The sequence below is a fragment of the Tamandua tetradactyla genome, chromosome X, assembly GCF_023851605.1.
Source record: "Tamandua tetradactyla isolate mTamTet1 chromosome X, mTamTet1.pri, whole genome shotgun sequence".
Lineage (NCBI taxonomy): Eukaryota > Metazoa > Chordata > Mammalia > Pilosa > Myrmecophagidae > Tamandua > Tamandua tetradactyla.
In genome coordinates this window covers 53,608,296-53,896,653 of record NC_135353.1, presented here as the reverse complement: position 1 = coordinate 53,896,653, position 288,358 = coordinate 53,608,296, and the positions used below count along the sequence as shown (strand labels likewise).

The 288,358-nt window shown below is 36.4% G+C and overlaps 1 protein-coding gene, 1 non-coding gene and 3 pseudogenes across 3 annotated transcripts; 2 read left to right on the top strand and 3 right to left on the bottom strand.

Moving 5' to 3' along the window:
- Positions 1 to 67,595: 67,595 nt before the first annotated feature.
- Positions 67,596 to 262,109, bottom strand: LRCH2 (leucine rich repeats and calponin homology domain containing 2). 2 transcript variants are annotated; one of them, XM_077146764.1, is made up of 21 exons: positions 261,773 to 262,109; positions 168,841 to 168,985; positions 163,301 to 163,427; positions 158,208 to 158,313; positions 157,988 to 158,124; positions 153,977 to 154,110; positions 143,893 to 143,980; positions 143,468 to 143,579; positions 143,182 to 143,279; positions 143,027 to 143,085; positions 140,862 to 140,969; positions 134,717 to 134,782; positions 112,413 to 112,461; positions 112,217 to 112,333; positions 105,213 to 105,257; positions 101,770 to 101,820; positions 99,270 to 99,327; positions 98,406 to 98,518; positions 98,086 to 98,223; positions 97,858 to 97,935; positions 67,596 to 70,429 (listed from the first exon to the last, which is right to left on the bottom strand). In XM_077146764.1, exons 1-21 carry the CDS (start codon positions 262,107 to 262,109, stop codon positions 70,310 to 70,312), a joined length of 2,286 nt encoding a protein of 761 aa, XP_077002879.1. In that variant the 3' UTR covers positions 67,596 to 70,309. The 2 variants fall into 2 exon arrangements, with proteins under 2 accessions (XP_077002879.1, XP_077002880.1); XM_077146765.1 differs by lacking the exon at positions 101,770 to 101,820.
- On the bottom strand, positions 77,037 to 77,703 carry LOC143671525 (U2 small nuclear ribonucleoprotein B'' pseudogene; annotated as a pseudogene).
- On the bottom strand, positions 101,291 to 101,421 carry LOC143672373 (small nucleolar RNA SNORA35). Its single transcript, XR_013169826.1, has one exon. It is a non-coding gene; the product is annotated as a small nucleolar RNA SNORA35 (small nucleolar RNA).
- On the top strand, positions 189,369 to 191,006 carry LOC143670922 (tyrosine-protein kinase Yes pseudogene; annotated as a pseudogene).
- LOC143671319 (checkpoint protein HUS1 pseudogene) lies at positions 213,085 to 213,882 on the top strand (annotated as a pseudogene).
- Positions 262,110 to 288,358: the final 26,249 nt, after the last annotated feature.

Sequence of the window (288,358 nt, the reverse complement as noted above, 5' to 3'; positions counted from 1 at the left end):
TTCTAATCAATCATCACACCCACAACTGGGTGTGTCACATCTCCATGGAGATAATATAATCAAAAGTTCCCTACCAGCTGTGAATAGGTACAGCACTCTCTCCACATTTTCTCTAGCACTTGTATCTCTCTCCATTTTTACACAGTTTTATTCACATGTCATAAAATTCAACCTAAGTAAAATATCAGTGGTTTCTGGTATAATCACATAGGCATGCCTTCACCACCACAATCTATATGAGGCACTTAATCACAATCATTGTTCACACAAAGCACCCCTAAGTTATACGATTACAACCTCCATCCTCTATCTTTCATTCTGGTGTCATACTTGCTCCCAGCACTCCTCCTTCAACCATACTTACAGTCAGCTTCATTCATTGTACTTACAGTACTATGATGCCATCAGATAGTAATTGTGATATCCATTTTTTGGTCTTTACAACCAGTTCTATTGAATATTCTGTACTCCTTTAACATCAAGTGTCCAAACTCTACCCTCTTCCTATCTCATGATAACTTGTGTTCTCAAGTGTAACTCTCAAAGATCACTCATTAATGTTAGTTCATATTAGTGAGACCATATAGTATTTGTCCTTTCCTTTCTAGCTAATTTCATCACATAATTTTCTCAAGGTTCATCCACATTATTATGTGATTCATGATGATATTCTCCCTTACAGGTGCATAATTTTCCATTGGATGTATATACCACAATTTGTTTAGCCAGTCTTCTTTTGATGGACATTTGGGCTTTCCATCTCTTGGTAATCATGAATAATGCCGCTATAAACATCTGTGTATATGTGTCTGTTTGTGCCCTCATCTTCAGTTTCTCCAAATATATATCTGGTAATGGTATTGTTGGATCACAGGACAATTCTATACTTAATCTCTAGAGGAACTGTCAAACTGCCTTCCAGTGCAATTGAACCATTTGACATTCCCAGCAACAGTGAATAAGTGTGCCTCTTTCCCCAAATCTTCTCCAGTGCTTGTAGTGTTCCCTTTTTCTGATTATGGCAATTCTAGTAGGTGAGTGGTGATACCTCATTGTGATTTTGATTTGCATTTCCCTAATAGCCAGTGATATTGAGCATCTTTTCATGTGTTTTGAGGTCATTTGTGTTTCATTTTTGGAACAGTATCCATCCATGTCATTTGCCCATTTTAAAAAAAATTTTATTAATAAAACCAATCAACATACAATATGAACATTCTTTTCTTCATAACATAGTTGTTTATTCATCATCATGATCATTTCTTAGAACATTTGTGTCAATTCAGAAAAAGAAATAAAAAGAAAACAGAAAAAAAATTATGCATACCATACCCCTTACCCCTCCCTTTCATTGATCACTAGCATTTCAATCTACTAAATTTATTTTAACATTTGTTCCCCCATTATTTAATTATTTTTAATCCATATGTTTTACTCATCTGTCCATAAGGTAGATAAAATAACAATCAGACACAAGGTTTTCACAATCACAGTCACATTGCGAAAGCTATATCATTATATAATCATCTTCAAGAAACATGGCCACTGGAACACAGCTCTACATTTTCAGCAGTTCCCTCCAGCCTCTCTGTTATACCTTAGCTAAAAAGGTCATATCTACTTAATGCATAAGAGTAACCTCCAGGATAACCTCTTGACTCTGTTTGAAATCTCTCAGTCATTGACACTTTATTTTGCTTCATTTCTCTCTTTCCCCTTTCAGTCAAGAAGGTTTTCTCAATCCCTTGGTACTGAATTCCAGCCCATTCTAGGATTTCTGTCCCACATTGCCAGGAAGGTCCATATCCCTGGGAGTCATGTCCCACATAGAGAGGGGGAGGGCAGTGAGTTTGCTTGTCATGTTGGCAGAGAGAGAGGCCACATCTGAGCAACAAAAGAGGTCCTCTTGGGGGTGACTCTTAGGTCTAATTTAGTAGGCTTAGCCTATCTTTTCGTTTACCCATTTTTTAATTGGATTGTTTTTCTTTTGTGGTTGGTGGTAGGATTTCTTTATGTATTCTGTATATTAAACCCTTATCTCATATGTGGATTCAAAATATCATCTCCCATTGCATCATCTACCTTTTTACTTTCTTGATGAAGTTCGTTGATGCACACAAGTGTTCAGTTCTGAAGAGATTCCATATATCTAGTTTTTTTTTCATTGCTCATGCTTTGGATGTAAGGTCTAAGAAACCAGCATCTATCACTATATCCTTAAGATACTTCCCTACATTTTCTTCTAAACATTTTATGGTCTTAGTGCTAACATTTAAGATTTTGATCCATTTTTTAGTTTATTTTTGTATAGGGTGTGAGATAGGGGTCCTCTTTCATTCTTTCCATTATGGATATCCACTTTTCCAAGCACCATTTGTTGAAGACAATGCTCTGTCCCAGTTGGGTCGACTTGACCACCTTATCAGAAATCAGTTGATGATAGATGTGAGGGTCCACCTTTGAAAACTCAATTTAATTCCACGGATGAGTACATCTATCTTTATGCCAGAACCATACTGTTTTGAACACTGTAGCTTTGTAATATGCTTTAAAGTCAGGTAGTGTGAGACCTCCCACTTTATTTTTCCTTTTCAAGATACTTTTAGCTATTTGGGGTGTCCTACTTGTGCTGCTTTGAATCTGTTGTGCACCCCAGAAAAGCTGAGTTCTTTAATCCTCATTCAATATTGCTGGGTAGGTGCTTTTTGATTGCTTCCATGGAGATGTGTGGGCAGTAACTTTTGATTAGATGGTTTCCATGGAGATATTTCTCCACCGATTCAAAGTGGAGTTGCTTACTGGAGCCCTTTAAGAGTGAACCATTTTGGAAAAATCTTTAGAGCCACCAGAGTCATGAGAGCCACCAGAACCAACAGAGCCAACAGAATGGACAAAGCCCTGGGGAAGCTGTTGAAGAGAAAGCTAGCAGATCTTGCCACATGCCTTTCCAGCTGAGAGAGAAACCCTGAGCATCATCAGCCTTCTTGAACCAAGGTATCTTTCACTGGATGCCTTAGATTGGACATTTCTATAGGCTTTGTTTAATTTGGACATTTTCACAGCATTAAAATTGTAAACTTGCAACTTAATATATTCCCCTTTTAAAAAGCCATTGTGTTTCTGGTATATTGCATTCAGGTAGCTTTAGCAAAGTAGAACACTACTCTTCCAAATAAATTTAATTATTTGTTTTTCTATTTCTGTAAAGTAAGTTGCTAGGATTTAATTGGTATTGCATTGAATCTATAAATAAATTTGTGCAGAATTGACATCTTAACTACATTTAGTCTTCCAATCCATGAACGCAGTATGTCCCTCCATTTATGTATGTCTTCCTTGATTTCTTTTAGCAATGTTTTATAATTTTCTGTGTATAAGTCTTTTATGTCGTTGGTTAAACTTATTCCTAAATATTTTATTCTTTTGGTTGCTATTGTATATGAAAATATTTCCTTCATTTCCTCCTCAGATTGCTCATTGTCAGTGTATAGAAACACTACTGATTTTTGTGTGTTGAAACTGTATCCTGCCAAAAAGCATCTGACAAAATTTATCATCCTTTCTTGATGAAAACACTTCAAAGGATAGCAATAGAGGGAATCTTCCTCAACATGGTAAAGGGAATATATGAAAAACTCACAGCTAACATCACACTCAATGGGGAAAGAATAAAAGCTCTCCCTGTAAGATGAGGAACAAGACAAAGATGCTCTTTGTCACAATTGTTATTCAACATTGTGCTAGAAGTTCTAGACAGGGCAATAAGGCTTTTACTGTTGCAGATGACATGATCCTGTATGTAGAAAATTCTGAAAAATCTACATAAAGCTACTAGAGCTTTCTTAAATGTTTGATCAAATACACATGTGAAGTGATCTCCTTCTGGACGTTTCGTTTTAGGGTAGTTTTTTTTTTTTGATGACTGATTCAATCTCTTTACGTATGATTGTTTTGTTGAGGTCTTCTATTTCTTCTGGAGTCAGTGTTGTTCTTCTATTTCTAGGGAGTTTTCAATTTCATCTTAGTTGTCTAATTTATTTGCATATAGTTGTTCATAGTACCCTCTCATTATCTCCTTTATTTGTACAGGATTAGTAATTATGCCTTCTCCCATTTCTGATGTTATTTATTTGCACCCTCTCTTTCTTTGATTTTTGACAGTTTATCTACGGATCCATCTATATAATTGGCTTTCTCAAAGATTCATCTTCTGGTTATATCAATTCTCTCTATTGTTTTCATGTTCTCAATTTCATTTATTTCTGCTGACATTTTTGATACTTTTTTCCTTCTGTATGCTTTGGGGTTGGTTTGCTGTGCTTTTTCTAGTTCTTCCAGGTATACATTTAACTCCTAAATTCATGCTCTTTCTTCTTTTTCAATATAGGTGTTGATGGTAATAAATTTCCCTGTCTGCACTGCCTTTGCTGCATCCCACAAGTTTTGATATTTTGTGTTCTAATTTGTATTTGCATTGAGATATTTATTGATTTCTATTGTGATGTCTTCCTTGACCCACTGGTTGTTTAAGAGTGTGTTGTTTAACCTCCATAAATTTGTGAAATTTCTAGTCATCTGCTTGTTTTTTATTTCCTTCTTCATTCCATTATGATCTGAGAAAGTGTTTTGTATAATTTTGATATTCTTAAATGTATTGAGACCTGCTTTGTGCCCCAACATGTGGTCTATCCTGTGGAATGTGACAATGGGGATCTTTGTCTTATTCCTCATCTTAGAGGGAGAGCTTTCATTCTTTCCCCATTGAGTGTGATCTTAGCTGTAGGTTTTTCATATATTCCATTTATCATTTTGAGGAATATTCCTTTTATTGCTATCCTTTGAAGCACTTGAGGAGAATGTGTAGACCACTGTTCTTGGGTGCAATGTTCTGTAAATATTTGTTAATTCTAGTTTCATTTATTGTATTAGTCAGAATCTCTGTTTCCATATTGATTTTCTGTCTAGATGTTCTGTCCATTATTGAGAGTAATGTATTGAAATCTCCAACTACTATTGTAGAAATGTCTTCTTCTACCTTCAGTGCTGTCAGTGTTTGCCTCATGTATTTTGGGGTACTCTCCTTGGTGCATAGATATTTATGACTGCTATGTCTTCCTGAGGAATTGTCCCTTTTATTAACACATAGTGTCCATTTTTGTCTCTTTTAAATGCTTTACATTTGAAATCTAATTATTCTGATATTAGGTGTAGCTACTCTTGCTCTTTTCTGGTTGCTGCTTACATGTGATATCTTTTTCCAACATTTTACTTTCAACCTATTTTGTCCTTGGGTCTTAAGTAAGTCTTTTGTAGACAGACAGAATATAGATGGTCCTGTTTTTGTTTTGTTTTTGATTTTTTAAATCCATTCTGCCTATCTATGTCTTTTGATTGGGGAGTTTAATCCATTAACATTTAATGTTATTTCCATAAAGGCTGTAATTTCTTCAACATTTTTCCTTTTAGATGATATTTATCATATCTTATTTTTTCTCTCTTTTCACCCTTAGTTATCCTTCCTGCTAATCTTCATTTCTCCACTTTTCTCCAAACCTCTCTTTCCAGTCTTTTCTTATCTCCCTGTAATTCTCCCTTTAGTATTTCTTGTAGAGTTCATTCTTCTTCATGAACTCTCTCAGTGTCTGCCTGTAAATAGTTTAAATTCATTTTTGAAGGACAGATTTTCCAGATATAGAATTATTGCTTGCCATTTTTTTCTTTCACTCTCTTAAATATATCATACCACTGCCTTTTTGCCCATGATTTCTACAGAAATCCATGCTTAGTCATATTGAGCTTACCTTGTATATGATGGATCACTTTTCTCTTGCTACTTTTATAATTCTCTTTTAGTCTTTGACATTTAGCAATCTGATTAGTAAGTATATTAGCATAGGTCTATGCAGATCTATTCTGTTTGAGGTACACTGTGCTTTTTAGCCCTTGTATTAGTCAGGGTTCTCTAGAGAAACAGAACCAACAGGAGACAACTGTAACTATGAAATTTATAAAAGTGTCTCTGTGGTAATGTAAGAGTCCAAAATCTGTAGTGCAGGCCATGAGCTGGGAGCTACAATGAAGGATCTTAATGAACTCCCCAGGAGTGACTGGTTGGCTGAAGCAGAAAGAGAGATTCTCTTTTCTGAATTTTCCTTAAAAGCTTTTGGTGATTAGATTGTCACTCATTGCAGAAGGCACTCCCTTTAGCTGACTGCAAATGTAATCAGCCATGGATGCAACCAACGTGCTCATGATTTAAATCTATGAATGTCCTCACAACAACATATAGGCCAGTGCCTGCTTGTCCAGACAACCAGGCACCATCACCTGCCCCAGTTGACGCATGAACCTGACCATCCCAGACCTGTAATTTTATGTCTTTCATAAGAGTTGGGAAATTTTCATTGATTACTTCCTCCATTACTCTTTCTGTCCCTTTTCCCTTCTCTTCTCCTTCTGGGATACCCATAACACATGTATGCATGTACCTCCTATTTTCACTCATTTCACTCAGACCCTGCTCAAGATTTTCCACTTTTCTCCCTTTCATTCCCACAATTCTAACATCTGTGTTTTCAAGCTTTCAAGTTCTTCTGTATGGACACCTTGTGTCTTTAGTGTCTTCTTTATAAACCTCATGTCTTTTTTCCATATTTTCATTCATCTCATTGAATTAATTCAGAAGATTCATTTTAACATCATTAATCAGCTGTTTCAATTTCTGTATCACAGTTAAGGTGCTAGTTTTTTCCTTTGGTTGGGCCATAACTTTGTTCCTCCTGTTATGAGTTGTGATTTTCTGCTGGTGTTGTGGCATCTGATTTTCTTGCTTAATTTATTCTAGAGGTCGTTTTATCTCTATTGCCTAGGGTTTTCTTATAGATTGCATTTGTTTTCTATCTGTTCATCTCTCTCATATGACATATTTTTTCTGCCCTCCAATCTCTCCCCAAAACCAGAGACCTACAGTGACCTGCTTCAGGGATCCAAGTAAGCACTGGGCACTACAGCAATGTCTCTTTTGGTGGGTAAAACACATCTGCTGTCTCCCAGTAGTGCTCTATTTTTCACCATCCTGAAAAACCTGGGTTTGTTTTAGAGCAGTGTTTTAACAGTTGGGTCATCCATGTTTCTCATCCAAAACAAGGGCAGGTTCCCATTTGGGAAGTCTAGACCTGCTCCAGTTGTCCTGAAATAATTTTCTGGATAGTTTCTGAAAAAGCCCTTCGATTCTCTTGCACTTTCTGATCTGGCAAGCAGATGACACTGTTCAGTAACTTAGTCATCCTCAGAGCTGTGTGCCTTCAGAACACAGCCTGTTCCTCACCAGGTCTGGCTGAAACTGCAGATTTCCTGTTCCCTCTCTTTGCTGGCCAAAGTCTGACTCATATGAGTCTGTATTCCCCATTTTATTTGTGACCAAAACCACCTCCAGCTGTCCCAGTCTTTAGCCTTCCTCCAAGTAGGAATCAGGTTTCTCACTGCCATTTCTCATAGGGATAAGAGGAGGATCTTTGGTACCAGGGCTGAAAACACAGCTTCTGCCCATGTTTCCTCTGACTCTTTGTCTCTCATCGAACTGGGCCTTGAAATGCTTTCTCCTGTCCCCCAGGTCTCCAAAAGGTGAGGGTCTGTTCCACTACTTTGAGTGAATATATATTCTGTGTCCCCATTGAGAGGGGGTCTCAGTTGTTGTTTCTCTTCCCATTCCATGCTATGAGATCTAGTGAGGTAGATGGGAGAGGACCAGCTGGTCTTGGATGGAAATTTCCTGCCTGATATTCTTCTACTTCTTCAATTACAGATTTTTAAGGTCCCTCTCCCTTCCATATCATCCTCCAGATTTCTGAATAATTAAAAGAATTGTTCTTTTTTAATGCTGAATCTCCAAAGACAGAGTTTCAGTAGCTGTTTACATTACCATGTTGGTGATATCACTCCAGAATTCAGTTTTGAACTATCAAGCAACAGCTAAAGTTTACAGAGTTAATTCTTGAAGTGAGTTTAAACATTTCAGAATCTGTCCCTAGCTTGAGCAGATCAGAGCCTTGTTAGATTATAATACCATCCAAGAAAGCACCAACCAGCCTTTACAACCCCTTAAAAATTCCCTTAAGGTCATTATTAGAAATATTTCTTAATACAGGTCAAATTGTTATTATTAATTACATTCATGTTCTATCTAAGTAAAAGTCACAGCTGAACAGAAAAGCACTATCTTTAAGGGCACTGCTGCTTGAGAATTTGTGAAACAATCCATTTTGTCCCACACCCTTCTCCCGAAATACTTGTTTACAAGCACTCTGTACCCAAAGCATTCATGTCATGTAACTGTTCTAAAAGTAACAATAAGATATACCTCACACCTTCAATAGTCAGGAAAAACAGAATACAAAATGTACAATGGCAAATTTATATCCCTTCTAGATTATTACACAAGCATATTCCTTCATGTCCATAAGGTAACAAAAATGTTATCATATTATATATAATATATATTGTAAAAGATAAATATTTCTATCATGTATTCATTAATTCATTCAACAATTGTTTTTGGAAGCCTACTACATGCTGGGCACTGTTATAGGCACTGATTTACAGCAGCAACAAGAAAAAGTACTTGCCCTCATGGAACTAATACTCTGGTGTAGGAGAGACAATAAACATATCAAATAATGATAAGTTCTGTAAAGGGAAATAAAGCAGGTTAGCATGAAAGAGAGCAACGGGGGTCCTTGTTGACCTCATGCAGAAAAACTGCATTTTGTTCATGCATCCTGGAGCTAACTACCCCTAGATTGTTTATATGAAAGTGAAATGAACCATTTTTATTATTTAAGCAGAATCTGTAACCTAATAGAGGTTAGGTTATCATTATGTATCAAAATCCTTTAAAAGTTCATATAATTTTATCCCTAAAATTTCTAAATTATAAAGAGTACAACTTCAACCCCTCATTTCCTATATAAACTTTGAGACAGAAATATCCGCTGTCTTCCTGTGAAGGACTATATTTAGGCTATATCGTGCTTCCCTTGGCTAATGCTTGATTGTAGAGCCTGTGCTTTTAAACATTATAATATACTGCCACTGGGAAATGTTCCTTCATAGTAGTTAGAATTTAAAATTATGCATTTATCATAGTGATTATTTAATTAATGTCCATCTTTTCTAGTTAACTATAAATCTCACAAGAGCAGGAAATGTTTCCCCTTTTGCGTTAGCATTATGCCTCTCACATAGTAGGTCCTTAATAAATGTTTGGGGAATAAATTGATATGAATGAAATACTTGATATGATTGATTCTTCTTACCAGAGATCCTCTGGTTCTGAAGAAACAGGCTCTTGATTTAAAACAAAGTTCTATCATGATACTTTAACCCTTCCATGACATCAGTCTCTGAAGGAATTTTTTCAGTAATATTTTTTAGCTATATAAATTATAAACCTATACTTATCAGAAAGAAAGATACAGACATGAAAACATATCTTTGCTGAACAGTAAATTCCACTTATGCAGATTATCTTAAAATACCCAGATAATCTTTCAGCACATGGTTTCAAAATACCAATTCTTTTTCAAATAATATGGATACACATGGGGATTATGAATTCTTAAACATTAACTCAACTTATCACCAACTTCCTTTTCTCTATTTACTGCATAAAATGTTAGCTTTACGACCCAAGCAGTGTCCCAAATCAAAACCTAGGAGTCATTCTAGATTCCTCCCTCTCATTTACCTTCAACACCATTTCACAAACACACACACATGCACACATGCATGTATGCACACGTTCACACACACAGATGATTCTTTTCTCTAAATCCTTTTGGGGTCCATCCATATCATTCCATCTTTCACTGGCATGACCCTAATCCAGGCCATCACCATCTCTTAAGTGATCAACTACAATAATCTCCTAATGGATTTTCTAGTTTACAGTAAGTCAGGTTCAGCCTATTCCTCACACTAATCAGTTTTAAAACACAAACATACCTGGTCATACTTCTTCTTTGGTTCCTCATTGGTCTACAGTATAATTCATAATAATTGTTCACAATTCAATGTGCTTATGGTATGCCAGTACTTTTCTAAGGACTTTACTGTATTAATTCCTTTAATCTTCACAACATTATGAGATAGGTACTAGTGTCCCATTTAACCGATAAGGAAATCAAGGTACAAAGAAGCTAAATGATTGCTCTGGTGTCTCATAGTTAGGAATTGCTGGAGCTAGAATTGAAAGCCATGCAAATGTCATTCCAGAGTTTATGCATTTAACCTTTATGCTATACTGACTCTCATAATAAAGTACAAACTCTTTAGCATGATAATCAAGGACCTCTGTTATCAGGACCCTATCAACATTTTCAGCTACATCTCCTGCTTATAGGTCTTGGAAAGTAAAGTCTTGTTGAATATTTAAGCCTTTGTCCATGCAGTTCCAATGAAACCAATCCCATTTTACCTGGTCTGGTTAAGGAGATTATTCTTAGTTATTGAGCTTTAGCTCAGATAGCACTTCCTTCTATAAACTCGTTGTACTCCCTGCCTTAGAGTGCATTCTGAGTCTCCTCTGTACTCTGTAATGAAATATTACAGCATGAAATTCTGAAATATAATTAAGGGTATGCACAATTTAGAGGAGGAAACAGTCTCATAAACAGTTATGTGGCAACATTTTGATATATTCACGTGTGTTTTACTCTAATTTTTTCCTTTTTTCCCACCCATTTCAAGAAGATAGCCAGGCCTTTTTATTCTTCCTTCCTTTAGATGGGGAGATCTTTCATCCCCCACTGTCAGGGTCAAAGGCAGAAATTGTCCACAGAAATTTATTTCTTGGCTTTTGCTTTCTCAAATCCCAAACCCATTGCATAGATTATACTTAGGAGTGCCAATGAAAGCCTCAAGAGGACAGATGAAATTCTTTTGAGAATATTTAAAGAAGGTAAAGGGACATATCCTTCAAGCAAAAGAAAGTCATGAGTCTAGTAGGGGTTAGAGGTGGCAGGGAGAATGAGTACAGCAAAACATTTGACAATAGCAGCCTAGGAAGGAAGCAAAGCTCATAGGATATTCAATGACTGTGAAGGCCCTAGGCACAAGAGACTGAATCTTAGCAAAGATCAGTTCCCCAAGAATGTCACAGAAGTAGCAGCAGCAGGAGCAGCAAACTCAAGAGGACCATGCCAGGCTGAGACAAATGGTTTATCAGAGAATTGATAGAAGATGATGATCAATGACCAAAAAGGCCTTACCAGTACTTTGATGCAGATTGAGTTCTCAAAATATTTACATAACCCAGAAGGAGGCCCCAGTATTGACTGAAGTTGCATATCTTATTCTCCTGATAGAATGTTGAATTAAAAAGTAGCTTAAACAACATTTTAAAATGTGAAATTTCTTGCACTAATTTCTTGGATTAAGATTCATAACATGTTGTAAGTTCCAGGAAAGAGGCAAGTACAGAAGACTAGCACCCAATTTAGTCTTGGAGTTCTGGTCATCTGGTAAGAGTCCTTAAAGGAGGTAGTATCTATGCTTTCTTACAGATAAGGAAAAGGTGTTTGAAAGGTGTATAAGGGGAGATTTGGGGGAAGGATTTCTCCTTATTTATTAATCAAACAAATGCAGGGAGGTGAGAAAAAGCTTAATGAATTCAGAAGTCTACAAGTGGTTTGTTTTATTTGCAGTGTAAGATGTAAGTAGGCATACCTTGTGAGCAATGTTACAATATTTTGGATTTTATCCTGAGGATAATAAGTGGGTACTGAAGTATTTTTAAATCTGAATTTCAAAATTATCATGTATAAACTTTAGGAAGATTGCCTTTGCTGCCTTTAAGAGAACAAATCTGAGGGAAGTAAGAAGCAAGACAGAGCATATAGTAATGCTTTAAGGTCCAGTATGATATCCAGGGATAATGAAGTCCCATACCTTGATGATAATAAGGCCCTAAGAAGATGGAACACATTACATATGTTAGTAAGAACATAAAATAGACAGGTCTTAGTAATAACTGAATATCAGAGAAAAGAACTGCAGAAATTGTAGAGAAATTTACATGGTTGAGTTGGCAGGTAAAATTGGAGATTGAGTAGCTCAAAAATGGGGCTGAAGAGTGACCAGAGAAGTGTGGAAGACAGGTGGAAGTGGTATCGTGAAACCCAATGAAGCAGAAGATTTCAAGGAAAGTATATTCACAAGCCTTGTGCCTCAAATGGCAAAAAAAGTAGGGTGGGAACAAATGAGACAATGACCAAAACAGATCTGTTTCATTTCCACAGGAGAAATAATTGATGATCTTGGTAAATCTAGTTATTGTTGTACAAGTTGCAAAGGCCTTCCTTGTACAGGGAAGGATCAAGAAGAGGCATTGTTTTTTCTCTGTTAAGTGAAAAGAACTCACAGAGAAGGTGAGGTTGAAAATAGAGAAGAGAAAGTGGATGATTCTGGAAAGAGATCCCTGAGAAAGAAAGAAGACAGGATGGGATCTAATACACAGGCAGAGAGATTGAACTGATGGAGGTCTAGGTTTTCCTCTGAGACAGTACAAAAGGATGAATGATGATGCAAATCAATTCCATATAAGATGTGGAGAGGAGGGTGGATTAAGAGGTTTAGGCACATTTAATGGCTTATTTTCTACATGAAATAGGCAAACCCACCTCCTGAGAGTAAATATATAGTAGCTGAGTAGGAGGTTTAAAAATTGAGGAGCAGATTTGTGATAGCGACCAAAGAGAATGTAAAAGAGCTGAAGGAAATCCAGAAGGATCTGAGTAAAGACATTGTAGAAGGATGATCTGGTTAGCACCTATTCAATTTTCAGATAACTACTAAGATGTCACTTGCTCAGAAATGCAGATGTGAGGCCCCTGCTACATGCTTCTAGAGAATGGAATACCAACCTTTAGAGCACTTATCATGATTTTAGATTTACATTAATTCATAGGATTATTCTGTTCATTTCTACTCCTGTGGATTAAAAACTCAATGAGGTCAGGAACCACTGTATCATATAGTCCTTAGTTTCCTATCTCTAAAATGTGAATAATCACATTAATCCCTTTCTACCTGACCAAGATATGGTTATAGTTAGATTAGCACGAAACTAAAATTTAAGCTATAAAAAAATCAAGGATTTTAAATTGTTCACTGTTGTATTTCAAATGCCTAGAACAGTGCCTGACACATAACCAATGCTCAATAAATATGTACCTGAGTGAATGAAACAAATATGTCAGGACACCAAGTTTCCTGACTTTCATTCCAGTGCTCTTCCCATTCTACTGAAGCTAACCCATATCAGATATTCAACATTTATGGTTAGTATTCTAAGGGTCTGTGTATCTGTTTGATTCAAGAGGAAAGATGAAGCTCTGAGAGGTTAAACATCATGTGCAAGTTAAATAATTACTAAGTGGGGGAATCTGTCTACCTGCCTCCAAAATATGAATTTTTTCTCCTATCCCACACTGCCTGCTAAAGTATTATGTGATATAATATTTCATACATAGATCCTCTAGGGATTTGAGCACTGGATATCTACAACTAGAAATCATATCTCTGGGTCCTTAGTTGAGTACTCATTCTTAATTAAAATAATAAAAAAATTTCATGTAATTTACATGAGTCATGAACTCTCTAAAATATTCTATAGTTAAACAAAATTTAAATTAAAACATCCAGTAAATCCCCTGCGTTTGTATCTTACATTTATGTATCTTCTTACATATTAAAAGAAGAAAACTAATCAGGAATCATCCAAAAGGACTGCATTGTATAAAAGTGGTGGTCAGATTTAAGTGTTAACTATGCGCTCTTTCAGAGGAAAAAATGCATCAAATGCATGAGATTCTAGCTCATTTTAGAGAAAACTGCAGTGACGCTGGAATTTTTATTTAACAACCCTACTATATATGTAACCATTACACATGGAAAAATGAAATAATCACAAATAGAAGATATACATGTTCTATAAATTAAATCAAAACATCATATAAATATAGATGGAATAATTCATTTTGGAGTGGCTCTATGCTTATTTATAAGCTTAAGAGAAAAAGTCGCTGCAAACTGGAGGATTCTCATTTACAAGAAAAAAATCACATAGAAAATAATCCCAAAAGAAGCTCTTAACTATAAAATATAACTATCCTCACCATCGTCAAAGGGCTAGGTTTGCTTGGAAGAGTATGACTGTATAGGAAACAAAGGCTGATAAGAAAACAACAGTAAAAATTAAAAGCAATAGTTTTATCTATACTGATTATCCAGTACCTATTAAATAGTTTCACACAAAAATGCAATATTTCCCAACTTAATTTTCTATCAAATCAGGCAAATAACTTTTGCCACAAATAAGTTTCATGAACCCATTAAGAAAAGGGAAAGAAAGTGGAACACATAATTATTCAAAACAAGTGACCTATCACTCCCCCTCCCACATTCCCCCAAAACTAAAGCTCCAGACTTACCTTAAGTGAATGACGCATCCAGTTGTAGTCAAATTTTTCTGCCTCAATGAACTGCTTCTTAGTTTAATGGATTTTAAATGACCTCAGTGGGCCTAAGGCTTTATTTTATGTAGGAGGAGCTCTGCTTTATCCACAAAATGTACCAAAGGTCATAAGAAAATTTGCACTCAAAGCAGGTCCGCCTCAAAGATCACATTGTCAAAAGATTCAGAGGAAATCACTAAGTTCAACGAAGTGATTTCCTTTCTCTTTTCAACAGTTTCTGATATGGCATTTTTGTATGCCAATGTTATTTTACATTGTAACTCATCACATTGTGAATTAAAAGATAATCCAAAAATCTATGATTGTTAGGTCTGTGCTGTTTCCTCAGAGTGTACTATCTGAAGCATCGTTATCTTATGTATCAAATACCTTTAAGTATGAAAAAAAACTGTAAATGGACTAGGAATCCAGAAACATAGACTCTACTTTAGGATTTCCCTCCCACAAATCAGCTGTTTGATTTTGGGTAACTTCCTTAAACAATTTGGGGGCTCAGTTGCAAAAAAACTTACTCATCATGATCTCAGTGATTTATTCCAAATTGGAAATGCACTGAGGTTGGATAAACTTATTTACTAAACCAATATTCCAATGGATCAAAATTATTTCCCTTGGTTTAGAACCCAGGTTTAAACATGACAACTTTTCCCAGATCCCAATAAACAGAGGGGAGAGTCTGAATGAAGAAGGTAACAGTATATACTTCTCTCCATTAATTTATACCAAGTTGTTTCACCTTGAGATGTCTTTTATTTTTTCATTAATATGCATAGTTAATGGTTCTCCAGAAATTGAAGTTAGGGAGGTAGAAAAAAATTGAGAATTGTTTGGAGGGTTTGGCATCTGCTTTTCAGATGTTAGCTGATTTGTCTCTTTCTCGATCATTTTTCTTGAAAATTGTTTATCAGGCCTATATGAGCAATTTTATAATCAGAATTTGCTGACATGATGGTAAGTAAGAGGAAACCTAGATTCAAAATCTTCTTTCCTTTTCCTGAGTTTGCAATTCCAATTAATTCGTCTTCTATTTTAAAAAGAAAACATCCAGGAAGTTTTCTTCAAGTTTCTGTTTCTTCCAAATCTGCTGGCAGTTGTAAATATTTCATTATATCATAATTTATCTTTGAATGACATTGGTCCAATTTAGTGATATTTTATTATATACCATGGTATTGGAGAGGTGCAATTAAAATAAATGGAAACATAATTATATCTTGGAGTAGTGCAGTGCTTTTAGTTGTAGTAATTCAAACTGTAAATTAAGTTTAACTAACAAAATACAATTGGAAACAATAATGCACCATGCCTCAGTTGTTAAATTTCACTGTTAGTTTAGAATTCTCTTATGCCTTAATTTGATGGGTTAATAAGTGAAAGCATAGGTAAGGTTTGTTTCTTGATGTGAAGAGAGACACTAAAAAGACAATTCATTTTAATCTATAAAATGTCCTATTTGATGCCTTTTTAGTGACATCAAATAAAATAAATATATTCTTAAGCTTGGAAGTTGCCAATGATACTTGTTTGTTTATACCTTAGCACTCATTAATCTTTGTCCCAGACACAAGAAATGCTGCAATTCCAAAGAAAAAGGGAAGAATTTGGGAGCAAACATGATTGGTATGGAGAAAGCAGGCTAGGTAAGACTAATTGAGGCAGTCCATTCCTAGCATGAAGACAAATTCAATATAGACCAGAGTCAGTGTCATCTAAGCATCATGGAGCAAAGAAGTGCATCAAAGCTTCAAGGTGGGGAAGTTCTTTAGGACCCATTGATATCATGAAGATACCATTGGGATCAAGTCATGATTCTGGAAGAACTAAGCAAGATGTTAAAAAAGATTTTGCAAGTAGTCAACAGTTCCTGGAAAAGGACCATCAGAAACTAGACAAAAGGATTTAAGCCTAGCCCAAATTAGAGACAGAGAGGAAGAATTGAGCTTCCAGATCTGAGCCAAAATTATCAGTCAAAAACAGATGTGAAATAAAATATAAAAGCTAAAGCCTGATGTTTACATAGGTTCCTTGGGGCTCAAATCAATTCCAGAGGCGTAGCACACCCTAGGTTATTTTCAGACTTCTGTCTGCTAAAAGAGAATGGTTCTTATTGGGCAAGGGCCATGTCAGAGCTGAGAAAACTTCCTAGGCGGACACCATTAAGTACAACTGGGATGAGAGTAGGGTAAAAAGAAACTGTCCCTGAGCTCTCTAGCTGGGACATATATACTACTTTATCTATTACCCCCTCAGACAACTGAGTAGATAGTATTTCAGTTTTACAAATGTGTATAACTCAAATTTCAATAGGTTAAGCGACTTTCTAGAGGTCAAAGTTTCAGGAGAAATAAAATCTAGGACATTTGACAAAGGCTAGTGCTCTTCCTGTTCTTCCCAGTATTGCTGGGATTCTTTCTGATACATCATTAGTTGCATCAGATGATACAAAATAGTTGACTGATAGGGATCATGATATTTTTTCTATTGAGTAAAGTTCCTTAACTCTGGAGTATTTTGTTGACCATCAAAACAAGAAGTGGGTATTCCTGAACTGCTGTTCAAATGAGGTGAACAGCAAAGGCAGTATTTAATCCCTGTGGTGGTTTGAAACTGTTATGTACCCCAGAAAAGGCTATGCTCTTTTAACCCATTCCTGTGGCTAAAGACCTCTTGTAAATTTTTGATTAGGTTATTCCAATTGAAGAGTTGCCCTGAGATGAGTCTTAATCTCCTTACTGGAATCCTTTATAAGAGAATAAAGGACACTCAGAAAAAACCCAGAGACCTCAAAGAAAAGCCCTGGAGAAGCTAAGAGAGGACCCATAGGAAACAGAGAGGAAGCCATTGAAGACAGAAACTGAAAGCAATGAAACCCTAGAGAGAAGGATCAGCAGACACCGGCCATGTGCCTTTCCACGTGACAGACGTGTCCCAGATGCCAGCAGCCTGTCTTCAGAGTTCAGTTTTCATCCTGCTGATGCCTTGAGTGGTGCATTTTCACAGGCTAAGAACTGTAAATTCGTAAGTTAATAAATCCTCATTGAAAAAGCCAACCCATTTCTGGTATACAACATTTCATCAGCTTTAGCAAACCAAAATACTCCCCTAAAGAGTTATTTCCTTTGTAAGGTTAAAGGCCATTAAATTGGCAAAAACAACAATTGACTATTTAGTTTGTGTGCATATATGCATGCACACACATTGTTTTCTAACAAAATTCTCGGAATTTGAGAACAGAGTTTAAGCATTCATGCTAATGTCAAGTTTCTAAACTTTGGAGACTTTTTTAAAAACTCAAAATCACGCAAAGAAAACTAACATGAAAAGTTATTTGGGAGAGTTGGCATATTATAGGTAAAAACAATATCCTGTAAAGAGCACACCCTGTGAGAAAAGAGCAACAAGACTGTCTGCTTTCCTGGAAATGCTTTTTTTATTTTTCTGAAACCAACTACTTTATGAACTTTGAATTCCTCTCCAAACTATCCCAGATTCAACAGTGAGAGACTAGAGCTGAGATTCTCAGGAAACTCACTTGAGCTAAGAAAAACAGACAGCAACATCATGATCCCCAGATGCTCACAGGAGTAAGAATTAATACTAAATAAGCTTAAACAGATGGCAGAATTCAAAATTACCAGACTGTCTTCTGTTCACTCACATTCAGGGAACAGTTATGGAGCAGTGACTTGTCAAGCATTGTGCTAGAGCTAGAGGTATAAAGGTGAATCTCATGTGGCTTACATTTTAGTTTGAGGTTCAGAAACTATTGAATAATCACAGTCCAGTGTGTTAGGTATATATTACTGAGAGAATCATTAGCAGCTAAGGGAGCTCAGAGAAGTGAATAGTTAATTCTACCAGCATTGTGGCAAAAAGGATGAGGGTCTTCAGGGAGAGGTTTGGTGGGCAACACTTGCTCCTGATAATATGAAGGCAACCTTCCCTATAACATTTCTTTTCCAGTCATACAGTCCCCTACATACTTGGAAAGGCCTAGGTCTTTCAGGAATCTTATCAAAATGAAAGTTTTCTGATAAATTGCAAGAGACTACCAATTGTTCCCCCAGTATCCATTATCTTGCTCCTCTTCCTTTTGGTAAGAGAAAACCATGGGTATATGGCTTCCTGGCTAGAGACTTTGGGTATGTTGCTTGAGCCATCATATTTTGAGGTCTCTTGAATATAGCCACTTACTCTACCTTAGCTAATGCAGAAACAAATCCTCTTAAAGTGCCAGTTGATATTTCCAGAAATGTTACTCTTCGCAAGGATATTTAGAGATAGAATTTAAAAAAATCAAAGAATGTACAAGATTCAAAAGAAAATTATGCTAATAGTGTTTCAGACTCAGTGATCAGCCAGGGGGTTTGTTTTGTTTTGTTTTGGCCTCCTTTTACATCCCTGCATGGCAACACTCTGCCATTCCCCTTAAGTTCAATCCTGACTCTAAGCTTTCACCTGTCTGTTTCTCTCCTTAGTATGTGATTCCTTTAGGGGTAAGAACTCTGTTTGCATGCTTCTATAACTCCAGATGTCCAATTTATTGAATATTTCTAGTGAAGATAACCAAAACAACCATATTTTCTTCCTTGACTCAGTTTATAAAAAAATTTCTTCAGACATAACTTTTGACCTATTAATGCAAATAATGAAATATGCCAAGAAACTAACATAGGTTGTTATTGTTCATTGAAACTGTATGCCAGGCAACATGCGCAATAATTTACCCCTGTTCTTTAGTCCTCCCAATAACCCCATGATGTAGATACTACAAATGACATGCCATTTTACAGAAGAGGAAACTGGGGCTCAGAGAGGTTAAATACCTTTTTCAAGTTCCCACATTTAAGAAGTGGCTGAAGTGGGGATTTGAATCCAGAATTCCTTGGCACTTTTTCAGCTACAACGCAATTTGCTGCATTGTCTTCCAGAAACAGCCTGACAAGGTATAGGGTGGCAAGAGGAAAAATCAACCTGGGATTAAGAATTAGTTATGGATAATTAAGTCAATCAAAATTGCATGTTGGGAATTGCCAAGTCCAAGCAAATTCTATCATGCCTTTAAGAAACTTTCTCTAGCTTCTTGATCAATTAATGTCTTCATCTTGAAAATTTGTTCATGGGGAAAATTTTTAATCCAGTTTGAACCTTGGCACAGTTATCCAAAAACTGATGAAAATTACTGTGGAATGACTAAAAGAGTGATTGCCATTTTGTGTAAATATTTCTGAGAACAACAGAAGAAAACATTATTGATACGAAATAGACATTGTGAGATCACTTTGAATATACTAAATCTGCTACCAAGCTTTTTATTAACTAATTATAGTTCTAAATGTTCTATTGTAGGAATATTCAAACATCCCCCAAAATAGAAATGCTACAATGAAATTCCATGTACACGCTAACTAGATTCAACAATCATAAAGATAGCCAAATATCTATTAAGCTAGCATATCATAAGAAATTATATTTCTCCTTTAAAATATCAGGAAGTATCATGTTCAGAGAATCTTAAACTAATAAGACTGGTCAAATTAAAAATCTCTAACCTAACACCCTCTTTCAACAGACGAGGATAACAAGGACCTGAAAGGAGAGATGATCTGAATTTATTTGAGTCCTTTGAAAAAAAATTCATAGAATATGGTCAAATGGGTCTCTCCATAAACCAAGAATATAAGCTAGCCCATTCTCGAACTTTACCAGATATGAGTCCTTCTATTTATTTTTTCCCCAAGACTGGAAATTACAAAACAACCCTTTTCCATGTATCCAATTTAACATTTAAAATGTATTCTAAAATAAACAGCCCTAAAATAAAAAAAAGTTCAGAGAAACAATTACACAGAATTTTGCTGTAACAGCATGAGCTTTCCTGGTTTTTCACTTGATAATGCTGAGACAGAATAATGAACTTGTTAATGAACTTTTAACAGGAAGCTATAGTGTGTACATGTGTGCCCTTGGATTGAGCCCTAATAAAATTAGGAACTTAAGCCCCAGCTGGTGACCAGACAATGATCAGAAAATTCCTAACAGCCCAGGCACACCAAAATTTCAGGAAAACTAAAGATCAACACTACATATTTATTTTCTCAAGTTCTCATTCTATTAGTGGTATGTGGGTTTTGAACTCAACATGGTTACTGAATAGGGCTTCAAAACCATCCAGCTTATGAATATTTTAATTTAATTTAGAAGAAAATGACAGATTTTATGGTTTATATTCACTGAATACTAAGAATGACTTTAAAGTGGCTGTATTGAGATGATCTTGCAACTACTTTAAGTTGGCAGCATATCTTTGAAAAATTGCTTTATTTCTTTCTTCAGACTATGACCTTCTGTCCAGGTTACTGCCATTAATGAGTCATTCAGTCAGTCACTTATTCATCCAATAGTTATTCAGTTCTGTGCTAGGAAATTGGGATTACAGGCATGAATGAACAAATTTCAGCTTTCACTGAGTTTAAAATTACAAACAAACAAGTAAAAACATTGGTAATGATAAATGCCATAAAGAAAAGTCTAGAGGCTAAATGGCAACTGGGAGAGTAAGGGAAGAGGGCTATTTTAGAAAGGATGATCAGAAAAGTCCTCTCTGAAGAGGGGCTTGAATGAATGGGGTAAGGAAACCATGAAGATAACTGGGTAGACAATATTACCAGCAGAAGGAATAGAAATGCAATGGTCCTGAAGAGAGTTTGTGACTGGGGAATTATGGCAAGGTCTGTGTTGCTAGAGCAGAGTAAACAAGGAGGAAAAAAGGAGGAGGAAATGCTAGAGAGGTGTAGGTGGCGTACAGTTCCTGTGGTGCCTTCTAAGCCATTGGAAAGGCTTTAGTTTTTATTTTGTGTGAATTGGGAAGCCATTGGAAGGTTTTGATCAGTGAAGTAAATGAAACTATTTATGTTTTAAAGATCACCCTGAATGCTGTGTAGACAATAAACTGGATGGGCATGAAATGGAAGCAGAGAGAGATGACAGGAAGCTCTTGCAATTGTCTAGTCAAGAGAAGATTGTGGCTTGTACTATGATGAATGCCTGTGGCATTCAAGATGAGTATACTCATTCAAGTACTCATTCAAGTTTCCTATACTCATTCAAGATGAGTAAGAAGTGCCATATTATGAATATATTTTGAAGGTAGCATGGTGCCAATTTTTAAAAGGTTAGATATGGGGTATATAAGACAGGGGAGTGAAGAATGATGCCAAGCATTCTAGTCTAAGCAAGTAGGTAAACTATGATGCTATTGATTGAAATGAGGCACACCGAGGGGGGGGGGGAATATTTGGTGTAGGAATAAATAATTCAGCTTGGGACATAAGTTTGAGTTATTTATTAGACTTCCAAGTAGAGATAGAGTAGACAGTTGGAAACATGAGTCTGGAGCTTAAGAGATAGTTCAAGACTGAAGATTTAAATTTGATATAAATGATACTTATATCACTTAAACATAAATGATACTTAAAGCCTTGAGACTGAATAAGATTGCTTACTGATCATTTGTTTGGATTTTGTAGCAAGTTTAGGCATGGGCAGTTTTAAACTAGAAAATTAGGAACTTTAGAGAATTATCACACCATTAAAGAAAGACGAACATTTATTGACTAGAACAAATATTGAATAAATAAACTAAATAATGTTCACTGGTTTTATTCTTTTTTGTCCTTTATCCTCTGTGGCAGAGTCAGTTGTCAACTTGGCCAGGTGAAGGCACCTACTTTTTTTGCTGCAGACATGAGCCAATGGTACATGAACCTCATCTGTTGCTAATTACATCTGCAGTCGGCTAGGAGGTGTGCCTGCTGCAATGAATGATGTTTGACTTAATTGGCTGGTGCTTAAATGAGAGAGCTCAATGTAGCACAGCCCAAGCAGCTTGGCATACCTCACCTCAGCACTTGCAGCTCAGCCTAGGCCTTCGGAGATGCACAAAGAAATCACCCTGGGGAAAGTTGTTGGAACCCAGAGGCCTGGAGAGAAGGCCAGCAGAGACCACCCTGTGCCTTCCTACATAAGAAAGAATCTCAGTTGAAAGTTAGCTGCCTTTCCTCTGAAGAATTAACAAAATAAATCCCCTTTTCTTAAAAGCCAATCCATCTCTGGTATGTTACATTCCGGCAGCTAACAAACTAGAACATCCTCAATTACAAAAATATATTATCTCACATGCTAACTTGTCAGAACTAATTCTGTCCCCTTTCTTTTAGCCTATTCTAAACTGTTTTAAATAGTCAAATTTCAGTAATGTTTACCCTATATTGCTAATCACTAAGCTTTTATTCATTTTGCAAGATTCACTTTGGGTTCTTAGAAAAAAGAATCTCTTATACTTTTCTAGAACTTTTCTTTTCCTGGCCAGTGACAATACTACAGTAAAATATGAAATGTTCTTATTTTTAAACATCTCATACCCTTCCGTTTCAATTCAAGCTTGTAGACCAATTTAAACATGTTTGTGTTAATTTGATAACTAGGGGGTAATAACTGAAGATTTCCCTGAAGAGAAAGCTGTTCATAGAATTATAATCTCAGAACTAAAAAGAGACCTTAAAAATTCCTTTCTTTCCTGTATCCCCAGATTGCTGACTTATTTTACTACTAATTTCATTCAATCTTTTGAGTAGAGTCTCCTTAATCCTCTATATTATATCTAAATACTGAGAGCAACCAATATTTTCCTTGGTTCTGAGCTGCTCTCTTGAGCATACTTATGTGGTTCCACATTTGGAACAGCTCCATCATTTACTAGTTGCATGATCTGGGCAATGTACTAAACATCTGTGCCTCAATTTCCTCATTTTAAAGATAGCAGTAATAATAGGGCCGACTTCACAGTGGTGTAATGAGAATTAAATGAGTTGATGTGTATAAAGCACCTACAATGTTCCTGCACATAGTAAGCCTATGTATGAGTTATTATCACCGCATGATGTTATGGAAAGCTTTTATCAGGAGAGAGGGCCAAGGGGTGAATGAAATAAAGCTCCAAGTGTCCATCAACTTGTCAGGGTTTATTTTTGCCTCCCACTGCAATTATGAATCCCAATATTGGCATCATTCCTTTGTTACTGGCCTCTAAAGCAAGAATTATTTTCTCTGAAAATCCATCACATAAATTATCAAGAGAGCTTGCAGAGAAACAAGTAAGTGTATCTCTCTCACATTTGCACAATTGCACAGCATGATTAATTCTCATCTTGAATATTTTGCAAAATACAAAGACTAGAAACTTATCATTTTAGTGATGTATACGTTATGAATATATGAATAAAGGGATGCATGCATTAATGAAATAATAAATTTTAGAACAGAGAGGGCAAACATAATGAGAGTGTATCAAAAACAAAGGAGATGGGAAAACAATAAAAGTTAACCCACCAAATACAGCATTTTCACACTTGGCATTTGCCCCTAAGGCCCTTTGATTTTTTTTGTTACAGTAAGGGGAAACTATTTCTGTTAATGCTTAACAAAAATCCCTCAAAGTTATACTGTTGATACAGAAAAACAGCCTTCTCATTTGTAGAAAATAAAGTTGAAGTGTCTCAGGATCAAATATTCAGAGATAACTATAAGACCCCAAACGTCAGATAACAATGACCAGATACATTCCCTGGTTCATCAATTCCATATACCAGAATAGGCTGCAGAATCTCAGGAACCCAGAAGGTAGAATAAAAGATTCTAAGAAAGCCAATGTAGAAAAGCCATTCTCATTTCCTAAATGTTTGAAAACCTAATCTAAGGGAAAGAGATATGGAGAATATTCTACAAATTTTTCAAATCGAATTGAACTCTCAGGTAAATGTGATTGGTGACAATTGTTTTTAAGCTATTTACTAAGACTTAAATAACCTTGCAGCCTTTAATAAGCATCAAAATACCATCTTTTCCTGTATGACTTCAGTGGTGGGATCGTTAAAGACAATTATACAGAAATTTCCACAAAGTCCTCACTTATGTCCAGAAGTGAGTTAGGTGTTGCAAAAGGTGTAGAAAGATAGACAGTGTGTGCCTCTGAGAAGTGGAAGGAAACTTGGAACTATGAAGGACCAGAACAGGACAGAATGGAGTCAAGGACTAAGTTTTACATGATAGATTCCAAGGACATTCAGAAGTGGAAAAGAGGAAGAGTATGTACAACTTTCTTCAGATCCAGACCATTATATCATACTGCTTACTAGAAATGTCCACTTGGATGATTTATAGCCAAGTAAAACTCAGCATGTCTAAAACTGATCACATCATCTCCCTCAGATATGTATCCCATATTTCCATGTACATCACCAATATCTAGTTGATCAAGTCACAGCCCTAAGATAATTTTTGTCCTCTCCCTTCCTCTCACCCACCACAAGGAATGAAACAACAAGTCCCTGTCAATACTAATTTCTACTAAACGTCTCTTGAATCTGTCCACCTTGCTCTATTCCCATCTCTACTGCCCTAGTTGAGACTGTTAACACTTTCTCCATGATGCTTCTTAACTGGACTCGCTGCCATAATGCTTACCATCCTCCCATCCATTTTCCAATTAGTAGCAACAAAATAAAAATGCAAACTGGACTGAATTAGTTAGTCTAATGCATATTAGTCTTCCATTTACTGCACATTTAACTGCTTTTCAATTCTACAAGACAAGGTTCATAGTATGCCAGAAACTTCATGATTTTGCCTCTGCTAACATCTTCACCTAAGATCCCTTTACCTTTCAATAAAGTCATACCAAACACTTTGCATTTCCCTAAATAGTTGATGATTTTGTGATGTCTTATGGCCTTTGGATTGGAAACTCCCTCAAAAAAGGGGGGCAAGGATGTTGGCAGGAAAACCAGTTAAGAACTTTCAACAATCCAAGAAGATAATAAAATCTTTCTCATGGTTTATTCTTACATATCATTCAAGACTCTACTCAAACATCATTCTCTTTCTAGAACCCATAGATTAGGTTTTGATAATCCCTTATGGAAAAGTCTTCTATCAGAGCATTTAAAAGACTGCATCAAATTGCCTGCATCTCTAACTTCCTATACAGGTCTATGAGATTCCTGAGAGTAGAAAATAGATATTTTTATTCATCATTAAGTTCTTGTAGTCTAGCATACAGTGCATATCTGGTGGGGAGAGAGAGGATGGGTCAGAAGAAGGAAAAGTATAGAAAGAAGGAGAGAGGGAGGAGAAGAAAAGGGAGGAGATATAGAGTTGTCTGGGAAGGCAGAACTTGAGATGGGTCCAGCACACATGTTTTTTCTTCAGGACAAGATAGCTTGGTGGTGTGCAAATTTCGGTTATTTGTTTTTTCCTTCATTTAACGTATCAGTGATATTGGCCTTTCGCATTACCATGAGACTCTCAGATTACCTGCCAAACTGCTTTACAATTATTATTTGTTCTATCTCCCAACCTCTTTTTTTTAACTTTTTTAAAACATAGCAACATACAAACATGAACATTCTTACCATATGATCATTCCATTATCGATATATGATCAATAACTCACAATATCATTACATAGTTGTATATTCATCACCACAATCACCTCTCAGAACATTTGCATCAATCCAGAAAAAGAAATAAAAAGAAAAAAATTTGTACATACCATCCCCCATCCCCCTCACCAATCACCAGCATTTCAATCTACTAAATTTTTTTTAACATTTGTTCCCCCTATTATTTACTTATTTTTACTCCATATGTTTTACTCATCTGTCGATATCATAGATAAGAAGAGCATCAGATACAAGATTTTCACAATCACACATTCACATTGTGAAAGCTATGTCATTATGCAATCATCTTCAAGGAACATGGCTACTGGAACACAGCTTTACATTTTCAGGTACTTCCCTCTAGCCAGTCCAAATACACCACAAACTAAAAAGGTATATCTATATAATGCATAAGAATAACCTCCAGGATAACCTCTCAACTCTGTTTGGAATCCATTACCCATTGACATTTTATTTTGTCTCATTTTGCTCTTCCCCCTTTTGGTTGAGAAGGTTTTCTCAATCCCGTGATGCTGAGTCTCAGCTCATTCTAGGATTTCTGTTCCATGTTGCCAGGAAGGTCCACACCCCTGGAAGTCATGTCAAACGTGGAGAGAGGGAGTGCAGTGAGTTTGCTTGTCATGTTGACTGAGGGAGAGAGGCCACATCTGAGCAACAAAATAGGTCCTCTGGGGGTGACTCATCGGCCTAATTTTAAGTAGGCTTGACCTATCCTTTGTGAGGTTAAGTTTCATATGAACAAACCCCAGGATTGAGTTTCCCAAACTCTTGATGACACAAACAGACCCTCTAATTCCAATCTACATACATTCAACTCCTATGGGTAGCTCAAAAAACATTCAATAGCTATGAACACAATTTTTAATAAGATTTGGTAGGGATTGCTTGTGACCAATATACACTACATTTAATTTCTTAATTATCATTTATAGTTTATAATAGTAAAGGTGAGGCAAATTCCCATGATACCAACCATTGGTTTGCATTTCCATGCATGGCAAATCAATATCTCCTCCTTCTCCTTCTCTCACCTTATTCTAGAAGAGTTCCAAAAGAAAGAGGGCCTCCCTACAAGGCCTGCCTCTCCTATGGTACCCTTTCTGTGCCTGTCTTCTTCAAGGAACTTATTCTTCTTAATCATCTCTTGCTTTCATATGGCTGTCACACTTCTATGGACCAACAGATGCTTAATCCTAACAGGTACTCACGTCACTTCATCAGACAAATAACCACCAAAGCAGAGAAAGACACAATGATCTGTGTGGTAAAGAGTTCTAGACTGTTAGTCATGGGACTCAAATTTTGGGCCTAATACTACTGTTTAGATACACATTTTCTTTTCTCGTCACCTCAGTTTCCTTAATAACAAAATAAGCTAGATGACCCTCAGAGTTACACCCAGCTCTAATTAATCTTCAAAAATTATTTTTAAATGAACTATTTCTATACAAATACATTTATAAAATTTTTTGTGAATTTTGAGAAAATTAAAACTTATCTTTCCAAATACATATGAGATCTAGCCACTTCTTGTGAATTGTCTCCAAAAGCCATATGAAGGAGACCAATATGAGTTAAAAGCTAACAAACTTAGAAGAAAATAACTTTTAATCTAGTGACCTCCTAATGATAGCATTTGGAAAGAAATTTATTTAAATAAATATTGTTTTCTTTGCAAAATGCTAAAGTAACAGAACGTGTACGGACTAGCATAGGTCATAATATTTTTCCTCCTTCAAAGAAGAATGGGTAATGTTAAAATGAATGATAACCCATGAAATGAGAGTTGCTGAGAGAGATTAGAAACATATTGAGCATACTATTCAGACTGTCATGACACTACATTTGGAAATGAGAGGGCATTACTAGAAGTTACAACTTGTTTTCAGAAGGTATATATTTTAAAAAATCATTTAACCAATAGTTTAAAAACAAATCATGCTAGTGCACTCCACCATTATGTAAGGACAGCATGATTATAAAAAAGCTTGTATACCAAATCTATTATTACAGAAGAAACATAGGGTCACTAGGTCTTGCTGCAACACTCAAATCATCACAAACAGATGAGATTCTCTACTGTTTATAAACTCTACAGAGAAGATTCTGCAACTTTCCTTAGGAACTTTTTCCAGTGTTTCACAATCAAGATTCCCCCTAAAGTCTAACCAAAATCTCCCATGATTTTTTAAAGTTTATTTAATAATCCAGGAAGTGAAAATTTATTGACTATACTCTGCTTGTGAGTCATTCATGCATTTTAAGATTATTATTAAATTATCCCTCAAGCATTATTCTGGGTCAGTGAATATAGTTCCTTCAAAATTCCCCTCAAAGGCCATCTCTTAATCCATGACCTGTCTTTTGTTTCTCTAAGTAAATGCCTTGCTTTAGGATTCTGTTTTAGATCTTCCTGGATTTGTGTTGCTATTTCTACATTTTATACTCTAAATCTGATGGAGTCTACATAATCTGTTCCTTCCCTAAACTTTTATTTCCCTTTATAAAGTTAAGCAGCACTGCTCAGATTATACAAAATATGGGTAAATTAACACAGTAAAAAATGCAAATTATAAAACATTTAAAAACTCTGACTCCAACTCACAGAAGAAAATAAGGGCAATGCAGTTCTTGTTTGTAGTATACCATTTAGAGGCCAAGAAATTATTCAAGTGGTATTTCTCAGGAAACTAATGTTTAGACTCCTGAGAGGAAGCCAGAAAACGGGAGTAGTGATGTAGTTCTTGGCTCCCCAATTCTTATTTCACCAGAGAAATATTTTGGCTGAGCAGTAGATACTTGTCCTCATTTCTGGACCACTTCACTTGTGAAGTTAGATATTCTGGAGGATTACATAGTGTATCCCAAGGTATATTTTATGATCTAATTGCTACACACTAAATATTTGAATTTGAACTTTTAGGATTTATGAAGTTATTGCCAATTTAAACCTGCCTTCATATATATTACAGAATAGTGTGAGAACTAAAGCCTTTCTAAAGCTTCTGGCTTCCATCTCTGAATCGGACTCTCAGCAAAGACAAAGGAATGGTGGCTTCTGATTTAACCCTTATGAGGCTTCCGTTTGGGCCAACCCTACAAATCAGCAGAACGGGAATGACCTTCCTAGTGAGACATAAGGGGTTCAAAAAGATCAGTCTGGTTTAGGACCTGACTTATTCCATCAGATTCTCAAACATCTCCTTCTCATAAATGACCTACAATGTGGACACCCTATTTAACACAGTAACCTGCCCTCTGCCACAGTACCCAATTGACCAATTATTTCAATTTTTTCCAAAGTATGCATTGCTTTCTAAAGTGTAATAAAATTCATTTACTATATTTCTCATTTATTATCTGTCTTCCTCTTCCAGAATGTAAGTTCTATGCAGCAGATATTTTTGGCTACTTTGTTCACTGATGAATTCCAAATGCTTAAAACAGTCTCTGACATATATTTAAGTGCTAAATAAATATGTTCTAAATAAATGAAGGAATTGAACATTCCCTCTGAGGGATACCTAGCATATCAGATTGGCACTGTTGTATGATATACTAGCAAAGGTAACAATAAACAATTAAATCATTAGGGTGAAAATAGAAATAAACATAATTCAATCAATTACAAATTATTAGACGTGGCTTTCATTTATTTATTTCAAAATGGTTATTCGGTGTTTACAAGTTATTCTTCGCTATTGTGTATATGAATATATACACAATATGAATATATACACAATTACATGTATATTATTTATATCCATTTAGATAAATAAGGGCAATCATCATGCAAGAAGCAAAGGGGGTAAAGGATGAGAATAGCAAAAGGAAAGTGAAGAAAAAAATAGACAGCCATGAGCTGCTTTGTGAATGGTAGGGCAGCAAGTGGTTTGTGGGGAACAGAAAAGAGACAATAGTTTTCAGGAGAAAAAAATGAGAAGAGAGTTGTTTTACTTCGCAAGCTGCCAAAATGCAATATACCAGAAACGGAACGGCTTTTAAAAAGGGAATTTGATAAGTTTTGATTTTATAGATCTAAGCCTATAAAAAATGTCCAAACTAAGGCATCCATGGAAAGATACCTTTGTTCAAGGAAGGCCAATGCATCTGGAACACTTCTGTCGGCTGGACAGTCATGTGACTGGCATCCCTTGCTCCTGGGCTCCATTGCTTTCAGCCTCTGATCCTGTGGAGGTTCCTTACTTTGCTTCTCTGGGGCTGGCTTTCATCTCTTGCCTTCCCTTGGTTCTCTCCAGGTTCTGGTTCGCTTAACGTCTCATGGGAAGACAACATCTCCTGGGCTCCAAGCATCTCCAAACATCTGTGTCCCTATTCTCTGAAGCAACTGTTCTCCAAGCATCTACATCTGCTCTCTGTTGGCTCTCAGATTCTATTGTTTCTGAGGTTTCTGCAAAATGTTTCCTCTTTTAAAGGATTCTAGTAAACTAATCAAGACCCACCCTGAATGGGCAGAGTTATATCTCTGTCTAATCAAAATGTCACACCCACAATTGGGCATGTCTCATCTCTGTGAGGACAATTTATTCAAAAGTTTCTGCCTGACCATACTGAATTAGGATTAGAAGAAACGGCTGCCCCCCAAAATTGGATCACTATTAACATATGTCTTTTCTGGGGTACATAATACTTTCAAACTGGCACAAAAGTGGATGTCTGTGCTGGTTTGAAACTGTTATGTACCCCAGAAAAGCCATGTTCTTCTAATCCAATCTTATCTGGGCAGACTTATTATGAGTGGGATCTTTTGATTAGATTGTTTACATGGAGATGGGACCCACCCAATTGTGGATGGAATCTCTTCATTAGGTTGTTTCCATGGAGATGTGACCATGCCTATTCAAAGTGGGTCATAATTAACTTACTGGAGTCCTTTAAGAGGGGAACATTTTGGAGAAAGCTCAGACACAGATGTTTGGAGAAGACAGAAATTCCCCAGGAAATGTTAGCAAGGGCTCACAAGAACTGAAAAAGCCAACACAGGATACAGAGAGGTGAAAGCAGAGCACAGAGGTTTGAAGATGCTAAGTTAAGCAACAAAACCCAGAGTTTGCCCTGGAGAAGCTAAGTGAGTAACTACAGTGCTTTGAGAAAACCACTGGAATCAGAGCTGAAAGCAAATGAATCCAGGAACAAGGGCCAGCAAATGTCGCCATGTGCTTTCCCATGTGTCAGAGAAACCCCAACGCCAACGGCCTTTTCTTCAGAGTCAAAGTATCTTTCTTGGGATGCCTTAGTTTGGACAATTGTAAACCTGTAACTTAAATCCCCTTTATAAAAGCCAATTCATTTCTGGTCTATTGCATTCCAGCAGCTTTAGCAAACCAAAACAATGCCAGAGCATAATCAGGAAATCTCTCACCAGATCTTTCACGAACCTTAAGTTTAATCAGGGAGGATAGAAAAGTTCACTCTATATAAACCTCAATTCCATTTATTCTTGCTCCTGGATAGCCACCCAGTCGATCTTTAACACAAATCTCCTTTCTGCCAAGGCACCACAGTGCCCTGATTATCTCAAATTGCTATAAATCTATTCCCTGACATCACCAAAAAACAAGGTATCCAGTTACTTAAGTCAGCAACATAGAAATTAAGTTTTTGATCTCTTCTCTCATATGATTGTAACCTTCTCTTTCTCAGGAAATGAATTCTCAAACAGAACAGAGATGCTTCCCTATTGGTTTCCCTTTAGTACTATCCATTTATATTTCTTATCTCTAAATGAGATTTTTTAAAAGTAGAATTGACTAAAACAAGAACAGAGAATGCTGACCACCACTTAGACTATAGGAGGTATTTAGAAATTATAAGAAATGTCTACATCTATCCATTTTAAAAAGTCCTGTAATCTTTATAGCATGTTCACTGAAACAATTCATTTGTTTTTACAATTGGAAGAAAATATCAGCATTCCAAAGGATAAATCTACCAAACAGAATTAAACATTTTTTTATTACAGAAGTTGTGAGTTTACAGATGAATCATGCACAAGGTGCAGGATTCCCATACACAACCTCGCCAACAAAACCGCAAATTGCTGTGGAATAGTCATTACAATTGATGATGACACTTTTTTGTAATTGTATTAATTTTTATAACAGCAGTCACCTTTGATACAGTTGATGAAAAAGTATTAAAATAGTATTATTAACTATGCTCTATAGTTTATATTTTGTATATTTTTCAACATACCACCTTATTATAAACACCTTGTTTTAGTGTTATATATGTCCCATAATTTATGAGTGTTCTTATATTTAGTACTATATTTATACTTAGTTCTTATACTTTGTTCTTATGCTATACTTATACTTAGTTATAAGAATTTATACTTAGTTCTTATACTATAACTATAAACTATAGTCCATCATCTACAATAGGTTTCACTGTATTATACATTCCTATATACCATGTTTTGTTTTTCCATTCATCAGCTGACTGACACTTGGGTTGCTTCCATCTTTTGGTAAATGTGAATAATGCTACTATGAACATCAGTGTGAAAATATCTGTTCGAATGCCTGCTTTCAATTCTTCTAGGAAGATACTTAGAAGCAGTATTGCCTGCATATGATAATATTATATTTAGCTTCCTGGGTAACTGCCAAATTTTCTTCCACAGCAGCTGCACCATTTTACATTCCCACAGCAATGAATGTTTCCATTTCTCTACATCCTCTCAAACATTTGTAGTTTTCTATTTTTTTTTAAATAGTAACCATTCCAGTGGGTGTGAAATGATATTTCATTGTACTTTTGATTTACATTTCCCTAATTACTGCTGACATTAAGCATCTCTTCATGATGTTCTTTTTAGCCATTTGTATAACCTCCTTAGAGAAATCACTGTTCATGTCTTTTGCCCATTTTTTGATTGGGATGTTTGTCTTTTTATTGTTGAGTTGTAGGATTTCATCATATATTCTGGATATTGAAACTTTATCACATATATGGCTTCCAAATATTTTTTTCCATTGAGGAGGCTGGGATTTTTTTTTTCATTTTAGTGATGAAAACCCTGGAGGCACAAACGTTTCTCATTTTGAGGAGGACCCATTTATCTGTTTTTTCTTTCATTGCTTGTGCTTTGGGTGTAAAACCTAAAAAAAACATTTCCTAACACAAGATCCTGAAGATGCTTCCCTATTTTTCTCTTAAGAGTGTTATACTCCTGGTTCTTATATTTAGGTCCTTGATCCACTTTGAATTAATATTTGTATAAGGTATGCGATAGGGGTTCTTTCATTCCTTTGAATATGGTTATCCAATTCTCCAAGCACCATTTGTTCAAGAGACTATTTTTTTCCCAGTTGAGATGATGTTAGCCTAGTCAAAAATCAGTTGAATATACTAGTAGCCAATGAGAGGGAGAGGTAAGGGGTATAGGATGTATGGATTTTTTCTTTTATCCTTTTATTTCTTTTTCTGGAGTGATGCAAATGTTCTAAAAATGATCATAATGATGAACACACAACAATGTGATGACAATGTGAGCCACTGAGTGTACACTTTGGATGGACTGTTTGGTGTGTGAAGATATCTCAATAAAAATATTTTTTAAATCAATTGACCATCAATTTGAGTGTCGATTTCTGAGCTCTAAATTCAATTTCATTTGTCAATATGTCTATTCCTGTGCCATGTTATTTTGAATGGCATGCTTTAAAGTCAAGAAGTGTGAGTTCTGCAACCTCGTTCTTTTTCAAGATGTTTTGGCTATTTGGGACCCATTACACTTCAAAATAAATTTGATCATTGGGTCTTCTATTTCTGAAAAGAAGGCTATTGAAATTTTTATTGGAATTACATTGAATATGTAAATAATTTGAGGTGGAATTGACGTCTTAATGATATTTAGGCTTCCAATCTATGAAAATGGAATGTCCTTCCATTTATTTAGGTATTCTTTGATTACTTTTAGCAATGTTTTGTAGTTTGTTCTGTACAAGTCATTTACATGCTTGGTTAAATTTTTCCCTAGATATTTTATTATTTTAGCTGCTATTGCAAATTGCATTACTTTCTTGATTCCATCCTCAGATTGCTCATTACTAGTATATAGAAACACTACTGATTTTTGCATATTGATCTTATACCCTGCCACTCTGCTGAATTTGTAAATTTCTGGTCGATTTTTCAGGACTTTCAATATGTAGGATCATGTCATCTACAAATAGTGAAATTTAAACTTCTTCTTTTCCAATGTGGATGCCTTTTATTTCTTTTTCTTCCTAATTGCTCTGACTAGGACTTCTAGTACAATATTGAATAACAATGAAAACTGTGGGCATCATTGTCTTTTCAAGATCTCAGAGGGAAAGCTTCCAATATTTCACCATTGAGTATGATGATAGCTGTAGGTTTTTCATATATGCCCTTTATAATGTTAACCAAGTTTTCTTCAATTCCTAATTTTCTAAGTGCTTTAATCAAGAAAGGATATTGGATTTTTTTTTCAAGAATCTTTCCTGCATCAATGGAGGATGTAGTTTTTTTTTTCTCTTCGTTCTGTTGATATCATTTGTTATGTTTAATCACCCTTATGTACCTGGGATAAATGCAATTTGATCATGGTGAAGAGTTCTTTAATATACTGTTGGATTTTATTTGCAAGTATTTTGTTGAGGATTGTTGGATATATATTCATAAGAGAAATTGATCTGTCATTTTCTTTTCTTGTGGCATCTTTATCTGGCTTAGGTATTAGGTTGATGTTGGCTTCATAGAATCAGTTAGGTAGTATTCCCTCCTCTTTAATTTTTTGGAAGACTTTGAGAAGGATTGGCATTTATTCTTCTTGGAATGATTGGTACAGTTTACCTGTGAAGACATTTCATCTTAGGTTTTCTTTGTTGGGAGGTTCTTTTTTTTTTTTTTTAACAAACAAACAAAAAACTGTATTTCAGGTGCAGCTTCATTCAGTGTTCCAACATAGTTACATTATATTTAGGTATTATTGTGCTGTCCATTTTTGAGTTTTTGTATCTAGTCCTGTTGCACAGTCTGTATTCCTTCAGCTCCAATTACCCATTATCTTACCCTGTTTCTAACTCCTGCTGGTCTCTGTTACCAATGATATATTCCAAGCTGATTCTCGAATGTCAGTTCACATCAGTGGGATCATACAGTATTTGTCCTTAGTTTTTGGCTAGACTCACTCAGCATAATGTTCTCTAGGTCCATCCATGTTATTACATGCTTCATAAGTTTAGTCTGTCTTAAAGCTGCATAATATTCCATCGTAGGTATATGCCACAGTTTGTTTAGCCACTCGTCTGTTGATGGACATTTTGGCTGTTTCCATCTCTTTGCAATTGTAGATAATGCTGCTATAAACACTGGTGTGCAAATGTCCGTCTGTGTCTTTGCCCTTAAGTCCTTTGAGTAGATACCTAGCAGTGGTATTGCTGGGTCGTAATCCATTCTGCCATTCTATGTCTTTTGATTGGGAAATTCAGTCCATTAACTTTTAGTGTTATTACTGTTTGGATAATATTTTCCTCTACCATTTTGGCTTTTGTATTATATATATCATAACTGATTTTCCTTCTTTCTACACTTTACTCCATACCTCTCTCTTCTGTCTTTTCGTATCTGACTCTAGTGCTCCCTTTAGTATTTCTTGCAGAGCTGGTCTCTTGGTCACAAATTCTCTCAGTGACTTTTTGTCTATAAATGTTTTAATTTCTCCTTCATTTTTGAAGGACAATTTTGCTGGATATAGAAGTCTTGGTTGGCAGTTTTTCTCTTTTAGTAATTTAAATATATCATCCCACTGTCTTCTAGCTTCCATGGTTTCTGCTGAGAAATCTACACATAGTCTTATTGGGTTTCCCTTGTATGTTGACAGATTGTTTTTCTCTTGCTGCTTTCAAGATCCTCTCTTTCTCTTTGACCTCTGACATTTTAACTAGTAAGTGTCTTGGAGAACGCCTATTTGGGTCTATTCTCTTTGGGGTGTGCTGGACTTCTTGGATCTGTAAATTTAGGTCTTTCATAAGAGTTGGGAAATTTTCAGTGATAATTTCTTCCATCAGTTTTTCTCCTCCTTTTCCCTTCTCTTCTCCTTCTGGGACACCCACAACACGTATATTTGTGCGCTTCATATTGTCATTCAGTTCCCTGATCCCCTGCTCAAGTTTTTCCATTCTTTTCCCTATAGTTTCTGTTTCTTTTTGGAATTCAGATGTTCCATCTTCCAGTTCACTAATTGTAGCTTCTGTCTCTTTAGATCTACCATTTTAGGTATCCATTGTTTTTTCCATTTTTTTTTTCTTTGTCCTTCACTCCCACAAGTTCTGTGATTTGTTTTTTCAGATTTTCTATTTCTTCTTTTTGTTCAGCCCATGTCTTCTTCATGTCCTCCCTCAATTTATTGATTTGGTTTTTGAAGAGTTTTTCCATTTCTGTTCGTATATTCAGCATTAGTTGTCTCAGCTCCTGTATCTCATTTGAACTATTGGTTTGTTCCTTTGACTGGGCCGTATCTTCAATTTTCCAAGCGTCATCCATTATTTTCTGCTGTTGTCTGGGCATTTGATCAGATTTCCCTGGGTGTGGGACCCAGCTGGTTGAAAGGTTTTTCTGTGAAATATCTGGGCTCTGTTTTTCTTTTCCTGCCCAGTATGTGGCGCTCGTGGTGCTCATCTGTCTGCGGGGCCCACCAGTAAAAGATGCTGTGGCTCCTTTAACTTGCCAATCCGAATCTCGCAGTCGGCCCGGGAAACCGTGCTTGGAGTGGGGGGGTCGCCGGCCACCTCGGCTTGGGGGAGTGCCAGTCCAAATTGCCCAGCTGGCCTGAGACGTCAAGCATGGCGGGAGGGCCCCGCTATCCAACGTTCCCAGTCAGACCGGGGAGCCACGTGCGTGGAGGGGACCCCAGTCGCCAGCCGCCCCAGCCGGGAAAACGCGCGCCCCTCGGGTATCTCACCGCAGCGGATTCTCCCTGCCCGTTCAGCCGTTCCAGAATGGGGTACATTGTCTTTTTGGTCTCTGCCGTGGCTCCGGGAGCTGTTTCGTATTGTTTCTGTTTCTTTAGTTGCTTTTCTGGAGGAGGAACTAAGACCCGCGCGTCTTACTAAGCCGCCATCTTCTCCGGAAGTCTGTTGGGAGGTTCTTGATGACTGATTTAATCTCTTTACTTGAATTGGTCTTGTGGGGTTCTCTACTTTTTCTAAAGTCAGTGTAAATTGTTCATGTGTGCTTTAGTTTGTTAAAGCTTCAAGATTGCAATATACTAGAAATAGAATGGCTTTTAAAAAGGGAATTTATTAAGTTGCAAGTTTACCGTTCTAAGGCTATAAAAATGTCCACAGTAAGGCATCCAGATAAAGATACCTTGGCTCAAGAAAGCTCGATAAGTCCATAACACCTCTGTCAGCTGAGAAGGCACATGGTGACACCTGCTAGATTTATCTACTGGCTTCTTGAAATGGCTTCCCTGAGGGTATTTTCTTTCTTCATCTCCAAAGTTCTCTAACTATGTCAGCTCTAAAGCTTTTTCCAAAATTGTTCCCTCTTAAAGGATTCTAGTAAGCAACCCCACCTTGAATGGGTGAAGACACATCTCCATGGAAACCACCTAATGAAAAATTCCCATCCACTTGGGTGGGTCACATCTCCATGGAAACAACTTAAGTAAAAAGATATCCCAGCCAACAATATTGAATCAGAGTTAAAGAACATGGCTTTTCTGGAGTACATAACAGTTTCAAACCAGCACAATGTGTTTCTAGGAATTTGTCCATTTCATCTAGATTGATTAGTTTGTTGGCATATAGTTGTTTGTAATGTCATCTTATGCCTTTTTTGTTTCTGTGGGGTTCGAAGTAATATTTCCACTTCCAATTCTGATTTTATTTGTGTTTTCTCTTTGTTTTTTGTCAGTCTAGCTAAAGTTTTCTCAATTTAATTGATCTTTCAAATAACCAAAATTTGGTTTTATTAATTCTGCTTATTGTTTTAGTCTCAATTTCATTTATTTCTACTCTAACTGTTATTATTTATTTCCTTCTGCTAGCTTTGGGGTTACTTTGCTGTTTTTGTTTTTTTGTTTTTTTTTAGTTACTTCAGGTGTGCAGTTAGGTCTTTGATTTCAGTTCTTTCATCTTTTTAAATGTCAACATTTAGGGGTATAAACTTTCCTCTCAGCTCTGTATTGGCTGCATCCTATAGGTTTTAATATAATGTGCTCTTATTTTCAGTTGTCTCAAGATATTCACACACAAAAAAACTTTGTTTTTGACCCACTGATTAAAAATGTGTTGTTTAATGTCCGTATATTTGTGGATTTGCCAGTTCTCTGCCTGTTACTGATTTTCTGTTTCATTCCATTATGGTCAGAGAAGATGCTTTGTGTACTTTCACTCTTTTAAAATTTACCAAGACTTATTTTGTGACCCATTCTCTATCCTGGAGAATGATCCATGTGCTCTTAAGAATTGATATCCTGCTGTTTTGGGGTTCAATGTTCTGTATATGTCTGTAAAGTCTATTTCATTTATTATTTAAGTTCTGGGTTTCCTTATTGATCCTCTACCTTAGATGGCCTATCTATTGATGAGAGTGCTGTATTGAAGTCTTCAATTATAATTGTTGAGACATCTATTTTTCCCTTCAGTTTTTCCAGAATTTGTCTCACGTATTTTGATGCACCAAGGTTATGTGCATAAATAGTTATGATTGTTAGTTCTTGGTTGAGTGGCCCTTTTATTAATATATACTGTGCTTTTTTGTCACTTATAACAGCTTTTGATTTAAATCTACTTTGTACAATATTAGTATACCCACCTCAGTTCTTTTTACTTACTGTTTGCCTGGAATATTTTATTCTTTATTTTAACATTTTTTATTGTGAAATATAATATACATACATCTCTCATGTGGACAAGATTTTCACCTTAGATGTCATGTCCCATGTAGGGGGGAGGGTAACGATTTAACTTGCAGAGTTGGGCTTAGAGAGAGTGAGGCCACATCTGAGCAACAAAAGAGGTCCTCCAGAAGTAACACTTAAACATACCTATAGGTAGGCTAAGCTCCTTCACTACCTACAAAAGCTCCACAAGAGTAAGCCTCAGAATCAAGGTCTTGGCCTATGGATTTGGATGTCCCTGATGTACGACACAGTATCAGAGGATTCCCTGATAGTTCCATATTCTTTCTCCCATCCCTCAAAGGACTTTGCTAATACTTTTTGATTATCTGCTTAATATACTCTAGGATGTATCCAGACATTACATTAAACTACGCAGGATTAAAGGCCCTCATTCTTATTCTGGGCTCCCTGTGTTTCAATTGTTCAAATGAACTATCCAAACAGGTTGAGTTAGATTATGAGCTACAGAAGATTTAGGTTCCAGACAAAACAAACCTTTCTTCCTTTGGTCTGAAAGAGTAGGTGTGGTTCTAAAATATAGACAACATCTTCCTTACCCTTGTGTTATGAATTCCCTTAATCCCAACCTGATTAACTTCATTCTTAAATCTCTAAATACCAGGTTGTAGATATGTAAAAGAGCCTCTCAAAATCCAGAAATGATAATTACCCCTCGGGACTAAATGTGCCTGCCATAATAGCTTCCAATTTAAGCCCTTTTTCTTATAAGCATTTTCTAAAGGAGACTATACAATAATCTAAAACTTCCCTTAACCCTTGTCCCTCCCCCCTCCCATTATTTACACCTGCTGTTGCTGTGGTACTGCTGATGTTTCCTTGTTAAACAACTCATAGCATGCAATAGCAATTTTCACCCTGTACCCTGGATGCAAACACTCTTTGCACACAAATCATACCTTTGAAGTAATTCTTGCAAGAACTTATTAATATTTTGAGTGTTAATAATAGAACTATATAACCCCCTTTCAATCTTGTTCACCTTCAATATGGTAATATTACTTATAGACCCACTAGAAAACTGCCGTCACTTCTATCAGTTCCCTTACATTTGAGTTCAAACTCATTAGCTAACTGTTCACTCATTTCTAGCTTCTATGTATCTCTAAGTCCCCTATATTTTATATTCCATGCCTCTGATTTTACCTTTACCATGGTCATAAAAGTGGAGTCATATATTATCTATTATTTTGTGTCTTGCTTATTTCACTCACCATTATGTCCTCAAGTGTCATCCATCTTGTCATGTGATTCAGGACATCATTTCATTTTACTGCTGTATAATATTCCATCATATGTATATGCCACATTTTGTTAATCTACTCCTCTGTTGATGGCCATTTGGATTGTTTCCATCTTTTGGCGACTGTGGATAATACTGTTATGAACATCAGTGTGCAAACATCTGTTTGTGTCACTGCTCTCAGTTCTTCTGAGTATATACCAATTAGTGCTATTGCAGGGTCATAGGGCAGCACGATATTTAGTTTCCTAATGAACCGCCAAACTGTCTTCCATAGCAGGGGTACCATTACACATTCCCAACAGCAGTGCATAAGTGTCCCAATTCCTCCACATCCTCTTCAGCACTGTGGTTTACTGTTTGTTTAATAGAGGTCATTCTTGTAGGTGTGAGGTGGTATCTCTGTAGTCTTGATCTGCACTTCCCTTATAGCTAATGAAAATGAGCATCTCCTTGTCTGCTTTTCAGCCATCTGTATTTGCTCTTCAGAAAAACTCCTATTCATATCTTTAGCCTACTTTATAGTGGAATTGTTTGTTCTTTTGTTATTGAGTTGTATGATTTCTTAATGTATACAGGATATCAAACCTCGGATGTGTCATTTCCAAATATTTTCTCACATTGAGTTGGCTGCCTCTTCACCTTTTGGACAAAGTCTTTTGAGATGCAGAAGCATTTGATTTTGAGGAGTTCCCATTTATCTTTTTTTCTTTTGTTGCTTGTGCTTTGGATGTAAAGTTTAGGAAGCTACCTCCTATTACTAGGTCTTGAAGATGTTTCTCTATATTTTCTTCTGGAAGCTTTATGGTGCTAGTTCTTATATTTAGGTGTTTGATTCACTTTGGGTTAATTTTTGTATAGAGCATAAGTTAAGGGTCCTCTTTCATTCTTTTGGATATTGACATCCAGTTCTCCCATGCCCATTTATTGAAAAGAATATTTTGTCCCAGTTCAGTCAATTTTGGGGGCCTTGTCAAAGATCAGTTGACCATAGATTTGGTGGTCTATTTCTGCACTCTCGATTCAATTCTACTGGTTAATACTTCTATCACTGTGCCAGTACCATGCTGTTTTGACCACTATGGCTCTATAATAAGTTCTTAAATCAGGGAGTGTTAATCCTCACATTTCATTCTTCTTTTTTAGGATGCTTTTAGCTATTGGGGGTCTCTTTCCCTTCCAGATGAATTAGGTAAATAGCTTTTCTACATCTTCAAAATAGGTTGTTGAAATTTTGATTGGTACTGCATTGAATCTGTAAAAAAATCTGGGTAGAATTGACATCTTAACTTCATTTAACCTTCCTATCCATAAGCAGGGAATATCTCTCCACCTATTAGGATTTTCTTTTTTTTCTTTTATCAATGTTACATAGTTCTCTGTATACAAGTTCTTTACACCCGTAGTTAAATTCTTTCCTAGGTACTTAATTCTTTTAGTTGCTATTTTAAATGGATTTTTTTTCCTTAATTGACTTCTTGGTGAGGTCATTGCTTGTATATAGAAACATTATTGATTTTTGCACATTAATTTTATAACCTGCCACCTTGCCAAATTTATTTATTAGCTCAAGTAACTTTGTTGTAGATTTCTCAGGATTTTCCAAGTATAGTGCCATGTCATCTGCAAATAATGAAAGTTTTACTTCCTTCTCTCCAATTTGGATGCATTTTAATTCTTTTTCCTACCTGATTGCTCTCGGTTGAACTTCTAGTACATTGTCAATAATAGTGGTGACAGAGGGCATCCTTGTCTCATTCACCATCTTAGAGGGAAAGCTTTCAGCCTCTCACTATTGACTGCAATGCTGGCTATGGGTTTTTCATATATACCTTTTACCATATTGAGGAAATTACCTTTGATTTCTACCTTTGAAGTGTTTTTATCAGAAAAAGATGTTGAATTTGGTTGAATGCTTTTACAGCATTGATTGAGATGATCATATGACTTTCCCATTCGACTTGTTAAAATCCTGTATTACATTCACTGATTGTCTTGTGTTGAATCATCCTTGAATTCTTGGTATAAACCTCACCTGGTTGTGGTGTATAATTCTTTTAATCTGGGGTTGGATTCAATCTGCTAATATTTTGTTGAGAATTTTTGCATCTATGTGTGTTCTACCTTGATAGCTACCAGAATGCGATATACCAGGAACAGAAGAGCTTTTGAAAGGGGGAATTTATTAAGCTGCAAGTTTACAGTTCTAAGGCTGTGAAAATGTCTCAATTACAGGAAGGATATAGAAATTCCCAATCTAAGGCATCCAAGGAAAGATACCTTGGTTCTAGAAGGCCTGTGACATTCAGCGTTTCTCTCTCAACTAGAGAGGCACACAGCAAATATGGCAATGCCTGCTAGCTTTCTCTCTAGGCTTCTTGTTTCATGAAGTCCTCCAAGGATGTTTTCCTTCTTCACCTCCAAAGGTCTCTGACTGTGTGGGCTCTTCTGGTTCTCATTGCTCTCTCAGGCTCTGTTACTCTCTCCAAAATGCTTCCTCTTTTAAAGGATTCTAGTAAAGGAATCAAGCCCCACCTGGAATGGGTGGAGCCATATCTCCATCTAATCACGGTTAGATTCAGCAGAATCCAGGATTTTAATGTCCCCCAACTGGGTGAGTCACAACTCTGTGGAGATAATCTAATCAAGTTACAACCAACAGTGCTGAATAGGGATTAAAGGAAATGGCTGCCTATGTAAGACGGATCAGGATGAAAACATGGCTCTTCTAGGGTACATAATCCTTTCATACCAGCACAATGTGCTTTAGGGGGATGGGTCTCTAGTTTTCCTTTCTTGTAGCATCTTTACCCAGTCTTGATATTAAAGTGATGTTAACTTCGGGGAACTTCCGTGAAGATGACCAACTAGAGTGGCTCAAGATTAGATCTGCTCCACGGAAAGGTGGGAGAGGGGACAGGATGGTTACCGAGGTGTTGATTCGGGAGTGTGGCTGACCTGGGAGAGCCTTCTGCACCAAATGTGGCAGCCCTGGCTGTGGAAACCGAGGAACTGAGAGGCAGAAGACTGGAGCCTAGTGTGGGGGCAGGGAGCCATGGAGGCTGCAGGAGTGCATGGTCTGGAGGGCAGGACTAAGAAGTAAACCAGGCTGCTGTCCTTGGGTGCACTACCCTCACAGCACACCACCATGACCAGCAACTCACTCCACACTCCATGCACCTGAACCTCATCACCCTCTCCCATTCACCATGATCCAGGCTCCCTCACCCCACCAGCCCCCAGTGCACCTACCTGCACCACACCCACACCCCAAGTGCAGCCCAACCCACCTCTTCTGCACATCTCCCAAGCACTACCTCCCCCTCCCTGTTACCTGCAGGCTGTTGCCAGCACATAAAGGTTTCTGACACTAACCTCCATACCTAGGCTACCCCTGCCACCCACCCATAGTGTTGCACAGACTCACCCCACCTTCCCTTAGCTCAGTGCATCCCTTATGGCACTCCCAGGCACATGCATGCACACAGGTCCCAATCACATCAATCAGCTCTGGGAACCGCACTTTACAGCAGTCCTAGAACCACACATGCGCACAGCCCTCAGACTCACTTCCCAGCTCTGAGAAAATGCCAACCTGTGCATCCAGGTCACAGCTGCAGCCAATCATGAAGGCATAATGCATACCTGCTACCACAGCTCTACTCATGCATACAAAGGGCCCCGTGCCTTAGACCAGCCCAGACCGGTGCACCTGCACAGCTACATCCTCCTTGGCTGCTGGGTGCCCACGTTCACAAGCATCAGTGTAATATCCCCAACCCGCGCCCATATCTGCCCTGAAACAAATCACCATACTGAGTGCTCCACCCTGTGCCCTGCTCCCTGCTATACAACCATCCCACAAACACAAGGCCATAGACTACTGAAAGAAATCAACTCCCAAAGTAAATCAATCAAGATATTTATATGTGATGAAGACAGCAGAAGATCACCAAGCATATTACAATGCAGACAGATATAGTCCTGCCTAAGGACCAAATTAAAACACCTAAGGAGACAAAGGCATTAGAACATCTAATCAAAGATGTTCATATGACTTTATTTAAAATAAGTGGGATAGGAAATGACATAAAGGAGATCAAGAAGATAGTAGAAGAGCACAAAGAGGAATCTGAAAGAATACATAGAAAACAGCAGAAATCACGGAGATTAAAGACTCTGTTGAGTAAATAAGAAACAGACTAGAGGCACACAACACCAGATTTGAAGAGACTGAAGAAAGAACAACTGATAAAGAGGACAGGATAATTGGCTTTGAAGACTCAAAACAGCAAATGGCAAAAAGATGGAAAAATTTGAATGAGAACTCAGGGAAATGATAGACAAAACAAAGTGCACAAGTATGAGAATCGTTGGTGTCCCGGAAGGAGAAGAGAGGAACAAAGGGCTAGGAAGAGTAGTTGAGGATATAATGGGGGAAAACTTCCCAACCCTCATAAAGGACATAAATATACAAGTAAAAGAAGCCCAATGAAATCCAAACAGAATAAATCCAAATAGGCCTTCCCCAAGACACATACTAATCAGTCTGTCAAATGTTGAAGAGAAACAGAAAATCCTGGAAGCAGCAAGGTAAAAACAATCTACTACATACAAGGGAAATCAAATAAGACTGAATTCAGACTACTCAACTAGCACCCTGGAGGCAAAACGGCCATCGTATGATATATTCAAGATCCTGAAAGAGAAAGACTTCCAGCCAAGAATTCTGTACCCAGCCAATTGTCCTTTAAAATTGAGAGAGAGAAAAAGTTTTCACAGACAAAAAAGTCCTGAAAGAATTTGTCAACAAGAGATTGGCCCTACGAGAAATACTAAAAGGAGTTCTGCCAGCTGAAACAAAAGACAGGAGAGGGAGGTCTGGAGGAGGGCACAGAATTGAAGAGTACCACTAAGGGTAATTTAAACAATACAAAGAGAAAGAGGGAAATGAATACATAGATCTGACAAATAAAATAAAAAATATAAGATGGTGGAATCAAGAAACACCTTTTCAGTAATATCTTTGAATGTTAACGGACTAAATCTACCAATTAAAAGATACAGATTGGCACAATGGATTAAGAAACATAATCCAGTTATATGCTGTTTACAAGAGACTCATCTTAGACACAAGGATAGAAATAGATTGAAAGTCAAATGGTGGAAAAGGATTTTCCATGCAACTGTGCACATAGATACATAGATCTGACAAATAAAATAAAAAATATAAGATGGTGGAATCAAGAAACCAAGAAATGTCATTTGCTATCCCGCTTATTTTAAGCAAAGTTTTCTTTCCAAAAGAAAGCAGGAGTAGCTACGCTAATATTAGAAAAAAATAGACTTTAAATGTAAAGACATCATAAGAGACAAAGAAGGAGACTATATACTAATTGAAGGGTCAATTCACCAAGAAGATATAACAATCATAAATGTTTATGCTCCCAATCAAGGAGCTTCAAAGTACATGAGGCAGATATTGGCAAAACTGAAGGGAGCGACAGATGTTTCAACAATAATAATAGGCAATAGCAGTGCATGTATATACCCAGAACAGCTGAAAGCAATGATACAAACAGACATTTGCACACCGATGTTCATAGTAACATTATTCACAATCGCCAAAAGATGGAAACAAATGCCCATCAACAGATGAGTGGATCACCAAAATGTGGTATATACATATGATGGAATATTATGCAGCAGTAAGACAAAATGATGTCCTGAAGTACATGACAAGATGGATGAGCCTTGAGAACATAATGCTGAGTGAAATTAGCCAGACACGAAGGATAGATACTGTATGATTCCACTTTTATGACCAGCATAAAGGTACAATCAGAGACTTATAATACAGAATATAGGGGACTTAGAGATACATAGAAGCTAGAGATGGGTAAACCATTAAGTAATGAGCTCGAACTCCAATGTAAGGGATGGGGTGAAGATGATTCTCTAGTGGGTCTAGAAGTAATATTACCATATTCAAGATGATCAAGATTGAAAGGGGTTGTATAGACCTAATTGTCCCACAGATTTGCACTAGAAATATGAATGAGCTCTCATAAGAAATACTTCAAAGATGTGATTCTTATATAAAGAGTGTTTAAGTCCAGGGTACAGGGAGAAAACTGCTATTGCATGCTATGAGCTATGTTCAAAAGGAAACTATCGGCACTATCACAGCAACAACAGAGGTAAATAATGGGGTGAGGAACAAGAGTTAAGGAGAGGTTTAGGTTTCTTATTTGGTGAGGGGTGTTTATTGGTTTTCTGTTTCTTGGGAACAATGAAATTATCTAAAATTGAGAATACTGATGGACTGTGCACTTTGAGCTTTCTACATGATGCTGATGAATGCAGGTGGCTGAAGGATGCGCTGGTGGAGAAGTAGATTGGTGAACAGTGGTGTATACTTATGAACGAAGGTTGTGCTGCTACAAAAAGTAACAAAGTCGTGAGGCATGCAATGATGTGAATGAACATGTGGGACATTTGGTGAAACAAAATAAGCCAGAAACAAACAAACAAACAAAAAAAACGACAATGGTAGAGCCACCTTTAGAAAATGCTTATAAAAAAAACAGGGGCCTAGATTGTAAGCTTTTAGAGCAGACACATTAAGTCCAGAATGGTGATTTTTATTTCTGACTTTGAGAGGCTGTTTTATATATATATATATAACCTGATATTTAGAGATAAGAATGAAGCCAAACAGGTTGGGGTTAAAACAATTCAGAACATAGGGGAAAGGAAGACAGCATCTATATTTTAGAACCACATATACTCTTTGAGACCTATGGAAGAAAGGTTTATTTGATCTGGAACTGAAATTTTCTGTAGTGTATAATCTAATTCAACCTATCTGTATAGCTCATTTGAACAACTGAAACACAGGAATCACAGAATAAGAATGAGGTCCTTTAATCCTGTATAGATTAGTGTCATTCCTGGAAACAAACTAGAGTATATTAAGCAGAAAATCAAAAAGTATTGGCAAAGTTCCCCGAGGGATGGGAGAAAGCATATGGAGCTATTAAACCTTACCATCAAGAAATCCCCTGATACTGTGTCAAACTTTAGGGATACCCAAATCAATAGGGGCCATGCCCTTGATCATGAGGCTTACTCTGGTGAAGCTTATGTAGGTAGTGGAGAATTTTAGACTACCTATAGGCATGCCTAAGAGTTACTTCTGGAGGAGCTCTCTTGTTGCTTAAATGTGGCCTCAGTCTCTCTGAGCCGAACTCTGCAAGTGAAATCATTGCCCTTCCCCCTATTTGGGACATGACATCCCTGTGGATAAATTCAGACCTGACACCGTGGGATCAACAATTACATCCTGACCAAAAGGGAGAAAAGTATCATGGCAGAGAGAGTTCAAATAAAGTCGAGAGGCTACTCTGGAGGTGGCTCTTATGCAAGCTTCAGGTAGACCTTGCTACCTATAATAACCTGCCAACCCCCAACCGGGATCATTCCAGCCAATCCTAAAGAACTCCTAGGGCAATTTGTAAGATTCCATAAGGGCTCCAGTTACTACAGTAACTTTCCAGAAACCTACAACCTCCGGTCCCTGGTCCATATAAGCCCTGAAATGTAGCCCAGCCTCTCCAGAACATCAGATAGTTCCATGTCCATAATCCATATTAGTGACAGACCCTTCCAATAGCAAAAATTTAGAATTGCCATAGCCCAAACAACCCTAAAGAGAGGTATGGAAAGATCAAAGGTGATGGTGGAATTGTACATAGAAGATAGGACTTAACAAATAAATATGAATGCTCAATCGTTAAATTGATATCTCTTTTAGTCTCCAGTAATTTAGGGCAGCTAGAAGTAAAAACCTCAAATTGTGAGATTGTAACCCATGTCACAGTCTGAAATATGTTCTACAACTAATTGTGGTGCTGTGCTTTGAAATTTATTGCTTTTTTGTATATATGTTACTGTTCACAAAAAAAGAAGGAAAAAAGTTGATTGTGATGATAAAAAAGTAGTTAAGCCCTCTAGCCTCCTGCATTTCACAGCAGCTAGAAGGAAGAATCTAAAGTGATCATGTTTGTATGTGACAAACTCTGGGATCTATCCTGTAACCACTTTTTGAAGAGTGCTTTGATAACTATTGCTTTTTCATTCCTTTGCTTTGTATATATGTTATACTATACAGTTGGAAAAGTTTTTAAGAAAATGTGATATTAGCTTCATAAAATGGGCCAAGTAGTGTTCTTTTTTTCCTCAATTTTTTTTGAATAAGTTTGAGCAGGGTTGATATTAGTTCCTTTTGGAATGTTTGATAAAATTCCCCTGGATGCCATCTGGCCCTGGGGTTTTCTTTGTATGAAGATTTTTGATGACTGATTGAATCTCTTTACTTGTGAATGGTTTGTTGAGATCTTCTATTTCTTCCTGAGCCAATATAGCTTGTTTGTGTGTTTCCAGAAATTTGTCCATCTCATCTCAGTTGTCTAGTTTGTTGGCATATAGCTGTTCATAGTATCCTTTTATGTTTTTTTTTATTTCTTCCGTGTCTATGGTGATGACCCTTGCCTCATTTGTGATTTTGTTTATTTACATCCTCTTTCTTTTTTTCTTTGTCAGCCTTGCTAGGGCCCATTAATTTTATTGATTTTCTCAAATAATTTTGGTTTTATTGATTATATCTATTGTTCTTTTGTTCTTCCATTCTTTTTTAAGTTTTGTTATTTTTGTTATTTTTCTTCTTCTGTTTGTTTTGGGGTTAGCTATTCTTTCTCAAGTTCCTCCAGGTGAGCAGTTAAGCCCTCGATTTTTGATCTTTCTTGTTTTTTAATATAGGCATTTAGGGCAATGAATTTCCCTGTAAGCACAGCCTTTGCCACAGTCCATCAGTTTTGATATGCTGTGTTCTTATTTTCATTAGTCTTTGAATAGCTACTGATTTCTCTAGCAATTTCTTCTTTGACCCTCTCATTATTGAAGAGTGTGGTATTTAATCTCCATATATTTTTGAAAGTTCTGTATGGTCCCACTGATGTGAACAGACATTCGAGAATAAATTTGGAATATGTCCTTGATAACAGAGTCCAGCAGGAGGTAGAAACAGGGTAAGATAATGGCCAATTGGAGTTGAAGGGATACAGACAGTGTAACAGGACTAGTTACAAAAACTCAAAAATGAACAGCACAATAATACCTAATTGTAAAGTAATCATGTTAAAACACTGAATGAAGCTGCATCCGAGCTATAGGTTTTTGTTTTGTTTTGTTTTGTTTTGTTTTGATTTTACTATTATTACTTTTATTTTTTTCTCTATATTAACATTCTATATCTTTTTCGGTTATGTTGCTAGTTCTTCTAAACCAATGCATATGTACTAAGAAATGATGATCATGCATCTATGTGATGATGTTAAGAATTAATGATTGCATATGTAGAATGGTATGATCTCTAAATGTTGGGTTAATTTCTTTTTTTCCGTTAATTAAAAAAAAAAAAAAAGAGAAGGGATAATTGGAGCTGAAGGGATACAGACTGTACAACGGGACTGGATATAAAAACTCAGAAATGGACAGCACAATACTACCCAATTGTAATGCAATTATGTTAAAACACTGAATGAAGCTGCATGTGAGGTATAGGTTTTTTGTTTTTGTTTTGTTTTTTTTTCTTTCTATTATTGTTTTAATTCTTATTCTGTTGTCTTTTTATTTCTTTTTCTAAATCGATGCAAATGTACTAAGAAATGATGAATATGCAACTATGTGATGTTATTAAGAATTACTGATTGTACATGTAGATTGGAAGGATTTCTAATTGTTTTGTTAATTCTTTTTTTAATTAATAAAAAAAAAGACATGCAAAATGATAAAAAAAAAAAAATGTTATCAGGTGGACTAAACACTGGAACAAATAAACCCAAACGTGTAACGCATCAAACACAAGAGAGGGTTAGTTCATGTTTGTGCTACAATCCAGAGTGGATATTCAGTCAGCAGGTAGCCTTTCTACCTTCAACATGTAGTTTCCAGGTTGCTTTGGCTGTCATGATTCCTTCCCATTGGAGGCAGAAAATGGTTGGGCAAGTAGGTGTGGAAGTTCCATGGGAAAGTCCTGGAAGGGGCTCTGCTCCCATTCTATTGGAGAGAACTTGATGGCTTAACCTAGCTGCAGGGGAGGCTGGTAAATGCAATCTACAATTAAGAGACATAAAAGACTTAGACAAATGTTCACATATACATAGTGAAACAAAATTTATAAAAATGGTAGAGGATTTGACTGCACCAGAAGATAATACAGGGGAGCATATCCATACTCCTGCTATTAGAGAAGAGGCTCATAACACAGATCTCTATGTTTTCATATCTTCCATTTGTACCTTTATTCATTCAACCTGTTCTTTTCCAAAGGGATCTTGGCAGAAGTTCACACTAAAGTAGATTATATTTTTCATGAACTGGCAGCATTTATAATTTCTTTTTTCCCCATCTATTTTTAAGATCAAGGTGGCCTTTAAACCACTAAGTATACCATCTCTCCTCCTATATTTTCCAAGGCCATCTTGGCTTCTTTTTATAGTTTTCTAGAGCAATAGAACTGAAGTGTTTGCCCCAGAAATTACATTCTTTTCCCTTCCAAAGATGGATTCTGGAGAAAAGCTAATCCAAAGGGAACACACACACAAACACACACGCTTGCTAAATATTTAGTCACCATGTTACTAAAAAAAGTCTTATTCTCAGTTATGTTACAAATCTAATGTTCATATTATAACTAGTGCCCTGCTGGCAATGATCCAAACTGAGCCCCATTCTAGGTTCAGGGGTCCTGTTGCTAAAAGAATTTAGACAAACAAGAAGGCCAGTTGGAATAAGTAGTAAAGTTCTTTACAGAGAAAGAGTACAGGTTATAGAGGTTTGCTTGAATATGCCCAAAGGATGGACATGCACTGAGTGGGAGTGGGTTAGCTTGTTTTACAAGAAGGTTTGTTGGTGGCAAGTTTCTATAGTAACCATTGAGCACCAGGTGTCTTTGTGCAGATTGCCACAATGTCCTTTGAACACTAGGTATGTTCTTTGTTCTAGGAGGAGATAGCTTTTGGAATTTGTGGTTTGCTGTCACGGACCTACAATTTATTTGTCTTTGAGCAGATGTTTATCAATTTTTATGACCCTATGCTTTCTGTCATTAACTAAGAATTTGCTTAGGCCCATGGAAACAGGCAACCCAAATCTAGGAATAATTTACTTAAGAAGTAACTTAGAAACTGTGTTAGATGTTTCTGTTTGAGTAGGAAAGCCTTCTACCCACCCTGTAAAGGCATCTACAAAGACTACTAGGTATTTGAATCCTTGTCAAAATGACATATGGGTGAGTTGACTTGCTAGGTTTCTCCTGGGTATGTTCCTTGCTGCTGAACTGGGGGTGTTAGGACTGGTGGCTGGGCAAGATTGCTAGAATTTGGGTTCTTAATGACACACAAAGCACAACTTCAAGTAACTTTTTAAATGGTTTTGGTTAAAATTTTCCCCTCAAGTATTTTTCATGCTAAAGTGGTGAGAGTATCTCTGTCTAGATGGGTAGCTTGCTGGAGACCTTGGAGAACTTTCCACTGAATTTCACTAGGCAAGGAATTTTTCTTTCTTTAGCAAACCATCCATTTAGCTCACATGTATACCCTTACCCTTTTGCTAGTTTTTCTTCCTCCTGGATGTAAACAGGAGTAATAGAGGGGGAGAGAGAGAGAGATAAGGGACTAATGCTAGCACAGAGATTTTGTTCTTAGCAGCCACTTTAGTGGCTCTCTCTGCTTTGTCATTTCCTTTAACCATCAGAGAGTCAGACTTTTGGTGCCCTAACAGTGAATTACTACAATATCTTGGGGGAGCAATACAGTTTCCAGAAGGTTGAGAATTTCCTGTCTGTGCTTGATAGAGTATTTATCATTAGTGAGCTGCCCTCTTTCCCTCCAGATAGCTAAGTAAGCATGCAACACAAGAAAGGCATACTAGAGTCAGTATAAAGATTAACCTTCTGGGGGGTGCAAGGATAGTTCATTGGTAGAATTCTCATCTGCCATGCTGGAGACGTGGGTTTGATTTCTGGTCCATGTACTTCCCCCCCAAAACACAAATAAACTAAGCAAACAAACAAAAAAAATCAACAAATGGTGCTGCAACAATGGAATACTCACATGGAAAAATAATGAAATGTAACCCCACCATACAACATACAAAAAAAAAAGATTAACCTTCTTTCCAGCTGCTATATTAAACCTTTGGTGAGGGCTATGAGCTTGGCCTTATGGGCTGAAGTCCCAGGAGATAGAGGCTTTGCCTCTAAGATTTCTGGCAGGGAAACAATAGTGTACCCTACTTTTCTAACTCCTTCTTTTACAAAACTACTTCCATCTTGTTTTAGTTTCCTAAAGCTGCCAGAATGCAACACAACAGAGATGGATTGGCTTTTAATAAGGGGATTTATTTAATTACAAATTTATAGTTCTTCAGAGGAAGGCAGCTGGCTTTCCTCTGGCTTTCTTGTCACATGGGAAGGCACATGGTGGACATCTGCCTGGCTTCCATTCTGGCTTCAGGGTTCAAACGGCTTTCCCTGGTGTGATTTCTTTCTGCATCTCCAAACATCTGGGCCTGAGTTTCAAGGGCTGAAATGAGGTATACTGAACTACTGAGCTTTCTTTTGACCTCTCTCTTTTAATCCTCCAGCTGCAATCAGCCATAGATGAATTTCACCTGCTGGTGATTTAAGTGCTCAGCAACAGAACAATGAGGCATCATCATCTAGCCTAGTTGACAACTGAATCTAACTATCACCCATCTGTAAACCATTCTAACTCTGGGTTATCTAGGGGCTGGTCTTGCAGGTCTGGTCTGCTAGAATAATATGGACTAGCGTTTCTGTGCATAAGTGCTCAAGGGCTGCAAAATCTTGTTCTGGGCTTATAGGCAACAGGGTGGTCAGGTTCAGGGTGGTAAAGACTGGATCTGAGCTTCTGGCATTCTACTAGCTTGGCTTGATAATTCAGGAGTCTATTGTTTGAAAGCCACTGATATCCTCTTGCCTGTAGGATGTCTCTCACTTGGTGGAGGTATTTACTGTTAGAGTTGTACCCATGTCAACTTGATGGCTTGTTCTATAAGTAAGGCATTGGCCCCTACTGCTGAGGCAGAGCAGCCATCCCTGGACTGTGGCATCTAACAACTTTGAGAAGCATGCCACAGGTAGGGGAATTTTTCCAAGCTTTTGAACTAAAATTCCTAATGCTACCCCTTTCTTTTCAATTACATATAGGTAAAAGGGCTTATCTAAGTTTGGCAGGCCCAGGGCAGGCAGGCCGGTAAGAGCACCCTTGAGGGCAGTGAAGACAGCAGCCTGCTCTACTCCCAACTCTAAAGGGGCATTATCTAGTTCCCCAAAAGCTCCATAAGAGGCCATGCAAATTCTCCAAATCAGGGTATCCAAATCCTGGAATATCCTGTCATCAACAGGAAGGCTCTTAATTGCTTCTTTATTTCAGGGGCTGGCACCAAGAGTAGAGCTTGGACTCTCTTGGGTGACAAAGAGCGCCCCCCTAGGGTCAGGATAAACCCAAGGTAAAGAATGTTTTGTAAGATAATTTGAGGTGAAACTCAGTACCCTCGTTTGGCTAGGAAATTAAGGGTGGCAATGGTGTCCCCGAAGGAAGCTTCCCTTATAGGACTGCATGCTAACAGTTAATGTATGTACTGAAGAAGGGAACTAGACTCCAAATACAGGAGGGTTAGGTCCTGCACTAGCACCTTCCCAAAAAGGTGAGGACTGTCCCTGAACCCTTGGGGTAAGACTGTCTAAATGGGTTGGGTTGGGACTGTGTCCCTGGGCTCTTGCCACTGAAAGAAAAATGGAAACTGAAAATCTGGGTGTAAATGTATGCAGAGGAAAGCATCTTTTAAATCAAGAACTGAGTAGTATAGGGTGGAGCTCAGGATTCTATTGAGGAGGGTTTAAGGATTATCTACGATAGGGTGGAGGGGAGTGACAAATTGGTTTATGGCCCTAAAATCTTGCTCTAACTGGTAGGACCCATGTGGCTCCTGTTTCAATTAAAAATTGACGGTCTTGGGCAGGCAACAGTGGCTCAGTGGCAGAGTTCTCACCTGCTGTGCCAGAGACCCGGGTTCAATTCCCAGTGCCTGCCCTTACCAAAAAAAAAAAAAAAAAAAATTAACGGTCTTAACTGCCACATCCAGAGACACTTGGGGCTCCATGATTTCCATATTCTTTGGTGAGATCCAGGGAGTCATTGGCTGTGGGCCGCTTCAGTTCTTTTTGGGGGGAGTCACCCCTAGAAAACCTCTTTTGTTGTCCAGATGTGGTCTCTCATTCCAAGCCAACCCTGCCGGTGAGCTCACTGCCCTCCACCCTGTGGGATATGACTCCCAAGGGTGTAAAGATCCCTGGTAACTTATGACATGATTCCAGGGGATAAGCCTGGCCCTGGCATCATGGAAGTGAAAAAGCCTTCTTGACTATAAGGTGGAAGAGAATTGAAACAACATAGTTTCAGTGGCTGAGAGATTTCAAATAGAGCCAAGAGATTATTCTGGAGGTTATTCTTATGCAATATATAGATATCTCCTTTCAGTTTTTGGTGTATTGGAGTAGCTAGAGGGAAATACTTGAAACTGTTGAACTGTAATCCAATAGCCTTGATTTTTGAAAATGACTGAAAAACTATAGAGCTTTTAAGATGTGACAATATGATTGTGTAAACCTTGTTACTGACATGCCCTTTATCCAATGAATGGGCAGATGAGTAAGAGAATAAAAAGACAATAAATAATTAGGGTGTGGGATATATGAGATGATTTGAGTGTTATTTTTCACTTTTACTTTTATTTTTTCGGAGTAATTAAAATGTTCAAAAATAAAGAAAAAACTTCCATTTACATTTTACCCAACTCTTCCTCACCTTCACTGACTGCTACTTTCAATATGGGTGACTTTCTTTGACTTTAAAGAGGTTTATCTCCAGATACCACTTCTCTTTCAATGTAGGCAAGTGGAGGCTACTGTTTCTCCCAAATTCAACTTACCTCTGGGTCAAGGGATGGGATCCATATACTTTTCCACATCTTTACATTTCTACTTACCTGTGAAAACCTTCCAGATCTAGCCGTACCCTCCTTGGTTCTAAAGCTATAATTCCTGGTAGTGCTACTTCATGCAATGAATATTTTGGCTCATAGTTGGTTCAATCTTCTTTTCCACTCCAAGTCCTGACTTCCTAGGATATTTCAAATCTACTAATGACCCATCCACCATCCTGGATTTTCTGTAACTTAATTGCCTTACATTCCATGCTTCAGCCTCCCAATCCCATGGCAATGCTCTGCCCTTGTAATCACCCAAAGACCAATTGCCTCAGAAATAATAACTTTGGCCACTACACCACTTAATGTTTTCAGAAGTCTCACTCAACCAATCTCAAGATATGTTTTTTAAACACCATCACAGACTCGCCTATTTTATCCATATCAAGCTTCTGTCTTCAGTTTTCTTCCCTATCAAACTTTGATTTCATGGTTTATCATTTCAACCCCTCTGTTGTCGGTATTCTCAATTCATGTTTTGTGGCCTAACACTTGCTCGGTACTGGGTTCTATATAAGTCTATTTACTCAAGTATGATAATTGTGCTGCTAAAATCTTTTTAATCCTTACTTATTTTTTTCTGTTTGATCTATCAAACACTGAGAAAGTTGTTAAAATATATATGATAGTAAATTTATCTATTTTCCTTTTATTTCTGTAAATTTTGTTTTATATAATTTAAGGTTAATATATAAGGTGCACAAAAGTTGGTACTTATTATATCTTCATATAAATCAAAACTTATATCATAATGTAATTTTACTTCTGATAATGTGCCACATATTCTTTTTTTTCAACTGGCAGAACTCCCTTTAGTATTTCTAAATACTAAAGGGCCAGTCTCTTGTTAACAAATTCTTTCAGGATTTGTTTGCCTGTGAAAAATTTTAATCTCTCCTTCAGTTTTTTTGTTTGTTTTTTGCCTGGGCAGGCACCAGGAATCAAACCCAGGTCTCTGGAATAGCAGGTGAGAATTCTGCCACTGAGCCACCATTGCACCACCCTTTCCCTCAGTTTTTTTTTCTTTTGTTGCCATCACATAGTTGTATATTCAGCATTATGATCATTTCTTAGAACATTTGCTTCAATTCAGAAAAATAAATTAAAAAACAGAAAAAAAATTCATACATACCACACCTCTTCCCCCTCCCTTTTATTGATCACTAGCATTTCAATCTACTAAATCTATTTTAACATTTGTTCCCTATTATTTATTTATTTTTAATCTATATGTTTTACTCATCTGTCCATAAGGTAGATAAAAGAAGCACCAGACACAAGGTTTTCACAATCATACAGTCACATTGTGAAAGCTATATCATACAATCATCTTCAACAAACATGGCTACTGGAACACATCTCTACATTTTCAGGCAGTTCCCTCCAGCCTCTCCATTACATCTTAACTAAAAAGGTGATATCTATATAATGTGTAAGAATAACCTCCAGGATAACCTCTTGTTCTAGTTTGCTAGCTGACAGAATGCAACACACCAGAGACGGATCGGCTTTTAATAAAAGGGGATTTATTTTGTTGGTTCTTCAGAGGAAAGGCAGCTAACTTTCCACTGAGGTTCTTTCTTATGTGGAAGGCACAGGATGGTCTCTGCTGGTCTTCTCTCCAGGCCCCTGGGTTCCAACAACTTTCCCCGGGGTGACTTCTTTCTGCATCTCCAAGGGCCTGGGCTGAGCTGCTAGTGCTGAGATGAGGAATGCCAAGCTGCTAGCAGTGCTATGTTGCAATCTCCCATTTAAGCACCAGCCAATTAAGTCAAACGTCACTCATTGCAGCAGACACACCTCCTAGCCGACTGCAGATGTAATTAGCAACAGATGAGATTCACGTACCATTGGCTTGTGTCCGCAGCAACAGAACTAGGTATGCTCACCTGGCCAAGTTGACAACTGAATCTAACTAACACGCCTCTCAATTCTGTTTGGAATCTCGCAGCCATTGACGCTTTATTTTGTCTCATTTCTCTCTTCCCCCTTTCGGTCAAGAAGGTTTTCTCAGTCCTTTGGTGCTGAGTCCCAGCTCATTCTAGGATTTTTGTCCCACGTTGCCAGGAAGGTCCAGAGCCCTGGGAGTCATGTCCCATGTAGAGACGGGGAGGGCAGTGAGTTTGCTTGTCATGTTGTCTGAGAGAGGCCACATCTGAGCAACAACAGAGTTTCTCTTGGGAGTGATTCTTAGGCCTAATTTTAAGTAGACTTAGCCTATCCTTTGTGGGGTTAAGTTTCATATGAACAAACCCCAAGATTGGGGGCTCAGCCTATTGCCTTCCTCTCCCTCAGTTTTGAAGGACAATTTGGCTGCGTACAAAATTCTTGGCTGAAAGTCTTTCTCTTTAAAGGTCTTAACTATATGATACCACTGCCTTCTCATCTCCATAGTGCCAGTTAAGTACTCTGAACTCAGTCATATGTAGTTACCCTTGTATGTAGTAGATTGTTTTTCTCTTGCCACTTTCAGGATTTTCTGCTTCTCTTCAACATTTGACAGACTCATTAGTATTTGTCTTGTGGAGGGCCAATTTGGATTTATTTTATTTGGAGTTCTTTGGGTTTCTTTGATTTGCATATTTATGTCTTTTATAAGGATTGGGAAGTTTTTCCCCATTATATCTTCAACTAATCCTCCTAACCCTTCACTCTTCTCTTCTTCTGGGACAACAATGATTCTTATATTTGTGTGCTTTGTTTTTGTCCATCATTTCCCTGAGATCCAATCCAAATTTTTCCATCATTTTGTCATTTGCTGTTTTGAGTATTTGAAATCAGTTACCCTATCATCTAGTTCACTTATTCTTTCTTCTGCCTCTTCATATCTGCTGTTGTGTGTCTCTAGTATGTTTTTATTTGGTCTACAGCATCTTTAATCTCTGTGAATCTATTTTTCTATTTATTCTTTCAAATTCCACTTTATGCTCTTCTAGTGTCTTCTTGGTATCCTTTTTGTCATTAGCCATCCCATTTATTTCATTTAGTAGTTATATGAACATCTTTGATTAGATGTTCCAATGTCTGTGTCTCCTCTGGTGTTTTTATCTGGTCATTAGCCTGGGCCATATCTATCTGCATCATGATGCATTTAGTGATTTTCTGCTGCCTTTGCAGCATGTAAATATCTTGATTGGTTTATTTTGGAAGTTGATTTCCTTCAGTAGTCTAAAGACGTGTATTTGCGGGATGGATGTGGAGCGGGATTCAGGGTGCAGGGTGGGGCAGTGATGCATTGCAAAGTAGGTATAGATGCAGGTTGGGGAATGCTACACTGATGCCTGTGAGTGTGGGTACCCAGTGGCAGGGAGGATGTCACTGAGTGGGTGCATGGGTCTGGGTGATGGGGCTCTGTTGTGCACTGATCTAGGGCACAGGGCCCTTTCACACATGCACAAAAGTCAGAGTAGTGGGTCTGCATTGCACCTGTGTGGGCTTGGGGCAGTTGTGGCCCAGCTGCACTGGTCAGCACTTGCCCAGAACTGCTGGGGGGCATAACTAGGGGCCATAACTGGGGGCCATGTGCATGTGCAGATCTAGGAGGGCCATAAACTGATGCACACTTGCGAAGAGCTGGGGGATGCGGGGGTGTTGCGCAACTGTGTGGGCTAGGGGCAGCTGTAGCCTGAGTATGGAGGTAAGTGCTGGCAGCCTTTCTGTGCTGGCAAACGCCTACAGGGGGGAGGGAGGACTCAGCCAGGGAAAGGAGAGTCTGCTCTTGTGCAGGAGAGGTGGGTTGGGCTGAGGTAGGTATGTGGGCACTTGGGGTGGGTTTGTGGAGTGGGTAAACACATGAGGGGTTGGTGGGGTGAAGGCACTTGGAGCACGGGAGAGGGGCTGGTGATGGGGTTCAGGTGTGTGTGTGGTGGAGTGGGTTGTGAGTTGTGGGGCTGCACTGATGAGGATAGCACATTCAAGGAATGCAGCTTGGTTTATTTCCTAGACCCCGCGTCCCCATCCATGCACTCCCATGGGCTCTGGGCTTGCTTGCACTAGGCAGTTTCCAACAGCTGGACAGTCGCCGTTTTTCTGCTTCTCAGTTCCTCAGCTTTTGCAACCAGTGCTTCCCTATGTGGTACAGAAGACTCTCCCAGGTCATTTACACCTTGGAATTACCATTTCAGTCGCCCTCCCAACCCTTCTCTAGCTGTTTGCTTGGAGCAGTGATGAACTTGACCTATCCTATTCCACCATCTTCTTGGAATTTGCACATATTATGTATTTGTCTAACAGTATAACATATAAACTCTATTGTTAAAGTTTGCCTGCTAACTTTTCCATGATTTTACATTCAACTCCTCATTGTATCTTTTAAACAGCATCCTTGGATATATCTGGCTCATATTTTTAATTCAGCATGACAATCTTTGTCTTCAAATGGAAAGTTAGAGCCATTACACTTAGTGTCTAATGTTCTTTTTTGTTTGTCCTTTTTTCTAAATTTTTATATTTTTCAAAACAGCTTTTTCAGATAATTTATATATCATGAAATTCACCCTTTTAAAGTATACAAGTAAGACTGCTCTTTAGTATAGAGTTGAACAACCACCAAAACAATTAATTTTAGAACATCTTTATCACCACAAAAAGAAATCCATATCCATTGGCAGTAACATCCCATCTGCCACCCCAATCTGCCAGACCTAGGCAACTACTAATCTATGTTCTGTTTCTATAAACGTGCCTATTCTGGACATTTCATATAAACTGAATCATAAGATATTTGATCTTTTGAGACGACATCTTTTTACATAGAAAAATGTTTTCAAGATTCATCCATGTTGTACAATTTATCATTCTTTCATTGCTTAAAACATTCCATTGTTTGAATACATCAAAATTTGTTTATTAATTCATCAGTTAATGGACATTTAGGTTTTTTACAATTTGGGGTTATTATCAATAACGGTGCTATAAACATCTGTGTACAAGTTTGTGTGTGGATATATGTTTTCATTTCTGTTAGGTATATACTTAGGAGTGAAATTCTTGGGTCATGTGGCAAATATGTTTAGACATCTGAGGAACTACCAGACTGTTTTACAAAGTGTCTGCATCCTTTTACATCCCCAACCACAATTATGAAGGTTCTAAGTTCTACAAAACTGTACCAATACACTCTCTCTTTTTATTATAGTCATCCAAGTGGGAGAAGTCATATCTCATCATGGTTTTGTATTAATTAATGCAAATGTAATGTAATGGCTTCTGTATGTCATATTTTTTGTTCTTCTATTCCTCGATTACTCTTTTTTCCTGTTAAATATATATTTCCCAGTGTACCATTTTAATTTCTTGTTGTTTCTTTTACTCTGTTTTTTGAGATATTTTCTTAGTGGTTGCCTTAGGAATTACAATTAACATTTTCCCTTGAAATAATCCATTTCAGATTAGTATTAATATAATTTCAGTAATATACAAAAACTTTGCTCATCTATGGCTCTGTTCTCTCTCATCTTCTTTGTGCTATTACTGTCATAAAATTACATCTCTATACATTATAAGCCCATCAGTACAGTTTTATGATTACCACTTTAGGCTGCTGTCTTTTAAATAAGATAGAAGAAGAAATAAGCTACAAACAAAAATGTATTTATTCTGACTTTTATTTTTTACCTGTACAGTGACTTTTACTGGTGCTCTTTATTTCTTCATGTCACTCAAGTTATTGACTAGTGTTATTTCATTCCATGTTGAAGGACTTCCTTTAGTATTTCTTATAGGGCAGGTCTACTAGGGATGAAATCTCAGTTTTTTGTTATCTGGGAATGTCTTAATTTATCCATTTCTAAATAATTAACATCCTAATTTCATAGCAGTCTAGTTTGAATTGATAACAACTTAATTCTAATAGCATACAAAACTGTTCCATTAAGGCTCTGACTCCTTTATATTATAAACACAAATACATTTATTTATTTTGTGTGTTCATTAAACTAGATTTATAATTATTGTTGTATGTAGTTATCTTTTAAATCATATAGGAAAAAACAAAGGTAAGTTACAAACCAAAAATACAATAATACTGACTTTTATATTTTCCCGTTTAGGAAAATATTCTGTATTTTATCTGTGTTCTTTATTTCTTCACATGGCTTTGAGTTACACTCTCATTTCAATATATATGTGTCACTTTAGCACTCCTTGTAGGTCAGGTCTACAAGCAACAAACACCTCCAGCTGTTGTTTACCTGGGAATGTCTCATTTTTCCCTTAAATTTCAAAGAGTAGTTTTGCTGGATATAGAATTCATGGTTTGACAAGAATTATTTTCTTTCATCCTGCTGCTTTCTGGCCTCCATGCTTTCTGATGAGAAATCACCTGTTACTCTTATTGAGGATCCCTTGTATGTGATGAATTATTTGTCTCTTGCTGCTTTCAAGATTCTCTTTGTCTTTTGACAGCTTGACTATGATTTATCTAGGCGTGGATCTAAGTTTATCCAATGTGTCGTCTGTTGAGCTTCTTGGATGTGTAGATTAATGTCTTTCACCAAAATTGGGAAGTTTATGAATATCATTTCTTCAAATATGCTTTCTGCCCCTTCCTCTGTCAGCACTCCTTCTATGACTCCCACTACGCATGTTGGTATACCTGATGGTGTCCTACACGTCTCTGAGACTGTTCACTTGTATCTTCATCTTATATCATATTTTATTTTTCTATCTTTCAGCCTGGGTAATCTCAATTGACCTATCTTCAAATTTGCTAGAAACAGGCAGGTAAATAAATGGCAAGAAATTAACGAGATTTTCAAAATATTTTGATCTAAGTTGCCAGTTTCTCTGAGTTTGTTAACGACCTGGCAGAAACCTAGCTGGTCCAAAATCAGACTCACTGTTAATCTCCTTATTTTTAATCAAAGATTGCAGCTTGAAAGCAGTGTTTCCAGAAGCCCAAGAAACATACAAAGAGGTTAGGAGGCATCGTTCTATGGAAGATAATTTAATTTCATGTTTTGATTTGGTTTAACAAGCATGTAAATCAGGGGAAAAGCTTTTTTACCTAATGTGTCTTATTGCTGAAAAGTTATTTATAATGATTCTTATAATTATTATTTTAGTTGATATTGATAATCATGCATAGGTCCCTGCTACCTAAAGTGTGATCCATGGACCAGCTGCATCAGCCTCACTTAAGATCTTGTTGGAAATACAGAATCTCAAGCCCTCCCCAGAACTGTTGGCTCAGAATCTGCATTATAACAAGATTCCCAGGTAATTTTTATGCCCATTAAAGTTTGAGAAGCACTGGCTTAGATAATTCTGGTAGGTTCAGAGCTGGCTTACTAACTGCATTCACAGAATACTGATTAATATTAATCATGAACAAAGTCTCAGCCACAATACTACAGTGATAAAATACTGAATGTATAAAAACTTAAAGACAAAAATGTCATGTTTATGAAATTTGGAGGTTATAACTGTGATGGGTTGCTAACATGTTATATTGAGGAATCAAGATTTGAAATATTTCTGAGAGATCTGAGAACTAACAAGATGAAATGTAATTTGAAAAATAAAAATGTTCAAAACTAAATCATACATATAAATAGTAGGGAAGAATCTGGTTCAACAGCAATTTCTATATAAAATACTGTAAAAGAAGCTTCTGAAGAACATGTAATAATGGATAACTAGTATAAACTACTGACTCCCTCCCTAATTAACTCTGGAGAAACTGTGGAGTGAAACATGGACCCCAAGAACTAATAAGGATCTATTAAATATCCTTCTGAAGACAGAAATTTATGTATACGGGTTGCAAAGGGAGTTGCAGCCTGGTGCAAAAGTTAGCTAGAAGTAGTAGGGAAGGGAATGCTTAGGAAAAAAGAGGTTTGCGTTTCGATTTTGACTCTACTCTGCATCTCCCTGAGAAAACCACTGCACTACAGAAATTACAGAAGGGCAAATATCAGGGCAGCCAACTGAATATAACAAGAAATTTTTAAAAATCATGATCACATAGGATTTATCCCAGCAAAACAAGGTTAATTCAACATCAGAAAATCTATTAATGTAAATTACCATAGACTAGACTACTGGCTTAAATCATAATTGATGCAGGAAAGCATTTGGTAAGGTATGACATCTATTTATAATTATTTCTAAAAACTTTAGAAAACTGGGATACTTGATAAATGTTCAAAATAAATATTGTATTTAATGGGATAACATTAATGACATTTTTGTTAAGATCAAGATCAGGACAAAACAGCCAGCTATTACCAGAGATTTAAACAGTATTACATGTAGTAGCCAATACTATAAGAAAATAAGAGTTTAAGATCTTATTTTTAATAAATAAGATCAGAAGAGAAATGTTAAAACCCTCATTATTTGCAGATGATATGATTATTTACAAAGAAGAATCAGTAGAATTAGCAAATCATTATAACTAGAGTTAAGCAAGATTGCCAGACACAAAAATCATAGCATTTTCTTGTGCCAGCAATAACCAATTAAAAATATATAGGACATATATAGGAACTAGTACTCATTTGCAGCTAGAGTTGAGAACCAATAATCTTCACACTTAAAACTTAAATCTTCAGCTCAAACCTTTCCTCAGAGTTTCTAACTTAGTGTATGAGTTTGAAATACTAAAATACTAAAGCCTTGGTCCCATCCCCATAGGTTCTGATTTAATTGGTCTGAAATGGGGTCCAGGATTCGGTATTTTTTAAACTTTTTATTTGGAAATACCTTCAAACTTACAAGACAGTCACAAAAATAACATAATCCCATACAGAGAATTCTAAAACACTTCTCCACCTCCCCCAGATACCCAAATGCACCAATTTTAACATTTTGTCACATTTGCTGTATCTATCTATCCCCGTCTGTCCATCATATATATCAATCCATATTCTGAACACTTGAGTGTAAGTGGTATACACATCAAGCCTCCCTGAACCCTTCATATATATGGTGAATTGCCATATATATTTCCTAAAAACATGGATATTCATTTATGTAACTACCTTGAAGAAGAGTATCTAGTTCAAGAAATTTAACATTGATATAAAGTTTACAGTCTATATTTCAACATCTTCATATGTACCAGTAATGTTCTTTTGAACCTTTCCTGCTTTCTTCTTAGATCCTATCTAGAATCATGCATTGCATTTAACTGTCATTGCCTCCTCAGTTGCCTTTCTTTAAATCGTGGGGACATATATAGGAACATAAACTATCCCATCTCAACCACTCCCAAGCCTATCATTCAGTAAGATTGATCACATTCACAATGCTGCAGTACCCTCACCACCTTCCATTACTAAAACTTTCCCATCTGAACCTCTCCCAAGCCTATAATACAGGGGGACTAATCACATTCACAGTGGTGCAGTACCTTCAGCACCTTTCATTACTAAAACTTTCCCATCTCCCCAAACAGAAACCCTATACCCATTATTCATTAACTCCCCATTCCCTGGCCCTGGCCCCTGACAACCTGTACTCAACTGCTGTCTCTATAGGCTTGCACAGAGCTCTTCAATATTCAATTATTCAATATTTTCTTTGATTTTATCATGGGACTTCAATTTAAGATCCCAAATCTATAACAGTTTCATTGACTTTGATACCAATTCCAACAATATATACAAACTATGTTCCCATAATCCTCCGTCTCCCCACATTTATGTAGTCTTTGTCACAAATTATATGTTTAAACCTTATGAATCCAAAATCACTTATCATTAAATTATATATTTGCTTTTAAGTTCCTGTAGGAAGTAAAAAGTGGCATTCCAAATTAAATATACAATAGTGCTGGCATTTAAATTTACCTTATTGTCATTCCCCTTACTGGAGATCTTTTATTTTTTTGTGTGGCTTCAATCTATTGCCTAATGCTCTTGTCTTTCAACCTGCAGAACTCTTTTTAGAATGCCTTGTAGGGCCAATCTAGTGGTGATGCACTCCCTCAGCTTTTGTTTTTCTGGGAAGGTCTTAATTCCTTGCATGGTTTTGACAGATAAAGAATTCTTGGTTGCTCTTTGTTTTTGCCTTCAGCACTTTATGTACTTCAAAGTTACAGCCCTGATCACAATTCAAAAACATTTAGAATTAATTATATATTTGTATTTGGCCCAAATTTTACATTTATCATGGTAGCCTGACAAAATAAGTATGTTTTCAAATTAATACCAAGGAGAGAGTTGCTGCCTAATAGATGGAGAATGGACTAGCATGGAGACCAGGAAAAATTCCTGTAGTTTTCTAAGCATTACAAAGAGGAAGGTGTCATGCTTTAATATTTGCTAATTTAACATTCATTTTAACTTGTTTGAATATATATGGCCATTTTATAATCATAAATCTTATTATTCATGTGACTACTTTCTTTTATTTTGAATATTATATGGTACCATGTATTCAAAATTATCTTTAAAAGAAAACAATATGAAATACTATTAATCAAAAATAAAGCACACCTTATAAAACCATCAAGAAAATCCACAAACTCTTAATAAAGTAAAACATATTTCAGAATACAGACCTAATAAAAATGTTAAGAACCTATAGTAAAGACCACGAAGCACCACTTAAAATACTGAACTACTGCTGTACAGTAAGTATATTAAAATGAAATTAGAATGACCCCAAGGCCTTATTAATCAAGCCAGTCACTGGACCAGCAGGATCAGAAACACCTGAGAGCTTGTTAGAAGTATGAAATCTCAGACCCTACTCTAGACCCAATGAATCAATCTGTATTTTGGTAACAAATAGATTATAGATTCATATAGAATTCATATAGAATACATGAATATAGATTCATATAGAATCATATAGATGCATATAGAATCAGTACCCTAAGTTTAATTTTAGATACAACTTCATAAATTAGATGCTATTACTTTTAATTCCCTTGCATTAAAAATGACTGAGACAAAGTTTTAGAATATTCAATTTGCTATCTGAAAAAAACAATTTCAATTTATGTATCTGCATATGTACTGAAATAAATCATTTATCACCTAAAGTAGATCCTTGACACATAGAGTAAAAATGAATTTGAAAACTGAAGAAACTATTAGATAATAATTTCTTAAAACTTTTAAAACTATCACAATTTAAAGAATATTCTCTTTCAAAGGAGTCAATCAGCAACTTTCCATCCTAAACAACTTGTCAGAATTTTCTTAACTTCTAAATTCTGGTTTTCAAATGCAGTAAAGAACCTCTTTTACTAAAGCAGCTGCAACCATGCATTAAACACACAGAGAAATGCTAAGTTATTAAAACACCACAAGCATAAGGATTTTGTCACATAAAAAGGCAGGAACAGAAAGGTTTAATGTTAAAGAAAAGGTGGCTTTTGATATTTCCAAATTAACCAAATCCAGAAGATACCTGCACATTCCCAAATTAATCTAACTTACAGTAATGTATCAGTTCCTGAGTGCTCCAGACCCTGAGACAGGTTCTTGATTACTCTACAATGATTTGATGAAGAATATAGAAAATATAAATTAACTAAAGCAGAGAACAAGGTTAATAACATTACCAAAAAAACAACTAAAAATTCTGTACAAATTTCAGGTAGTTTTCAAACACCCTATGCCAAATATCTTCCTTAAACACTTCTTTAAATCTGAGACTTTAGGGTGAATTACTATAAAATATAATCTTTAGTAACATTTACCTGAATGGCTTTCTACCTTTAGGATGAATCACAACTATAAAATAAATAAGTTTTTAAAATAAAATATGGAGATTTTTAAAAATCAGAATTACTTAAAAAATAAAGATTAGAATTTTTATCAAATAGCCTAAGGTTAGTCAAATTAAATGGCTTCTACTGAAATTTCCAATAAAAAATAATCACAGTGGGTGCACGGTGGTTCAGTGGTAGAGTGCTCGCCTTCCATGCAGGAGACCGGGGTTGGATTCCCGGACCATGAACCCCTAAAAAATAAAAAATAAAAATAATCACACTTTAACGCATTCTACTCTTTACATAACGGTTTATCTTACATCTATCTTATATAAATAATTTATCTTATGTAACACTGACATCATTTTGTAAAGGTATCCTACGAAATTAATAGTTTTTAAAGGTGTTATCTACTGAAAATAACATGATGTAAAGTGTCTCTTAAAACAATCTGCTTTGAGTATCCTCTTGAAGTGTGACTATTTTTCCATATTAGAGAATACAGACAGAGACAAAAAAATGGATGCTGTGATGTTGAGAGAAGAGGTAGAAAGAGAAAAATGAAACCCCAGACTTTAATTTTTTCATTCAACTTTATCCACAGTTTGCATTGGGAATATACATTTAGAGTTCCATTTATTTTTTAAGCACATCAGCAAATGAATTATGATAGATCTGAGACCAATACAAATATTTCTGAATTCCTCAAAAATTACAGTTAGAAAAGTCATTAAACTAGTATTCTGTAAAGGTAATTATTAAACAGTGATGCACTTTCACTCCTTAGTTGAAATTACAACATACTCATTATCACTTGGTCTTTCTTGTGCCATACAGTAATAAAATTTAAAAGAACTGGCTATCTACAACATTTTTAGGGCCTAATAAAATATTTTAGTTTGATTATTCAGTCCTCAGCAAATCACAAATCCAATTCAAATAATAATAATTATTCTTAATTCAATAACTGACAAAAGTAAAAATATAATAACCATAAAATATTTAAACAACATTTCACACTTAAAAATTACTAAAAGAAATACATTATAGCCTTGGTATAAAGTTGTCCTTGGGGATTATGTGGTGACACTGCCACAGAGGTGGTGGTGCCTTTTGGCACTATGGTAAGTAAGGTAACTGTCATGGTATAGATCTCAGATGGACCCATCGTAGATGGAATTTTGCTTTGCAGAAAAAAATGCTATAGTGTGGTTCCGGTGTATTTTCTCTTTAAAGTAATGATCAATTGACAAGTAAGTGCAATGCAATAGGAAATGGCCTACAATTTCACTAATATTCAATGACAAAACACAGAAAAATACTTGTAAAATGTTTAACATCTAGAGTGGTTAATAAGAGTAATTCTATAGTATTCTAACTATGAAAGCAATATGAATGATTGCTCTAGCTTTCAATAGTCACTTTATTTGTAACATTGTCATTTCTACAATAAAAACTAATTAACTAAGGCTTTTAGTTGCCATTTCTTACCTATAATACCTAAGTTTTCATGAAGGATTATGTCAATGAGGGTTTTTTTTAGATCTAACTGAAAAATAACAAATTAGGTGAAAATATTTAAAGATATAAATAATAATTTAATTTTTGACCCTTATAGTCATAAGAAGTTTTAATTTTTTTAATTCTCCGATTAACTCTTAAGGAATGTAAAGAACAAATCTGCATTCTGAAGCCAAAATTCAATTATATGGTTTCATGCCAACAAATAAAAAAAGGTAGAGTTGTTCCTAAACTAACCCTTACTACACCATTTGGCACACTCGTTTTACCTTTTATATATACCCTTTGAAATACCCAGGCCAACATTTTTAATAAGTTGCATCCATATTAAGAGGTAACAAGTGCAAACAATCACATATGCAAGATATGGTACTTGCTTGGCTAAAAAATAATTATTACATTTCTTCTATAGGTAACCGAGTTATTTATGACAGTAATGTGTTTGAAACATTCCTGTACAACTACCAATTTAAATTTATTGATCCCTAAACTGAAAAAGAACTTTATTTGACATAGTGTACTTATGAAATATTTATAGAAAGGCCTGTGTTTAATTTACATCAAGTTAATTGAGGATCATTTACAGAATCTACAAATGGCCAGAACCAAATAAACACCGATTCCTCAATTGCTGCTCTCTGAATGTAGCTAAAGACAGGACTGATGTGATGTTCCTCAAAGTCAAGATATAAATCCAAAGTTTGACAGTATTAGCAAAATGTCCTGGATAATTAGTACTTCACAAGTTTCCAAAAACCTTGCTGTTTTGTGTAACATTTTCAATACAGAAATAAAATACTCTTCAAATAATACATTTTAAAAGATGATTAAATTTGCAAAATTAAATAGCATAAATAAAGCATATTAACATTTGTTTTTGACAACAAGAACTAACCAATTTAAGGAAAACTGCAATGGACTAAATAAAAACCCACAAATGTCACAACATGAGGCATATTTAAATCCTCACATAATACTGACAACATAACCTACTAAAGTTCCACTGACCCTATTAATACACAAAAAGCAATTGCAAAAATGTTTAAGACTATATAAGAGTCATCAATTACACAGGCACTTCACATGTAAACAATCTACAGTACAACTGAAAAAGTTTGGCACCAACCTATAATACTAAAAGAATTTAATATAAAGCCAGAATGCTGTCTTTCCTACTCATTTTTTACCTAGAAAACTAAGTCAAAAGAGTGAAGAAATTGTGCATCAACTAGAATGAGGCATGTATTAAATAACACAAATAAAGAATTGTTTTAGATCAGTAAAAATGGATGATCTCATTTAGATGTTTACTAGTGTACTATGATATAAAAATTAAACAATGATTATAAAATTGAAAGCACATTTTAAATTTAGTAGCAAACTGCTTTTTGAAAAATAATGAAGATTAACAACTGACTCAGTAAATAGAGATTTTGAATGTATCAAAAACTCTTATTAAATTAATAGTTTCCGATCCCCCAAAAGCATTCAGGCAATTCAAAACTTAATTTTGATGTTTTCCATATAATTATTAAAACTCTAAGGGGTGCACAGGTGGTTCAGTGGTAGAATGCTTGCCTTCCATGCAAGAGACTGCGGTTCAATTCCAGGACCATGCACACACACCCCCAAAAGAAGAAAAGAAAAAACCCTAAGTCTCAACCTAACAGAAGTATTTTTGATTGATAATTCTTATTGATGAACTTAAGATATTTGAAATCATTTCAAATAAAAGAAACTATATAATCATTATTTTGAAATATTATATCAAGCCATAGAAAGCTGAGATGCCTTGGTTGTAGGTAATTCAAGAAGAGCCTGAACTGTGACACCAACTTTCACAAGACCTCGTTCTTCCAAAATATGATGAGGCAAACAGAGTCTTTCCTGAAAGACAAAAAAAAAAGGTGTTTGAATATTAATTTTCTATGCCACAAGTTGTGAAATAAAAAATGAGCAAAAGTGCAGTATGAATTAATGTCAGAACCAAGTTTTCAAAACATGGTTTCTGTAAAACTTCAATTAAAAATTATACAATTCTAAGTTTTCTTAGCTTGTACTAAAACAGGATTATAGAGGATGACCTTAACTGAAACGTTGTCCCTCCAAACCTCTCCAATTTTACACCAGAACCTCATTCTCTACACAGAAAGTGTTCTTAAAAGAATAGCTCTCCACTTCCATATTTTACTCTCCTCAACCACTGATATCCTACGTCTACCCCTAAAGAATCTGGCATCTGCCCAATAAAATAACTCTGGTGAAAAATCACCAATGATCTCTCTCTCTTTCTTTTATCACAAGGTTTATGTTCTTGAAAAATTATTTTCATTACTATTTTTTTAAATAGAGAAGTCATAGGTTAACAGAAAAATGTGTAAAAAATACAGTGTTCCCATATAACCTCCTATCGTTGACATTTTGCATTAGTGTGGTACCTGTATTACAACTGATGAAAGAATATTAAAATAGTACTATAAACTACAGACCACAGTTTACATTAGGTGTGTTCTTCTATGATAGGACACCCAATTATTTACACCTTCTATTTGTGCCATACGTCTGTTATATCTAATGAAAGAACATTCTTATACTAGTACTATTAACCCCAGTCTATCATCCACAATAGGGTTCACTGTGTTATACACTCCGATGTTTTCTCTTCTTACCCTCATTCTAGGAACATAAATGACCCAAAATGTCACTATTCAACCACATTCACATACGTCATTCAGTGCTGATAATTATACTCCCAATAATGTGCTATGATCACAACCATCTTTTACAAACAATTACAATCAACCTAGATAGGAATTCTGTATAAATTGAGCATCAGCTCACCATTTTTTACCCCCAATCTATCCCATATTAATCTACATTCTAACTTTATAAGTATGCTTATTATAATTAGTTCATATCAGTGAGATCATACAATATTTGTCTTTTAGTGTCTGGTTTATTTCACTTAGCATAATAATGTTCTCAAGGTTCATCCATATTTTCGTATGAATGAGGGTATCATTCCTTTTTACACATGAATAGAAAATGATTGTATGGATATATATTTTGTTATCCATTTATTGGTTGATGGACACATCAGGTGCTTCCACCTTTGGGTGACTGTGAATCCTGCCACTTTGGACATCACTGTGAAAATAACAGTTCAAGTCCCTGCTTTCAGTACTTCTGGGTATATATATACCTTGTAGCAGGATTGCTCTGTCATATGGTGATGCAATACATAGCTTCCTGAGGAACTGCCAAAATGTCTTTCACAATGGCTACACCATTTTACATTTCCACCAACAATGAATGAATATTCCCATTTATTCATGTGGTCTCCAAAACTTGTCATTTTCTATTTTTTAATAGTAGCCATTCTAGTGGGTGTGAAATGCCATGACATTGTGGTTTTGATTTGCATTTTCCTAATAGCTAGGGATGCTGACGTTCAGCCATTTATACATTTTTCTACTTTGCAAGCTGCCAGAATGTGATAGACCAGAAACAGAATGGCTTTTAAAACACAGAATTTACTAAGTTGCAAGTTTATAGTTCTAAGGCTGTGAAAATATCCCAATTAAAGCAAGTCTACAAAAATGCCCAAATTAAGGCACCAACAAGAGGTTACCTTCACTCAAGAAAGGCCAATGAAGTTCAGGGTTTCTCTCTCAACTAGAAAGGCATGTGGCAAACATGGCAGCATCTGCTAGCTTTCTCTCCAGGCTTCTTGTTTCATGAAGCTCCCCTGGGGGTATTTTCCTTCATCTCCAAAGATCTCTGGCTGCACGGGGTCTCATGGTTCTCGTGGCTCTGTCTCTCTCCAAAATGCTTCCTCTTTTAAAGGATTCCAATAAACTAATCAAGACACACCTGGAATAGGTGGAGTCACAACTCCATGGGGACAATCATAAAGCTCCAAGCCAGGAATACTGAATGAGGATTAAAGGATATGGCTTTTCTGGGGTCGACCACAGATTCAAACAGGCACATACCTCCTCTTTAGGGAAATTTCTATTGATGTTTTTGCCCATTTTTAATTGAGTCATCTATATTTTTGTTGGGTTGTAGCACTTCTTTATATATTCTGGACATTAAACCATTATTGAATATGTGGTCTCCAAATACATTCTCCCATTGAGTAGGCTGTCTTTTCACTTTTGTGACAAAGTTCCTTAATGCATAAACGTTTTTTTTTGTGTGTGTTGTTGTTGTTTTATTGTGAGGAGCTCCCATTTATCTATTTTTCTTTTGTTGCTTGTGTATTAGAAGTAAAGTCTAAGAAATCATGCCTAACAGAAGATCCTGAAGATGTTTCCTTATATTTTCTTCTAGGGATTTATAGTCTTCACTGTTCTAGTTAAGACTTTAGTCTATTTTGAGTTAATTTTTTGTATAATGTGTGGGATAGGTGGCAGCTTTCATTCTTTTGCATATGGATATCCAGTTCATCCTGCAACATTTGCTGAAGAGACTACTCTTTCCCAACTAAGTGGATTTGCTGAAGAGACTATTCTTTCCCAATTGAGTGGATTGACAAACTTGTCAAAAATCAAATGGCCATAGATGTGAGGGTCTATTTATGAACTCTCAATTCCATTCCAGTGCTCAATATATCTATCCTTGTGCCAGTACCAACCTGATTTGACCATTGTAGCTATATAATATGCTTAAAGTAAGGAAGTGTGAGAACTCACATATTGTTCTTTTTTTAAAAGATATTTTTGGGTATTTGAAGCCCATTTCCCTTCCAACTAAATTTGTTCATTGGGTTTTCATTTTCTGCCAAGGATTGCTGGAATTTTTATTGTGATTGGGTTGAATATGTAAATCATTTTGGTAAATACTGTTATCTTATTGATATTTAGTCTTCCAATTCATGAACATGGAATGTCCTTCCAATTATTTAGGTTTTCTTGGACTGCTTTTAGCAATGTTTTGCAGTTTTCTGTGCACAAGTCCTTTATATGCTTGGTTGAATTTATTCTTAGATACTTGATTTTTCAAGTTGATATTGTAAGCAGAAAATTTTCTTCATTTTGTCCTCAAATTGTCCAATATTTGTGAACAGAAACATTACTCATATTTGCATGTTGATCATGTAACCACCACTTTGCTGAATTCGTTAATAAGTTGTAATAACTTTGTTGTCAATTTTTCAGGACTTTCCATATACAGGTCATTTCATCTGCAAATAGGGAAAGTTTTACTTTACTTCTTTACTTCTCGGTACTTTGATTTCTTTTTCTTGCCTAACTGCTTTAGGTACAATTTCTACACCATGCTGAATAACAGTGATGAGAGTGGGCCTCTCTATCTTGTTCTGGATCTTAGAGGGAACACTTTCAGTTTTTCATCATTAAATAAAATGTTAGCTATGGGTTATTCATATATGCCTTTTATGATGTTAAGGAAGTTTCCTTCTATTCTTATTTTCCTAACTGCTTTATCAAGAAAAAATGCTAACTATGTCACATGTCTTTTCTGCATCAACTAAGATGACTGTATGTTTCTTTCCCACTGTTTTCCTGATATGGAGTATTACACTGAATGATTTCCTTATGTTGAACCACCCTTGCATAGCTGGGATAAATCCCACTTGATCATAGTGTATAATACTTGAAATATGCTGTTGGATTCAATTTGCAAGAATTTCTTGAGGATCTTTCCATACAAACTCAGAAGAATAATTGGTTTGTAATTTTCTTTTCTTGCAATATTTTTATCTGGCTTTGGTATTATGGTGATGTTGGCCTCATAGAAAGAGTTAGATAGTGTTCCTTCTTTAGTATTTTGAAAGAGTTTGAGTACAACTGGTATTAATTTTTCTTGGAATGATTAGTAGACTTCACCTGTGAAGCCAACTGGTCCTGGGCTTTTCCTTGTTGGGAGGTTTTTGATGAGTGATTCAGTCTTTACTTGTTATTGATCTGATGAGGTCTTCTATTTTATCTAGTCAGTGTAGTTTGTTGTTACATTTCTAGGAATTTGTCCAGTTTATCCAGGTTGTCCAAGTTTTTGGCATGCCATTGCTCATAATATCATTTTATGGTCCTTTTATTTATCTGGGGTCAGTATTAATGTTTCCCCTCTCATTTTGCTTCTGTTCGTGTGTCTTAGTCAATCTACCTAATTTTATTGATCTTTAAAAAAAAAACTTTTGGTTTTATTATTCTATTGTTTTTTACTCTCAATTTCATTTATTTAGCACTAATCTTTGTTGTTTCTTTTCTCCTGCTTACTCGGGATTTAGTTTGCTGTTCTTTTTTCTAGTTCCTCCAAGTATATAGTTAGGTCTTTGATTTTAGCTCTTTTATCTTTTTTTATTAGGTGCATTGTCTGGGAATCAAATCCAGGTCTCCCACATGGAAAGTGAGTCTTCTACACTGGACCACCCATGCACCTTCTTTTATCTTTTATAATGTCAGTTTTTAGAGCTATAAATTTCTCTCTCAGCACTGCCTCCACTGCATCCCATAAGTTTTAGTATGTTGTGTTCTCATTTTCACTTGTCTTAAGATATTTATTGATTTCCATTTGGTTCACTGATCGTTTAAGAGAGTGTTATTTAACTTGCATACATTTGTGGACTTTCCAGTTCTCTGCCTGTTAGTGAATTCCAGCTTCATTCCATTATGGTGAAAAACAATGCTTTCTGTGTTTTCAATATTTTTAAATTTATTGAAATGTGTTTTGTGTCCCCAACATGTGGGCTCTCCAAGATAATGATCCATGTGGACTTGAGATGAATATAATATCCTGCCGTTTGGGGATGCAATGTTCTGTATGTGTCTTTTCTTTCTTTCTTTCTTTCTTTTTTTGTGAATGGGCAGGCACTGGAAATTGGACCCAGGTCTCCAGCATGGCAGGCAAGAATTCTGTCACTGAGCCACCATTGTACCACCCTGTATATGTCTTTTAAGGGTGTAGATCATTCATCATATCATTCAAGTTCTCTATTTCCTTATGGATCTTGTGTCTAGATATTCTATCTATTGATGAGAGTGTTGTATTGAAGTCTCCAACTACTGACACAGATGTGTTTATTTCCCTCCTCATTTTTCCAGTATTTGTCCCATGTATTTTGGGGCACTGTGTTAGGGGCATAAATATTTACGACTGTTTTTTCTTCTTGATTGATTGCCCCTTTTATTAATATAAATGTCCTCCACATCTCATAACAGCTTTTTATTTAATGTCTATTGTTTCAAATGTTAATTAGTATAGCTACCTCAGCTCATTTTTTGGTACTATTTGAATGGAATATATTTTTCCAATCTTTCACATTAAACTTTTCATGTCTTTTTGTCTAAAGTGAGGCTCTTGTAAACAATATACAGTTGGATCACGATCTACTTTACATTCTCCCTATCTGCTTGTTTTATCAGGAAATATGCTTTTCTCTCCTTCCATTGTATTCTTATTCTTATATGAATTAAAGTGTAGAGTTACATATTTAGGATTCAGTACAATTGGATTTTTCATTTAATATATTTTTCATTTAATATTTTATTTACCTTTATTAAGAATCTTCATTTTTTCACACTACTCCAAGCCACTCTCTCTTGTGTTTATTTACCTTTCAACATGCAGAACTCCATTTGTAATTCTTGTAGTGTAGGCCTATTTTTGACAAACTCTCTCAGTTCCTGTTTTCTGTGAATATTTTAAATCCCCCCGCCGCCGCCTTTTTTGACATGGGCTGGTTCCCGGAATCGAACCCAGGTCTCTAGCATGGCAGGAGAGAATTCTGCCACTAAGCCACCATTGCACCACCCAAACTTTCCCTCATTTCAAAATTTCCCTCAATTATTTGGAGCAGTTTTGCCACAAATAATTTCTGGCTGGTTTTTCTCTTTCAGTTTCTTAAATACATCATACTACTGCCTTCTCACCTCCATGGCTTCTGATGACAAATTAGCACTTAGTCTCATTAAGGATCACCTGTATGTGACAAATTGCTTTCTTCTTGCTGCTTTCCAAAATCTCTCTTTATCTTTAGCATTTGACATTCTCATTAGGTATGTTGCTTTGTTAGATCTATTAGCATTTATCTTGTTTGGAGTATGTTGTGCTTCTTGGACATGTACATTTATCTCTTTCATAAGCGGTGGGAAATTTTGGGCCATTATTTACTCAAATAATCTTTCTGCCACTTTCCCTTCTCCTTCTTATATACCCATATTGCATAGGCTTGTACACTCTGTGGTGTCATGCAAATTGCTAAGACATTGCTCAATTTTTTCTATTCTTTTCTCTATCTGTTCTTCTGTATTTTTTAAAATACAAATAAAAGTTTATTGAACAAAATTAAGGCCTTTGTATTCCACAACTCCCTAATGCTAAAGAAAGACTGGATAATTTTTAAGTCCTTCACAAAATTTTTGCTTTCACTATGTCCTGTCTACAAGTATTAAAAATGGTCTGACCAAAAATGTATCATAACAAACACTATAAATAACACCAAGTCCTTTAAAGAAGACTGTCCCAAATTTTATTTCCTGCCATATGTGATCTTCATGGTATGGGATGGTGTGATCCTAAATCCTTTTAGCATATCCCTGGCAGCACCAGCCTGCCCTTCATCTTCAAATTCAACAAAAGCAATGTCATGTCTTCCAGGTACCAGAAGGACTTCCTTAAAACCAGGGACCTGAATAAAGAGCTTGGATAACATCATCTCATTAGTTTCTTATGGTAAGTTTTTAAAGGAATAAAATATACTTTGGAGGATATTCAGGAGCCTGATGATTTGGTGTTGTAATTCCTTGGGTGTTAGTTGAATTTGGTGTTCCCCAAACCAGGCTTTTTGTTTGTAGTTATTGCAGTCTGTTCCACAGTTCTGGCTTTTTCTTTTCTTTGTCAGCAAACGTGCCACACATTTTAGATATTTTATCATACTCTGTTTTTGCAAACTAGATTTTCATTGATTTACTATAAAATAGGAATCCTTGTAACTGTCTCAAGGCATCTGTGGATGAACCCAGTTCCTTAAATATAATGAAGGCCTGCCTCCTCATCTTCATAGTCTTTAAAACTACAATATCTACCACATGGCCAAACTGAGAAAACAGGGCCTAAAGGGATCTCTTCAATTCTTCCTTTTTAATTTTGTCATTCATATCATTGATATAAATTGTATGACTGGGTCTGATATCCATGCTTTCATTTAAATTGTCCAAATATCCTGAGTTCTGCATGGTCTGCCCTTAAGATTTTGACTACATTTTTAGATCACTGATTCTTTCTTCTGCCTGTTCAAGTCTGATGTTTGCCTCAAGTGTATTTTTAATCTCTGCTATCAGGACTTTCATCCCCACAATCAGTTACATTTGTTTTCATACTATCAAATTCTTTTTATGCTCACACATTGCCTTCTTTATATCCTTCATTTCTTTATATGTATTTCCCTTCATCTACTTGAATTTTAAGAGAATGTTTGGCAAATTTGATTAGTTGTTCCAACTTCTGAGTCTCCTCTCAAGTTTTAATTTGTTACCCTGTCTGAGTCATATCTTCCTATTTCTTAGTATGGCTTATAATATTTTCCTGTGTCTAGGCATCTGATTATCTTGAGTTAACTCTGAAGGTCCCTTTCTCTCTCTTCTCCAGGTTGTTATTATTGATAGGCTTTGTGTTTTGGCTCTTGAGGCTTGGTCTAAATTATTGTACACCTTTAGTAAAGGTTAACTATTCAGATTTTCTCAGTTCTTCATCTGATTCTTGCTCTGGATATGCTTCAATTTTTAAGCCTGAACTTTTTGTGTAATTTTTCATCTCAAGGAGAGAGCTTCCTTTTTTCTATTCCTTCACCAGAAATCTTGGTCTGTTCTGTTTGTTTTCATGCAGTTGTTTCTCACCAACTCTTGTGATTTGTTTAAATTCTCTCCCTCAATCAGTTCCCCATTTTCCTTATACTTTTCAGTTCTGGGACCCATCCTATCTTCAGCAGTTCTGTTTAACCCCTCCCTTTTTTGTGAGGTTTCTGCCTTCAGTTCCTTTCCTATTTAGGCATCCCATGAGAGCCACATGGGGTCAATCCTGAATGGTGTGTCACTTTTAAAAGTCCATTTTGCTTTAGGTGGACCAGACTGAAACTTTATTGAGAAAGGATCCAAAAATTCTTGCTCTCTCCCCTCACCACCCACCCTTCTGCTCCACCCTTGTTCTCTACAGACTTACAGGCTGCGTCTGGATATGGGTGGAGTTCTAACTTAATGCTGTAAGTTGATCTACAGACTCTGTCTGTGGTGGTAAGTGCCAGGGCCATGTTGCCCCTGTGTAATTCCCAAGCTGTGTGGGACCGAGTAAGGGGAAGGGAAACGGACTAGACCAGAAGTTGGGGCAGAATTTTCCTACCTGATATTTTTCTGTTTCTTCAATTCCGCATATGTGGAGTCCTTCTTCAGTCTCTAGTATCCTCCAGAGTTCTAAACAAGCACTCTAAGCAAGTGGTATCTGTCATTTCATTTTCTTAATCTCTGGGAAGGCTTTTTCAGGGGATGCACTAATGGCCATGTTGATGACATCACTCATCAATGATCTCTTAAATACCAAAATTTCTGCATTTTTACTTGACCGCTCCACATCACTGAACTTTATTTACTGCTCTTGAAATCTTACCATTATTGTCTTCAGTGACAGCACTCTTTCTAATTCTCTGACTAGGATTTAGTCTTCATTTGTCTTTCCCGGATCCTCTTCTAACTTCTTAAATGTTGAGAAGAGTTATATTTTCACCTTCATTTTTACACTATATCATCTCCTTGTAATTCTCATTTATTCATACAATTTTAACTATACTGATAAATTCCAAATCTTTATTTCCTGCCAAGATCTCTATGTTGAGCTATAGATAAAAATCACAATTGGATACAATCAATTGATTGTCCAACAAGCACACCAAAATCAAAAGCAGAAATATTAAAAAAAACAAATATTTGCTAAAGTAATTTGTAATTCTATATTCTATAGCTTAGTCAGAAATTACACCATTCAATCTGTCTTGAAAGAAACCTGGAGGTCACAATAGACCTCTCTTTATTCTTTATTTTTTAGTATCCAGTCACCAAATCCTACCAATAATATTCTATAAAGTATTTTCAAAAACCATTTCTTAGCTTCATTTCTTTGCAACATTTGTTGTCATGCCATTATTTTACTTACTTAACTAATGCCAAAGTGCACTTTAGGAAAGAAGAGAGGTTTTAAATCAATAACCACAACTCCCACTTTAGAAAGCAGAAAAAGAAGGGTAAATTAAATCAATGTTCTGAAAAAAGAAAACAATTGTGGTAGCTTGATCTATGTTCCCCAATTAAGACATGTTCTTAACCTTAATATTCCATGTGGGTGTCAACACACTGTAAATAAAACCTCTTGACGATGTTATCTTTAGTTAAGGTGTGGCAAATTGAAACAAGGTGGCCTTACAAAGAAAAGATATCTGAAGGAAGGGTGATATAAGGCCATTGGGGGAAACAAGAAGTCAGCAGGAACACAGTAGAGAAAGAAGAGGTCATCATGATGCAATGGGAAAGCCAAGGAATTCCAGGGACTTACAACAAGTAAGTAACAGAACACTACCAACCCCTGGAAGAAGCAAGCCTTATAGCCTCCAAGGTGTAAGAAAATAAATTGCGTGGCAACCCAGAAGTTATGGCATCCTGGCAAACTAAGATGGAAATAAGAACATTAGGAAGAAAAACAAAAGGGAAAACAGAAAAAATAGTAGAAAAAAGTCGATTCAAGCAATAGTTAATCCATTCATAAATCTTTTTTCAAAATTCACAAACAACTAGCTGGACTAATCTGTATAAAAAAGAGAAAACATAGGAAGTACCCACATCAAAAGAGAGAAGCAACTTCAAAATAGATTATATAAAAATATATAACGAAAACAGGGGGGTATCATAAACAAATTTATGGAAAAAACTATGTGCAGATTTCTGAGTTGAAACCATGGAGGCGAGAAGGCACAGGGATGATATATTTAAGATACTGTAAGAGAATAACTGCAAGTGAGAATTCTATATCTGGCAAAGTTGTTCTTCAAAAATGAGGGAGAGCTTGAAAATTTTTCAGACAAACAGGCACTGACTGAGATAATGTGTGAACAAGAGACCTGATCTACAAGAAATACTAAAGGGAACACAAACGAGCAGATAGAAAAGACAGGAGAGAGAGGTTTGCAGAAGAGTGTAGAAATGAATACTATCAGGAAGGGTAAAAAGACTGAGGGAAAAAAGTAAGTTATGACATATAAAATCCAAAATCCAAACTGGTAGAATAAAGCACTGCCTTTACAGTAATAGCATTAAATTTTAATGGACTAAACTGTACAATCAAAAGACATAGGCTGGGATGGGCCACAGTGGCTCAGCAAGCAGAGTTCTCACCTGCCATGCAGGAGACCCAGTTTCAATTCCCAGTGCCTGCCCATGCAAAAAGAAAAGAAAAGAAAAGAAAAAGACATAACAACTTTGCCAGATATAGAATTCTCACTTGCAGTTTTTCTCTTACAGTATCTTAAATATATCATCCCTGTGCCTTCTCGCCTCCATGGTTTCAACTCAGAAATCTGCACATAGTTTTTTTAACATCCATAGAATGGACGTTAAAAAGGGACCCATGCATGTACTGTCTCTAAGAGACTCATTTTAGACAAAAGGACAAACATAGGTTGAAAGGGAAAGGCTAGAAAAAGATATTTCATGCAAACAACAACCAGAATAGAATGGAGGTAGCTATGCTAATATCAGACAAATTAGATATAAAATGTAAATAATTAAAAGTGATAAAGAAGGACACTATATATTAATAAAAGGGACAATTCCAAAATAAGATATAACAATCATAAGTATTTATGCACCACGCTAGAATGCACCAAAATACACGAGAGGCACACACTGACAACAAGGAAGGAAGAAGTAGACATCACTAAAAAAGTAGTTGAAGATTTCAATACATGCCTCTCATAAATGGATAGAACATCTAGACAGAGCACCAATAAGGAAAAAAGGATGTTGAATGGTACAATAAATGAACTAGACTTAACAGACACTTAATAGAACACAATGCCCTATGGTGCCAGGATACACATTTTTCTCAAGTGCTCATGGATAATTCTCCAGGATAGACCACGTTAGGTCACAAAGAAAGTCTCGATAAATTTTTAAATGATTGCTATTATACAAAACACTTTCTCAGATCATAATGGATTGAAGACGGAAATCAATAGCAGGTAGAAGGCCAGAAAACTCACAAATATAGGGAAGTTAATCAACAGATTCTTAAACAACCAGTGGGTCAAGGAAGAAATTACAAGAGAAATCAGTAAATATCTTGAGGTAAATGAAAATGAAGACACAACATTTCAAAACTTATAGGGTGCAGCAAGGGCCATGCTGAGAGGGAAATTTGTTGTCTTAAATGCCTATAATAAAAAGAAGAAAGAGGAATTAACTAATCACCTAGAGGAACAAGAGAAAGAAAAACAAACTAACCCCATAGCAATCAGAAAGAAAGAAATACAAATTAGAGCAGAAATAAATGAAATTGAGAACATAAAAATAATTAGAAAGAAGCAGCAAAACCAGAAGTTAGTTCCTTGAGAAAATCAATAAAATTGATGGACCCTTAGCTAGGCTGACAAAAAAAAGAGGATGCAAATAAATCAAATCAGAAATGGGAGAGGGGAAATAACTACTGATAGTACAGAAATAAGGGAATTAATACTATGAGCAACTATATGCTAATAAACTAGGCAATGTAGATGAAATGGATGACTTCCTACAGAGGCATGAACAACCAACACTGACTGAAGAAGAAATAGATGACCTTACCAAACCAATCACAAGAGATTGAAACAGTCTTCAAAAAACTCCCCAAACAGAAAAGTCCAGGACCACATGGCTCCAAATGTGGATTCTTTGTACCAAGCATTCAAGAATTAGTACAAATCCTGCTCAAATTTACCAAAAAAAAAAATGATGGGGAGGGAAAGCTACCTGACTCATTCTATGAAGCCAACATTACCCTAATGCCAAAGCCAGACAAAGATACTACAAGAAAAGAAAATTACAAACCAATCTCTTTGATGAATATAGATGTCAGAATCCTCAACAAAATAACTCACAGATCGAATCCAGAAACATATTTAAAGAATTATACACTATGACCACATGGGATTTATTCCAGGTATGCTAGGCCAGTTCAAAACACGAAAATCAATTAATGTAATATACCACATCAATAAATCAAAGCAGAAAAAAACACATGAACCTTTTGATTCATGCAGAAAAAGCATTTGATAAAATTCAATATCCTTTCAAAATGAAAACAATTCAAAGAATAGGAATAGGAGGCAACTTCTTCAACATGATCAAGATTACATGTGAAAAATGCACAGCTAACATCATCCTAAATGGGGAAAGACTGAAAGCTTTTCTAAGATCAGGAACACAAGGATGCCCACTGTCACCACTGTTATTCAACATTGTGTTGGAAATTCTCACTAGAACAATTAGACAAGGAAAAGAAAAAAGAGACATCCAAATTGGAAAGGAAGAAGTAAACCTTTTACTGTTGTTTACTTAAATATCTTAAAGATCTATACATAGTATCATGTCATGATACTATACATAGAAAATCCCAAAAATTCTACAGCAAAGCTACTTCAGCTAATAGATGAACACAGCAAAGTGGCAGGGTACAGATCAACACACAAAATCAGTAGTGTTTCTATATACTAGTAATGAGCAATCTGAGGAGGAAATCAAGGAAACAATTTCATTTACAACAGCAACCAAAAGAATTAAATATTTAGGAATAAATTTAACCAAGGGCACAAAAGACCCGTAAAAAGAAAACTACAAGAAATTGCTAAAAGAAATCAAAGAAGCCCTAAATAAATGGAAGGACATACTATATTCATGGATTGGAAGACTAAACTTAGTTAAGATGTCAATTCTACCCAAATTGATTTATAGATTCAATGCAATAGCAATTAAAATCCCAACAACTGATTTACAGAAATAGGAGAAACAATAGCCAAATTTATTTGGAAGGGCAGGATACCCTGAATAGTGAAAAATACCTTGAGAAAGAGGAATGAAGTGGGAAGCTCATACTACCTGACTTTAAATCACATTAACAAAGCTATAGTGGTCAAAATAGCATGGTTCTGGCATAAAGATAGATATACTGACCAACGGAATTGAATTGAGGATTCAGAAATAAACCCTCTCATATGCAGGCAATTGATCTTTGATAAGGTGGTCAAGCCAACTCACCTGGGACAGAGTAGTCACTTCAACAAATTATGTTTGGAGAACCAGATATCCATATCCAAAAGAATGAAAAAGTACACCTATCATACAATTTACACAAGAATTAACTCAAAATGGATCAAAGACTTAAACATTAGAGCTAAGAAATAAAACTTTCAGAAGAAAATATATGGAAATATCTTAAAAATCTTGTGACAGGAGGTGATTACGTAATCCTTACACCCAAAAGCATGAGCAATGAAAGAAGAAATAGATAAATGGGATCTCCTCAAAATTGTACAATTTTGAGCATCAGAGGACAGTAAAGTTAAATGGCAGTCTACACAATGAGAGACAATATTTGGAAACCACATATCAGATAAGGATTTACTATCCAGAATGTATGAAGAGATCCTAAAATTCAACAACTAAAAGACAAACAACCCAATTTAAAAATGAGCAAAACACACTGACAAACACTTTTACAAAGATGAAATACAAATGGCTCAAAAACATGAAAAGATGCATAATGCCACTGCCTATCAGGAGAATGCAAGTCAAAACTACAATGAGATACCATCTAACACCTAGTAGAATGGCCATTATAAAATAAATAGCCCAATAACTGTAAAATCTTGGCATAAACTTTTTACTCTCTTTGGAAGCATTTTTAAAAAATACATTGTGCCAGTTTGAGAGTATTATGTATCCCAGAAAAGTCAAGTTTTAATCCTGATTCCATCTTGTGGAGGTAGCTGTTTTTTTAATCCTGATTCAATGCTGTAGGTTGTAATTCTTTGATTAGATTATTTCCACAGAGATGTGGCATGCCCAATTATGGGTGTTATCTTTTGATTAGATGGAGATGTGACTCCACCCATTTAAGACGTATCTTGATTAGTTTACTGGAATCCTTTAAAAGAGGGAACATTTTGGAGAAACCTCAGAAATGGCAGAAGTCTCAGAGTCAACAGAAACTTCACAGTAGAGCTGACACAGGTGCAGACATGTGGAAAATATAGACACATATGTTCGGACATGCTTGGAGCCTAGCAGAAATTGCCATGAGATTCTAAGCAAGCCAGAACCTGGAGAGAGCCAAGGGAAGCCAAGAAATGAAAGCCAGCCCTGGAGAGGTAAAGTGAGGAACTTTAGGATCTCATACATACAGGAACAGAGGCTGAAAGCAATGGAGCCCAGGAACAAGGGACCAGCAGATGGCAGTCACATGACTACCCAGCTGACAGAGGAGTTCCTGACCCATTGGCCTTTCTTGAATGAAGGTAACCTCTTGCTGGTGCCTTCATTTGAACACTTTTACTTCCTTAGAACTGTAAACTTGTAATTTTTAAATTCCCCTTTATAAAATCCATTCCATTTCTGGTATACTGAATCTCAGCAACTTTCAAACTAATACACGCATACATACAAAACCCCCCAAAATCCTCTAGGCAGTTAAAAGACAAAAAATAAGATTAAAGAGTTTCAAACAAAATTATACTATTAACTTCTGGAATAAGTAATTTTAATTTTACAGTCTTTTGACCCTTGCATACATTTGCGCTCCTTTAATGAACATAACTGTAAGATTTATGGACTTGGAAAAAGACTTCCCTTTGTAAGGAACCCAAGTCCTCACAGATTATACATAAAGACCAAAATACAATCACTTAATAAGCTCCAATGAAAAAAGTAATAAATCACTTAAAAAAATAAAATAAAAGAGAAAACTACTGATGCTGGACAGGATGTGGAGAAAGAGGTATACTTATTCACTGTTGGTGGTACTGTACAATAATGCAAACACTCTGGAAAGCAGTTTGACATTTCCTCAGGAGGCTAAGTATAGAATTGCCATATGATCTAGCAATTCCATTACTAAGTACATATTCAAAGGAACTGAAGGCAGGGACAGGAATAGACATTTGTGCACTGATGTTTATAAGTGGCATTATTCACAATTGCCAAGAGATGGAAATAGCTCAAATGTTCACCAATGGACTAGTGGACAAACTGTGGTACATACATATGATAGAATATAATATAGAAGAAAGACAGAATAAAGTCATGAAACATGCAACAACAAGGATGAAACCTAAGGACTTTATAATGTGTGAAATTAGCCAGAAAGAAAAGAACAAATACTGTATGGTCTCACTAATACAAACTAACATTAATGAGCAAACTTTGAGAGTTACAATTAAGAACACAGGTTTTAGAAGACAGAAAGAGAGTAGAGATCAGGCATATAATGCTGAAGGAGAATAGAATGTTCAACAGGATTGATTCTATAGACTCAGAAACGGAGCACAATATTATCTGTTTGTAGAACAGTATTGTAAGTACACCAAAGATGAGTGTGAGTATGGCTGGAAAGGAAGGCAAGGGGTAGGTACGACTCCAGAAGGAAAAACAGAAGATAAAGATGAGGTCTGTGTAACTTAGTGAAACTTAGAATGGTCCATGATGGTGATTAAATATGCAAATATAAGAATGTTTTTGCATGAGGGAAACAAATTAATTTCAACATTGCAAGGTGTTAAAAATGAGAAGGTACATGGAGAAAATACAATCTATGCAAATTAGTCTATAGTTAACAGTAACATTGTAATATGCTTCCAGCAAACCTAACAAAGGCCATATACCAAAGCCAAATGTCAATAAGAGGGGGCTAGAAAGGAGGGTTATGGGATTCTAGGTGTTGGTGTTTTCCCTTTTTATTTCATTTTTTAATTTTAAATGTTTTTAGTTTTTCTTCTTTTATTCCTCTTCCTCTTTTTTTGCAGAAAAAAATGGAAATGGCTGCATATATGTCGTGGTGGTGAGTGCATAAGTATGTGATTATATGGGAGCCATTGATTATTTACTTGGTATAGATTATATGGCATGCAAATAAAACTGTTTAAAAAATAAACAGAAAAATACAAGTGCTGGAGAAAATACAGAGAGAAGGAAGTCATACTTACCCCTTGCCTTCCTTTCCAGCCATACTCACACTCATCTTTGGTGTACTTACAATACTTTTCTACAAACAGATAATATTCTGCTCCATTTCTGAGTCTATACAATCAATCCTGTTGAACATTCTGTACTCCTTCAGCATTATATGCCTGATCTCTACTCTCTTTCTGTCTTCTAAAACCTATGTTCTTAATTGTAACTCTCAAAGTTTGCTCATTAATGTTAGTTTGTATTAGTGAGACCATACAGTATTTGTTCTTTTCTTTCTGGCTAATTTCACACATTATAAAGTCCTTAGGTTTCATCCTTGTTGTTGCATGTTTCATGACTTTATTCTGTCTTTCTTCTATATTATATTCCATCATATGTACACTACTCATTGTTGAAAGTGAGTATCTCTTCACTCCATCTGGAGTGTCATCCTGTAGTTGTTCCACAGGAGACTACATACAGGATTGCTATATGAGGCTGCAACCCCATTATTAGGTATATACTTGGAAGAACTGAAAGCAGCAACATGACTGGACATTTGCACACTGGTGTTTATGGAGGCAGTATTCACAACTTGCAATGGATGAAGGTGACCTAAGGGTATGGAGAACTGTGGTATATACAGAATAGACCTATATGGAATATTGAGGAAGCAAAATGGAATGGAGTTGTGAGGCATGAAACTAGGTGAATGGAATTTGAGGACAAACTGTTAAATGAAATAAGCCAAAAATGAAAAGATAAACATTATAATGCCACACTGTTCTAGTCTGCAAAAGCTACCAGAATATGATATACCAGAAATGGAATGGCTTTTAAAAAGGGGAATTTATTAAGTTCCAAGTTTACAGTTCTAAGGCTGTGAAAATGTCCAAATTAAGGCACCAACAAGAGGTTACCTTCACTCAAGAAAGGCCGATGAAGTTCAGGGTTTCTCTCTCATCTGGAAGGGTACATGGTAACATCTGCTAGCTTTCTCTTCTGGCTTCTTGTTTCATGAAGGTTCCCTAGAGGCGTTTTCCTAATTCATCTCGAAAGGTCTCTGGCTCTGTGGACAATGTTGGTTCTAAGCTTTTTCCAAAATGCTTCCCTGTTAAAGAGCTCCAGTAAGCAACCCCACCTTGAATGGAAGGAGACACATCTCCCTGGAAACCATCTAATCAAAAGTTGCCACCCACAACTGGGTGAGTCATATCTCCATGGAAACAATAGAAAAGATTTCACCCAGCAATATTGAGAGTTAAAGGACATGGCTTTCCTGGGGTACAGAATAGCTTCAAACCGGCACACACACTAATATGGACTAACTATAATGTGCAAACTATGAGAACTGAATCTGAGAGCATAAGTTATCAGAGGGAGGCTTATTGTAAAGGTTTCTAGATAATAAGCTCTTACAGCAGTCACATCTATTCCTGAACTGTAATGGTCACTTCTAAATTCTGAGATACTGAGCTCTGTGTATAAGATGATCCTCCCCTGGAACTCTGGGTATCTGTGTGACACCTGAGACTCAGAGTGAGATTGCTTCACCTATGAAAGCCTTACCCCATACAGCAACAGTTAAAAAAAATTAGACTTTAAGATATGAATGAAGCTGATCTGGTATGACTAAGATAAATCAGACTAAAGGGTAAAGGATGGATGTACTGTATTTTAAAACTTCAACTTCTGTGTGAGACCAAAGGAAGAAATGTTTATTTAGTGAAAAATTTATATTTTATGTAGCGCACTATCTAATTTAACTTGTATGGTCAGTTTATTTGAGTACCACAAATTACTCAGAAACTTTTTGGCTTGGATAGGTTTGGGTGATGCCGATATACCCCAAAGTCATTTGGGCAGAGAATAAAAAAAGTATTTGCAAAGCTCCCTTCAGGGACTGGGGGAAATGTGGCAATATACTTCCCCACCTGGGGAATTCATGATATTCTTGCAAGCACTGGGGACTCCCAATTTAACAGGCTGAGCCCTCGATCTTGGGGCTTGCCCTTATGAAACTTATTCCTACAAAGGAGAAGCTAAGCCTACTTATGATTATGCCTAAGAGTCACCTCACTCCCAGAGAACCTCTTTTGTTGCTCTCTCGCTAAGCCAACTCCACGGGTAAACACACCACCTTCCCCACTATGTGGGACTTGACTCCCAGGGGTGTAAATCTCCATGGCAACATGTGACCCGATTCTCAGGGATAAACCTGGTCCCAGCATCATGGGATTGAGAAAGCCTTCTTGACCAAAAGTGGGAAGAGTAATGAACCAAAATAACGTTGCAGTGACTGAGAGATTTTAAATAGAGTCAAGAGGTCACTCTGGAGGTTGTTCTTATGCATTATATAGATATCCCTTTTTAGTTTTTATTGGATTAGAAAAGCTAGAAGGAAATACCTGAAACTGTTGAACTGTATTTCATTAGTCTTGATTCTTGGAGATGGCTGTATAAACTATTAGCTTTTACACTGTTACTATGTGAATGTGAAAACCTTGTGGCTGACAGTCACGTCACCCTTCTGTATGCACAGAGCACAAAAAATGAGGATGAAAATAAATAAATAATAGAGGGGGTAGGGGGTATGGAACATTTTTGGTGTTCTTCATTTTTCTTTTTATTCTTATTTTTATTTTTGGAGTAATGAAAATGTTCAAAAGTTGATTGTGGTGATGAGTGCATGTCTGTATGATACTATTAATCATGGATTTAACACTTCGGATGATTATATGGTATGTGAATATATCTCAATAAAATTGCATTAAAAACATCTATGGCTCTGGTACAGGGACAGACATACAGATCAATGTAACTGAGATTTCAGAAATGTCTTAAGTATCAAACATTTTTGTGTACTGCCTATGCATCCATCTTACATTAGCTAAGCCACTTGCCTCAACATTGACATTTGACCTAATTAATATGGAGCTTTCCAAACCTGGAGCAGAAACTCCCCTAGAGCCCAAACCCCATCTGAGGCCACCACGCACACAATTCACCTAAGAACAATAGCTACTCCCAAATGATAAACAAACTATCCTCATCGTCCTCAGAGCCCTGTCATTTTCCCTTTCCATGTGTGTTTTTTTTCAAGCTAACCAATCCTTGACTGCCAAAGGAAATCCACTAACCTCTACCTCTAGAACACAATAAAGGCATAAACTTACATGTCACTCTTGCTCTACCTGTGTACTTCCAATCTGCTTGTTGAGCCACCCGAGCTGATTATGCTTCTCATCAACCCTTCATAGGACCTGTGAGTAACAAACTATCTTTTCTCAGGAATTATGGCCTTGCTTTCCCAGTGTTGCACCTGACCTCTCTTGGACTCAAATTTAAAATCCAATTTAATTAACACCAAACATTAATTAATCCCTCTCCTCTACAGCCAGCTGATTTTTCAGAAGGGTGCCAAGTCCACTCAGTGGGGGAAAGAATAGTTTCCTCTGCAAATGGTGCTGAGAAAACAGGATATTTATATGGAAAAGATTGAAGGTGATCCCCTACCTCAGCACTACTTGCAAAAATAACCTCAAAATGCATCAATGACTTAAATATAAGAACCAAAGCTATAAAAATTCTAGAAGAAAACGTAGGAAAACATCTTTTGGAGCTTGTTTTAAGCAAGAGTTCTTTAGAATCTACAGAAAAATTATGAGAAACCAAAGAAAAATAAATAAATGGGACCTCCTCAAAATTAATAGTTTGTGCATCAAAGGACTTCATCATGAAAGTAAAAAAGCAACCTACAAAGTGGTAGAAAATGTTTAGAAACTTCGTATCTGATAATGGTTTAATATCCAGAACATATTAAAAATCCTGTAACTTAACAACAAAAAAGACAAAACCCATTTCAAAGTAGGCAAAATGGGCGGGCCACAGTGGCTCAGCAGGCAGAGTTCTTACCTGCCATGCCAGAGATCCGAGTTTGATTCCCAGTGCCTGCCCATGCAAAAAGAAAGAAAGAAAGAAAGAGAGGGAAGGAGGGAGGGAGGGAGGGAGGGAGGGAGGGAGGGAGGGAGGGAGGGAGGGAGGGAGGGAGGGAGGGAGGGAGGGAGGGAGGGAGGGAAGGAAGGAAGGAAGGAAGGAAGGAAGGAAGGAAGGAAGGAAGGAAGGAAGGAAGGAAGGAAGGAAGGAAGGAAGGAAGGAAGGAAGGAAGGAAGGAAGGAAGGAAGGAAGGAAGGAAGGAAGGAAGGAAGGAAGGAAGGAAGGAAGGAAGGAAGGAAGGAAGGAAGGAAGGAAGAAAAAAGTAGGCAAAATACTTGAATACACATATCTCCAAAGAAGATATACAATTGGCCAACAAGATATACACCTGAAAAGATGCCCAAGATCTTAGCCTTTCGGGAAATGCAAATGAAAATCACAATATTTCATACCCACTACAACGGCTACTATTTTTTTTAAAATTGTAAAATAACAAGTGTTGGAGAGGATTTGGAGAAATGAGAATACTCATTCCTTATTGGTGGGAATGTAAAATTGTGCAGATGCTGTGGAAAAGTTCGGCAGTTCTTCAAAAAGTTAAGTATAGAATTATCATACGAAATGGCAATTTGAGATCTATACCAAAAAGTATTGATAGTAGGGACTTGAACAGATATTTGCACACTAATGTTCATAATGACACAATTGCCAAAACATGAAAACCAAATGCCCATCAACCAATGAATGGATAAACAAAATGTGGTGTATATATGTGTACATATATATTACACACACACACACACACACACACACACACACCAATGGAATATTAATCAGCCATAAACAGGAATGAAGTTTTGATACATGCAACAACAAAGATAGCATGCTGGGCGAAATAAGCCAGATATAAAAAAAAAAAAAAAATCACACAAATATTGTATGATATCACTGATACTAAATAATTAGAATAAGCAAATTCAGAGTCAGGAACTCTATAATACAGGCTATTGGGAAAGGGTGGGGGTGGGGAATGGAGAGTTAATGCTTAGTGGGTACAGTTTCTGTTTGGGTGATAAAAGAATTTTAGGGGGCCATGGTGGCTCAGCAGGCAAGGACGCTTGTCTGCCATGCCAGAGGACCCGGGTTCGCTTCCCGGTGCCTGCCCATGTAAAAAAAAAAAAAAGAATTTTAGTAATGGTTGGTGGATGGTGGTGATGGTAGCATAACATTGTGCCTACAATTAATAGTAAATTATATATTTATATATTTGTATGTGGTGAAGGGGTGAAATCTTAGGTTGTATAAATGTTACTAGAATAAACATGAAAATAAGAAACCATAGAACGGTACAACACAGTGAACTATAATGTGAACTACAGACTATAGATAACAGTGTAATTATAATAAAATTGTTTTATCAATTGTAGTAAATGTACCACACTAATTAAAAGTGCTGATAATAGGAAAAAAATCCATATTTGAGGTGGGGTATATGGGAACTCTATTTTCTGATGATGTTTCCATAAAATAAAAACCCGAAGCTAAAAGCATGCCTAATCGTGAAAAACTGGATGCTTTCTCCTAAGGATTAAGAAACAGGACAAAGATATCCCCTCTCACCATATCTATTCAATAACCCAGTGGAGAATCTTACCAAGGGACTTAGGCAAGAAAAATAAATGACAGGCATCCAGATCTGAAGGGAAGAAGACTTGCTTTTATTCACAGGTCATATGAACATTCATACAGAAAATCTTATAATATTTACAAAAAGCTACTAGAATTAATAAGTTTAACAAGACTGTAAGATACAAGATCAATATAAAAAAGTCCACTACATTTCTTTATAGTGGTAGAAAAAAATCAGAAATTGAAATAAAAATAAAATAACAGCATATTCAGAAGCATCAAAAATATGAGTTATGGATAAATCCAAAAAGAGTAGTATAAGGTCTATACAGTGAACATCACTGTGCCGGTTTGAAAATATTATGTACACCAGATAAGCTATGTTTTAGTCCTGATCCACTCTTGTGGGAGCAGACATTTCTTTTAATCCTGATTCAATACTGTAGGTTGGGAACTTTTGATTAGATTATCTCCATGGAGATGTGACAAACCCCACTATGGATGTGATCTTTTGATCAGATGGAGAGGAGACTTCACCCATTCCAGGTGAGTCTTGATGAGTTTACTGGAATCTTCTAAAAGAGGAAACATTTTGGAGAGAGTCAGAAACAACAGAGCCAACAGAAACTTCAGAGGAGAGTTGACACAGATGCCGACACTTGGAGAACAGAGACACAGATGTTTGGAGAAGCTTGGAGTCCAAGAGATGTCACCATGAGATGTTATGCAAGCCAGAACCTGGAGAGCCCAGGCAAGCCAAGAAATGAAAGCCAGCCTGGAGAAGCAAAGTGAGGACCCCGCCACCACAGGAACAGAGGCTGAAGGCAACAGAGCCCAAGAGCAAGAGACCAGCAAGGGACCAGCATGTCTTCCCAGCTGACAAAGGTGTTCCAGACACACTGGCCTTTCTTGAATTAAGGTATCTTTCCCTGGACACCTTAGTTTGGACATTTTCATGGTCTCAGAACGGTAAACATGTAACTAATTAAATTCCCTTTTTAAAAGCTGTTCTATTTCTGGTACATCGCATTCTGGTAGCTTACAAACTAATACAATCACTGAAAGAAATTAAAAATGGACAAAATAAATGAAGGGATATAGCTTGTTCATGGAATTGAAGGCTCAATATGCTTAATAGAGCACTTATTGCTAAGATGTTCTACAGATTCAACACTTTCTATAACAAATTAATCAGATTTCTTGTAGAAGTTGACAAGCTTATTCTAAATTTATATGGAAGTCCAAACCCAAATTAGATAAAGTGGCTATAAAAAAGAAGAAATTTGGAGGGATATCACTATTTGTTTTCAAAATCTGTATTAATAAAGGCAGTATTGTACTGGTGTGAAGACAGAAAAAAGAAAAAGCGAACATAACTGAAACAGAACAGAGAATCTAGAAATAGCCCAAGCATATTTGGACAGCTGATCTTTGTTAAAGATGCAAAGGTAAATGAATAGAAAAAAGACAGCTCTTTATCAAATAGTGCTGGACCAAGTGGATTTCCACATGTAAAAAAAAATGAATTCAGGGAACTTCTTCAAACTAATAAAGGGCATCTATAAAAACCCACAGGTAATACAATACTCTGGTAAAAGACCAAGTGCTTTCTCCTATGATCAGGAACAAGACAACAAGGCCCATTTTTACCACTTTCATTCAACATTATACTTGAAGTTCTAGCCAGGGCAATTAGGCAAGAAAAAGAAATGAAAAGTATCCAGAATGGAAAATGAAGAAGTAAAACTATCTCTATTCAGAGATGGCATGATCTTGTCGAGAGAAAATCTTGAGAAATATACGCACACACACATATGCACATACTATTGGAACTAATAAATGAGTTCCGCAAGGTTGTAGAATATAAGATCAATAAAAGAAAAATCATCTATATTTCTATACACTAGCAATTGGTAATCCATAAGTGAAATTAAGAACACAACTCCATTTATATAGCACAAAAGAGAATAAACTATTCAGGAGTTAACAGAAGTTCAAGGCTTATATGTTGAAAGCATGGTCAAAATAAATTAAGGAAGATATAAATAAATGGCATGACCTCTTATGTTCATGAGTTGGAGCACTACAAGTTGTCAGGATGTCAATATTCCTCAAATTGATGTGCAGATCCAATACAATCACAATTAAAATCTCAGTCGCCTTTTTTTTTTGCATGGGCAGGCACTGGGAATGAACGCGGGTCTCTGGCATGGCAGGTGAAAACTTTGCCTGTGCTCACCATGGCCCGCCCTCAGCTGACTTTTATGCAGAAACTGACAAACTTATCCTAAATCCATATGGAAACGTGAGGGTATCAGAATAGCCAAAAAAAAGTCCTGAAAAAGAAAAACAAACTTGAAGGACTCACATTTACTGATTTCCAAAACTTTCTACAAAGCTATAGTGATGAAGACAGCATAGTACTGGCATAAGGAAGACATATAGATAAATGAAACAGAATTGAGAATCCAGAAGTAAGTCTTATATTTACCATCAATTGATTTTTAGAAAGGGTGCAAGACAGATCAATGGAAAAAGAACAGTTTCTTCAACAAACTGCTGAGAACACCGGACATTCACATGCAAAATAATAAAGTTGTTTTCTTGCCTCACACCATACATAAAATTAACTAAAAATGGATCACAGACCTAAATATAGGAGCTAAAACCATACAATTCTTAGATGACAAAGTAAGTGTAAATCTTCTTGACCTTGGATTAGGCAATGTTTCCTTAGACAGGACACCAGAACAGAAGCATTACAGGAAAAAGATATCTGGGGCTTCATCAAAATTAAAAACCTCAAGTGAAAACACAAGCCAAAGAATGGGAGAAAATATTTGCAAATCATATATATTTGCATCCAGAATAAATAAAGAGTTCTTACAACTCAATAATAAAGAAAGATATAACCCAACTAACAATGGATAAAGGATTTGAATGGACATTTTTCCAAAGAATATATACAACTTGTCAATATGCACATGAAAATATTCTCAACACCATTAGCCATAAGGGAAATGCAAATTAAAACCACAAGATATCATGTGGTTTTATAAACAATAACAAATGTTGACAAGGATGTGGCAAAATTAAAATCCTCATATCCTGTTAGTGTAAATGTAAAATAATGCAGATACTTTAGAAAAGAGTTTGGCAGTTTTTCAAAATCTTAAACACAGTATTATCCTACGGCCAAACAATTCCACTCCTGGGTATGTATCTTAAGGAAAATGAAAATACATATCTATGCAAAAGAATCAACATATTTGCCCAATTCCAGACTTGACAAAAGATAAACTTTAATTCATGCTTTGCACCATATTTAAAAAACTCAAAATTTGTCATAGATCTAAATATAAAACCTAAAATTAGAAAACATCCAGAAGCAAATACTGAAGAAAATCTTTGTGACCTGAAGTTATGCGAATTCTTAGAGTTTAAACCAAAACCACAATCCATCATAAAAATGATAAATTGTAATTTCAAATAACTTAAAACTTACGCTGTTTGAAAGACACTATAAGACGAATGAAAAGACAATCCACAGACTGAGATACTATATTTATAAACCACAGGTTTAATAAAGGACTTTATGCATAATTTACCATAAAATCTCAAATTCAATCATAAGAAAACAAATAATCCAATTTAAAAATGAACAAAGGTTAGAATAAGCACTAGAAAGGTTAGAATAAGCACTAGAAAGGTTAGAATAAGATGGTCAACATCGTTAGCATTTAGGAAAATGCAAATTAAAACCAAAATAGCAACCACCAAATACCTATTAGAACAGTTAAAATTAAAAACACTGACCACACTAAATGTCATTGCAGATGAGGAGAACTGAAACTCTAATAACATTCCTGGTAGGAAAATAAAATGGTACAACCACTTTGGAAAACAGTTTTGTACTTTTTAAAAAGTTAAACATACATAACCATGTGTTGTAGCCATTCCACATATGAAAAGCATATATGCATTTCACATAAAGAAAGCATATAGCCATACAAAGACAAGTACATGAATGTTCATAGAAACCCTTATGTGTAGTAGACCCTCAAACTGAAAACAACCCAAATGTCCATCTAGAGGCCAATAGATCAACAAATTGTCGTATGTACAAATAATGAAATACTACCCAGGATAAGAAGAAATGCAACAGCATGGATGAATTGTGAAATAATTATGCTGAGTGAAAGAAACCAGAAAAAAAATCTTTCATATTATGTGACTACATTTATATAAAACCCCAGAATATGGTAACTAATATATAAAGATAGAAAGCAATTAGTGATTTCCTGGGAAGAGAAGGACTGCTAAAGGCAAGGGGAAATTTTGGGAGGTAATGGATTTATTCTCTTGAATATGGTGATGACTTCACAGTGTATGTGTTTGAGTGTATATATGTCAAAACATCAAATTGTACACTTTATTTAAGTGTATTTTATTGTATGTCAATTATACTTCAATAAAGCCATTTTAAAAAGAAAAAATTCTAAAGAAAACAAAAAATTAAATGAGTAAAGAATTGACTAAATTTTAATTTTTCTGAATTGAGGAAAAAATTGAAGGTAAAAACAAAGAAAAAACATAAATGGCAAAACAGTAAAATGTATATAATGCAATTATAATTAATAAAGAACCTCCCTTTTTCTTCTATTTTTTCACTAAGAGATTAAGAGCACAAAAAAGGAAGAACACTAAATTTTCAAAATTTAAAATTATAAAACACATGTCAAACATAGAGAAAAGATAAATAGAATAAATAGCACATAGTTTCCAAATTATCCAGTAATTCATGAAATTGTCCATACATTAAATTATATTTATTCACATGAGGAAAGAAGTTAATGCGGAATCTGTAGACCAGAGTATGACACTCTTCGAAAGAGAGGTCAGTGAGCACCAATCAATTGTATTCTTCTAATAATGCCATGTCCTCTCAAGAGTCAGTCATGCTCAGGATAGGTTTATAATGTTTTCAAAGAAATCAATATGCTAATTAAATATATTTATTATACAATTAAAATAGTGCTTTAATCCTTAACATTACAGTATTGCACTTATTATATGCAACAAGCCAATTCCTACAAATTTCATGCAAAATTTGTTCAGTGCAAGTATTATCAAAATGTTACTAAAATTCCCAATTTGACAATTCAAATGAATATTAAAATGCTGTTCACACAGAATGCAAACCTCTCAATCAGAATCTACTCATGGATTTTCAAAGGAGTGCAAATGTCCTCCAGGAAGAATAATAGTAATGGCATCACAACCAAGTTATAATATGGCCACAGAGCTATGTTTAGTTAATGATATGCATGATTACTAAACCCTTTTACAAATGGCATTGAAAGCAGCTTATAAACATTCACTAGATAGCTCCTGCAGTTAACGCTGGTACTTAGTATAAGATGTCAAAAGAAGATACTCATTTTTGTGTACAGAAAGCATCATTATTGATTCCTATTGTGAAGAACCCCAGTTTGCATGCATAAAAAATTAATATTATAATGATCATTTTGTTAGATAAGTCTCAATTACCTGGGAGACACCCAACTTTTTACAGGCATCAAGAAAATTTTCTACATTTCTTCGACATTTAGCCATGCTCAATTTAGGCTGTAAAGTAAGAAAAAAAATGATTTTTAGGCATTAATACAGAGATTAATCAAAACTGAAAATTGAATTTATTGAGGTATACTATCTAAAGGTAGTTTTAAGAAGCTATATTTTCCTTTAGGGAACTTATATATTGTACACAAAACTTACCACAGCTGGTGATGGTACATGAATACTAGCTACAGAACGTGGCCTTATATGATTGGCTAAATGACAAAGAACAACCCCATCCATCAGTGCAGCTCCAATATCATCAGGCAAAATTACTTTTAACCTGGATTCAAGATTCTATAAAGAAAATAGGTATAAATCACAGATATTTTATCTGAATAAACGTTATATATTTATATTACTAACCACTAAATAATGCAAACATTTTAAAGAGCATTGAAAATAAGATTCATATACCTTATTAATTTTCCAAATTAAACAATTTCTGCAAACAGATCTGAAAGGTCAATCTGACTTACACTGCGAAGTTGTCGTATTTGCTCTCGTTCTTCCCGTAAGTGCTCCATCTTTCTTCTCATTGTAAATCCAGGATCTGCTGCCCCATATTCCTGGCGAGACGAGCGGCTAAAAGCTATAAAAACAGAAATTTCCTAACTTATTAAAAAGCTAATAGGAAGGAGCAACCATCGATGTGGCGAAAGACACATTATAAAAAGGATCAGTACAAAACTGCTATAAAATGCTATTACTTATTAATACATTCTAAAACAATTTTACAGAATATATTTGAACTCTACTTATCTGCATAATTAAAAGCAACAGGGAACACAAGTGTAACAATTTCTACCACCTATACATTTTCTTATTTAAATGTTAGCTGAAATTTACAAGCCATATTAAAAATGATTACTGAACATAATTCCTTTTTTTAAAAAGGAAATTATTCTTGAAGGTCAATACAGTTATTCAGGAATAAAAATTATAATTCAATACCTTGCCAAGTAACATGGATCCATTTTCTTTTGGGCTTGCCAAATGCGAAAAGATCCCTTTTTAAAACCACAATATAATGGAGTGCTATAATTTCAAACAGTGTTTGGTCTGCTGGCAGAGTGGTCATTCTAAGAGCAGTTACAGTAGAGTAGAAATAAGACTGCAGTATATCTAAAGCAAAAAGCTGAGGTTTCAGGAGCTTGAAGGTAAAGAGGAGGAAAGAAATGGGGAATGGGAATCGGAAAGACAAATAAGGTTAAGAAAAAATTACTTTTAGGAGAGGGGAAAGAATCTACGTGTACTTAAAACTACGGTATCAAGCCCATTTAACTGGGAAACTCTAGTTTCATAGATAAGCAGTACGTTTTATTTACAGAATATACAGTTACCTGATCTAGGCTTCAAACCAAAGGGACCGTGTGAAAAACCATCAGTTCTGTCATATTCCTAAAAACATAAAACAAGTAAAACCTCTTTTCTTTCAAACAATAAAGGCAGTAATTCATATCGATGCCAATTTTGAGATATACTTATTTTCCTATAATTAGTGGAATAAAGAAAGGTAATGTGCATTATGATTCAAGTTAATACATTTCTATTTTAAAAGGTGAATAAATATTTGCCAATCAACCTATGTAGGCCTTTAAGTTCTTATCTCTAATAAAATAAAGAAATTTAAAATAAAATGATTACTGATATGTGTATAAAATAAATAGGTATTATTTTTGAAAGAAGAAACAAGTTAAAGTCTCTTTAAAAAATGTAAGCCTCAAAGAAAAGGAAAGTGAATTTGGCAACATTCATGCAGTATCTACTTTGGACTAAACAATCTGAGGCAAACCCACATATTAAACTAATAGAGGCTGCAGAGTGACAGATGATGACTTATTACCTCTTCTATTTGATTGCACACCATTTCAAAGTGCTTTTAAACAGAGTAGTGGGCTATGGAAAGAACTGTGGTATATTAAAAAAAAAACCCTGAACCTAGATTCAGGAAGCTTAGGTTTAAGTCTTGGACAAAACATTTAATTTTTCTGTAACTGTTTCTTCATCTTTAAAACTGGGTTACTGTGAAGATTAAATAAGCTAAATTAAATTAAAGCACTTTGAAACTGTAACGTGGCAAAAAAATGTAATCTTAGATGCATTTTATTTCATCTTCGCAACAATTCTGTGAAGTAGGTAGGGTCTGGACTTCAGTCACTTCTATGTCATTTACTAACAGATGTCTTTGGGAAAGTTATCAGTCTCTTCAGCTGTAAAATGATGAGGATGACACCTAGCTCAGAGGACTGATTTTAGGTTAAAATATATGAACAAACATGTTGTTAATTGTAAAACACTGTGCTAACTGCTTTCACCATTTTCCTTTCACAGATGAAACTGAGGCAGAAATAATTCTGTTGATTCTCTGAATCTTCTGCTAACATGATAGAGAGTTCAAGCTGAGCATTAGTTCAGCTACCAAAATTCATGCTTACCACCCTATCCATCTACAAGTATCAGATTTGCCTTCATCATTTTGGTTAAAGCATTATGAATTCCTAGTCTAAAATTTCACTTATTCAAATGCAAGGAAAAATGTTTTATAAATACAATGTTATTTACTTCAGAAAATTAGCACCAGTACACTCCCCTATGAACACAGATAACCAAATAATAACAGCTAGGCAAAAAACTAACCACTTATGCACTTACATTTGTCATAACAACGTAAAAGGAAGAATTTATAAAAGCATGGAAAAAGACTAATTTTAAGATATTATAATTTAAATTATTTTGAGTATATCATACCATTTACCTACTATAAAAACAATTTAGTCACATGTTTATCAAACTAATGTCCAAATCCATTTCAAAGTTTTATAATAATATTAACTAAGACAACCCACCCAAAACAACAGACAATCTTGGCTTTTTTTTTAAAAAGTGATACCACCTAAATATAATGAAACATTATCTACTTAATTAAAATTATAAGTGAATCTGAACCATTAAATCATTCAGAAGAAGTTGTGAGTTCACCAAAATATGCATAATCACTTAATTATGAATGCCAAAATACTTTTAGAATACTAAATAAGATAATCTGAAGTAGGAAAGATATCGTTTGAATGTTTAAAATTTATCTCTTGCTTAAGATTGAGGAATGAACAAAAATAAGAGGGAACTATAACCACTGACTACCGCAGATTTATTGCTATTGTAACTATTATTGCTTGTTAACTCACTTGTAACATTGCCATTAAAAAAAGAAAATTATCTTGCTTAAAAACAATCAGTTTTAACTAAATTAGAAGTATTAGCTATTCAAACCACCAGAGCATTTGGTTGAGATTTCACAAAATGTAATTTTCACATAACACTTCTCCCCATGTCCCTGCCCTTAGGTGTATGTTACCAGGAAATGTGTACCCTCCTGTCGATAGGAACAACCCACTGCAGGGATGTTTCTCGTGGAAAAAGGAAATTTCTTTCGCATTGCTTTCAGACCTAATTGGTTACAAAAAAAAAACCAAAGGCCATTGTACAATGCTGAAGTACTATTTTAAAATTTAAATTTTAAAAACTGTGGTCAAAATCCATCATTTATTTCAAAATATGGATGAATTACAAAACATGCAAACTTTTTATAAGCTGAATTCTTTTCTGTGATTGATGGGCATTTTCCAATTTAAGTAATTCATAAACAAGTGATATTTTTATGAATATTGTATAAAAGTTCATGTTCTTCGAATTTTTATATGATAGAAGGCTTGCACAAACTAACCTACCATGGATTTTAAAATATGGTTAAATAAATTACATTGCAAAAAAGGAGATGAGGTTACAGAGAAGAGGCTAGGAAGAAACATATATATACACATATAAAAACAGAACTTGTACCTCAGATGATACTGGAGATTGTGGTGACATATTAGCATTATCACTGTCTTGCTAAAATATAAAAATAAAAAGATGAAAGATGAAATTAAAATATGAATGATGATTTAACCATATAAAAGGAATACCATTTAGCTCCTTGCTACTCAAATTGAGGTCTGTGAACCAGCAGGATCAGCACCCCCAGGAAACTTGTTAGAAATGCAAAATTTAAAGCCCTACCAAAGACCTAGTGAATCAGAATCTGCCTTTCAATAAGAATTCCCAATGACTGGTAAGCACTAAAGTTTCAGAAGTACTGATCCATTCATATGGAATATTTTCCTATAATTTAATTCCTTTCCCACAAATGAAAAATCTTTTCATATTTCTTTAAAAAGGTTCCATGTGTTAATGTTAATTTCTGATGGGAAATAACAATGATGTTGTGATGGTTACATTCATGTATCAACCTGGATAGGCTATGGTATCCAGTTGTTTGGTTAAGCAAGCACTGGCCTGATTGTTACTGTGAGTATATTTTGTGGATTTAGATCATCAATAAGTTCATTGCATCTACGACTGATTACATCTACTTTCAACTAAGAAGGTTGCCATCAACAATGTGAGAAGTGTGATCCAATCAGTTCAAAGCTTTAAAAGGAGAAGTGATAATTTCAGCAATCAGATGAAAAGATTTTCATCTCTACCTCAGCCTGCCAGATTCTCCTGGGTAATTCATTGTAAACATCCTTCAGAATTTCCAGCTTGCAGCCTGCCCTACAAAATTTGGACTTGTCCATACTCAGTTATGTGAGCCAATTCCTATAATAAATTTCATAATATTTACATATTATATATGTATGTATCTCCTATAGGTTCTGATTCACTGGAGAACCCTGACTAATACAGATATATATGGAGACAGGCAAAAAATTCCATCACCCGAACTAAAAACTTTAACCTGGAAAATTACGTGTATATCCAAAATAGGCTTAGAAAAAATTTATAAAGAATTTGATTGCATTAAAATAATGTTAAATGGCCCAAAACCATGACTAATGTATTGCCTACTACAAAATACAAAAATCTTGACAGTTACCTTTGGATATACATACTAAAGAGGGCATTTATTCATTTATTTCACAAGTGCTCACTGACTACCTACTACATTTTAGGTGGTGTGCTGGACACAACAAGTAATGAAGTTTAGTAAACTATTATCCATTAAAGGATATTTTAGTCTGGGGCAAAATAAATACATATATAAAGGTAATACAACATTCTCAGTATAATGACAGAGCTATGAATGGTATATTGTGAGGCACAGATAAGGGGCATTTGGAGGAATGGAGGGAATGATAGAGAAAGGAAGTTATGGATGGTTCCCTGAAAAAGTAAAAACTGATTTAACCTATAAAGGTTCAGTAGGTGTTTACCAGGGACAAGAAGACAAAGGTACAGAAGCAATAAATAGAAGGATAAGTGCAGAAAACTTTTGGGCAGTTCTGTGTTGCTGAAGGGTAAAGTGAAAGGATGGGCAAGTTGTGTGATGAGGCTGAGATGGCAAACAAGGCCTTATGGAGAAAGGCCTAGAATTTACACTCTAAGTAATGGGGAAACATTGAAAGTTTCAAAGCAAGGGAATGATCTGATCATATTTGTGTTCTTTGAAACAATCATTCTGGCTACAGTCAGGAGACTAGATTGCAGGAAGGGAAAGGAGCAAAAAGCTATTACAGTATGCAGGCAAAGAAATGATGATGGTCTGTAGCAAAACAGAAATAATAGAGATGAAAGGGGGAATGGATTCAAGATATCTGAGTTGAAAAATACTAGATCTTGACAACTGATTAGATGAGATGGGCAGGAATAAAAGGGAAATGAGAAGGGTCATGGTGAACATTTAGCTCATAGACGGGCAAACTTTTCTGTAAAGTGCCAGATAGTAAATATTTTAGGCTTTGTGGGCCAAAAGATCTCTGTGGCAACTATTTAAATCTGCTTTTATAGTGCAACAGCAGTCACAGGCAAACGAGTACAAAAGTTTTAGGTGATGAGCAAGATTTGGCCTATGATCCACGGTTTGCCAACCCCTGCTTTAACTGAATGGTGAATGGTGAGAAGCCAATAACTCAGTAGATCTCAACTTTGGATGCACATGAAACTTACACGGGAAACTTAAAAAATCTCACTGCCCATGACACATCATACCACATGCCAATTAGAGTATGTCAAGGGCGAAACTGCCATATCAGTATTCTTTAAAGCACACCAGATGATTACAATCTGCAGCAAAGCTGAGAAGCAATGCACCAAATATTAGATACTACTGAAAAATTAGGGTTAGAAATAAAGATCAAAGCTAAGTTTTGAATATAGTGAGCCCTAGTGGGTTATGGGATATATCAGTAGAATGTGCTGCAAATAAAGACAAGGTTAGAAGATCAGAAAGGCCTGAAGGTCAGGGAAGAAGTTTGGACTAGAGATACAATCTGAGAGGCATCAACAGATACAGAAGTGTTGTTCATTGAAGCCTTGAGACCTGATGAAACCATTCAAGACACCATGCAGTGGTCCATGCCCTAGGCAACAACAATATTTAAAGGACAAGCTGAGATTTTGTGGAGTAGGTGCAATGGAGAATAGGTGTGCAGGAATTGACTGCGTTTACTTACATGTAAATAAGAACAAACATGCCCACACAAAACATGTCATTCAGACTTAGTCATAGATATTAACGAAATAGATGACCACTATTGGCATAACTGCCTATCATTTCATTTATCCCAGTAAATACTACTAGAGGCTATGGAGAGAAAATGGGTCTGTAGGCTGGGGAAAGATAAATCATCTGGCTTTATTCTTTATTTTTCCCTGTGAGATTCCTTTCCCTAAAAATAAAGGAGTTTTCAGAAACAGTGTCAAGCACCCAATATCAAATTAACTACCAATCTCCCCAATCAAAAATACACAAAGCTTAAGTATTCACGGTGATGATAATGTATCATTTTAATAATACTAGAATGCTGCATAGCTTAAAATAGCATGGCAGAAAAAATTACGGTAGTACAGAAACTGTAGAAATCTAATTTTAAATTCTGAATAAGTGTACAGAATTTATGGAAAGAGAATTCTAAGTTTCTAAAAAAAAAGTCTCAATTGGTCACCAGATTGATTTAGGAAGGTAAAAAATGGTCAATTGTAATGAAGATAAATTCATGGATTCTAGGTACAAGATGAATGATAATAAGATTATAAAACTGATCTATTAGAAATTTTGTTCTAAATGACATTATGAAATTACATGTTTAAATTATATGATGATGTACAAAGTTTTTATTATTGGAGACTCATGCATTAAATTAATGGCAAAGAAACTAAGAGATGAATTTTATCCTGATTGAGCTAACTACTATGAAAAGTAAATATTTCCAGTAACTGCTGATAGAATGCTCTTTTCTTACCTCATCATTTTCATTGCCACTTGAATTCTTCCTTGATGATTTATACTGAAAAATATTTAAAACACATGTATTTTTAACTTATGAATTCTCTACTAGTAAATTATATGTGATTTTATTTGGTACCTTAATGAAGTTATCTGACACTAAATTTATGTACAAAACCATTTTAAATAGTCCTATTACCAACAGCTAACACTTACAGAATAGTGTTTTCAATGTGCAAAGCACTGTACCAAATACTTTACATATATCAAGTAATATTTCCCTCCTAAGTTAACCACATTTCCCACTTATTAAGGTTTGAAATCTGTGGGTAGTCTTAAATTTCTCCTTTTTCTTAATTCACAATATTCAGTATATCATCAAGTCAGTTTTTTTGTAGTGTCTCACGGATTCATTTCTTCTGAATACTCACAACTACTATCTTATCCTAGGACCGCATTACCTCACACCTATATTCTCACATGTGTATTCTCTCCATTCTAACATATCATCATTACTAAGAAACTACTGATTTGGGGTTAAAACAAAAAGAAACACTACATTAAATATATATATTGACTGAACAAAAACAGTAATAATGATAATAGCTAATACTTATGCTAATGCTTACTATATGCCTGGCATACATTGAAGAGTCCTATATTTATTAACCCACTTAATCTTTATAACAATCTTATAAGATAAATACTATTATCATTCTAACTTTATACTAAGGCATAGAGGTAAGAAGTTTTGTATCAAAAACGCTAATATGTGAAAAAATGCTTCTTAGAATCAAGCAAATATATTTGACAATCACTGGAAATCTTACTTCCGGTTCTTCCTCATGCCAAATGATTCTGCTTATCATTTGCAGATTAAACTTCTCAAAACATTACTTGCAATTTATAACCCTCCTATTGAAAACCTATCATTTTTATTATGTTCAATTTTCTCTGCCTGCTCTCAAGGTTCTATTTAATGGCTCCTTTTACTTATGCAGCTTTATCTTCCATAACCCTTGGAAAATATATATAACCTTCTTGATATACCAACTACAAATTAGTGAATGAGCTGTATTAGGGATTACATGTGCAAGGCATATGTAATTCAGCACAACTATCAATAATCTAATAAGGTGCACTTTCCAGTCAATCCCAGACATAGCCTTAATATGCGTTTTCCCCAGTATTCCAGATAGCCACTGACTAAAATCACAACACCCCTAGAAGAAAACACAGGGAGGAATCTCTATTACCTTGGATTTCACAGTAATTTCTTAGATATGACACAAAAAGCACAAGCAACAAATCAAAAAAAAAAAAACAGATAAAATGGACATGTCAAAATTTAAAACTTTTGTTTCTCAAAGGACACTATTAAAAAAGTGAAAAGAAAAGCTACAGAGTGGGAACAAATAATTATGAATGATTTATCTGATATGGGTTTAAAACACAGAATATAAAGAACTGCTACAACTCAACAACAAACATGCAAATAATCCAATTTTAAAATGGACCAAAAAAAAGATAAGAAAAAATACAACTAATGCAAATTATGGACTATAGTTAACAGTAATATTGTAATATTGTTTCACCAATTGCAACAAAGGCACTGTACCAATGCTAAATGTCAATAATAGGGGGGTATAAGGGACATGAGATTTTTCTTTCTGGAGCAATAAGAACATTCTCAAATTGACTGTGGTGTCGAACATACCATTCTGTGATTATACCAAGAGACGCTGATTGTACAATTTGGATGGATTGCATGGTGCATGAATAAAACTGCTTTAAAAAATGGGCAAAAGCCTTGAATAAGCACTTTTTCAGAGAAGGTATCAGACTTATTTTTAAATTAAAAGGAAAAAAAAAGCCCAGAAAGGTTAGGCAATTTACCAAAGTCACATAGTTAGTAAGTATCCAAGTTCGACTGGAATGCAAGTAACTTGATTCTAGGAATTCATGCTCTTAACCACTATGCTATACTTCTATCTCTAAATCATGAATGATTAGTAGGAATTTGTCAATAAACTAACTAATGTGCATTCCAAGAAGAGAAAAGCACAATGGAATAAAAGAGCACAACCCGTGCAGAACAAAATGAATAATTTAATGCCGCTAGCGAGGACCGTGAAGTGTGACAGGTGATGAAACAGGAGAAGTAGGTAAGGGATGTCTCATGAAGAATTTCAAAGTCCAAACTTTACCCTGTTGGTAACGGGGAACCAATAAAGAAATTTAAGTAGAGAATTTTGCAAAAGACTATGAATCTAGACTAAGGGTGCCATTAAGAAGCTATTAAAATTGCCCAGACAAGAAATTACTAGGATTTTAACAAAGGGTAGTGGAGACAGAGGAGAGGTGATGAATTAAGAGAAAGGATGTGTAATTAACAAAGCTGGTGACCAAATCAGATGAAGAAAAGAAGAGAGGTGGGCGGGTCACGGTGGCTCAGCAGGTAAGAATGCTTGCCTGCCAAGCCCGAGGACCCGGGTTCGATTCCCGGTGCCTGCCAATGTTTAAAAAAAAAAAGAAGAGAGGGAAAGAATCAAGGAGAACCAAGGAATACAGCTTAGATGGATGGATATTGCTACTATTAATTCACAGACTAGAGAGAAGCAAGTACATGTATGTAGGGCCTACAACCAATCAGAAACACAAGTCTAAAGATCAGAAGAACAAAGTTTAATAGTGTCCTTTGATAAAGATTTAGTTTTAAATTAAAACTAAATTTACTTAGAAATTTAGACTAAGCAGAATATAAGAGGTATCTATCTAGAGACATGAAATCTCCAGAGAGCTTTTATAGTAAGCAAACAGAAGCACATACATTCAAGAAGAAAAATCATAAGAAAAGTTAGGCAAGGGCATCAAATAGATTACAAAAGAACCAGGAAAGAAAAATCAGGTGGAAGCCAAGAAAGCAGTTTCTAGAATAAAGATGCAATCATCATTGTCAAATACTAAAGTGGCTTTTGCCTTTAGGAGGTACATGTAACCTTTAATGAGGGACTAAATTCATGAAGAAATGGAAATGAATGCTGTGGGTTAAGAAACAAGCAGAAACTGAAGACTTAGAAATGGCAAGTTTGTCCCTGAAAGAAAGCAAAGAGATAAATAAGGCAACAGATGAGAGGACAATCAAGTTTAATGATAAATGTCTGAGTACATTTATAAGGTGAAAATAGAGAAAAGACATAAAAGAGGTAAAGGATAACTGATAAAGCAAAGAAACAGGATGATGTATTCAAGAACTCAGATAATGGGACATGTATCAATGTTACTCAACTACTATACTAATTAAAAATATTCATTACACATGAAAACTTAGAAAGACAATACTGATTTTGCATTACTGTACATACTTAAAGGTACTAAAACCCAAATCTGATATATAAATAAATTTGAAAATATTTTATGCCTCATTTTTTCATTATGACAGTTTTCTCTGATAGTCTGAATTACTGATGTTTTACAATACCCTAAATTTGGATACTACAACAAAGACCTGGTTTATAAACTAGACAAGCAGGAAGGTCAGTTAATCTCTGAGGCTTATAATAATTTCACAGGACAAAGACTTTGTATAAATTCTGACTCAAAATAAATCAGGATAATTCACAATCCCAGGAGGTGACTTCCTCTCAAGTATAAAACCAACCATGATCATAGAAAATACATTAAAAATATTTCCTTATGTTATCATTTAAATAAAAATACTGAACTGCATTTATAACATGAGATATGCTTTTGTAAGAGTCTTCCTTATATAGTAATGAGATACATTTGAAGAAATATATATATATGGCATTTAAATTAATCAAATAATCCTTCAAACTAACCTGGTATAATTATTATTTTGTTTCATTAATTGTCAAATTCATTTAGAAATTCACAAATTTTCACAAGAAATTTTACATTAATTTCTTTTACATTAAACATCAACAAAAGGTTAGATTTTCATACTTTGTTGAGTTTCTTATTAAAATAATATTAATGAATTTCCTTATAATAATTTAATACAGGAATGTACTTCCCAGAACACTTTTACATTGAGAAATGTAGCAATTTTATTTTAGCTACAAGGACACTAAATTTTTTATACAAGAGTAGTAATTTATACAACAGTGTCATGAGAGCATAACAGAGTTAATGTAATGCTCTTCCACTATTTTACTTACTCACATAATCTAACCCAGTCTATCTTCTTGCTCACATAATATGGCCAATATGTTGAAACATTTTTCACTCAGTTTCAAGCACTTACCTGAAAAAATACTATCCAAAATTAATGTTGGCAACAAAGAAGCAACAGTGGAGAGCTGGACTTCAAAACTCACATACACTTTCAATAAATATACTAAATAACAGTATCATAAATATTTTGCAATGGATAGAAACCAAATGCCACAGCTCAGTCATATATATGTGAGGATAAAACTGCACAAAAGTTCTGTATCTTCCATAGCATGGTTCAACTAAAGGTGTCATCCCTGAGTAAGCGCAGTGATAATTTGATATAAATCTCAATATCTCTTCTAAATTACTGCATTTTAATATTTAATGAACTATAAATCAATTCAAATTCAATAATATATCCTATAAATTAACACTTTCTATTCTCTGGAGATATGTGATTTAGACAAATTTTCCTTTTTGTCTTTGAAGGAAAGACATTTCAGAGAAATTGATGATGACAATACTGTCAGTTCTGAATAATAGTTTTGACTTAGAGTGCAGTATCTCAATTTTGTAACACTTTTTTGACATCTTAGGGAAAAAACGGTGACATATTTCATCCTTTACAGTGTCCTAACACTGACATCTTCTGACTCCTGAGGAGAACTGCATATCTCCTTCAAACATTTCTCAGCTGAACAGATTTAACTTCAATGACTGAAGTTTATCTTTATACCTACTTTATTAAGGACGAAGTTAAAACAATTCAACAATTGTTGAATGTTATTAATAATTCAAATATCTCATTTGATCTCTTAGAGATTTTATAATATAACCAACATTATAGAAGATATATTTAAGTCATAAAAAGTAAGACAATACTATCAACAAATGATGGTATTAAACCAAAGAATTGTCTATTTTTAAAAGGCTTCCTAGGGCTTCTATTAAGACTTTTTAATTGAGCAGTTCACCTGCCTTTCTATAAAATATTTAAAAGAATAAAAGTATTTATTTGAAAATATTTATTTGTTTGATATTATTAGGGTATCTACAGTAGATAATGAAGTAGCATAGCATAAGCTGTGGATTCAAATCTTGGTTCTGCACCTAGTAGTTATGGAACCTCAGGCATATTACTTAGCCTCCCTATGTTTTAATTTCCCCATCTGTAAAACAGGAATTCTAATAACTGTATTTACCTCATATGGTGGTTATGTTAATCTCCATATGTTAATCTAATATGGAGATTAAATGAATCAATATTTGCAAAACAGTGCTATGCAACTGTTTTGACAAAGTCGAAATTTGTGTAGTTTTACTATACTAATTATACTAGAAAATAGTAGGAGATCAAAAACATTGTAAAACCTTTTTTATTAGTTAGAAATACTAAAATTTCCACTATATCATTGGTAAATCAACATGTTTTATCTATTAAAGTTTAATGAGTATGTTTGGTCAAGATTGAATGAAAAAAAGAGGGGAATTTTTAATTAAAAGCCAGAATGAAAATAACTCAATCTGTAAGGGGTTAGGATAAATAATTTTCACCATTTCTGATCAGAGTTCTGCTCAGATGTGTTTCCCATTTTCCCCATGTCTTTTATCTCTTCTTTATCTATTATATTGATCAAGTAATTTAAGACACATTAGAAGGATTCAGTAATTGATTGTTGAGAGATTAAACTAATCACAGACTTGCTAAGACATATTTTTTTCTTTCATTCATATAAGACATATAATTTTTTTGTTTTGGTCATATGATAGGCTACTTCCAAAAATATGCTATAGTCAGGCACTTGGAAATAGATCAATATGCAGATAGATAGACTTCTACCAAACAGAAAATAACATGAAATGTAATCCTCTTTATTAGTGATACAAACTTCAAATTACTTACAATTTATATAATCACAATTTTTAAAAGACTCAGAACTATGAATTTAGATAAAATTTGGGCTTTGGGAAGCAGAAATGCTAACAAAAGACAAGAATTGGTAATCATGGAGCAGAGGACCTTGTTTGCACTGTCGGAAACATCTATTATGGATTTTGAATAGTATTGAAGATTATCCCAAATTCTGATGACTGCCCTCTGCAAATTTAGCAGAGCTAACGCAATGTTAACCATAAATTGATAGTAACATGATATTCAAAAAGATGCACACAGTAAAATTTCAATGAGTCCTGCAAAATGGAGATCTGGGATACTTCAGGTAAGTCTGAGATATTGTGTTAGCTAAGGTAAAAATGTCTCGTAAGAAACGTTCAACGGTAACAAGAAGTAAAGGAAATGTTCCAATGTAAGGGAAAAAACTACTTCTAATCATTTATAGAATCATCTTTTTTTTTTTGCATGGGCAGGCACCAGGAATCGAACCTGGGTCTCCAGCATGGCAGGCGAGAATTCTGCCACTGAGCCACCTTAGCACCGCCCTAGAGAACCACTTTTAAATAGCATGTATTTACATAGAAACAGTTAAAGGCAAATACATAAAAACAATTTATTGAAACAAGAACAATAAAATACTTTTTCTGGGTAATTCTTTTAAAACAAAATTCCATATTGCTACAACTGGCAGTGTGGCATGCATTCATCTTTCTTGTAAAGCATTTGGTAATTCACAGTTCAGATTGATGGACTCAATTATCCTGAATTGCTGAAATTTTGTAGATTGAATTATGTACCTATATCACATAAATGTGGGAAATTAAGATAGAAATACACAGTTACAATTTATAATTAGAGAGTGATAGCCTATGTCATTGACTCAAAACAAAACAGATAAAATCAAAACTACTCATTATAAATCAAATAATAAAAATATAATAGACTACCTTGAAATATTCTTTTCTAATCTGTTTGCTCCGCCTCCTTTCTTCACTCTGCCATATTACAGGCAGAGATTCTGGCCACTGATGTACTTCGATTTGATCCTTCCTATTTTCTAAGGGCTGTAATGAGACAATTTCTTTTAACTAAATAAATGAAAACAATATAATAGTTGTAATAATAATATAATTTCCTTTTTACCTGCCATGTGAAGGGTGATAACGGTGAATTTACTTCATCTGCTGAGACACTAAACAATTAAAGATGCAGTAATATATTAAAATCTTTATAATTATCCTTAGATATACATTAAGAACATTATAAGATTGTCATTTTGTCAGGAATCTAAAGAATTCACCTATGCCTATGCTTTGAACTAATAATCTAAAGTTTAATGTTTAAAAAACATATTTAAGTTCTCATTCATAGATGTTGCCCAGAAACCATCAAAATGATTTACTTAATATCAACCCTATGCATAGGACTATTTTAACGACCTCGCATAGCCCAAAGAAATGTAATATCTGGAGTCATATAGTCATAGAACACACAGGATATTTGTTATTATAACTACCTAAAATTATAAATACCTAATTATAATTACCTAAGGCTACAAAAATAAAGTAATAATTTCTTCTAACTAAATGCCAAAGAACTCTAAGGAGAATTTTTTTCCTCCTATTGAATTACTGACTATGATCCTCAAACATTTCATTCTGATATAGCATGAGCTATGGAGGAAAATTTCTTTATTTAGTTTTTTTGTTGGGAGAAGTATACCATACTAGCTGTTTTGAGGTGGCATATTTGAACAAAGAGTTCCTTTGGGAAAATATATAAACAAAACACCAATTAGAGCCACAATCGTTCAGTACTGTTATGGAACTTCTCTACAATAAAATAAGAAAAGAAAATAATGTATGAAATACAAAAATTAGAGAAAAAAATAAAACTTTCAAAACTTATATAGAAAACATGATTATCCAAGAGAGGTAAGATTACCAGTAAAAGAAAAATACACAAAAGTTAATAGCTTTCCCATAAATCAACTATAACCAGTTAGAAAGTATATCGGGGAAATTCTCACTCACAAAAAGGAGGAAAAGTATAAATACCTTGGAAGAAACTTAATTAGATATGTATAGTCTCATAAAACGACAAATGTCTATTAAGCGATCTGAACAAATAGAAAGCTATTTGGCAGAAACAGTAAATATTATAGACATAATTTCTCTTAATTTAACTGATAAATGAAATTAATGATAATACAAAAAAACCAACAAGTATATTTTGGCTTGTTTTAGAAATCTGACAAAAGAGTTACAAAGTTAATTTAGAAGAATGGATGATCAAGAAGAGGAAAGATATATAATAAAGGGGCATTCCTTATCAGGTAAAAAATACATTACATAAAATCACAGAAATAAAATAGTATTAGTTCCAAAATCTGCAGGGTTTTCCATGGAAGAGCAGTATAGGACCACAAAATATTACCATATAATAATTTAATATATGATGAAAATGACAATTAATATATTTATGGAAATTATGGCTTATGTAAGAGGTAGTGCTAACTGGTAAACTATTTGTAAAATGCATTCAGAAAGAAAGAGAAAGAGAAGGGCAAGAAAAGGAAAGAAAGGGAGGACAAAAACCAGATTACCTACCTGAAGCCAAATACAAAAATTAATGGATTGAAGGATTAAAATATAAAAAAAGACGAAATCACACTAAGTGCCTGAAAAATATGGGCAGTAATTTTTAAATATTGGTGTAGAGAAGGCCTACTTAGAAAGCAATCAAAACTAAATACTGATAAATCTGAATATATAAAAAAGTAAAAATCAGACTTTACTTCTGGCCAATAGAGTATGACAGTGGCTAGCTTTATACCTTGATTGAAACAATTAAAAGAATGAACAAAAATATGAAATGATGAATTTTAATATATTGACTACCAGGCAAAAAAGTACATCTGTCCCTCAGAGATAGGTAAAAGAAAAGGTGAAGCTCATAACTGAGCTAGCTAGCTGCATGGAGAGAATTTTGAGGCTGCAGCACAGGGTGGGGGAAACAAGGCAGAGCCCAGCAGGCTCTCTGAACTTAGGAGACAGAACTGGAGTCCAGGTAGACAGAGTTCACAAGATACAGTAACCAAGAAAATAATACTGCCCAGAAAAAGAACTTCAGAGATTTACAAAGGTATCGATCACATTTTCAGCTGAATACTGATCACTGACCACATATATAAGGGGAAATACCTCAGGCAAAGCAATGAATTACAAAAAAAATTAGAGGGAATAACCCCCAGCTTCAAAGAAGACCAAGAATAAGACCACTTTTCACTACCTGGACTGGAAAAGACCTCATAATCCATGGGGCATTATGTGGATTATTTAAAAAAGGTCTTGACTAATAGGGGAACAAACTTAGTCTTAGAATAAATGCTTCTCTGGTGCACTGGAACAAATAAAACCAAGTCTCATAAAATATCAAATTGATACCAAGTAACTTAAACAGATGCCAGAAAAGGTTGATGAAATGATACTAGAAAATAATGTATCTTTGGCCTATAATGAGGGAAAAAATTCTATCATGAAAATGATTCAGAATTAGCATAGATAAAATTAATAGAGAAGGACTTTAAAACAGTTGTAATTGTATTGTGTCCATATATTCAAGAAACTCGAAGAAAAAATTAACATGTTAAGTAGAGTCATGATAAAACAAACATAAAAATCAAAGTTCAAGAGGTTAAAAACTACATCTGAAAATAAAATAAATGATGGCATAAACTGCAGATTAGCTATTTCATTTCATGAGAAATGATTAATGAACTGGAATACACAGTAAAAAAAACTAGACAAAATCAAACATCAAAAAGAAAAAAATATATATTGAAGAACGAATAGAAAATCAGTGATCATACTAATATACATACAACCAGAATTCCAGAAGAAGAGGAGGAGTCAGGGGACAGAAAAAGATATGAAGAAATAGCCTCAAATTATTCAATTTCATGAAAGGAATAAACCTGCAAATCCGAGAAATTTAAAGAACTCCTAGCAAAAGAAACGTGAAGGAAATTACCCTAAGATAAAAAAAGAATCAAATAACAAAACCAGTAATAAAAAAAAAATAAAAACATAAAAAAACCAAAAACAAAATCAGTGATAAAGAGAAGATGTTAAAAGGAAACAGAGGACACATTAGGAGGAACAAAGATAGTAATTACAGGAGACTTATCAAATGAAACAATGTCATCCAGAGGACAGTGATGAAAAATCTTGAAGGTGCTATAACAAAAAAAAGGCCAACCTAGAATTTTATACTAGAAAAGATATCTTTCAAAAATGAAAATGAAATAAAGAACTTTTCATATATACAAAAGCTGAAAGGATTCAACAACAGCAGATTACAGTAAAAAAAAAAATAAAGTATTTCTTTCAAGTAGAAGGAAGATGGTATCCGTGGAAATATGGAGCTACACAAAGGAATAAAGAGCAATAGAGATGGTAACAAAAGGGGTAAACATAAAATACATTATACTGATTAATCTACTTAAAAATAATTTATTAAAACAAAAATAATAATAATGTATTGTGGGTTTTCAACAGGCCAAGCCCCTGATCTTGAGGCTTACTCTTATGAAGTTTATGTAGGTAGTAGAGAAGCTTAGCCTACCTATAGGCATGCCTAAGAGTTACTTCTGGAGGACTTTTTATTGCTCAGATTAGGCCTCACTTTCTCTAAGCCCAATTCTGCAAAAGAAATCATTGCCCTCCCCACTACATGGGACATGACATCCACGAGTGAAAGTCTCCCTGGCGTCCAGGAGATGACTCCCAGGGACGAGTCTGGTCCTGGCACGTGGGATCAACAATTCAATCCTGACCAAAAGAGGGAAAAGAAGTGTAACTAATAAAGTATCAGTGGCTAAGAGAGTTCAAATAGAGTGGAGAGGCTACTCTGGAGGTCACTCTTACACAAGCTTCAGTTAGACACTGCTACCTATCATAACTTGTCAAACCCCAACCAAAACCATTCCAGCCAATACTAAAGAACACCTAGGGCAATATATAAAATTCTACAAAGATTCCATGAACTAGGGTAACTTTCCAGAAACCTACAACCTCCAGATGGGTCCCTGGAACCTAGAAGGCCAGCCTCTCCAGAACATTAGCTACCCCATATTATTGACAGTCCCTTCCAACATGAAAAAGTTAGAATGGCCATAACCCAAAAACCCCTAAAAAATCAAAGGTGATAGTGGAGTTACACAGACAAGGTAGGGTTTAACAAACAAATATGATTGCTGAACCATTAAATTGCTATTTCTTTTAGTCTCCAGTATCTTAAAGTAGCAGCTAGAAGTAAAAACCTAAAATTGTGGAACTGTAACACATACCAAACTCCAAAATCTGTTCTACAACTAATTGTTGTGCTGTGCTTTGAAATTTATTGCTTTTTTGTATATATATTATTTTTCAGAAAAAAGTCGATTGTGATGATAAATAATATTTATTCCTTCTAGCCTCCTATATTCTGGAGCAGCTAGAAGGAAAAATCTAAGAGGATCCTATGGTAGCCCATGACAAACTCTGGCATCTGTCCTGTAACTACTTGTTGAAGAGTGCTTTGAAAACTACTGCTTTTTTCTTTCTTTGCTTTCTATATATGTTATATTACACAATAAAAAAAAGTTAAAAAAATGTATTTTGGGTTTTATAACATATATGGAAGTAAAATAAATGACAACAACATTAAAAAGACCAGGAGGGAAGAAAATGAAGTATACTGTTGAAGGTTCCCATACGATTCATGAAATGGCATAATACAACTTGAATGTAGACTGTAAAAAGTTAAATATTATATTATAAACCCTAAACCACCACTAAAATAACATAAACAAAAAGTCGCACCTACATCACTCCAGAAGAAATAGAAAGAAAAAAATATGTTATGGTTGAAAATCCAAGAAGATGGCAGAATAGGGATAGGCCGAGTTCACCCCTGCTCCATGGAACAACTGACAGAAAAATGACCAAGACAATGATTCCAGGGTACAAATGACCAGAGAGGGTCTTCTATATTATATAGGGAGGATCGGGATGAGAAAGCAAAGAAATTACAATCAAGAGGACGGGATCAGTTTATCTGCACCTGGGGCAGGCTGCAACATATGGGCAGGAAGGGGAGCTGAAGGACAACTGCGCTCTCACACTCCCACCACCATATCAGCTTAAGAGAATTTCCCTCTCAGCTCTACAGCCAGGAGTTCCTGTGGGGAACACATAAGCCAGCAGACTTGGTATACCAATGCACAGAGACCTTGTGGAGCACAGTGCCTAATGCCCACCCCAGAAGCAGGCTGCTGGGGGTGACTAGTTTTGGCTTAGACTTGGGTTCTCTCCTCATGAGAAAGGGGTTACAAACAACTGAACTGAGCTGACAACTGGCCAGCAAAGGAAACTCCCTGGGTCCCACAGTTTCTATCCTACCACCACGGAAGCCCAAAGAGTTCCAGGCATGCAGACAGGCAGGGATGAGGGAGTGACCCATGCATCACCACCAGACACTCCAGAGCTGGCTGTGAGCAAGGGTAGTTAAAATATTCAGCCCACAGGTCAGTAAAAGATCCATTGTGTCCACAAGCAGATTCTCTCCCAAACAAGTTCCTTTGATTAAAGGCATAAAGGATATCAAGAAGATACTAGAAGAGCATAAAGAAGAATTTAAAAGAATAAATAGAAAAATAACAGAAATGAAAGAAACTGTAGCTCACACTAAAAATATACTATAGGGAGACACCAGAACCAATGGGGCCAATACAGTGGACAGAGCCCCAGGGAATACATTGAGGAAACCTGGAAGAAAGCTAGTAGATGTTGCCATGTACCTTTCTGGCTGAGAGAGAAATCCCTAACATCATCAGCATTCTTGAACCAAGGAATCTTTCCCTGGATGCCTTAATTTGGACATATTTGCCCTGAAGATTTTCAGAACTGTATGTGTGCAGTGATCCCTGTGTTCCCTCCAAATTTTCCCTACAGAAATGGGAATATGTATCCTGTGACTATTCCTCCTTTGTAGATCAGCAGCAGATAACTTGTTCTGAGTTTTACAGATCCAGAACCAGAGGAAAATTTTGTCTTAGAACAGACAGACTATGCCTGGAGCTGATTTTGATGAGATATTCTACTGTTCTGACTTTCTATTATATTTGTATTGTACTGAAATGTTTTAAAAATTTATGATATTGTTATAGAATTAACGTACTTTGCATTTGAAAAGAACATGTCTTTTGGAGGTCGAAAGGGTAGAATGTGATTGTTTGAAGCTATTATGTACCCCAGAAAAGCTATATCCTATAATCCTCATTTAATATTGCTGCTGTGGGAGCTTTTGATTGTTTCCATAGAGATATGGCCCACCCAATTGTGGGTAGTAACTTTTGATTAGATGGTTTCTATGGAGATGTGCCTCTACCCATCCAAGGTAGTGTTTCTTACTAGAGCCCTTTAATAGGGAACCATTTTCAAAAAAGCTTTATAGCCACCAGAACTAACAGAGCCAACAGGATGGAGAGAGTCCTGGGGAAGCCACTGAAGAAGCCTGGAGAGAAAGGTGCAGATGTCACCATGAGCCTTTCCAACTGAGAGAGAAAAATCCCAAAAATCAGGTATCTTTCCTTGGATGCCTTAATTTGGACATTTTTGTAGCCTTGCCTTAATTGGGACATTTTCATGGATTTAGAATTATAAACTTGCAACTTAATAAATTCCTATTTTTGAAAGCCAAAATATATACTAGAGAAACCCCAGCAGATTTGAAGATGCAGAAGAAAAAATAAGCAAACTAGAGAAAAGGACAACTGAATTTGAATGCGCAAAAAAAAAAGGATGTAAAAGATGGAAAAATTTCAATTGGATCTTAGGGAAATGATGGGGAGCATGAGGTACACAAATATAAGAATCATTAGTGTCCCAGAAGGAGAAGAGAATAGTAAAGGGCTAGGAAGATTATTTGAGGATATAATTAGGGAAAACTTCCCAACCCTTATAAAAGGCATAAATATTCAAATCAAAGAAGCCCAATGAACTCCAAATAGAATAAATCCAAATACATCTACTCCAAGACACATACTAATCAGACTGCCAAATGCTGAACAGAATCAGAAAGTCCTGAATGCAGGAAGAATAGAGCTATTCACCAAATACAAGGGAAGTCACATAAGACTATCTTCGGATTACCCAATAGGCACAATGGAGGCGAGAAGGCAGTGGTATGACAAATTTAAGAATCTGAAAGAGAAGAAAATTTCCAGCCAAAAATTCTTTATCCAGCAAAGCTGTCCTTTGAAAGTGAGGGAGACAACTGTGCAAGTGAAACCATTACCCTCCCCCCTACATGGGACATGACATCCAAGAGTGAAAGACTTCCTGGAGGTGTGGGAGATGAGTCACAGGGATGAGCCTGGCCCTGGTACTGTGGGATCAACAATGACATCCTAACCTAAAGGGGAAAAGAAGTGTAAGAACTAACGTATCAGTGGCTGAGAGAGTTCAGAGTCAAGAGGCTACTCTGGAGGTCACTCAACCACGCTTCAGTTAGACATTGCTACTATCATAACTTGCCAAACCCCAACCAAAATCATTCCTGCCAATCCTAAAGAACACCTAGGGAGTTATATAAGATTCTGCAAAGATCCCATGTACTAGGGTAACTTTCTAGAAACTTACAACCTCCAGATGGGTCCCTGTACCAGATTAAGTCCTGAAATGCAGAGGGGTCAGCCTCTCCCACATCAACTAGCTCCATCTGCTTATCCCATATTATTGACAGCCCCTTCCAACATGAAAAGTTAGAATGGGCATAGCCCAAATACCCCTAAAGAGTGGGAGACAGATCAAAGGTGATGGTGGAATTATACAGAGAAAGTAGCGTTTAACAAATGAGTATGAGTGCTGAATCATTATATTGATATTTCTTTTAGTCTCCAGTATCTTAGAGCAGTCAGAAATAAAAACTTTAAATTGTGGAACTGTAAGCCATACCAAACTCTGAAATCTGTTCCACAACTAATTGCTGTGCTGTGTTTTGAAATGTATTGCTTTTTTCATATACGTGATTTTTCACAAAAAATATATATAATGTAAAAAAAAAGTGAGAGATATTAAAATTTTCACAAAGAAATGCCGAGAGAATTTGTTAACAAGAGAATACTAAAGGGAGCTTGACTGGCTGAAAAGAAAAACAAAAAAACAGGAGAGAGAGGTCTGGAGGAGGGCACAGAATTGGAGAGCATTATAGTACAGGTAACTTCAAGAATAAAAAGGAAGAGAGGGAAAAATATACAGATCTGAAAAATAAAAATCAAAGGATAAAATGGTATATTCAGGTACTGCCTTTACAGTAATAACATGGAGTGGTGATGGAATAAACTCACTAGTTAAAAGGTACAAATCGGAAGAATGTATTAAAAAATCTATATACTGTTTACAAGAGACTCGTCTTAAACCCACGGACACAAATAGACTGAAAATAAAAGGATGGAAAAAGATAATCTACACAAGCTGTAACTAAAAGAAAGCAGGAATAGCTATTCTAATGTCAGACAAAATAAATGTAAAACCAAATGTTTTTATTCCAAACACACAATGGTATTTTACACAGCAGTAAGGAGAAATGAGGTCCTAAAGCACATGACAACATGGATGAACTTGAGGATATAACGCTGAGTGAAATAAGCCAGACAAAAATGGATAGATTCTGTATGAATTCATTAATATGAATACCCTGGAAAATGTAAACTCAGAGGAATCTTAAAAGGGGATCTAAAGAGAGACAGAAGCCAGACAAGGGGGAATGGCTACCTTATATGTACACACTAGTTAGTGAGATTGAACTTATAAGTATGGGAATGGATAGAGGTGATGGTAGTTCATTAGTGGGTTTATAAGTAATAGTGCCATAGTCAAAGTGAATATGATGGTAAGGGGTTGTTTAGAGCTATGTACCTCACTGACAAGCACTACAAATATAAGTAAATTCTTGCATGAACTACTTCAAAAAGTATGACATTTATACAAAGAGTTAATACTAGAGGTATATAGGGAAAAACTACTTATTGCAGCAATACACCAGTAATATCACAATAATACTACGGGTAAATAATTGGGGGTGGGACAAGAGTTAAGGGGAGTTTTGGATTTTCTCTTTGTTGTGGGTATGTCTATCTGTTATTTTTCTCTTTGGGGTAATGAAAATTTGTGTAAAATTGAGAGTGAAGATGATTGTACAACTAATGGTACTGTGAAACATTGCTTATTTTGGATAGAATGTATGCTATATGAATATATTTCAACAAAATCTGCATATTCAAAATACATAAACAGAAATATTCAGGTGCTACAGTAAATGTGGAGAGAGAGGTATACCTATTCAGTTTTGGTAGGGTAGCAGAATGGGGCAGCCCCTGCAGAGGATAATGTAGGATGCTAAATATGGATTTGCCATATGAATAGTCAATCCTGTGACTGGGAATATACTCAAAAGGACTGAAAGCAGGGACTCTAAGTGACATTTGCATTCTGATGTTTCTGGCGACATTATTCATGATACTCAATGGATGGAGCTGGCCATTCTCATTGACTGAGAAGCAGAAGGGTGAACTGCGGTGGATACATATGATGGAATATTGGGCAGCTACAGAAAGGAGTGAGGTCATGAGGCATGTAACAAGGTGACTGAACTATGAGGACGTTATGTTGAGCAAAATAAACCTGACAAAAGGACAAATATTGCATGACTGATCTCTTTTAGAAAATACTTATAAGAAAATTGGGATCTAGTTTATAAGCTCTTACAGCAGTCACATCTATTTCTGAGATTTAAGTGCTATTTTAAAATTCTGAGGCAGTGCTATATGTGTATAACATGGTTATTCCGAGAACTTTGGGTATCTGTGTGACACCTGAGAAGAAATGGAGTTCTGCTGCTATGAAAGTCAGCATTTCTATATACAGCAACTGTGAAAGAAACCAAATAAGATTACAGGCTTCAATTAGAGATAAAAATGAAGCCGATCTGGTTGGGACTAAAGTAAATCAGAATACAGGGTAAAAGATGATACTGTCTGTATTTCAGAACTTCACCTACTGTATAAAACCAAAGGAAGAGAGGTGTGTTTTTTCCAAAACCTAAATTTTCTGTTGCATACAATCAAATTAACCTGTCTGGCCAGTTCATTAAAACAACCTGAATGCATGGAGCCTTGAATTGGGAATGAGGTCTGGCAACTTTGTATAGATTAATGTAATACTCACATACATTCCAGAGTATGTTGGGCAGATCATTAAAAAATATTGGCAAAGCCCCTTGAGGGCCTGGAGAAAAAATATGGAACTATTAAGCTTTCCCACCTGGGAAATCCCTTACACTCTCAAACATTAGGACTCTAATCAATTGACCAAGCCCTTGATGTTGAGGCTTGCTCTTATGAAACTTATTTCTATAATGAAGAAGCTAAGCCTACCTATAATTATGCCTAAGAGGTACTTCCAGAGAACCTTTTTTGTTGATCAGATGTGGGCTCTCTCTCTCTAAGCCCAACTTTGCAAGTAAAATCATTGCTTTCCCCACTCCATGGGACATGACAGGGATGTAAGCCTCCCTGGCAACACTGGACATGACTCCCAGGGATGAGCATGGCCCTGGTACCATGGGATCAACAATGCCCACCTGACAAAACGAGGAAAAGAAATGTAACAAAATAAGGTATCAATGGCTAAGAAATTTCAAATAGAGTCAAGAGGCTATTCTAGAGTCACTCTTAAGAAAGCTTCAGCTAGATAATGCTAAATGCCATAGTATGCTAAGCCCCAACAAACAGTACTCCTATAAACCCTAAAGAATATTGAGGCTGTATCTTAGACTCTATAAATTTTCACTCACTAAGTTTATTTTACAGAATCCTATAATCTCCAGATGGTTCTTAGGCCAAATAAGCCCTGAAACCCAGTTACCTGTCTCTTTAAGAGCATCAACCAGTTGCTACCCCATAATGTAGACACTGATTTTCAACATGGAGAAGTTAGAATGGTCATTGCCAAAATATCCCTAATACCTGAAGAATGATCAAAGGAAAAGGAGGAGTGGTATCAGAGAATACAGGATTTAACAAGTGAGTATGACTACTGGATTGTTATATTGATATTTCTTTATAGTCTCCAGTGTTTTAGAGCTAGAACAAAACACATGAAATAGGGGAAGTGTAACCCATACTATACTTTGAAATTTGCTCTAAAACTACTTATTAAAATGTATTGAAATTTATTGCTTTTTGTATACATGTTACTTTTCATAATAAAACATTTTTTTAAAAAGCTAGGTTTAGGAAGCCCACAAAGGATATAAATGAGAATTAAAAAATAATAATCCAAAAGAATGCACAGAAGGAGGAAAATGTGAAACAAAAAAATAGATAGGACATAACAGGATGGCAGATTTGAATGTAACAATATCAATAATTATCTTAAATATAAAAGATCTAAACACTGCAATTAGAAAGCACAGACTGTCAAAGATAAAAAGGAAGATGGTACCATATGCTAACTAGAAGAAACTCATTTTATGTACAAAGACACAAACATGTTAAAAATAAAAGGATGGAGAGAGATATCATGCTAACACCAATCAAAAGAATGCTGCAGTCAATGAATAAAAAAAGTATTTGCAAAGTTTCCTTAGGGGATTGGCGAGAAAGGGGAAAAATTCAACTTACACAAGTGGAGAATTCCTGATACTCTCGCAAGCAGTGGGGACAACCAAAGCAATGGGCTGAGCCCTCAATCTTGGGGTTCATTCATATAAAACTCAACCCCACCAAGGATAGGCAAAGCCTACTTAAAATTAGGCCTAGGAGTCACCTTCAGAGAACCTCTTTTGTTGCTCAGATATGGCCTCTCTCTCTCAGCCAGCACAACAAGCAAACTCACTGCCCTCCCCTTCTCTACATGGGACAGGACACCCAGGGGTGTGGACCTTCCTGGCAACATGGGACAAAAATCCTAGAATGACCTGGGACTCAGCATCAAGGTATTGAGAAAACCTTCTCAACCAAAAAGGGGAAGAGCAAAATGAGACAAAATAAAGTGTCAATGGCTGAGAGATTCCAAGCAGAGTCGAGAAGTTATCCTGGAGGTTTTTCTTACATATTATATAGATATCACCTTCTTAATTAAGTTGTAATGAAGAGGCTGGAGGGAAATGCCTGAAAACAGAGGTGTGTTCCCGTAGCCATGTTCCTTGAAGATGAATAATGATATAGCTTTCACAATGCGACTTGTGATTGTGAAAACCTCGTGTCTAATGCTCCTTTTATCTACCTTATCAATAGATGAGTAAAACATATGGAGTAAAAATAAATAAATAATAGGGGGAACAAACGTTAAATTTAGTAGATTGAAATGAGGGGGAGGGGGTGGGGGTATGGTATGTACGAATTTTTTTTCTTTTTTTCTTTTTATTTCTTTTTCTGGATTGATGCAAATGTTCTGAGAGGTGATTGTGGTGATGAATATATAACGATGTGATGATAATGTGAGTTATTGTTTATATACCAAGAATGGAACGATCATATGGTAAGAATGTTCATGTTTATATGTTGTTATGTTTAAAAAAATTAAAAATTTTCAAAAAACAATGTTGCAGTGACTATATGAATATCAGAAAAGTAGATTTCAGAGCAAAGAATGTCATCAGGGATATTAGGAAAGTTATTTCATAAGGACAATGTGTCAATTCCCCAAGAGGACATTATAATAAAAAACATCAATACACCTAATAATAGAACTTCAGAAGATATGAAGGAAAAAAAGTGAAAGCACTGTAAGGAAATATAGACCAATCCATAATTGAGGTTAGAAATTTCAATACCTTTTTCTTAATAACTGATAGAACAAGGAGACAGAAAAGCAGTAAGATATAGAAGATGTAAACAATACTATCAATTGACTTGATTTAACTGATAGTTAAACAATACTGTAAACATTAACCACAGAATGCCAACTCTTTTCAAGCTCACAAAGAACTTTTAAAATGATAGACTACACACAAGACCATAAAAAATCTCAATATATTAAAGAATTCAAATCATACAAAGTATTTCTTCTGAATGGAAGAGATATGGCTTAAGCAAATCACAAAAGAAGAAATATAAATGGACTATAAAAACATGAAATATTCAACTTCACTAATTTAATCACTGAAATGGAAAATAGAGCATTCAGATATAATTTGTTCTCATCAGACTGGAAAAGATTAGATAGATTTGTAATGTACAGTGTTAAAAACACGGGGGGTAAAGAGAACCATTCAATACTTGTGGGAATGTAAACTGATACAAACTTTTGGAGGATAACCATATCAAAAGTTTGAAAGATAAGCTCATGCTTAGGCTCTCAAAAACAAAACTAAGCGGGGACTTCCGGAGAAGATGGCGGCTTAGTAAGATGCGTGGGTCTTAGTTCCTCCTCCAGAACAGCTATTAAAGAAATAGAAACGGTACAGAACAGCTCCCGGAGCCACAACAGAGACCAAAAAGACAGCGTACCCCATTCTGGAACGGCTGAACCGGCAGGGAGAATCCGCTGCGGTGAGATCACCGAGTGGCGTGCGCTTCCCCGGGCCGGGGCAGCTGGCGGCCGGAGTCCCTCCCTCCCTCCTTCCCGGGCCGGCTGGGAGAATTGGACAGGTGGTCCCCTCAAGCCACGGCGGCTGGCGCCCCCCCCACGCGCAGCCCCCCAGACCAGCTGGGAGAATTGGATTGGAGGTCCCCCAAGTCGCGGAGGCCAGTGACCGGGGTCCCTTCCACTCACGTGGCTTCCCGGTCCGGCTGGGAATGTTGGATAGGCACTCCCCCAAGCCGCGGCGGCCGGCGCCCCCCCCCACGCGCGGGTTACCGGGCCGGCTGGAAGATTCGGATCGGCACTCCCCCAAGCCGCTTCAGCTGGTGACCCGCCCCCACAGCGAGAATTTTCCAAAGTTAAAGGAGCCACAACATCTTTTACTGGTGGGACGCACAGGCAGACGAGCGCCATGAGCGCCACCTACTGGGCAGGATAAGAAAAACAGAGCCCAGAGATTTCACAGAAAAATATTTCAACCTGCTGGGTCCCACACCCAGGGAAATCTGATTAAATGCCCAGACGCGAGCAGAAAATAACAGATCACGCTCGGAAAATTGAAGATGGCCCAGTCAAAGGAACAAACCAATAGTTCAAATGAGATACAGGAGCTGAGACAACAAATGCTGAATATACGAACAGAAATGGAAAACCTCTTCAAAAACCTAATCAATAAATTGAGGGAGGACATGAAGAAGACATGGATTGAACAAAAAGAAGTAATGGAAAGTCTGAAAAAACAAATCACAGAACTTATGGGAGTGAAGGACAAAGTAGAAAAGATGGAAAAAACAATGGATACCTACAATGGTAGATTTAAAGAGACAGAAGTGAGAATTAGTGAACTGGAGGATAGAACATCTGAATTCCAAAAAGAAACAGAAACTATAGGGAAAAGAATGAAACATTTGAGCAGGGGATCAGGGAACTGAATGACAATATGAAGCGCACAAATATACGTGTTGTGGGTGTCCCAGAAGGAGAAGAGAAGGGAAAAGGAGGAGAAAAACTAATGGAAAAAATTATCACTGAACATTTCCCAACTCTTATGAAAGACCTAAAATTACAGATCCAAGAAGTGCAGCGCACCCCAAAGAGAACAGACCCAAATAGGCGTTCTCCAAGACACATACTAGTTAGAATGTCAGAGGTCAAAGAGAAAGAAAGGATGCTGAAAGCAGCAAGAGAAAAACAATCCATCACATACCAGGGAAACCCAGTAAGACTATGTGTAGATTTCTCAGCAGAAACCATGGAAGCTAGAAGACAGTGGGATGATATATTTAAATTACTAAAGAGAAAAACTGCCAACCAAGACTTCTATATCCAGCAAAATTGTCCTTCAAAAATGAGGGAGAAATTAAAACATTTTCAGGCAAAAAGTCACTGAGAGAATTTGTGACCAAGAGACCAGCTCTGCAAGAAATACTAAAGGGAGCACTAGAGTCAGATACAAAAAGACAGAAGAGAGAGGTATGGAGAAGAGTGTAGAAAGAAGGAAAATCAGATATGATATATATAATACAAAAGGCAAAATGTTAGAGGAAAATATTATCCAAACAGTAATAACACTAAATGTCAATGGACTGAATTCCCCAATCAAAAGACATAGACTGGCAGAATGGATTAAAACACAGGATCTTTCTATATGCTGTCTACAGGAAACACATCTTAGACCCAAAGATAAACATAGGTTGAAAGTGAAAGGTTGGGAAAACATATTTCATGCAAATAACAACCAGAAAAGAGCAGGAGTAGCTATACTAATATCGAACAAATTAGACTTCAAATGTAAAACAGTTAAAAGAGACAAAGAAGGACACTATCTACTAAAAAAAGGAACAATTAAACAAGAAGACATAACAATCATAAATATTTATGCACCAAACCAGAACGCCCCCAAATACGTGAGGAATACACTGCAAACACTGAAAAGGGAAACAGACACATATACCATAATAGTTGGAGACTTCAACTCACCATTCTCATCAATGGACAGAACATCCAGACAGAGGATCAATAAAGAAACTGAGAATTTGAATATTACAATAAATGAGCTAGACTTAACAGACATTTATAGGACATTACATTCCACAACAGCAGGATACACCTTTTTCTCAAGTGCTCATGGATCATTCTCAAAGATAGACCATATGCTGGGTCACAAAGCAAGTCTTAACAAATTTAAAAAGATTGAAATCATACACAACACTTTCTCGGATCATAAAGGAATGAAGTTGGAAATCAATAATAGGCGGAGTGCCAGAAAATTCACAAATACGTGGAGGCTCAACAACACACTCTTAAACAACGAGTGGGTCAAGGAAGAAATTGCAAGAGAAATTAGTAAATACCTTGAGGCGAATGAAAATGAAAACACAACATATCAAAACCTATGGGATGCAGCAAAGGCAGTGCTAAGAGGGAAATTTATTGCCCTAAATGCCTATATCAGAAAAGAAGAAAAGGCAACAATTCAGGAATTAACTGTCCACTTGGAAGAAGTGGAGAAAGAACAGCAAACTAACCCCAAAGCAAGCAAAAGGAAAGAAATAACAAAGATTAGAGCAGAAATAAATGAAATTGAAAACAATAGAGAAAATCAATAAGACCAGAAGTTGGTTCTATGAGAAAATCAATAAGATTGATGGGCCCTTAGCAAGATTGACAAAAAGAAGAAGAGAGAGGACGCAAACAAATAAGATCAGAAATGGAAGAGGAGACATAACCACTGACCTCACAGAAATAAAGGAGGTAATAACAGGATACTATGAACAACTTTACGCTAATAAATACAACAATGTAGATGAAATGGACGGGTTCCTGGAAAGGCATGAACAACCAACTTTGACTCAAGAAGAAATAGATGACCTCAACAAACCAATCACAAGTAAAGTAATTGAATCAGTCATTCAAAAGCTTCCTAAAAAGAAAAGTCCAGGACCAGACGGCTTCACCTGTGAATTCTACCAAACATTCCAGAAAGAATTAGTACCAACTCTCCTCAAACTCTTCAAAAAAATTGAAGTGGAGGGAAAGCTGCCTAATTCATTCTATGAAGCCAACATCACCTTCATACCAAAACCAGGCAAAGATGTTACAAAAAAAGAAAACTACAGACCCATCTCTCTAATGAATATAGATGCAAAAATCCTCAACAAAATTCTAGCAAATTGAATCCAACAGCATATTAAAAGAATTATACATCATGATCAAGTAGGATTCATCCCAGGTATGCAAGGATGGTTCAACATAAGAAAATCAATTAATGTAATACACCATATCAACAAATCAAAGCAGAAAAATCACATGATCATCTCAATTGATGCAGAGAAGGCATTTGACAAGATTCAACATCCTTTCCTGTTGAAAACACTTCAAAGGACAGGAATACAAGGGAACTTCCTTAAAATGATAGAGGGAATATATGAAAAACCCACAGCTAATACTATCCTCAATGGGGAAAAATTGAAAACTTTCCCTCTAAGATCAGGAACAAGACAAGGATGTCCATTATCACCACTATGCTTCAACATCGTGTTGGAGGTTCTAGCCAGAGCAATTAGACAAGAAAAAGAAATACAAGGCATCAAAATTGGAAAGGAAGAAGTAAAACTATCACTGTTTGCAGACGATATGATACTATACGTCGAAAACCCGGAAAAATCCACAATAAAACTACTAGAGCTAATAAATTAGTACAGCAAAGTAGCAGGTTACAAGATCAACATTCAAAAATCTGTAGCATTTCTATACACTAGCAATGATCAAGCTAAGGGGGAAAACAAGAAACAAATTCCATTTACAATTGCAACTAAAAGAATAAAATACCTAGGAATAAATTTAACTAAAGAGACAAAAAACCTATACAAAGAAAACTACAAAAAAACTGTTAAAAGAAATCACAGAAGACCTAAATAGATGGAAGGGCATACCGTGTTCATGGATTGGAAGACTAAATATAGTTAAGATGTCAATCCTACCTAAATTGATTTACAGATTCAATGCAATACCAATCAAAATCCCAACAACTTATTTTTCAGAAATAGAAAAACCAATAAGGAAATTTATCTGGAAGGGCAGGGTGCCCCGAATTGCTAAAAGTATCTTGAGTGAAAAAAACAAAGCTGGAGGTCTCACGCTGCCAGACTTTAAGGTATATTATGAATCTACAGTGGTCAAAACAGCATGGTATTGGCTTAAAGATAGATATATTGACCAATGGAATCGAATAGAGTGCTCAGATATAGACCCTCTCATCTATGGACATTTGATCTTTGATAAGGCAGTCAAGCCAATTCACCTGGGACAGAACAGTCTCTTCAATAAATGGTGCCTAGAGAACTGGATATCCATATGCAAAAAGTGAAAGAGGACCCGTATCTCACACCCTATACAAAAGTTAACTCAAAACGGATTAAAGTTCTAAACATTAGGTCTAAGACCATAAAACAGTTAGAGGAAAACGTAGGGAGATATCTTATGAAACTTACAATTGGAGGCGGTTTTATGGACCTTAAACCTAAAGCAAGAGCACTGAAGAAAGAAAGAAAGAAAGAAATGGGAGCTCCTCAAAATTAAACACTTTTGTGCATCAAAGAACTTCATCAAGAAAGTAGAAAGATAGCCTACACAATGGGAGACAATATTTGGAAACGACATATCAGATAAAGGTCTAGTATCCAGAATTTATAAAGAGATTGTTCAACTCAACAACAAAAAGACAGCCAACCCAATTACAAAATGGGAAAAAGACTTGAACAGACACCTCTCAGAAGAGGAAATACAAATGGTCAAAAGGCACATGAAGAGATGCTCAATGTCCCTGGCCATTAGAGAAATGCAAATCAAAACCACAATGAGATATCATCTCACACCCACCAGAATGGCCATTATCAACAAAACAGAAAATGACAAGTGCTGGAGAGGATGCGGAGAAAGAGGCACACTTATCCACTGTTGGTGGGAATGTCAAATGGTGCAACCACTGTGGAAGGCAGTTTGGCGGTTCCTCAAAAAGCTGAATATAGAATTGCCATACGTCCCTGCAATACCATTGCTAGGTATCTACTCAAAGGACTTAAGGGCAAAGACACAAACGGACATTTGCACACCAATGTTTATAGCAGCATTATTTACAATTGCAAAGAGATGGAAACAGCCAAAATGTCCATCAACAGACGAGTGGCTAAACAAACTGTGGTATATACATACGATGGAATATTATGCAGCTTTAAGACAGACTAAACTTATGAAGCATGTAATAACATGGATGGACCTAGAGAACATTATGCTGAGTGAGTCTAGCCAAAAACTAAAGGACAAATACTGTATGGTCCCACTGATGTGAACCGACATTCGAGAATAAACTTGCAATATGTCATTGGTAACAGAGACCAGCAGGAGTTAGAAACAGGGTAAGATAATGGGCAATTGGAGCTGAAGGGATACAGATTGTGCAACAGGACTAGATACAAAAACTCAAAAATGGACAGCACAATAATACCTAATTGTAATGTAATTATGTTAAAACACTGAATGAAACTGTATCTGAGCTATTAAAAAAAAAAACTAAGCATCTAACTCAAGGAAATAACACGAATGAACAAATGTATAACAGCATTCATCAAAATGTATATTTAGATTTAGTAGATAAGTAAAAACCATCATAATGTATTAAGTAAAAAACGTAGATTACTTGACAGCCTATTAAAGAAATGCATATAGAATTTTCTGTGTATGGGGGTAGGGTGGGCTCACCCATGCACCACAGGAAAAACAATGACAAAGGATTTATTTTGTAGACAGGTGGTTTGTAAAATTATTTTCTCTAAACACTTCTGTGCTAAAACTTTAAGCCCATGTAATACATTGCAGTACCAGGAAAAAACATCCACAAGGCTATTCCCCTTTTGGACAGAAAAAAGGGCGATGAGAGTTTAAAAAAAAAGAATTATTGAGAACAGAGTCAAGAAAAAGGAAAAATAAGTAAAGAAATTAATACTACTTAAACAATTAAAAACGTGAGAGATTTTTTTTCTGAGCACTGTTCTAAGACTTTAGATATATTAAATCACTTAATCCTCAAAGTAATCCTTAAGTAGGTAGTTATTATTTCTGCTTTAGAGATGGAATGAATGAGGCTCTGAGTGGGCTTAGTAACTTACTTAAGAGACAGATCCCGGACCCAAACTCAGTGTGGTCTCAAGAACCTGCACTTTTAACTACTCTATATTCTACAGGATGACAAGCAAATAGAAATATTTAGAGAGCTGTGACTTTTGTTCAGAATGAGATGGGAAATCATCAGCAAATTCTGAAGAGGAGTATTTGACTTATGTTTTACAAATATCAATCTAATGCTTTGTGGAAAATACACTAAGCAAGAGCAGATAGGAGAACTATTAGGAGGTTTAGGAAGTTGTTGCAATAATCTAAATAAGAGAAGGCTAGGACTAAGGTGGTAAGAATGGAGGTGGTAAGCCATGGTCAGATTCTGGATATACTTTGAAGGTAGAGTCAACAAGATTTGCTAATGGACTAAATATGAGGTATGAAAGAAAACGACAAGTCAAAAATAACTTCAAGATTTTTTAAGCTGAGAAACTAGAAGGATCAAGTTGGCATTTTCTAAAATGGGGAAGACTACAGAAGGAAGAGGATTGGAGATGCAAGAAGAGAGATCAAAAGTTTGGTTTGGGGAAGTTAGGTTTGACATATCTAATATACATCCAAGTGGAAGTGCTGAATACGTAACAGATTACACAACTCTGGAGTATGTGTATGTGTATCCACACACACACATGCATGCAAATATTTTTGCACATATATATGAAAAAAAGGATAAAAAGAAACATACCAAAATACCACTGATCTTTGAGGAGTCAAATAATGGGTTATGCTTATCTATTTATTTTCTTCTTTGTATTTGCTAAATTTTCCAATTTTTCAACAATAAAGCTACATTAGTCTTATAATAAGGTAAAAATGAAGGAATCTTTTTAAAGAAAAAACTGAGTACACATTTTGAAAAAGAAAACTAGAGGGAATAATTCTGGAAATGAAAAACCAGGATTAGATATCGTTTTGAGGTTTGTGTAGTTGGATCTTTCTCAAGAGGATGTTAGGTGCCAAGGGAGAATGTTTAAGATGACAATCAAAGGAACTGAAGGGGAAGGTAAATAACACAAACATTAAGGATAACAAATATATAAGATACCAGAATTAGAACTCAACCAGAAAGAATGGGTTGAATCTAACTGAATAAAATTTGTGATAGATAAAAGTTCCTAGGCTTGGTAATAAAAAGTCATCTCATGTTTGAACTGAATTCTGAAAGACTAAGTGAAGAAAGGAAGAAGGAAGGGCAATCCCAGCAGAGAGACCAGCATGTAGAACACAGAGCTATGAAAGATTGCTGGACTAAAGAAAGAAATACTGCTCCTAACTACAGAACATGCCAATAGGGGATGGTATGAGATGAGGCTCTGGAGGTAGACAGAAACCCCCTTCAATCTTATAGTTTAAGATACACATTTTAAACTTTCTCCTAAAAGTTACAGAGAGTCAACAGAAGATTTTAAGTGCAGTTACACAGTCAAATTTGTATTTTAGAACTATCATTCTTACTTCATGAAGTGCTGAAGACAGGTTTGAAGAAGACCAATACTAAAAAAGGATACAAGCCTGAGGACTGTTGCAGTAATCCAAAGGGAAAAAGATGGAGCCTGAACCAGTGCAATTATAATGTGAATAGAGAGGTTGGGATAGATGCAAATGAATACGCTATAATTTTCTGTAACTGACTGAGGGGTGCATAAGGCAGAGAAGTTTCTGATGATTTCAAAGTTGCTGACTTGGGTGAGTATATATGGAGAGAAACATTCAGTCAGACTGTGTAGAAGAACAAACAGTTTTGGGGGAAAATAAGTTCAGTTTGGACTGTCAGATATTTAGGAGAAGACAAACAATGGAGTTGTAAAGCTGGAGGGAGCAAAGCCTGGGTTTGAATCCTGACTCTATCACTTACTAGACGTGTGGCCTTGAGCAAGTTTTAATTACTTCTGTGCTTCAGTTCTTTCATCTTTAAAATGGGGGTGACAACAGTAACACTTTCATAGGGTCATTCTGAGCTTTGAGATATGACATCTAAAGTATTCAGAAAAGTATGTATATAACCATTCAACAAATATTAATCCCTGAGTACTTCCACACCTCCTTAGCCTTGGAGCTTCATTCAACCACAAGATTGATTCAGGAGTCGATCTTGATGCAAATTTTCAAATCATTATAAAGAATAAACAAAACTGGGCAGGCCACGGTGGCTCAGCAGGCAAGAACGCTTGCCTGGAATGCCAGAGGACCCAGGTTCGATTCCCGGTGCCTGCCCATGTATAAAAAAAAAAAAGAATAAATAAAACTTTCAAAGTCTCATAGTTCTCTGGAAATCAAATATGTGCACTCAAATCATGTTTTCCTATAGAAGAATTTAGTAAAACCCCATTGAAAAGACATCAAAATGTGAGCAATTAACAGTAAGTGCACACATGCCATGATGAAGAAACACATTACTCCCAGCAGGTAATAGTAATACAATCAATACTTGCTGAGTGAGTAAACAGATAAATGATTCCATCATTGAGAGAAAATGCAGATATGAGCACAAAAAGAGATCAAATCAGCATATTAGTTTTGTTTATATCAAAAGTAAATTTAACTCATGTTGCAACACTTTTCCTCTTTAAATTGTGTAGTTATATTAAATCTACTTCATTTGCTATAAAACATTAAATATAAGGACTTAGATACTTTTTATACCTCTTTTCGCACTCCAGAGTTTGTTTTGGCTTGTTTCTTGTGACAGAAGTTGAATGATTAAGAATCCTAGAAGTGAATCAACACATTAATTTTAAAATACATTAAAGAAAATAGTTTATACACATGATATTTAACATCTCCAAAATAAACTGCCTCTAGTCCATGAAGATCTTTGCTGGAAAGCAATATTTAAATATTATTTCAATCAGATGCCCTTAAGCACACTAGCTATTTAGAAAGAAATGAAGCTCACCAACTTTTTCATGAATCTTCTTTTATAAACCCTTTCTCAAGGTTTGTTTATCTTCTAGCCATGCTATTGCCCTGCGCATATCTAACTTTTGGCTAAGACAGAAGAAAAAGAGAGATTGACTTATTTTACATTCCCAGCGCAGCAGATGATATAGTGTGTTGATGTTAAGAGGAGGTAATCATAATATGCTATCAGTCATATAATACATTTAATTCTAAATGCACAACCAGTGCCAAAGTTCAATTCTTTAAGGAAAAAAAGCCACAAGCTTAATCTTTTAATAATCAAATGATACTGTATTCAAAAGGAAAAAAAGAAATAAAAATAAAGAACTATGAACTATTGCTACTGTAAGAGAAGGCTAATTGTTCATTATTTTATAAAATTCTAAGTATTAATATCAACATGAAGAGTAATAATTAACTATTTTTAATATTAGCAAATGAAACATATTTGAGAGTTCTTGATTTAATATACTATAGATATAAATGTAACTTAAGTTCAGTGTTATAAAGAATAAAATACTTGCTTTTTATTCAAAATCTTCAGATGTCAACTACCAAAAGAATATAGAGGAAATAAGAATCTTAGTTTCCAAGGACTAAAAAAATACGCAATGAACTAAATGTAAGCTGATAATTAAAGAAATAAGGTTAACATTAAGACACCAATTTCAGTTACCCTTAGTTTTCTCACTAGCAAGAAGTCACATGAGGTACGAAGGACAAGTATCTAATGCATACACAAATCGGTGTAGCTTTACACCAAACAATTTCAATATTAATGACACCATTATTCTTTTATTGGCAGACACTAAAATTGAATGCCCAAATGTAGAAGAATTAAGGTAATGAAATGTCTAGGCCTGATTAGGAAAAAAAATCATCTTAAAAGCAAGATTTAAAAAATGGATATGTGGCAGTCAGTTTTGCCCTAGGGGTGAATGCTAGAATTACTATTGGGAGGAAGGGTACCAAACTACATAGGCCCTTCTATACCATAAATTATGACTAACAGCTCCCCACCCCCCACTCCCTAGCATTGTGATTATTGACGTTTATGAATCACATTGGAACAGAAAAAATATATATAAGATCAACTTACCTATAAAGTAGTAAATAGTTTATGTACTTGAGAATTCGATAAAAATTTTGGTATGTACACTCATATTTTATAATGTACTATGTGATACCATTTTGCTTATACATCTATTTTAGTTTATTAAACACGTCCCTAACCCAGTTATCAGTATTTATTTTAAGTAAAGGACTATACAATTTAGCTTCATCAACCTGACCACTTAAAACTAAAGGCTTCCACAAACTCTAGATACCTTGATGCACGTCCTGCTGCTCTGGTCCTCTGGAAGAATATTTCACTGAATGAAGCTCTACAACTTAAAGGCCTCCGTCTGTATTCACATTTCACGTGCATCAACCAAACCAAAAGATAGTAGAAGTAAGATGTTTGGGAGAGGACAGGGAAGTCATTAGTAAGGCAACCAGAAAATAAAGAATGTATAGAGTCCAAGGATTGAGAGAATGACCTAATTAGTTATAACAAGCTAGATGTCAACAAGAAATCCCTAAAATTGAAATGTTTATAGGATCAGATTATTGTAACATGAAACAGATAAAGGACATGATTTCTATCACCTGTTAAACCAAAATTATATACTGCTCAAAATCTTATTTTTTTCCATGATCCTTAATTATCCTTCAATTATAACTTCATAGTTACTTTGTATTATTGAATATATTACATAGTACTCAGCAGCAGATTTTTCCACAATAAACAAAAACTTTCAGGACTCATCTAAAACAAATAAATAAATTTCCTATTAAAAGGAAAGACATTTAAAAAAATGTTATAGATTAAGTTAGCAGGAATGAATAAGCAATGAGGACCAGCCAACTGAATCTATTTACTGCAAAAGTCCATGTGTATTTTAATCTTTTCTTTAGGATACCCAAACAAATTTTTAAAAGCCTGTTAAACAGCTGCTATTAATAATAAGAAAAAAATAGCAATAGCCCCTTCTCTTATATTAACATACATGAGTAGGGTTGAGTAGGGTTGGTGAAAATGTGAAGAAAGGGCTACATTAGTTAAAGAGCAACATTATTTTTAAGACACTGATTTTTAAAGATAATAGCTTTTATAATGTCCCGAATTATACTGATTGCAAAATTAGGACTTCTTAAACTACTATTTTAACATAGTCAAAGTCATGGATTCAGTGAGACTAATTCACTCAAACATAAATAGAAATGATATTCTAATATTTGGATAGTAATGATAGAGTAATTGTTAAAAATTCAACAATAAACTCAATATAAACAAAGTAGCTTAGTATATACATCTTAATTAGAGAAAGAAGGGGCAGTTTTTTTAAATATCTAGGCTTCAGACTTTAACCACTAATGAGTCACCTACTTGATGTGTTATTTGTTGATATTTTCTCTCACCCTTTTTTATTTTTAATTCTGTGCCAATATCCTCTTGTGACTTTCTTAAGATAATTTCATCTACCAAGTGCTGGTACAAATCTTTTCAAAGAATCAAAGATTATTTGTGAAATAGAATAAACAAAACAAATGGCAAAGATAATATAAGAAAATCATCACAGAACTCAACATAAGCAGGTTTCTAATTACTCCAGATTTCAGATACATACATGGCTTCTTTCAGCTGAGATCTGACTTTGAATCTATCTTACACAGAAGCTAAACTAAAGAACAATTAAGTAGTAAATAGTCAAAGTAGGAGTCAGTCCTAGGTGGTATTATCTGGTATGTGAGGGCAATCTTAAGCTAGATAAATTATTTCTAATCAAGACTAACAAGAAACAAACAATTGTGTTGAAACCTTAAAAAAACTGTTACAACTCCTTGTAGGCCTATGATTTTAAGTAGTTATTCCAAATTATTTGTTCATAAAGTCGAAATCTAAAACACAACAATATAGAGTGAAAGGGAAAATCTGCAACCTGAGAAATATGCAAATCATATCAAGTCCTCCACAGGGTATATATCCTTATTTAGAATTAATTATATTTTGGTCTCATTCAAATCTAAGCATTATGACAATAAATTTTGTTCATCTACACCTAAGAGAGCCAAGTAACAGCAACATAATTTAAAAGGAGATCCTTTAATGGAGAAAATACCAAATTCAGCATAAAAGAATCCTGAGATTCGGTTTAAGTCGAAACACTGAGATAACTGGCTAGGGATCTAATTTAAACAGGCTATAAATTATAACATTTAACAGTATAATGCATGTCTTACTTTATGAGTAGGTTAATACAAATATTTTCAATGCCTTCAAAATTTAGACAAAATTATTACAGCACACTGTCATGGCATATGAATATTTACTCTAAAAAGTCTTATGTTCTTATGCATTAAAATCCAAAACAGAGGATGAAGAAGAGAAACATCAGACAAGGACAGAAATTATTTTCCCATCTATCTTGAAAAATAACAAATTATTTAGGAAAAACAGATTAATTTTTACCTGAATTTATAGTTCCCATTAGCCTTATAATTGGTGATTTACTTTTCAATAAATCAATTAACTAATAACAATATTACTGAGTGCCTACAATGCACAAGACACAGTGCTTGGTGCTATTATCTAAAACCTATCACAAAAACAAAACCCATGTTGGGGTGATGAAAAAGTTTTGGTAATGGGTGGTGATGATGATAGCACAACATTGTGAATGTAATTAACACCACTGAATTGTATATATTGAAGTAGCTAAAATGAGAACTTTTAGGTTGTAGATATGTTAACAGAATAAGAAATTTTTAAAATTACAAAACTGTACAACACAAAGAGTGAAGCCGAATGTAAACTATGGACTATAGTTAATAGTATAATTATATTAATGTTGTTTCATCAATTGTAACACAAGTACCATACTAATGCAAAATGTTAATAGGGAAAACCGTGTGAGGGGGGTACACGGGAACTAAATTCTTTCTGGATGATTTTTCTGTAAATCTACAACTTCCCTAAAAAAAAAACTATGAAAAATAGCCATTCATCCAATGTTTTATCTAGGCTAGAAAGAATAATTTAGGTCACAGAGATCAGTGAAAACTAATATGAGAAATGTAGAAACTGGGAAATACAGAAATATTACATATATATAGCAATGTTAAAATTTTAAATTATGCACTCAAATGCTATTATTAGCATAATGAGAAAAATGGATAGTGTTATAGGTGTTATATACCTGTAATACATCCCGAAAATTACAGAAGGAATTTGCCTCTTCTACCAATAAAAGTTCTTTAAAAATCAATATTCCCTGCCCATAATGCTAAATACAATTCTTTCATGTGCTGGGTGGAGATGATAGAAACTCAATTATTTTCGAAGCTCCACAGAGCAGTTGTGGATTGCTTCATCAAACCTCTGAATTCAAGGCACTATCAACATTTTGATTATATTGGAGAGAGACAAACATACACAATCTCGTAGGTATCCAATAAGAAAGGACCCATTAGATATGAATCATAGGAAAAGATGAGAGGTTAAACATCACAGAAAAGGTGACAGAATGTTATGGTGAAAGAAAGATATGAACTTGGAATGAGGGTACATTAGATACAGATGAGATAAAGAACAGTGAAATTTTCTAATTTTTTTTTTGCATGGGCAAGCACGGGAAATAGAACCTGGGTCTCCAGCATGGCAGACGAGAACTCTGCCTGCTGAGCCACCATGGCCCACCCTGTAATATGTTTTTTTTTTACATGGGCAGGCACCAGGAATTGAACCTGGGTCCTCTGGCATGGCAGGTGAGCATTCTTGCCTGCTGAGCCACTGTGGCCCACCCTCTTATATGTTTTTTGATGCTTTAATCTAGTAGCTGTGCAAAAAGAGACTTAACAGCTATTTAATTTATTACTGTACAAGCCATTATCCAGAATGCCCATAAAAAGTGGCCTCCAAAAAATGCACATTTTCATTTGATAATTTAAATAATAATTGTTTTTAAAAGCATGGATGTTTAAATAAATGCCAGTATTCTTAAAATTTAAACTTTCCAGGACATGGTGATATGATCATAAACATTTATTGTTTTGAATAAATAAAATGCTTATTAGGGTATCAATGTGAAACATACCAAAATTATTCTCTTAATTTTCCCCAAACAAAAAACATCTGAGATCTTCTTTATTATTTCAAGATTATAAATGTAGTATTCTCAGAACAATAAGAACAATAATAGCCCAACCTCAGCAGCCATACAGAACTTTTCCTATATCGAAAATGGACTTGTTTTGATTTCTTATTTATTCACACAGTGCCCTGCTGCTTGACAATGACATACATTTAGCGAATGTATAGCCAGAGGGGGAAATTGTCTTTGATCAAGAAACAAACGTGAACCTGGATCTTCAAATCAACACACTGATTTAAATATTATATAATGCAATTCAATACTAATGTGTTTACAAATATCACAAATAATTTGCAATCTGATAAAAAGCACACAATATACATATGACTGTACTTAGAAAATGATGTTTAAAATGTATTTAATGTTATCATGAGCTAAAATGAATACCAACAAAAAATCAGATATATGGCTATTATGATTTATCGTTTGGGAATAAAAAGGAGATATCTAAGCAATATTAAATGCAATAATTACATACATATTTTATAATTATTTATGTAATAATTACATAAATGTATGTAATTTTATATTTCTCTCCTAAACATTTCCTATTGTTTTTAGTAGTCTCTTGAAACACATCTTAAGAGGGCCTATTGTTTATTAGAAACTTCATATACTTTATTTCAAAATCCTTAGTCGTATTTAATGATTATAAAAATTGCCTATTGAGATCTCATTACTCAAAAAAATACCTGTTCTTCTGCTCTCGATGCAATAACTGAGCAGCTATTTTCCTCAAATCAGTTACTTCCTTCAAATCATCATCCTCTTCCTCTGCCAGCAACTGTTCTTTCTCAAGTCTGAAAGGTGACACAAACATGGCTATTCAAAAAGTAAAAAACTAGATTTTATGCCATCTTCCAGAAGTAGAAGCTATTTTCATTTTTAACACTATGTGAAAGCTAAAATCCCAATGTCCTCGTATTAAAAAAAACTAAAATGAGAAATATGGAATGGCCTAATATAAAAATATATGTCTACCTTCTCTACTCAATATGAAATGTGGCATACTGGCTATATTAATACAGTTAATGGCTAGCAAATGCAAAGTACCTTACCATTTTGTAATCTCTGAAATGCATAATGGCCACAGTAATTAACAATGCAGATTCACCAGCCTTGAGTGACCAAGCAGTGCAGAACTCTATATGGCATGCCTTTATAAATAAATATAAAATGTTATGAAAAAATTTCATTTGACTGAACTACCCTTTTATCACTTTACTCATTTTAACTTTTAAAATGTCTATGCAAAGTGTTTCAATAAAGGAAATGCAAAGTAAGTTCAAATAAGATTGGCAAATTTGTCAGAAAATACTAATATAAAGTATTTAAGTTTTATTATTCAAACGAGAACAAAGAAATTTAAAAATAAATTATTCTACAAATTCTATAAATTTTAGTCCTAAAGCATTTTATTTCTTAAAAAAAACAAGCATTTATGCCTTATTATCTATGGTAAGTTGAACTGTATACACAGGAAAAACATATCCTTAATCTGAATCCATTCCGGTGGCTATAAACCCAATGTAAAAAGGACCTTTTGAAGATGTTATTTTTAGTTAAGCTGTGGCTCAAGTGAATGAGTTTGGACCTTAATCTTATAACTGGACACTTTATGAAGAGAAAGCTACTTGGAGAAGAAAAAACTAGAAGTCAAGGGAACCTGGAAGAGAAAGGAGAGGACATCACCATGTGACAGAAAAGCCAAGGAACTCCAAGGACCCCGGGCAGCTAGCCCAGAATGCCATAGTCTTTGGGGAGAAAGCACTGCCTTGCTAATGTGTTGATTTTGAACTTCTCCAAGCCTCAAAACTCCAAGCCAATACATTTTCTTTGTTTAAGTTATCCTATTGTATGGTATTTGTTTTAGCAGCTGGGAAACTAAGACGGTATCAGGCCATGAGACTTCATAGGTATACCACACCTTGCATACGACTTGTGACTCTCAAATCTAGGCAACTGTAGTAATTAGATAAGGTGAGAAAGTAAGAGAAGAATGAAGTATAAAGAATATCACATAAAGCCACATACTCCTTTTAGGGCATCAGAAATGATTGATTAATGATTGCTTAAAATGTGGCCAATGAAACAATTTGGAGGAAATACAATGTAGAGAAAAAAGAAGAGCTTGGGGATCAGAGACAGCTGGGTTCACATGCTAGGTTCTAGTGTATACCAGCCATGTAATTTTAGGCAAGAATCTCTAAGCTTCACCTTTCTGATCTGTAAAACTGGTGACAATATCTACTCTGAAGACCTTAGTGAAGATTAAATTGAGAAACATGGAAAAGCACCTAGACCAGATCCAGATGTATGGACAATATTCAACAAATGTTCCTTCCTTCCTTACTGCAGCTAGGAATCAACCTAAAGGAATGACTGGAAAATTGAGGTTGGCCCTATTCCATCATAAAATAAATATAAAGAAAAGGTCCAAAACACAATATTTAATAAAATATGGGAGTAAATACACTAAAAATTCCAAAAGGTTGGAAGATCTGAGTTCAAGGCTTTTCAAACTCTGGATCTCTGTTTCCTTATTATTAAAATGAATTCAATACCAATTATTTTAAAGGATTGTTAAATAGGTGAAACAAATAATGTATGTGAATATACAGTCCTCTTGACTGTCTAAATAAATAGGAAACATTATTATGACACTTCCCAGGGAAGAAAAAAGCATATATCCTACACTCAAATTAAATGTTTTTACTGTAATTATCAATATGAGGAAAACAGAGAGATGACATATTTACAAGTTAAATATCTAAACAGAACAGGTAAATGAATATCTAATGAGTATTTCAAAATATTTATAAGTTATATTTCAATTTGGGGATTTTTATATACTTACCTTTTCTCATCTCCCAACTCTTCATTTTTCTGAGATTTTTCAGGACATTTTTCTTTTCCCTTATATAAGAAAAAGTTAACATTTTAAATTGAATGGTCCATTTTTGTGAGACCAAGGAGGACATGTAATTAATGTTTGTTCAAAATTTTATTTACCTTAAGGAAAGACACAAAGGCTCCAATATGTACATCTCCTTGTTCAGGAACGGCTATATCTTCTGTGTTGGGGTCAATAAAATCATACACCTCTTGATCTAATGTAGATTAATATTTATTAGAAAATAAGAGTTGTAAACAATATGCTTTGATGATGTAGTGTTTAGAATACAGGTATATTCTCACAATGCAAGAGTTTGCTAAAGATACTAGTTTCCAAAAGCTAACTTTTAATTAAAGAGGGCTAAGTACATTAAATAAAAATAGCAGACACACTATTAATTACCTTTCTGAGGATCAGGTTTACTTCCTATTGAGTGACTGTCATTTTTTGATGTTTGCTCTCTATTTGATTCTGAGACTTGAGAATGAAGGCTGATTGTGTCATCATCTGATGGCTGAAGGGAATGAGCACAAAGTACAAAGAAGGCCTTTTAAAAATATGGTAAAGATTAAGTTCCATTAATGTAACATATGAACTACTGAATACCTGTTTCATATCTTTAGTTTTGAAATTAAAATTAAAATATTAAGGTATACTGTTCTGCTTTAAAAAATCTGCATGTCCTTTACGCATTTGAAGTTATAAAATATACTGATGACTATTTTTAGGTAAAATAAAAAGTCAAAGGTGTGCAAGTATCTCTCTCTTTATTTCAAAGCTCTAATAAAAATTTAAAATAAAACAGATGAGCAATAAAAAAGACTCACTTCTGTTGTAGATAATCGTTTCTCTCCATTATCACTTCCAATTCCAGAGTCAGGACCATGGTTTTTACTTGGATAAAAATCTTCCATACTATGGAAATAGAAATTCTAAGGGCAGTTAGGATTTTCTGCTTAAATTGATAATGCACACTCAACCTGGTTTTCCTATATAATACAGAATACATGCTTTTAAGTCTAGGATCTTTAAGGACACAAGGGTGGAAAGATAAGATATGTTCCTACAAAACATTTTATTCATGTTCCTCATGCAATATTTTTTCCTTCATGTGCTCTATTGTAAAATGTCAATTGTTAACAATAACCTCTTATTTCTCCTGAGAAATTTACAAATGCAAACTGTCCAGTTCAGAAAAATCATTTTAATAAATGACATTTCTATTTTTCTCCTTGATTTGGCAAATTTCATCACAGGACTTTGAAATATTTTGAAATTTTAATTTATACTGTTTATACTTCAATTGCTCTAAAAATGTACCTTTACCTTTATAAATAATGCCCATCTTGTAATTTAGAAAAGGGAGAATGCTCAAAAACATGTCTATGAAACACTGACTATACAGTTGTTTTAGGGAGAGGATACAGCTGTCCCTGAGATTTTCGTATTATATATTATGCTACCCAGGTTGCAATGTATTTTTCACTTTAATTTTCAAATGTACCACATAACTGTAAATTTACAACTCTAGGATGCTGGTAGTATTTTCTTATTCTAGAGATAAAGAAATTGAAGCTGGAAGGGGTTGAGCAATTTACTCAAGGACACACCCCTTGCAAATTTAATCCCATGACTACCTAACACTGAAGCCTCAGATCTTCATCACTCTCCTGTATTTCCTTCCCTACATTCAGCTTCATCCTAAATAACTAATTTTTATACTTTTCAGGAATGTATCAATAAATTTAGGGGAGCACCTACCATGTGTCAGGCATGATACTGAATGCCTGAGATGAGATGTGATAAGATGAATAAAAAAATGTTTGCCCTCAAATGGCTGTCAGCACAAAGAGGAAGTCAATCTGTATATATGTTTTGAACACTATGACAAAGGTATGTATGAAGTGCTAGGAGAAAAGACAAATCAACTAATTTGCCTTGGTAAAAAAAGGAAAGATCTCACTAAAGAAAAGGGCATTTGAGCTTAGTCTTAAAGGATAAAAAGAGGAAATACTGGCATCTTCTGAATGTCTACACTATGTTAGATACTGTGCTAGGTGCACCTCATATTTTTATTTTTAATCCTTATAGTCTGCAATTTATGCACTGTTATTTCTTTTTACAAATGGGAGTAACACATTTATAAAAGTTAACTCTCCAAGGGGAAATTCTCACAGCAACCTTATGAAGTAGCTATTGTAAACATTTTAGAGAAGGAAACTTAGGCTCAGAAATGTTAAATAACTTGCATAAGGCCACAGAAGAATTAAGAGTTTAAGCCATGATTACAGCCAAAGTCCATCTGACTTCACAGCATAAGAACACATCCATGTGTTATATCTTTGTATTTGTAATAGATGATAATGATAATGGGTATTTGTTGAGCAATCATTATGGGTCAGGCACTTTGCTAAGTACTCCACATGTATTGTTTCATTTAATCAAGACAGCATCTATATTATATTTTCCTTTTTACCTCTAAGAAAACTGAGGACACAAGCACATAAAAAATTAAGAGTCAAAAAAGGAGTTCAAAGCCATATTATGTCCAAAAACTGATACAGTTAACTACTTTAATGCCTATCTATGTAGGAAGAAGAGTTTACAAAATAGACAAAGTATGGAAGGGTATTGTAGGTGGTTAAGATCCATAAAGCCAAGAGCTTTGGGTAGCTAATGCGCACTTGAAATGTGGCTGACCAAACTGAAATGTTCTATAAATGTAAATAAATCTACACCAGAATCCTTCCCCCTCTCTTTCTCCGCCGGCCCGCCGCGCGGCGCCCACGCCCCGCAGCAGCCGAGCCGCCCGCCATCCTTCTCCCCTCTCTTTCTCTGCCGGCCCGCCGCGCGGCGCCCACGCCCCACAGCAGCCGAGCCGCCCGCCATCCTTCTCCCCCTTCCTCCCCCTCCTGCTCCGGCTGCTCTCCAACCACCAAGGTGCCCTCTTCCCCCGCCTTCACCGTGCTCCTCCGCCACCAGCCTCGACAGCCTTGCCGCCCTCACCTTTCCTCCTCCAGAACAGCTACTGGGGGAGCGGAGATAATACAGAGCAGTTCCCGGAGCCACGAGGGAGATCAAAGGGACAGCGTACCCCATCCTGGAACGGCTGACTATCTGGGAGAACCAGCTCCGGTGAGATCACCAAGGGGCACGGGCTTTCCTGGGTGGGACGGCAAGCGACCGGAGTCCCTCCCTTCCACCTTCCCGGGCCAGCTGGTAGAACTGGACAGGCGGTCCCCTTAGGCCGCGGCGGCTAGTGCCCCCACCACACGAGGCCCCCCGGAACAACTGAGATAGTTAGGTCGGAAATCCCCAGACTGCGGAGAACAGTGACCGGGGGATCCCTTCCAAACACGTGACTCCCCCGTCGGCTGGGAACAGTGCACTCTCCCGGGCTGCGACAGCTGGCGCCCTCCCGCCACGCTTGGTGCCCCGGGCCGACTGGCTAATTTGGCCAGACGCTCTCCTGTGCTGCGACGGCCGGCGACCCTCCCCGCGTTTGGAACCCCGGGCCGGCTGGCATTCTTCCAAGACGCTTCGGCTGCCGAACCTCCCCTACGGCGAGAGTCTTCCAGAGTTGAGGGACCCACAGCAACTTTCGCTGGTGGAACCCACAGACAAACGTGTGCCACGAGCGCCACCTACTGGGCAGGATAGGAAGAACAGAACCCAGAGATTGCACAGAAAAATCTTTCAACCTGTGGGGTCGAACACCCGGGGAAATCTGACTAAATGCCCAGAGGCCAGCAGAAGATAACGGATCATGCTCAGAAAATTGAACATATGGCCCAGTCAAACGAAGAAACCAATAGTTCAAATGAGATACAGGAGCTGAAACAACTAATGCTGAATATACGAACAGAAATGGAAAACCTCTTCAAAAACGAAATCGATAAATTGAGGGAGGACATGAAGAAGACATGGGCTGAACATAAAGAAGAAATAGAAAAACTGAAAAAACAAATCACAGAACTTATGGAAGTGAAAGATAAAGTAGAAAAGATGGAAAAAACAATGGATACCTACAATGACAGATTTAAAGAAACAGAAGATAGAATTAGTGATTTGGAGGATGAAACATCTGAATTCCAAAAAGAAACAGAAACTATCCGGAAAAGAATGGAAAAATTTGAACAAGGTATCAGGGAACTCAAGGACAATGTGAACCGTACAAATATACGTGTAGTGGGTATCCCAGAAGGAGAAGAGAAGGGAAAAGGAGGAGAAAAACTAATGGAAGAAATTATCACTGAAAATTTCCCAACTCTTATGAAAGACCTAAAATAACAGATCCAAGAAGTGCAGCGCACCCCAAAGAGATTAGACACAAATAGGCGTTCCCCAAGACACTTACTAGTTAGAATGTCAGAGGTCAAAGAAAAAGAGAGGATCTTGAAGGCAGCGAGAGAAAAACAAGCCGTCACATACAAGGGAAACCCAATAAGACTATGTGTAGATTTCTCAGCAGAAACCATGGAAGCTAGAAGACAGTGGGATGATATATTTAAGTTACTAAAAGAGAAAAACTGCCAACCAAGACTCCTATATCCAGCAAAATTGTCCTTCAAAAATGAGGGAGAAATTAAAACATTCTCAGACAAAAAGTCACTAAGAGAATTTGTGACCAAGAGACCAGCTCTGCAAGAAATACTAAAGGAAGCACTAGAGTCAGATACAAAAAGACAGAAGAGAGAGACATGGAGAAAAGTGTAGAAAGAAGGAAAGTCAGATATGATATATATAATACAAAAGGCAAAATGGTAGAGGAAAATATTATCCAAACAGTAATAACTCTAAATGTCAATGGACTGAATTCCCCAATTAAAAGACATAGACTGGCAGAATGGATTAAAAAACAGGATCCTTCTATATGCTGTCTACAAAAACACATCTTAGACCCAAAGATAAATATAGGTTGAAAGTGAAAGGTTGGGAAAAGATATTTCATGCAAACAACAACCAGAAAAGAGCAGGAGTGGCTATACTAATATCCAACAAATTAGACTTCAAATGTAAAACAGTTAAAAGAGACAAAGAAGGACACTATATACTATTAAAAGGAACAATTAAGCAAGAAGACATAACAATCATAAATATTTACGCACCGAACCAGAATGCCCCAAAATACGTGAGGAATACACTGCAAATACTGAAGAGGGAAATAGACACATATACCATAATAGTTGGAGACTTCAATTCACCACTCTCATCAATGGACAGAACATCTACACAGAGGATCAATAAAGAAATAGAGAACCTGAATATTACTATAAATGAACTTGACTTAACAGACATTTATAGGGCATTACATCCCACAACAGCAGGATACACCTTTTTTTCAAGTGCTCATGGATCATTCTCAAAGATAGACCATATGCTGGGTCACAAAGCAAGTCTTAACAAATTTAAAAACATTGAAATCATACACAACACTTTCTCGGATCATAAAGGAATGAAGTTGGAAATCAATAATAGACGGAGTGCCAGAAAATTCATAAATACATGGAGGCTCAACAACACACTCTTAAACAACAAGTGGGTCAAAGAAGAAATTGCAAGAGAAATTAGTAAATACCTAAAGGCAAATGAAAATGAAGACACAACATATCAAAACTTATGGGACGCAGCAAAGGCAGTGTTAAGAGGGAAATTTATTGCCCTAAATGCCTTTATCAGAAAAGAAGAAAAGGCAAAAATGCAGGAATTAACTGTCCACTTGGAAGAACTGGAGAAAGAACAGCAAACTAATCCCAAAGCAAGCAAAAGGAAAGAAATAACAAAGATTAGAGCAGAAATAAATGAAATTGAAAACATGAAAACAATAGAGAAAATCAATAAGACCAGAAGTTGGTTCTATGAGAAAATCAACAAGATTGATGGGCCCTTAGCAAGATTGACAAAAAGAAGAAGAGAGAGGATGCAAATAAATAAGATTAGAAATGAAAGAGGAGACATAACTACTGACCTCACAGAAATAAAGGAGGTAATAACAGGATACTATGAACAACTTTACGCTAATAAATACAACAATTTAGAAGAAATGGACAGGTTCCTGGAAAGACATGAACAACCAACTATGACTCAAGAAGAAATAGACGACCTCAACAAACCAATCACAAGTAAAGAGACTGAATTAGTTATTCAAAAGCTCCCTAAAAAGAAAACTCCAGGACCAGACGGCTTCACATGTGAATTCTACCAAACATTCCAGAAAGAATTAGTACCTACTCTCCTCAAACTCTTCAACATAATCGAAGTGGAGGGAAAACTACCTAATTCATTCTATGAAGCCAACATCACCCTCATACCAAAACCAGGCAAAGATATTACAAAAAAAGAAAACTACAGACCAATCTCTCTAATGAATACAGATGCAAAAATCCTCAATAAAATTCTAGCAAATCGTATCCAACAACACATTAAAAGAATTATACATCATGACCAAGTAGGATTCATCCCAGGTATGCAAGGATGGTTCAACATAAGAAAATCAATTAATGTAATACACCATATCAACAAATCAAAGCAGAAAAATCACATGATCATCTCAATTGATGCAGAGAAGGCATTTGACAAGATTCAACATCCTTTCCTGCTGAAAACACTTCAAAGGATAGGAATACAAGGGAACTTCCTTAAAATGATAGAGGGAATATATGAAAAACCCACAGCTAATATCATCCTCAATGGGGAAAAATTGAAAACTTTCCCCCTAAGATCAGGAACAAGACAAGGATGTCCACTATCACCACTATTATTCAACATTGTGTTGGAAGTTCTAGCCAGAGCAATTAGGCAAGAAAAAGAAATACAAGGCATCAAAATTGGAAAGGAAGAAGTAAAACTATCACTGTTTGCAGACGATATGATACTATATGTAGAAAACCCAGAAAAATCCACAACAAAATTACTAGAGCTAATAAATGAGTACAGCAAAGTAGCAGGCTACAAGATCAACATTCAAAAATCTGTAGCTTTTCTATACACTAGTAATGAACAAGCTGAGGCGGAAATCAAGAAACGAATCCCATTTACAATCGCAACTAAAAGAATAAAATACCTAGAAATAAATTTAACCAAAGAGACAAAAAACCTATATAAAGAAAACTACAAAAAACTGTTAAAAGAAATCACAGAAGACCTAAATAGATGGAAGGGCATACCGTGTTCATGGATTGGAAGACTAAATATAGTTAAGATGTCAATCCTACCTAAATTGATTTACAGATTCAATGCAATACCAATCAAAATCCCAACAACTTATTTTTCAGAAATAGAAAAACCAATAAGCAAATTTATCTGGAAGGGCAGGGTACCCCGAATTGCTAAAAGCATCTTGAGGAAAAAAAACGAAGCTGGAGGTCTCGCGCTGCCTGACTTTAAGGCATATTATGAAGCCACAGTGGTCAAAACAGCATGGTATTGGCATAAAGATAGATATATCGATCAATGGAATCGAATAGAGTGCTCAGATATAGACCCTCTCATCTATGGACATCTGATCTTTGATAAGGCAGTCAAGCCAACTCACCTGGGACAGAACAGTCTCTTCAATAAATGGTGCCTAGAGAACTGGATATCCATATGCAAAAGAATGAAAGAAGACCCATCTCTCACACCCTATACAAAAATTAACTCAAAATGGATCAAAGATCTAAACATTAGGTCTAAGACCATAAAACAGTTAGAGGAAAATGTTGGGAGATATCTTATGGATCTTACAACTGGAGGTGGTTTTATGGACCTTAAACCTAAAGCAAGAACACTGAAGAAGGAAATAAATAAATGGGAGCTCCTCAAAATTAAACACTTTTGTGCATCAGAGAACTTCATCAAGAAAGTAGAAAGACAGCCTACACAATGGGAGACAATATTTGGAAACGACATATCAGATAAAGGTCTAGTATCCAGAATTTATAAAGAGATTATTCAACTCAACAACAAAAAGACAGCCAACCCAATTACAAAATGGGAAAAAGACTTAAACAGACACCTACCAGAAGAAGAAATACGGATGGCCAAGAGGCACATGAAGAGATGCTCAATGTCCCTGGCCATTAGAGAAATGCAAATCAAAACCACAATGAGATATCATCTCACACCCACCAGAATGGCCATTATCAACAAAACAGAAAATGACAAGTGCTGAAGAGGATGTGGAGAAAGAGGCACATTTATCCACTGTTGGTGGGAATGTCAAAGGGTGCAACCACTGTGGAAGGCAGTTTGGCGGTTCCTCAAAAAGCTGAATATAGAATTGCCATACGACCCAGCAATACCATTGCTAGGTATCTACTCAAAGGACTTAAGGGCAAAGACACAAACGGACATCTGCACACCAATGTTTATAGCAGCGTTATTTACAATTGCAAAGAGATGGAAACAGCCAAAATCTCCATCAACAGAAGAGTGGCTAAACAAACTGTGGTATATACATACGATGGAATATTATGCAGCTTTAAGACAAGATAAACTTATGAACCATGTAATAACATGGATGGACCTAGAGAATATTATGCTGAGTGAATCCAGCCAAAAACTAAAGGACAAATACCGTATGGTCCCACTGATGTGAACGGACATTCGAGAATAAACTTGAAATATGTCATTGGTAACAGAGTTCAGCAGGAGTTAGAAACAGGGTAAGACAATGGGTAATTGAAGCTGAAGGGATACAGACTGTCCAACAGGACTAGATACAAAAACTCAAAAATGGACAGCACAATAATACCTAATTGTAAAGTAATCATGTTAAAATACTGAATGAAGCTGCATCTGAGCTATAGGGTTTTTTTTGTTTTTGTTTGCTTGTTGGTTTGTTTGTTGTTGTTGTTTTTTACTATTACTACTACTTTTATTTCTTTTCTTTATATTAACATTTTATATCTTTTTCTGTTGTGTTGCTAGTTCCTCTAAACCGATGCAAATGTACTAAGAAACAATGATCATGCATCTATGTGATGATGTTAAGAATTACTGAGTGCATATGTAGAATGGTATGATTTCTAAATGTTGTGTTAATTTCTTTTTTTTTCTTTCCGTTAATTAAAAAAAAAATAATAACTATAAAAAAAAAAATCTACACCAGATTTCAAAGACAATGCAAAAAATAGTAAAAGATCTCATTAATTTTTATATTAACTACATGTTGAAATGATAATATTTGGATACACCGGGTTAAGTAAAATGTATTAGAATTAATTTCACCTGTTTCTTTTTAATGGGGCTCAAGAAAATACAAAATTACACGTGTCTTTCATTATATTTCTATTGGATAGCACTGTTAAAGACATCTCCAAACTATATCTCAATTCTGTCCACTTCCTTCAATCTCAATTGCAAGCACCCTATTCAAGATCTCCTGATCTCTTCATAATACTGTAATAAACTACTGATCCTTGTGCTTCTACTTTTGCTTACTTCTAATCTATTCTCCCAATGAGCTAAACAATTTGTCTAAACAGAAATCATGTTATTTCCCTGCTTTAAACTTCGCAATGATTTAACATATTACTCTGAATAAAATTCAAGCTGCTTATAACAGCCTACCACAGCCTACAAAGTTCCACATGATTTGAGTCCTATCTCTCCAAAATCAACTTGTATTATTTTACCTCTCAACCACTCTACTCCAGTCTTGCTGGCCTCATTTCATTTCCTTGAAAACACCAAGCTTCTTCCTCCCTTAAGGAATTTGATGTCTCCTAAAGTCTTGGCTTAAAACTTGACCTTCCCAAAGAGGTATTTTCTGACTACCCTCTTGAAATACATTCCTTTTTTTTCATAGCATTCACCACAATTTGAAATTGTATATCTGCTTCCTTGCTTTATTGATTGACTCCTAACTAAGCTATCAGCTCCAAGAAGACAGAAACCAAATGTGGTTGTTATTCAACAAAACATAACCCTGAACCTGCCACTGTAGGGATGTTCAACTGATATTTGTAAAATAAAATGAATAAAACAGTGAATGTAATTACTATAAAGTGAATTCATTCTTAACTAAATAATGCAAAGCAGAGTAAAAATGAGTATTCAATAATTTTAATTTTTGTAGAATTGTTTGGTCTACTATCATTCATAATATTAAAATAATATTTAGGGACTGAATTTAATATTCAGACACTTGTTTCTACTTAAACACCAGAAATATTCAAGAAAAAAATCTTATTTGGGAATTGAAACTTGCACTGTTAAAATTAGTACTTTCTACTCTGCCATCTTTAAGTAGTCTAAATTTATCATATATGTAATTACAAACCCTTAAATATTTTAGGCAGGGGCATAGTATCTCTGTCAACATTCTTACACCATCCCAAGTTATTTTCCACACTACTGGGTGGGATTATATTTTCACAAAATCTTTCAGGCCAATCTCAATCTTTAAAGTATAAATTATAAGCAAAATATTGAATCTACATTTTCAAAATGTCATGAGGAAGGAAAACTCCATAATCATCTACAGCATCAATGCTAAATTATCTCTGATCTACATATAAAGAATATGAAGAAAGATAAAAGCTATCTCCAAAATGTCATGCTCTTCCACTAACCTCAATTCAATGTGAATCCACCTGTATTTACAAATGTACAACAGAGCGATCACAGGATTAAGCCAACAGTTAAGAGCTGAGAAATTAATGTTGCTGTATTATAATGGCAAACATTTACATTTTTACTACTAAAACTTTAAAAATGATTAATTTTTTGAGAAAATTCCAAATTTATTCTAATGTACCAGAAGTCCATTTTCTGTTGGCGATATTAAGCTTCAGCCAATTACTGATTTTAACACTGGGCCAATCAGCATAAATATATTCAGTTCACTCTAAATTAATAACAGATATATTTTATGTAGAGAGAAGACAGCAATCGTCATCAAATGAGATCATGAGTATATTACATTACCTATCAGTGAGAGGCTGGGAGGGCACTCTTTTACTCAGTGATGGAAGATCCAAGGTATCTGGTTTCTTATCCATTCTGCAACATGCTTGGATATTGAGGTATTTAAATATGTGTACTTTACCCTTCAAACATATCTGTCAAAAATATTGGGGAAAAACAGATTTAAATACATAGTTCCAAATATAGATACTATTATCAATTTATTTGTGCATTTTACTAAACTATGTTGAGACATCACAATCTTCATCAGATATACTTTGCATATGTTCTTATTAGAAAAAATTAAGTGAAATATTTTTTCTGTACCTCACTAAAGTTTTTCTGATAAAAGTAAAATGTACAAACCACTAAACAAGATAAAATTTGAGAACTGAAAAAAAATGCCTTTATTAGAAAAAACTGTAAAGAAATACATTCATTGCTGTGGTGAGAACAGAATGAATAATTTATATAATACTTGAAAGTAATCTTATCAGAAACACTAAGATGACTGGTCTGAATATGGTTAAGAAGACTAATCAAAAGAATGTAAAATTAGGAAAAATTAATTTGTTGGAAGTTTTCTATCAAGACAGTTAAAGTAATAAAAGAAAATTTTAGTCAATTCAAGTGGGATAATATGCTGAGAAATTATTTTCATTGCTGATAGAGAAAAGGAATAATGAGGTATAAAATACTAAGTGAAAGAACATATTCTTATGTACACAAAAGATAGAAAATGATAGATAAAGAAAAGACCAAGTTAGCTTTACAATTGTTCATTAAAACCACTATGATTAATATCAAATGAATATTTCTCAAAAGTTGTAATTAAATTTTGCTTTATGGGGCTCATGGTACAATCTCATAATTCGTACAAAAACAGTCAACAAGGAGAACAATAAGACAACTATATGAAAAAGTAATTATCATTCAAGTGAACAGGAAGACTGTTCTTAGACAATTCTAATGGATACTAGGTCTGACCTGACCATTCACAAATTTCAATTAAAAGGAAAATAAAAATTCTGAGCTACTAGAATGTAAATACATGATTTACCAAGTAAAATTGCTAAATAGTATCTTATTAACCTATACAAACCAAATAAAAATTAAACTCATTACCAATTAAATGCTGTTGAATTATTTCCCCTTTTGTAAATTTAAGTTTTATTTTCACTGTAGAAAATCAACATAATTTTTAAAATCAAACATAATTACAAAACTGATAGCAAAAAATAATTCCGCACTGCACCCTCTTTCAGTCCCCAAGACTCAATACCCACTCTCAATTCTTAGCTGATTTTCTGTTATTTACCCCTGTATTTATAAATATCATGTTTCTACTGCTATTTTTATTTTATAACTATAGGTTTTACTTATTGAGATCTTACTAAGGAAGATGAGGACTTTAGATTTCTTACATTATCACTACCATTCTTCCATCTATATCCCTCCCCCCATCCCACTCACATCTGACTCCGGAGTCAGGCTGCCTAAGTAGGAATCCTAGCTCTACCTACCACACACTAGCCATAGTTATTTAACTTCTATGCCCATTTCCTCATATGTAAAATGAGGATAATGAAAGTACCCATCTTATAGGGTTGCTCTAAAGATTAGATGAGTTAATATATGCAAAACATTTTTAACAGTACCAGGAAAACTGCAAGTACTATATAAATGTTAGTTATTATAACTATGTCACAATTTTTCCTTAAATCAAAATCCAGTATATACATTACAATCAAGAAAATATTCACAAGTGAGCCAAGAATAGCAAGATTACATTTCCTTTCTCCTACAACTCTTAAATTTTTCCTGAAGTGACTACAAAATTTCTATATATCTATTACTAATTCATTCCCAGACTCTCTGTAGAAAGAACTGTAGAACGTCTTTCCACATGGTCAAACACATCAAATCATCTATCAGTTTCTTTTACTTTTATTTTTATTTTTCTTTGTTTTTGGAGACAACTCTCCTACTCCAAACCATCTGGTTACTCTCTAGTGCTCTCCTGGCCTCTGGATATCTGTCAATCTTGGATATGAAGACTAACTCTTTCTTAGTTTACTCCCTCCTTTTAGTGCAGTACATACTCTGCTAACAAGCAGGATGAATGAGACTTAAAATTTCTGAGACCTTGTACTGTTTGAAAAGGACTACCTCACATGTGACTTATAGTTTGGCTGAGTGTAGAAAGTTGGAAATGTTCCTTCAATCTTTTAAAGCTTTATTCTGATGTCTTCTGGCTTCAGCTGCCACTGCTGAGAAGTCATTATGGAGATCACGTCTATGAAAATGACGTTTTTGCTTCAATGAAATCTTTGGGTCTCCGCCTTTCATGTTAGAGATCATTCCTGCAATGTCTAGTGATTCTTGACAGTCTGTTTATTTTCAAGAGTGAGAAAGTAGAATGCCAAGTGGAAGTTCTACGTACATGGGAGAAGTTTACCAACAGTGGGCCTGGCCAGTTCATTAGGAAGCGCCCCCAACAAAGATATTTGTCTTTTCTCCTGGTTCAACCAGTTTGAAAAATCAATCTATCTTCTGCCTGAGAAAAGAAGGCAGACTGCAAGGATTCTGGGAGCCAATCAGGAGGAGTGCACTGGAAGATCTCAACATTCAGTATGGAGACATTCACTGTTTTCAGTATTTGGTCTCGTTCCTGCCCATAGCTGTGCCTAAAGCCCCTGACTAGAGCCTCTCTGGTTCAATTTTTCTTTACAGCTGTGCTGTTTATTATGTTTGCCACTAGTCACATGTGGCTATTCAAACTTGCATTAATTACACCTAAATAAAATTAAAAATTCAGTTCCTCAGCCACATTATCCACTTTCAAGCATTCAATAGTCACTTATGACTATGGTATTGGACAGTGCAGATATAGAACACTTCCATCACCAAAGAAAGTTCTAATGCATAGCCTTGCTCTAAAGAATAAACTCCAAACTTCTGCTAAGACAAGGAAGGACAGCATTTGGATGCTGGTTTAAAGGCAAAGATCTAGGAGTATACATGCTTCTTAGACCGGCACTGCCCAATATGGCTATGGTAACAGACAGCACAGATGTCAGAAAATTTACATCACTGCAAAAAGTTCTACTGGAGAGCATTGCCTTAAACATTCTCCATACTTTCCTATTTTCAGCCCTTTACCCCTATGTTCAGAGTTCCTCTAATACCTGAGCCGTTCCCAGGGTTAAATTGCTTCTTGTAGCCTCCCACAGCAGATACAAATTTCAGCTTTCCCCATCCTGCCAAGGTAACAGCTACTACCAGAACTCCAGGAAGCTTTTGTGTGAGTTAGAAAAGAGACCCCTTTGCAAAGAGTAGACTGTAACTTTGTAGTAAGAAAAAAATGACACTGCCTCTGGATATATGCAACCCTGTGAGAGGACACATAGCTTAGAAGTAGAGTTTGGGCTGGCATTTCATTGCCACATGCCTGCTCAGCCACATGCTCTTGCATAGTGTAAGGAGAAACTCTACCATTACTCCAACTATTTTCCATTTTCCAAAATTCTTTCGTTGTCTTTGTCCTTACAGGTTTATGTCTTAAAATTTATTCCTTTACTATCATTTTAGTGGATTGCACATGTATTTAATCCTCATTAAACTGAAAGTCCTAGTTAATGTTTTCCACTCGTATCTTATTTTTGTTATAATTCCCTTTCTCAGTGCCAAGAATGTGCTCCAATCAACCACACAACAAATTTCAAATAGGTACATAGCTGAGTAGAAGATGGGTAGAAAGAGACTTTTTAATCTATCTTTTTAAAAATAACATTGACAATAAAAATGATCAGTTCATAAGCAGAAAGTTGTTATCTGGATTTTCCAAATCTAGAGCCTAGGCAAAAAAACTCTTACCAGAGTGAAAATTCACTCCTTGGAAAAACTCTTTTGGATAATAGTACCTGCACAATAAATTAACTCTTAATTCTGATGCTTTTTGATTTACCAGTTGCAAAGAGATATAATTTTGAATGGAATGAGAAGAAACAAGTGTCTATTTTTATTACAAACCTGTGCTGGTGGTACCTGCAATGGATTGTTATCCAAAATCATTACTTGTAAATGATGCAGCTTTCTGTAACAAACTGGAATTTCAGTCACTTTGTTACAAGAGAAATCCAGCTTGACTAGAGGGAGATCTCCTAATTCTGTTCAGAAATGAAAAATAATTAAATTAAATTCTATATAGTTATTTTCTTACTCATGTCAGTAAAAATAATGAGCATCTTACCATCTGGCAACACATGAAGATTATTTCTTCTTATATTTAGCTCTCTAAGGGAATATAATTTTCCCATTTGTTGGGGAAGGACCTGAATCTCATTGCAGCTAATATCCTAAGGAAAAGAAAAAAATAAAATTATAACCAACTGACAAATAAGGATATATTCTAGTTTTTTAATTAAGACAAACAACTAATAGCCAACAAAATTACTTGTAATGATGCCATTCTAAAGATGGATTATCTACCAGATACCTTTTTATATTACATCATGAAGCTAACCCACAGCAGTCAATATAAATTTTTCTGTACAAAAGTTTGACACGATAGCTTAGTAACTACATAAAACAACCTCTTAAAATCTTAACTAGGGGGTAGGCCACGGTGGTTCAGCAGGCAAGAATGCTTGCCTGCCATGCCAGAGGATCCGGGTTTGATTCCTGGTGCCTGCCCATGTGAAAAAAAAAAAATCAATCTTAACTAGGGCGGTACGATGGTGGCTCAGTGGCAGAATTCTCGCCTGCCATGCCAGAGACCCGGATTCAATTCCCAGTGCCTCCCCATGCGAAAAAAAAAAAAAATCTTAACTAAAGACCAACTTTTAGCAACTAAATGAAAAAGTAAGGATGATCCAGGTGCTCTTCATGCAGAGTTCAAATAAGACTATCAAATAAGACTATCAATCACTGTAATAATCTGTCAAGTATGATACTTGCTTTGAGGTAGTTGGTTGGGCAGAAGTGAGAAAGTCAAGATTTACAGATGGAATTTCAAAAACAAAACATAATCAAATTTAACAAAAACCTCGTTCTCCAAAGGGACATAGATTAAGATTTGATTTGTGGCTCGCATCATAACTCAAAAGCATTCTAAGAAATCTCTCATGGTTAAGTTAAGCAAAGCCCTGCATTAAAGGTAAGTAATACCTGGTTTTCATCATAAGAAAATAAAGATAAGCTTAAGTTAACTTTGGTCTCCTCTCCCTTTCTCTTTTCCTATTACCACATCTTCAAAAGGAGAAGAAAAATCCACAACATTATTTCAGGTAATAGGCATTCCAGACACACTGCAAATGTGATTCATATTTTATTGCAATAGTCTGCAAAATTCCAATTTTCATCGAAAATGGTATTAACTTGGACAGAATAAATAATTGTAAATAAAGGTAGGGAAAAATCCAACAGAGCTACAGATGAGTATAAAATTGTATCCTATATACTTCTTTCAAATGATATAAAAAGTGTCTATTTGCTAGGCACTGTTCTAGGTGCTGGGAACACATCAAGGCAGAAAACAAAACTTCCTGCCCTCACAGCTCTCCATGGAGCTTATATTTTAGTGAGGGGAGTAGATTATATAACATGCTAGAAGGTGATAAGTGCTATGAGGGAAAAACAAGAAAACAGAGCAGGGTATAGGAAAGTGGCAGAACCAGTAGGAGTGTAGGGATCAGTAATTTAGATGGAAAAGGTGACATCTGAGCAAAGTGTTGTCAGAACTGAGCAAGTGAGTCATGCCAACATATAAGAAAGGAGTATTTCAGATTGAAGGAACAAAATATGTAAAGGTCCTTAGGCCAAGCATGCCTATCATGTACAGCAAGTAATCCAGTGTGACTAGAGGGGAGTGGGATGGGGGAAAGCAGGGAAAAAGGAGGGGCACAACTTTGGCTTTTACTATGAGAGATTTGTACATGAATGAGAGACTTCTGAACAAAAGAATGCCATGATCAGACTGCTATGTTGGGAATAAACTATTATCCAAATGGTGGACAGTGAAACTTTGGGAAAATGCCATTTGAAGTAAATACTATTACTTCTTCCCAAAGGTGTCTAATATAGAAGATTCTATGTAGGGAAATAACATAGAAATTTTTAGATGTCAACATTTAATTTTTCCCAGAAGAAATAAAATGCAAGCATAGGAACCTGGCCAACAGAAAATCTACAAAATACTCTGCTGGGGACTGGAGATCAGAGAGTTTTCCATAGATTCCTAAGGACAGAATTTCTTTTAAAAAATATTTGTATTGATAAATCTTCACACAATACATTCCATACATGGTGTACAATCAATGGCACACAATATCATTACATAGCTCTGTATTTATCACCATGATCATTTTTTAGAACATTTGCATCACTCCAGAAAAAGAAATAAAAAGAAAAAAGAAAAAACTCATACAGACCATACCCCTTTCCCCTCCTTCTCATTGACCACTAGTATTTCCATGTACCCAACTTATTCTACCTTTCTCGCTCCTATTATTTATTTATTTGTTATCCATATTTTTTTTACTCATCTGTCCATACCCTGGAAAAAAGGAGCACAGACATAAGGTTTTCACAATCCCACAGTCACACTGTAAAAGTTTTATCTTTATAAAATCATCTTTAAGAATCAAGGCTACTGGAACACAGCTCAACAGTTTCAGGTACTTCCCTCCAGCCACTTCAATACACCATAAACTAAAAAGGGATATCTATATAATGCATAAGAATAGCCTCCAGGATAACCTCTCGACACTGTTTGAAATCTCTTAGCTACTGAAACTTTTGTCTCATTTTTCTCTTCCCCCTCTTGGTCAAGAAAGCTTTCTCGGGCGGGCCACGGTGGCTCAGCAGGCAAGAATGCTCGCCTGCCATGCCAGAGGACCCGGGTTCGATTCCCAGTGCCTGCCCATGTTAAAAAAAAAAGAAAGAAAGAATTACTGATTGTATATGTAGAATGGAATGATATCTTAATGTTTTGTCTGTTAATTTTTTTTAATTAATAAAAAAATTTTAAAAAAAAGAAAGTTTTCTCAATCTCTTGATGCTGGGTCCTGGCTCATCCCAGGAATTCTGTACCATGCTGCCAGGGAGATTTTCACCCCTGGGAGTCATGTCCCATGTACAGGGGAGGGCAGTGAGTTCACCTCCTGAGTTGGCTTAGAGAGAGAGAGGACACATCTGAGCAACAAAAGAGGTTCTCTGGCAGTGACTCTTAGGCATAATTTTAAGGAGACTTATCCTATCCTTTGCAAGAATAAGTTTCATAGAGACAAACCCCAAGATCGAGAGCTTGGCCTATTGATTTGGTTGTCCCACTGCTTGTGAGAATATGAGAAATTCTCAAATGAGAAGCTGAATATTTACTCCTTTCTCCCAAGTCCCGCAAGGGGATCTTGCAAATACTTCTTTATTCACTGCCCAAATTACTGTGGGATATATCAAGGCATCACACTAAGCTGAACAAACCAACAAAAGCTCATGCCCTATTCAAGATTCCTTGTATATATGGTGTTCAACTAAACTGATAAGGACAGAATTTTATGACAGTTGGTTACCACATCTAAGTGCCATGTGAAAATATCCCAATGATAGAGAATGTCAACAAATTCATTATGCAATTCACAGCTGTCAATTAGCCATCCTAATGCTATCTACCCTTCTACTGTAAATGGTTTAAAGGCTACAAAACATAATTTTATAGCACCTACTAAAATAATGATGTTAATATTTTTAAATATTCCACTTAAATAGAAATACTAGAATAAATCTAAAAGATCTACATATTTTTGGCATTTCATTCATACAAAAATTATCTCAGGTAATATAATTTAGAACATAGGGCCAAAATTTGAAGTCAAAAAAAAAAGAAAGAAAGAAAGAAGAACATTTCAGAGCCACAGAAATCTTAACGTATAAAATCTCTAAAGACCTTAACAGTGCCCAAGTTAAAGAAGGTAATGATCCCTTTTATTATGAAATTGTTAAATCACATCAGGAAACATCTGCTCACTTTGAATACAGCATTAAAAGAGACCTTAATAAAAGGGAACATTTTCAATATAGAAAAAGCTAAAATTAAAGAGTCATGGAAGGGAATAAAGGTAATAAGGATATTTAATCTACATAAAAATAGGCTTTAAAATTTGGTAAAATGGAGAGTAGACATATGACAGTTTACAAATTATCAGAAGGGAAGGGAGGTTGTTATTATCTACACTTATTCACATTGTAGAGCCAGGAACAATGGATGGAAGTAATGGGGGGAGGGGCAGGTTGAGTATATTTTGGTCCAAAATTTTAAAAAATATTACTAGTGAATTAAGTTTTATGACAATGAATTTAGGGCTCCTTCAGACAAACATGCAAAATGTGTTGTCCACAATTTAAAATATATAAGAACGTCAAGAAATTCTATGTTAGGACATGGTTATAGGCAATCATTACTTACAACCTCAAAATTCTATGGCTGCTATATTACAAGGTGAAGTTCACACAGTTATTTCTGAAATTTCTGGTCATTACATTCTAATTGCACATGAATTCTCCACTACAAAATTGTAGATAAATTCGTTAGGAAAACTTTTGGTCCTCAAGACATAATAATGCCATACTGAAGGATGCTTTTTAAATATATACTTACTGGGAAAGACTTGCTTAAGAGAAAAATTAAAATGAACTGGTATATTGTGTAAGTTAGAAGTAATATAAAGATGTGAAGAAAGCCCAAGGCTTTGAGGATCTGATAATGTTTATTCCCAGAGTTCAACATCCTTTAACACCTCTAGAATTCTATTCAAGGTAATTACTTTAAATTATTCTTGTATTTCTACGATCAATAGCATATAATAGTCTCTTTTCAATTATCTTCATCCCCAAAGTATTACAAAGTAAAATAAGGATATAAGAGAAGAAGGGTTATTGTGTACATTCTACTCTTTCCAGGCACTGTACCCTCTTCCTTTATTCCCTTTCTCTGAGGCTCCCATAGTAGCCCTATAAAACAATTATGTTTTTCCTGCCTAAGACCTTTATTGACCAGAAAATGGATAAACAAATGCTTATTCATTTGAAATGCATTTCTTAATACTTGCAAACAAGCTTGCTTTCTCACCTCACTAGGACTGAGGAACAACCAGGAATATTTTCTGGCTGGGACCTAAAATCAGGCACAAGTAATGGTATCTCAAAATTTTTTAAAGTGAACTTAGGCATATACCAAGTTATTCTTTTAAAATCACAATGAAATTCCATAATATTGAATAATCTTCAAAAAGTAAGGTCATTTATATATTGCATATTATATACAATTAATACAACTACTTTACTCACCAATTCCATTAAATCTTTTAACTTTCCAATTTCTTCTGGAATGGATGCCAGTTTATTATTACTGACAACCAAAACTTTAAGCGGGAGATCAAATAAGTATTTCGGTAATGTTGATAAAAGATTTCGACTGAAAAGAATAAAAACTTAATATTATTATGAGAAATATGTCTGAATCCTGACATATCATATTGAAAAAAAATCACCTCAAAAATAAATATTTTTCATTGAATAATATCATTTAATAGGTGCTTACTTTGTATCAGGCATGATGCTAAATTCCTTACATGAACTATCTCATTAAATCCTCAAATTAACCCCACAAGGTAGGGAACATTATTATCTCCATCATAAAAATAAAAAACAAAGGTTAAAACTGGTTAGGTGACTTCCCCAGGCATAGCAGAGATTCAAACACAAGTCTGATTGCAAAGTTTATGCTGTTACTTATGACTGACATACAGATAACCACTTTTCAAATAGCCAGGATGATTCTTCTGAACTGGAGAATATCGGTCTCTTCCTCTATACTTTAATTCCACTATATTCAATACTTCCATGTTCAAATGTACAAGAAATAATATAATTATATTTTCCAAAACATGTAGTGGCTATAACCCATTCGTTTTAGTTACTATTTATGGAAGAATAGCCTAATAGTACCTTTAGTTCAACTCAAAATTGGAAAAACATTCCTATATCCATGGACACATTTCAAGATATAGCGATATTTATTGAGTGCTTACCAAGTGCCAGGCCATGTTCAGAAAACTTCACATGAATTAACTTGATTAACCCACAGAACAACCTACTTTATGAAGACAGATATGACCAGATTCCTATTTTATATATGAAGAAAGAGTCACAAAGAATTAAGTAAACTGCTCAAAGTCATATAGCTGGTAAGTGGTAGAGCCAGGATTCAAACTTAGGCCATCTGGCTTCAAGGACCTTGCCCTCAATTAACTATGTTTAAATTTATATGTCTATTCACAGACACAACCCAAAGGATCCCATGACCACATAAAGAGAATGTACCATTATGCTTTCATATTACCAAGCACTGACAAGCAATATGCTATTATTTTTCCTGCTTTTCAAAGTAACGCTTGCAGAGGTGTGACTAGCATGTTATGTTAACTGCATACCATCACAAGCCAAGTGTTTTTCAAAAGGGATTTCAAGACCCTTCACTCCATTCTATCCCTGCAAAAACACTAGAATGGCTTTAATCATATGGCACAAACTAATTTTTAATAAAAGGCAATGCCTCTAGACTAGCAGGCTGGTCAGGCTGCTGGTGTGTCAAATATGCTAGGAACTGGAATAACCCCTTGATATATTCAGGTTGAAGTGGTTTCCTTGTGAAAGTGTCCTGCCTGGGTCACTTGAGACACATGGATCTTCTTGAAGGATACTCCCAAAAAACTGCAGAACACAAAGAAACAGCTGAAATAGTATAATAAAACTTTATCAAGATATTTTTATCAAAACAAAAATAAATAAATGGGAAAAATAACGGTGTACACAAACTCATTCTAATCTTCTCACAGACCAAAAGGGAGTTAAAAAATGTCTTATCTACTTCCCTTTGTATGCAGGTTCATTGAATTAGGATGATCAGCTTTCTCCAAAATCTGGTTTCTTAGTATTCAGCTGTGCTGGTTTGAAAGGATTTATGCACCCCAGAAAAGCCATGCCTTAATCCTAATTCAATCTTGTGGAAACAGACATTTCTTTAAAGCTGTATTTTGCACTATATGTTAGCAGCTTGATTAGATTATCTCCATGGAGATATGACTCACCAAACTGTGGGTATTAATTAGAGGATAATGTGACTCCACCCATTCCAGGTGGGTCCTGATTGGTTTACTGGAATCCTTTAAAAGAGTTAAGTATTTTGGAGAAAGCTTCAGAATGACGAGATCCATGAGGCCATGACAGCCACGGGTCCCAAGCAGCCAGAGATCTTTGGAGGTGAAAAAGGAAAACACCCCTGGGGAAACTTCATGAAACAAGCCTGGAGAGAAAGCTAGCAGACCTCATCATGTTTACCATGTGCCTTTCCAGTTGAGAAAGAGAACCTGAACTTCATTCGTCTTTCTTGAGTGGCAACCTCTTGTTGGTGCCTTAATTTGGACATTTTTATAGACTTGCTTTAATTGGGACATTTTCGTGGGCTTAGAACTATAAACTAGCAACTTATTAAATTCCCTTTTTAAAAAGCCATTCCATTTTTGGTACATTGCATTCCAGCAGCCAGCAAACGAAAACAACAGATAATTAATTATTAATCTGCACTATTTTACTATATACTTTTGAGATAATAAAAGGAAGTCAGTCACTAAAATAAATGTTATTTCAATAAATTTAGGTCAGAAATATTTATGACTATAAACAAAAATCAGGACTCCACAAATAGCAATCAAAACAGGAAAGAATTAGAGAAAACGTTAGTAAAACTACTCTAAGATATTCTATATAAGTTAATAGAGAAATGTAATTGAAGTTGTGACAAATCACTGTTTTCAAACTAGTTTTTTTTCTGTAAAAAAACAAAATGAAACAAAAACAAGGACAAAACTTAAAAATATTTTCCTCACACCTCTACCAAGCCACACACCAAGGAGATATATACCCAGTTATAAAAAGGAGAACTCCAAAGAACTGAGTTCCACAGAAGGAAATTTCTCTCACATATGTCATGGTGTAAGGTGGTTTCAGTTAAAATAATATAGGCTGCCAGGTGACACCAAGGAGGAAACATATAATAATTAACATTTGCAATATATTAATGGAAAGGGGGCAAAATAGTTATTAACGTATGTTAGTTTTATTTACTAATGCCTTCTATGGGAATTCAGACAAGTTTCTTAATGATGATGATGAAACTGCCTCTTTTAAAGGACTTTAAGAGACATTCCTCAAAGAAGATAAATAAATGACCAATACACACATGAAAAGATGCTCAACATCATTAGTCATTAGGGAAATGTAAATCAAAGCCACAATGATACACCACTTCATACCCACAAGAACGAAAATAGTGTTGGAGAGGATGCAGCAAAATTGGAATACTAGTTCACAGTGGGTAGGAATGTAAAATGATGTAGCTCCCATGGAAATCAATAGCACAGTTCCTCAAAAAGGTAAATATAGAATTAACTTATAACTAAGAAATCTCTCTTATAGATATATACAGAAAGAGAGTGAGAACAGGGTCACAAACAGATATTGTTTTATTTTCTGTCTGCTAAGACAAAAACCTTACAATGGGTTGGTTTAAACGGGAATTAATTGGCTCACAGTTTGACAATAGGGGAAGTTCAAAATAAAGGCATCAGCAAGGCAATGTTTTCTACCAGAAATTCTGGGGCTAGCTGCTGGCAATCCTTGGTCCTTGACTTTTCAGTCACATGGCCATGCACATAGGCATGTCTTCTCCCTTGTTCTCCAGGTTCCCTTGATTTCTGCTTCCAGCTCTGACTGCTCCCCATGGCTTCTCTCTCTGATTTTCACTCTGCTTATAAAGGGTTCCAGGAATGCAGATTAAAGCCCATCCTAATTTAACTGGGTCACACTGCAATTCAAGTAACATCTTCAACAGATCTTATTTACAATGGGTCCACACCCAGGAGAATGTGAACTAAGACTGAAAACATGTCCAAACTGAGGTCAATCCAAATCACTCATATAACAATGTTTATAGCAGCATTATTCACAATAGCCAAAAGCTGGAAACAACCCAAGAGTCCATCAACAAGTGAACAGATAAACATAAAGATATGGTACATACACAAATTGGAATATTATTCGACCATAAGAAAGAATAAAGTTCTGGAACATAATGGGAAATGGAAGAAACTTGAAAACAAGTTCAGTAAAATAAGCAAGTCACATAAGAACAAAAATTATATCACTTACAATGGATGACTAGAAATAGCAAATTCAGAGAGATAAAAACTAGATTAGAAGTTACAGAGGGTGGCGGAAGTGTGTCTTTGTAAAGGTAAATAATTGAATAATTGCCTTTCAACTAAAAAAAAATGTTTCTAAAATTAAGTAACAATATACCAGTTTCCATTCAATGTCACTGATCTGGAGAGCATTTTTTTTCTTAAACATATTGAGTGCTCATTCTGTATAAAAGTAGGCTAAAAGTTAAGAATAGAGGTGTGCTGGTTTGAACCTGTCATGTCATCCAGAAAAGCCATGTTCTTAGATCCTCGTTCAATATTGTTGGTTGGATCTTTTTGATTAGGTGGTTTCCATGGAGATGTATCTCCATCCATCCAAGGTAGGGTTACTTACTGGAGTCCTTTAAGAGGGAACCATTTTGGAAAAAGCTTTCGAGCCCACACAACCAGAGGCCTTTGGAGATGCAGAAGGGAAACACCCTCGCAATATCCTTATGAAATTAAAAGCCAGGAGAGAAAGCTAGCAGATGTTGCCATGTGCCTTCCCAGGTGAAAGAGGTATCCAGAAACCAAAGACTCCAGCAGACACCAGCCACATTCCTTTCCAGCTGAAAGAGGTGTAGATGGCATCAGCTTTTCTTGAGGGAAGATAACCTCTTGTTGGTACCTTAATTCGGACATTTCATGGCCTTAGAACTGTAAACTTACAACTTAATATATACCCTTTTTAAAAGCTATTCCGTTTCTAGTATATTGATTATGGCAGCTTTAACAAACTAAAACAGGGCTCTAGAGCCAGACTGACTGGATTTGAATCTTGGCTCTACCACTTGCCATATATGCAATATGTATGCATGTAGCATATATATATATATATATATATATATATATATATATGTATATATATATATATGTGTGTATATGTATGTATATATTTACATGTATGTGAATATACATATGACTTTAAGCAAATTGCTTAACCATTCTGTACTTCACTTTCCTTCTCCACAATGAAGGGATAATACCTGTGTAAAAATGTTGTGAACTTTAAATAGAGTAATATGGGTAAAGCCTTTGGAATACTGCCTGGCACATGCTAAGCACTGTCATCCATTTTCAATCTTTCCAACATTCCTTTCTTAATCTAGCAATCCTGGAAGTAGAAACAAGAAGTCACAGGAATATAAAAATATAACTCAACAACTGTTTATTTATAATGTCTCACTTTAACTGAGGATGCATATAAATAAATCTGTATTGAGGTATTATAATTTCAGGAAAATATTTACAGTTTAAAGCCTTACTACTCAAAGTGAGGTCTAAGGACCAGTGGGCACATGCATCACTGTTGGACCTGTTAGAAATGCAAGCACCACATCAGACATCTGAATCAGAATCTGCATTTTAACAAGACCCCTTGGTAATTAATATGTACATTAAAGTCTGAGAAGCACTGCACTCAACGACAAGACCACAAAGCCCGGAAAGTAATGTACACATGTAAAAAATACACATAAGATACTGTTGAAATAAATACAGGCTACATAGCCAAACCAAACTCATTCCTTAGCTAGTAAACATTACTAGAACTTTAAAAAAAATTATCAAAGAAAATTGTTTCCTTACCTAATATTAAGGTATGTTAACATCTGTAGGTTCTTAATGGCTTCAGGAATAGTTTTGATGCAATTATGATACAAATTTAATGTTTCAAGTGGTGCAAATAGCCAGACATCAGAAGGAATTTCTGTAAAACGATTCCTTGAAAGATCTGAAAAACAAAAGTAGTGTCTGAAAGTCAAACATACACAATGGTAATTAACGGAATTATTTCCTTACTTGCTGTATGCAACTAAGTGAAATATTACAAAATATTATCCACCATGACCTTGAAGGCAAAAAAATTGTCCTTTAGAAATACACTCATGGAAAGCATGTTTATTAACAATTTGTACTTGATACACTTCAATATCTGTAACATCCAAATACACTATATTATCCTTTAAAATGCCAATAAGGAATGCTCTCTGATCATTTAAAACAAACACAAAGAAACCTCCCCTAATCCCACATTCCTTTCCATCTACCTCTTCCTTCCTCACAGCTAAACTTACATAAAGAATAATCCACAAACACATCAAATTCTTAATCACCATGGATTGCTCAACCCACTGAAATGTGGTTTCTATTCACTCCCATGTCCACCAAGGTTCATCAATAGCCTCCATATCATTAACCACTGCATACAGTAGAAGAGATGAAAAAAACAATGGAAACTTAACAATGTCAGATTTCAAGAGGCAAAAAACAGAATTAGTGCACTGGAAGATCAAACATCTGAAATCTAACAAGCAAAAGAAAATATAGAGAAAAGAATGGAAAAATATGAGCAGGGACTCAGGGAATTGAATGTCAACACAAAGCACGTGAATATATGTGTTGTGGGGGCCCAGGAGGAGAAGAGAAGGAAAAGGAGGAGAAAAACTAATGGAGGAAATTATCACTGAAAATTTCCCAACTCTTATGAAAGACTTAAAATTACATATCCAAGAAGTGCAGCGTACTCAAAACAGAATAGATCAAAACAGACATACTCTAAGACACTTATTAATCAGAATGTCAGATGTCAAAGAGAAAGAGAGAATTTTGAAAGCAGCAAGAAAAAAGCAACCCATCACATACAAGGGAAGCCCAATAAGACTGTGTGTAGATTTCTCAGCAGAAACCATGGAGGTGAGAAAACAGTGGGATGATATATTTAAATTACTAAAAGAGAAAAACTGCCAACCAAGAATTCTATATCCAGCAAAATTATCCTTCAAAAATGCGGGAGAAATTAAAACACTTGCAGACAAAAAAATCACTGAGAGAATTTGTGACCAAGAGACTGGCTCTGCAAGAAAGACTAAAGGAAGCATTAGAGGCAGATATGAAAAGACAGAAGAGAGAGGTGTAGAGAAGAGTGTAGAAATGAAGACTATCAGTAAAGATAAAAGAAGGAAAATTAGATATGACATATAAAATCCAAAAGGCAACATGGTAAAAGACAGTACAACACATACAGTGATAACACTAAATGTTAATGGATTAAACTCCTCAATCAAAAGACACAGACTGGCAGAATGTATGAAAAAACAGGACCCATCGATATGTTGTCTACAGGAAACCCATCTTAGACCCAAGGATAAACATAGGTTGAAAGTGAAAGGTTGGGAAAAGATATTTCATGCAATCAGAAAAGAGCAGGAGTAGCTATACTAATATCCAATAAATTAGACTTCAAATGGAAAACAGTTAAAAGAGACAAAGAAGGACAATTATGTACTAATAAAAGGAACAATTCAACAAGAAGACATAACAATCATAAATATTTATGCACCAAGCCAGAATTCTCCAAAATACATGAGGCAAACACTGAAAACAATGAAAAGAGAAATAGACACATCTACCATAATAGTTGGAAACTTCAATTCCCCACTCTCATTAACGGACAGAACATCTAGACGGAGGATCAACAAAGAAACAGAAAATTTGAATAATACAATAAATGAGCTAGACTTAACAGACATTTATAGAACATTACATCCCACAACAGCAGGATACACCTTTTTCTCAAGGACTCAAGGATCATTCTCAAGGATAGACCATTTGCTGGGTAACAAAGCAAGTCTCAACAAATTTAAAAAGATTGGAATCATACAAAACACTTTCTCAGATCATAAAGGAATGAAGTTGGAAATCAATAATAGGCAGAGTGCCAGAAAATATACAAATATGTGGAGGCTCAACAACACACTCTTAAACAACCAGTGGGTCAAGGAAGAAATTACGATAACCACTGCATCCACCTGGAAACACTCTCTTCCCTTCGCCTGGAAGACCACCCTTCTGGATTTCTTCCCATTACGTCTCTGGCCAATTCATAATCACCTTTGTGAGATTCTCATCTACCTGTAATCCTATGGACTGGGATATAAGGTACCCTTTTCTTCTCAAGATATACAATCTACTGTATAATTTCATCCAATCCCAGGCCTAAATTATATTTATATAAAATGACAAATCTCAAATACAGGATCTGTCTAAATACCTACGTTCTAGTCTCAGGACTTTATTAATACCTCTCAGACAACTCAACTTCTACATGCGTAAAATTTGAATTGAAGGTCTTCCACATACCTGTTTCTCTCATCTCAGGTAATGCTACCTACATCCTCCTACTGAACTGCTCAAACCAGACATCTGGCATTTATCCTTGCTCCTTACCCTCCTAAATTATTCTGAGTACACACATATACTTCATACATTTAAGCTTTTACAAAAATAAAATCATTGAGTTATTATAACCTTACTCTCCTGTAAAAGTCTTTTTATTTGTTAAATGAAATTTTGAAAACTATTTAGGCATCATGTGGTAGGTTGAAAAAAATACATACCCTAAAAGTGTTTCAACCTCAGCAATACTGACCTTTTGGGCTGGACAATTATTTATTCTGTAAGGCTGTCCTGGACATTGTAAGATTAAGTTTAGCAGCCTTCCTAACCTATACCCATTAGAAGCTACTAACAACCCCTAGTTATGACAACCAAAAGCATCCTGTATTGCAAATTCCCCTCACTCCTGTGTTTCATTAGGAAACGTAGGTGAGGCCTCAATTTGAACAGGGTTGGATTCGTGAGTAACATACCTCTCTCGAATTTAAGCAAACAGTTATTTATTGATTAACAGAAGAAAGAAAGAAAAATAAAGTAATTACAACACCAGGTGGGAATTCACCAACACCCGAAGAAGAAGGCTGGGGAATCCCAGAGACAACATATTTGGGATCAGACTGGGAAAATCCTGACTGGAGCATCCTCCTTTCGGATCAGATTCCAAAGTCTTATCACCTATATGCTATATAGTGTTTTTACATAATAGTGGCCAGATTCCAATTAGTTTGTGTGACTGGGCCCAGGTGGTCCTGTCGGAACTGGCTGGGAACCAGGAGGCGTTTCCTGGGACATAAACAATTTTATCAAAGTCTGTCTCCCTCTGGACAGACAGCCAGTCCTCTCAACTGGAGTGCATATTTTAATGATTCAGCACCAAAGTCTTCCAACAGTCAATAACCGCTGAGCAGAGCAAACTCTATAAACTCAGTTTCCCTCTTTTTTACGTTTCTCCCTGTTGAGAACCACTATCCAGTACAATTATCAGATTAATTACTCTAACATAAAAATATGCATTTTTACATTAGTTCATTATATTTATTTGGTTAAAATCATAAGAATGTTATTTACCTCTGTCAGTGAAAATATCTATGGTCTAGCTTTAGTTCACTGGATCTCATTTAGGATCTTGTCTTCCATTATAAGAACAGTCTCCTGGGCGGGTCACAGTGGCTCAGCAGGCAAAAATACTTGCCTGCCATGCCAGAGGACCCGGGTTTGATTCCCAGTGCCTGCCCATGTAAAAAAAAGAACAGTCTCCTACCAATATGCAGCTTCCCCACACTGAGGGACATGGCCTTTGCTTTGACCAATATGATATATTTCCTATTCGGATATGAAATATGTGTGCATATGTATATGTGTACATATACATATTCTCACGTAATGTAAAATATTATAATTGGCAAAAGAAAACATTACCTATGATTACATAATATGAAAATTAATTTGGATTGTTTTTTCTCCTGTAATAGGATTCTGAGTGACTTAAATAAAAGGATAGATAGAATACTTGAATCCAAAATCTGAACTTGGAACAGAGGTTTCTCAACATTGGGACTCACCTCCTCTACACACCCAAGCATTATGCAGTCCTATTTAAGGAACAAAATGAAGCCACTGTTTTTATTTCAGGATATGTTTCTTTCATATTTAGGGTTTTACATCTTTTTGTTGTAATTTCAGACTCCTGAGAGTTGAAAATTACTGCTTACAATTAACTGGAAATCCTAAAACAAAATTATGCCCAATTGTTATTTTGTACAATGACTACAATTATGTACCTAGAAATAATACAGTGGTCCCAGATATAGATGATGGTACTTTGAATTAAGAATTGAAATATGTGAGAATAAGGATAGGAGAAAGCGTATGGAATTTGAAATATATTTAAAAATTAGTCCTGGCAGGGTTGGGAAAGGTATGGCTATGTGAGATAAATAAGAGGTAGGAATCAAGGACAGCACCCAGGATTCTGGTGTAGATATCAAAATAATTTTATTTAATGAAAGATCTGGGGGTAGAACAGAATTTTTTTAATTGATGAGGTTATTGCCTTGTTTTATGAAGCAGACGTTAGGATGAAGGCTCAGTTTTATATTTATATAAAATGAAACATCTATAAGAGACTTAATGGGGATTGCTAAATGGGTGCTAAGACAGATGATTCGGGATCTCAGAAGTGAAGTCTAGGATGGATATATAATGTTGGAAATAGGAATATAGTCAGTATTATACAATTTAAAAAGTAGAAGAGATCACCTAGAGCAGAGTACTGAATTAAGAAAGAAGTTCAAAATCCCACTTGCTTAGAACCCTGGAGAATGGAAGAGACTGGAGAAGGACTCCAAAAGTGTTCAAGCAAAGAATAAGAAAAACATCAAGTGGAAAAATTCCATTCCAGACTGCCAATGGGTTCCCATCCCCCTCACCCTCACTCAGTCCCATGCAGTGTGGGAGTCATACAGAGGAAGAATAGCCCTGGGCACTCCCGCCTTAGACAGAGACTACAGAAAGACTCAAAGCAGCAACTTAGAACTCCACACATATCCAGGCATAGAACTCTGGGCATATCCAGACATAGGGTCCTAAGTCCACAGAGACCCAGGGCAGAACACAGGATACTAAGGAGTGCTTCAAAAAGAAAAGTCCCGAGAGAGCCTCAGCTAGGTTGCCCTGATGTAAAAGGGGATATCTACTTCAAAGTGTTGTAAAGATTCGGCAGTGTTGAATTGCATGTGAACCCTGTGATCCAGCAGAACAGCAAAGGTGTTCTTCAAATATTCTGGATATTAAAACCTTAACAGAGAAACAGTGCAGAACAGCTCCCGGGGCCACAACAGGGAATGGACACACAGCGTACCCCAGTCTGGACTGGCTAGTCTGACTGCAAGACTCAGCTGCGGTGAGATCCCTGAGCGGCGGGCGATTTCCCCAGCAGCGACAGCTGTGGCAGCCGGAGCTCCTCCCTCCCTCCTTCCCGGGCTGGCTGAGAGTCTTGGAGAAACAAGTTTCCCAAGCCGAGGCGGCTGGTGCCCCTCTTTTGCGGGCGGCTTCCTGGTCCGGTTACAAGTCTCGGATCAGAGGGCTACCAAAGCCGCGGTGACCCTCCCCCGTGGGCGGCTTCCTGGTCCGGTGGGGAATTCCACAGGCCGCGGTGGCCGGTGACTGATGCCCCTCCCCCGCGGGCGACTTCCTGGTCCGGTGGCGAATTCCCCGGGCCCGCTGCGGCCGGGGACCAGCCACAGGGTCCCCTCAAGACGCGGTGGCTGACGCCCCCACCACGCGCGGCCCCCCGAACCAACGGAGAAAATTGGATCGGAAATCCCCAGGCCGCGGAGATCAGTGACCGGGGGGATCCCTTCCAAACACGTGAGACAAACGTGTGCCACGAGCACCACCTACTGGGCAGGATAAGAAAAACAGAACCCAGAGATTTCACAGAAAAATCTTTCAATCTTGTTGGGTCCTACACCCAGGGAAATCTGACTAAATGCCCAGACGCCAGCAGCAGAAGATAAAGGTCCACGCTCAGAAGATTGAGAATATGGCCCAGTCAAAGGAACAAACCAATAGTTCAAATGAGATACAAGAGCTGAGACAACTAATGCTGAATATACGAACAGAAATGGAAAACCTCTTCAAAAATGAAATCGATAAATTGAGGGAGGACATGAAGAAGACATGGGCTGAACATAAAGAAGAAATAGAAAAACTGAAAAAACAAATCACAGAACTTATGGAAGTGAAGGATAAAGTAGAAAAGATGGAAAAAACAATGGATACCTACAATGATAGATTTAAAGAGACAGAAGATAGAATTAGTGATTTGGAGGATGGAACATCTGAATTCCAAAAAGAAACAGAAACTATCGGGAAAAGAATGGAAAAATTTGAACAGGGTATCAGGGAACTCAAGGACAATATGAACCGCACAAATATACGTGTTGTCGGTGTCCCACAAGGAGAAGAGAAGGGAAAAGGAGGAGAAAAACTAATGGAAGGAATTATCACTGAAAATTTCCCAACTCTTATGAAAGACCTAAAATTACAGATCCAAGAAGTGCAGCGCACCCCAAAGAGATTAGACCCAAATAGGCATTCTCCAAGACACTTACTAGTTAGAATGTCAGAGGTCAAAGAGAAAGAGAGGATCTTGAAAGCAGCAAGAGAAAAACAATCCATCACATACAAGGGAAACCCAATAAGACTATGTGTAGATTTCTCAGCAGAAACCATGGAAGCTAGAAGACAGTGGGATGATATATTTAAATTACTAAAAGAGAAAAACTGCCAACCAAGACTCCTATATCCAGCAAAATTATCCTTCAAAAATGAGGGAGAAATTAAAACATTCTCAGACAAAAAGTCACTGAGAGAATTTGTGACCAAGAGACCAGCTCTGCAAGAAATACTAAAGGGAGCACTAGAGTCAGATACAAAAAGACAGAAGAGAGAGGTATGGAGAAGAGTGTAGAAAGAAGGAAAATCAGATATGATATATATAATACAAAAGGCAAAATGTTAGAGGAAAATATTATCCAAACAGTAATAACACTAAATGTCAATGGACTGAATTCCCCAATCAAAAGACATAGATTGGCAGAATGGATTAAAAAACAGGATCCTTCTATATGCTGTCTACAGGAAACACATCTTAGACCCAAAGATAAACATAGGTTGAAAGTAAAAGGTTGGGAAAACATATTTCATGCAAATAACAACCAGAAAAGAGCAGGAGTGGCTATACTAATATCCAACAAATTAGACTTCAAATGTAAAATAGTTAAAAGAGACAAAGAAGGACACTATATACTAATAAAAGGAACAATTAAACAAGAAGACATAACAATCATAAATATTTACGCACCGAACCAGAATGCCCCAAAATACGTGAGGAATACACTGCAAACACTGAAAAGGGAAATAGACTCATATACCATAATAGCTGGAGACTTCAATTCACCACTCTCATCAATGGACAGAACATCTAGACAGAGGATAAATAAAGAAATAGAGAATCTGAATATTACTATAAATGAGCTAGACTTAACAGACATTTATAGGACATTACATCCCACAACAGTAGGATACACCTTTTTCTCAAGTGCTCATGGAACATTCTCAAACATAGACCATATGCTGGGTCACAAAGCAAGTCTTAACAAATTTAAAAACATTGAAATCATACACAACACTTTCTCGAATCATAAAGGAATGAAGTTGGAAATCAATAATAGGCGGAGTGCCAGAAAATTCACAAATATGTGGAGGCTCAACAACACACTCCTAAACAACGAGTGGGTCAAAGAAGAAATTGCTAGAGAAATTAGCAAATACCTCGAGGCGAATGAAAATGAAAACACAACATATCAAAATTTACGGGACGCAGCAAAGGCAGTGCTAAGAGGGAAATTTATTGCCCTAAATGCCTATATCAGAAAAGAAGAAAAGGCAAAAATGCAGGAATTAACTGTCCACTCGGAAGAACTGGAGAAAGAACAGCAAACTAATCCCAAAGCAAGCAAAAGGAAAGAAATAACAAAGATTAGAGCAGAAATAAATGAAATTGAAAACATGAAAACAATAGAGAAAATCAATAAGGCCAGAACTTGGTTCTATGAGAAAATCAATAAGATTGATGGGCCCTTAGCAAGACTGACAAAGAGAAGAAGAGAGAGGATGCAAATAAATAAGATCAGAAATGGAAGAGGAGACTTAACTACTGACCTCACAGAAATAAAGCAGGTAATAACAGGATACTATGAACAACTTTACGCTAATAAATACAACAATTTAGAGGAAATGGACGGGTTCCTGGAAAGACATGAAAAACCAACTTTGACTCAAGAAGACATAGATGACCTCAACAAACCAATCACAAGTAAAGAAATTGAATCAGTCATTCAAAAGCTTCCTAAAAAGAAAAGTTCAGGACCAGACGGCTTCACATCTGAATTCTATCAAACATTCCTGAAAGAATTAGTACCAACTCTCCTCAAACTCTTCAAAAAAATCGAAGCGGAGGGAAAACTACCTAATTCATTCTATGAAGCCAACATCACCCTCATACCAAAACCAGGCAAAGATATTACAAAAAAAGAAAACTACAGGCCAATCTCTCTAATGAATACAGATGCAAAAATTCTCAATAAAATTCTAGCAAATCGTATCCAACAACACATTAAAAGAATTATACATCATGACCAAGTAGGATTCATCCCAGGTATGCAAGGATGGTTCAACATAAGAAAATCAATTAATGTAATACACCATATCAACAAATCAAAGCAGAAAAAATCACATGATCATCTCAATTGATGCAGAGAAGGCATTTGACAAGATTCAACATCCTTTCCTGTTGAAAACACTTCAAAGGATAGGAATACAAGGGAACTTCCTTAAAACGATAGTGGGAATATATGAAAAACCCACAGCTAATATCATCCTCAATGGGGAAAAATTGAAAACTTTCCCCCTAAGATCAGGAACAAGACAAGGATGTCCACTATCACCACTATTATTCAACATTGTGTTGGAGGTTCTAGCCAGAGCAATTAGACAAGAAAAAGAAATACAAGGCATCAAAATTGGAAAGGAAGAAGTAAAACTATCACTGTTTGCAGACGATATGATACTATACGTCGAAAACCCGGAAAAATCCACAACAAAACTACTAGAGCTAATAAATGAGTACAGCAAAGTAGCAGGTTACAAGACCAACATTCAAAAATCTGTAGCATTTCTATACACTAGCAATGAACAAGTGGAGGGGGAAATCAAGAAACGAATCCCATTTACAATTGCAACTAAAAGAATAAAGTACCTAGGAATAAATTTAACTAAAGAGACAAAAAAACTATATAAAGAAAACGACAAAAAACTGCTAAAAGAAATCACAGAAGACATAAATAGATGGAAGGGCATACCGTGTTCATGGATTGGAAGACTAAATATAGTTAAGATGTCAATCCTACCTAAATTGATTTACAGATTCAATGCAATACCAATCAAAATCCCAACAACTTATTTTTCAGAAATAGAAAAACCAATAAGCAAATTTATCCGGAAGGGCAGAGTGCCCCGAATTGCTAAAAACATCTTGAGGGAAAAAAACGAAGCTGGAGGTCTTGCACTGCCTGACTTTAAGGCATATTATGAAGCCACAGTGGTCGAAACAGCATGGTATTGGCATAAAGATAGATATATCGACCAATGAAATCGAATAGAGTGCTCAGATATAGACCCTCTCATCTATGGACATTTGGTCTTTGATAAGGCAGTCAAGCCAACTCACCTGGGACAGAACAGTCTCTTCAATAAATGGTGCCTAGAGAACTGGATATCCATATGCAAAAGAATGAAAGAAGACCCATATCTCACACCCTATACAAAAGTTAACTCAAAATGGATCAAAGATCTAAACATTAGGTCTAAGACCATAAAACAGTTAGAGGAAAATGTAGGGAGATATCTTATGAATCTTACAATTGGAGGCAGTTTTATGGACCTTAAACCTAAAGCACTGAAGAAGGAAATAAATAAATGGGAACTCCTCAAAATTAAACACTTTTGTACATCAAAGAACTTCATCAAGAAAGTAGAAAGACAGCCTACACAATGGGAAACAATATTTGGAAACGACATATCAGATAAAGGTCTAGTATCCAGAATTTATAAAGAGATTGTTCAACTCAACAACAAAAAGACAGCCAACCCAATTACAAAATGGGAAAAAGACTTGAATAGACACCTCTCAGAGGAGGAAATACAAATGGCCAAAGGCACATGAAGAGATGCTCAATGTCCCTGGCCATTAGAGAAATGCAAATCAAAACCACAATGAGATATCATCTCACACCCACCAGAATGGCCATTATCAACGAAACAGAAAATGACAAGTGCTGGAGAGGATGTGGTGAAAGAGGCACACTTATCCACTGTTGGTGGGAATGTCAAATGGTGCAACCACTGTGGAAGGCAGTTTGGCGGTTCCTCAAAAAGCTGAGTATAGAATTGCCATACGACCCAGCAATACCATTGCTGGGAATCTACTCAAAGGAATTAAGGGCAAAAACTCAAACGGACATTTGCACACCAATGTTTATAGCAGCGTTATTTACAATTGCAAAGAGATGGAAACAGTCAACATGTCCATCAACAGACGAGTGGCTAAACAAACTGTGGTATATACATACGATGGAATATTATGCAGCTTTAAGACAGGATAAAATTATGAAGCATGTAATAATATGGATGGACCTAGAGAACATTATGCTGAGTGAGTCTAGCCAAAAACTAAAAGACAAATACTGTATGGTCCCAATGATGTGAATCGACATTCGAGAATAAACTTGGAATATGTCATTGGTAACAGAGTTCAGCAGGAGTTAGAAACAGGGTAAGATAATGGGTAATTGGAGCTGATGGGATACAGACTGTGCAACAGGACTAGATACAAAAACTCAAAAATGGACAGCACAATAATACCTAATTGTAAAGTAATCATGTTAAAACACTGAATGAAGCTGCATCCGAGCTACAGGGTTTTCGTTTTGTTTTGTTTTGTTTTGTTTTGTTCTTACTATTATTACTTTTATTTTTTTTTTCTATAGTAACATTCTATATCTTTTTCGGTTGTGTTGCTAGTTCTTCTAAACCGATGCAAATGTACTAAGAAACGATGATCATGCATCTATGTGATGATGTTAAGAATTACTGATTCCATATGTAGAATGGTATGACTTCTAAATGTTGGGTTAATTTCTTTTTTTCCGTTAATTAATAAAAAAAAAAAAAAACGAAAAGTCCCAGGGATGGAGACAGGGAATAGAGACCATGAAAGCATCGTGGTGCTCTCACTCAATCCAGTTTCAGTGGGCTGAAATACTTAATCACGAAGCAGATATTTCTGAAGTGACCCACCTTTCTGAACTGAAATACAGACACCATATAGCTCCCTGGGGATACCCTAAAAGGGAAGAAATGACTTACAAAGAAACTTAAATGAGAAGCAGTTAAACTGTAAGATAGGATAGGCTCAGAACTGAAAAGTATAAGGAAAATGGAGCACAGAATGAGGGATAGAATTTAAGCAAATCAACGGAGGGAAGAAATGTCTGCATAAAAACTAACAGAAAAACCCAAGATTCCTGGGGAAGAAACAGAGGAAAGGAAGTTTTCTCAGGACATGAAACAATAGCACAAAAAAGGCAATCTTGAAAATTCCACCACATATCCAGGGAAAGAATCAGATGAAAAAGAGGTGACGAATCTAAACAATTGAACACAGACTATTTATTCTAAAGGTCTAGAATAGGTTGGACTGGGCATTAAGGAGGAGCTTTAACACAAAGCCATTGTCTTGGTTTGTTAAACGCTGTCACAATGCAATATACCAGAAATGGAATGACTTTTAAAAAGGGAACTTATTAGGTTACGAGGAAGCAGTTCTAAGACCATAAACATGTTCAAACTAAGGCATCAAGAGAAAGATTCTTTGACTCAAGAAAGGCCATTGTCTGTCACATGAGGAGGTATGTAACAATATCTGATGGGCTTTGCATCTCCAAACATCTGTGTCTAGGTGTCTGCTCTCTCTGTCAGCACTCTAAGCTTCTCCAAAAGTCTACATCTAGTTGGCTCTGAATGAACTGTGGTTTCTCCAAAATGTCTCCCCTTTTAAAAGACTATAATAAAGTAATCAAGACCCACTTGAATGGACAGAGTTACATCTCCATGCATTCAAAAGCCACACACAAAATTAGGTGTGCCACATCTCTACAGAAGTAATCTAATCAAAAGGACACACCCAAAATTGAGTGGGTCAATCTCAATGAAAACAATCTAATCAAAGGTTTCCACCCTAAGATATTGAAATAGGATTAAATGACTTGCTTTTTCCAGGATACACAATACTATCAAACCAACACATTTCACACTCTAGACCCCCAAAAGACATGTTCTTTCCATATACAAAATACATTTATTCCATTACAATATCACAAAGCTTTAAACCATTCCAGTGACAATACAAATACAATACAACATCAAAAAGCGTACAACATCTCATCAAAGTCAGTTACAGGCGCTGGATGTTCTGAGGCAAAAATTCTCCTCTGGCTGTTGACCTGTGAAACTCAGGACATATTATCTACTTCCAAAATACAAAGAAGGAATAGTCATAGGATACATGTTCCCACTGACATAGGGAGAGACTGAAAGGTAAACAGGGATCACCATATCGAAACAGTTCTGAAAACCTTCAGGGCAATCATCATTGGATTTCAAAGTCTGAGAGTTATTTATCATGGGGGATTTAGAAAGCAGCAGTCCCATCTTTCCAAGGGCCCATGCAGCAGCCCCGCTCTCTCCAAACACTTGGGTGAGGACTGTAACACAGGGGCATAATAGGGTGACCACCATTCTCTTGGCTCTATCCTCTCCAAGCATTGGGGCTGCACCCGGGCTCTATGAAATCTCGAGGGCAAACAATCAACCCCCTCTGAACAATGGGCAAACACCAGCCTCCTTCCAATCCCCAGTTTATGTACCCCAACCTCTCTGAGGACTGGAGTGCCAAAACTCTTCCTGAATGTCAGGGTGGAAGGTCTGTCCTCTGCTTCTGGGACAAACACACTCTCTCCATGAGAATAGGTGGGTCTGTTCTCCTGGCCTGAGGTTTCCCAGCTCCAGACTTCAGCTTCTACAGTTCTGCCTTTGAAGTAATTTTTCCTTCCATCTGTGTCTTTTCTGTCCCTTTTAGTCTAGACTGGTAGTGATTCCATTTATATAGATCTCACAAAAACTTTGTTGATTTTCCTTGTAGAACAAAGGGATCAAAGCCATCAGACAATAGGTATCTCCACAAATCCTTTCTAGATAACACCATTTCTAATCCTGACACTTTCTGAAATGGCTGATTGGCTCCATGTTTGGTTAAATCCTCTAGCAGGGCACTATCCTCTGGGGTCTCACTTTCTGGAAGCCCAGAATTTTCTAGTCTATCAATTTTTGGTCTCTTTATACCCAAGAGTTCAGTTCTCAGCTTATCCCTTTCCTGTTGGAGTTCATTATAACCTGCAAGGAAAAACCAGGCTGAATTTTCCACATTTAGTTGGAAATCTCTCCTGTTAAATACCCTGGCTCATCACTTTTAAATTCTGCTTTCAATCCAACACCAGTACACAATTTTCCCAAATTCTCTATCACTTTAAAAAATGGTCACCTTCCTTCCAGTCTGTCACAGAACATACATCATATCTGTCTAAAGGCTCATCTCAGGTATCTTTAGAGTCCACATTCCTACCAACAGTCTCTTAAAAGCATTCTAGGCTTTGTCTATCAACATCCTCACAACTCTTTTAGAATCTTCCCCTTATCCATTTAAAAAGCCATTCCAATATGTTTGGTATTTGCAAACTGCAGCAGTACCTCACATTCATGACACCAAAATCTGTTTTGGTTTGTTAAAGACTGCTGGAATGCTATATAAAAGAAATGGAATGGCCTTTAAAAAGGGTACTTATTAACTTAACTTACAAGTTTACAGTTCTAGGACCATAAAAATGTCCAAAATAAGGCATCCAGAGAAAGATGCCTTGACTCAAGAAAGGGTGATGTTTGTCACATGGGAAGGCATGTGGCTGGCATCTGCTGGGATTTCTTCCAAGTTCTGTTGCTTCTAGCTTCTGATGCCAGTGATTTCCTCTCTAAACATCTGTGGGCCTTTACTTAGTTCCTCTAGGACACAACTCTGTCCTGGCTTGCTTAGTATCCCATAGGAAGGCAACTGGCGATGTCTGCTGGGCTCTGCATCTCCAAACGTTCATGTCTGGGTATTTGCTCTCTTTGTCAGTACTCCAAGCATCTCCAAATGTCTGCATCTCTGTTGGCTCTGAAGAAACTATGTTTTCTCCAAAATGTCTCCCCTTTCAAATGACTCTGGTAAACTAATCATGTTTTAAAGTACTCTACTTGAATGGGCTGAGTCAAGTCTCCATCTAATCAAAATGCCACATCCACAAATGTGCATGTTACATCTCCCATGGAAGTAATGTCATCAAAAGGTCACACCCCAATCTCCATGGAAACAACCTAATGAAAGGCTTTTACCCTACAATATTGAATCAGGATTAAAGGACATGGCTTTATCGGGGTATTCAACACTTTCAAACCAGCACAAAAATCAACAATAAAACCCTAGACAAGAGCGAGAAGCAGATAATCAAAGATAACTTATAAATATAATCAGAAGCACTGACATCAGCAAGAAATTACAAGCTGTACTAAGAAGCAGGAAGATATAGCTCAAAAGAAAAAATTAAAACTTCAGAGGAGACTCAGAAATTGGAACTAATAAAAGAAGTTCAAACAAATCTTCTAAATTAATTCAAAGAGACTAAAGAAAAATGGATAAGGGGAAGATTCTGAAAAAACTGTGTGGAACTTGATAGAGAAGACCTGGAATTCTTTGAAGAAACTGTTGGTTGAAAAGTAGAATTTAAAGATATCTTCCACAAGATTTTAGACAGAAATGATGAATGTTTCAGTGCAAACTGGAAGGAAGATGACCCTTGTTTTAAAGTAGCAGATAATATGGTAAAATTGTGTATTGCTATTGGGTGGAGATTAGAATTTAAAGGTGTTCTAGTGTGCTAGCTGCTGGAATACAGCACACCAGAGATGGATTGGCTTTTAATAAAAGGGGATTTATTTCATTAGTTCTTCAGAGGAAAGGCAGCTAACTTTCAACTGAGATTCTTTCTTACGCAGGAAGGCACAGGGTGATCTCTTCTGGCCTTCTCTCCAGGCCTCTGGGTTCCAACAACTTGCCCCAGGGTGACTTCTTTCTGCACCTTCCAAGGCCTGGGCTGAGCTGCAAGTGCTGAGATGAGGTATGCTGAGCTGCTTGGGCTGTGCTACACTAAGCTCTCTCATTTAAGCACCAGCCAATTAAATCAAACGTAATTCATTACAGCAGGCACACCTCTTAGCTGACTGCAGATGTAATGAGCAACAGATGAGGTTCACGTACCATTGGCTCATGTCCACAGCAACAGAACTAGGTACCTTCACCTGGCCAAGTTGACAACTGAATCTAACTACCACAAAAGGCAACAAGCCAGAATACATATCTGAGGAAATTTCCAAACTAAATGTGGAAAATTCAGCCTGGGTGCTCCTTGCAGCATATAGTAAAATGAGAGAAGAAAGAGATAAGTTGAGAACTGAACTCTTGGGTATAAAGAAAGCAGAAATTGAGGTCCTGGAAATTTTGGGCTTCCAGAAAGTGAGACCCCAGAAAACAATGCCCCACATGAGGATTTAAGTGAGCACAGAACCAGTCATCCATTTCAAAAACGCCAGAGTTAGAGATGGAGTTATACAGAAAGGATTTGTGGAAAGTCTTTTTGTCTGGTGACTTGGATCCCCTGTGTGCTACATGAAAAACCAACAAATTTTTAAGTGTTCTGTATGGACAGAACCACTGCAAGTGACTAAAAGAGACAGAATAGGGACACACTGAAGAAAAAATTACTTCAAAGTCAGAATCATGGAAGCTAAGATCTGAAGCCAAGAAGTCTCAGGTCAAGAGAGCAGAAAGGAGAGTGGACCCACTCATCCCCACAGAAAGGGCGAGTTTGCCCAGAAGGTAGAGGGTAGGCCTTCCACTTTATTGCTCAGGAAATGTTCTGCTGCCCCAGGTCTTGGAGGGTGACTCAAATTCCCTAGAGATTGGAGAAAGCCTGGCAATTGCCCCATTGTCCTGAGGGAGTTGAGCACTTGCCCCGGAAATAACAGAGAGCCTAGTGCTACCCCAATACCTGGAGAGGGTGGAGCCGAGAAAAAGGTGGACCCCCAACAATCTCCAGTTTTGCAACCCTCACCCAGCATTTGCAGAGAGTAGGACTGCTGTGTAGCCCTTGGAAAGGATGGGAATGCCGCTTTCTAAAACCCAAGGAATGATAAATGACTCTCCAACTCTGAAATATGATAGTTTGCTCAGCAGGTTTCCAGAACTGTTTTCCTTTCAATTTTTCCCTATGGTAACTGAAAGACGTATCCTATGACTGTTTCTCCACTGTATGTTGGACGCAGATCACTTGTCTGAGTTTCACAGGACCACAGTCAGAAGATAATTTTCCCTTAGGAGAGAGCATGTTTTACATGATTTGATGAGATTTTGTACTGTTTTTGACTTAGTACTGAATTTACATTGTTACTGAAATGGTTTAACATGATGGAGTGAATGTATCTTGTATAAGGAAAGCATGTCTTTTTGGGGTCCAGAGGGTAGAATGTGCTGATTTGAAATTGTTATGTACCCCAGAAAAGACATGTTTTCTTTCCTAATCTAATCTTGTGTAGGCAGACCTATTGTTTAGGCTGGAAACTTTGATTGGATTGTTTCCATGGATATGGGACAGACACAGTTATGGGCATGACCTTTGACTGGATTGTCTCTATGGAGATGTGACACACCTAATTGTAGGTGTGGCATTAGATTAGGTGGAGATGTGACTCTGCCCATTCAAGGTGAGTCTTGATTAGCTTACTAGAGTCCTTTAAGAGGGAACACTCTGGAGAAAACTAAGAGCTGACACAGATGCAGACATTTCAAAATGCTTGAAGTGTCAACAGGGAGCACAGATGTCCACATATAGACGTTTGGAGATGTAGAACCCAGTAGACTTTGCCACATGCCTTCTCATGAGATGCCAAGCAACCAAGAACCCCGAGTTGTGTCCTGGAGTTGCTGAATGAAGGCCCACAGACGCACAGAGAGAAAACCACTCACATCAGAGGCTGGAAGCAATGGAACCACACACAAGAAACAGTAGATGCCAGCCATGTACCTTCTCATGTGACAGACATTGGCCATTCTTGAGTCATGGTATCTTTCCCTAGATACTTGAGTTTGGACATTTTGATGGCCTTAGAACTGCACTTGCAATTTAATAAATTCCCTTTTTAAAAGTCATTTCATTTCTGGTATCTTTCATTCCAGCAACATTTAGCAAACCAAAATACAAGAAACATTCAATAAGTCTAAGTACCTATTTTCCTGCAGAAACCATGGAGATGAGAAGGCAGTTGTATGATATATTTAAGGTAATGAAAGACAAAAACTGCCAGCCAAGAATTCTTTAACAGGAAAAACTGTCCTCCAAAAATGATAGAGAGTTTAAAATATTCTAGGTAAGCATAAAATGAGTGAGATTCTCAACAAAAGACTGGCCCTACAAGAATTATTAAAGGAAATTTTGCAGGTGGAAAGGAAAAGCCACACTACTTGGAGCAGTGCAAAGAAATGAAGAGTATCAGTAAGGGTAACTAAAAGGGTAAATGTAAAAACCAATAATACAATACCCACAATATACAGCCCTACTATTTAATTCACATAAAAATCAAAATGCAACTGAACAAGTAAACAGCATTTCCTAATAACAGAAGTGCAAAATATAAAGTGGTACAAAAACAACATAAAGAGGGGAAACAAGGATATTGGAGAAGAGAATTTATATGCTATTGAAGCTAGACTGAAATATTTTCAAATTAGTAAACAGTACAATATAACCCCCAGGGATACCATACATAAAGTATTTTTAAAATATGCAAAAACATAGTTAGAAGGGTAATAAAATAAAGACAAAAATAATAATAATGGAGAAGGTTAAAGGGTATGAGATGTTTTGGGTTTTCTTTTTTATTTTAATTTTTTTTGAGTAATGAAAATGCTCTAAAATTGATTGTGATCATGAATATACAGCTATTTGATGATACTGTGAGCCACTGATTGTATACATTCAATGGATTATATGGTGTATGAATGAATCTCAATAAAATTGCATTACAATATGCAGAAACAGAAATGAGAAAGAGATCAGTCAGATACACCACAAAAGATTAACTATACAGAAAAGGAAGTTGAAATAAAGAAAAATGGAGACAAAACAAAGATCTACATATAAAAACCAAGGGACAAAATGGCTGACGTAAGTACTGCCATTACAGTAATAACATTGAATGGTAATGGATTAAACTCCCCAATCAAAAGATGCAAGTTAGAAGAACAGATTAAAGAAAAGTGTGATCCAACAATATGTTGATTACAAGAGCCTCACCTTAGACCTTAATACACAAATAGGTTGAAAGTAAAAGTTTAGAAAAAACACATTCCACACAAATTATAATCAAAGAAGACATGGGGCAGCTACACTAATATTAGACTGGCAGCATAGTAAGGTATGGAATTGAGTTCATCCTCCAGAACACCTAGTAAACAGCCAGGAATAGTACAGAACAACTGCTAGGGGAACATCAGTGACTGGACATACAGTGTACACCAGTCTGCACCAGGTGGAAAGGCTGAGATCCCACAGAGAACTATAAGTCCCCCATGCCATGGAGGACAGAGTCCTTCCCCCATGGGCACAGCAGGCTGGTTCCCAGGGGGAAAGGAAACAGACGTTATGAATAGCAAGGGCTTAGCTCAACCAAGCTCCAATTGCAGAATTAATTAACAAATTCTGACTACTGAAAACAGGCCCCAAGCAGAGATAAACCCAGAATAAACAACAAAGGAACTAGGAGTTTTGCCCCAGCAAAGAGAGGGAAGATTGATGAAAAAAAGAAAAAAGAGGCTTCTAGAGTTGGACAAAACAAAATACAGGAAACAGGCTGGACCACAAAAAAAGGGGGGCAAAAAGAGCCTGGAGATACATAGAGCCACATACCAACATAAGCTCTTCATTGACAAATCCAAGGAGCAAGGATCTGGCTTTGAAAAGGTGTTTTTTATCTTTTTTTTTTTTTTTACTTAACTTATTAGCTAGTACTGCAAACACTGTCAGGCTCCAGCACTACCCCAGGGAAGGGCTGAACTAAAGCCTGTTTGAGAGATAAAGTAAATAGTCAGATGAAAAGGGGTTAATTTCAAAAAGGGTGTATCACCCCCATGAAAAGGGGGGCAGGGCCCAGCTCAAGTGGAATCCTTACTTCAAGGATTCAGGCTCCAGGGGCTGAAAAACAGAAGCAACCAGAGTCATCCTACTACTTCACCTCTGTTTCAACCATGCCCCTGGCAGGAAGAGTCTGCTGAAATTAAAGGCACCTCATCACTTTAAGCTGGTGGAAAGCCTCGGGCAGATAAGCACCCCATGCTGGGTAGGTTAGGAAAAGTCGAGAGGCTTCATAAGAAAATCTGACAACCTGATGGGTCTTGACATCAGGGAAAACTGATGCTGGCTACTCTTCCCTCCGGAGATATGGGTGTGTCTGGTTTGGGAAAATCTGACTGGAGTCTATAATATCTGAGAAGACCCTCCTCACAAAAGGGCTACATATAGACAGGGCAAGAAACAGGAAAACAAGAACTGAAAAATTCTGATCAGTTAAACAGAACCTAGGCTAGAGGTCTAGAAAAAGGTGAACTCAATATCAAAGAGCAGATAGAGAACAAAGCCATCCAACAACAACAAAAAAACCCTAGGTAAAAGAGTGAAAACACACTGCAGAATGAACTAATTAAGGAAATCAAATGCCTAGACACTAGCAAAAAATAATGAGTCATACTAGGAAAACTGAAGATACGGCTCAGTCAAAGGAACAAACCTACACTTCAAATGAGATACAGGAGTTGAAACAACTAATTTAGGATGTTCAAACAGACAAGCAAAATCACATCAAAAATGAAATCAATGAGTTGATGGAGGATGTAAGATATCGGGTTAACAAATAGAAGAACTCAAAGTTAGAAAAAACAGCCAGCTCTGCCACCATCGTCGCCACCACCAGGCACCCCAGGACCTGGAGGTGGAGGAGGAGACAGAGGGCCCTGCAGGCCTCACCACTGCCCACTGCCCCCTCCCCTTCTCCTAAGCTGCCACAGCATCTCATGCAGCATCTCATGCAATCAAGGGCAGAGAACAGATTTGATAATGGGCTGCATTAAAAGCAAAGAGAACAAATATCCAGTCATTAAATAGAGAATTGAAAACACTCCAGAGCCTGTCAGCACAAGTGTCACCCATTATGGAGCAGAGAACACTGCATTGTCACTGTCATCGTCTGCAAAGGGAACATCTGTTCATTTTAGCAATCTTTCAAAACACCATTTGGAGGATCCTCAGGGGCAACACCTTTCGGAGAAGCACCTTCCTCATTCTTGGTGGTGCCAACTTCATATACTACTGGTTTAAAAGGGGGTGTTACTGTATTTGTGGCCTTATAAAGCTAGAACCACAGAAGACCTTTCATTTAAGAAGGGTGAAAGATTTCAAATAATTAACAACACAGAAGGAGATTGGTGGGAAGCAAGATCAATTGCTACAGGAAAGAATGGTTATATCCCTAGCGATTATGTAGCACCGACAGATTCCATTCAGGCAGAAGAATGGTATTTTGGCAAAATAGGGAGAAAAGATGCTAAATGATTACTTCTGAATCCTGGGAATCAGCAAGGTATTTGGGAAGAGAGTGAAACTACTAAAGATGCTTATTCCCTCTATTCATGATTGCGATGAGGTAACAGGTGACAATGTGAAACACTACAAAATTAGGAAATTTGACAACGGTGGATACTACATCACAACCAAGAGCACCATTTGATACTCTGCAGAAATTGGCGAAACACTATACAGAGTTATGCCGATGGTTTATGCCATAAGTTGACAACTGTGTGTTCAACTATGAAACCCCAGACTCAAGGTGTAGCAAATATGCTTGGGAGATACCTCAAGAATCTTTGCGACTAGAAGTTAAACTAGAACAAGGATGTTTTGGTGAAGTATGGATGGCAATGAGGAGTGGAACCACAAAAGTAGCAATCAAAACATTAAAACCAGGTACAATGATATCAGAAGCTTTTCTTCAAAAGGCTCATTATCATGAAGAAGTTAAGACATGATAAAGTTGTTCCACTATATGCTGTCATATCTGAAGAGCCAATTTACATTGTCACTGAATTTATGGCAAAAGGGAGTTTACTAGATTTCCTTAAGGAGGGAGATGGAAAGTATTTGAAGCTCCCACAACTGGTTGATATGGCTGCTCAGACTGCTGGTGGCATGGCATATACTGAAAGAATGAACTATATCCACTGTGATGTTTGGGCTGCTAATATTCCTGTAGGAGAAAATTTTGTATCAAAAATAGCAGATTTTGGCTTAGCAAGGTTAATAGAAAACAATGAATATACTGTAAGACAAGGTGCAAAATTTCCAATCAAATGGACTGCTCCTGAGGCTGCACTATATGGTCGATTCACAATAAAGTCTGATGTATGGTCATTTGGAATTGTACAGACAGAACTAGTAACGAAGGGCAGAGTACCATATCCAGGCATGGTAATCCACGAAGTTCTGAAGAAGGTGGAATGAGGATACAGGATGCCTCACCTTCAGGGCTGTTCAGAATCCCTACATGAATTGATGAACCTTTGCTGGAAGAAGGACCCTGATGAATGACCAACACATGAACACTGCTACAGAGCCATAGTACCAGCCAGAAGAAAACTGATAAGTCAAGTAGCCTATTTCATATGCACAAATCTGCCAAAATATAAAGAACTTGTGTAGAATTCCTCACTATGTACAGGAACTAAAAGAAGAAAATCTTCAGTCTGCATGTTTTTTAATGGTAAACTGGAATTCCAGACATGGGGGTTGCACAAAACCACTTTTTTTTCCCAAGTGTTAAACTATAAAGTGCCAATGATGAATTTTCCAACTTATTTCAGGTTCCAGAGAAAGTATAGCCAAGATGCTGATGAATGTGTGAGTGATAGCCTGACAATGAAGAGCAACAAGGCTACTGTTCATAAATCCTCTCCTTTCTTTTTTTTCCCCAAACTCAAAATTAAAAGAATATTATTTATCATTATAGACAAAACTTGGGATATAAAAAGTTATACCATAATAAAATCTAAAATCAAGAACTTTATGGAACCAAACAATTCCATTCCAGTTTTTAAAAATGTCTTACATTTATTAAGCTGAACAGTTAATATGCAATCTTAATGTATGCCTTCTTTTACATGGAAATGGGCCAAGTTTTTAGGAAGCAAAAAGGAATATAAGCAGCATCTAAAACTTGATTAAATGTTAGACCTCAGAAGTGAAATTTGAACGTATAATGTACTATATTAATACTCATTCATGAAATTGGATAGTAGACTAAGAAATTTTTTACTTTAACAGTTTTCTGAATAGTTTAATTTAGAACAACGAAGATAACTAGAAAGAAAGTTAATCTTTTACAAAGTTGCAATGATTTAACAAGAAGGCAATATATGGTTGAAATTGTACTGTCCAATCCAAGGGGAAATCTTTTACTCTTTAGATAACATGAAAGATAACATCTGGAATTTAAACAATGCTTTTTTCAAAAAATAGGCTTGGTATCGTAGATGTTGCTAATATGCACTTATGGTGAAGGGTGCCACAAATATAAAATATCACTAGATCAGGGACTTGAATGCACTTTTGCTGTTAATGAATATAGATTAAGAGAGAAAAATGTATTTAAAAGAAATATGAGAAAAGAAAATGTGTAATCTTTACAGGTAGAGGGATAGAATGTAATATTTAATGTTGATATCATGAAGGAACAAAATGGCTTTGCTGCACTCAGAGCTCCTCACTTATTTATTTTCTGAGACTTTAAGAATTATAAGGAATGACTACAATTTTTCTTGGTATACACACTACATGAGTGTTATATCTTCAAAATGGTTACCCACTCCAATGATACAGTTTCTACTCAAAACGTTTTTAAATTCTAGTTTTTAAATTTGTTTGATCTTACATTCACTTTCTAAATATACTTAATACTGACTATTTTTCTCTCTTTTAGAATATAATTGATTTGAGGAAGAAAACTAATTCAGGAATATAGTAATAGTGCAAAAAAGGGGATAGATTATGTCCATTTTAAGTGCAGAAGCGAAACATGAAGATTGTTTTTTTAGTAAGGTTCCAGTAAAAAAAAAAAGTTGCCATCTAAAGATTAGATGCTATTTCTTATTGGAAAATTCATTTCAGAACAAGTAGGAGACAAGGAGATCTTCGAAAAAAACAATCAAAAGAAGATTTTAAATAGGTGATTAAAATATATTACTTATCTTCTTGTAGTGGGCAGAATGGTGGCCCTCAAAGGAACATGGCAGCAAGTCAGGGAGGCCCTCAAAGATACCAGGATGAAATTCCTGGAACATGTGAATGTCACTTTATATGGTAAAGTTTTTGCAGATGTCATTAAGGATTCTGAGATGAGGTCATGCAGGTGGGCCCTACATGCCATCACATCCAAGGAAGACAGAGGGAGATTAGACAGATGCAGAGCAGAAGACAAGAAGAAGATGGAAGCAGAGATCAGAGTTGCAGCCAAGGAATGCAGGCAGCCAGCAGAAGCCGAAAGAGTTAAGGAATTCTCATCTACAGCTTCTAGAGGAACTGTGGCACTACAGACAACTTGACTTTAGTCCCTTAAGACTCACTTTGGATTTGTGGCCTCCAGAACCAAGAAAATATACTTCTTGACTTAATTCACCAAGTTTGTGGTCACTTGTTACAGTAAGTACAGAAAATTAATACAATTCCCAATAATCTTTAATCAGAATTGACAACAGAATTTTTAGAAAATACCTGTGTACTTTTTTTTCACGAACAGTAAGGTGACACCTCAGTTAATTAGCATCCTTGGGTATAAGCTGACTTATAACCACTAAACTGTTACTCTTTTCTTTTGTCTTGTCTTTAATCATAAATCATATCACACAGTATAGGCAGTAACTCAACAGTAGACAGACAGCTGTGTACTGTTTCCTGCCTTCCTTCATGAAGCTCCTTGTAAAACTACTGGGAGCCTGTTACAGACGTTAATAGATCATCTTAGATAATCTGATCTCAATTATCTTCTGCATCACCCTTGAACACTGGAGGTGAAGAAAGTAAGGGAAAATATGAGAGAAGTAAGATGGAACAGGAATCTATTTACTACCTCCCAAATTGCAGCCACAATAGACACATACAGGTCAATCTGCTGTATAGTGGCCCATTGGTTAGCATTTCTGCCAAGGTATAGAAAATGACTTTCAGAAATTATACTATTATACTAATTCTACTAAGTACAATTTTATTTTATTCAGTGTAAAAAAGGGATTTTGTGAAATTGTTAATTAAAATATACTTAGGTACATGAATCTTCTTTAGGTGTTATTTAATAATATAAGTTAACATAGTCCCTCATAAAAAATAATATAAATTAACACAGTCCCTCATAAAAAATCCTAGATAGTTTCAGAAGTGCAGCTTACCTGGGAGAGCCTTCTGCACCACATACGGTGCACTGGTTGCAGAGGATGAGGAACTGAGAGGCAGAGGACTGGAGTCTAACACGGGAGTGCTAAGCCCACAGGAGTGCACAGATGGGGAGACGGGGATTAGGAAGAAAGCCAAGTCATGTTCCTTGAACGTGCTACCCTCATCAGTGCAGCCCTGTGACCCGCGACTCACCCCACACCCCAAATCTGTAACCCACCCCTACTCCCCGTGCTCCAAGCGCTCTAAGCGCCCCTGCCCCACCAACACCCAGCGCTCATATCTGCCCCACACCCCCACCCCAAGTACAGCCCAATGCACCTTTCTTGCACCCCTCCTGAGCACTACCTCCCCATCCCTGCTCCCTGCAGGCTCTTGCTAACATATAAAGGCTGCGGGCACATACCTCCATGCCCAGGTTGCACCCACTCCCTACCCATAGTGTTGCACAGCCTCACCCCATGGCCCCTGAGCTATGCACATCAGTTTATAGCACTCTTAGACACACGGAAGTGCTCTGTCCCAGTCACACCCCTCAGTTCTGGGAACATCAGTTTATGGCACTCCTAGACATGCGCATGCACATGGCCCCAGTCACATCCTTCAGCTCTGGGAACAACAGTTTACAGCACTCCTAGACCTGCGCATATGCATGACCCTAAATCACGCTTCCCAAATCTGAGATGATGCTGACGTGTGCAGCTGGGTCACATCTTCCCCCATCCTTCCCCCCAGACATAACACCAACCCACTGCCATAGCTCTGCCATAGCTCTGCGCATGTGCACAAAGGGCTCCACATCCTAGACTAGTGCACACCAAGGATATGCTCCCCAGACCTGTGCACCCACACAGCTACATCCTCCCTAGCCACTGGGAGCCCACATTCACAAGCACCAGCGTAACATCCCCAACCTGCACCAACCTGCACCTACCTATACCTGTGCTACAATGCATCACAGTGCTGTTGTGCTCCACCTCGTACCCTGCATCTTGCTACACATCTACCCGGTAAGCACAAGACTTTATACTATTGAAGAAAATCAACTGCAAAGTAAATCAATCAAGATATTTACATGTGACCAAAAAAAAAAAAAAAAAAACAGAAGACCACTAAGCATATCACAATGCAGACAGATATAGCCCAGACTAATGACCAAATTAAAACACCAGAGGAGACACAAACATTAGCACAACTAATGAAAAATGTTCATAACACTACTTAATTAAATAAGTGGGATGGCTAATGACAAAAGGAGATCAAGAGGCAGAAGAAGAGCATAAAGAGGAATCTGAAAGAATAAAAAGAAAAATAGCAGATATCACAGAGGTGAAAGACTCTGTTGACCAAATAAAAAACATACTAGAGGAACCCAAAAGCAGATCTGAAGAGACAGGAGAAAGAATAAGCAATATAAAGGACAGGGTAACTGATTTCAAACACTCAAAACAGCAAATGGCAAAAAAGATGGAAAAATTTAAATTGGATATCAGGGAAATGATAAGCAAAACAAAGTGGACAAGTATAAGAATCATTGCTGTCCCAGAAGGAGAAGAGAGGAGAAAAGGGCTAGGAAGAGTAGTTGAGCACATAATGGGGAGAAACATCCCAACCCTTATAAAGGGCATAAATATACAAGTCAAAGACATGCAATGAACTCCGAACAGAATAAATACAAAAAGGCCTTCACCAAGACAAATACTAATCAGTCTGTCAAATGTTGAAGAGAAGCAGAAAATTCTGAAAGCACAAGAGAAAAACAATCTATTACATACAAGGGAAACCACATAAGACTAAGTTCAGTCTACTCAACTGGCACCATGGAGGCGAGACAGCAGTGGTATGATGTATTTAAGATCCTGAAAAAGAAAGGCTTCCAGCCAAGAATGCTGTACCCAGACAAATTATCCTTCAAAACTGAGGTAGAGAGAACAATTTTCAGAGGAACAAAATCTGAAAGAAATTTGACAACAAGAGACTGGACCTACAAGATATACTAAAGGGAGTTCTACAGTTGAAAACAAAAAAGACAGGAACGGGAGGTCTGGAAGAGGGCACAGAATTGAAGAGTACCAGTAGGGGTAACTTAAAGTATAAAAAGAGAAAGAGGGAAAAGAATATATATTTATAACAAATAAAATTAAAAAGATAAGATGGTAAATTCAAGAAACACCTTTTCAGTAATAACTTTGAAAGATAATGGACTAAACTTAACTATTAAAAGATACAGACTGGGAGAATGGATTAAGAAATATAATCCAGCTATATGCTGCTTACAGCAGACTCATCTGAGAGAAAAGGATTCAAATGGATTGAAAGTGAAAGGATGGGAAAAGATTTTCCAAGCAAGCTGTAACCAAAAGAAAGCAGGAGTAGCTATACTAATAACAAACAAAATAGGCTTTACATGTAAAGACAACATAAGACACAAAAAGAACACCATATATTAATTAAACGGACAATTTGCCAAGAAGATATAACAATCATAAATGTACATGCTCCTAATCAAGGAGCTCCAAAGTACATAGACAGACACTGGCAAAACTGAAGGGAGTGATACATGTTTCAACAATAATAAAAGGAGACGTCAATATACCACTCTCCTCTATAAATAGAATAACCAGACAGAAGATGAACAAGGAAACAGAAGTTAAACAACTTGATAAATGAATTAGACCTAACAGACATATATAGGTCATAACACCACAAAACACAAGGCTATACAATCTTCTCTAGCACTCATGGAACATTCTCCAGCATTAATCATATGCTAGGGCACAAAACAGATCTTTATAAATTTAAGAACACTGAAATTATTCAAATCACATTCTCTGATCACAATGGAGGGAAGCAGTATATCAATAACCACCAAAGAACGAGAACATTCACAAATATATGGAGATTAAATAACACACTCTTAAACAACCAGTGGCTCAAAAGAGAAACTGCTTGTGAAATCAGTAGCTATCTGGAGATGAATGAAAATGAGAATAAAATTTATCAGAACTTATGGGATGCAGTAATGCCTGTGCTGAGAGGGAAATTTATAGCTCCAGAAAGCCCAAAAATCAAGGACTTAACTGCTCACCTGGAGGAACTTGAGAAAGAAAAGCAAACTAACCCCAAAGCAAACAGAAGAAGAGAAATAGCAAGGATTAAAACAGAGTTAAATGAATGGGAGAACAAAAGAAAGAATCAATGAAACCAAAAGCTGGGTCTTTGAGGAAACCAACAAAATTGACAGGCTACCAGCAAGACTGGCAAAGAAAAAAAGAGAGAGAAATAAACAAAATCATAAATAAGAAGGGGTGTGTTACCATAGACCCTGAAGAAATAAAGAAAATCATGAGAGGATACTATGATCAACTATATGCCAACAAACTAGACAACTTAGATGAAATGGACAAATTCCTGGAAACACACAAACAAGCTACACTGACTCAGGAAGAAACATATCTCAGCAAACCAATCACAAGTAAAGACATTCAATCAGTCATCAAAAATCTTCCTACAAAGAAAAGCCCAAGGCCAGATGGATTCACAGGGAAATTTTATCAAACATACCAAAAGGAACACCAGTCCCACTCAAACATTTCAAAAAAATTGAGGAAAAAGTAACTCTGCCGGACTCATTTTGTGAAGCTAATATCATTTTAATACCAAAACCAGGTAAAGATGCTATAAGAAAGGAAAACTACAAGCCAATCTCTCTAATGAATACAGACGCAAGAATTCTCAAAAAAAAAAAAAAATCAGCAAATTGAATCCAACCACACATTAAAAGAATTATACAGCCAACCAACATTCTTATACCAAGAATGCAAGGATAGTCCAATACAAGACAATCAATACAAGCAATACACTACATTAACAAACCAAAAGGGAAAAATCACATGATCTCGACTGATGATGAAAAAGCATTCAAAAAATTCAACATCCTTTTCTGACAAAAATACTCCAAAAAGATAGGAATCAAAGGTTACTACCTAAATATGATAAAAGGAATATATGAAAATTCGATATCCAGCATCTTACTCATAGAGTGAGACAGAAAGCTTTCCCCCTAAGATCAGGAATGAGACAAGGATGCCCAATGTCACCTCTATTATTCAACATCATGCTAAAAGTTCTAGCTAGAGCAATCAGACAGGACAAAGAAATAAAAGACATCCAAATTGGAATAGAAGAAGTAAAACTTTGACTATTTGCAGATGACATGATACTATACTTGGAATATTCTGAGAAAACCACAGCAAAGCTGTTTGAGCTAATAAATTCAGCAAGGTGGCAGGATATAAAATTAATGTGCAAAAATCAGTAATGTTTCTATAGACCAGCAATGACCTAATTGAGGAGACAATTACAGAAAATATTCCATTAAAAATAGCAACAAAAAGTATAAAGTACTTAGCAATGAATTTAACTAGGGATGTAAAGGACTTATACACAGAACACTACATAACACTGCTAAAAGAAATCAAAGAAGATCTAAACAGATAGAAAGATGTTCTCTGAGCATGGACAGGAAGACTAAATATAAACATGTCAATTCTACACAAATTGATCTACAGAGTCAACACAGTGCCAATCAATATTTCAACAACCTACTTTGCAGACTTGGAAAAGCTAGTTACCAAATTCATCTGTAAAGGAAAGAGACCCTGAATAGTTAAATGCATCCTAAAAAAAAGAAGGAAGTGGGAGATTAAGACTCCCTGATTTTAAAACCTATTATAAAGCCACAGTGGTCAAAACAGCATGGTTCTGGCACAAAGATAGAAGCATTGAGCAATGGAATCGAATCAAGAGTGCAGAAATAGACCACCAAATCTATGGTCAATTGATCTTTGACAAGGCCCCCATAGCCTCTGAACTGAGACAAAAGTCTTTTCAATAATTGGGCATGAAAGAACTGAACATCAATAGCCAAAAGAATGAAAGAGGACCCCTAACTTACACCCTTCACAAAATTAAACTCAAAGTGATTAGCCAGAAACAAAAGGACAAATACTTATAGTCCCAATGATATGAATTAATATTAGTTAGTTGTATAATTTCAGCTACAAACAGAGACCTTTAGGAGATAGAAATAGGGTAGATATCAGGTAAATGGAGCTGAAGGAATACAGATTGTGCAACAGGACTGACTAAAAATTGAGAAATGGATAACACAATACTACCTAACTGTAATACAATAATGGTAGTAGACTGAATGAAGCTGAATGTGAGAATGATAGAGGGAGGAGGGCTAGAGGCACAAATGAAATCAGAAGGAAAGATAGATGATAAAGACTGAGATGGTATAATCTAGGAATGGCTAGAATGTACAATGATATTGACTAAATGTACAAATTTAAAAGTGTTTTTGCATGAAGAAGAACAAAGGAATGTCAATATCACAAGGTATTGAAAATAGATGGTAATTCATATTTTAAAACTTTAACTTATGTGTAAGACTAAAGCAAAAAATGTTTATTTGGTAACAAAATTTAAAATCTGACTAGTGCATTTCCTAATATAACTTATGTGGACAGATTAATTGAACACCATAAATACATGGAACCTTGAGCAGGGCATAAGATTTGTAGATTTGTCCAGAGTGATGTCCCGATAAATCCAAGAGTGATGTGAACAGTGAATAAAAAAGTATTTGCAAAGTCCCCTTGGGGAAAGACAAGAAAGGGGAAAATTCAAGTTCCTCATGTGGAGAATTCCTGATATTCTCACAAGCAGTGGGGACAACCAAAGCAACAGATGAGCCCTCAATCTGGAGGATTGGTAATATGAAACTTAATCCTGCAAAGGATGGGCTAAGCCTACTTAAAATTAGGCCTAAGGGTCACCTCCAGAAAACCTCTTTTGTTGCTCAGATGTGACCTCTCTCTCTCGGCCAACACGACAAGAAAACTCACTGCCCTCCCCCTCTCTACACAGGACATGGCTCCCAGGGGGTGTAAACCTTCCTGGCAATGTGGGACAGAAATCCTAGAATGAGCTGGGACTCAGCATCAAGGGATTGAGAAAAACTTCTAGACCAAAAGGAAGAATAGAGAAATGAGGTAAAATAAACTGTCAATGGCTGAGAGATTTCAAACAGAGTCAAGAGGTTATCCTGGAGGTTATGCATTATATAGATATCAGCTTTTTAGTTAAGGTGCATTGGAAAGGCTGGAGGGAAGTGCCTGAAAATGTAGAGCTGTGTTCCAGTAGCCATGTTTCTTGAAGATGATTGTATAATAATATAGCTTTCACAATGTGACTGTGTGGTTGTGAAAACCTTGTGTCTGATGCTCCTTTTATATATGGTGTGGACAGATGAGTAAAACATATGCATTAAAAATAAATAAATAATAGGGGGAACAAATGTTAAAATAAATTTAGTAGATTGAAATGCTAATGATCAATGAAAGTGAGTGGTAAGGGGTATAGATAAAAAAATTGGGGAAACAAAGGCTAAAATATATTGGGTAGATGGAAATACTGGCAGCCAATGAGAGGGATAGGAAAGGGGTATGGTATGTATGAGTTTTTTTCTTTTTTCTTTTAATTTCTTTTTCGGAATTGATGCAAATGTTCTAAGAAATGATCATGGTGATGAATATACAGCTATGTGTGAGGATACTGTGAGTTATTGATTATATACCAAGAACGGAATGATGATATGGTAAGACTGCTCATGTTTGTATATTGTTACGTTTAAAATTTTTTTAATTAAAAAAACATTTATATAAACTTAAAAAGTATGTTTTAAATTAATTTATCATTAAAATGTATGTTCTAAAAAAATTAATTCAAAGTAGGTCAAACACCTAAAACATAAGAACTAGTATCATAAAGCTTTTCTAGAAGAAAATGTAGGGAACCATCTTCAAGACCTAGTAATAGGAGGTAGCTTCCTAAACTTTACACCTAAAGCACAACCAGCAAAAGAAAAAACAGATAAATGGGAACTCCTCAAAATCAAATGCTTCTAAACCTCAAAAGACTTTGTAAAAAAGGTGAAGAGACAGCCAGCTCAATGGGAGAAAATATTTCAAAATCATATATCAGACAAACGTTTGATATCCTGTATACACAAAGAAATCATACAACTCAACAACAAAAGAACAAAATAACCCAATGATGAACTGGGCTAAAGATATGAATAGGCATTTTTCTGAAGACCAAATACAGATGGCTCAAAAGCACAGAAAGAGGTGTTCATTTTCATTGGCTATAAGGTAAATGCAGATCAAGACTACAATAAGATATCACCTCACACCTATAAGAATGGCTGATATTAAGCAAGGAAGAAACTATAAATGTTGGAAAGGATGTGGAGAAATTGGGACTAAATATCGAGTTGCCCTACATCCCAGTGTCATGGTCAGGTTCAAGTTCTTGTGTCAATCTGGCCAGATGGAGGTGCCTGGTCATCTGGTCAGGTAAGCACAGGCCTGTCTGTTGCTATGAGTATATTTCATGGACTTAAATCATGATTACGCATTTGTAATCAGCTAAGTGGAGTGTCTTCTGCAATGAGTGATGCTTAATCTAATAACCAGAAGGCGTTTAAGGAGGATTCAGAAGAGAGAGTCACTCTTCCTGCTTGAGCCAGTGTGCCTCTCCTTTGGAAATCGCCCAGACCTGTCATCGGAGTCATCAGCTTCACAGACTGCCCAACGGATCTTGGACCCTTACATTCCCATGGTTGTTCAGCCTGCCTCTCCTGAGAGTTCATTATGGAACTTCCTCAGAATTACCAGCTTACGGTCTGCCCTATAGATCTCTGACCCTTACATTCCCACAGTTGTCCAGCCAGCCTCTCCTAAGTGTTCACTGAGGATCTTTACTGGAGTTATCAGCTTGCAACCTGCCCTACAGACCTAGGACTCTACATTCTCTCAGTTGTGTGAGATACTTTTACAAATTTTATATCTACGGATATCTCCTGCTGATTCTCTTTCTCTGGAGAACCCTAGTCAATACAGCTTGGTACCAGGAGTGGTTCTTAAGAAACAGAATCTTAAAACTGGGTTTTTACGATTGGTTTTCTACTCTAACTGGACTCAAAGGCATTAAGGACTCTGTTTCTCAAAAATCAGAATGACACTGCCAATCCAAAGGGGTGAGGTGGCAAAGGAGACAGTCAAAATATCACCATTGGATTCTTCTACTGCTTGGTTGTATGAAGCCAGGCTCTGGGGGATAATGTTTTTGACATCGTTAAAGAGTTTTGTGGAAATAGGAGGTATAGAGATGTTGGCCAGTTGCTGTTAGATATGCTGCATACATCAATGAGGGAAAGGGTTGAGATGAAGGTTTTAAATGAGAAGCTTACGCACCGTATGACAGATGTAAACGCTTCTATGAGTGCTTCTATGAGTGCCTGGAAGGAAAATTTTATTTCCTGTAGCTGCAAACTTGAGATCACCAAAAATCAGTCTCAGAATTTTATTCTTAGAGTAGCAACTTTACAACATAAACTGAAATTTCAATCTTGCACGGTGTCTGCCGTTAACGTGATGGCACTGATTGGAAAGCATTGGGACCCTAAAATACGGGATGGCAACATACGGGTTGATAATGATGTTGGTGGAGAGGTTGAAACCCTAGGTAATGCTGAGTCTTTTATAAATAACCCTGTAATAGTCTGCCCTGAGGACATAGCCACCCCATCTCCAGCCTGCCCTGAGGAGCTGGCCACCCAGCCTCCACCTAAAGGACTTAGTCCTAGAGTGACTAATCACATTTCACCTGATGAAACTGCAAATGAATGCCCTGGAGCAAATGGCTTGGAAGATACTTCTAATTCTTTTCACGACCCACCCCTACCACCCCTCATTTCTTCCAGACCTATAACTGGACTAAAGTCCCAATATGCCCCAAAAGGTGAGGTACAAAGTGCCAACCATGAGGAGGTACATTATACTCCAAAAGAACTGCATGAGTTTTACAATTTATATAGACAGTCAGGGGACTATATGAGGCAATGGATTTTAAGGGTGTGGGATAATGGTGGGAGGAATATAAAGCTGGATCAGGCTGAATTTATTGATGTGGACCCACTAAGCAGAGATTCTGCATTCGATATTATAGCTCAAAGGGGTTAGAAAAGGCATTAACACTTTCATTGGATGGATGGCTGAAACATGGATCAAAAGGTGGCCAACATTACCTAAGGTTGAAATGCCAGAACTGACTTGGTATAATGTAGACGAGACGATCCAACAGCTTAGAGAGATTGGCTAGTAGATCATGGGGTACCTAGAAGTACAGTAGATGGGCAGTCTACTAAGTTCTTAATTGAGCAGTATAAGCAAAAGAGTTCAAGGTCAAGTGAACAGAAGTCTAACTTGAATTATAAAAACAGAGTCACAGCATCTTAATCAATTGTCAGACTTAAGATAGTCTACAGACCCAGAGCCCCTTGAATAAGGGAGAGGCCAGGTCCCTTTGGAGGAGGACCCTGTTACACTGGACAAATTTATAGTGTTAATCTTCCTGCAAGCCTTCCCCAAGGTCGTCACAACCTGTTCTGGCCCTATCTCATATATACCATTTCTATTTTATGATAGAGTGCTGCTGTGCATACCCAACTTTATGGTTCGGTGGGTCAGACAACACCCAGCTCATGATAGGCAACTCAGGTCTCATGGTAACTTGATGGCCCATGGTTAAGCATTCAGTCTCTACTAAAGTCCTGTAGCAGGACAAAAGCTGTTTCTCAAAAGGAGAGTAGTTATCTGCAGCAGATGGTAAGGCTTTGCTCCAAAATCCTAAGGGTCTGTGCTGTTATTTTCCTATAGGGGCCTGCCAAAGGCTCCAGACAGTGTCTCTGTTTGCCATTGAAAGTTCCAGCACCATTGGATCTGCTGGATCATATGGTCCAAGTGGCCATGCAGCTTTCATAGCAGCCTGGACCTGTCACATGTAAGTTACATGAGGAAGTGGCCCAAATGCACATGGTGTGCACTCCTGCCACATTACCTTCTCTCCTAGACCAGAGCTATGGCGTCCTGGGGAGTTCCTTACAGTGACATGACTGAGGAAGAGAAAACTCGGGCCTAGTTTACAGATCATTCTGCACAATATGCAGGTACCACCAAAAGGGAACAGCTGCAGCACTACAACCCCTTTCTGGGATGTCCCTTAAGGACAGTGGTGGGGGAAATCATCCCACTGGGCAGAACTTCGAGCAGTGCACCTGGTTGTTCATTCTGCTTGGAAGGAGAAATGGCCAGAGGTTCACTTATATAATAACTCATGGGAGGCTATTAGTGGTTTGCCTGGATGGTCAGGGAATTGGAAAGAGCATGATTGGAAAATTGGTGACAAAGAGGTCTGGGTAAGAGGTATGTTGGATAGACCTTTCTGAGTGGGCTAAAAACATGAAGATAATTGTGTCCCATGTGAATGAGCACCAGAGGGTGATTTCAGCAGAGGAAGGTTTAATAATCAAGTGGATGAGATGACCTGTTCTATGGATACCAGTAAGCCTCTTTCCCCAGCAACGCCTGTCATTGCCCAATGGGATCATGAACAAAGTGGTCATGGTGGGAGGAATGGAGGTTATATATGGGCTCAACAACATGGACTTCCTCTCAACAAGGCTGACCTGGCTACAGCCACTGCTGAGTGCCCAATCTGCCAGCAGCAGAAACCCACACTCAACCCCCAATACTGTACCATTCCCCAAGGGGATCAGCTGGCTACATGATGGCATGTTGATTATACTGAACCACTCACATCCTGGAAGGGGCAGTGATTTGTTCTAACTGGAATAGACACATACTCTGGATATGGGTTTGCTTTCCCTGCACACAATGCTTTTTCCAAAACTACCATTCATGGACTTACAGAATGCCTTATTCATTGTCATGGTATTCCACACAGCATTGCTCCTGATCAAGGAACCCACTTCACAGCAAATGAGTTGTGGGAATGGGCACATGCTCATGGAATTCTCTGGCCTTACCATGTTCCCCATCATCCACAGGCAGCTGGATTGATAGAACTATTGAGAACTCAATTACAGTACTAACTAGGTGGGAATATCCTGCAGGGCTGGGGTGATGTTCTCCAGGAGGCTGTATATGCTCTAGTATCCACTGTACGGTGCTGTTTCTCCCATAGCCAGGATGCATAGGTCCAGGAACATAGGAGATGAAAATGGGAGTGGCACCACTCATTATTAACCCCAGTGATCCACTAGGAAAATTTTTGCTTCCTGTCACTGTGACCTTGAGCTCTGCTGGTCTGCAGGTTTCAGTTCCAGAAATGAGAGTGCTTCCACCAGGAGAAACAACAATGATTCCATTGAACTGGAATCTAAGACTGCCACCTGGTCACTTTAGGCTACTCATGCAGATGGATCAACAAACCAAGAGGGGGATTACTGGATGGGGTCATGGACCCTGACTATAAGGGAGAAACAGCACTGCAACTACACAATGGAAGTAAAGAAGAGTTTTCCTGGAATATAGGGGATTGCCTCCGGCGTCTTTTAGTATCACCATGCCCTGTGATTAAAATCAATGGAAAACTGCAATAACCCAACCCAGGTAGGACTACCAATGGCTTTCAAACTACAGGAATGAAGGTTTTGGTCACTTCACCAGGCAAAGAACCATGGCCAGCTGAAGTACTTGCTGAGGGTAAACATGGAATGATTAGTGGAAGAAGGTAGTGATGAATATGAACTACAATCAAGTGATCAGTTATAGAAATGAGGGCTATAAGGCTCTTCTGTTCATGTTACAGTACTTAAGTTGTAAGATATCAAGTTTAAGAATGAATATTACCAAAGGACCTGCACCCTATTCTAGGGACATTTAATGCATTTCCAATTGTACAGAGGACAGTTGAGTATTATTAGGCTAGGAAAAAATGTGTCTGCTATTATTTTCTATTTAAAGATTAAGTATGGTTTAAGGTGATGTGTATAGCTGCCAAGTTGACAAGAGGTGGACTGTCATGGTCAGGTTCATTTGTCAACTTGGCCAGGTGGTGTTGCTCAGTCATCTGGTCAACCAAGTGCTGGCCTATCTGAAGCTATGAGGACATTTCGTGGACTTAAATCGTGATTATGTCAGCGGCATCCACAGCTGATTGCATTAGTGATCAGCTAAAGGGAGTGTCTTCTGCAATGAGTGCCACTTAATCTAATCACCAGAAGGCTTTTACAGAGGATTCAGAAGAAGAAGTCACTCTTTCTGCTTCAGCCAGTGAGCCTCCCCTGTGGAGTTCGTCCAGACCCTTGATGAGAGTCACCAGCTTCTCAGCCTGCCCAACAGACCTTGGACCTTTACATTCCCATGGTTGTCCAGCCAGCCTCTCCTGAGAGTTCACTGAGGAACTTCACTGGACTTACCAGCTTGTAGCCTGCCCTACAGACCTTGGACTCTACATTCCCATGGTTACGTGAGACACTTTTACAAATTTTATATCCACAGATATCTCATGCTGATTCTGTTTCTCCAGAGAACCCTAGCTAATACACCCAGCAATACCACTACTTGGTATATACCCAGAAGAGCCGAAAGCAATGACACAAACAGACATTTGCACACCAATAACCGAGCAGCATTATTCCCAATCGCCAAAAGATGGAAGCAAGCCAAATGCTGATCAACAGGCGAGTAGATTAACGAAATTTGGTATATACATATGATGGAATACTATGCAGCAGTAAAACAAAATGACATTCTGAAGCACATGACAAGATGGATGAGGCTTGAGGACTTAATACTGAGTGAAATGAGACAGACAGAAAAGGATACATACTGTATGATTCCACTCTTATGACCATGGTAAAGGTAAAATCAGAGGCTTATAATACAGAATATAGGGGACTTAGAGATACATAGAAGCTAGAGATGGGTAAACAGTTAGCTAATGAGGTTGAACTCCAATGTAAGGGAACAGATAGAAGTGAAGGCGGTTCTCTACTGGGTCTATTAAGTAATATTACCATATCGAAGATGAACAAGATTGAAAGGGGTTTTATAGACCTACATGTCCACTGAGTAACACTAGAAATATAAATTAGTTCTTGCAAGAATTATGTCAAAATTATGATTTGTATACAAAGAATGCTTAAGTTCAGGGTACGGGGGAAAACTGCTTTTGCATGCTATGGGTTACATTTAAAAGGAAAAAAGCAGCAGTACCAAACAACAACAGAGGTAAATAATGGAGGGAGGGACAAAGCACAGCACCACAATTAGTTGTAGAGCATATTTCACACTTTGACATGGGTGACAATTTCACAATTTTAGGATTTTACTTTTTAAGAGGAGGTTTAGATTTGCTATTTGGCAAGGGTGTGTTTATTGGTTTTCTTTCTTTTGAGAACAATGAAATTATTTAAAATTGAGAATATTGATGAACCTTGGACTTTGGTCACTATACATGATTCATGGATTCAGGTGACTGAAGGATGCACTGACTGAGGAACAGACTGGCAAAAGATATTGTATACTTTTGAAAAAATGTTGTGCTGCTACAGAAAAGGAACGAAGTTGTGAAGCAAGCAACAATGTGTGTGAACATCTGGGACATTTGGTGAGGCAAAATAAGCCAGAAACAAAAGAACAATGGTACGGTCTCCTTTATGCTTATAAGAAAACAAGGGCCTAGACTGTAAGCTTTTATAGCAGACACATTTAGTCCGGAGTGGTATTTTTTCTGGACTTTGAGAGGCTGATATATATATATCCTATTTAGAGATAAGAACAAAGTCTACCAGGTTGGGGTTAAAGTAATTCAGAACACAGGGATAAAGAAGACAATGTCTATATTTTAGAACCAAAAGTACTCTTTGAGACCAAGAGATGAAAGGTTTATTCGGCCTGGAACCGAAATTTTCTGTAGCGCCTAATCTAACTCAACCTATCTGAGTAGCTCATTTGAACAACTGAAACACAGGGTACCCAGAATAACAAAGACATCCTTTAATCCTGTATAGCCTAATGTAATGCCTGGATACATCCTAAAGTATATTAAGCAGATAATCAAAAAGTACTGGCAAAATCCCTTGAGGGATGGGAGAAAAAATATAGAACTATTAAACCTTACCATCAGGAAATCCCCTGATACTGTGTCAAACTTTAGAGACACCCAAATCAATAGGCCATACCCCTGATCTTGAGGCTTACTCTTGTGAAGCTTATCCACGTAGTGGAGAAGCTTAGCCTACCTATAGGTATGCCTAAGAGTTACTTCTGGTGGCGCTCTTTTGTTGCTCAGATGTGGCTTCACTCTCTCTAAACCCAACACTGCAAGTGAAATCGTTGCCCTCCCCCATACATGGAACATGACATCCAGAGGTGAAAGTCTCCCAGGCAATGTGGGAGATGACTCCCAGGGATGAATCCGCCCTGGCACCATGGGATCAACAATTCCATCCTGAGCAAAAGGGGAAAAGAAGTGCAATTAATAAAGTATCAGTGGCAGAGAGTTCAAATAGAGTTGAGAGACTACTCTGGAGGTTGTTCTTATGCAAGCTTCAGTTAGACATTGCTATCCATCATAACCTGCCAAACCCCAACTAGGACCATTCCATCCAATCCTAAAAAACACCTAGGACAATATATAAAATTCTACAAGGGTTCAATGCACTAGCGTAACTTTCCAGAAACCTACACCCTCCAGATGGGTCCCTGGACCAGATAATTCCTGAAACCTAGAGGGGACAGCCTCTCCAGAGCATCAAATAATTCCATCTCCCTACCCCATATTACTGACAGACCCTTCCAACATGTAAACGTTAGAATGGCCATAGCCCAAACACCCCTAAAGAGAGGGATAGAAAGATCAAAGCTATTGATAGAGTTACACAGAGAAGATAGGATTTAAAAAATGAATATGATTGCTGAATCATTAAATTGGTATCTCTTTTAGTCTGCACTATTTTAGAGCAGCTAGAAGTAAAAACCTAAAATTGTGAAACTGTAACCCATGTCAAAGTCTGAAATATGTTCTACAACTAACTGTGGTGCTGTGCTTTGAAATTTATAGCTTTTTTGTATATATGTTATTGTTCACAAAAAAGAAGGAAAAAAAGTTGATTATGATGTTAAAAAAGTATTTAAGCCTTCTAGTCTCCTATATTCTGGAGCAGCTAGAAGGAAAAATATGAGAGGATCGTATGGTAGCCCATGACAAACTCTGGGATCTGTCCTGTAACCACTTATTTTGAAGAGTGCTTTGAAAACTATTGCTTTTTTATTTCTTTACTTTGTATATATGTTATACTATACAATAAAAAAAAGTTAAAAAAATAAAATTGTGGAACTGTAACCCATGTCAAACCCTGAAATATATTCTACAAAGATTTATGGTGCTGTGCTTTCAAATTTATTGCTTTTTTGCATATAAAGTCGATTGTGGTGATAAAAAAAAATATTTAAGCCTCTAGCCTACTATATTCTGACGCACCTAAAAGGAAAAATCTATGAGGATCACATGGTGGCCCATGACAAACTCTGGGATCTGTCCTATAACTACTTGCTGAAGAGTGCTTTGAAAACTATTGATTTTTTATTTCTTTGCTTTGTATATATGTTATACTATATAATAAAAAAGATTTTAAAAACTGGTGTAAAAAGAATCTGAGAACAGATGTGACAAACAAGAAAAAAAATCCTAGATAATATGTGGAAGTCTGATACATTTTTACCTCTGATAAAATTTCTAATAATGAAATGTGTTGTTGGATCATCATTAATAGAGATATCACCATAGAATTTTCTGTTTCAGGTTAACATCTGCTTAGATAATAAAACTTCAGCGAAAGGAATTATGCAAAAAGGAGCACCCACTTAGCTCTACCAAAATAGTAATTTTTAGAAAGCAGTTATGAATGGACCAATATTGCATCATCCTTGGGTTATACCTCAGAATTTGCACCATCCTTCTGGACTAAAATAGGAGTGAGGGCTATTTAGCAGATGAGCACTAGAGTAGATCTGAACTGCATTTCTGATTACATTGATTACTACCTATAAAACATTGTTAAAATCACTTAATTACTATTCTTTACTCTCCACATCAATTAATATCTATCACAGGGCTACTGAAAATGAATAAATACTATGCAACAACCCAAACCCCCTAGAAGAATATGCAATGGCAATGAAGGGAAAATTATCAACTTGACATGATGATATCTAATGCTCTCAAAGAGACAAAATAGGGGTGCGAGGGTAGTTCAGTGATAGAATTCTCGCCTGCCATGCGGGAGACCCATGTTCAATCCCCTGCTCATGCACTGTCCAAACAAACATGGAAACCAACAAAACAAATAAACAAGCATTTCATCAAATGGTGCTGCAATAATGGGATATTCACATGGAAAAAGAACGAAATGTAACCCTGCCATAAAGCATACAACACAAAAAAAGAGAAAAAATAAAATGATGGAAATTAGACAATTATATTCAGACCTTATGACTTGGAAAATGTATACCACAATACTCTACTTTTAGCAAAGTACATAAATCAACCAACTTAAATACTTAACTGTCTAACATGAAAAGAAAAAAATTAAATTTTATGTTTTCCTTACTAACTGCTACTTCTCAAATGTGAGCACAGTTACAGTACTTACAATGTGTTTAATATGTTCTAAAACATTAATACTTCCTTATCTATTTTCTCCCCTGAAAGAATTTTCAAGACTAGAAACAAAGGCAATAACAAAACCAAGAGGCACAATAGTTGCCTGTCAATGCAACATCTTTGAAGAATCAGAGACTGATGTTGGAACCTGATGGGAAACAATAAACCCGTGTCTCTGGCATCTCCTTTTAACAGATGCGCTCTGCAAAGACAGGTGATTTATTTATTCAGTATTCCCTAGAACGGTATTGTACTGTCTTTCATGACAAAAAAATGAACAGTCAGCCCACAATGCTGAAGAGGGTCACAGAATTTACTAAGCTATTCCATGATAAGTTAAAATACTAACCATGAGTACACTTGCAAAGTAGATATTGGAGAATGTGCAGAAAAATGCTTTAAAATCAACAATTCTAAGAAAAAAAACAAGCAGACCTCACTGAACTGCCATAACCAATAATGGAGGGCTCATACTGCACACAGGCATTTTGAGAAGCAAGGGTGCAAACAAAAACAGATGCTGCAAGAAGAAACAACAGCTGTTAACCAGAGGGCAGATTACATTCATGCTGGAAAAGAACTGTGAGTTATGCAACTAATAAGCCATATGGCAGGACATAGCTTTATATAAAAAAGAAAAGGCAGCTCTATGAACAGTTGTCTATAGGAAATTCTACAGTTTTCACTTTCATTAATACTGATTAATGAAACAGTCTGATTATATTCAAAGACAAAAGTGATGTTTAAAATGGTATTACACTTCAACCTCATAAAATTTATTAAATTATAAAGTTGACACTTCAGATCTATGTAGTATTACTTACTAAGTAGTTCATTAATAAGTTTTTATCTGTAAAAAGGAAATGCTATAGCCTTATCATGTATATTTTACTAATATAAATTCTACATGGAGGAAAAAGATAAAGATGAAAACGAGCCATGAAAAACTAGAAAACATTTTTAACGAATAGGCATCTAATATTAGAATGGAGAAGGATTTTCAAATGTAAAATAAAGGAAGAGAGGGCAGGCCAGGTGGCTCAGTGGCAGAGTTCTCGCCTGCCATGTTGGAGACCCAGGTTCAATTCCCAGTGCCTACCCATGTAAAAATAAATAAATAAATGAAGGAAGAGAGGAAGGTGGGGCAAGACGGCAGTACAGTGAGATGTGGAATTTAGTTTATCCTCCAGGGACATCAGTGACAGGACACACAGTATACACTAGTCTGGAACAGGTAAAATAGCTAAGATCCCACACAGAACTGTAAGTCCCCAAAGCTAGGGAAGCCAACACCCTCCCCTTTGGGCACTGCAGACTGGTTCCCTGAGGGGACAGGAAACAGACTTTACCACTAGCAAGGGCTTAACTCAACCAAGTTCTCACTATGAATTAATTAACAAATTCTGACTACTAAAAACAGGCCCCCAACACAGATAAACCTGGAATAAGCACTAAAGGAACCAGGAGATTTTGTGCTGATAGAGAGGAAGTGGAGCTGACAGAAAATTAAAAAACGGAGGTTTTTGGAGTTGGACAGCACAAAATATTGGGAAAGGGCTGGACCCCAAGAAAAGGGGGCACCTAGAGCCTGGAGATACAAAGAGCCACATATCAACTCAAGCTCTTGACTGGTGAACCCAAGGAACATGGGTTCTACTGTGAAAAGTCTTTTGGCTTTTCCTTACATTTTTTTTTTTTACATGGGCAGGCACCGGGAAACGAACCCGGATCCTCTGGCATCGCAGGCAAGCATTCTTGCCTGCTGAGCCACCATGGCCCACCCTTTTCTCTATTTCTTAACAGCTCATTAGATAGAACTGGAAGCACTATCAGGCTCCACTACTGCCCAGGCAAGGGTGGAACTAAAGCATATCTGAGAGACAAAGTAATTAGTCAGCTGAAAGGAGTGAATTCCTTAAAGGGCATATCTTCCCCCAAGAAAAGAGGGGCAGCACTCAGCTCAATTGGAATCCCTCCTTCAAGGAATTCATGCCCCAGGGGTTGGAAAACAGAAACAACCAAAACCCAACTACTACCTCACCTTTGTTTCAACCATGCCCCTGGCAGGGAAAGGCTGCTGAAATTAAAAGCACTGCCAACACTTTACACCACTGGGGAGCTGTGGGTTGACAAGCGCCCCATGCTGGGTGGGATAGGAAAAGCACAGAGTCTAGAGGCTTCATAGGAAGGTTTGACAATCTGCTGGGTCTCACCCTCAGGGAAAACTGATGCTGGCTACTCTCCCCTCCTGAGACATGGAGGTGTCTGGTCTGGGAAAATTTGATGATTTCTATAATATCTGCGGAAGCCCTCCTCAAAAAAAAAAAAAAGGCTCCATATAGACAGGGCAAGAAAAGAAAAACAAGAACTGAAAAATTCTGATCAGTTAAACAGAACCTATGCTAGAGGTCTAGAATAAGTTGAATTGAATGTCAAAGAAAAGATAGAGAACCATATAGCAAGCCATATAGCAAGAAAACCCTAAGTAAAAGAGTGAAAACAACCTGCAGAATAATAAAGGAAATCAAATACCTAAACACCAGCAAAAAATAAGTCATACTAGGAAAATCGAAGATATGGCCCAGTCAAAGGAACAAACCAATGCTTCAAATGAGATACAGGGGTTGAAACAACTAATTCAAGATGTTCAAACAGACATGCAAAATCTCACCAAAAATCAAATTAGGCCACCACGATGCGGGACGCAAGTGCAACCATGAAGTTTTGGGCCTGTCTGAACCAATTCACATGAGTCAGTATCATGTTATCTAAGCTTGCCAAAACCTGTACCCTCTGCATTAGCCCAGATAAGCTGAACTTCAACTTTTCAGAAAAGGTGGCTAATAGAGGGGTGAGCATGTGGTGTGAACTGGAGTAGGGGAACTTCTTCAATGAATTTCAAATGGAAGGCATCTGAGCATTAAACAAGATTTACTTAGAGCTGACATCAGAAAACTTATCTTGTACCTTGAAAATTGCCCAGAATGCTAGAACTTGAAAACCAAGCTGACCGATAAACATTTTCCCTGCCTCACAGTCTCTGCAGAATCATTACCTGTATCAAGCAACAACTGCACTGTGACACATGACATCCCCATGAAGATAATTCTGAGGAGACTGTGGAATGATTTACAAGTATCTCTACAATCCCAGACTTTGATTTATTTGCCATGTTTGAGACTATGAAGAGTTCTGTAGAGAAAATGAAAAAGATCAGCAGTAATCGTATTATTGAAGCAAACCTAAATGGAGAGCTGAACTTTAAAGTGTAAATTGAATTAGTGTATGTTACATCTCATTTCAAAGATCTTGGAAATCCTCCATGAGCCCCTGAAAATATCTCTCAAGACAGAAACCCAGAACAAATGGCTGAGGTACACTTAGATATTAGGAAGCTCTTACAATTTCTTGCTGGACAACAAGTAAATCCTACAAAGGCCTTATGCAATATTGTGAGTAACAGGATTGTCCATTTTGATTTGCTCCATGAAGATGTTTCCCTTCAGTATTTCATTCCAACACTGTCATAGCACACCACTTAACCAGATTTAGAAGTTTAAAGACTTTGGTTGTAGTGGGAAGAGACAATGGTTTCATGTGTCCTAAGTTATTTGTATATGTCCCCTGAGTAATGCAAATCATACACACTTTACTTATTTCTTCCTTTATAACAGTTTAACTAGAAATTGAATTACCGAGCATAGTTACATCAACAGTGTCACTCCTTTTTGCTTATATCTACTATGTTTTGCTTTTAAGACACTGGAAAAAGTTAAACCTTCTTTATGCAGACTTTAAATTTCAGTTTTTCACTGGTGATGTTGTGCAATCTCAGGTATTGAGAACTGGTAAGTTTGTAGAGCATGGTATATCAACTCAACATGTTGTAGCAGGTAGTTTTCTTTCTGACAACGTGACTCCTCTGCTTGCCCTGATCCCGTAACAAAGATGGCCCTGCATAAGGACACATTTCATTAGTCCAGGAGCTCCATCCTGCTGCTCCCCTAGTTCTCCCTGGGACCAACTTTGGTCTTAGGTTATAATTCCTTCTAATTCCTATTCTCCCTGCATACTGGATCTGTCATTCTGGAAAAAAATAGCAACATATTTTTCTTCAGAAACACCACGTAGCATAGGAAAAAACAAAACTAAATTAGCATGTGCATTAATGATGAAACCATATTTCTGTTTATCAAAGCTGATTCAGGTACTGATAAATATGCTTTCTCATTCTCCCTAAAGCATGTTCTACTATATTTTTGATAATAATTAAATCTTACATGTCCTATAGAGGTGGACCTCATAAACATTATCAGTTGCTTGGGATAAGATTAATAAATGGGATCAAAAACGAAAAATTCTTCTAAGGCTTGTTACCCTATTTGGTAAAATAAATGACTTTTCCAATGTTTAATAACATTAGCATAAATTGGTTTTAGTATTTCTTTAAATTAAGATTTTTAAATGAGAGAATATAATTATATTTATTTAAAGCCTCTTTCCCCTCTTTGGCTTGTAACAAAGTTTACTCCAGCTGCACACATAAAACTTAAAAGTCAAGGTGCAAAATGAAACGGCATCCGAAAATAGTTTTATAAAACTTATATTTCCTGGTAAACTCTGGTATAGATTTACCAATCTGGAAAACTATTTCTGATTATTTAAATGATGATTTTGTATGTATAAAGAAGATAACAGTGGACTTCCGGAGAAGATGGCGCCTTAGTAAGGGGCGTGGGTCTTAGTTTCTCCTCCAGAACAACTACTAAAGAACTAGAAACAGTACAGAACAGCTTCTGGAGCCACGACAGAGACCAGACACACAGCGTACCCCATTCCGGACCGGCTGGACCGGCTAAGAGACTCCGCTGCGGTGAGGTCCCCGAGAGGCGCGCGCTTCCCCGGACTGAGGCGGCTGGCGACCGGAGCCCCTCCCTCCCTCCTCCCCGGGCTGGCTGGAAGCTTTGGATCGGGTTCCCCAAGCCGCGGGAACCAGAGCCCCTTCCACACACGCGGCTTCCCGGGCCGGCTGGGAACATTGGATCGACGGTTCCCCAAGCCGCGGTGGCCTTCCCACACACGGCTTCCCGGGCCGGCTGGGAGCTTTGGATCAGTGGTTCCCCAAGCCACGGCGGCCGGCAACCCTCCCCCATGTGCGGCTTCCCAGGCCGGCTGGTAGCCTCGGAACAGCGGTTCCCCAAGCCGCGGTGGTCGGCGACTGCAGCCTCTTCCACACACGCGGCTTCCCGGGTTGGCTGGGAGCATCAAAACAGCGGTTCCCCAAGCCGCGGCAGCCGGCAACCCTCCCCCACGCGTGGCTTCCCGGACCGGCTGGTAGCCTCGGAACAGTGGTCCCCCAAGCCACGGTGGCCGGCGACTGCAGCCCCTTCCACGCACGCGGCTTCCCGGGCCGGCTGGGAGCATCGGAACAGTGGTTCCCCAAGCCACGGCGGCTGGTGACCTTTCCCCACAGGTGACTTCCCAGAGGGAAAGTAAAGAGTCTCCAACAGTAGTAGAGACTGAGCCCAACCTAACACCAATAGTGGCATTAAGGAACAACTTCTGACTACTAAAAATAAGCCCTGAGCTCAGCTGAAACTGATCAAGGTGGAAGTCGCCGATTGGGCTAACTGAAAAAGAGGAAAGGGGGTGAAACAGAGCTTTCTGCAGCTATTTCTACGGAGGCTTCGTTGCCTCTGGGCTCAGCGCAGGGATTACATAAGTTACAACTGCCCCAAATGCAGAAACAGGCTGCTTTTAGGGATCTCTACCACCTGAACCTTCCCCACGGGAGGGGTGAAACGCAACTCAGGTGGAATACCTCCCTCAAGGAATTCAGATCCCAGGACTTCACAATTTGAAGCCATTAAACCAACCTACAAACTTTCCTCTGTCTCCACCACACACCCAGCAGCGAGACTCTTCCAAAATTAAAGGAGCCACAACACCTTTTGCTGGTGGGACATGGAGACAGACAAGCACCACATACTGGGCAGGATAAGAAAAACAGAGCCCAGAGACTTCACAGGAAAGTCTTTCAACCTGCTGGGTCCCACACTCAGGGAAATCTGATTAAATGCCCAGACGCCAGCAAAAAATAACAAATCACACCAGGAAAATTGAAGATATGGCCCAGTCAAAGGAACGAACCAATAGCTCAAATGAGATACAGGAGCTGAGACAACTAATTCTGAATATACGAACAAAAATGGAAAACCTCTTCAAAAACCAAATTGATAAATTGAGGGAGGACATGAAGAAGGCATGGGATCAACAAAAAGAAGAAACGGAAAGTCTGAAAAAAAAAATCACAGAACTTATGGGATTGAAAAACACAGTAGAAGACATGAAAAAAAACAATGGAAACCTACAATGGTAGATTTAAAGAGAGAGAGGATAGAATTAGTGATTCGGAGGATGGAACATCTGAAATCCAAAAAGAAACAGAATCTATCGGGAAAAGAATGGAAAAATTTGAACAGGGTATCAGGGAACTCAAGGACAATATGAACCGTACAAATATACGTGTTGTGGGTGTCCCAGAAGGAGAAAAGAATGGAAAAGGAGGAGAAAAACTAATGGAAGAAATTATCACTGAAAATTTCCCAACTCTTATGAAAGACCTAAAATTACAGATCCAAGAAGTGCAGCGCACCCCAAAGAGATTAGACCCAAATAGGCGTTCTCCAAGACATTTACTAGTTAGAATGTCAGAGGTCAAAGAGAAAGAGAGGATCTTGAAAGCAGCAAGAGAAAAACAATCCATCACATACAAGGGAAACCCAATAAGACTATGTGTAGATTTCTCAACAGAAACCATGGAAGCTAGAAGACAGTGGGATGATATATTTAAATTACTAAAAGAGAAAAACTGCCAACCAAGACTTCTACATCCAGCAAAATTGTCCTTCAAAAATGAGGGAGAAATTAAAACATTTTCAGACAAAAAGTCACTGAGATAATTTCTGACCAAGAGATCAGCTCTACAAGAAATACTAAAGGGAGCACTAGAGTCAGATACAAAAAGACAGAAGAGAGAGGTATGGAGAAGAGTGTAGAAAGAAGGAAAATCAGATATGATATATATAATACAAAAGGCAAAATGTTAGATGAAAATATTATCCAAACAGTAATAACACTAAATGTTAATGGACTGAATTCCCCAATCAAAAGACATAGACTGGCAGAATGAATTAAAAAACAGGATCCTTCCATATGCTGTCTACAGGAAACACATCTTAGACCCAAGGATAAACATAGGTTGAAAGTGAAAGGTTGGGAAAAGATATTTAATGCAAATAACAACCAGAAAAGAGCAGGAGTGGCTATACTAATATCCAACAAATTAAACGTAAAATGTAAAACAGTTAAAGGAGACAAAGAAGGACACTATATACTAATAAAAGGAACAATTAAACAAGAAAACATAACAATCATAAATATTTATGCACCAAATCAAAATGCACCCAAATACGTGAGGAATACACTGCAAACACTGAAAAGGGAAATAGACACATCTACCATAATAGGTGGAGACTTCAATTCGCCACTCTCATCAATGGACAGAACATCTAGACAGAGGATCAATAAAGAAACAGAGAACTTGAATATTACAAAAAATGAGGTAGACTTAACAGACATTTATAGGACATTACACCCCACAACAGCAGGATACATCTTTTTCTCAAGTGCTCACGGATCATTCTCAAAGATAGACCATATGCTGGGTCACAAAGCAACTCTCAACAAATTTAAAAAGATTGAAATCATACACAACACTTTCTCGGATCATAAAGGAATGAAGTTGGAAATCAATAATAGGCAGAGTGCCAGAAAATCCACAAATACGTGGAGGCTCAACAACACACTCCTAAACAACGAGTGGGTCAAGGAAGAAATTACAAGAGAAATTAGTAAATATCTCGAGGTGAATGAAAATGAAAATACAACATACAAAACCTATGGGACGCAGCAAAGCCAGTGCTAAGAGGGAAATTTATTGCCCTAAATGTCTATATCAGAAAAGAAGAAAAGGCAAAAATGCAGAAATTAACTGTCCACTTGGAAGAACTGGAGAAAGAACAGCAAACTAATCCCAAAGCAAGCAAAAGGAAAGATATAACAAAGATTAGAGCAGAAATAAATGAAATCGAGAACATGAAAACAAAAGAGAAAATCAATAAGACCAGAAGTTGGTTCTATGAGAAAATGAATAATATTGATGGGCCCTTAGCAAGATTGACAAAAAGAAGAAGAGAGAGGACGCAAATAAATAAGATCAGAAATGGAAGAGGAGACATAACCACTGACCTCAGAGAAATAAAGGAGGTAATAACAGGATACTATGAACAACTTTACGCTAATAAATACAACAATGTAGATGAAATGGACAAGTTCCTAGAAAGGCATGAACAAGAAACTTTCACTCAAGAAGAAACAGATGACCTCAACAAATTAATCACAAGTAAAGAAATTGAATCAGTCATTCAAAAGCTTCTCAAAAAGAAAAGTCCAGGACCAGACGGCTTCCCATGTGAATTCTACCAATCATTTCAGAAAGAATTAGTACCAACTCTCCTCAAACTCTTCAAAAAAATCGAAGCGGAGGGAAAGCTACCTAAATCATTCTATGAAGCCAACATCACCCTCATACCCAAACCAGGCAAAGATATTACAAGAAAAGAAAACTACAGACCAATCTCTCTAATAAATATAGATGCAAAAATCCTCAACAAAATTCTAGCAAATCGAATCCAACAACACATTAAAAGAATTATACATCATGACCAAGTAGGATTCATCCCAGGTATGCAAGGATGGTTCAACATAAGAAAATCAATTAATGTAATACACCATATCAACAAATCAAAGCAGAAAAATCACATGATCATCTCAATTGATGCAGAGAAGGCATTTGACAAGATTCAACATCCTTTCCTGTTGAAAACACTTCAAAGGATAGGAATACAAGGGAACTTCCTTAAAATGATAGAGGGAATATATGAAAAACCCACAGCTAATATCATCCTCAATGGGGAAAAATTGAAAACTTTCCCCCTAAGATCAGGAACAAGACAAGGATGTCCATTATCACCACTATGCTTCAACATCGTGTTGGAGGTTCTAGCCAGAGCAATTAGACAAGAAAAAGAAATACAAGGCATCAAAATTGGAAAGGAAGAAGTAAAACTATCACTGTTTACAGACAATATGATACTATACGTCGAAAACCCAGAAAAATCCACAACAAAACTACTAGAGCTGATAAATGTGTACAGCAAAGTAGCAGGTTACAAGATCAACATTCAAAAATCTGTAGCATTTCTATACACTAGTAATGAACAAGCTGAGGGGGAAATCAAGAAACGAATTCCATTTACAATTGCAACTAAAAGAATAAAATACCTAGGAATAAATTTAACTAAAGAGAAAAAAGACCTATACAAAGAAAACTACAAAAAACTGTTAAAAGAAATCACAGAAGACCTAAATAGATGGAAGGGCATACCGTGTTCATGGATTGGAAGACTAAATGTAGTTAAGATTTCAATCCTACCTAAATTGATTTACAGATTCAATGCAATACCAATCAAAATTTCTACAACTTATTTTTCAGAAATAGAAAAACCAATAAGTAAATTTATCTGGAAGGGCAGGGTGCCCCGAATTCCTAAAAGTATCCTGAGGAAAAAAAAACGAAGCTGGAGGTCTCAAGCTGCCGGACTTTAAGACACATTATGAAGCCACAGTGGTCAAAACAGCATGGTATTGGCATAAAGATAGATATATCGACCAATGGAATTGAATAGAGTGCTCAGATATAGACCCTCTCATCTATGGACATTTGATCTTTGATAAGGCAGTCAAGCCAACTCACCTGGGACAGAACAGTCTCTTCAATAAATGGTGCCTAGAGAACTGGATATCCATATGCAAAAGAATGAAAGAGGACCCGTATCACACACCCTATACAAAAGTTAACTCAAAATGGATCAAAGATCTAAACATTAGGTCTAAGACCATAAAACAGTTAGAGGAAACTGTAGGGAGATATCTTATGAAACTTACAATTGGAGGTGGTTTTATGGACCTTAAACCTAAAGCAAGAGCACTGAAGAAATAAATAAATAAATGGGAGCTCCTCAAAATTAAACTCTTTTGTGCATCAAAGAACTTCATCAAGAAAGTAGAAAGACAGCCTACACAATGGGAGACAATATTTGGAAACAACATATCAGATAAAGGTCTAGTATCCAGAATTTATAAATAAATTGTTCAACTCAACAACAAAAAGACAGCCAACCCAATTACAAAATGGGAAAAAGACTTGAACAGAGACCTCTCAGAAGAGGAAATGCAAATGGCCAAAAGGCACATGAAGAGATGCTCAATGTCCCTGGCCATTAGAGAAATGCAAATCAAAACCACAATGAGATATCATCTCACACCCATCAGAATGGCCTTTATCAACAAAACAGAAAGTGAAAAGTGCTGGAGAGGATGCGGTGAAAGAGGCACACTTATCCACTGTTGGTGGGAATGTCAAATGGTGCAACCACTGTGGAAGGCAGTTTGGCGGTTCCTCAAAAAACTGAATATAGAATTGCCATATGACCCAGCAATACCATTGCTGGGTATCTACTCAAAGGACTTAAGGGCAAAGACACAAACGGACATTTGCACACCAATGTTTATAGCAGCATTATTTACAATTGCAAAGAGATGGAAACAGCCAAAGTGTTCATCAACAGAAGAGTGGCTAAACAAACTGTGGTATATACATACGATGGAATATTATGCAGCTTTAAGACAGAATAACCTTATGAAGCATGTAATAACATGGATGGACCTAGAGAACATTATGCTGAGTGACTCTAGCCAAAAACTAAAGGACAAATACTGTATGGTCCCACTGATGTGAACTGACATTAGAGAATAAACTCGGAATATGTCATTGGTAACAGAGACCAACAGGAGTTAGAAACAGGGTAAGATAATGGTTAATTGGAGCTGAAGGGATACAGAATGTGCAACAGGACTAGATACAAAAACTCAAAAATGGACAGCACAATATTACCTAATTGTAATGTAATTATGTTAAAACACTGAATGAAGCTGCTTCTGAGCTATAGTTTTGTTTGTTTGTTTGTTTTATATATATATATTTTGTATTTTTAATTTTTTCTCTATATTATCATTTTATTTTTTTTCTGTTGTCTTGCTATTTCTTTTTCTAAATCGATGCAAATGTACTAAGAAATGATGATCATACATCATTTATACATACATAATATGTGATCATACATAATATGTGATGATATTAAGAATTACTGATTGCATATGTAGAATGGAATGATTTCTAAATGTTGTGTTAGTTAATTTTTTTAATTAATAAAAAAATAGATAACATATTGATTTTCCTATAAATTAAAAGTAAAGTAACCTATTTCCTCATCTGCATTACCCAAAGTACCCTGTGGTTTTCCCTGCTCAGGAATTTAGTATGCATACTTCCTCCATTACCAAAATGTCAGATATCAAGGGGTGTCCACAGGAAAATAGGTTTGGGCAGGGCCTGTATGGATCTCAACATCACAGATGTTCCCGGATTATGCAATGCTGCTGCTTTGTTTTGCAGATTAGATTAAGTAACCTACTCAGGGTAAAAGTGGCAGGGGCAGGATTAGAACCCAGGAATTATAACTCTCATATATTCCTTCTCATACTTCCCTCTGCTGAGTAACCATAACTAATCTTTTGAATGAGGGATGAGTAATAGATTTCAAAACTGATATACACCAATCATTTGATGAGTTGGGAGAATATCTTAGTTTTAAAATCTGCTATGGAAAAGTAGATTTAAATGAACTCTTTTAGATGTCATGAAACCAGATATAATTTCCCCCAGCTCTTATAGAATTTGTCATCAGTTAAGACTTGATTTTGATGATTTCATGACTTTAATAAGATTTTCTCTAACTAAAGTGTTAACTGGTAGTCAGGAAGCTGGGATCTATTTCCAAGTTGGTGAATTTGTTGTTGAGTGTAGACAGGCCTTCTGCCTCTCTGCATCTCAGATTTTTATAAAATGAGGGCAATTCTTACCTCCCATGGTGGAGCACACAAATAGAAAACTGCAGACTTACAGAAATTCACAGCGCCATTTTATTGAACAATATACTAAAGTACACTGTGTTAGGTCAAACAATAACAATTTATCCCATTTACAAGAACAGATATAATTTGAAAAATTAATTTATTTCAAGATTAACATACTCAAAGAGTTTATATCTCTTTGAAACAGCTTTCTGGATTTTAGCAAAAACTTCTGCTGGCTGTAATCATCTAAGAGTTTATTAAGCACCGTGTTGTGGTATGCCCTCCTACATGCTGCGGCAGATAAAATAACACAGGAGCCAACCTTGCTTATGCCTGGTGTCCGTGTGTTTCTTTGTTAAACACAACTTGAGCTAAACTTTGGAGCCAATCCTGGGTTGAGTCAGAAAGGATTAATAATTCCTAATCCAGCAATTCAGTGGCCTTGTCATCTCCCCATCCACCCTTCTTTGGTCTAGCTAGGACCTGATCACTTGCAGTTTTTCCCCTACCTCAGTTTACAGCGGTGGCATGCCTGACATAAAGCGCCATGTTCATACTGGTATTCACACGGCTCTGGAGTTTGGTCTCAATATTAGAGTTTGGGGCTGGGATTCTGGTACCTGCTGCCAGGTAGTGAAGACATTTGATGACATCCATGCTCTCTAGGATAAATGCTCAGTATCTCCATTTGGTGACAGCCAGGCTCTCCCCAAACCCCAAAGAATGTGCTCCAACCACTCCAAGGCCTGAGGTGGCACAACTCTTCCACCGCAAGGAGGTATAAGGCCCAACCTCTGCCTTCTAGGCAAACTCACCCTCCCCACATACTTGGTTGCGTCTGCTCTTCTGGCTTGAGGCTTCTTGATTCAGACCCAGCCTCCATGGTTCTGCTTCTGAAGATATTTTACTTTCACTTTTTCCATTTTCTGAGCCCCCCAGTCAAGACTGGCAGTGGATCCATTTATACAGTTCCCACAGCACTCTTGTTGGCTTTCTATGTAGTAAGCAAGGATAATGCCCATCAGACAGAAGGAGTTTCCATAAATCCTTCCTGGATAACTTCATCTCCAATCCTGACTTTTTTGGAAATGGCTGACTGATTCTACATTTGGTTAACTCCTCACATGGAGCACTAATCTCCAGGGTGTCCCTACCTGGAAGACCAGAATTTTCCAGAACATCAATTTCTAGTTTCTTTGTACCCAAGAATTGAGTTCTCAACTTCTCTCTCTCCTGTTGGATTTTGCTACAAACTGCAAGGAGAAACCAGGCTGCACTTTCCACATTTAATTTGGAAATCTCTGCTGCTAAATATCCAAATTTATGGTTTTTAAAATCTGCCTTCCAGGCAAAGACTCTACTCAATTTTTCATATTATATGCCATTTTAAAACAAGGCTTGCCTTCCTGCCAATTTATAGTAACAAGTGCCTCATTCCTCTCTAGAGCTTCGTCAGAGGTATCTTTAGAGTCCACATTTCTTCTCTATCAAGCTCCACACAACTCGTCCAGAATCTTCCCTCTATTCATTTAAAAAGCCATTTCAACATGTCTTGTATTTGCAAACTACAGCAGGACACCTCTTCTCCAGTACCAAAATCTGTTCTAGTCTGCTAGCAGCTGGAATGTGATATACCAGAAACAGAATGGCTTTTACAAAGGGATGAATTTATTGACTTCCAAATTTACAGTTCTAAATTCATGAAATTGTCCAAATTAAAGCAAGTTTATAGAAATGTCCAAATTAAGGCACCAATAAGAGGTTACCTTCACTCAAGAAAGGTCGATGAAGTTCAAGGTTTCTCTCAACCTGAAATGCACATGGTGAATATGGTGACATCTGCTAGCTTTCTCTCCAGACTTCTTGTTTCATGAAGCTCCCCCAGGGGCCTTTTCCTTCTTCATCTCCAAAGATCTCTGCTGCATGGGCTCTTGTGATTCTCGTGGCTCTCTTGTTCTCTCAAATGCTTCTGCTTTTAAAGGATTCCAGTAAACTAATCAAGACCTACCTGGAATGGTAGAGTCACAACTCCATGGAAACCATCTAAGTAGAAGTTATCACCCACAATTGGATGGGTCATGTCTTCATGGGAACAATAAAAAAACTCCTAGTCAGCAATATTTAATGAGGATTAAAGGACATGGCTTTTCTGGGGTCTTCCACAGATTCAAACTGGCACAAATGGTATGCACACTCTGATCTGATTTGGGGAAATAATAATATATATGTGTATATTTCCTAGAAAAAGACTGGGAAGATGAACAACATTTAAACCTGGTTATTTCTGGGTAGTTTTTATTTCAACTTTTGTACATTTATGTGTTTTCTAAATAATTTAAATCAGCTTTGTTAAAAAAATAAATTTTTAAAGGAAAAAATCATTTCAATAAGTTGAGGAAAGATATAAAGAAGACATTGGGTGAACATAAAAAAGAAAAAAAAAGTTTGAGAGAATAAATTCCTGAACTTGTGGGAATAAATGGCATAATAGAAGAGATGAAAAAACAATGGAAAACTAAAACAATAAATTAGAACAGGCAGAAGAAAAGATTAGTGAACTAGAAAACTGAACATCTAAAATCCAACACATAAAAGAAAATATAGGGAAAAGAATGCAAAAATGAGTAGCATCTCAGGGAATTGAATCACAAAATGAAGCTCACAAATATACGTGTTGTGGGTATCCCAGAAGGAGAAGAGAAGTTAAAAGAAACAGAAAACCTATTGGAGGAAATAATCACTGAAAATTTCCCATCTCCTATGAAAGACATAAAATTACAGATCCAAGAAGCGCAGTGTAGCCCACACAGAATAGATCCAAACAGACCTACTCCAAGACACTTACTAACCAGATAGCCAAATTTCAAAGACAAAGAGAGAATCTCAAAAGCAGCAAGAGAAAAGCCATTCATCACGTTCAAGGAAAGCTTGATAAGACTTGCATGTTGAGCTGTGTTCCAGTAGCCTTGAAACCTGAAGTAGATTGCATAATGATAAAGTTTTTACAGTGTGACTGTATAACTGTGAAAACCCTGCACCTGATGCTCATTTTACCCAAGGTATAGACCAAAAATAAGGATAAAAATAAATAAATAATAGGGCGAGGATAAAGGGTGAAAAATTAAGTAGACTGAAATACTGGTGTTCAATGACAGGTAGGAACATGGGTTATGGGATGTATCAGTTTCTTCTCTTTTCTTTTTTATCTTTCTAGAGTGATGTAAAAGTGATAAAATAATCATAGTGATGAATAAGAAACTATGTGATTATATTTTGAGCCACTGCTTGGACACATATGGACTGCAAATGTATGAAGATTTCTCAATAAAAATATGTAAAAAACAAACAGGGGGCAGGTCACAGTGGCTCAGCAAGCAGAGTTCTCATTTGTCATGCCAGAGACCTGGGTTCAGTTCCTGGTGCCTGCCCATGCTAAAAAAGAAAAAACAAACAAACAGGGTCCAACAATATGCTGTCTATAAGAGACTCACTTTAGACCCAAGGACAAAAACAGATTGAAAGTGAAAAGTTGGGAAAAGATATTTTATTCAAACAACAAACAAAAAAGAGCTGGGGTAGCTATACTAATATCTGACAAATTACACTTCAAATGTGAAACAATTGAGAGACCCAAAGAAGGGCACTATGTATTAATAAAAGGAACAATGCAACAAGAAGACATAACAATCATGAATATTTATGTTAAAGTGCTCCAAAATACATGATGCAAACAGTGATCACACTGAAGGGAAAAGGAGACACCTCTACCATAATAAATGGAGACTTCAATTCCCCACTCTTATCAAAGAAGAGAATATCTATTCAGAGGATCCATAAGGAACAGAGATGTTGAGTAATATGATAAATGAAATAGACTGAACTGAAATTGACCGAATATTACCCCACAACAGCAGAATACACATTTTTCTCAAGCACTTATGGATCATTCTCAAGGATACACCACATGCTATGCCACAAGGAAGTCTAACTAAGTTTGAGAAGATTAAATTATATAAAACACTTTCTCAAATCATGAGGGAATGGAGCTGGAAATCAATAACCGGCAGAGGGCCAGAAAATACACAAATATACGGAGGCTAAAAAACACACTCTTAAACAACCAGTGGGTCAAAGAAAAAAATTACAAGAAAAAGCAGTAAATATCTCAAGGCAAATGAAAATGAAGACGCAACATTTCAAAATGCATAGGATGCAGCAAAGGCAGCACCGCAAGGGAAATGTATGGCCTGAAATGCCTATATTAAGAAAGAAGAAAGCGCAAAAGTTGAGACATTAACTGGTCCCTTGGAAGAACTAAAGAAAGAACAGCAAACCAACCACAAAGTAAATATAAGGAAACAAATTACAAAGATTAGAGCAGAAATAAATGAAATTGAAAATAAGAAAAAAAAATGGAGAAAATCAACAAAATCAAAAGTTGGTTGGTTGGTTGAGAAAATCAATAAAATCGATGGACCCTTAGGCTGACAAACAAAAAAAAATGAGAGAATGCAAATAAATAAAATCAGAAATGTAAGAGGAGCAGGTGGCTGAACGATGAACTGATGGAGAAGTAGATTAGCAAGCGATGGTGTATACTTCTGAATGAAGGTTGTGCTGCTTCAAAAAGGAACAATGTTGTGAGGCACACAACAACGTGAATGAACATGCAGGACATTTGGTAAGACAAAATAAGCAAGAAACAAAAAAACAACAATGGTATGGTCACTTTTAGAAAATGCCTATAAGAAACAGAGGCCTAGATTTTAAGCTTTCAGAGCAGATACATTAAGTCCGGAGTGATGATTATTTCTGGATTTTGAAAAGCTGTTTTATATATATAACCTGATATTTAGAGATAAGAATGAAGTCAAACAGGCTGGGGTTAAAGTAATTCAGAACATAGAGGCAAGGAAGACAGTGCCTACATTTTAGAACCACACATATTCTTTGAGACCAATGGAAGAAAGATTTATTTGATCTGGAACTGAAATTTTCTGTAATGCATAATCTACTTCAACCTATCTGTACAGCTCATTTGAACAACTGAAAAGCAGGAAGCACTGAATAAGAAAGAAGTCCTTTAATCCTTACAGATTATTGTAACGCCTGGAAACATCCTAGAATATATTAAGCAAATAATCAAAAAGTATTGGCATCGAGGAACAGCTCCCAGGGCTACAGCAGGGAATGGACACACAGCGTACCCCAGTCTGGACTGGCTAGTCTGACTGCGAGACTCGGCTGCGGTGAGATCCCTGAGCGGCGCATGATTTCCCGAGCAGCAGCAGCTGCGGCGGTCGGAGCAACTCCCTCCCTCCTTCCCGGGCTGGCTGAGAGTCTCGGAGAGGCAAGTTTCCCAAGCCGAGGCGGCCGGCGCCCCTCTTTTGCGGGCGGCTTCGAGTCTCGGCTTTGGGTCCGCAGCTACGAGTCTCGAATCAGAGGGCTATCCAAGCCGCGGTGGCCTCCGCCCTGCGGGCATCTTCCTGGTCCGGTGGGGAATTCCCCAGGCCGAGGCGGCCGGTGATCGACGCCCCTCCCCCGCGGGCGACTTCCTGGTCCGGTGGCGAATTCTCCAGGCCCACAGCGGCCGGTGACCAGCCACAGGGACCCCTCAAGCCACGGCGGCTGACGCCCCCACCACGCGCGGCCCCTGAACCAATGGAGAGAATTGGATCGGAAATCCCCAGACCACGGAGATCGGTGACCGGGGGGATCCATTCCAAACACTTGAGACAAACGTGTGCCAGGAGCGCCACCTACTGGGCAGGATAAGAAAAACAGAACCCAGAGATTTCACAGAAAAATCTTACACCTGGTTGGGTCCGACACCAGCTCTGAAGATTGAGAATATGGTCCAGTCAAAGGAACAAACCAATAGTTCAAATGAGATACAAGAGCTGAGACAATTAATGCTGAATATACAAACAGAAATGGAAAACCTCTTCAAAAATGAAATCGATAAATTGAGGGAGGACATGAAGAGGACATGGGCTGAACATAAAGAAGAAATAGAAAAACTGAAAAAACAAATCACAGAACTTATGGAAGTGAAGGATAAAGTAGAAAAGATGGAAAAAACAATGGATACCTACAATGACAGATTTAAAGAGAGAGAAGATAGAATTAGTGATTCGGAGGATGGAACATCTGAATTACAAAAAGAAACAGAATCTATCGGGAAAAGAATGGAAAAATTTGAACAGGGTATCAGGGAACTCAAGGACAATATGAACCGTACAAATATACGTGTTGTCGGTGTCCCAGAAGGAGAAGAGAAGGGAAAAGGAGGAGAAAAACTAATGGAAGAAATTATCACTGAAAATTTCCCAACTCTTATGAAAGACCTAAAATTACAGATCCAAGAAGTGCAGCGCACCCCAAAGAGATTAGACCCAAATAGGCGTTCTCCAAGACACTTACTAGTTAGAATGTCAGAGGTCAAAGAGAAAGAGAGGATCTTGAAAGCAGCAAGAGAAAAACAATCCATCACATACAAGGGAAACCCAATAAGACTATGTGTAGATTTCTCAGCAGAAACCATGGAAACTAGAAGACAGTGGGATGATATATTTAAATTACTAAAAGAGAAAAACTGCCAACCAAGACTCCTATATCCAGCAAAATTATCCTTCAAAAATGAGGGAGAAATTAAAACATTCTCAGACAAAAAGTCACTGAGAGAATTTGTGACCAAGAGACCAGCTCTGCAAGAAATACTAAAGGGAGCACTAGAGTCAGATACAAAAAGACAGAAGAGAGAGGTATGGAGAAGAGTGTAGAAAGAAGGAAAATCAGATATGATATATATAATACAAAAGGCAAAATGTTAGAGGAAAATATTATCCAAACAGTAATAACACTAAATGTCAATGGACTGAATTCCCCAATCAAAAGACATAGATTGGCAGAATGGATTAAAAAACAGGATCCTTCTATATGCTGTCTACAGGAAACACATCTTAGTCCCAAAGATAAACATAGGTTGAAAATGAAAGGTTGGGAAAACATATTTCATGCAAATAACAACCAGAAAAGAGCAGGAGTGGCTATACTAATATCCAACAAATTAGACTTCAAATGTAAAACAGTTAAAGGAGACAAAGAAGGACACTATATACTAATAAAAGGAACAATTAAACAAGAAGACATAACAATCATAAATATTTACGCACCGAACCAGAATGCCCCAAAATACGTGAGGAATACACTGCAAACACTGAAAAGGGAAAAAGACTCATATACCATAATAGTTGGAGACTTCAATTCACCACTCTCATCAATGGACAGAACATCTAGACAGAGGATAAATAAAGAAATAGAGAATCTGATTATTACTATAAATGAGCTAGACTTAACAGACATTTATAGGACATTACATCCCACAACAGCAGGATACACCTTTTTCTCAAGTGCTCATGGATCATTCTCAAAGATAGACCATATGCTGGGTCACAAAGCAAGTCTTAACAAATTTAAAAAGACTGAAATCATACACAACACTTTCTCGGATCATAAAGGAATGAAGTTGGAAATCAATAATAGGCGGAGTGCCAGAAAATTCACAAATATGTGGAGGCTCAACAACACACTCCTAAACAACGAGTGGGTCAAAGAAGAAATTGCTAGAGAAATTAGCAAATACCTCGAGGCGAATGAAAATGAAAACACAACATATCAAAACTTACGGGACGCAGCAAAGGCAGTGCTAAGAGGGAAATTTACTGCCCTAAATGCCTATATCAGAAAAGAAGAAAAGGCAAAAATGCAGGAATTAACTGTCCACTTGGAAGAACTGGAGAAAGAACAGCAAACTAATCCCAAAGCAAGCAAAAGGAAAGAAATAACAAAGATTAGAGCAGAAATAAATGAAATTGAAAACATGAAAACAATAGAGAAAATCAATAAGGCCAGAAGTTGGTTCTATGAGAAAATCAATAAGATTGATGGGCCCTTAGCAAGACTGACAAAAAGAAGAAGAGAGAGGATGCAAATAAATAAGATCAGAAATGGAAGAGGAGACTTAACTACTGACCTCACAGAAATAAAGCAGGTAATAACAGGATACTATGAACAACTTTACGCTAATAAATACAACAATTTAGAGGAAATGGATGGGTTCCTGGAAAGACATGAACAACCAACTTTGACTCAAGAAGACATAGATGACCTCAACAAACCAATCACAAGTAAAGAAATTGAATCAGTCATTCAAAAGCTTCCTAAAAAGAAAAGTCCAGGACCAGACAGCTTCACATCTGAATTCTATCAAACATTCCTGAAAGAATTAGTACCAACTCTCCTCAAACTCTTCAAAAAAATCGAAGCGGAGGGAAAACTACCTAATTCATTCTATGAAGCCAACATCACCCTCATACCAAAACCAGGCAAAGATATTACAAAAAAAGAAAACTACAGGCCAATCTCTCTAATGAATATAGATGCAAAAATTCTCAATAAAATTCTAGCAAATCGTATCCAACAACACATTAAAAGAATTATACATCATGACCAAGTAGGATTCATCCCAGGTATGCAAGGATGGTTCAACATAAGAAAATCAATTAATGTAATACACCATATCAACAAATCAAAGCAGAAAAATCACATGATCATCTCAATTGATGCAGAGAAGGCATTTGACAAGATTCAACATCCTTTCCTGTTGAAAACACTTCAAAGGATAGGAATACAAGGGAACTTCCTTAAAACGATAGAGGGAATATATGAAAAACCCACAGCTAATATCATCCTCAATGGGGAAAAATTGAAAACTTTCCCCCTAAGATCAGGAACAAGACAAGGATGTCCACTATCACCACTATTATTCAACATTGTGTTGGAGGTTCTAGCCAGAGCAATTAGACAAGAAAAAGAAATACAAGGCATCAAAATTGGAAAGGAAGAAGTAAAACTATCACTGTTTGCAGACGATATGATACTATATGTCGAAAACCCGGAAAAATCCACAACAAAACTACTAGAGCTAATAAATGAGTACAGCAAAGTAGCAGGTTACAAGACCAACATTCAAAAATCTGTAGCATTTCTATACACTAGCAATGAACAAGCGGAGGGGGAAATCAAGAAACGAATCCCATTTACAATTGCAACTAAAAGAATAAAGTACCTAGGAATAAATTTAACTAAAGAGACAAAAAACCTATATAAAGAAAACTACAAAAAACTGTTAAAAGAAATCACAGAAGACCTAAATAGATGGAAGGGCATACCGTGTTCATGGATTGGAAGACTAAATATAGTTAAGATGTCAATCCTACCTAAATTGATTTACAGATTCAATGCAATACCAATCAAAATCCCAACAACTTATTTTTCAGAAATAGGAAAACCAATAAGCAAATTTATCTGTAAGGGCAGAGTGCCCCGAATTGCTAAAAACATCTTGAGGAAAAAAAACGAAGCTGGAGATCTTGCACTGCCTGACTTTAAGGCATATTATGAAGCCACAGTGGTCGAAACAGCATGGTATTGGCATAAAGATAGATATATCGACCAATGGAATTGAATAGAGTGCTCAGATATAGACCCTCTCATCTATGGACATTTGGTCTTTGATAAGGCAGTCAAGCCAACTCACCTGGGACAGAGCAGTCTCTTCAATAAATGGTGCCTAGAGAACTGGATATCCATATGCAAAAGAATGAAAGAAGACCCATCTCTCACACCCTATACAAAAGTTAACTCAAAATGGATCAAAGATCTAAACATTAGGTCTAAGACCATAAAACAGTTAGAGGAAAATGTAGGGAGATATCTTATGAATCTTACAATTGGAGGCAGTTTTATGGACCTTAAACCTAAAGCACTGAAGAAGGAAATAAATAAATGGGAACTCCTCAAAATTAAACTCTTTTGTGCATCAAAGAACTTCATCAAGAAAGTAAAAAGACAGCCTACACAATGGGAAACAATATTTGGAAACGACATATCAGATAAAGGTCTACTACCCAGAATTTATAATGAGATTGTTCAACTCAACAACAAAAAGACAGCCAACCCAATTACAAAATGGGAAAAAGACTTGAATAGACACTTCTCAGAGGAGGAAATACAAATGGTCAAAAGGCACATGAAGAGATGATCAATGTCTCTGGCCATTAGAGAAATGCAAATCAAAACCACAATGAGATATCATCTCACACCCACCAGAATGGCCATTATCAACAAAACAGAAAATGACAAGTGCTGGAGAGGATGCGGTGAAAGAGGCACACTTATCCACTGTTGGTGGGAATGTCAAATGGTGCAACCACTGTGGAAGGCAGTTTGGCGGTTCCTCAAAAAGCTGAATATAGAATTGCCATACGACCCAGCAATACCATTGCTAGGTATCTACTCAAAGGACTTAAGGGCAAAAACTCAAACGGACATTTGCACACCAATGTTTATAGCAGCGTTATTTACAATTGCAAAGAGATGGAAACAGCCAAAATGTCCATCAACAGACGAGTGGCTAAACAAACTGTGGTATATACATACGATGGAATATTATGCAGCTTTAAGGCAGGATAAACTTATGAAGCATATAATAACATGGATGGACCTAGAGAACATTATGCTGAGTGAGTCTAGCCAAAAACTAAAAGACAAATACTGTATGGTCCCAATGATGTGAATCGACACTCGAGAATAAACTTGGAATATGTCATTGGTAACACAGTTCAGCAGGAGTTAGAAACAGGGTAAGATAATGGGTAATTGGAGCTGATGGGATACAGACTGTGCAATAGGACTAGATACAAAAACTCAAAAATGGACAGCACAATAATACATAATTGTAAAATAATCATGTTAAAACACTGAATGAAGCTGCATCCGAGCTATAGGTTTTTGTTTTGTTTTGTCCTTACTATTATTACTTTTATTTTTTTTCTCTATATTAACATTGTATATCTTTTTCGGTTATATTGCTAGTTCTTCTAAACTGATGCAAATGTACTAAGAAACGATGATCATGCATCTATGCGATGATGTTAAGAATTACTGATTGCATATGTAGAATGGTATGATTTCTAAAAAAAAAATGGACAGCACAATACTACCTAATTGTAATGTAATTATGTTAAAACACTGAATGAAGCTGCATCTGAGCTATAGTTTTTTTTTGTTTGTTTGTTTTTTCTTATATATTTTTGTATTTTTTATTTTTATTTTTTCTCTATATTATCATCATTATTTCTTTTTCTGTTGTCTTGCTATTTCTTTTTCTAAATCGATGCATATGTACTAAGAAATGATGATCATACATCTATGTGATGATATTAAGAATTACTGATTGCATATGTAGAATGGAATGATTTCTAAATGTTGTGTTAGTTTATTTTTTTTAATTAATAAAAAAAAAAAGTACTGGCAAAGTCTCCTGAGGGAGGGGTGAAACAATATGGAACTATTAAACCTTACCATCAAGGAATTCCCTGATACTGTGTCAAACCTTAGGGATATCCAAATCAATAGGCAATGCCCTTGATCATGAGGCTTACTCTTGTGAAGCTTATGTAGGTAGCGGAGAAGCTTAGGCTACCTATAGGCATGTCTACTAATTACTTCTGGAGGACCTCTGTTGTTGCTCAGATGTGGCCTCAGTCTCTTTAAGTCCAACTCTGCAAGTGAAATCATTGCCCTTCCCCCTACATGGGACATGACGTCCAGGGGTGAAATTCTCCCTGGCGATGTGGGAGAGGACTTCCAGGAATGAGCTTGGCTCTGGCACCATAGGATCAACAATTCCATCCTGATCAAAAGGAGGGAAGACGTGTAATTAATAAAGTATAAGTGGCAGAGAGAGTTCAAAGACAGTCAAGAGGCTACTCTGGAGGTTGCTCTTATGCAAGCTTCAAGTAGACCCTGCTACCTGTCATAACTTGCCAACCCCCAACCAGGACCATTCTACCCAATCCTAAAGAACAACGAAGGCAATATATAAGATTCCACAAGGGTTCCAGGCACTAGAGTAACTTGCCAGAAACCTACAACCTCCAGATGGGTCGCTGGTCCAGATAAGTCCTGAAATCTAGCCCAGCTTATCCAGATCATCAGATAGTTCTATCTTCCTACCTCATATTAGTGACAGACCCTTCCAATATCAAAAATTTAGAACTGCCATACCCCAAACAACCCCAATGAAAGGTATGGAAAGATCAAAGGTTATGGTGGAGTTACACAGAGAAGACAGGATTTAACAAATGAATATGAATGCTGAATCATTAAATTGATATGTCTATTAGTCTCCAGCATTTTAGAGCAGCTAGAAGTAAAAACCTAAAATCGTGAAATTGTAACCCATGTCAAAGTCTGAAATATGTTCTACAACTAATTGTGGTGCTCTGCTTTGAAATTTATAGCTGTTTTATATATATATTATTGTTCATAAAAAAAGGAGGAAAAAAAGTCAATTGTGATGTTAAAAAAAAGTATTTAAGCCCTCTAATCTCCTATATTCTGGAGCAGCTAAAGGAAAAATATGAGAGGATCATATGGTAGCTCATACGATCTGTCCTGTAACCACTTCTTGAAGAGTGCTTTGAAAACTACTGCTTTTTTATCTCTCTGCTTTGTATATATGCTATACTGTATGTCATGGTCAGGTTCATGTGTCAACTTGGCCAAGTTGTGGTACCTGTTTGTCTGGTTGGGAAAGTGCTGGCCTGTCTGTTACAATGAGGATATCTCACAGAATTAAATCATGAGCACGTCAGCTGCATCCACAGCTGATTCCATTTGTAATCAGCCAAAGGGGAGTGTCTTCTGCAATGAGTGATGCTTAATCTAATCACAGGAAGCCTTTTAAGGAGGATTCAGAAGAGACAGGCTCTATTCCTGCTTCGGTTGGCGAGCCTCTCCTGTGGAGTTCGTCCAGACCCTCCATCGGAGTCGTCAGCTTCACAGCCTGCTCTGCGGATTTTGGACACTGTGTTCACGTGGTCACGTGAGATACTTTTATAAATTTTATATTTGCGAGGGCTCCCTACTGATTCTGTTTCTCTAGAGAACCCTAACTAATGTATCTTGGTACCAGCAGTGGTTCTTAAGAAACAGAATCTTTAAAATGGGTTTTTATGAATGGTTTTCTACTCTGGCTAGACTCAAAGGCACTAAGGATTCTGATTCCCATAATCAGAATGACATGCCCAATCCATGGAGTGAGTTGGCAAAAGAGATAGTCAAAATATCATCATTCGATTCTCCTAATGCTTCGCTTGTACGAAGCCAGACTCTGGGGGATAATGTTTTTGACACATTTACAGAGTTTTGTAGAAGTAAGAGGTATAGAGATGTTGGCGGGTTGTTGTTAGACACACTGGCTACATTAAGGAGTGAAAGGAATGGGCTTAAGGCTTCAAACGAGAAGCTTAAGCGCCATCTGACACATGTAGACGTTTCTATGAGTATCCTGAAGGAAAATCTTACTTCCTGTAGCCATAGACTTGAGATCTCTGAAAATCAAACCCAGAATCTTATTGTTAGAGTAGCAACTTTACAACATAAACTGAAACCTCAATGTTGCATGGTGTCTACCGTTAAAGTGAGGGCATTGATTGGAAAGGTGTGGGACCCTGAAAAATGGGATGGTGACATATGGATTGATAATGATGTCGGGGGTGAGGTTGAAACCCTAGGTCATGCTGAGTCTTCTCTACATAACCCTGTAATAGTTTGCCCTGAGGACATAACCACCCCATCTCCAGCCTGCCTTGAGGAGTTGGCCACCCAACCTCCTCTTGAAGGGATTAGCCCTAGAGTGATTAATCCTGTTTCACCAGATGAAACTGCAAATGAAGGCCCTGAAGCAAATGGCTTGGCAGATATTTCTAATTCTTTTCATGACCCACCCCCACCACCCCTCATTTCTTCCAGACCTATAACGAGACTAAATTCCCAACAGGCCCATAAAGGTGAGGTATAAAGTATCACACACACATGAGGAGGTATACTCCAAAAGAAATGTGTGAGTTTTCCAATTTATATAGGCATAAATCAGGGGAATATGTGTGGCAATGGATTTTAAGGCTGTGGGATAATGGTGGGAGGAATATAAGGCTGGATCAGGCTGAATTTATTTATATGGGCCCACTAAAAAGAGATTCTGCATTCAATGTTATAGCTCGAGCAGTTAGAAAAGGTATTAACAGTTTGTTTGGATGGCTGGTTGAAACATGGGTCAAAAGGTAGCCAACATTACCCAAGTTGGAATGCCAGAACTGCCCTGGTATAATGTAGATGAGGGGATCCAGAGGCTTAGAGAGATTGGAATGTTAGAGTGGATTTATCATGCAAAGCCTGCTCTTACAGCCCAGCAATGTCTAGAGGATGCACCTTTTACCAGAACAGTGAGAAATAAATTTGTGAGACTAGCACCATCATCCCTGAAGAGCTCTGTTGCACTTCTCTGTAGGTCAGATATTACTGTAGGAACTGCTATCACTGAGCTGGAATCCTTAAACACAATGGGGATGATGGGATCACAAGTTGGCAGAAGCCAGTGGCAGCACTTAATCGCCAAAGACAGGGTAGACGTGGCTATTGTAATACCCAGCAAACTCGAAGTAGGCATCAAAATTTTATGACCCACAGAGATTTGTGGCATTGGCTAGTACATCATGGGGTACCTAGAAATACAACAGAAGGGCAGTCTACTAGATTCATGCTCGAGCTGTATAAACAAAAGAGTTCTAGGTGAAATGAACAGAAGTCTAACCTGAATTACAAAAACAAAGAGTCATGGCCCCTTAATCAATTTCCAGACTTGAGACAGTTTGCAGACCCAGAGCCCCTTGAATGAAGGGGAAGCCAGGTCCTTTTGGGGGAGAACCTTCTCACACTGCCACAAAGAGGTCTGGGGAAGAAGTATGTGGATAGACCTTTCTGAGTGGGCTAAAAACATGAAGATATTTGTGTCCCATGTGAATGCACACCAGAGGGTGACTTCAGCAGAGGAAGGTTTTAATAATCAAGTGGATAAGATGACACATTCTATGGATACCAGTCAGCCTATTTCCCCAGCAACCCCTGTCATTGTCCAATGGGCTCATGAACAAAGTGGTCATGGTGGTAGGGATGGATATCATGCATGGGCTCAGCAACATGGACTTCCACTCACCAAGGCTGACCTGGCTACAGCCACTGCTGAGTGCCCAATCTGCCAATAGCAGAGACCCACACTCAGCCCCCGATACGGCACCATTCCCCGAGGTGACCAGCCAGCTACATGGTGGCAGGTTGATTACATTGGATGACTCCCTTCACGGAAGAGGCACTGATTTCTTCTAACTGGAATAGACACATACTCTGGATATGGGTTTGCTTTCCCTGCACGCAATGCTTCTGCCAAAACTACCATCCATGGGCTTACAGAATGCCTTATCCATCATCATGGTATTTCACATAGCATTGCTTCTGATCAAGGAACACACTTCACAGCAAATGAAGTGCGAGAATGGGCACATGCTCATGGAATTCTCTGGTCTTACCTTTTCCCCATCATCCAGAAGCAGCTGGATTAATAGAACGGTGGAATGGCCTTTTGAAAACTCAATTACAGTGCCAACTAGGTGGCAATACCTTGAAAGGTTGGGGTAATGTTCTCCAGGAAGTTGTATATGCTCTGAATCAGCATCCGCTGTTTGGTGCTGTTTCTCCTATAGCCAGGATCCATGGGTCCAGGAATCAAGGGGTGGAAATGGGACTTGTACCACTCACTATTACCCCTAGTGATCCACTAGGAAAATTTTTGCTTCCTGTTCCTGTGACCCTGAGCTCTGCTGGTCTACAGGTTTTAGTTCCAAAATGGGGAGTGCTTCCTCCAGGAGAAACAACAATGATTTCACTGAAATGGAAGTTAAGACTGCCACCTGGTCACTTTGGGCTACTTATGACACTGGATCAACAAGCCAAGAAGGGGATTACATTATTGTCTGGGGAGACTGACCCTGACTATCAGGGGGAAGTAGGACTGCAACTACATAATGGGGGTAAACAAGAGTTTTCTTGGAATATAGGAGAACCCCTAGGGCGTCTTTTAGTACTACCATGCCCTGTGATTAAAATCAATGGAAAACTGCAACAACCCAATCCAGGCAGGACTACCAATGGCTCTGAAACTTCAGGAATGAAGGTTTTGGGTCACCCCACCAGGCAAAGAACCACGGCTAGCTGAAATGCTTGCTGAGGGTAAAGGGAATATGGAATGGGTAGTGGAAGATAGTAGTGATAAATATGAAATTCGACCACATGATACAAAGACTGTAATGCTGTTTTGTTCACATTGTACAATTTAAGTTTTAAGTTATCAAGTTCAAGAATGAATGTTGCCCAAGGATTTGCACCCTATTCTGGAGAGATTTAATGTGTTTCCAGTTATATGCAGGACAGTTGAGTATCATCAGGTAAAAGAAAAAATGTGTGTTTTATTGTTTTTATTTGGAAATTGGGTATGGTTTAGGGTGTTATGTATAGCTGCCAAGTTGACAAGGAGTGGACTGTCATGGTTAGGTTCATGTGCCAACTTGGCCAAGTTGTGGTACCTGTTTGTCTGGTTGGGAAAGTGCTGGCCTGTCTACTGCAATGAGGACATTTCATAGAATTAGATCATGATCGTTTCAGCTGCATCCACAGCTGATTCCAATTGTAATCATCCAAAGGGGAGTGTCTTCTGCAATGAGTGATGCTTAATCTAATCACAGGAAGCCTTTTAAGGAGGATTCAGAAGAGACAGGTTCTATTCCTGCTTCAGCTGGCGAGCCTCTCCTGTGGAGTTCATCCAGACCCTCCATCAGAGTCACTGGCTTCACAGCCTGCCCTGCGGATTTTGGACTCTGTGTTTCCGTGGTCACGTGAGGCACTTTTATAAATTCTATATTTGCGAGTGTTCCCTGTTGATTCTGTTTCTCTAGAGAACCCTAATATGCTATACAATTTTTAAAAAGGTAAAAAAAAAAAACTTTAGAGCCAACAGAGCCCACACAGCCAGAAAACTCTATATATGCGAAAAGAAAATGTCCCCCAAAAACTGTTTGAAGAAACATGGACAGAGAAGCTAGCAGACATCACCATGTGCCTTTCCAGCTGAGAGAGAAACCCCAAATATCATCAGCGGTTGCATGAGTGAAGGTATCTTTTCCTGGATGCCTTAGATTATATTTTTATAGCCTTAGAATTGTAAACTTGCAACTTAATAAATTCCCTTTTTAAAAGCAAAAAAAGAAAAAAGAAATGGAAGAGGGAACATAACCACTGACCCTGCAGAAATAAAGGAGGCAATGAGACGATACTTTGAGGAATCATATGATAATAAACTAGACAATGTAGATGAAATGGAAAACTCCCTAAAAAGGCATGAACAACCAACACTGACTCGAGAATAGACAACCTCAACAAACCAATCACAATAAAGAGACTGAATCAGTCATCAAGATGCTCTAAAAAAAGAAAATCCAAGACCAGATGGATTCACATATCAATACTACCAAGCACTCAAGAAGGAATCAGTATCAATCCTGCTTAGACTCTTAAAAAAACTGAAGAGGCAGGAAACCCACCTAACTCATTCTATGAAGCCAAGATCACCCTAATACCAAAGCCAGACAAAGATATGCAAGACAAGAAAATTACAGCCAATCTCTTTAATGAATACAGATGTAAAAATCTTCAACAAAATACTTGTAAATCAAATCTAGAAGCACATTAAAAGAATTATAAACTACGACCAACTGGGATTTATTCCAGATATGCAAGCCTGATACAACACAAGAAAATCAATTAATATAATGCACTATATCAATAAGTCAAAGTGGAAAAACCACATGATCATCTCGATTGATGCAGCAAAAGCATTTGACAAAATTCAACATCCTTTCATGATGAAAACATTTCAAAGGATAGGAATAGAAGGGAACTTTCTCAACATTATAAAGGGAATATATGAAAAACCCTCAGCTAACATCATCTCAATGGGGAAAGACTGAAAACTTTCCCTCTATGATCAGGAACAAAACAAGGATGCCCACTGTCACTACTGTTATTTAACACTTGATAGAAGTTCTAGCCAGAGCAATTAGACAAGAAAAAGAAGTAGAAGGCATCCAAATTAGAAAGGAAGAAGTAAAATTCTCACTGTTTGTAGATGACATGATATTGCATGTTGAAAATCCCAAAAAATCTACAGCAAAGCTACTGAAACTATTAAATGAGTACAGCAAAGTGGCAGGGTACAAGATTAACACCAAAAAATCTGTAGTTCTTCTATACACTAGTAATGAGTAACCTGAGGAGGAAATTAAGAAACAAATCCTTTTACAACAGCAAGTAAAAGAATCAAATATTTAGGAAAAAATTAACTAAAAGATGTATACACAGAAAACTATAGGACATTGGTGAAAGAAACCATGGGAGACCTAAATAAATGGAAGGGCATACCATGTTCATTCACTGGAATCCCAAATAGAGTAAAGATGTCAATTCTATGCAAACTGACCTATAGAGTTAATACAATACCAATTAAAATTCCAAAAATGTGCTTTGCAGAAATAGAAAAACAATAACCAAATTTACTCGGAAGAGCAGGGTGACCCAAATAGCTAAAAATATCCTGAGAAAGAAAAATGAAGTGGGGGGCTCCACACTACCTAACTTTAAAGCATATTACGAAGCTACTGTGATCAAAACAGCATGATACTGACATAAAGACTAATATACTTACCAAGAGAATCAAATTGAGTGTTCAGAAATAGACCCTATCAACTATGGACAACTGATCTTTGATAAGGCAGTCAAATCAATCCACCTGGGACAGAGCTAAGTCTCTTCAGTAAATGGTTTTTGGAGAAGTGGATATCCATATGCAAAAGAATAAAAGAGGATCCATTTTTCATACCCTATACAAAAATGAACTAAAAATGGATCAAAGATCTAACATTAGCGTTTAGACCATAAAAACTGTTTGAAGTAAATGTAGGGAAATGTATTATAAATCTTGTAATAGGAGGTGGTTTCACAGACCTTACACCAAAAGCACAAGCATTGAAAAAAAGAACTAGATAAATGGGATCTCCTCAAAATTAAACACTTTTGACCAGCAAACTTTGTCAGGAAGGTAAAAAGGCAGCCTACACAATGGGAGACAATATTTGGAATCCATATATCAGATCCAGGTTTAGTTTAGTATCCAGAATAAATAAAGAGATTCTTCAATTCACCAACAAAAAGACAAACAACCCAAATAAAAAGTGAGCAACAGACATGAGCAGACACCTCTCAGAAGAGGAAATACAAATGCTAAAACGGACATGAAAAGGTGCTCAACTTCACTGGCTATTAGGGAAACGCAAATCAAAACCACAATGAGATATCATTTCATAACCACTAAAATGGCCATTATAAAATAAACACAATAGAACAATTCCTGGAGAGGATGTAGACAAAAAGGCATATTTATCCACTGTTGGTAGGTATGTAAAATGGTATAACCTCTGGAAAGCAGTTTGGCAGTTCCACAGGAAGCTAAGTACAGAATTGCCATATGATCCAGCAATCCCATTACTAGGTATATATTCAAAGGAACTGAAGGCAAGGACACAATGGACAGCTGCACACCAATTTCTTTTTTTGCATGAGCAAGCACTGGGAATTGAATCTGGGTTTCCAGCCTGGCAGGCGAGAATTCTGTCTGCTGAGCCACTGTGGCCTGCCCATGCACACTGATGTTTACAGCAGCATTATTTATGATTTCAAGAGAAGGAAACAGTTCAAATGTCCATCACTGGATGAGTGGCTAAACACTCTGTGATATATACATACAATGAAATGCTACGTAGCTATAAAACAGAGTCATGAAGCCTGTAATTATGCTGAATAAAATTCACCAGAAACAAAAGGACAAATACATTATGGTCTTACTAATATGAACTAATATTAATGAGTGAACTTAGAGAGTTAATGTTAAGAACACAGGTTATCAGAAGATAGAAATAGGGTAGACATTGGGCATTTGGTGTTGAAGGAAAACAGATTGTACAACAGGACTGACTGCAAAAAATTCAGAAATGGTTAGCACAATAAGCCTGATGGTTATACAATGATATAAGTACATTGAATGAAGATGAATGTGTGTATACTTAAGGGAGAAGGGCTGGGGTATGTATGAAGCCAGAAGGAAAGATAGAGGATAAAGACAGAGGGTACACCTTAGGAATACCTAGAGTGAACAACAATGATGATTAAATGTAAAAATTTTTTTAAAAAAATGTTTTTGCAAGAGGGAGAACAAACATATATCAACATAGCAAGGGTTTGAAAATGGATGGTCTACAGGAAAAAGTACAATCAATGCAAGCTAGGGTCTACAGTCAACAGTAACACTCTAATATGCTTCCACTGAATGTAACAAAGGCATTATGACAAAACTAAATGTCAACAAGCTGGGGGGTCATGGGGGAGGGGTATGGATTATTTGTAGAAGAAAAGGAAATGTCTTCATATAGATTATGATGGCAAAGGCATGCCAATTTACTTAGGTTGGATTGTATGATGTGCAATGAATAAAACTGTTTAAAAATGAACAGAGAGAAACAAGTACTAAAAAAAATGTAGAAAGTGGGGAAAGAGTTGTACCTATTCACTGTTGGTAGGGAAGGTGACAGGTGCTGCTCCTTGGAGGGCAGTGTGCTCATTCCACAAGAGTCTAGGGGTGGGGCTGTCATATGATTTTGCAACCCCACTGCTAGTTGTATTCCTGAAGGAAGTGAGAGTAGGGATGCAAATTGACATTTGTACACTGATGTTTATGGTGGCAGTGTTGTGATTTGCAATGGATGGAGGTGGCTTAAAGGTACAACGACTAAGGAATGGAAGAGGGAACTGTGGTGTTCACATACAATGGACTATGGAGTGGCTACAAGAATGAATGAAGTTGTGAGGCATGCAGATAGGTGAATGAACCTTTAGCACATATGTGAATGAAATGTCAGAAACAAAAAGACAATATCATGTCTCACTCATATGGACTAACTATAACATACAAACTCAGAGAATTGCAGTCGAGAGCATGGGTTATCATGTTGGGGCTTATTGTAAACGTTCCTAGGTTGTAAGTTCATTCAACAGTCACATAATTTAGGAGTTGTAACTGATATTTCTAAATTCTGAGATACTGAGCTATATGTATATATCCCAGTCATTCCCTGAAACTGGGTATTTGACACCTGAGACTCAGAGATAGAGCTCTGAAGGTACGAAAGTCTGCACTACATCATTCAGCAACTGTTAGAAAAAGCAAAAAAGTGATCAGACTTCTTCTAGAGATATGAATGAAGCTGATCTGGATAAGACTAAAGTAAATCAGAATACAGGGTAAAGGATGATATGGTTCATATTTTCAGACTTCAACCTGTGTGCAAGACCAAAGGGAGAGAAGTTTATTTGGTGCAAAATTTATATTTTGGGTAGCACACTATAATTTAACTTATATGGTCAGTTTACCTGAGTACCATAATTACATGGACTATTGAATAGGGCATGAGATCTGGTTGGTTTGTACAGGTTAGTGTGATGCCCCGATATATCCCAAAGTAATTTGGGCAGGGAATAAAAAAATATTTGCAAAGTCCCCTTGGGGGACTGGGAAGAAAGGAGGAAATATTCAACTTTCCCATCTGGAGAATTCCTGCTATTCTCACAAGCAATGTGGACAACCAATTCAGTAGGTTGAGCCCCCAAGTGCCTATGAAGCTTATTCCTGAAAAGGAGAAGCTAAGCCTACTGATAATTATACCTAAGAGTCACCCCCAGAGAAACTTTTTTGTTGCTCAGATGTGGCCTTTCTAAGCCAACTGAGCAGGTGAACTCACTGCCCTCCCTGCTACATGGGACATGACTCCCAAGGGCATAAATCTCCCTGGCAACGTGCACTTGAGCCCCCAGGGATGAGCCGGGAGCCAGCATCATAGAAATGAGAAAGACTTCTTGACTAAAAGGGAAAAAAGAGAAATGAGACAAAATAAAGTTTCAGTGGCCAAGAGATTTCAGAGTCGAGATGTTATCCTGGAGGTTATTCTTACACATTATATAAATATCCTTTTTAGTTTATGGTGCATTAGAGTGGCTAGAGGGAAGTAGCTGAAACTGTTGAACTATTTTCCAGTAGTCTTGATTCTTGAAGCTGATTATATAACCATATACCTTTTACAATGTGACTGTGTGATTGTGAAAATTCCAAATGTTCTAGTTATACCCTATGAACACTTGGAAAATAAAACTATATATACACACTAAAAACTATATATACAATATGAACCAATTATGTTTTCTTTAAAAATGTGCATTTTTATGTGGACAGCTTAATTGAACACCATAACTACATGGAACCATGAGTAGGGGATAAGATTTTGTAGGTTTGTCCAGAGTGATGGCCCAATAAACCCCAGAGTGATTTGAACAGTGAGTAAAAAAAATATTTGCAAAGTCCCCTTGGGGGAATGGTGAGAAAGGGGGAAAATTCAACTCCCCAAAGTGGAGAATTCTTGATATTCTCACAAGCAGTGGGGACAACCAAAGCAATAGGTTGAGTCCCCAATCTTCGGGTTTGCTCACATGAAAACGCCACAAAGGATAGTCAAGCCTACTTAAAATTAGGCCTAAGAGTCACCCCCAAGAGAACCTCTTTTGTTGCTCAGATGTGGCCTCTCTCTCCAGCCAACACAACAGGCAAAATCACCACCCTCCCCCGGACTATGTGGGACAAGACTCCCAGGGGTGTGGACCGTCCTGGCAATGTGGGACAGAAATTCTAGAATGAGCTGGGACTCAGCATCAAGGATTGAGAAAATCTTCTCGACCAAAAGGGGGAAGAGCGAAATGAGACAAAATAAAGTATCAATGGCTGAGAGATTCCAAACCGAATTGAGAGGTTATCCTGGAGGTTATTCTTATGCATTAAATAGATATCCCCTTGTTAGTCAAGATTTAATGGAGAGGCTGGAGGGAATTGCCTGAAAAAGTAGAGCTGTGTTCCATTAGTCATGTTTCTTTAAGATGATAGTATAATGATATAGCTTTCACAGTGTGACAGTGTGATCATGAAAACCTTGTGCCTGATGCTCCTTTATCTACCTTATCGACAGACAAGTAAAACATACGGAATAAAAGTAAATAATAGGGGGAACAAATGTTAAAACAAATTTAGTAGATTGAAATGCTAGTGATCAATTAAAAGGAGGGGTAAGGGGTATGGTATGTATGAATCTTTTTCTGAATAGATGCAAATGTTCCAAGAAATGATCATGATGATGAATATGCAACTATGTAATGATATGGTGAATTACTGATTATATATGTAGAATGGAATGATCCTATGTTAAGAATGTTTGTGTTTGTTGTTATATTTTTTTTAATTTTAAAAATTAATTTAAAAATAAATTAAAATGTGCATTTTATACACTCCTACATAAACTAACCTGTAGTTATGTGCAAGGGGATGAGTATGAGGGTATGAAGGAAATATATCAAAATGTTAACAATATTTATTCAAGGTTAGTGGAACGAGGAATGATTTGTATTTTCTCCTTCATACTTTTATTTTTCAAATTTTCTACAATAAGCAAGCATTACTTCTGGTATAAGAAAAGCACAGTTAATATTACACTATCTTAAAGGTTTTATATTTTAGAAAATAAATTCAATTTTCACCATATACCTCCTTCAATGCAATTATACATGCAGACAATTATAGGTTAAATATACATTGGTGTGGTAGTTAGATTCAGTTGTCAACTTGGCCAGGTGAAGGCACCTAGTTCTGTTGCTGTGGACATGAGCCAATGGTACATGAACTTCATCTGTTGCTGATTTACATCTGCAGTCGGCTAGGAGGCGTGCCTGCTGCAAATGAATGATGTTTGACTAAATTGGCTGGTGCTTAAATGAGGGAGCACAACGTAGCACAGCCTAAGCAGCTTGGCATACCTCATCTCAGCACTCGCAGCTCAGCCCAGGCCTTTGGAGATGCAGAAAGGAATCACCCTGGGGAAAGTTGTTGGAACCCAGAGGCCTAGGGAGAAGGCCAGCAGAGATTACCCTGAGTCTTCCCATGTAAGAAAGAACCTCAGATGAAAGTTAGCTGCCTTTCCTCTGAAGAACTCATGAAATAAATCCCCTTTTATTTAAAGCCAATCTGTCTCTGGTGTGTTGCATTCTGGCAGCTAGCAAACTAGAACAATTGGTATCATATATAATAATTTATTTTTATGGAAACACAATTTGGCATGGTACCAAATATCTACACTGTTATTTCCCATTATACTGCTGTTCTACTATATGTTCACCATGTTCAAAATGCAAATTAGGATGAAATCATACAACTTCCAACATCAATTCATGTCTTGATCTAAACCATATTTTTAAAACAAAAACTTATAAAACCTGAATTCTCTATAATTAGTCTGATTAATTACTTACAATTGCTTACTTACAACAGTAAGTAACAATTTGGAGAAACAATAACAAAACATGTCATCTTGGCCTTCCCACTGACATATGATTTGATGCATGATTAACTTGACATTGACGTTATGGCTAGGTCAAGGTCAACTAGCCACTGAAAGTCATATGGACCTGTTTAAACACTATACTTTTTATTTGCATTAATTAAGATACCTCAGTATCTTTCTACTGTATGAAAAAGGAAAGTCTGTTATATTATGGGAATTATCTGCATCAAACTGACACTCAAGAAAACCTCTAGTAGACTTCAGATTTCAAAACAAAGGCAGTCCTTGTGAGGGGCACAAAATCCCAAGTGCAAGGCCACCTTTTTAAACAAACTATTTGTTTCATTTTTTAATTACCAAGATTATGATTAATTTTATAGTCAGCATACCATGCCCCTCATAAATATACTGTACTAAGAGAGCAAAGACCATCTTTACTTGAGCTGAGAAACAACAAAGTACTAAATACTGGATCCTGGAATTAAAAACAATTTACAATAAATTGAAGAATTACAAAATAATAACAAATTGTATAATCTAAGACCCCTAAAATTCCATTAGTTTATGTTAAATGATCAAGCAACACACAACAGCACAGTGGCAGCTGCCAGGCAGGCCTGACACACTCCCTTAACTTTGGAGGATAAGGAAATAGCAAGACCAAATGGACCCAGAAAGTTTATTACCAATACAGACAGAGAAAGCAGTAAGCATGGAATCAGCTCCCCTTGTCCCTAATCCCACAGAGCAAAACCAAACTAGAGACCAAATGACAGACGATATGAGGAACCAACTCCAGACAGCAACTATACAATTTTGTCATTGCAGCTGTACCCAAAGAATGCCCCATTCCTCCCCAGAACTATGAAAGATGTTAAAATAAACTGCCTTGGGCAGCTTCCCAAATGCTGGGAGCCTCCCACAAGATAGGAGACCACCTTCAAGATAGGGAAATGGCTAAGAAATAGCCTAGTGACAGCTCCACACAAGACCACTTAACCTGCAACATACCATGGAGGATCTCACAGGCATTCTGCCAAGAGTTGAGTCAGAATATGGTTGCATCTCGCCTATGCGACCTATATGAAGATGTGCAAGGTCAACAGAGCACCATGACTAAGCCATTACCCTAGAGTTTACAGTCAACAAATACTATAAGAAATCAGTACATAAAAATACCATACTCCTTCCCATTTTAATATTCAACTGGCCATGACTTTAAGTTAAAATATTTGACAAGCAATTACTAGCAACTGTTACAAAGCTGCACACCACTGAACCAAGGACCAAATACAACACATTTTTTACTCTCAAGGAGTTTAAATTCCTCTTTGCAGAAACAATGTAAAGGCACAGTGGGACCTAGCTATGTACTCATTAAACAACACTTTAAACATCTAACAATAGAGAAATGGTGAATTAAATTCTGGTGTATCTGCACAATGGACCATTAGGAAGTCTTTAACAATCATGTCATAAAATATTTTTCCTCAGTGGAACAGTGACATAAGGAAAATTCTTTAAGGAAAAACAATCACGAGGCAGTATATAGAACAGACAACAGAGGCAGGATTCTTAAAGCATTAATATTACATAGATAAGTATTCAGTCATAAGGTAATGAGACTTTCTACATTTGTAGAAACTGTGCACATGTAGAGCAGTTATTTGTAAGAGCCTTTAAGCATTCATCCTCCTAAGGTTGAAAAACTTCGCAACTCCAAAGTAGTAGATATGTGATCTTAACTTGGCTTATGGTAAGTGGAGTACAGTTGACCAATGTAAGAAAAGGAAATTATAATAAAACATGCTAAAACACAATTTTAAACAATTTATTACAATATTAGGAAAACTGCTAAACCTAATCACAAAACGTGCATTTTTCTCCCAATTTTTCCTGGACTTCATCTACAAATAAATGATTTTCAAGATAGAATTCGTTGCTAAAAGAATATATTAATCTTCCAAACATTTTATAAATTAATATTTACAGTGCCAAACTCATTATTTAATGTCATAAACATAACTAACAAACGAATTTAATTAAAGTTACCCCTAATATTTTAAGGCAGCCAACTATAAGTTTAAAACATATCCAACAGTGCAATAAAACAATATGTAAAAATTATGGCTAATTCCCAAAGAGAGAACATTTAATAGTCGTATCTCTGCTTACAAAGTGATACACTATCTCTTTTTTCTTTCTAATACTTTTCTTTATTTTCAAAAAATAATATAACACAGAACAATAAAAACAAAAATCAGGAAGGCAAGAGGTCCAATTTGGCAAGAGAACAGGGTGCATGTAGAAGTAGTAGAAAACATAAAGGAAAGGAAAAGAGACAAATTATGGAGAGAATTGAAAAGGCATCGAGGATAAGAAGCATTCTTAAGTGAACAAAATGTATTAAACACCTTCTATGTATCATGCGTGGTATTAGGTTTTAGAGTGGTGACAAAGTCATTACTCTCAACTCCGAAACCAATAAAAAGAGAAATGTAAACAACTACCATATTTATTTCCTTTTACAGTGCATATTTTCTTCTAATGTTAACATTTCTGAAATCCATGTATACATTTTTAGTGGCATTGTTTCTTTTTTCCACAAAAGATATTAAATTGATGATGTATGCTATGTAGGAAATCTATTAATTGCAATAAAGGGCCATACCTGCTATAATACAGGTATACAGAGCAATCACTATTATGTGGATGACAGAAAACGGTATAATTAAACAAAGAAAGTCCTGATCTAGTATGCACAAGTACAATGTAAAAAAGAGAGAGAGGACATTAATATCAGGGGTAAAACAAACAAACACAGAGGCACAGAACAGCAGCATATTTCAAGGAGCAGCATGCAGTTTATTGGGCTAGAGTGTAGAGTTTGTGGGCAGTATGAGACTAAACTGAAGAGTAACCAGGCTAGGAATAAAGTGGGTATACATCATCTGAAAACCAGTTTGCCATGTTAATGCGATAATGGACGAAAACCACATGATCATCTCAAAAGTTACAGAAAAAGCATTTAACATTTCATGTTAAATGACATGATAAATACTCAACAAACAAGGTATAGAAAGGTATCTCTCAACTTGATAAGGGATATCCACAAAAACCTACAACTAACATCATATTTAATGTTGAAAGACAATGCATTCTCCCTATGTCCAGGAACAAGACAAGGATGCCCATTATTGCCTTATCTATTCAACATTGTACTGGAGGTCTAGCTAGAATAATTAAGTAAGAGAAGAAACGAAAGGCATCCAGATTGGAAAGGAAGAAGCAAAATCACCTCTATTTGCAGATGACATGATACTGAATACAGAAAATTCAAAGGAATAAATTTAAAAACTATTTGAATGTATAAACAAGTTTAGAAAGGTTGCAGAATACAAGATTCCTATAAAAACCAAATGGTAGTTCTATACACTTGCAAATAACAATCCAAAAGTGAAATTAATAAAACAATTCCATGTACAATAGTAAGAAAAAGACTAAAATACATAGAAAAACTATGAAATAATGTTAAAATAAATTAAAGAACATCTTAATAAATGAATAGGTATTCCATGTTCTTGAATCAGATGACTTTATAGTGTTAAGATATAAAACTTCCCAAACTGATCTACAGGTTCAACATAATCTCTATCAAAATATCAGCTTGCTATTCTGCAGAAATTGACAAACATCTTAAAATTTGTATCAAAATGCAAGAGTCCCAGATTAGCCAAAAGAATCCTGGAAAAATAAAGTTGCAAAACTGGCAACTTCGAATGTAAAAATTTACTACACAGCTTACCATTCAGCTATAGTAATCAAGACAGTGTGGTACTGGCATTAAGAATAGACATTTAAATCAATGGAATAGAATTGAGAGTCCAGAAATCAACCATTACATTTATGGACAATTGACTTTGGACAAGAATATCAACTGGGATGAGGAAAGGGTAATTTTTTCAAAAAATGGTGCTGGGACAACTGCATATCCACATGAAAAATAATGAAGCTGGACCCTGACCTCACACAATACAAAAAAATTAACTAAAAATGAATATGAATAATAGATCTAAATGTAATGAGCTAAAACTATAAAACTGAGAAGAAAACACAGGGACAAATGCAAATGACTCTCAGTTAGATAATAGCTTTTTTAGATACTACACCAAAACCAGAAGTGACAAAAGATAAAATAGATAAAAAGGGCTACCTCAAAATAAAAATATTTTGTGTTTCAAAGGACACCATCAAGAAAGTGAAATGACAACCCACACAATCAAAAAATATTTGGAAATCATATATCTGGCAAGAAATTTTTATACAGAATATATTTTAAAACTCTCACAACTAAGTAATGAAAAGACAACTCAATTAAAATGGGCAAAGGGTCTGAACAGATTTTTCTCCTAAAAAGACATACAAATGGCCAATAACCACATGAAAAAATGCTCAAGGTCATTAATCATTAAGGACATGCAAATCAAAACCACAATGATACCATGTCACACTCACTAGGATGGCTGTAAACAAAAAGACAGATAACAAATGTTGACAAGGAGGTTGAGAAATTGGAATCCTCATACATCTCTGGTAGGAACATAAAATGGTACAGCTCCTTTGGAAAAGTTTGACAAGTCCTCAAGATGTTAAATACACAGTTGCCATTTCACCTAGCAATTCCACTTCTATGTATATACTCAAAAGAATGAAAACATACGGCCACATAAAAACTTGTACATGAATGTTTATAGCAGCACTATTCATAATAGCCATAAAGTTGAAAAAGCCCAATTGTCCATCAAATGATATATGGATAAACAAAATACACAATGGAATAGCATTGAGAAATAAAAAGTACTGATACACGTGACATGGATGAACCTTGAAAACATTTTAAAAATGAAAAAAATCACAAAGGGACAAATATTGTATGACTCCATTTATATGAAATGTTCAGAATAGGCAAATCAGTGGTTTCCTAGTGCTGGATGTGGCGGGGAGGGGTAGAATGGAGAGTGATAGCTAACGGGTAAGAGGTTTCTTTTGGGAATGATGAAAATATTCTAAAACTGAATTGTGGTGATAGGTACAAAACTAAAATCCAACAGGTTCTACAATTTAAATGGATGAATTTTCACATGTGAATTATATCTCAAATTTTTTTAAAAAGGGAGACAGGGATGGATCTGGAAAAAAGATGATCCATGTGCTAAAACAGAAAATTGAACTTCTATCATTCACTATATATAAAAATTAATTTCAAATCGAAAACAAAAAGTTAAAACTCTTAGTAAACAATGTAGACAAATATATTTTGAAAATTGTTCAACACAATGCAAAAAACACACTATAAAATAAAATTCTGATAAATAATAGGGCCTTATTAAAATTTGGAACATCTGTTTATGAAAAGACTTGATAAAGCAAAAATACGAGTATAAAAACTAGGAGAAATTATTCTTAATATACAAAACTAACATATGATTTGAATAAAGAATTTTAAAAAAAACTATAAATCTACAAGAAAAGAATAAACAACCAATAGAAAATGGGCACATTATGTGAAGAGTCATATTATAGGACAGAAAACATATGGCCAGCAGACATTTGAAGAAATGCTAACAACACTGGTGATCAGGAAAATGCAAATCAAGACTTTATTGAAATTCCACTTTAAATTCATTTGGCAGAAACTTTAAACTGACAATACCAAATTCTGGAGGGGATATGAATTCATAGGCTCTCTTTTACATTGTCAGTGGAAATGTGAATTTTAGTACGGCTTTATCTCCTTCAGTTGAACATTCACATACCATATAACCTAGCAATTCCACTCCCAGGTATATACATTAAAAAACTTCTTGCACACGTACAATAGGAGACATGTATAATAATGTTTATAGCTGCCCTATTCACAAGAGCAAAGAAGTGCAAACACTCTATATGGTCAACAGTAAGAGACTGGACACACAAAGTATGGTATATTTACATAGTGAAATATAATGCAGCTGTCAAAAAGAATAAACTACAGCTTCACACGGATGAATCTTATTAATTTAATATCAAGTAATATAAAAATTACCACAATTACACAGCATGGTCTATTCACCTTTTTATCTTTTTTTTATCTTCAAAAAACCATATATGGAAGTGGGACTTTGAAAGTTGTTGTTAGAGAGCTAGCTACTGATTTGAAATATGTTTCAGAGCAAGGGACAAACAGATTTGCATGTTAGAAAGATTACTCTGGCTACAGTGCAGATGACTGTCTGAAGTTAAAGCAAACTTGAGATAGGGTGAATAGAAAACTGTTGATAGGTCCAATTAAAAGGTGAAGAGGAGTGGAGTACTTCAACAATGGCATTAAGAATAGAGAGCAAGGAAACAGATTTGAAAGCTGTTTAAAGAACAATGACCAAGAGGCTTTATTTTCTACTATATTTAGAAGACAAAGAGTTGAGAATGATTCCCAAATTTCTGATGTCAGTGACCAGAAAGACTAGGGTCAATAACAAGAGTTGGTTTTTGATATATTGAGTTTGAGGGCACTGTGGGATGGCAACATTCAGACAGTTTCTTCTCACTACATACAACTATAAAATCCGTTCCCTCCCTGCTCAAGGTCCAAACTTCATTCTCTTTTTGGGGGGGGAGGAGGGCATGAATGGTCCGGGAATCGAACCTGGGTCCCCTGCAAGGAAGGTGAGCATAATACCACTGAACCATCCATGCACCCTCATCTTTCATTTTAATAAAGCCCTTTCTGATGGTCCACCAACCAAATCAGATGTCATCTCTACCTCTTTGAATATGTATAGCACTTTGTTTCCACTTATGACATTTCTCTTGCTATATAGCCCAGGGTTTCTCAACTTTGGCACCACTGACATTTTGGACCGGAAATTATTTGTTGTGTGGGGCTTTCTATGCACTGTAGGATGTTTAGCAGAATCTGGGTCTACCCACTTAGATGTTAGTAGCACTTCAAAGTTGTGACAATCAAAATGTTTCCAGACATTGCTGAATCTCCCCTGGGGGGATAAATATCTCTACTCCCATTAAGAACCACTGATCTACTGATTAGGTAGGTGAGCACTTATTTTATACTGCCATGAAATCGAAAATCCCTTGAAGACAGTGACCTTGCAACCCTGTCCATTTACATAAAATCAATATGACAATACATTCTGACATACTTTTTATGTATTCATTAAGATACCGTTAAAGTACATTAAGGACATAGTAATTTATGTTCAATTTACTATTTTTAATTTACAAGTATTTTTCAAATAGAATTGATTTCCCATTGAAACACACAAATTTCCAACCAATTACTTTAAAGTGTTAAGGGTTTACATATTGTAATTTTTTTTTAAGGAAGGAAGAAAAAACCTAGACTGCTCATACTGGAGTCTCTGAGGGATATAATCATTTAGTAAAGCTATTTTTGAGTCAAATTTAAACTCACAAATGTCGTGCAATTGGTTATTCTCTATACAGTTCAAATAAAAGTTTATGCTATAGTTATTTTATTTCTATCTCTTCTCATCTTGAATCCTAAATATTATACATAAAATTACACTGAAAGAGATTGTCGTAATTAATTTAAAAATAAAAGGGAAATCTGTTGCAAATAATAAAAGAGTATACATAATTAACAATGTCCACAAATAGAAGAGGACTTACTTTTGTGGAAAAATATTTTCTTTAAATAATATGATATAAAAATATCTTGGAAAATATTCACTGTTCAATTTTCCATTATATTCCATTGAAAACTGATATTCTGTAAGTGGAATGGTACCAACTTATAATTTATTTGAAACAGGAGGAATGTAAAGATTAAAAAGTAAAATTTAACCTTTAGCATATTTAGTCCACTAGTTTACTGTGACACTAAACACAAACTGAAATTATTGTTATAAAACTAACTTGCATTAGTTTTCTTTTATTACATTAAATAGCATTCTGTAGTATAAAGTATTTTTTTCTATGATAGGGAAGCAGACAAACCTCCCTCAATCTTCTCAGAGAACTGTTTATGAGAGCATTACAATGCTTAAAGAAGTGCCTGAATATACCCAAAATGGAGGAAAAAAAGAAAGAAAATGGAAAGATTTCCCCTTCTAGGTCAAGATGATAACCAGCCTCTGTAGTATGGGAGGTGGGCCACACACAATTTAAAGCATTCTTTACACTGGACTGCTGGGCTGGGAGAATGATATGCCCTTTTACAAAGACTGATCCCGCCTTGTTACCTAAACAAATACCACCTGCCAGCAAATCAATACACTGAAACCTTCAATTACTTTTATTTGTGAAAAGTGTCCCTAGCATCACCTCTTATGTTGTCAATGAGGTTCCGGATCTTGCCCATCTTTATACTTTTGTTACCCAATAAATGACTCAGAGTTTACATTACAAATCATCTAAATTACAAATTTACATTTTAAACAATAAGCAAAGCTTCTCACTAACCCCAGTTCTAAAATATCCCAATCAATCACTTCTGTTCTTAGATCTGTTGTGAATATATAATTTTTTTCAGAAAACATGAAAAACTCATATTTTCCAAAAGCAACCAATTTAGGTGCTACCACACAATCTTATTTCTAAACTGTGGCTTATTCTCCATTTTGATTAAACTATTTTGCTCTGTTGAGTACCTGCTCCTATGCTTACCAACCTTGTTTTCCCTGTTTACACTGTCTCATTTCACTAAGACTAAAATTTAAGACACAAATTTTCCCATGCATCTAACTTTATTTCTGCCTTAGCAAAAGTCAGGTACTCCTATTTTCCATAGTTAACAGCTCCCTACCTTTCATACCTTCAAATGAAGGGCCTACCTCCTCCTCTTGCTTCTCGACATAGAACTGTCTTCGGGTTCCCTCCTCTCAACCTTTAGGCATGTTTAAGAAAACACTGAATAAACCCTGACTTAACATCTGTTCATTTTCAACTGTTTTCACACCATTTCCTCTCCTGAAATTTTGCAACCATGTCTTCTGCCTAATCATAACTTGATCTCATATGGACCATTTACCTCAAGATTCAGCAAAGACCTAACTCCCAGGAAGCTTTCCCAAAGGAACTTAACCCCCAGTAAAATTAAGCTTTATGCCACAGCTCCAGATCATGTATCTGTACAGTTTACAGAAGTTTATCATTCTGAAAATTATAAGGTAATTCTAATTACTACACATATTACTATACATATTGAACTATTTTAGAAACACTTCAATGAGAGGAACCCTTTCTTTTCTATTGGTCATAATCATGTTTCCAGAGTTGAGGTGCAAGAAATGTTTGCTGAATGCATCTACTGAAAAACCGTAAGAGAGAGGTAGGAAGACAAGCTTGCAAACAGAGTCTCACCATAAACAAAAATTATACCTCTGAAGTTTAATAAGCACTTATTTTTAAGAATAAATAACCTATTGATTAACACAGAGTTTATTTTAATAATAACTTTGCTATATGCAGAGCATATGCTACAGTGGAAATAACACCGGGACAATGCTAGAATTGAAAAACCTAGGCTCTGACCCACACACTGCCATACACTAGTCATTTAACTTTGGACAAATCGCATAACCACTGTCAATCATAAAGGGAAATCCCTATATATTCTTTCAAGCTCACAAGGTTATTATTAGAATACAACAGGATAATACATATGAAAGTGAACAGAAATTTGCAAAGACTATATGAATGGTACTATTTTGATGAGGAACACATCCTTCAAGTGAAGATATCATTACAGCTTTAAATTCGAACTTGCAAATATATATATTAAGGGGTGGCTATTTATGTTGAAGAATTTACCATGGAATAAGATAAATCAAAACAAGGTTCATCAACTCAAATACAATCTACAGCAATTAAAATATGATTCATCTGTCAACGTATAAGCTTCACGTTCCACTTTCCCGGAAGATATTTATTACATAAAGCAATGCAGATATATGATTTAGGTGGCAAAATCGTAACGCCCTGAGTGCACTGATGGGCCTTCACCTGTGTAACGGAATACAATACTGTGTTTATCCAGTTCCATTTTACAATATGATACAATGCACAGTTGAAGAGGTGAACCAGCACATGTGGGAAGTACTAGAGTTGACTTCTGGTTTACAGGAAGACATGTGATTAACCAGGACACAGCATAATTTGACATAGTAACAATTCCTAAATCTTTTCTACAGACCTATTGCTGATGGAGGAAGCAGCTGCAAGTAGGCTGATGCACATACCCTAATATGCAGGCTGGTAACAGAGTCAACTGTGCAAAGTTTCAGGATTTGTTTAGGTAACCATTAAATTCATTTTCAAGCCTGCTTAAATTCAACAAATTGTCATGGTATCCAGGCAAACTGAAAAGTTCTTCTCAATTTCCTGCCAAGTGTAATTACAGAACACACCAGGGAAGACAATAACAGAAGGAATCAGCTACCTCCCTGAAATGGGTTAACAACTTTCTAATCCTTGTTTTTATATCTTTATACATATGAGACTTTTAGCCTACGAGTACCTGGAAGGAAGATACCAAAAAAGTTCTGAGCACATACCACTAATGAGAGATTCAAGTCAATTTGCAAGCCCCTCCTTTTAAATGCAAATCTCCCAAAAGGGCTGCCATAGTTACTTAGCTTTGAGCTCCCTTCCAGCAAAGGAACAGGAAGCAGTGCAGGCTGAAGAAAGAAGGGGAAACAAAGAGGGCAGCAAGATGGGGACAGGGGTGAGGGGGTAGGTGAGTTATATATCAGAAGTGCAAAAAGAGAGGTAAAAAGATCCCAGAGATAAACTTTGCAAAAAGCTGCCTACTATCCATTTTCCCTCATAACAAGGCAAGTAGTTCATACAGAAAACAAGATTCATCTGCTACATATTTGGCGGGCACTATTTACATAATGAAAATTTATCAACTATTGTTAAATGTTAAGCCACAGTTATGCATGGGAACCAAAGAAACTATAGGTTCCTAGTAAATTTCTATTCGATATAAATACCATAAGATGAAAAAATTAGACTCTAAATGAAAAGAACATTGAACTAAAACTTTATCATACTTTATCACTGAAACATTTTTTTTTAGTTTCTGAGTTTTTTTTGGCTTTGACCCTCTTGACAAGTGACTTTAGGTTAGTCACAAAAAGTTTCTCAATGTTCTAATTCACTCAACAAATATGTCTCGAGTGTCTAAAAAATTGTCAATTTCAGGTTTTGCAACCATAGCTACAAATTAGAATCACCTGGGAAGATTTCAAAAATACAAGTCCCCAGGCCTGAGACATTCTGATTTAATTGGGGTGGGGCTTGGGAACACTTAAAAGAAAAGCAAAACCTCAGTTGTCATGTTAATGTGCAGACAGGGTGGAAAATGGCTGGTCTATTTCATCTCATGAACATGTGAGTGATAGCAAAATAATGCAAAAAGCCCTCCTTCCTTCTTTTGAAATTTATCAATTTCCTCCTTATCCAATTTTATATCCACCACCCTTACCCAAATTCTCATGTCCTCCTCTTTTCCCTTCCTCCAGTCTCTTCCAAATCCAATAATGCCTGTCTAACTAATCAGATATACCAACGGACTAACAAGCCACTTCAGAAGGGAGTGGCATCAGCAAAGACACAGAGGCACAAATAAGGATGGTATGTGGTTGGTCAACTAGAAGACAGATCTGAAGTTAAGTATAAAATGTTTTAGAGTAGTTAGACATAAGTGTGAATAAACAGAGCGAAGCCAAATGTCAAACACTGTAAAAACCAAGCACAGTGCTTGATTTTGAAACATTATTCCAATGAGAGTCATTTTAAGTATAATATCACATCAATTAATAATATCCTTCAAATAGAGTATATACTATATGTATATGTATGTGTATGTTTGTGTGTATATGTATGAAATATGCTCTATTTTTTCTTTAGTTCCATTTATACCCACTGTGCTGGTTTGAAATTATGTACCTAGAAAAGCCATGTTTTAACTCTGCTCCATCTTATTGAGGCAGCCGTTTCTTTTAATCCCTATTCAGTACTGTAGGTTGGAAAATTGATTGGATTATCTCCACAGAGATGTGACATGCCCAATTGTGGGTATTAACCTTCCATTAGAGAGAGAAATGACTCCACACATTCCAGCTGTCTTGATTAGTTTACTGGAATCCTTTAAAAGAGGAAACTTTTTGGAACCACAAGAGCCACAAGAGCCCACACAACCCTCTGAAGACTTCTGGAGGTGAAGAAGGAATATGCCCCTGAGGGAGCTTCATGAAACAAGAAGCCTACTGAGAACGCTAGCAGATGTCTTCATATTCACCATGTGCCTTTCCAGTTGAGAGAGAAACCCTGAACTTCATCCGCCTTTCCTGAGTGAAGGTAACCTCTTGTTGGTGCCTTAATTTGGACATTTTTATAGACCTGCTTTAATTTAGACATTTTCATGGCCTTAGAACTGTAAACCTGCAACCTAATAAATTCCCTATTTTTGAAAGCCATTCTGTTTCTGGTATATTGCATTCTGGCAGCTAGCAAAGTAGAGCACCTGCTTTCTGTTTACACATAATGGATAGTGGTCTCTTTACATTCAAAAATAATGCCACTAACTATTTCATAGATGAATTTTGTCAAAAACAAATGGTCAAATGAGTCACCCACAGACTTTCCATTTAAAGGAAGAAAGGGCAACACAATAGCTTTTCTTACTCTATTTGATTTTCAGATGTTCCCAAGGAATATCCATTCAACTCAAGAAAAAAAAGTAAAGAGTTGGAATTATTTCAATAAGTCTTATGCTACTGTATATACCAAAAAAGGCTATGATGAATGATTATTTATCAAGAATGAAGAAGGTTCTGGTTTGTGTTAAAGCTTGCCTCTAAAAACCAAGTGAAGGCTTAAAAGCCAAGTTTTATGACTGCATTATCATGATATTCATATTTAGCAAATACTATCAAGTACAATATAATGAGGAAACTGAACAAGTAAATGACTTATTCCCTGCCTTTAAGGAGTTTACTCTCCTTTCAGGGACAGCAAGATACAAACATAAAAGAAAATCAAGGCAGCACTGCAAAGTAAGTGGTAAAGAGAGTAAGTACCATGGGAATTCAACGAAACAGGAGCCTGCTTTGGACTAAGGGAGTTGGACAAAATTAAAGAGATAGAAAAAAGAAAACAAAGTCTAAGCATGCAGAGCACTTTGGGAAAAGATAAGGCAGAAAAATCACAAGATATATTTGAGGGACAGGGAAGAGACCCAGAAGGTTGCAATAATTAAGGCTGCAATGATAAATTGAAGCAGGACAATGAAGAGCCTGAAGCTAAAATGCTTAAACTTTGTTCTAGAGATAGAGGGTGTCTTTAAAGGTTTTTAAGAACAATAAGGAAAATAATTTATTCTTATAATGATGCAGTTTGGAACTATTTTTCTTGAAGCCTTTGAAGAACACACTATGTAGTATAATATCTTGCCAATACATTCACGAATGCGTGAACATATTGTTTAGGAAATCTGTTCCAAGTGAAGACGTAAATACTTGAACACGCTTCCCAAAATACAAAATCAGTGATTAATTACACATTCTTAGTTCTTAGGGTAATTTGTAAGAGAATCATTAGGTAGAAGGATCTAATTTGGGGTTTTCTTTTTCTGCTTGCCCTCCTCCAATCTGCGTACCTGGATTTAATGTCCAAAACAAAATACACTGAAATCATCTTATCCTGAAAATAAGAGATCTTTTCTTACTTCTCATTATGGGTGAATTCACTTACCATAATGTTTCAAAATTAATATAGCCATTAAAATGATTTTGTCCATGAAGTATTTTAGAAAGCAGATGAAAACAGATGCAGAAATAACAAATTTAAAGATTGTAAAAAGCAAAAATACCTTTCATCAAACCAAAACACACCTAAAATAGCATCGGTTTACAAGGCAGAAAGAAAAGTGTGTTGCTAACAACAACAAAAATGCCATCCACAAGAAAAGCTACCAGTGAGTATCTGAAGAACATTGCAATAGCCAATTCCTCATTCAAAATGATAAGCCATTAATCCACAAAGTCCATTAAGAATGCAGTTAATTTTTTTTCTCGAAATGAGCTTAAAAATATTGGCTCTTTCTGCTTTAAAAATTAAGACTCCAACATAACTCAAGAAAGAATTATCTCTCTCCTACTAACAAGACATGTAAGTGATTGATGATTTAATTTGCTATTGCAGCAAATACCAATTTAAGCACCACTACGTTCTCAACATCAGGAAAATGAAAAACTCCCAGTCTCTAAATGCATACGTGACGGGAAAGAAGCCAAGAGTATTCTCTGATAATTATAACACACACAAAATAAGAACACAGAAGAAATCTGGTAATACTGCTGCTCTACTATGTAAAGGGACATGCCATTCTTGGAGGCACGTACGCCTTTAAGGAATATGTATAGATTACGCTTTTATGTATTGTCTTTCTTTTCCCGGGAAAGATGGAAACATCTAGGAGAGTTGAGAGAAGTGCATTATGGAAGGTGTCAATACCACCCTCTCTCCCTCCTTGCTGGGGAAACTAGCTTTAACAATGATGGCCTTTCACCCCTAAAATCCCACCCAGTTTCCACACATCCTTCAATCAACACTTGCCTCTTCCCCATTCCCTCTTTCGCCATCATAATCAGAACAGGCAGCTCCTACTTTGTCAGTCTCGCTGCCCCCGCGCACCCGCCCAGACCAGGAGAGTTCAACAACGTAGCCACGCAACCACCCACTTCCCCCATCCCCTCCTCCATAACCCAGCTTCCCCATCCCCCGTCCTGTCACCTGCTTGGGTGGTGTCCGTCAGGTCGTAGCCGCCGCCCGGGAAGTCTCGGAGTTTCCTACCACTAAGGCTCAAGAAACCGGAGGTGCCCGCCTCCTCCAGGGCCCGGTCCAGGCTCCTCATGGTGTGTTGAGGCTGCAGGCTCCCCGGGTTCCACTGGGGCCCGTTGCAGAACGGCTGACCAAAAAGAGTCGGTACCGGGATGGGCACCGTCAGGGTCCCGCCGCCACCTCCCCCTCCGGTTCCGCCACCTCCCCCTGCGGTCGCGCAACCGCTACTTCCACCGCCCCCACAACCTCCGCCCCCACTGTTACCACCACCTCCCTGACTCGCCGCCATGTTCCTAGGAGAGAGAATAGCCCCCGACAATACTCTCAGCCTCTGCCGCGAATGCAGGGGGGTGCTTTAGACGCATGCGCAAACTGGATGGAGAGAGCCGGGGGAGGAGAGGTAGACAGTGGGAAGGGGCGAGGGGATGGGAAGGGAGGAAGTGTTGGATAGAGAAGAGATTATGTTCGAAAGTGCAAACCGCTTGCTTTAAGAAACGTATGATCAGAGGAAAGATGATAAATCTTGGTTCCGCTGCTTTGGGTACCAAAATATTGCGATGCAACACCTAAAACAACTATAGGTCATTTGGTGACCAAATCTCTAACTTGCTTCACCTTTTTTTCGTTCTGCAAAATAAATACTAAATATATTAGATAGAGATGAAAGAGATTCATTCCAGAGAAACAACATTTAGAAAGACTATTAGCAAGCTTACTGAAAGGCTTACTCGAAATCCCTTAGGAATCATTTACCAGTGTTACCACAGGAAAAAACATTGGAGTCATTTGGAGAGGAAAATTGGTGCAGTATTGAGTTTTAAGGCATATATGAATTTTGCCCTAGTACAGAATCCCAAAATATGAAAAGACCTAAAACGTCTTCAAGGAAGCTTCTCCCTCCAGTGTATGTGGGTCTCGGCCAAACTGCTGCCTTCCAAAACTTGGATGAATTCTCTGCTTTCTGTTCTATCACTTTTTGAAGTTGTGCCAATATATCTAAATTATCTCTAGTTTTTTTTCTCACCGTCTCAGTATTGGCTGATGTAAAAACTCTTTCATCATCAACCTAACGTTTATTTTTGAAATACAGATTTTGTTTTGGGGAGGAGTTCTGAAACACGGAGGATATGAAGCTAATCAATCTTGGAGTTTAGAAGTTTCTTCCTAGAACCTGAAGACATTTTCATTGTCTAGATCACAGAGAAGAAATTTCAATTCCTTTATCAGGCATTCGAGTCCTCCATAAGCTGACCCCAACCTACCTAGTCAGGTATATCACCCAACCATTTAGGCCACTGCCAACCTTCCACTCCCTACCCTTCCCACTCCCACTCACGGTTATTCAAATCCTTTTCACTAATATTCAGTAACATTACTTTAAAAAGCTATCAGAATGTTTGGACATATGCAGTTATTAATTTGAATATCTTATGCATCTCTTTTACATCTATTACAGTTTGAGCAGTGTCTCAACAGTGACATTTTCTTAGAGATATCACTTGAGTAAGGTTTATCTGGTATAGAGTCTACTTCAAAAAAATACAGGAAAGAATTACAACTTTTCTAAATTGCTTTGTGATCATAGGGGTTAATTTAAATTATTATGTTGTAATAATTACATTCTCCACCTTCATGAAACACAGAGGAAACAGAATTGAAAATGAGTCTCTCAACAGTGAATTAGTAAATGAAAATAAGTTATTTAAACCCACTGCAGCCAGAAAGGATCCTATACCTCACCTCCTTATATCACAAGTCAATCAAGTATTATTTGGGAGCTTCAAAAATTAAGAGGGAGAGAAGGGAAATTAAATCCATTAGTTAGAGAAAAAATAAGAAAAGAAATATTTCAGCTTTAGCGAATGAGCATTTTTACATGAAGTTTAGAAATTTATAAACTGACCTTAATTGCTTGTATAAGACTTTGAAAAGTGACTTATCAATTCTGTGCTTGTGTTTACCATCAATAATTCTGAAAATAATACTAATACTTAGTAATACTAATACTTAAATAGTGCTTACTAATTGCCAGGCACTGTTCTAATTGCCTTACATATATTTAAGACATTCAATCCTCATAACAATTCTGTACATTAAGTACTGTTATTCTTCCATTTTATAAATCAGGCAAAATAGTACATACCTCACATAAGATTGCTGTAAGAATAAATAAGTTCATATATGTAAAGTCTCACATACAATATCTGGCATTCATTCATTCATATAATACATACTTATTGAGCAGTTACTCTGTGCCAGAAGCTATTTGTGGGCAGGTAATTCTATAGCATTAAATGTTTAATAAATATTACTCTTTACTACACTCCTGTATCCCTCAAAAAATAAAATAAAATAATGAACATACAATATGGAAGAAGACAAGGGAAAATATCTGTGAATTCCTTGACAATTGTGGGCGAAAACATGTCTGATATACTGAATGAACTTCTTGTTTCTATCTATACTAGAGGATATTTTACAGTGATTACCATAACAGTATTATCCTTGAAATGGACATGATACCGATTGGTTAAATTATGGCCCATAGTCAGAATCATCCAAGCCAAATTTACAATAAGTACAAGAATGACGATAAATCACTAGGAATAGACAACATATATTAAAGATGATAGAAGGAAAATAAGGGGAAAGTAGGAGAGTTTTGAACATAAGATGCAGCCTCTGTTAAAACATTAAAACACTGGCAGACTGTAGATATGATTTATACTCAAAGAACTCTAGAGTGGATTCCTGAATTTCCAGAGCAGTTTAGCGTCACTGCTATTGCAAACAAACTGGTAATTACCCAATATTTATAAATAATACAGAGGAAGAAAGGCAAAGTGAAATGTCCAAAACTCCGAATTCTAATATTAAAAATCAAGCTCAATGATACATTCTACAGAATGTTCTTACCAATCTGTAAATGAGATATGCTCTAACCTAAGATCTAGTACAAGGTGATATATTTGGGATAACACTTTGCACTGTTTTAAACAAAACAAACTCATTAATCCCAAAGCCAATATTTATGAATTCGAAAGGGATTAAGACAAATATATAAATGACCGCTGTTATTAAAAGCTATTACACATCTAATCTTCAATATTGATGTCAATAAACATTATTATATTCTATTCTGGTTAGAAACTCTATTTTGACACTTAGAAGATGTAAGCTGTTGGACAAGTCATTTAACCTCTCAATGTCACAGATTCCTTGTCTATAAACCAGAGATCATGACATTATTTGCTATCTCATAGGATTATAGTGAGGATTACAAGAGATAATTATATAAGGTACATAGCATATTGTAATGATGATTGTTATTGATATTATTGTGATTTTGTCCAGTTTCACTTTGAAATAGAATACTGGCTTGAGTGAAACATGAATTATCAACAAGGCAATTTGCAAATTCTACTGTACTGTGCTACCAGCACTAATAAGCACCTTCTTCTGTGCTGCTGCTAAATTTACATCCTCTTTAACTTAACCCAAATTTTTGCCTTCTCTAGCCATTGTGTTTTGACTGTGAAGCAGTAATCGGATCCAATTTCTGTTTACTGCCTCTAATTCAATCCCAGATTTTGACCTCTGTTTTTCTTGTATGTTAACCTGACATCATGAAATCCAATTAAATATCAGTTCCAAATCCTCCTTAAAAATAAATCTTATAAATAAATAAATGTATATATATCTTATAACATATTAACAAGGCTAAGGGAAAAAACACATGATCATCTTGATTGACACAGAAAAGGCATATGAAAAAATCCAGCATCCCTTCCTGATAAAAAGACTTCAAAAGATAAGAATAGAAGGAAACTTCCTCAACAAGATAAAGGGCTTATATGAAAAACCCACGGATAATATCGAGCTTGTGGTGAAAGACTGAAAGCTTTCCCTCTAAGTTTAGAACCAGACAAGGATGCCCACTGTTGCCATTGTTATTCAATGATGTTAGAAGTTCTGCTAGAGTAATTAAGAAACGAAAAGAAACAAAAGACATCCGAATTGAAAAGAAAGAAAGTAACCTTAAAATTATTTGCAGATGACCTGATCCTATATTTAGGAAGTCCCCCCAAAAAAAATCTACAAAGAAGCTACTAGAGCTAATAAATGAGTTTAGCAAAGTAACAGTATACAAGATCAACACTCAAAATTCAGCTTTTTTATACACAAATAATGGGCAATCTGAGGAGAAAATCAAGGAAAAAATTCTATTTACAATATCAACTAAAAGAATCAAATATCTAGAAATAAGTATAACCAAGGATGTAGAGGACCCAAGCACAGGAAACTACAAACCATTGCTAAAAGAAATCAAAAAACCAAATAAATGAAAAGCACATTACATTGTCATGGATTGGAAGAATAAATATCATTAAGATGTCAATTCTAACTAATTGAATTACAGATTAAACACAATCCCAATCAAGATTTCAACAGCTTATTTTACAGAAATGGAAAAGCCAATCATCAAATTTATTTGAAAGGGTAAGAGGACTGGAATAGCCAAAAACATCTTGAAAAGGAGGAACAAGGTTGGTGGACTCACACTTCCAATTACATATTATAAAGTACAGTGGTCAAAAGAGCATGGTACTGGCATAAAGATAGATATATTGATCAATGGAATAAAATTGAGAGTTCAGCCATAAGTGCATGGAACCTTGAGTAGGGCATGAGATTTTGTTGGTTTGTCCAGAGTGATGCCCTGATAAATCCCAGAGTGATTTGAACAGTGAATAAAAAAGTATTTGCAAAGTCCCCTTCAGGGAATAGTGAGAAAGGGGGAAAATTCAGCTTCCCCAAATTGATCTCTTGATATTCTCACAAGCAGTGCAGACAACCAAAGCTATAGGCTGAGCCCCCAATCTTGGGGTTTGTTCATATGAAACTTAACCCCACAAAGGATAGGTCAAGCCTACTTAAGATTAGGCCTAAGAGTCACCCCCAAGAGAACCTCCTTTGTTGCTCAGATGTGGCCACTCTATCCCCAGCCAACACAGCAAGCAAATTCACTGCTCCTGTCTACGTGGGACATGACTCCCAGGGGTGTGAACCTTCCTGGCAACGTGGGACAGAAATCCTAGAAATGAGATGAGACTCAGCATCAAGGGATTGAAAAAATCTTCTAGACCAAAATGGGGAAGAGTGAAATGAGACAAAATAAAGTGTCAATGGTTGAAAGATTCCAAATAGAGTCCAGAGGTTATCCTGCAGGTTACTTTTACGCATTAAATACATATCACCTTTTTAGTTAAGGTGTAACGGAGAGGCTGGAGGGAACTGCCTGAAAATGTAGAAATGTGCTCCAGTAGCCATGTTTCTTAAAGATGATTGTATAATGATACAGCTTTCACAATGTGACTGTGTGATTGTGAAAACCTTGTGTCTGATGCTCCTTTTATCTACCTTACTGACAGATAAGTAAAACATATGGATGAAAAATAAATAAATAATAGGGGGAAAATGTTAAAATAAATTTAGTTGATTGAAAAAAAATTGAGAGTTCAGAAAAAAACCATCATATCTACATACAACTGATTTTTGACAAGGCTGTCAAATCCATTGAACTGGGACAGAACAGTCTCTTCAACATATGGTGCTGGGAGAACTGGATATCCATAAGCAAAGGAATGAAAGAAGACACCTATCTCACACCTTATACAAAAATTACCTCAAAATAGATCAAAGACCCAAATTATATGAGCCAGTACCTTAAAACTCCTAGAAATAGATGTAGGGAAGCATCTTCAAGATCTCATGGTAAGTGGTGGTTTCTTAGACTTTACACCCAAAACAATGAAATTGCTTACACCCAAACAATGAAAGAAAAAATAAATAAGACCTCCTCAAAATTGAATAATTTTGCATTTCAAAGGATTTTGTCAAAAAATGTGAAAAGGAAGTTTACTCAATAGGAGAAAATATTAGGAAATCACATATCCAATAATGGTTTAATATACATAAAATATAAAGAAATCCTACAACTCAACAATAGAAAAACAAATAACCCAATTAAAAATGGGTGAAAGACTTGAATAGACACTTTACCAAAAGGAAGTAAAATTGTTAAGAAGCTCATGAAAATATGCTCAATATCAGTAGCTATTTGGGAAATGCAAATCAAAACCACAATGAAATATAATTTCATACCTACTAAAATAGCCTCTATTTTAAAAATGGAAAACTACAAGTGTTGGAGAGGATATGGAGAAAGAAGACTGTTTATACACTGCCAGTAGAATATAGAAAGTTGCAGCCTGTGGAAGACAGTTTGGTGGTTCCCTAGGAAGCTAAGCATAGAATTGTCATATGATCTGGCATTCCTGCTACTAAGCTTATACCCAGGAAAACTGAAAGCAGGGATGCAGTTCATAGAAGCATTATTCACAATTGCCAAAAGATGGAAGCAACCCTAGTGTCCATCAACTAAGGATTGAAAAAAAAAAAATGTGGTAAATATATACAGTGGAATACTATTCAGCCATAAAAAGGAATTTTGCATGCCACATGGATGAACCTTAAAGTCATTATTTTAAGTGAAATAAGCCAGACACAAGAGAACAAATATCCTGTGACGTCTCTAATATGAACTAATTATAATGAGCAAACTCATGGAGTTAAAATTTAGCATATAGGTTACTAGGAGATAGAATGAGTTTAGACAGTAGAGAGTTGATTCTTAATTTGTGCACAGTTTTAATAAGGTTGATCATAAATGTTTGGAAATAGAGGTGATGGTAGCACATTATTATAAGGGTAATTAACAGTGCTGAGTTATGGGTGTGATTGTGGTCGAAAGGGGGCACTTTAGGGTTGTTAATGTTGCTAGAAGGAAAGCTAGAGGTTAAAACATGGTACTGTTTAACATTGTGAAACCTGTTCTGGATGATGAGTGTAGTTAATAGTACAAATATAGGAACATTCGTCCATGAACCAAGAACAAATATATATGACTATTACATGGTGTTAATAAAAGCGTATGGGAAAAAGTAATGTCAACTATGGACTATAGTTAATGGTAGCATTATAATCTTTCAGAAGTTGTACGAAAAGTCCCATACTAATGCTAAATGTCTAAAATACGGAGATATAAAGGGTATGGGATTTTTCTTCTTGGAGCAATGAAAATGTACTCAAGTTGATTGTGGTGATGATTGTTCAACTCTATGATTATACTGAGAGCCACTGATTGTACACTTTGGATGGACTGTATGGTGTGTTTTAATAAAACTGCTTTTAAATATACATATCTTAAATGTCTTGCTTCTTAAAAGCAACACAGGGCTGTTAAAAAATAATTTCTGAAGAGATTTCTATTAGAGTAGTACTTAAAAGATACAGATTACTGTATTACTAGTTTTGATTGGCCAAGAAAATGTAAAATTAATTTAAGCATATCATGTGAATTTAGAAAACATAAACAAGATTTTCAGTCTTATTTTCAATTACATTGGAATTGAAAATACATTGGAATGTCTCTTCTTTATATATCAACATGAAAATACAGCATATGACCTGTTGGGCACACTTATCTTACATAAATATTTTCCTCATGCAGTATGTGAGAGAAAATGATAAAATAGGATATTTTCAAGCAGAATCCAAACTCCTAAAAAGACAACCAAGGCAACACTTGCTACCTGTAAGGAAATTATGCCTATAAGAGACAAAGAGAAGTTAAGGACATTTCAGTAAAGGAATTGATTTAATGTTGAACTAAAACAGGAACAGAAAATATATTCCTGAAGGGCTTGGATTCTGTATTTCCTCAAGTAAAATGAATTATAAATACTAGGACTAAAATCTGTGTATAAAATGAAGGTAAGAATAAAATGATGATAAGTTAAATTTGGCATCTACCGAACTCTAATTACACCTGTTTACTTTAAAAGCTGATTCAAAGTACACTACATAAACAGTGAACCCTAAGTTAAACTTTGGACTTAAAAGTACAATCATAAAAATGTGGTATCATTAATTGTAGCAAGTGGTACACACCAATGCAAGGTGGGGTGGTATATGGGAATCCTGTATTTTATGCATTTTTGTTCTGTAAAACCACAACTTCTTTAAGAAAGAAAAAATGAAAAAGACGTTGATTCAAATCTTCATCATTATGTATAGCAATTATTTCCTGTACAATGTGGCTGCTTTACAGGCTATTTATTTTTTTCTTTGGTTTATGGTTTATCTTTCTGTCAAATAAGCCTATGACTAAATCTATGACTGTGACTAAGACATTACCTGGTGGCAGTGTACCCAAGTTACAAAGTTTTTTTGTGCAGTAATGACACATTTCTTTTAAAGACTTCGCCATGGACTATTTCATGACCCCAGTTAGCCCATAAATAGTTTGTCAGAAGGAAGGGTCAAAGCAATCCAAAAGAGGGTATGATCAAACACTGCAAAATATTTTAAATGATTTGTTCTGATGAGACAGTTGGAAATTTCAAATTTCACTTACATTATGGTTAAGGTTGGCAATGCTAGCCCTCAAGGGGATGTTTATTTCTGCTTAAATACTTTGTCTATAATTATAGTATGATTCCACAAAGCAGGAGAAAATATATTGATTGTGATAACTCCAAATTTCACAGTCAGATTCTTACAGGTATAATTTATGTAAGAGAGTAACATATTTTCCCTGTGTCTTGCATTTTTAAAATGCTCTTTTATCTTTGCGTATGTATGTGAGACCTGAGACTCTGAGTTAGAGCACTGAAACTATGAAAGTCAGCATTACCCCATACAGCAACTGTTTAAAAAGTTGAAAAAGTAATCAGACTTAGAATAGAGATATGAATGAAGCTGATTTGGATAGGATTAAGGTAAATCAGAATACAGGGTAAAGGATGATATGGTCCGCATTTTAAAACTTCAACTTCTGTGTGAGACCAAAGGAAAGGATATTTACTTGGTGCAAACCTTATATTTTGGGTAATGGATTATCTAATTTAACTTGTGTGGTCAGTTTATTTCAACACCATAATTGCATGGACTATTGAATAGGGTGTGAGATCTGGTTGGTTTGTACAGGTTAGTGTGATGCCCCAATATATTCCAGAGTAATCTGAACACAGAATAAAAAATTATTTGCTAAGTGCCCTTGGGGAGCTGGGGAGAAAGAAGGAAATATTAAACTTCTACATCTGGGGAATTCCTGATATTCTCACAAGCAGTGGGGACAACCAATTCAATAGACTGACACCTCAATCCTATGGTTAACACCTATGAAACATATTCCTGCAAAGGAGAAGTTAAGCCTACTCATAATTATGCCTTTGTCACCCCCTGAGAACCTCTTTTGTTGCTCAAATGTAGCCTCTCTCTCTAAGCCAACTTGGCAGGCAAACTCACTGCTCTCCTCTCCCTACATGGGATATGACTCCCAGGGGTGTCAATCTCCCTGGCATTGTGGAACAGGACTACCAGGATGAGCCAGGACATGGAATCATGGGATTGAGAAAGCCTTCTTAACCAAAAGGGGGAAGAGAGAAATGAGACAAAATAAAATTTCAGTGGCTGAGGGATTTCAAACAGAGAAGAGAGGTTATCCTGGAGTTTATTATTATGCATAATATTAATATTCCTTTTTAGTTTATGGTGTATTGGAATGGCTGGAGGGAATTACCTGAAAGTATTGAACTGTGTTCCAGTATCCTTGTTTCTTGAAGATGACTGTATAACTTTATAGCTTTTAAAATGTGACCTGTGACTATGAAAACCTTGTGTCTAATGCTCCTTTTATTGAGGGAATGGACAGACGAGTAAAAAGAAAATATGCGTAATAAATAAATATATAATAGGGAGGGTTAAGGGGTAAAAAGGTTGGTAGATTAAAATACTAGTAGTCAAGGAGAGGGAGGGGTAATGGTATGGGATGTATGAGTTTTTCTTTTTATTTCTTTTTCTGAAGTGATGCAAATGTTCTGAAAATGCTCATGGTGATGAATACACAACTATGTGATGATATTGTGAGGTATTATTGAATACTATGTATGGACTGTATGTGTGTGAAAATTTCTCAGTAAAAATATTTGTATAAATGCTCTTTCATTAAAACAGCTAATCAATAATTAAACAATGAAGTAGATAATTCTGAGTGCTAATTAGTAAATAACTTGGTTCTTCTTGATGACTTCTATTTTTTTCCATTTTATAAATCTTAAACACTCCTTAATAAAAGTACATCTTAAAGATTTTTACATAGCTTGAATCCTTTTTTCCAGGATACTTGCATAGGTTCAAGAGAACTTTAAAATTTTCTACATGTCAATGGCTCATCCTACCAATAAGTTATAAGCAACAGCCTTCTAATACGTTGGCAAAACTAAAGACCATATTGTTTGACTGTTAGCTTCATCTTCATTGCCAGGACCTTGATTCAAGTCACTATTTTCTCTGGAGTACTACAATAGCCTCCTAACTGAACTTTCTGCTTCCACTCCGTGCCACTTAACTATATGTCCTTGAGCATGTTACTTAGCCTCTCTGGGTTTCTGTTTCCTCATCTGAAACGTAGGAATGATAATGTTACCTACTAACTTCAGGGATATTGTAAGGAATAGAATTAGTTGATATATTTAGACGACCTGAAACAGTATCTAGCACATAGTAAGTATTCAAAGAACTTAAGCTATTATTATTGTTATCATTATTTTCATAAACATACTCTGCTTGCTAATAATAGCTAACACTTAAAGATCAAGTATCTCTCTTAATTTCACAATAGTCCTGTGAAGCAGGCATTATTATTGTACAAATATCACAAGTAAGGAAATTACGGTACAGAGAAATTAGGTAAATTGTCTGAGGTCTCAGATGAGAAATGACAAAGAAAAAATTTGAAAAGATGTATGCCTGACTCCAAAACCCAGGCTCTTAATTACTGTAGCTCCTGACAGTATTCTATCTGCATTAGTGCCTTTCCTCAGTCCAAAACTTCTTAATTGCTAAACTAACCCCTTCCAAACCCTCCCCATATAAACAAGATTGCCTATTGATAAGTACTACCTGATTAAATAAAACTATAAGTTTAATCATTAACTACCTCCATCAAGCTTCAAATCAACATATTTTCTTATATAGACTGACTTCTTTTAAAAAGTTCCATAAACCCAAGATCATCAAAACAGTCTTTTAAAAGGTTTCTTCATCATTACAAAAATTTATCCATAGTCCCAGTTCTCAAAAACACCCAAATATCTTTTATTTGGTGATAACATTTTTATGTATGTGCTTCCAGTTTTTCTTGTAAGCAAAAATATTAATTTTATAGAGTGTGATTTTAGTCTGACATACTATAAGCCTTTTTCATTTTTTAACATTTCACAGATATTATAACATATACTATATATTAAATATTACTGTATATTATATTATATAACCATATATTACTTTAACAGTGCATTTGTTATTGGTTATTCACAAAAGATATAATATATGCAGAAAATCTTCTGGAATCTATTAAAAAGCTGCAAAAACAAATATGCGAGTTTAGCAAAGCTGCAGGATAAAAATCAAAATATATATGTAAATGGAAAAGTGGCAGAGTAGAGAGTTCTAGGACTAAGTCCTTCCACCAACACAACTATTATGCGGACAGGAACATATAAAACAATTATTTTGAAATCCCAGAGGCTGGAAGATTACTGTATAGTATCCAGGGAAGAGTGGGAGGAAGAGGTTAATGAATTAGGTTAAAGAGCAGCAAATTTCTCTCTCCATGTGGCAGTTACTGGTGCACATATACCACTGTCATGGCACGCTGCCATGGAGTCCAGCCCCATCTAACTGCTGGTGACAGAAAGACACATAAAAATCCTCATCTCTTAGGACAGGGGTGGGCACACTTGATCATTGATGATGAGTTTGGATGAGCAAATTCAGAGCACTGGGGGCCTGGGTCTGAGGACAGTGCTTTTGGTTGGAGACTTGATTAGATTATCTCCATGGATTCATGGGATCTACCCCAGACCTGTGGAATTATAATCTCTGGAGAGGGGACCAGGAAATCTACATTTTTATTGTGTTTCTCAAGCAATTATGTTGTACATTAAAGCTTGAGAGCTACTAATTTAGGAAATATGTAATAATGACCTTTAACATTTTGAAGGGTTCTTATGTGAAAAAAGGAAATCATTAGTTCTAGATTGCTCAAGAAGGCAGAATTTGGAACAATGAGTGAATGACATAGCAGGAAATTGTTGAAATGCAAGAGAGACCATTTTTAATTAGATCTAGCCATCAATGAATGTACTGTGTTACAAAATGGTGAACTCCCATCCCTGTGAGGTCAGAGGGCTACTGTTTAAGGGATGATGTCACAGGGATTATTGCTTTGGGTGGGAATTTGAACAAAGTTATTTCTTGAATAATTCATTTGTTTATTTCTATAAGAATTTTCGCACCAGGAAGACTACCCCATGACTTCCAAAATTGATAATAATGGTATCTTCGATCTTTCCTTTATTTAGCATATATTGTGAGTAATAGAAAATATATTGTGAACACTATGCTAGATTGTGGAGATACAATGGCCAACAGGCAGCAATGTCCCTACCTTCTTGGAATTTACAGAGAAGTGAGGGAAAAGCATAAATGTATAATTATAGACTGGTGAGTCTATGGTAGAGGAAATTTTAAAAACATGCCAAGGGAACACAGCGAACTATCTACTGGACTTGGGAATCTGGGAAATCTTTCTGGAGGAGATAATATCTAAACCGAGAATTAAAGAATTAGTAGGAATTAGCAAATCAAAGAGTGGGGACAGCTTGTGCAAAGGAAAGAGACCCCATGTTCTCTTCCATTCAAAGAAGAACAGGTAGTTCAAACTAGCTAAAGCAGAAATGCCAAGAGATAAAATGAGGCAAAAATGGTATGCAGGGTCCAAATCTTTCTGGGCTGTAGCATCATAATTAAAGAATTTGGATTATTCTGAGGGTTGTTGAGGGGTTTTAAAAAGGGAAGCAACATTCAGTATACAAAAATCACACTTAAGTTTGGGGAAAGTATTGTAGAGGTGGCAAGACAAGAGGTTGTGAAAGCAACCACAAAAGGCTATTTTTACATAGTCCAGGAAAAAGGTCATATTGCTTAGATTAGTGAAAGGGTAGTGGAGATAAAGAAATGTAAGCTATCTTAGAAATATTTAGAAGATGTCATGACAGGACTTGGTGGTTGATTGGATGTAAGGATTAAAAAGAGGCAGGGGAGCCAAGGATATCTCTCAGGTTTCTGGCTTGAGCAGCTGGGAGGATATGCATTAGGTATTTGGATATATGAATCAAGAGAGAGATCTGAGCCAGAGATACAGTGATGAGAGCCATCAGTTTTTTAAAGTCATGTGAGTCAATAGGATCACCCAGGAAGAATAAATGAAAAGGTCTAAAATAATGCCTATGAAAAACCAAAAATTAATCTACCAAAAAGAAAGTAAAGCTTGCAAAAAAACTTTGAGAATGTCCAGAGTTTTTATTCATTTGTTTTTGCTATTTTTATCTTTTTTTCTGAACCATTGACTTCTAGTAATGATATGGTGTATTTAAAATATACTTGCTGCCCCACTTGACTACTTAGTTCTCTGGCGATTTTCTTAATGTACATAACTGTCCATTGCTCTGACTTTCAACAAAAATGTTCTGTAATCATACCTGCCCACCTAGTGTCCAGCTGGCTTAGATCTCCAGTACAAAGTTTCCTGAGACTGTCACTTGCTTTCTGTTTATTCCCTAAGAAAGAATACAAATATGTGGACATGGAGCCACACAGACTGAATTCAAGCTAGTTATACAACCTATCTAAGACTCAGTGAATGGTTTATCACCATTAGATCACAAACTCTGTGAGTACAAGGATCTTCCTCAGTATAACATACCCCAGGCCTAGCACATCATTACTGGTCAGTTAATATATGCTGATTGAATATGTGAATCCATAAAATGGAGACTCTGGCACATCCCTACCCCAATGCTGTTATTACTAAAAGGTAATTATGTAACATACCTAGTGTAATGTCTAGAACATAGTAATCATCCACAAAAGGTGATTGTTATCATTATTATCCTGATGATTTGTTGCTTATAGTTCTGAATCATCACTTTATCATTCTACTGTAATTTAGTTTACAATCCTGAATGAACACTACTGATCCTGGCTTTTCTTCTCCTTTCATAATGAGATTGCCAGTTGCCTTAATGCTTGTTAGGGTTTCACCATTACCTGAATTCCTACAACTATGATTCTGATTTCATCCAAACCAAGAAGATAAATAAAAATGTCATTTAAAAAATTCTAAAATTGTATTTAAATTAAATGCTAAAAATGTATAATTTAGCATATTAGGAAATATATCACTGACAACTTTCATAATAGCGGTCTTTGAAATTGAAGCTATAAGATATAATTAAAAATAAAAGGAAGATGAAACAATAAAAAATACATATTAAAGAATTTAATAAGAGAAAAACATGTTTATTAAAGTCTAAACTGATGATGATTCATTTACATGAAATATAAGTTTGATTTCAGCTTCATTCATATAGCAGACATGCTCAAATCCCTACAGGACAAAAGTAGAATATTTGGAAATTATAATGATGTGAAGTGAAATATGGAATGATGGATTTGGTGAATTGTTTTGCACAGCCCTGAGGCAAGCAGAGTCTGAATACCAGCTGTCTGCCTATTTTACTAATATATCTGTTAGACATTGCGGTAGAGATGAAAACAATTAGTAGTCCTGCCAACAGAGGTGAAATTCTGAACAAGTGGACTAAATAAAAGTATTGATGTGATAAGACAAATATTTTGCTAACTTGTATATATTTAATAGATTCATGCATAACAAGAAATATAGTGCAATTCATAGAAAGGGTAGTTTAATCTGCACAGGTCAAATAATATTAAATTTTTAATTGGTCCAAAAGTAAAAATAATTTAAAGGACTAGAAAGAGGAAAAACCATACATTTTTAACACTACCTTGGTTAGTGCTACATCATAGATTAAATTTAAGGTGTGGACTTTCCTGGCAACTTGGGACAGAAATCCTACAATGAGCTGAGACTCAGCATCAAGGGATTGAGAAAATCCCTAGAATGAGCTGAGACTCAGCATCAGGGGATTGAGAAAACCTTCTTGACCAGGAGGGGGAAGAGTGAAATGAGACAAAATAAAGTGTCAATGGCTGAGAGATTCCAAACACAGTCCAGAGGTTATCCTGGAGGTTATTCTTATGCATTCAACAGATATCACCTTGTTAGTCAAGATGTAATGGAGAGGCTGGATGGAACTGCCTGAAAATGTAGAGCTGTGTTGCAGTAGCCATGTCTCTTGAAGATGATTGTATAATTACAGAGCTTTCACAATGTGACTGTGTGATTGTGAAAACCTTATGTCTGATGCTCCTTTCATCTACCTTGTCAACAGATGAGTAGAACATATGGAATAAAAATAAATAATAGGGGGAACAAATGTTAAACTAAATTTAGTTTGAAATTGTAGTGATCAATGAAAGGGAGGGGTAGGGGGTATAGCATGTATGAATTTTTTTCTGTTTTCTTTCATTTCATTTTCTGAATAGATGCAAATGTTCCAAGAAATGATCATGATGATGAATATGCAACTATGTGATGATATCATGAATTACTGATTGATTATGTAGAACAGAATGATCAAAAGTTAAGAATGTTTGCATTTTTGGGGGTTTTTTGGTATTTAAAAATAAAAAATTTAAAAAATTTTAAAAAACCACAATTACAAATAAAAAATTATAAAACATAAATATAAATTAAGCAAACTTTTGAAAAAATATTTGATAATATGTGAATAGATTATTTATTGAACAATAAGTAGAGCACTAACCCCATTTTGCTTACTGCTTAGAACAGAATTTATTCCATAATCTTTAGTTATACTGACGTTTTGGAAGGCAAAAGAGGTGTTATGCCAAAAATAATGCTATAGTTATATCCCTTTAATATATTAAACCTCTTAATCAAAGACAAATAGTACTTGTAAGTCTATCAACTAGATTACATAATGGGTCCCTGAAAAAGAAGATCTTCCCAAGAATATAAATGGGTTTTGATTTCATTATTTGACAGTATGTATAGCAGCAACCACAAAATACAACAACAAGAATAATGCAAGGAATAAGTGGGGAAAGATAACAGTGTAGGGAGGTGTGGAATTTAGTTAGTCCTCTAGAAAAGCTAGTATATAGCTAGGAACTGTCTGCTAAAATTGTTTGGGGAACATCTGTGACTAGACACACATTCTACACACCAATCTGGAATGGATGGAAAGGCTGAGATCACAGCACAGAACTGTAAGTAAAGCACCCAAAGTGTAGATGCTGGCACCCCTCCCCCACTGGCATGGCAGGCTGTGTTGCAGACACATCCCCATGGGAAAAAGAAGCAGTCTCTACTAGGATCAAGGTAAGGTGGCTCAATCAAGTTCAACTGTAGTTTTAATTAGCAAGTATGGACTGCTGAATACAAGCTCCAAGTAAAGATAAACCCAGAGCAAGCAAGAAAGAAAAACTTGGGTCTCATTAGAGAAGATGCAGGGCTGATGAGAAAAAAAAAAGAGGCTTTTGGAGTCAACCAAGGTCTGAACACTGGAAAATGGCTGTGCCCCAAGAAAAGGAGCACATATAGCTGAGTACTAAACCCAGCTCTAGACTGGAAAACCTTGGAGGTTGGGGACTAGCTCTGAAAAGAGAGTTCTATTTTTTTTTAACTACTCTGAGTAACTCATTAGAAAATGCCTATGGAATTTTTAATTGTCAGCACTTACCCAGGCAAGGGAAGAGTTAAGATAGGTCTGCGAGACAAAATAACTAGTCAAGTGAAGGAGATAATTCACTAAAGGGTGCATCTTTCCCCCAAGTAAACGGAGATGGGGCCCAGCACAAGTGACAGCCCTCATTCAGAGAATTCAGACCCTAAGAGCTATAAAGCAGAAACAGCTTAAGCCTGCTTTCTACTTCAGCCTCTGTCTCAACTATGCCCCTGGCAGGTAGAGACTGCTGAGAATTAAAGGCACCACACCACTTATGCTGGTGGGGAGCTGCAAGCTCACAAGTGCAACTTTCTGGGAAGAATAGAAAAAGCACAGAGTTTAGAGGCTTCACAGGAAAGTCTGACAATATGTTGGGTCTCATCCTCAGGGAAACTTAATACTGATCACACCTTCGTCCTGAGACATGTCTGATCTGGGGAAAACTGACTGGGATCTCGGGTGACCCAACTAAAAAAATGTTTCATATAGGCAAGGCAAGTATCATAAAAACAAGAACTGAGAAATTCTGATCAGTCAACTAGAAGCTATGCTAGAGGTCTATAATAAGTTGGAGTGAATGCCAAAGAACAGACAGAGAACAAAGCCAACCAATAAGAAAAGCTTAGATAAAAGAGTGAAAACAACCTCCAGATATAAACTACTTAGGAAATTAGATGTGTAGACACCAGCAAAAAATTGTGACACATACTAGAAAATACACAGATATGGCCAAGTCAAAGGAACAAAGTAACATTTAAAACAAGATACAGTTCAAAAAACTAAGTAAAATGTTCAAACATGCTAAATCAAGTCTTAAAAATCAAACCAATGAGTTGAAAGAAGATATGGCAAAAGATATGAAGAACATGAAGATATTGGGTGACCATACAGAAGAACTCAAAAGCTTGAGAAAAACAAATAGCAGAAGTTATGGGAATGAAAGTCACAATAGAAGAGATGAAAAACACAATGGAGACTTACAACAGTAGATTGGAAGAGGCAGAAGAAAGGATTAATGAACTAGAGGACAGGAGATCTGAAATCCTATACACAAAAGAACAGATAGGGAAAAGAATAGAAAAAATGCGAGCAGGGGATCAGGGAATTGAATGATAACATGAAGTGCATGAATATACATGTTATGCATGTCTCAAAGGAGAAGAGATGGGAAAGGGGGCAGAAAGAATAATGGAGGAAACAATCACTGAAAATTTCCCATCTCTTATGAAAGACATAAAAATTACAGATCCAAGAAGCACAGCAAACCCCAAACAGAATAGAACTGAATAGACCTATTTTAAGAAAATTACTAATCAGATAGTCAAATATGAAAGACAAAGAGAATTCTAAAAGCAGCAAGAGAAGAGTGACTCATCACATACCAGAAAAGTTCAGTAAGACTATGTGTGGATTTCTCAACAGAAACCTTAGAGGCAAGAAAACAGTGGTATGATATATTTAAGATACTGAAAGAGAAAAACTGCCAGACAAGGAGGCTATAACTGGCAAAACCATCCTTCAAAAATGAAGGAGGGGATGAACAGTTGAGCGGCTAAAAAAGCTGTGGTATATACATACGATGGAATATTACACAGCTGTAAGACAGAATAAAGTCATGAAGCATGTACCAACATGGATGGACCTTGAGGACATTATGCTGAGTGAGATTAGCCAGAAACAAAAGGACAAATACTATATGGTCTCACTGATATGAACTAACATTAATGAGTGAACTTGGAGAATTTGACTTAAGAACAGAAGTCATCACGAGATAGAAATAGGGAAGAGATTGGGCAATTGGGGTTGAAAAAATACCGATTTTGCAACAAGACTGACTTTAAAAATTCAGATATGTAGAGCACAATACTACCTGATCGTAGCACAATAATATAAGTACACTGAATGAAGCTGAATATGAGCATCGTTGAGGAGAAGGCTGGGGGCACTTATGAAATCAGAAGGTAAGATAGAGGATAAAGACTGAGATGGTATAATTTAAGAATGCCTAGCATGTACAATGATGGTGATTAAACATGCAAATTAAAAAATGTTTTTGCTGGAGGAAGGACAAAGGAATGTCCATATTGCAGGGTGTTGAAAATAGATGGTATATGGGAAAGAGTATAATCATTGTAAACTAGGGTCTGTAGTCAACAGTGACATTGTAATATGCTTCCACTGAATATAACAACGGCATGATGCCAAAACTAAATGTCAACGTTGGGGGGGGGGGGACTGGGAAACGGGTATGGATTCTTTGTGGAGGAAAAGGAAATGTCTTCAGATAGAGTATGGTGGTGAAGGCATGTCTATACACTTAGGCTGAATTGTATGATATGTGAATAAAACTATTTTAAAATGGTCAGAGAGAAACAAGTGCTAAAGAAAATGCAGAGAGATAGATATACATATTCACTATCTGTAGGAAAATTAGAGTACAGCCCCTTGGAGAGCAGTGTGCTGGTTCCACAGGAGGCTAGGGGTGGGTATACCATATGATCCTGAAACCCCTTTGCTCAGTATATACCTGCAAGAACTGAATGTGTGGACATTTGCACACTGGTGTCTCTGTCAGAGTGTTCTTGATCCACAATGAATGGAGGTGGCCTAACACTACAATGTCTGAGGAATGAAAGGGGGAATTATGTTGTATATATACAATGGACTACTGAATGGACACAAAAAGGAATGAAGTTGTTTGGCATACAACTAGGTAAATGAACATTAAGAGCTGTATGTTGAATGAAATGTCAGGTACAAAAAAGATAAATATTATCATGCTTCGATTACATGGATTAACTATAATATAAAAACTAGGTGAACTGAAGTTGAGAGCATGGGTTATCAAGTTGGGACTTATTGTAAAGGGTCCTAGATTGTAAATTCTTAAGCAGTCACATATATTCAGGAGGTGTAACTGTTAATTCTAAATTCTGAGATACTGAGCTATTTGTATATAACATGGTTTTCCCCAGAAATTTTGGGTATTTATGTGACACCTGAGACCCAGAGTCAGAGCCCTGAAGCTATGAAAGTCAGCAGTACCCACTGTGTTTTTTATCTCTTCTATTGTGACTTTCATTCCCATAATTTCTGCTATTTGTTTTTTTCAAACTGTTTAAAAAGTTGAAAAAAGTTATTAGACTTTGAGTAGGCATATGAATGAAGCTGATGTGGATAGGACTAAGGTATATCAAGAGACTGGGTAAAGGATGATATCGTCCATATCTTAAAACTTCAATTTCTCAGTGAGACTAAAGGGGGAGATGTATATTTGGTGCAAAATTTATATTTTGGGTAGTGCATTTCCTAATTTAACTTGTATGCTCAGTTTAGTTGAACACCATAAATAAACATGAAATCTTGAATAAGGCTTGAGATTTTGTCAGTTTGTCCAGGTTAGTGTGATGCCTCCATAAACCTGAGAGTGATTTTGAAAGTGAATAAAGAAGTATTTGGAAAGTCCCCTTAGGGGAATTGGGAGAAAGAGGGAAATATTCAACTTCCCCATTTGAGATTTCTGATATTCTTGCAAGCAGTGGGGACAACCAAATTAATAGGCCAAGCCTCGATCTTGGGGTTTGTTAGAAAGAATGCCATACTTGAAAGAGAATAAACACTGACCCAATTGTGGAGAAAAAAAAAATTTATACATGAATTCTTATTCAATATTCATTGCAAGAACAGGCGCCTAGCCAAAAAAATGGTGGCTGGCGTGCTGAGCAATGGAAAGCAGTGATATTTATCTTCTAAACCTAATCCGCAGGACCCTCCCCTGTTTCTCCGCTATTTGTAATCTCCAGAGGTTACAACCTATCCAGATAGCCTACTTTAAACTTTCCGCTGAAGGTTCCTCTTTTTGATTATGTTTTACATTTTAATGACCCTGGCCATTAAAGTATTTGGCGCCAATTCTAGGCTTGTGTCAGAGGCCCTCTGTTTTGCTGCCTGTATCACCTTGTGAAAGCTAAACTTAGCTTGATTGTTACAGTTTGCCCCTATGAGACTTATTCCTGCAAAGGAAAGGCTAATCCTACTTAAAATTAGGCCTAAGAGTCACCCCCAGAGAACCCCTTTTATTGCACAGATGTGTCCTCCCTCTCTAAGCCAACACAGCAAGTGAACCCATTACCCTCCCCTCTATGTTGGACATGATTCTCAGGGGTGTAAATCTCCTTGGCAACGTGGGACAGAAATTTCAGTATGAGCTGGGACCCAGCATTAAGGGATTGAGAAAATCTTCTTGCCCAAAAGGTGGAAGAGTGAAATGAGAACAAATAAAATGTCAGTGGCTGAGAGATTTCAAACAAAGTCGAGAGGTTATCCTGGAGATTATTCTTACGCATTATAGAGATATCCCCTTTTTAGTTCATGGTGTATTGGAGTGGCTAAAGGGAGGTACCTGAAACTGTAGAACTATGTTCCAGTAGCCTTGTTTCGAAGATGATTGTATAATGATATAGGCTTTACAGTGTGACTGTGTGATTGTGAAAGCCTCGTGTCTGATGCTCCCTTTATCTAGGGTATTGACAGATGAGTAGGAAAAAAGGATAAGAAAAATAAACAAATAGTAGGGTGAACAAAGGTTAAAATAATTTGGGTAGATGGAAAAACAAGTAAGTCAATGAGAGGAAGGGTTTAGGGGTATGGTATGCATGAGTTTTTACTTTTTTCTTTTTCTTTCTTTTTCTGGAGAGATGCAAATGTTCTAAAAATGCTCATGGTTATGAATACACAACTATGTGATGATATTGTGATTCCACTGATTTTACACGATGTATGGAATGTTTGTATGTTAAGGATGTTTGTGTTTGTATGTTGGTTTGTCATTAAAAATATTTTTTAAATGAGGGAAGGAGAGTTTAAAATATTTTCAGACAAACAGAGACTGAGAGAGTTTGTGAACTCTCTTGCTCTACAAGAAACACTAAAGGGAACACTATAGGCAGGTAGGAAAAGACAGGAGAGAGAGGTTTGAAGAACAGTATTAAAAAGAAGACTTATCAGTACAGGTACAGAATAACAGCATGATGCATGCAGCATTGTGGGTGTTACCTGAGGACATTATGTTGAGTGAAGTTAGCCAGAAACAAAAGGACAAATGAACTAACATGAACTAACTAGTTCACTAATATGAACTAACATTAATGAGTGAACTTTGAGAGTTAAATTTGATAACACAGGTTATCGGGAGATAGAAAGAGGATGGAGGTTGGCATTTGATGCTGAAGGAATACAGAATATTCAACAGGATTGATTGTAAAGACCCAGAAATCGATACCACAAGACTATGTGGTGGTAGCACAATATTTTAAATACACTGATCAAAGCTGAGTGTGAGTACAGTTGAAAGAGGAAAGCTAGGCACATTTATAAGACCAGAAGGAAAGACAGAAGATAGAGACTGGGACTGTATAACTTAGCAAAAACCAGAATGGACAATGACGGTAATTAAATGCACAACTATAAGAACGTTTTTACATGAGGAAGAACAAATGAATGTCAACATTGCAGGGTGTTTAAAATGGGATAGTATATGGAAAAAATACAATCAATGCTAGGGTCTATAGTTAACAGTAATATTGTAATACACTTTCATTAAATGTGACAAAGGCAATATACCAAAGCCAAATGTCAATAAGAGGGAGATATAAGGGAGGGGTATGGGATTCTTGGTATTGTTGTTGTTTCTCCTTTTTAATTTATTTTCTTTTAAAAATTTTTTAGTCTTCATTTTTTCCATCTTCTTACTTTGTGGAAGAATGGAAATGCTCTTATATAGATTGTGGTGGGAAATGTATAATTATGCTATTATATGGGGAACCATTGATTGTTTCCTTAGGATGGATCGTATAGTGTGTAACTAAAACTGCTTGAAAAATAAACAGAAAGATAGAAGTGCTGGAGAAAATGTGGAGAGAGAGAGAAGTATCTATTCATTGTTGCTAGGTAAGTAGAATGGTGCTGCCCCTCTGGAAGGCAGTGTCATGGTTTGACCAGAGGCTAAGTACAGGGTTGCCATATGATCCTGCAACCCTATTATTAGGTATATACTTGGATGAACTGAAAGCAGGGCCGTGAATGAACATTTTCACACTGGTGTTTACAGCAGCAGTATTCATGATTTGCAATGGATGGACGGGGCCTAAGGGTACATTGACGGATAATGGAAGGGCAAACTGTGGTGTATACAAGCAATTTAATATTGATTGGCTGCAAGAAGGAACAAAGTTGTGAGGCATGCAACTAAGTAAATGGACCTTGAGTACACACTGCTGAATGAAATAAGCTAGAAATGAAAATACAAATATTATAATGCCTCACTAATATGGACTAACTATAATGTGAAAACTCTGAGAATTGAATTTGAGAGCACAAATTATCAGGGAAACGCTTATTGTAAAAGTTCCTAGATTGTAACCTCTTACAACAATCACATCTATTCCTGAGTTGTAACTGTTATTTCTAAATTCTGAGATGATGAGCTATATGTGTATACCTGGTGGTCCCCTGGAACTTTAGATATCTGAGACTCAGAGCTAGAGTTCTGCAGCTGTGAAAGTCAACATTACCCCATACAGCAACTGTTTAAAAAGCTGAAAAAGAGATCTGACTTTGTTAGAGATATGAATGAAGGTGATCTAGTTAGGACTAAGATAAATCAAACTAAAGGGTAAAGGATGATATTGACTGAATTTTTTTAAACTTCAAGTTCTATGTGAGGTCAAAGGAAGAAATGTTTATTTGGTGCAAATTTTATATTTTTTGTAGCACACTATCTAATTTAACTTGTATGGTCAGTGTATTCGAACACCAGAATTACATGGAACCTTGAACAGGAAGTGAGGTCTTCTTGGTTTGAACAGATTAATGTGGTGCCCAGCTACATCCCAAGGTAATCTGGGCAGAAAATAAAAAAGTAGTTGCAAAGTCCCAATGAGGACTGTGGAAAAGTGGAAATATTAAACTTCCCCATATCTTGTAAGCACTGCGGACTACCAGTTTAATGAGCCAAGCCCTTGATCTTAGGTTTGCTCTTATGAAACATTCCTACTAAGGAGAGGCTAAGCCTACTTATAACTATGCCCAAGTGTCACCCTCAGAGAATCTCTTTTGTTGCTCATATGTGGCCTCTTTCTCTAAGCCAACTCTGCAGATAAACTCAGAGCTGTCCTCACCTACGTTAAGACATGACTCCCAGGGGTGTAAAGCTCCCTGGCAAAATGGAATATAACTCCCGTGGATGAGCCTGGACCCAGCATCATGAGATTAAGGAAACTTCTTGACCTAAAGGGAGAAGAGAAATAAAATAAGAGAAATGAAATGAAATAAAATTCAGTGGTTGAGACACTTCAAATACAGTCGAGAAGTCATTTTGGAGGTTATTCTTATGCATTATATAAATATCCATTTTTTTGTTTCTAGTGTATTAGAATAGCTAGAAGAATACTGAGACTGTTGAACTGTCATCCAGTAGCCTTGATTCTTGAAGATTGTCATATAACGATATAGTTTTCACGGTATGACCACGTGATTATGAAAATCGTGTGACTGATATTCTCTTTATCCAGTGTATGAACAGATGAGTAAGAAAATACGACAAAATTAAATAAATAATGGGGGGGAGGTAGTGCATGTTTTTGGTGTTTTGGTGTTATTTATTTATTTGTTTATTTGAGTAATGAAAAGTTTCAAAAATTGATTGTGGCAATGAATGCACCAATATGATAATACAGTGAAGCATAAATTGTATACTTTGGATGAGTATATGGTATGTGAATATATCTCAATAAAATTGCATCAAAAAGAATACATACATGATTACACTTACCAAATGAAAGGTTGTAGGCAGAAATAGCTTTTTTCTCAAGATATGATAGCTCTTCCTGAAGAAGAGACACACTGAGCAAATCTCTCTTCCTCTTATCTGCCAGTCCAATAAAGGCCCTGTTGTCAAAGCTAACAAACATTTAGGAAATTAACAGGCTTCTGCACTGTAAAATGTTCATAAAGATGAAATATGGTCTTAGGCAAAGTGCAGAGGGTAATGAAACAAAAATGTGGAGCTGAAATACTGTCAGAAAATCTCTGATAAATTAAGGCTAAGTCCCACTATTTTGTGACAGACCCAGTTCTGAAAGTCCATAGATACATGAAATCAATGAAAAGAACCATGTTTTTCTATCTATCTGATTTGGCATTAGAGTCCATGGTAACTCCCATAGAGTGACTTACAAGTTCATAATTAAATGAGTTGTACATAAATATGTAATAGTGAGTCAGCTAAAGTGTGTAGGTATAATGTTCAATTTCTGAACTTCAAAACAAATTTAAACCATTCTACAGCTTTAGGAACACATCATCAGAGGAATTTGTACATAAAACTATTTGTTTTTAAATCTGCAGCAATTTAATTTATCAAGTAATCATAAATTATAGCTAGTGGTTGTGGTATAGAAAAAGTAAAAATATAAAAGCATTTGGAAATTTAAGATAGTCTCACAAAATATAAGCATTATTTATAATGTTGTAACCAAAATGTGTAAATAAAGGAAAATGATACGGAGCTTGTATTGGTATCCTCAAATAGCCATTTTTTTGTTCTTAATTTTAATGGAATATAATTGTGATTATATTTTTAACTTTGAAATTTGTATCTTTTTTTAATATCTTCTCAGCATTAAAAAGCTCAATGGAGATAAGACAAATTTACTACAGAGGGTTGAAACTAAAGAAATCTCTGTTGGTTTCCACTTACAATCCTTCCTTGGTAGGTTTCATATTACAGTTTGAGAAATTGGTTAAATGCATGGAAATACCTCATTGATTTGCTTGAAAGCAACTGACCTTTACTCAGCCCGTTAATTGGTGGGTGGTCAATGAGATGTCTAATCGCTGAGGAGCAGCTTTTGAATATACCTTAGTGTGGGTATATTAGCTTGGCAGAAACTCAGGATGCATTTAGCTAAAATTAAAAATATGAAAGTCTTAATCCTTTAGTGGTTTAAAATGCATTGCATACATTTAAAAGGAATAGGTCTCTCCATGTGAATTGTACTACATCAACAGAATTATAGGCCCCAAATGCAATATATCCCCAGAATTTGTAGACAAGTCAGGAAATGTTACTGTTTGAACATGCTCTAACTGAAACAGGGGCATCTTATACCAGCAGCACCTTCTTTAAAAGAAAGTGTCAATTTTAAATATAATATACTATAATCAATGCCATTTAAACATGTCTATGATGAAGAAGAATTGAAATAGAGAAAGGCTTTTAGTGGTTATAGTTATATTAATTTAAAGGATTTAGAGCATGACAATTGGTCAATTTCTCTAGTGTTATACAAGAGAGGATTGAAAGATGATTCCATTATGTTACGCATATCTATCCCTCTAATGACAATGGGTGCATTTGATTATTATTGTTGGATTATGCTAGCACATTAAGATAATTCCATTCTTTATGTTGCCTCCATACCAATGGAGACTTTTATATGGCAGTGATTTTTTCATTGTGGACATTGCCTCACAAGTCTTAGGGAAATTGATTCTATGTGTATTTTGATACATCCAAAATACAGATACCCTATAAGGTACAGCTTAACCAGCCAGCTGGGCTCTTTCTGTGCCATCTTCTGTAAAATATGAATATGCTTGAATTTGATGCTATACCATCAAGAATAGCATCTTAGTGGTATAGCATCCATAATTTCACTAAAAAAAATGTTCC

Excerpts from the sequence above, each read along its gene's own strand:
- LRCH2 (XM_077146764.1), bottom strand. The coding sequence starts at position 262,109 with ATGGCGGCGAGTCAGGGAGGTGGTGGTAACAGTGGGGGCGGAGGTTGT. Across the intron at positions 168,986-261,772 it reads GACGGACACCACCCAAGCAG|ATCTTTCAAGGAATCGTTTT; the intron begins GTGACAGGACGG and ends TTTGTTTTTCAG. Across the intron at positions 101,821-105,212 it reads GTGGCAATGAAAATGATGAG|CAAGACAGTGATAATGCTAA; the intron begins GTAAGAAAAGAG and ends TTTATATTTTAG.